The 255,956-nt window shown below is 44.2% G+C and overlaps 5 protein-coding genes and 3 long non-coding RNA genes across 14 annotated transcripts; 4 read left to right on the forward strand and 4 right to left on the reverse strand.

Annotated features, from left to right (window-relative positions):
- Nucleotides 1-22,494: 22,494 nt before the first annotated feature.
- On the reverse strand, nucleotides 22,495-60,444 carry SLC38A6 (solute carrier family 38 member 6). Of its 5 annotated transcripts, none has more exons than XR_005954476.1 (17): nucleotides 60,279-60,444; nucleotides 59,662-59,783; nucleotides 58,886-58,959; nucleotides 54,810-54,862; nucleotides 51,858-51,897; nucleotides 42,730-42,808; nucleotides 38,343-38,425; nucleotides 37,814-37,872; nucleotides 33,540-33,605; nucleotides 33,289-33,342; nucleotides 31,674-31,753; nucleotides 30,874-30,974; nucleotides 29,065-29,189; nucleotides 28,056-28,200; nucleotides 27,842-27,936; nucleotides 26,551-26,753; nucleotides 22,495-23,742 (listed from the first exon to the last, which is right to left on the reverse strand). XR_005954476.1 is itself a non-coding variant. In XM_041459404.1 (16 exons), the coding sequence occupies exons 1-16, from the start codon at nucleotides 60,432-60,434 to the stop codon at nucleotides 26,673-26,675; spliced, it is 1,407 nt and encodes a 468-aa protein (XP_041315338.1). In that variant the 5' UTR covers nucleotides 60,435-60,444; the 3' UTR covers nucleotides 22,496-26,672. The 5 variants fall into 5 exon arrangements, 3 of the variants coding, with proteins under 3 accessions (XP_041315338.1, XP_041315337.1, XP_041315339.1); XR_005954475.1 differs by having other exon boundaries at nucleotides 26,430-26,753; XM_041459404.1 differs by having other exon boundaries at nucleotides 22,496-26,753; nucleotides 60,285-60,444.
- Nucleotides 60,445-60,607: 163 nt separating this feature from the next.
- TRMT5 (tRNA methyltransferase 5) lies at nucleotides 60,608-66,739 on the forward strand. 2 transcript variants are annotated; one of them, XM_041459418.1, is made up of 5 exons: nucleotides 60,608-60,671; nucleotides 62,177-62,826; nucleotides 63,189-63,313; nucleotides 64,766-65,420; nucleotides 66,447-66,739. In XM_041459418.1, exons 1-5 carry the CDS (start codon nucleotides 60,667-60,669, stop codon nucleotides 66,509-66,511), a joined length of 1,500 nt encoding a protein of 499 aa, XP_041315352.1. In that variant the 5' UTR covers nucleotides 60,608-60,666; the 3' UTR covers nucleotides 66,512-66,739. The 2 variants fall into 2 exon arrangements, with proteins under 2 accessions (XP_041315352.1, XP_041315351.1); XM_041459417.1 differs by lacking the exon at nucleotides 60,608-60,671 and adding an exon at nucleotides 60,685-60,959.
- A 1,936-nt stretch (nucleotides 66,740-68,675) lies between these two features.
- MNAT1 (MNAT1 component of CDK activating kinase) lies at nucleotides 68,676-188,207 on the reverse strand. The gene is made up of 8 exons (XM_041459414.1): nucleotides 188,083-188,207; nucleotides 152,842-152,994; nucleotides 151,169-151,242; nucleotides 142,707-142,810; nucleotides 138,556-138,696; nucleotides 132,992-133,117; nucleotides 103,858-103,979; nucleotides 68,676-69,878 (listed from the first exon to the last, which is right to left on the reverse strand). Exons 1-8 carry the CDS (start codon nucleotides 188,169-188,171, stop codon nucleotides 69,758-69,760), a joined length of 930 nt encoding a protein of 309 aa, XP_041315348.1. The 5' UTR covers nucleotides 188,172-188,207; the 3' UTR covers nucleotides 68,676-69,757.
- On the forward strand, nucleotides 188,170-199,357 carry SIX4 (SIX homeobox 4). The gene is made up of 4 exons (XM_041459416.1): nucleotides 188,170-188,707; nucleotides 189,244-190,120; nucleotides 191,475-192,163; nucleotides 194,602-199,357. Exons 1-4 carry the CDS (start codon nucleotides 188,170-188,172, stop codon nucleotides 195,396-195,398), a joined length of 2,901 nt encoding a protein of 966 aa, XP_041315350.1. The 3' UTR covers nucleotides 195,399-199,357.
- A 1,852-nt stretch (nucleotides 199,358-201,209) lies between these two features.
- Nucleotides 201,210-218,359, reverse strand: LOC121349194. 2 transcript variants are annotated; one of them, XR_005954474.1, is made up of 5 exons: nucleotides 217,760-218,359; nucleotides 214,360-214,447; nucleotides 212,540-212,629; nucleotides 202,689-202,769; nucleotides 201,210-201,344 (listed from the first exon to the last, which is right to left on the reverse strand). It is a non-coding gene; the product is annotated as an uncharacterized LOC121349194 (long non-coding RNA). The 2 variants fall into 2 exon arrangements; XR_005954473.1 differs by having other exon boundaries at nucleotides 214,360-214,450.
- On the forward strand, nucleotides 218,346-219,114 carry LOC121349193. The gene is made up of 3 exons (XR_005954472.1): nucleotides 218,346-218,439; nucleotides 218,660-218,748; nucleotides 218,973-219,114. It is a non-coding gene; the product is annotated as an uncharacterized LOC121349193 (long non-coding RNA).
- LOC121349192 lies at nucleotides 218,824-221,154 on the reverse strand. Its single transcript, XR_005954471.1, has 2 exons — nucleotides 219,293-221,154; nucleotides 218,824-219,200 (listed from the first exon to the last, which is right to left on the reverse strand). It is a non-coding gene; the product is annotated as an uncharacterized LOC121349192 (long non-coding RNA).
- A 492-nt stretch (nucleotides 221,155-221,646) lies between these two features.
- On the forward strand, nucleotides 221,647-224,866 carry SIX1 (SIX homeobox 1). The gene is made up of 2 exons (XM_041459401.1): nucleotides 221,647-222,538; nucleotides 223,558-224,866. The coding sequence occupies exons 1-2, from the start codon at nucleotides 221,979-221,981 to the stop codon at nucleotides 223,844-223,846; spliced, it is 849 nt and encodes a 282-aa protein (XP_041315335.1). The 5' UTR covers nucleotides 221,647-221,978; the 3' UTR covers nucleotides 223,847-224,866.
- Nucleotides 224,867-255,956: the final 31,090 nt, after the last annotated feature.

Here is a 255,956-nt window from a genome sequence, read left to right on the forward strand (position 1 = left end):
GGCTGACTTCACTGTCCTCTGTGACCCCTCTGTCACCTTAGCCAAGCAATTTTTCAGCTCCTCAAAAGCACTTGCAGAATCAGGAATTAATTTGCTGCATCATCATCTTCTTCATCATCCAGCACTATGTAACTGGAGGAATATAAGATATCAGTCTCTTTTTTTAGATTATATTTTTAGCCTTTTGCAGGTTATATCAATCTATTTTTAAACTAAATAACTAAATAATAACTTCACTCACCTTCTGCTGGTCAGTCCTGACAGCAGGAGGGCTGTTGGAAGAGATGGGTGGGGAAATGAGAGCACAGGGCAGCCTCTCATCCTCCATCCCAGCTGCCAGAAATCTTTGAGCCAAGGTGGAAGGCAAGGACACCTTCCACTAGACCAGGCTGCCCCAAATCCCTTCCAGCCTGGCCTTGAACACTGCCAGGAAAAGGCTGAAAAGGCTCCACAGTTTCTCTGGGCAACTTTTCCCAGAGCTTGACTGCCCTCACAGTGAGGAATTTCTCCCCAGTATCCAATCCAGTTCTGGTGTCTGTCAGTTTGAAGCCATTCCCTCTTGCCCTGCCACTCCATGCCCTTGTCCCAAGTCCCTCTCCAGCTCTCTTACAGGACCCTTTCAGGTACTGAAGGGCCACAATAAGGTCAAGCAGGTCTTGTAAAGGTAAAGAGGCTGGACTAAGCCTCTCCTCGTGCAGAGTTAAGGATTTTCTGTGTTGGAGAAATTCTTTTCCGTGGAGAACCTTGCATGAAAATCTTGCATGTGTTTTCCTTCTTTGAGGCACAATCCAAGCACTGATCACCTTGTTGACTTTGCTCTTTTCATTTTGGGAACCAATGGCCCTGTAGAAGCACTGCAGGGTGTTGGGACTCTCCCTGTACCTGCCACAGATGACCTATTACAAATCATCAAAATATATATATATATATATAATCAGTGCAAAAGCAGATGGGTACTTTAGAATTAAGACCCCTTAAAGAGTTTTGCTGGCTCCATTGTACAAAATCTGATTTGCCCTGTCTCAAACAGGGAGGAATCAGGGTTCAAACCTGCAGAGGTATTTTCTGTCACCCTGGGCAGACAGGGCTGGCAGGTGGGACCTGGCTGTGCACACGAGAGCCACCAGTGTGTGAGCAAGAGGTCTGCCTTCAGATCAGCAAGATGCCTCTCACATTCACAAAGTCACCACTAACACAAGACCTGGCAGCTCCTCAAAGATGAGCAGAAGTTTGGAAATCAAAGGTATTTTTCATTCCTGAGCATTTCCATCTTACTTCACTGGGCGTCTTTGCATTCTGCAAGAATAAGGCAACCAGAAGTGGTGGGAAAGTGGTGAAAAAAACCCACCCTCCTCAATTTGACACAATTTTTACCATTTGCTAGAGAATGGTTACAACCCCCTTAAAATATGAGTTCTCTTCATTATAGAAATACTTTTTTATTCCTTTAAAAGCCAATGGAATGTGGACAATGAACAATCTCACATTTAGAAGCCAACTTTTCATCAGGGTTTATCCTTTTGATTTGGAAACTGGCTCATTTGAGCTGGAAAAATTCTGTGAAGTGTTGCAATAAAAGAGGCTCTATTTTTGCATTAGCAGAAATATGCACAGGCAGAAACCCAGGCAATACAAAAGTGAGCAAACAAAGGAGTGCCCAGCCCGTAAGCTGTAAACTGCAAATTTCTTATTTCAAGCACAAAGGCCACATAGATCCTTGCCATCTCTAATAATAATAATGCATTCTGCCACCCAACAGCACAACATTCCCACCAGGCAGGGTATTTTTCCCTGTAAAACAGAACTTTGTGGATGTGGCTTCAGCTGCCCAAATGTCATCTCAGTCTGTTGCAATCTGCTGTAAACTCTCAAGATACAAGGCATATGTCACAAACTCACAACAGTTTCTGGATTTGCTTTAGGACTAGAATGTTCCTGGGCAAAAAGCTATTCAATAAGGAATAAATTCTGTTTTCTGGTTTTTAATGATTCCCTGAAAGTTGCTTCTCGCTGATTTTTTCCCTCTTTTTTTGCCTACTTTTGCACATGTCATTTTATTTTATAAATCAGATCCATCCCAGTTCCATCTATCAGACATGGGAGTATCCTCATAGAGCCACAGGATACCCTGAGCTGGAAGGGATCCACAAGGATCATCAAAGCCCAACTCCTGAATTTTGCTTTTCTGTATTTCAAAGTAGTGCAGTATTTGTACATACTGTTTGAGGGGGGGTGAAAAAGAGAATCTGAATACAGGATAAGCTTCTGGGCAAAGCAGCTCAGATTTTCCATCTCATCTGCAAGTGAGACATGAAAAGCACAGGTTAGGACTTGGCAGCAGCCTGCAACAGCAGAAGCCCTATTTCTGGCAATCTTCTCCCCAAAGTTTCTGTGTGTAACTCTATTTATGGGCTTTTAGACCAAATGTAGTAAAACCAGGTATGAGAAGGATACATTTAGACTGAAAGTTTGAGGGAAGGGTAGGCTTTTTATGTTTCACATACACTTGCTGGCAGATATTTATAGAGGATGACTCTCTGAACTCTGATCCACAGTCAGGGAGTGGGATGAGTTACATGAACTCAATGCCACAAGCTCAGCATAATTTCTTTTCAACACCATGGCCAAATTGTCTTGATTTCTACACCTGTAAAAGGGGGGATAACACTTCTCCCTTTTACAGGGGATAATGTTATAAACATTAGTTTAATTACTTGGAGAGACACCGACTTTATACTGTAAAATAACTTTACCTGGACTAACTGTGCCACACAGGAGATGCTGAAATCGAACCCAGGAAAGTGAGAGAGAAAGGAAGCATAATTTCCTGTTGTATGATGTACTCTGACTGAGAATATAAACCCAAGGGACCTTGGGAGGAAAGGTTTTTGCAGCCTGCTTCTCCCCCTTTCAGCATTATGCCCATGCAATGCCAAACACATTCCTCCTTTGCCCAGGGAGCAGGGAGAACACAGTCCTTCCACCTAAAATCAATTTTTCTTAGATTCCAGAGCAGCTGTGGTGCCATGTGCCAGGCACTATTCCCCATCCCATGTGCCCATGCTGTGCCCAGTTGTCCCCTCTGGTTGCAGAATAAATCAGAGGAGCCACTGTGGTACAGCTGAGAAAGCAATGGAAAATCCAGCCAGCCAGGAAGCTTTTTCTTCTTGATTTCTGTGAAATTCTCCACACTTGGCAAGCTCTGTAAGCTCAGTAGTGGGAACTGAAAAGGAAAAACCATCATGTACCATTTTTCTGTGGCTTGCAAACGTGAAATAAATCAAGAGATAAAACATCAAGACATCTGTGATATAAGATTTGTTTTGTGAATGTTTAAAGCATTTAATCTCTGTTCTTCTGGCTCCCAGTCCTGGTTGCTGGGACATTATTTTTTTACCTGTTTTCTAAGGTACAATCATTTACACCCCAAGAATTTCCTGGCTGTATTCCGTATTCCCCTTGCACGACTAGGCTAAATCTCCATAACTCTACCCATCTGTCCCATTTTCTGCCTTCTGGTTTATCATCTGAACATCCCCACGTGACACCAGTGAAGTCCCCATTGCCAGCAGCAGGGCCAGCTGTGCTACCTCATTATTCCACCCCTTTGGTGCCTCTCAGAGCTGGGCCAGGTGTCCCTGAGGCACAACCACTGCTCAGGCAGGGACAGGCACGAGCCGAGCTTCCCATCACCCCCAAACTCCTGTCCCTGCACTCTCTGGGCCATAGGACATCCTCTTTTCCCTCTCTTCACACAGAATGATGACAAGGAGCATGGCTCAGGTCGGTGTGGGGGTCCGTGTGGGGGTCCCACAAGCCCAGGGTGAAGCTGAGACTCCCCCACCAGCCCCTGGCCCTGGTGGGTTGCACAGAGGAGCCAGCCCAGGGTGAAAGAGGGCTCAGCAAACAGCCCAGCAAGGATCTGCAGATTGATGGAAGACCTGAAAATAGACCTTGCAGCATCTCTTTATTCTGTGCCACGTGGCCTTCTGTCTGTCTCCAAACCCTGGCTATCCCAGGGGTCATGCTGGGACCTCTGCCCCAGCAGGTCTCCATTGTGCCTGTTGCTAGAGCTTGGCTACAGCTGTTTAATTCTCATTAAACAGTCAAGTTTCTTTTCATCTTCTTCCAAAACAAGGAGCTCAAGTCTTACAACAACATCTCCTAGGAACTTTCTGCTCTCCTTTGGGGAGAGCATATTTCTTTCTAGTGAAAGGAAAATTTCCCAATAACTTTCTTCTGCTGCCAGGCACCAAGGCAAGGCAGCATCGTTGCCACACCCTCATCTTTTCCTAAGAGCCTTGCACATCACTTTATTCAGGGCTGTACCCTCTCCTTTTATTTTCCTATTCTCTTTCCAGCCTGTCTGCTTGAATGTATGCAAGGGTGTAAGAAAAAACCCTCTTGGGACAGTCTGTCCCACGCTGCACCCACAGTCATAAAACTTTGGTGGCCGCACTACTGGTTCTTATCAGCCATCACACCTTCAAGCACAGAAGGTGTGTCTAATATTAGCCAGGAAATGTCATGGAGAAGACCTGGACTTTTTCAGCTAATCAGTATTAATAACTTCCTATGTTTGTAGACAGCCCATAGGAAATGCAGCTTGACTCATCTACCCATTAATTAGATGAACTCCCCGAAAAAGTGCAGGTGGCTGCACCGCAAAGGCACATTAGGCAAGGTGCAGAATGTGCTCCTGACCAAAGGGCAGATAACAGCAGCTATAATTTCCTCCACTGATATAATGTAGAAAAAGCAGTATTTCTGACAGATTTGGCATATGGCTGAGGTTGGAAAGTCAAGCAGTCATTTTCTTTCTCTCTCTTATCTCGCTCAGGGGAAATCTGTAATGTGCACAACGCCTTGATTTATTTTTTACACTCTGGCGTATTACTGGAAAATAATTACAAAGCAAAAATTCATGAATACCAGAAGACATTCAGGCCTATTTGCTGTGTAAGTTATACCTAGACTGTGATTCTTACCAAAGATATTTGTTTCCTGTGTTCTTTTCTGCTGCCAAGTTCAGCCATATATCACTTTTATGTATCTGAAGGCCATGGTGTAATGCAATATGAAGCTATGAATGGGATAAAGTTACATATTCTCCATTGATTTTCCATTGTATCCATTATCTTTAATGTTGGAATGCAGGTTAGTGCAAGTGCCGGAAGCCTCTGCACCTCTGTGCTGGCTGCTGCCCTAGGAAAACCATCCCTGGGGGGCAGATCAAATCAGCTGCAAGCTGCAGAGAGGAGACAGGAGTTCCCCAAAGTGTCCAGCTTAATGGGGAAAGCAGTAGGAAAGAGAGAGGGAGAAAGTAAACTCAGGGATGGGGACATGAGAGGGGCTGGGAGGAAACCAGAAGAGCTGGAGGGGAAGGCAGGGGAAGGAGAGGAGAGAGAGGAAGGGAGCAGGACATACTGCAAGGCTTTCTATCAGTGGAAAATTGCTTTTTGCATGCTTAACAAAGGAGGAAGAGAAAGAGATTTCTGGCCCATGCTGCTGCTTCAAAGCCCCACAGGCAGCACCAGCATCACTGCCCAGGAGAGCAGAAAACAGCAGCCACCAGTGCTCAAGTGGCATTGCTCCCCAGTCCCAGATCTTGTGGAGATCAAGCTGAGGGTTCAGCTGCTCACCCCGTGGGTCAGGATGAGCAGGGAGGGTGTTCCCAGGCAGAACTGGAGCTTGCCGCCATGGCAGATCAAGAAAAGGCTGATGAGAGGGACAGGAGGATGCAGCTGGATGGGAAAGGCAGGATGCTCCCGAGGCTTGTCACCCAGCTGGGCCCAATTGCACTGGGACTAGATGTTAACACTAACTCTCTAACAAGCTTCTCAAATCACATTTTTAAGGCCATGTGTTAACAGAAAACAACTGTTCAAATTTAGCAAGTTCCAGCAGCACTTTCACCCTTGTTCTGTCTGGGCCGCAGGAGTACAAAACGCCACCACCACCTCATTTTTCATCCCTCTCACAAAGGGGCAGAGCTGTTAGTCATGCAAGTGGCTGCCTTGGACGGTCCCACGCAAGCAGTGCCAGCAGGATTTCTCCATGTGTGACTAACTGCTCCTCCTGGGAGGCCAGAGATTCCCACTGGGAAGGTAAAGGACCCCCCATGCTCTGTAACCTTAACTCTGCAGTCACCACTGCTACTGCTGTAAAGTGTTTTTAAGATTAAAATCCTTCTGCAGGACAGGTGACCTGCTCATCTCCATCTGGCCTTGACTGTTCTGGCTACTCTTGGTGACATCTGTGACTAATTGGTGATCGATGAAATCGAGCTGTGACCAATACAAAAAACCTTTATTAAAACCCTGCCAGGTTAATCAGCAGGCATTCCTCAGGAGTGCTGCTCAGAAAGAACCAATTCTGAGTAATTCCATGGGACAACATTTCTGGAAGGAGCATCTCATCCAGCTGACCTTGAAACACATCAGCCATGGACACCTTGTGTCACCTATAACCCAGGGGACAGAATTTAGGGACCTTTGTGCAACTTTTCCTTCACTTATTTGTCCTGGTAGAGAAAAGGCTCAAGCTGACATGGAGTAAAACCTGCCCAGCTGGTTTAAGAAAAATCTGGTACCTTGTTTAGTGTGTATGTGCATGTGCTGCACAGCAGGACCCCTTTCCTCATTTAAACAGCCAATTAAAGCCTACTTTGGCACTTAGCACATGACATCAACTCGCAGTACTTAACCTGCCTAGCACAGTGTGAATTTAATTTGATAAAGGGGCAACTAATAAAGATCTTGGAAGGCTGGTTAAAGTTCATTAAGCCCTTCCTTTCAAGGTATACTTCCCTCCAGTGCAAAGGCTTGCATCTACTTCTTTTTTTTTTTTTTTTTTTTTTTTTTCCTTTAAAGCTGTGTTATATCCTGCCACCAGAAAAAGGTGCCTGTGTCACATCCCGACAGGGTATATTTAAAGTCTCACTGTCAAAGTCATGGCAGGCCTTGGTTCTTTGCCCGGGATCGTGCAGAAAGAAAAATAAAAGCCCTTTTCCCTGAGTGTGGGGCGAGGAGTGCAGTGTGTGCTGGTGCAGGCAGGCTCCTGGGAGGGGAATGGGCTCCTGTCACACTGAGCTGCATTCATCCTCCTTCTCCTGAGCCATCCGTGATTCCAGATGGATTTCATAAACAGATGAGGAGACTCCTCTGAGTTCACTGCCTTAATGCAGCCCGTATGGCTGACTCATGTAATAAGTATTTAATCATGTTGATGAAAATCGTTTTAAAAACTTCCACCACACACAGCGCCGCTCCCCGCGCAGCCGTGGGGCTGATAACACCACAGCTCAGCCAGGGCACCTCGTCTTCCACAGCCTCTCCAGGTGCCTGCCTTGGCTTTCACCAAGGGCTTTCAAATGTGTGCCTGCATTGTGCACTGCCACCCTCTAACAAGGGCCCGTTCATCTTTGAAAATGCTCCTCAAGTCACCCACTGAAGTGCCACAAAGGAGGGTCTTTTAAGCCCCACATTCCCCATGCAGCTGTTTCAGAGGTCACTCAAGGGTTAACACTTTGGTGTTTATATCTTCTTATTAGTTTCTGTTTGTGCTCACAAATGCCCATGCATTAAAAATTTGCTGAGCTTAAGTGGTCTCCATTTGTAAACAGAGAAATGCCTCAAAGCCTTGCAAATATTGAGTCATCTTGGGTGGAAATTGTTCTTCTTGTCAGCAGAAGTCATTCCTGATGCCAAGAAGGACACAGGCCTTCATCATTCCCAGACATGGACCTAAAGGAACATTTAGGAAATGTTCCTTCAGGCCCATGGAAAGCAGTAGTTCACACAAATTCAGTATATTTTAGCTATCTCAGAAAAGTCAGGCTCCTCCTCCTCCTCCTTTCAAGGTTGCATTCATGTTCATGTTTGTCCTTTTACAACACTCATCAGTGTTGAGCAGCAACGTTCTTCTGAGTGCTCTGGGGAAAGGGAGTCCCAGTCTTGCACAGGATCCCAGCCACAGACAGAGAGAGGAACCCCTCATTTTATCATATGGAATTTTGTGGATCAGTTCAAATTTGTTGAATTAGATTTAATTTTAAATCTAAAATTTAGATTTGGGCAAGTGTTGTGGGCAAGGCCACATGAGGAGCTTTGATTTGTCAGATAATATTTTCCAAAAAGTAGAAATGTTGAAATCTGGAGGTGTGCTTGCATTATGCTACCAGTTCCAAGGCTGCTTACACCCTCACAGGGAAAATTATTTTCTGCCATGAGACCAGACAAAACCTCCACTTTGTGTCATTAAGTTAGTTTCTTTTTGTAAGCAAATTATTTTCCAAATCCCTGAAATGCAGCACAGTGTTCATGGCTTCAGAAGCTGGGTTTATTATAATTTCCCTCACTTCATTTTACAGTAGCTGTTTTTTCCATTTCTAAACATGCAGATGTATTGAAAAGATACCAGTGTAGGCTGAACAGAAAATTGACTGTGATCCTGTCCCATCCACTTGTAAAGAGTGTGCCCAGGAATTACCCCCTGCTTTCTGAGATGCCCTTCATGTACAGTAGTTGCTGCTATAGATAGTTGTGCTTCAGTGGTTGGTATTTAAACCTTCAAAATTGGGAAGTCTTTGTGATTGGAAGGTCTTGAAGACTGGGAAATCTTGTGGTTGTGTTTGGCTGGTATTGCTCTGGCACCAAGATTTACACAGCTCCAAGTAATGTGAGCGTTACGGTCTTTAGAGGCTTGATAACGAAATCCAGAGTTCACTTTAACAAGTCCTTCATCCTTCCATTCATGAGGTTATGAATTTTGGTGCAGCAGCACCAGCCTGAAAGTGCAGGAATTCTGTATCTCCTTTAGAGCACCTAATGAAGATGTCACCGTGACCCTTCAGAAGAGCACCTTAAATGGAAAAGCACTGGAACAGTGGAGAAGTCTCAATTTCCTTGCTTATGACTTCAAACTCCAGAGCTAAAGGACACCAAAGAGAGAGTTTAATGCCTATAAATCTTGCAGTGTGAACTGATTCATGACTCAGACAAAGCACCCAAGCCCCTAAGAGTCAGGAGAACAACCCTTTAAAATACAGTTTGCTACTATTGCTGGAAACTTTAACCCGCTGGCTTCACACTCAGGAGGTTTAAGCTGCAAATGGCAGGAGAGGATTTATGTGCTCCTCTGAACAAAATACATCAGGGTAGGAAAACTTGACCCGACAGTTTTGAGACGTGCCTGCCATAAATAACCAATTGATTGGCTGGGCTGCAAAGCCATTAGCAGGCGTGGGGAGCCCGCTGAGACTCAGACACGGCGTAAAATGCTGGAGGTGCCAGCAAAATGGACACAGCCATCAGCTACGTGGTCACCTCCCTGCAGAACAGCTCAGGAGGGCTCGTGAAAAATGGAGCAGCTTTTATCTCCCTCATTCCACAACACCCTGGAAGGGGGATCCAGTCTGTGCATGGGATCCAGCCTGTCATGGGCCAAGGGGGAAGAGAAGAGAGATAAAATTACCACCTTGTGCTTGAGCAGTAAATCATCTGGAGGAGCAGAAGTATTTCAGATAAGTTGGGGATCGTGCCTTGACAGGTTGCAGATGAGTCTTTTCTGCTGTAAATTACCACAGCTGCCAAGTGGCACTGGTAGGTCTGAGCTAGCAGGGCTTTCCACCTCCAGAAAAGTGGCAGCAGTTACAGCAGAAGGGAATTTGATGACTCAGATCACAGATTTCAGGACAGAGGGCCAGAGCTTGCTTTGCCCTCTGAGAATGGGTCATTTTTATCTTTTCTCTCCCAAAGAATGTATGTGATCCCATCTTCCCATCTTCACTCCCACTGCTGCAGTCACACTTTCTGGACTTGGGTTGATCTTTTTGCACTGCCACACCTTGATGGCAAGGGAAAAGGGGCAATGCCTGCCAAATCTTTCAATCTGGAGAAGAGCAGGCAGTAGGAAGCAGAGCAGACATGATGCCAGTCTACTCTAGATGCTCATTTACATTTCAGACACATGCACGTTGCAAATGAGAAGGAATCTGGGTGTAAATGGCTACAGAAACAGTAGGGTAATGATGAACCAGAGCCAGCTCCTCAGGGAGGCTGCGGCTCTGGGCATTATCCTCAAACAAAGCAAGGATGGGACCTTGCACCTCTATCAAACATGAGATGAGAAGTGATGACTGGCAGGTGAAGGGCAGAAAGGAAGAATCTGGGTATGCTCCTCAGGGAGGCTGTGGCTCTGGGCATTATCCTCAAACAAGCAAAGATGGGACCTTGCTCCTCTATCAAACATGAGATGAAAAGTGATGACTGGCAGGTGAAGGGCAGAAAGGAAGAATCTGGGTATGTGCAATCCACACAGAATCATAAGGTTGGAAGAGACCCTCAAAATCATGAAGTCCAATTCCATTCAGCCTGATCCTGCTCAGTCTCAAGTACTTTCCCTGCTCAAGGAGATGAGTGGGGCTGCTCTCAAGGGCCAGCTCCTGTGGTAGGAATCTCCTCTGACCTGGCACTGCCACCACTCAAATCCATTGGCTCTTTCAGAACCAGAGGATTCCTCTGCTGTGTAGGACTCAGTTTCCATGAACAGTTTTTCTGTCTTTTGGGTTAGATTCAACTGTTGGGTATTTTTTCTCTCCAGGGAGCACAGCCCTGCAAGAGAGGAACTGTTTCCAAATAACAGAATTGCTTCCAAACAATTGTATTTACACAATATGCACTGTCCAAGTATTGACATGCTGTATAGGTGGCTTCCTGATGGCTCCTAAAACACCAGAAATGGTGGAAACCAGGAGCTTTTTGCTGCCTTTAACTTTGCTGCCAGGCAAGTGCTTTAGGCACCATCTAGTCCTGGCTCTATGGATAAAGTGGATAACAGCTCCATGTTCACTTCTTAACTGCTGAGAGCTCAATCCACATCCCCTCCTTGCTTGCTCTCCAAGTGTCCTACTCTCTTTGAACTGCCCATTTTTTGGAAGCCTAACACTACATTTTGGACAAATGTTTTGCTACAGGAAAGAAAGTACTTGCTTTTGGAAGTGTCATTTCAGTGCATGCAGCACAAATGTTTATAAATACATACCTGCACACAGACAGGGCACTTGTCAAAACACATTCAAAGGATACCTAGGTTCTTTCATGTATTACATACTCAGAGTGAAAATAACCATCTATATTTAACCCAGATCCAAGCCCAGACTAAATTATTTCAAAGGTCAATTAAAGAACAGAAAATCTCACTAGCTAAGAGATAAAAAAGCTCCCATTCATCTGCAGTTCCAAGAGCTTTCACAGAACCAAAGCACAGGATGAGAAACTGTAATTAATTACCATTTCATATAAAAATCATTGACAACTCCAAGTTTCTGTACCTGCCAAGACCTGAATTCAGATGACTGCATTTGGCCTACAGCAGTTGATGGAAACTCCATCACTCACCACACTGATGTAGTTGTTTGGAAACCAACGGCTCTTGGCAGGGAAAACACATTTCAGCTTCTGTTGAATGACTGCACATATGAGGAGCAGGAGATGAGACAGACCAATAGCCAGTGCTCAGATTCAGATTATGTTTTGGCTGGGGCTTAAAGTTCAGGTCTGAGGCCAAGTGGAGGCTAGGATTTAGCCTGCAATGTAATCCTGAAATCACATGGGCTCCTCTCCTCAGGTGTTGGCCTCGGTGGCAGAAGCCTGGGGGTGTTTTCTCTCTTGCCTTGGTGAGTCTCTTGGTTTGGCAGGCGCCGCTGTGCTCGCTGCATTCCTGTTCTTTGGCCCCGCGTGAGTCAGTTCTGGAAAACTCTGATTCGACCACAACTGGAAAAGAAAGAGAGAAAAAAAACCACCAAGCCAAAACCCACAGATCAAATCTGTAAGACAAGTTTGAACCACAGAGCCCAGTTTTTTACCCTGACAGCCTGCATGATCTCAGCACAGACATAACCACAAACAGGCAAAGGAAGCACTGGGGGAGCTGAGCCCTGCTCCCATCAGCCAGGCAGAGCCAGCAGGCGATAACAGTCCAACAAGAGAGCAATGAACGCAGCGAGCCAAATCCCTGAAGAAACTCTGGGATTTGTTCTCTCTGGCTGATTGGAAAAGCTGTTTCCAGAACTCAAGTCAACACCTTCTTTCAACCTCAGAACACCTCCTTGGGTAAACATAATCACCTTCCAGGTTTGGGCCTTACTCAGAACGAGATCACCCTGCATAGGAATCATATTTAGCACAGGTCACTGTTTAAAACACCATCAGAAATATCTGCCAGGGCGGTCATGTTTCAGCTCTGCCATCAGCCCTAAGGTGAGAACACCCCGGTGTGGACTTGTGATGTGCACCAGAAGATTCATGCAATAATGAATGGTGGCCCAGCTCCATTTCTTGGGCAGTCTGCAACTTCCCAACGTGTCTGACACACTGGGAGCCCACGCGCAACAGTGATGGAAAACTTGGAAAGCGAATGGGAGCGAAGAAAAGCTCTTGGTGTAATTTTACAGTGTGTGAAAGACTTAAAGCAAGAAACACAACCAGATGCCACAAGGAAACTACTTTCAATTAGTTCTGCTTTGTGTTATACCTACTGATGAAAAATAAAAACAAATTCATTCTGTCAACAGCTCTATCTATAGCATAATCCTTAAATGAACTCATCCGTCAAACTGGTCTCCTCTGGCAAAACATATTACAATCCCTGTTTCTCAGCTGTGGGAATCAATCATCTGTTTCCCAAACCCATTGGTCAACATCTTAAGAACCCAATATATTTTTATTTCACTGAACAAGTCAGTCACAGGGCACCAACCTCACCACACCACCTATGTACAAAGGCCTCGTGTATTAGCAGATTCAGTGGTTCCAGGGGAGATATTCCCTTGTCAAGGTCCCACAGCAAACCTGACTGACCTGGAATAAAAAGCAAACCTCAGCCTTTTTGCCCCAGCAGGATCTGTGGGATGTGCTGCTGCTCACAGCTGGACAAGGCAAGAGCGCCGAAGAACAAATGAGATTTTTTCTGGGTGGACAGTTCAGAGAGTGATGTTTGAACCAGGAGATACAGAGGTAGGGATGTGCAATTTTAAGCCAAAACTAATGAATTGAAGTAGCAGCAGAGCCACCCCACCAGAGCCCTGGCAGCATTCAGTAGCATCTGCAGTGCTCTTCAGTGCTGAATATTCCCCATGCTCCATGCAGGAGGACCCTGAAGAAGGGATCTCTTCCAGCACTCCAAAGGTTGCTACAGCCCAAGAGCACATCCTCCTTCCAGCAAAGGACCCTGTGAGAGGGATATCAACTCTCATTCCCATGTTATCCATGAGAATATAAAGGCACAGCCCTACTCCATCGTGGATGTACACATGGATGTAGGTGTGGGGGTTTCCAAGGGTCTCAGTGCCCAACCTCCCATGTCAGGCCAAAGGGTAGAATTGGCCAAGCTGGGATTATTTGAGAGAGCAACTTCTTCATAGGCAGATACTGATAGGACAAGGGGGAATGGCTTTGAAACAAAAGAGGTGAGACTTAAAATAGGTGTTGGGAAGAAATTCTTGACTGAGAGTGGTGAGACTCTGGCACAGATTGCCCAGAGAAGCCTTGGATGCCCCATCCCTGACAGTGTTCCAGGCCAGGTTGGATGGGGCTTGGAGCAGCCTGGGATAGTGGAAGGTGTCCCTGCCCTTGGCAGAGGGTTGGATTGAGATGAGCTTTAATGTCATTCCAACACAAACCATTCTGTGATATGGGCTGTGCTCTGCATGAGCCACATCAGGATGCAATGATCAGAAAACAACTTTAGTCACACTTACCAAGACTGAAACGTGCCTCAAAGTCATTCTTGAAATCCCATTTCTGCTCACAGTATGAGTGAGCAGGACTCACTCATACTGTGAGCAGACACTTCTGCAATTGGTGCTCTTGGCCTCACAACATTGGTTGATAGAAAAAAATTTACTAAAAGTGAAATGTAAACTGAGGTGTTTCTTGCAGAGTCATTGGCTCAGACAGGCAAACTGCAGCAGTGGTTTTACCTGAGGCAACCTTATGAGAGCTCATTATGTGGCTGTATTTTAACTAATAAAGTGTCAATTTCTATTAAATTCACTGAGAATCCCTTAATAATAATTTATGACACAGACACCAGTGCAGAAAACTAAGGAACTTTGAGCAAAGCAGACATATCAAGGACACCCTGGTCTTTCTGTTCCAGCAACAGTACCAGCTACTCTTGGCATTGCAGGAGCAGCAATGTCTGACTGATGTTGCACTGGTTCAAGAAAGAATTCCATCATTTCCCATAGATTTCAGTCCCTGGGATATTTGAGAAATTTTTGCTTCTGGGTTTGAAATGTTTAGATGCAAGCCTTCACAAGAAGCCAAACCTTTCAGAAAGGTAACATTCTCTGGGTGGCATTTCCCTGAATCTTGGGCTGCAAGCAGAATGGCAGAGGACTCCCTCCACTACCAAGCAGATCTGCAGAAGTCTGTTATTGCTCAGGAGAAGTCCACAGACAAATAACTCTGAAAACACCACAGGAAGCTGACCAAGTGTTGAGGTTTTAAGAAAAAAAAAAAAAAAAAAACAACATTTTACCTACATTTTTAACTATATCGGAGTTTATAAAAATACTGGGCTACCAGCAGGTTGGAGAAAAGCAAAGTGTGTCCACAGTGTGGCAACCTACCTTCTCCTGGATGGAGAGTGACCATGGCCAAGCTCAAGGGACCTGTGTGCCCTCCCCAGCAGGTGCCACACCTGCATGGCAGGGGAACACTGACACGGCCCATTGGGGCACACAGATGTCAATAAATTTCAAAGATCAGTAAGACTCAGCTTAGTGTGGATTTTGAAAGCTCAGAAATATCTGCCCAGGGCTCCCAGACCCAGCCAGCCCTGGTGCTGGGCCTGGCAGCCTGAGGAGGAGGAGGAGGAAGGGAGGAATTGGAGCTGAAATCAAAGCCAGCCATCCCCAAAGAACAAAGCCGTGCCTCCGGACGCGCGTACACCGGGGGATCTCTGGGCAGACAGGTGCCTGGCACACAGGGACAGACAGGGAATTCTGTCAGCCAAACATCTCCTGTACCCCTTCCCTTAGGAGGAAAGAAGAGTTGCCAGCAGAGCTGGCCAAAAAACAAAGCAACCAAGGCATGCCTGGAGAGTCAGAGAATCCCCGTGCAGCAAACAGAGTCAAGTTGGAGGAGCAGAACCCTACAGGCAGTGGCTGCTGAGGGCACCTGTACTGCAGAACCAGCCCTGGGGAATTCATCCAGTCTTCATCTTCCCTAAACCCAAAACCAGCCTCCCAAATCTCCTGGCATCACCATGGAAGCAGCCTTGGTATCGCTCCTGTGTCAGAGAACACACACACACACAGAGCTCCCTGCAGCAGCAGCAGGGGAGCAGATCTCTGCCCTGCAGGGCTCCCCTCCCTACACAAGGACCTGCTGGAACTCCCTGCCCTGCATGCTGGGCTGAGGGCACCTGCCTCTCCTGCCCTCCCTGGCTCATCAGTCACGTCTCATATGGAAAGGGAGCTGAAAGACCTCACCAAATCCAAGCATCCATCCCCCTGAGCCAGCACTGAGCACCGTGAAGTTTTTCACCACAATATATTGAGTGCACCTTGCCTGTGCTCCTGTATGTCCCACATCCACTCTACAATCATGAGAAGTAAAAGGATTTTTTGTTTTAAAAGATTAAATTCTGGCTGCTGGCGCAACCTTAAAGCAGACAGCGTCTATATCATGATCAGGCATGGTTAATTCTTTTCATTCCTACTGAAGCAGTGAAAATTGGTGATGTGGCAAAGTTCTCCTGCTTACCCTGGGACTCAGGAGTCAGATTTTGGAACTGACATGTGATCATAAAAGAAAACTGACTGAAAAACAACTGTATCAAGCAGGCACTTGAATTCTGAAGGAGGTCATCTGTTCTATCCAAGGAAAGGTGAAAATTATTCTGAATATCTTCAGAAAGAAAAAAATATATTATTGAGACACGGCAGACACAACAACTAACATTAAAATAGAGTCACTGCTGGTCACTTCCCAAAATCTCCAGGGGAAGGGAGCAGATGCCCAGGGCAGATGAAGGCCTGGCTCCAGGGCTGGCTGCTCTGGGCTTTTCCCATGATGGTGCTGGGGGCCAGGGCAATGTTTCCTACCTCAAAACCTTTGTTTTGCTGAGTTTGTCCAGCATCACCAAAGAAGCACAATCCAAGGGAAACCGTGCAATCCTCAAAGAGCAGCTTGGATAAAGAAGAGGGCAGGATCAGAGTGTGTCAGACCAGGAGCAGAGAGCTCTGTGGGTGCCTGGTGAGCCCAGTCCAAGCCAAGGGATGGCTTTGGTGTGGCCTGGGGTCACCCACTGGGCACCCCTGGGTATGAGCTGTCCTCCCAGCCCCAGGTGTTTTCTCCTGCTCTGCTTTAAATGATGGAGGGGCTGGGGGCTTGTAGCCATGATATTTTATGAAAAATCCTTTGCTAGGAGTTTTCTCTTATTCTAGCTGAGAAGCTTCAGAGAAGAAATGTAAACAATAACTATCTGCTGGCTGTGGAATGTGGTCTGGACATTGTTTGCCACTCACAGGTGCACCTGTGAGTGGTTCGTGTGAGTTGTTTCTACTCAATGACCAATCAAAGATGCAGCTGTGTCGGACTCTGAGCGTCACCAGCTTTTGTTATTCATTCTTTTCTTACCTTTTCTGGCCTTCTGATAGACTTTTGCTCTTTATTCTTTTTAGTATAGTTTTAATATAAGATTTTAATATATCATAATATAATAAATCAGCCTTCTGAAACATAGAGTCAAGATTCTTGTCTCTTCCTTTGTCCTGGCACCCTCGAACACAACCATAGGGGCTCTCCCCAGCAAGAGATGGCACTGCAGAGCCCTTGCCCTCACCGTCAGGACATTTGTGCTCCTGATCCCTGCATCCTGCTGTCCTTGGGGAGCTGCCCTGAACACTTGTGCCCTTCACATCCTTGGGATGGTGATCACCCTAGGCCCAGCACCGAGACAAGCTATAAATATTCCTCCCATCCTTCCCCCATCACTCAATCCCCTGGCACCCCAGCAGTGGCCACAGGCTCTGTGGAGCAGCCCCCAGCCCCAGGCTGGCGTGGGGGCACCAGCTGCTTCCCCCTCCCAGCGGGATGCCCGCGGATGCTCCAAGCCCCAGGGCATCCCGCAGGCTCTCCCAGAGGCACCGGCAGATTAGCAGCTCTATTTTTCAAGCTGATCCTCTCCCACCCCCCTCCAACTTCATTCAACTTACAAGAATTTAAGAGAACTTGGCAGGACAGGCAGGATCTAAATATAAACCCTGGTGGCCATTTCGTCAAACAAGCCCTGATGAGCAAATGGCCTCTGTACCTGGAATGCGGGTTCATGGAAGTGACAGGTCAGCAAAGCAGCTGCCTCTGTCCTCCCAGCACAATGGGGATAGCAGAGATGCCATCAGCACGAGTTTTTTCCTACCCTGCTGTGCACTAAAAAAAATTATTCTTGGAACATTATGGAGCAGGGGGGTAAAAATAGACATGCAGGTTCAGCATATGGCTTTCTTCACTCCTTGTGATTGCACCTTGTTTTGCAGAGAATAGAATAAAAACCAGTTGTGCCACCCTGTTAAGCCCTGCTTGCTCAGCAGCTCCTGACAATGACACTTGCTGCTTTCCAGGCTCGTTTTAGAAATCCTTCCAGCAACCTGGGTGTCTCTGTGGTGTCAATTAAACCAGAAAAGATGAGTTTTTAATCAGACCAGCCTGGGTGGGAAAGCTCAAAAACTTGCTGCAACATCCTCAGCTGAAGCTCGGTTTTGCTTGTCACTGTTGGCAGTGACAAGCAAATATTGATAAATAACAAAGAGTCACCACAACGAAAAAGAAGTTGGAAGCAAGGTTTGCTTTGCTCCAAGATCTCCTCTCATGAGCCACCCCTGAGCCCCACACCAAGGCTGGTGGGAGGCAGCTCCCAGTGCTGCTCACTGAAGTTTTTTTGGCTCAGTGAAGACCAAACCAGCTGGAGCTGCTGGGATGCATCAAAAGCCCTGTGGCTGCCCTGCCCATGCCGTGTGCCCATCACAGAGGTCGTGATGGCCAGCTTCGTCTGGTCCCCAGAGAAGTGACAGAGGTTGAACAATCCCAGTGTTAATGCTGGTGGAGCCATTTCAGGGATGCAGCCTGGGAGGGGCCATGCTGGTGCTCACACCATCTCCCACCCACTGAGCCACCTCCTGTGGCTTTTTCAGACCCCTGGGGACAGGCAAGTGTGTTTAGGCCAGCTCAGAAGGGCCTGGGTGACAGGCTGTGGCCTCAGGCTCTCCTCTGGTTTCCTTGAAGGAGGAGGACGAGGCTCCAAGATGGGTCACCACAATGGGACCATCGTGGGCAGTGAGGGCAAACCAGGCAAGGATCCCAGGGAAGCACAGACACCAATTCACAGAGGGTGACAGAGAGAGGGGCTGGTGTCCCCTCCCAGCCACGGGCTTTTGAATGGACACTTTGCCACATCACAATTTCAAGAGACAACCCAACAAATCCTTCCTCACCTTGCTGCCTCCTCCCCTCTCAGCCACCTTCCTCCACCCCTGGGGAATTTCTGTGCCTTGGTGATCTTCAGCCTTGGCCTCCCTGCAGCTGCAGCAACCTCCAGCAGTTCTGTGGCTGCTCCAGAACCAGCCTGCTTGTGCCAGAGCCCAGCCTGGCCAGAAGCAGCCCCTCTTTAGGGCCTGGATCCTGAAGATTCCAGCAATCGCTGAAAGCCCCTGGCATTTGGGCTCCTAAACACTTTCTGAGCTACAGGATGCCACCAGGAAAAGGGACTGACCCTCACCTGCTCATGCCCTTTATGACCACTCTAAGCCCCTGGGCTGGGACAGGACAACAAAGAGCTTTTAAATTCGCCAAATTACGAGCAAAACCTCATGGTTTTTTTTCCCAGGTAACATTCACTGATTTTTTCAGCTTTTTCAGTCAAGCACGTTCCCTCTGCAGCATAGAAAAGGACTTCAATCCTCACTCTCCCAAAAGATCATTTAACAGCAAGCTGGAGGGAGTGGAGAGATGACAAGGGATTTTAATAGAAGGCAAATTAAGCTCTTTATAAGTCACTTTCAAATTGATTTATATAGCCAAGGCTGCTCCACTGCTCTTTCACAGTGGAAAAGTCACTTAAGAAAACACCTTCAAAAGACTGATCCAACTCTCCTTGAAGCCAGGAGAGACAAATCATGCAAGTCAAAACTGGGGCTAAAATGCGTACAAAATCCACAAAACACTCAAAGTCACCATTCAAAGATTGTTCCACAGTCCCTTGAATTCCAGATGCTGGAGCCTAATGGATAATGCTGAGCTATCAAAACATGAACGTACGTGGAGTTTCTTTAGTCTCAGCATTATGACTTCATTTCTCAGCATTAACGTTCATTTCAAAGCAAGGAATTTTGCTTGGCTTCCCCTGGGACCCCTAAAACCCTGGTGTTTGTATTCCACCCCTGCAGCAGGAGCACAGGGTGGCAGGGAAGTGCTAAAGCCAAATGTTTCCCCCTTTGCAGTGCTGGAGAATGTGCAGCAACACCTCTGCTCAAAGGGAACAGCCTTGTTTAGATAAGCCATGGCAACACACGAGGCACAGGCCCTGTAGGAACAGCTTCAGGGACTGGGAGAAGGTGGAATATCAACTTTCAGTATTTGTGGGTGGAAAAAAGAAAAAAAATCTGTCCATAGTTTTCATGCAGTTTCAGCCTGAGGCTTTGCATCCCCCAGGGAAATGCAATTCCTTGGCTTGTGACTCACCAAACTGAACTGTCAGATTAAGGAATGGCAAGACAGACATCTTTGGCTACCCAGGCCAAGACTATGTCTCTCTGCCATCATCAGAGTAATCTCCCTTTGGAAAAGCACCAGATGAATGTTCCTGTTGCTCAGATGATTCCAGAATGTACGACTTGTAAACAGCAATGGAAACTGTGCCAGCAAACACCCAAAACTGTACCTTTTCAACAATTGTTGGGCTGGGCCCAGCAGTGACACTCTGAGCACCTTGCTGTGGGTGGTGTCCCTTGAGACATGGGCCTTTCTCCCTGATCCCACCTGGTCATCCCCTGTGCACAAGGCCTGGCTCTTTGGATGGTGTCACTACAGCTGAGGCTGCCCTAGCTCACCCCCACCTCAAGTCCTTGGGAAGTGCTGTGGTGACAGCTGGCAACCCCACAGTGTCATGGCCATGGCTCCTTCTGCCCTCACTGGTGTCTGTGCCCACCAAACCCAAAGCAGGCCAATCTCATGTGACAGGGTTAATGAATAATTAAGGAATCATGTAAGGAAAGGGCTCTTAGCTCTCCACTCCACCTTTCCATTCCACTAGTGCCTGGCAAGCAGGACCTCACTGTGCTGCTCTGCTCCCCAGCAGAGCACACATCCAGGAGGGGTAAAAGAACCAACATTCTGAAGATGCAGCAATTTGGGGGCATAAATTCCACATATTATTGTTGAGATAAATGTGTGCAGTGACCCTGCACTCAAACATGTCCGTATCAAAAGGGCAGTGAAGGCCACAGCTCCCTGCTGGAGCTGGGCAGGGGAAGGCACTGTGGGAGTGCTGAGCCTCAAATCCTTTCTAGTGACCTCAAAGCAAAGCCACTCCCAGACAGATCTTCCATCAGCACCTCTCACCCACCACATGGGACTTCACCAAAGCTCCCTGCACCTCTCTAAGTGCTGAAAAGCTGGTCAGCACCTGCTCAGTGAGCAGCAGTGGGAATTCCCCTGCACCCATACCCAAAGCTCAGGGTGAGGAGCCTTTTATGACCACACAAAGAAGCAGCAATTGAAATGCACCACAAAGAGTTATTGTGGTGAATATTCCAGAAGTTTGCCCCAGTGCCATGCACATGGGTCAGCAGGGATCCCCTTGGCACAGCTTCTGCCCAGGCTGTCTCTGTACCCATTAACGTGCAGCTGGTTCTGCTCACTGCTTTGGCCCAAGGGATCAAACATTGATTACTGTATTTGGAGAAAGAGAAGTGGACTGTAGAAGTGTGAGCTGAAAGTGAATAAACCCCAAGCATTCACTCATCTTTCCCTTTAACAAGGATGGAAGCTGTTCATCAAAACAGGGAGTAAAACATTAAAAGTGAGTCCCAGGGTGTCCCAGTGTCAGACCTGCAGGGAGCTGTAAAACAGAGGCTCTTTAACATTCCTCCAGGAGATTCACAGCCACGAGCTGCACACACCCAGAAATGCTACACTAAACCCCACTTTTTAAAGCACAGAGAAACAGCCAAGTGTGACAGAAGGTGAGAATAAGGCCTGAGATTTTCAAGGCCCCCAGCTCCAGCCCGACAGGTTCTGTGCTGTCATAACCACATCCCAAATCTTTTCTCCATCCCTGTGTAAATCCCAGTATCAAGTGGAGCTACCTGGGAGGGTGGAAAGAAGGGGCTCTCATGAACCCTGTCTCATTTCAGTCCCTGGAGCAGCGAGATGGGCTCCTGAAAGGCAACAGACTGGAACAGCCCCGAGCCTCCAGGGCTCATTAACTCTCCTCGGCCACATCTGTGATTTGCTCCACGATGCATGGAGCAGGAATTTCCACCCTGTCTCCAGAAAAGTCATCCTGCACCCAGGGCTGATCAGCCACCACACCAACCTTCACCACAAACACCTGGTGACTTCAATTAAATCATGCCTGAAATCTGAAATGTAGATCAGCTGGGGAAGGCATTAATGGCAGCAATGTAAAGGCTCAGCACAAACCTTCCCAGGATGAGCTGTCCTGCCCTTGGCTGGGCTGACAATAAAACTGTGACATCATGTGCAAACGAGCTCTGAACTCAAACCAGGTGCTGGGAGCTGCCCCAGTGGGTGAGCAGGGATGGTGCTGGGGCAGGAGCAAGGCTGAGCACAGCCAGGATACACAAAACAGGCAGTGCAGCACAGGGCTCAGTCCTGCACTGCATGGAAAACGCTGGGATTTGTGCTCTCTGGTGCCAGTTCCACTTGGGACAAACACTACTGAGTGAACAGTTGCTGGTACTCATTTCCACGTGTGTGAACCTTCCTACAGCTCTGAAATCAAGCCAGCAGCACAATAATAATGGTGTTTCCAGGTTTGCTTATTCCCAGGACTGCCCTGGACCTTGCAAAGTTCTGGGAGCTGCACTGACAGGACACAGCTATTGGAGAGCACAGTGACTTACAGCCAGGAAGCACATCCATGCTCCAGAGCCCCTCCTGGCCAGCCAGATGGCCTGTTCCCCATGACTGACCTTCACTTTGCCCAACAAGAAGGCCCTTCCCAAAAGGTCTCCATGAGCAGTTTTTCACCCCATTATGCACTGCCAGGTCAACTGCTCACACTTTCCCCACATCTCAGAGGCAGCACTGGCACAGAGCTGTGAAATAAATTTTAAAAAACACTGATTTCATGCTTGTAAAAGAAACAATTTTGATAGCCCTACAAGCTTCCACTGTTTTGGTTTTTGTTTTTTTTTTTGTTTTTTTTTTTTTTTTTTTTTTTTTTTTTTTTTTTTTTAAATTTCCTGAATACAACTGACATTTTCAAAAGCTCTAAATATCATGCACACATGTGGGTGAGTTCTGTTTGTGGTAAGCTCCTACCTGGCAAGTGGTTGTAGCTAAACCACCAGCAAGCTTGGGTTAGATGCAGTCACTTCCAGCTGAGAAACACAGAGTTTATTTACATTTGTTAACTTCCATTCTCCTGATTCTTGAAGAAATCAGCCTCTGAAATAAATTCTGCTGGCTCCTGTTCACACGGGGGACCAGATCAGCACAGAAGAGGCAGGTTTGCTGTCCCTGAACCAATACCTGGGAGGACAATAACTGCATTTCTCATTTTTTGCATCCTGGTGTTCTGGAGAGCACAGTCCAAAGAGTAAAATCCATCACTGGGAGCAGATTGGCCCAGGAGGAGCAGTTGGGAACATTTCAGGATGTGCTGCAAAGCATCACCTGCACAACAGAGTGGGGATCACACACAGAGCTGTGTACAGTGTAAACTGTTCTTTATTTTTTGCTGGTCATTTTTTGAACATGCCCTGGATGTTCCACAGTGACTCTGAGGCAAGGAGAACTCAGAACAGAAAATCTGTTGTACAACATACAGGTCTGACATGAACTGGGCAATTTTTACATCCAGATCATTATTAATTTCTTTTGGGAATTCCATTTCCACATGAAGCATGGCTGGATGAACACTACTGAAGCACACAAATACCAAGACCACCACCACAAACTGCAGGAATTACACAGCACTTTTATAATACTGAAAATTCTCTCCCACTGGCAGTAGGAGTGAACATGTCCAAAGGTTTCTTTGTATGGAAAGCAGCTGCAATGAATGGTTTCAACATCAAAATCAACTGGAAAACAACAATTTCAGGCGAAGTGTTAAATTAAATCTAACTAGGAAAGGAGTTCTACAATAATCCTGGTTTTGAGCACTGTTGTTTAGCAGTCTCCTTCCTGCCATTCTGGTGACAAAAACCACTCTTCACACCCAGCTTACCACAGTCCAGCTGAAACTTGAGCAGCCTCCAAATGGACAAGGAATGGAAATAGGAGAAAAAGAGAAAATAAATCAAAGGCAACCAATTCATTTTCATCTCTCACATTGTTCTTCCTGCTCAACTGGGGAAAGGGAACCTTTCCAAGTGAGTTCAGAAATGCTGTGGGTCCCTTCATCCATTCCTGTCAAGTCTTCAGTGAAGAAGGTTGGAAAATGCTGATGACAGGCAATAAAGCAGAATCACTGAAATTCATAAATCTGGAAATTTGGAAGAAAAATATCTGTATGCAAGAATAATGAATAAAATATTTGTCAGCATTTAAATGAACTGAGAGCTCCACACTGGAGGCCTCTTCTGCTCAAAAACTTCATGCAAGTGCACAATTGTAGAAAAACCCTTTGAGAAACACAATGCACAGCACAGCCATGGGAGATGAGAATGATAAATTACTCTGGTTTTTCATCGTGGACAACACTCATACCTTCTAAATTTGGGAACAGAAATTCTTTTTCTGCCCCTCCCTCCATATTTTAAGTTATGAACTCCAGAAACTCAGAAGTAGCAGCATTTCTAGTTCTTTTCCAGATGAAAGGTAACAGGCATTCTGTAAACCCCTGTGCTCTCCTTTCTGCAGCCAAAATGTAATAACAGAGCTCAGCAGAGCTGTGAATTGCTTCCATTCATCCTCATCAAGTGTTAACCTCATACACTGGAATTCATCATTCCAAAGTCTACCTATCAGGACAGTCAGTCAGCAGCCAGGCTAGTTAGGATAATACCCAAGGATTAAAACAATACTGTAGTGATTTCTGCAGCACTGCAGGAATCCCCTGTAAAATTAACACTGTATTTCAGGTATTTTCTCAGTCATATTTTCAAGATGATGCACACAAACCAAACTGCCCCAGGGCAACAGAGCATTACAGTGAATGGTAAGACTCAGCCTTTTCAGGGAGAGGAGGGAAGAGCAAAAGCTCAGCAAAACTTTGCCAACTTTCTGTCCCCTCACAGATAATCTAAGTATTCAGACTTAAGCATTACTGGTTAGAGTTTAAAATAAAAGTGACTGCAGTAATGACCTACCAGTACTAGTCAACGGCGTGCTACAAGAGCAGACAATAAATGAGAAACAATTTTCATAAAATTTCAAATAAATACACTCCCTAAATTCTAGTGTCTGACAAAAATCCCTGAGTTAATTCTCATCAATGTAAGGTCTCTTGTTTTCCAAAGAAGTTTTGGTTCAGTCAGACTGAGAATCACCTCCTGATGTACATCTGTCAGGGTTGACTCAAGGTACACTTTTAGTTTTCTACAACAGTGCCAGAGATTCCATGAGCATCTGAACCCCTGCAGTGTAACAAAGCCCATGAGACTCAGCTATCAAAGGGCAGCCACAGGCAGGAAGGCAGCTGCACCTGGTTAGCAGGAGTTTGAATTGGAAAAATAAAGGCAAGTTCACTTTTTAGGCAGATAATGTCACATCTCGTGGTCACCTTGGTTTTCTGCTGGGTGAACATGTGACAGGAGCCACTGCCAGTGCCACAGGAGGAGCTGGGAGCTCCTGGCCAAGTGTGGATGTGCTGTTTCTGGTACTGCAATTATTACAGGGCTCACCTGGAGTCAAGAAACCTCTGCTAGAAACTTTGTTATAAAAATAACAGCAGTCTTTTCCAGGGATCTTTTTCTTTGGGATCCTACCAAAATTTCTGAGTTAGTTCCCTGCATCACCACAGGTCTATTTCTAAATTAAACTCCTAGGTAGAAGGATACTTCCAAGCCAAAAGGATTTCTGAAGCAGCACTACCCTGCACCACCTGGGTGCCTTCAGGCCATTCATCAAAAACTGAAAAGTAACTGGACCCTGAGAGAGCCAAGTGATCTGTGGTCAGGAGAAATCAGGAACAGGGAAGGTGATTCCAAACTGCTATTTGCTGCTCCTCCCCTTTAGACAGGAGAGGATCAACCAGCCTTTGCTTCCTTAGGGCATGAAATCTCTGAGGAGATAAAGCCACTTTAGGGCCATCAAATCCCACCTGATAGAAGAAAATGCTAAAAACCTCCCCATGGTCTCAGCCACTGCTTTCAATCTACTAAAATGAGGAACTTTTCTTGTGGGTACCCAATACCATTTCCAACAAAGCCCAGATGGTGTTGAAAATTGCATTCACATTCCTTAAAAAATAAGGAATTATAAAAGACTGCATGGAAGTTCACAGACATCTGAGGTAAAATTAGGGTTCCATAAAAGTCAAATTTCCCTTTGTTTTCAACAGAGGCAGATTTTCTTTTTTTAAGACCAAATCTTCTCTGAAACACAAAAGAACATAAAATATAGAAACACTTTATGAAAGACCTGAAAGATTTGTAAAAATGGGAATAAGAGAGAAAAAGAGAAGTCTTTCACTTGGTGAGGTACTGAGGTACTTTGAGTACTACTCAAAAGTAACTATTAATTGAAAAATGTCTATTATTAACTGCAAAATGGAAACACCAAAATGAAATGCTACTAAAAGCTAATATGCTTGATGGACAAAAGCTGCTAATTTAAAAATTACATTAGGATGATTTAAGTGTGCTGACATAGAAAAACTGTATTTTACAAAACAATTAACAAATATTATCGTGACATGCCCATTAAACTGAGCTAAGGCACTTGGTCTCTGGATCCATCTCAGGATAAATCAGGAGAAACACTTGGAATCAACATGTTCTTAATGTGAACTGGCTGAAATTTTGGAAATTAGTCAAACAACAGGAATCTTTCAAGAATTAGGACAAGGTGCACTATCCTATGTGCACACATCACATTATGCACAAAAAGACTGATGTCATGTCTATTCACCTTGCTGTTTTGAAAGGACAAGTTATTTCAAGTTTCTGTTTTGTTCACCATGTGCCCTAAACCATTTTTGCATTGCAGAAATTCTTGAGACCTTTTTACCTGTCCTTATTACATCATCAAAAACTCATATTTGAGAATGGCAAAGATGAATTGTCCAGTTACTGAAGAGTGACTCAAATTAAAGAAGGACCATCAGTAATGGAGCTGAAAAGAGCATTACTTCTTCCTTGGCAGCTTTGGTCAGTGTTCCTTTAGGATGTCCAGCACTCACTGCAGCAGTGTTGGCACCTCTCTGCTTCTTGCTGTCCTCCTGGAGCTCAGTTCAGACAGTGTCAATAGCTCTTATTGATCAACCCAATTGAAAATTATCAGAACCAAACTGAGAAGGCCAACACAAATGCCAAAAATAACCAAGGCACATGCCTGTGAAGAAAGAAAAGCAAAAGTTACTGTTCTGAAAGTCCACAAGATCAGGTACAAATAGTGTCCTTTAAAATAATCTGTAATGTTTCAAATTACTCAGTCTTCAAACACAAAGAATCTGCTTAGTGGGAAACTAAACCAAGCCTGGGATAGTTTCCCTGGGAACTCCTGGAGCAGCCTGGTTTCCCTGCTCACACCACCCAGCTGCACAAAAAATAATCTGCCCTTTACAACTCTAAACAAATGGAGAAACTGATTAGTATTTTACTCAAAATACAATTAAAATTACAATGGATTTCTTACATTTTTGAATAGCCAGATGATGATAAAACCACAGTTCCAGAGACTGCAGCTTGCTGATTTATACAGGCCCCCAAATCTGCTGGAACTAGTCATGACTTTAGGTGGTCAGAGGGCATCATTATTAGATTTTCTTTCAGATTCCCTGTTTTGTCAATACAAGAGCAGCCCCATGAATCATAAGAATAGCAGAAAAACTCTGTATAAACATTTTGTCAGCATTTTGGCCACTCTGCTGAGCAGTGGTTAAATGAAGACAGACAGTTACAGTGCAGAAAGCAGGCTCCTGCACAAATTCCAGCCCAGAACTTAACCTACTACAACAAAAGAGAAACCACAAAGAGGAGGAAAAAAACCAAACAAAAAGGAAGAGAACAAAGAAAACAAAAGATGTTTTTGCAACGTCTTTTACAGAAAACAAGCACAAAAAACTGTTCCACTTAAATGCAGTTTAGCTTTGTCCCAAGTGCCCAGACACCCAGAGTAACAGGTAAAAACTGAGCAGAAGCTGGATTAAAAGTCAACATCTGAAAACTATAGGGAAAAGCACATAATCAGATCAATGGTCCAGTACACAGACACGCTGCTTGCCAAAAACTCTGGTGAAGAAGGAGTTTCAGAAAGACCAGAGCTACCAGGAAGGATGAAAGAAAATGCTCGGAGATTTTGTGAGCTGCAATGAAAACATGAGCTTTGCCCCTCGGATTGTGCTCCACTGTGTATTAAAATGCATTTAAAATGAGCCTGTTTAAACATTATTAGTGCAGATGAGAAAACAGAAAACATACCCCAAGTTTCTGTGGTGAAATAAAGTCCTCTCTGTTAAGTTTAAGATAAAATAGTCCAGGATATACAAAAAGCAAACATGTTGATGTGGTTGAACCTTTAAAAAACAGAAAGTAAGATTTTGTTTAGAGAAGACTGAAGTGCATTGCAGAACCATATACTGAATTTCTTGAAGTTAAATAAAACCCAAGAAAACCAACCACCACAAGAACTTACCAACTACTCCAAATACATTTTTTATGTCTGGAACATACATTGCAAAGAGAACAACAACTACATTCAGTGTTAAGGTGACAAGGATATGGCAAATCCAGGAGCCAGCAAGATGAGAGAAAAACACCATCAAGACAGCTTTCCTTGCCTACACAATAAAAGACAAACACTGTGTGGGTAAATACATACATACACACACATTTTTTGATCTTATCTCAATTCCATAACTTTAAGAATTACATCATTCCAGATGTGAAAGAACATTTTAAAAATCAAAATGCCAAAAGATTAGTACTACTTCAATGCTTTGTCTCTCTGTGGTGTAGAATGTAATTTATTACTGTATTAAAGCAAGATTTATCACATGGCCATTAGTCTTAAGAAATGACTGGCCCCTCCCTGTTTTGGAGGGACAAAAGAAGGCCTGGGAGATAGTAATTTTTCTCTTTGAAATGCCTGGTAGCAAATGTCAGCATGTTGCCAACTGATGCATAATCTATACAGTGCTTCCATACACAGAGTTTTGTCTGCACAGTTTTTGGTCCTAAAAGAATGAATTTTCAATTCTACCACAGTATTGATAAGCTAAACTAGGGGGGTTTTGGTGAAATAGGTCTATATGTGTTTTTAATTTACAATTAAATTGAGTTTCAAGTACAAGTGTGTTTGTGTGTGGGTGCGTGCATGTAGAAAGGAAAAACCAAGTCAGCAAAACTCAATTTAAGAGAAAAAAAATCAAACTAAATAAACTTTAGAAGTTCTGAATTCTCTAAATTAAAAACAATGCTGTGGGCTAGTTTTAATCTGAAATCTGTCTCAAGAGCACAAATTAGCTTAGTGGTTAGTTGTTATTTTGGAGCTTTCATGGAACATATGCAAATATGTGGTCTTTGATCAATCACTTGACAAGTGAATAAGATACACAAGACTAGATGTGACTCAAGAATTGCAGTCTGCAAAACATTAGTGACCAGTGCTCAGTGCCAGCTGCAGAGCTCTCAGGAATACTCACTGGGAAATGGATTAGAGGGACTGTCAGGAGCACAGCAAACAGAATGGCTGCTCTCACAGTCATGATGATGGTATCGTGGGGCAGGTACCTGGAGTAACCTTGCAGCAGCTCAGTGTCCACTTTGTCTGAAAACAAGACAAATTAATTGCTTTGTTAATCACTGGAGAGCTAAGGTAATTAGCAAGGCATATTAAGGTGACATTCAATTGGATCCATCTGCTTGGGGGATGCAGATACACTCTGGCATTACTGATACACTAGGAGGCAAAATCTTCAGGGAAATTAAAAATTTCAGGAGACAAAGCCAGGCAGAGCCTCTGCTGAAGCCAAAGATGCCTAAAGAAAAAACACAAACGTGAAGGAGACAGCATAAAAAAAAGGAGGAAATTTAAACAGCAAAAGTCAGAGCACTGAGAGTGGTCTGCTATCCTGATTTTTTTCTTTTTTTTTTTTTTTAATCTTAACTCTGCTTTTTTGGACTTCAGAATAGACTGAAATTTTCAAAGTTCAATCACCCTGTGAAGTTTCAAATTCACAGAAAACAGAAGAAACCATCTGAACCACAGAGAGATGAAACATGCCTCATTTCAAAGAGGGAACTGTTCTTTTGTTTCCAATTTAAAATAAAATGTTTTACATTTTCTCAGACTGGTATTTTAGGAACAGGGAACAGACTTTCTCTGTTTAAAGAAATAAGTTAATTAAACAAGACAACCAAAAAGTGAAAATATGAAGAAGCTTGCAAGGGGAAAAAACCAAACCAAACAAACAAAACAACTCTCTTACAGACATCCACTCCTGGTTCCAGCATTTCAGGCTCCTGAGTTTTAGAGTTACTAAAGGAAATCAAGTCTGCAGAAAACCCAAACCATTCCCAGTGAAACAGTCTGAGAGGCTACAGTCAAGACAGGGTCTGTTCCCAAAGAAGTCATGGCAGTAAAGGTAACAGGAACTGGGATGGCTTCCAGGACTATTTTTTTTCCTCTTTTTTTTCCCCCCACTTCTTATTAAGATTTCATCTGGACAGCTGCCCTGCACTGCCTACTGAACCTCTCTGAGTTGCACTTAAAATTTATTTTATATTCTCCAACAAACCTCATGGAGACAGTCAGCAAACAGCAGTAGTGGCCAACAGGCTATTAGGGCCTTCAAGACTCCCCATATAATTTTTCTAAGGTTTCTGGATATCTAGGGAATATTGTCAGACATGCTTATACTTGAGGGTAAAAGGTACAAAAGTCCCTAAAAATCTGGAATTATTAGATGCTAAAAGCCAATATTCTTGGTGCTGTGATGGACCTTTAAAAAAAGGGCCACTGTGTAGATAAGGGGCCTGAAATCTTTCTGAAGTACAAGAATGCCAGACAGAAGAAGTCATCTATGTTTAAGCTCTACTGAAAATCTGTACCCAGAGGTATTTAGAAGTCCAAATGTAGAGTAATTAAATTGGTATTGCAGCACACTGCCACCTAAACTCCACAGCAAATGAAAATGTCTGTAGAATTCGTAGGGCAAGTGTGATACCCCACCCATTCTTCTGACTGGTAATAAAAAGGTATAGTTACTTCATCAAATGTCAACAACATTTCTAAGAAATGTGCACTTCTTGGTTCAGTTAATGTACCAAACAAACACATTTTTGCTCAGGAACCAGAAGCATGTGCTGGAAGAGCCAGCTCAAAGCCTATCCTTCTGAATTTTTAAAATCTGAGGGTTCAAGTGTACTAATGCCTGAAGCATTCCAGGCAGGAGACATTTATCTTTTATCATTAACTTTTGTTCTAAGGAATACCTGAAGAATACACTTACCATAAAATGTCAGGTACCCAAAGAGAGCAGACATAAAGTAAATTAGGAAACTCAGGCCAATTCCTGTGACAGTTACATTCTGCATTCTCCTTTTGGATGGACTAAAACAGAGAAAGAAAAGGAAATCAGTGTTGTTTTATCTGTATTGGGGATGATTAAACATAGCACAATCTATACAGTACCTTGCCTTTCAGAGTAAAGTATTGGCCTAATTTAAGGCCACTGAGGATTTGCTGAGGTCTGTGCTGTCACTGATATTTAGGGGGTTTAAAAGTATTTTTAATCTGGTTATTAAAAGGGCACTTTTCAAGCAGACAATTAACACTGTCCCCATCTCATATGGAATTTAGACTTCCCAGTGTCTCTTTTAAATTAAAACTGGGATTTACCAGGATGATACCTGTTCAGAGCCAGGAACAGAATCTATGTCAAAACCCCTCACTGGATCAGATATGGCCAAATGCAGATTCAGTTACAGCCACAAAAATTGACTATTAAAGTACCTTAGCAAATGACCTTTTTTTTCTCCTGATTGTCCAGGGCAGAACAATATCTTGACACTGATGATGGAAACTACATTTGCTACTTTTCACTCCTCTAAGAGAGAAAAAGCCAGTACAGACTAAAACTATACATTTCCCAAAACCATGAAAGCTCCTTATTCTGCAGTGAATTCTGCACTGACCTAAAAATAAAAATTACTCATTAATTTAAGGAAAGTATTTAGGGATTAATTTAGGGAAAGTATTACAAAAAAAGGTTATAATTCTATTTTAATATTGCATGTGTTCATACATCACCTTTGGAGCTCACAATAGATTGGCAAGACTGAGGTATGGCACAGAAAAGAGAAGGCCATAGTTGGTATTGCATAAGCACTCTGAAACAGAAAGAAAACATCTTGTAAGTTGTTTGCTGTTACTGCTAGTTGGAAAAATATCTCTATGAACTCAGAATTCAGTTCAAGTGTTGGAAGTCAGTGGAAATATTTCCAGATGAATGCTTTGAGATAAATCTCCACAAGACAGAAATGGTGTCTCTAATCAGTCCACAAAAATTCAACACTTTCAAGTCATGTCAGTTCAAGTGGACATAGCTGAGTTTCATCATCAGAAGTCATGCTGCCTATAAGCCAAAAACTGGAAGATTCTTTTTTGACTACACTGATGCCAAGTACTTATGTAGAAAGAGCAGGATGTGTCCCAGAGCCAGTGTATTATTTGTGAAATTCTCTAAGCATTTTTCCAAATTCTACTATCCATGGCTACCTGTCAATTACTGATTCCTTCAGCCTGACCTCACTATTTTATTACTCCTTCAGAGAAGTTTGGATAAAACATAAAATATAACATAAAATATTAACAGGAAATATAACATGCTTTGGCATCTAAAGTTTTAAGACAGTTATGTAATTAAAGATGCAACCACACAATTAGTGGTGTATTATTCCAAAAATTTGTAATAAAAGGGATGAATCATCTAGTACAGCTTATTGCAATTGCCAAGTAGAATAAGCTGAACTATAACAAACACTTTTGTGCTGAAATAATCAGGCCCATACTGGTAAAGATATGCCACCTTCTATTGATAGAGGTCATTTTAAAAAGAAGGAGAGATGAGTCCCAAGATTCTTCCAAGCACAAAAGGCCAGAATCTCACATTAGATGTTTCTGGTCAAAGCACCATTTCTTCTTTGATCTACAGACAACATTTGTCTGATGTTTGCGTTGCCCAAGCTTTTTTTTTCCCTTCCCTTTATCTCGGGAGGTAGGGTGGACTTTTGTTTTTACAGAGAAATGAAGCCACATCCCTCCTAGATCTCACTACAGGGCTATCCCAGATTTACTTTTTTCCCTCCCTCTTCACCCCCCAGAGACCAGGGCTTTACATGACACTTCCTCTCCTGCAAGCCTTGATGGGTGGTTACATGATTTAAATGCCAAGTTAATTAACAAATACCAGAGCTGGCACCCAGTGAGATGCACAAGTTTGCAACAGGCCTGAAGAATCAGCTTCAGGTGAGCAAAAACTAAGGTTAGCTTCAGGAAAGCTGCTCCACCCTGCCAGGAACTAAGAGCACACAGCCAAGCAGCACCAACTTCCAGCTGAGGGTTTGATCTGATTGCATGATGAGGCTGACCACTGCTTCATCTGTTATACTTTCTTTTTTGGTCATATTTCCAAAATATTTTCATAAATGCTAACTTGGACAATCAGCCTTCATACAAAAAAAAAAAAAAAAAAAAAAAAAAAAAAAAGTGAGACTGGATAGTACTTGGCAGCAGGTACAGAAAATATTTCAGCAGCCTATAATGAGTTTTACACAAGGACAGCTTACCCTGGGTAAGGTTTAAGCCCCAATTTTTTAAAAACCACCACCCCCCTTTAAGTTAGTGCATTGTTAATAGAGATTACCTCTTTTGAAAGATGAAAGAGCTTTGCTTTACAATCCCCAGTAGAATTTGAAACCTGTAAAACATAAATGCAAAAAAAAAAAAAGGCATAATGAAAGAATAAGCCCAAACCACAGACATGAAACTTTTCAGATTCTGTGATGATTAATAAAAGAAGGAATTTAAATTGCAAGCCATTTTGAAAGTGTTAATGTAAAAAAAGCATTACAGTTTACTAGTAAAATTAGAACTTCAAACCAGCATGCAGTTTACCTGTAAAGTCTCTATGGCACTACTCAGAGGTAGAGGACAAGGAATCGACCATTTTTTAATCATAACCTGCAGAGACAGCATATTTCACGTATGAATGATATCCTAAAAATCAGTTTTCAATTTAGATACACATAGCTGAAGTACCAGCCTGGTGGAACACCCAGCAGGGAGCTACACCCCCAATAAATCACCAGGCCTGCCTGGCAGCCAGGCCACCAGAAGGAGACTCCGAACAGCCTGTCAGTGCCATTCCATCCAGCTGCTCGCCCTGCACAGCTGGCAGCCTTATGGCCCAGGGATCTGGAGGTGGGGCACTGCAATGGGCTCTGACATGAGCTGAAATCCAAGCAGCACTGCCAGCCACCCTCCCTGGGCTGCACAGCAAGAGGCTCCTGGCCAGGATTGCTGCTGTGTTAGCGAGCCCAGCCTCGCGCCCGCAGCACACGAGCCCTCAACAGAGATAGAGCAGAGCCTAGGGCTAATCTTGAAAGGCAGACACATATGGTTTGGACTAGAAAGCAAAGGAAAAACAATAAATGCAATTATTGTCCCAGAATGTCATTGGGCCTTCAGCTACACCCTGCTGGTTTAGGGACTGCCAAGTAACAGGGCTGAAAATCAAAGGGAAATTAAAATAAGAAATGTTACCTCCTTTTTCAGAAGCCCGGTTTAAAATAATAGTTGCATTGCTCTCCTCACCCTAATTAATTTCCTATTGTAGTTACCTGGCTTTAGAGGCTATAATTCTTTTGAAGCCTAGAGCAAATCATTAAAAACTTAATTAAAGACTCAGATTCACAAGAAGAATAACATGCAAGGGAGCCCTTCTCCTGGCTCAGAGAACTGTGCCTTGCATGCTGCCAAGCGGTGTTTCCCAGAGGATTAGATGCTCCCTCTTGTCACCAGCTCCAGGAGAGGCAAACAAATGTCACCTCTGGCCAAAATGTGGGGAAAGAAAACTGTGGGTGTACAGCAGGCTGAGGGCATTGTGGCAGGAACACGTTTATGGAACTAGGTGGGAGCCTGCTCAACAGCAGCCTGCAAACACCAAACACTAAAATTTAACTTGGGCCTGGGCTGTATTTAAAGGCACCCAAAGAGGGGAAGGCTTTGAAGGCTCCAAAGTAGTCAGCTTTGTAGGAACTCCCCCACTCCAGTCTAAAGCTGGAACAGGCAATGGGAAGGGGCATGGAGCTGAAGGACAAGGTTTGAAGAAAGTAAAATGTGCCTGGAAGTGGTGAGGGGAAGTTTTCCTGCAAGCCAAAGAGCAAAGATATATGTAAACACTGCAGAGGGAGGACCAGACAAGCCAAACCTAAAAGGCTGGAGAACATTTTTCTAAAATAAATGTAATACAGATTAAAAACAGACTGAAGTGGAAATAAGACAAAATAAAATGTACTAGGTGCATTTTAAAAAATCTCTATTTATATCTGACCACTTGCTTAATTATTTAAATGTATTTGGGTTTCCAATTGTAGTCTAGTGAGTTTCCCTAACAGGAAAGGATTTTTAAGCTGGCAGCACAGCCCAGTTAGTTGAGCAGTCATGCAGGCACCACAACCCTCCTCTAGAACTTTAAGCCTATTTCATATAAACATTCTTTTGGAGTATAAAAAATGTTTGGTTTTAAGTGAAAAAAACTTAAAAATCAAGAGAGATTATAGTGGAAAAAGGGTATTTTAAGCCCACAACAGACACACTGTTAAAGAATAAAGTTAGAGAATCAATGTGTTCTAATATTCTCAGTGATTTTTTCGTATCCTGCAGAGGGAAAACAGGAATCCCTTTATTCCAGCAGTACTGACAGCACTGGGCAAAGGGGCTGTCTGTGCATAACATCATTCATTGCATATGGCAGGTTCCCAATCTGCAACAAGTTTTGTTCTGGGAACACAAACAAGAGATTTAGACAAACACCACCAGCAATCATTAACACCTTTGCCGAACAAGCTACCAATAATGTTGTCTACACACACACAAAAAAATACAAGTCTGTCTTTATGCTTCACCAATATACACAGCAAGAGGGGAGGCAATAACAAAAATAATTGAACAATCACCATTTTTTTCCCCCTGAGGATTCAAGTCAGGGAAGTATTCAACAACTGAGCAACAGAAGTGCTCAGGTCCTCACAGAATCTGGCTTTGAATTAATAGTTACACATACTTGTTATTCTCCTAGATCAGGTCATCTCAATGTTTGCAATATTTTTGCAAGTAAAGCCTAGAAGCAGTTTTTTGGCTTTAAAGGAAGAAATACTGAGGCACAGAGAGGACATTTGAGACCCAGAACAAAGAAGTTTCCAGCCCTTTGCTCAATGCACTCCCTGACCAGACTGACCAGGATGTCTCTTTTCTGCAGGCTGCAGTAAAATTGTGGCTTGCTGGCAAAAAGCTGAACAGATGGTGTGCACTTGAAAAGGCACAGAATTACTGTATATGCAAAATATAATTATATCACTTCCATATGACTAACACAGTTCTCTTCTGGAACAAATTAAAACATATCTGCCACACAGAAATTAACAGTGTGCAAACTAAAACACCATTTCAACAGCACGTATCACCCACTTCAAAGCAATTAGATACGAAAACTAAACCACATTTAATGCCTTTGACTTTCAGGGCCTGAACAAGTCAGAGAGAATATTCTGTCAAGAGTACTGCTTTTCTGGAAACATCCATAATGGCTTTTAAAAATTTTGACCCCAGCTAGATTTACTGTGGCTGCTGCTTTGCCATTTAACAAGAGTAAGCACACAAAATTAACCATTTCATTAAAAATCCAGCAGTCTGTATTCCTTCCTTAGCACTTTGTACCCACTTTTTTGGTAGAGAATCACCAACTAAAATCTAGTTTAACTCATCCCAGCTTGGCATGGCTGCACACAATTCTTGCTTACACATTTGCTTTTTCAGGGACTGAAGTTGTTTTCAAACGCATCCACCCATTACAACAGCTTTCCTCAGAGATCCATACACAATCCCTTTGAAATCCAGGAGCTGAACTGGTTTTAAAACCCTTCAACTTGCTTCAGCCAAAGGCCTGTGTCAGCATTATAGTTAGTCCTTTTTTTTTTACCTTTTTTTTTGTTCCCAGTTTTTTTTTCTTTTAAAGATAAATTTTAGAAGAGAGGTCAAAAGTTAAGGTAATTTATAAATATTACAAATGAATTTCCATTAACTCTGGAGAGGCTGTGGCTGCTTCTCAATATTCAGCTTAAGAAGAATACTTCCCAAGGTCCTACAAACACTGGAGCTCTCCAGGGATACCCTAGGGAGATGTTTTGACAGCTTTGAAGTTTGGTTTTATCACATGGTTCAGTTCCTAATGGATTGCCTTGGTCTCCTGGATGGCATGTTTGTTCAACTTGCCTTCAACTCTGTTTATCCCTTTGTAAAACAGGTATTAAATGCAAGTCAATGCAAGCCAGAATGACAGGGCAGAGGGGGAATATTTTTGCCAGGCTCCCAAATGAGATTCAAATAGATGACAGAGTGAGAGTTGCTCAGTTGTACCACGTATTACACATGTGCATTAACACACTTTTTCCCTTTAAAAAGAAAAAAAAAGTGCAACTTAAAGGCACATTTTCCCTCTTAGATCTGCCTAGCAGGTCTCACTTTTGATATCTGGAAACATCTACCTCACAGGGGCCTTGAGAGGGTGAACATCAGGGTCAAAAACCCCCATATGGCTCAGAGAAAAGAACTTTTCCTTTCAGCTGGAAAGAAGAATAAGGTCATTGACGTATTAATGAATCTTGTAAACTGCCTTAATGAAGTTCTAGTTTTCTTTGCCTTTTTCTGAACTCTGTCACTCCATTATACATGTAAATTTAATTTATTTTGGAGTATATTAAATTTTCTGCTGTACTAGTTGCAGTAAGTAATAGCTAGAAGTTAAGAAAACAGAATTCCATTCCTCTGCTAGTAGAGAAACAAAAATGTATGTGCCAGCTCCCTTCCCTTTGCTGCACTATCAGCAAAAAAAAAAAAAAAAAAAAAAGAATTGTTATATTTACCAGCCCAAAATATAATTACTTTAACTCTTTTCACATGCTTGGAAGTTCATACACATACACATTTTCCAGCCTCAGCAAATAAATGTAATCTGTCCAAGCAAGCACATACTGAACCTGAAGAAAATTCTAAATTTCACATAAAAAACTAAGGGGGAGGGGAAGACAATTAATTTCAAAACAGGCTTATGAAAATATTCAAACAATAAGAAAAAAAAAAAGAAGCTGTGCAGAGATTTTTTAACTTACCACAAGAGTAAAGTACACCGTAAAGAAAAATGATAAACTACTTGTGTAGCCAAGAAAGCCTGTAAAATAACAGTAAAAATAAAAGAGAATTTATAAGGAAAGTGATCCTAATGTACAGCTAAAGCTTTACATTTTAGGCATGTTTTCTATTACAGTGCTTGGTATCTGGGGCTTAGGACTCAGAATAACAACATTCCAACTGCCTGTCACAGATCATTTATGTAGTTTTGTAGGGCAGAATTAGAACTGGCTTACCACTAATGGCATGCTGTAAGTAAATGCAGCTCTTTAATGTTCTGCTGTAAAGATTTTATTTTAGTATTGCAGACAAAATACTACTGCAACCCAAGTAATAGGTTAACTAGGCAGGGCTGGAAGGCAGAACACACTACAACAACTTAAGTAATCACCACCACCAGCAGCCCCCTGCCAGTTTAAATAAATAAATAACCCATTAAGGTTTTAAAGTCTTCAACTGTAATTGCTGCTAAAGTAGAATAATATTCGCTTCTCTCCTTTAATTACTCACCAATTTTAGGAAGAAGGGCAAGAGGAAAAACAATGCAGACTGAAGTAAGCAGCAGCAGCAGTCTCCCATCGAGGTACCAAGACCTGTTGGAAAATTCATTTAGGATTGATACAAAGCTCAGGAGTCCTAAAAATAAGTTTAACTTAGAACTGTGCTCTTAGACAAAGCAACCACTAGGACAAGAAAAAATAATTTCCTGTCTCACATGCTATTTACATGAATTTATACTGCTAGTTTCTACACTGATATAAAACAGAGCTCCCAGATTATGAGGGAGGACAGCATCATTCTGTAAGAAACCAGCACTGCAAGCAATGCTCCACAGGCAAGTGTCTGCATGGATCAAGGGTGTGATGTGTGCCAATTAATAATTCTCATCAGGGCAATATGCAAATCCCTGCCTTGATTCACAGCAATGGCCAGAGGGAAGGGTATTTGATACTCTACAGATTTCCAGCAGAAGTACTTACACAGCACAGTGTGTGTCTAAAAGTGGATTACAATGAGCTGCACATTTACACACCTGAAGAAACAGCAACATCAATTCCCACTCACTGCTGAGCTTCCCTTCCTTGCACACATCCATGAAAACGTAAAGGACAGAGGGGATAAAAATTATGCTGATGAAATCTGGTAGAATGTTTATACATGAAACCACACATACTAAAAAAGCATTGCAGAGGCACAAAAGTCCTCAAACATTTAAAATCTATGTGAAGCATCAAAATCCCATCTCTGAAGTGAGGAAAGCACAGATGGGTAAGTTGTTAAGTAACAGAAACATTTTGAGGGTGGCTGCCCTGACTTGGCAATAACCATATCCTGTACTGATAAACATCTTGCACATCAGCCTCCAACTTTACCACCTATAAACACCTTGACTTTTGACCTTCCAGTTTATTTAGTCCAGGATATGGTTAGCACCTAATAAACAGGCAGCACCTCAAATTATCATGAGGGAAGTACCACAACACCTGTGTTAAAGAAGAATTATTATACAGGTATATTAACTACTGCTGTACATCAAGGACAGCCACTTGAGTCACTTGTTTGAAAAGAAGATGTAAGTGAACAGACAAATTTCAAGTTTGAGGGCACGTTCACTGTATCAAACCCAAAGCAATCATTAGCTGACAGTGTCTGTATTAAAAATGAGTCAAAATACATCATTCCTCAAAAATTAGCTCTGTCTGCTACTGCTACAGTGAAGAAGCAACTTTGCCAAAATCAGAGTCTTGTTGTAGCAATTATTCTTCATGCTGTTATTATTTACCATTTTTAAACATTTTCTTTCTTTCCAGTCTGGTGGATACTCAGATTAGGAGGAACAGCATCATGGCAGAGAACATAAGGATCATGCACTATGTGGAGATGTGGGACCTCAGTTTACAACTCCTGATTTCAAACCCACAGCTGCCACTGAGGTTGACAAACTCAGCAGAAGAGACAGAAAATTATTTTGGTTACTTTATGGTAAATGAAGAAACATTTTGGAGGGGGAGGAGAACAGAGAGGAAAACAGCAGTGAGGAAATGAAGGAAAAAAAGTAATTTTGTACACTGCCTCATTCTGGAATACCAATTCTTATACTTAAAAAGACCACAGAAAAGTCCATAGTGGGCTGGTTATTGGAAAATGTCTCCATTTTCTCTTCAAAGTACTGATGTAAAAATACATTTATTTTCCAAAGGCACAATAAATGTTTTGATAGTGCCTTTAAAGTCAATCTGATCTGTAAATTTAATCCTATATGATAAAAGCATTCAAAATATGAAATACAGAATATAAATCCTCGATTCTGCTGAAAAAGCTTTGGCATGCAGATGTTTCTCCTCCCTCCCCCATACTTTAACTAAAAGCAGACATTTATAAATTGCTTTAATTTCATTCCTGAATTCAACAGAACAAGATATTCATATGTTCTAAATTAGGATCTTACTCTCAGTTCATATCAATTATAAAACTCACAAGCAAGACAACTTAATTGCATCAATCACATCCTCTGACAGGGTCATTAAATGTTAACAGAGGGCTCACAAATTACAACTTTTTAACACAATCCTCATTTGAAACTATGTTCATGTCATCAAAACTATGTGGAATTCTTGTTATGCAGACAGAAACATCTCCACTCAATATTAATAAGTGTTCATATTGTATGGGTTTGTTTTTTAAAAAGACATGAGGATGTGTTAGACTGGCTCTGAGCCTTTCAAACACACACACACCTGCTAACCTCTACCTATAAAAATAATTTAATGCACAGAACATTCCTTAAATGGCTTTCCCAAATGTACAGCTCTGGAGGGTTTATGCATATAAAATACTCTCACAGATAGTTTAAATGACATTTTTGATACATCCCAACTACATTTAAGATCAATTCTGCACCAAATGAAAGCGTATCAAATGCTATAATGACTTAACAAACACGGAACAGTTGTGCAATCCCATCTGGAAACAAGTGGTCCAGGTAAAGAAGTTGAATCAAACTATTCAATATTTATGCACCCTTTGGATAAATAAGTTGCTTCTTAAGCTTGGTATTTGATTACCTATTTTTGTTGAACAATTTCCTACAATTTATAAGGTCAGCTAGTAAAAATGTACACTTAACATCTGCAAAAAACACACAGAAACAAAAGATTATGATCTAGTATTCATATGTCAAAATAAATTAAATATAGATGTGGGCACACATATGTGCATGTTCCTGGAATACTGCTTGACCACAGCACTTGAACAATTTGCTTGGACAAATACTAGAGGTGGGAAATTGTGTTAAATAAGCATTGATTGATGCAGGAACTGGATGAGACCAGGCTGCCAATCACCTAAGCACGGGGCTGTGGTTAGGATTCCTATGGGCAATTTCAGCTCTTTCTAAATGCAAAGCTGAACTTCATTCCCATCTCCAACTGTAGCTTTAGCTAAGGAAGAAGCATGGGTGCTGGCAGAGCTGACAGATCACTGAGGATTACAACAGCTCATGTGGTTTGTAATAAACAATTCAACACTGTAACCTGAGTGCTCACATCCAGGAGATCTGAGGTTGGACCTGGACAAAGCTTTTGGGAGCATTATCCCACAGGACCTTAATGAAGAAGTTTTCACAGCGTTTTTTTTAAAACAGAATAAACCTTGGAGCAGCACAGGGTTGAACCTCCAGGTTCTACCTACCAGGAGTCTTCTTAAGCTGTTTGTTTCAAAGTGTATCTTTGCTGGAAGAAAATTCACTTTGCATAAACAGAGCTGATATAAAATTAAAAGTGGTAAGAGATGTTAGATGCTAAATTTGGGGATGAGCTTGAAGGAGAAGGTTACAGCCCATGAAAAGCTGATAACTACCACAGCTGGAAGAGATACATGAGCAGACTAAAAATAACAAATATAAATAAAAAGTAATAGTTTGGGAAAAAAAAGCGAAAACTGACAAAAAAAACCTTACTAAAACTGTGAGGGCCCAGGGGGCAGAAAGACAGAAACCAAGATTACAGCCACAATTAATTTTTCAAACTCATTATAAAAGTTGCAAGTGATAAAATAGAAAATCAACTAAAGTACCTTTTGATAAACTGATTTCCCACTTAAAATTCACCCAAAACATTCAGGAATAATACAAGCACCACACAGCCTTGAGACAATTTCACCACATTTCAATCCAGAACAAGTTTTGAGCTCAAAACATCTGAAAATAGCAATTTGGAAAAACAGCTGTAAGGCACTCCAAGATACACTGTTAGGATTGACAGGAGCATGGAACAACTCAAACAAGATATTTCGATGCTGAAGCTGCAGTGTTTGCCTTCGATTTCTTGTGACAGTTCCAATGGAAATGTGAGGGACACACTCCTTACAAACAACTTTACAGTTCAACTGTGAAAAATAACTTCTTTACTGGGAGCCAAGTTTAGGAATTATAAACCAAGTCTGGAAACCTGGCATTTTTCCCAAGACAAGTCCAATTACTAGAGCAAGACAACAAAATATTTCCATATAAATGCCTGCCATTTTTTGTACTGTGATTCTGAATTATGTGAAGTGATAACATGACAGCAGTGGAAATGTTTCTTCTCCTCTCCCTCCCAGCACCTTCCTGCTTCCCCTTTTAAAATATTACAGGAAGGAGATTCCTGTAGGTGGAGTTTTGCCACTGACTTTAAGGTCGTAGGATGGGAAATCGCCATGAGGAAAGAATCACGCTCTGTGTGTGTGCTGCAAAAGACCTGCACTTGCCAAATACATTTCATATTCCAACAACTCATGTAAGTGACTATTTAAATTCACATGTGAGATCAGAGAAGTGTCAGCACCCATCTCTTTCAGCAGTTCTGGACCCCTTTTTTCTTCAAGACAAACACAGAATGCACCAAGCATTTTTCCTTACCCACTCTCGGCTCCACTCAAAAGCCCCGCAACAGCCCCAGGAAGTTCAGACTTGACAATCAGCAGATAAGATGACATGGCTGCAAACAGAAGCAGGACAGATTTAGCAGAGGAACAGCAGCATCTCAGCCAGCAGGGCTGGACCAGCAGGGCTACGCCTGGAACATCTCAGCTCTGCGTGAGACACCGCGGCACCAGAACCAGAATTTATTTTCTCATACACTTCCTTTAAAAATAGCTGCAAGTACTGCACTGATGTCAGCTAATGCCTCCAAAGAGACTCTTACAATGTGAGTCTTGAAACAAGGAAAACATAATCCAAAGGACTAAAAGGCAAAATAATATAATATATAGGCTTGCACTTCTACCTGGGAATACAGACCTACAGGCTAGAGACAGACTGTAAGGCTGCAGCACTCCTCCTTCCACTTTGTGAGACATTATTCATGATGGGAGTAAATAATGTTTGTTTCTCTCAGTACAATAAGGTTTTTTAAAGACTCAGTTTTCATAGTTGTTCTTGTTCAATTGTACTAAATAAATAAAAGACAGAAATTCAAACACAAGTATAGGACTTGAAAGGGATTTTTTATATACTGCAAGGTTTGGTCCTTAGAGCTAAGAGGATTATCAGTGACAGATCCCTGCTTCTCATGACAAATCCATCACCAGCAAGACCCCACAATAATATCAAGTGCAGAACTGTACAGGAACTGTGAAGCAGAAGAGAAACTATTAGCTACTCTTACAGGATTATTGACTTGAAATTAAGTGTTTTTAATTCTATTCAGCAGAAAGCAATCCAAAAGCTCCTTCACAGCGCCACTTTTCTCCTTCACTAAATACTGTGATCAAAGGAAGGAATGAGAGGGTTTTTAAACCCCAATTTATACTAGTCTGATCCCTTCACATACTCTTCATGCTGCTTTTTTATGTAACCAGCAGAGAATTACTCAAAAAATCAAGCTTTACAAACAGCTTCAACAAGCATCAAAGCCTAGGTGAAACTAATTTCCATCCTGCACCAGCAAGTAATTTTAGTATTGTGTCAGTAAAAGCTTAGTTACATTCAATCCCTGACAAAAACTCATCTGTTGTACTCAAATTTAACTGTTCTGTATTTAGTAATTCTTTATAATTTTATCACAGTGTATTTATTCATGCTTTAAAATTACAACATTACATTTTTAAAAGGCAAACCAGCAAACTTTCATAAGCTGATGTTTGAATAAGTTTGTGTGGGATTTTTTATGTAAGAAATTTTTTGAATCTTAAAAGAAAAGCTATGTGGACTCAGACACTGCTGTATTACAGAAGTTACTGTTAAATTTTGAAGAAAGGGTAAGGTGATCCCAATAAAGAAAGAGAATTCTATTAACACAAAGTGAAATCTACCTACCACAAGGTTAAATTAAAACCATTTGGTAAGTCACTAAATAATAATATTCACTTCGTAATTAAAAGCTCTGTTTTTTCCCAATATTTATGTATATTTAGTGACATGTAGCTGTTGATTGTGTGTGCTGAGGTATTTATCTGCTGTCCTGATTTATTCTCCTAGAACAGAATTTAGGTTCAACCAGAGAGAATTACAGCATGCATATTTCTAAGTCACTAGAATTTCTAAGTAAATTAACCCAGTTTTTCATGCTAAGTTGCAGGCAGCTGCATATTTCATTCTTATTTTTTAAAAAACTAAGTGGGGGAGGAGTGAAAGGAAAATTCCTCTAAACTGCAATTCAACCTTATTTAACCATTAGCCTTCTCTCCTGCATGATACAATACTTGATGCACAAGCAAGTCAGAATTTTCATATATTTATGTCCTTCAGAAAGATTTCAAGACTAGTTCTTTTGCAGTCTCCACCGCAGAAACCTTCAAATTAATTTCCAGATCAGATTTCCTGCAATATGCAATCTGTCACTCTGCCCTTGCATTCCTATTAGCCTCTGGCTAATCACTTGATCACTTATCCTTTGTTGCTCACTCTTTGTTTTTGAGAGGAGTCCTATTTCACTGAATTCCACTCCTAAGGAGGGAGCCAGTGCTGCACCAAGGAAATTGTGCATGCTGAACATTTGTGTGCATCTTTCCTCCTTTCTCTGGGCATATGGGAAACAATCTCACATAGTAGGATTTTTTATATTCTCTTGTTTGTACAACAAGATGAATAATGAATATTATATAATTTTATTTATATCCCGATGTTGGAACCCTAAGTAAAAAATTATTTAAGCATCAGGATGTTGGGTTTTGCTTAAACAAGACCTGAATCTTGTGCATGAATCTGAGCAGGATGCCCATACTTAGTACAGTTAAAAAAACCAAATTCTGCTTTTAGTTCATTTAAAACACAGTTTTAATTCTCCTTAGGAGAAACAACTCCTTGTAGCTTTATCTGGCATGAAGACACAAACCACTGTGTAACTCTGCAACACACTACAAAGTGAGCAAACATGGCTGGTTTGTTTTTTCTAAAGATGAAACTAAAACAAAAAACAAAAACTAAAACAATGTGACACTCTTTTTCTACTTGAGGAATTGAGAGCATAGAATGAGACAGACAAAAAGTCATGTATCCTTTGCCCCAAATAACAACCTGTACCTCACTTCCCTCACTCAGGTTGTGTTGTAGAAATGAAACCTCAGTTACCCTTGGCAGGCTTGATGTGCCACGGAAGGAAGAGATTCCACAGCCCCAGACTGAGCTGTGACACAAGAGAACACAACAAGAAGCACAACATCCTTGTGCTCTGCTTTACCCTGAAATACTGACATGAACACCCATTCCAGCACTGAGGGACACAGCTCTCCTGCAGAACAAACCCTGTGCAGTGGTCTGCTCTGAGGCTGCAGCAGCAGGGGGATGCCACAAGGGCTGAACTAGAACTAAGTGAGCAACCTTCACATGGTCACTTGCTAATTTTCAGGTTCTGAATTTGCATGTATTATGTTAGTTGGAGGTAATTTTCAGTATGCACCAAGAGCTGCTTGAGGGAGAACAGTTCTGAAATTCTCAACAGGCCTTGACACACCAGAACTCAGCAGAAATCATAATTATGTTATTAGTTTATTATTCTGTACAGTTACACTGTGTTGAAAGCAGTAAGAAATATTGCTCTTAAAATACCTATCACTTTGCCATGATCTGAAAACTTGGTATTAGCTTTGACAGAAAAACCAAAAAGTTTATTAAAATATAAAAGAGTAATTGCTTTACACTTCCATTACTACAGCTTGCAGTGCCAGCATGAGCTGTGACTCTATAAATACACACAGCATGCATAAATTATTCAGAATGTCTGTGCCGTGCTACCAATATTGTTTAACACTGACCATATGTGCACCTATCCGAAAAAACAGTTGCTAGAGAAAAGGTTGTTTTTTAAATAGTCCTCAAAATACCTCTTCTGAGGTAGCCCAAACTTAAAATATGTGGGTGGCTGTTTGGTTAAAAGAAAAAAGTGTAACTTTTTCTTACTATCCTGCCCAAAAAGAGAACAAGTACTAAAGTCCACAGCAAGGATGTCAGAGAATGCAAAATAAACTTAAAAGTAAACATAGAATTTATGGTGATAAATCCCTTTAAATCATTTCATTGAAGGGACTGACTCCTCTAGTTAGCTTCTCCTCATCTGCCATTGTAGATGATGGTATTGGAGCCCTGTAAGGATGGCTGGCATTTTTAAGCACTGTGCAAAGATGGAAACAAGCTCCCCTCCAACTTCCCCCAGGAGAAGAGAGGGAGTAACTGGTTTTAATAGGTCCTCTTAGTGGAAGCTTAAAAAAGAGTGTTGGGATAATTTATCTGGTTTTAAATACAGATGTAGAATGGAGTGTGTGACAGAAGATGCAATCCTTGTGAATATGGAGAAATTCCAAAAACTGAAACAGGTTAATTTCTTTGCTTGTCCTTCTATTATGGAAACTCATCCTAATGAATTTCTGTTCCCCTGCTTCCTTTTTCTTCTATCTTTAGCTTTTACCTGAATTAGTCTGGAATTTACCTATGGTAAGCTTAAAAAACAAACAAAAAATTATTATTATTGCACATGGAACACACAGGCAGCAGACTTATTTTGGTAAAATTTCATTAGTCCTAATTGTACATTTATGCTAAAAAAAATAGAAAAGTTTCCTACATAGCTCATCACATATTCCATTCTGTAGTACAGCTGCAGGTTGGTGTCTCTGTAATTTACTTTTTTTTCTATTATTTAAAGAACAATAAAGAACAATATCAAACTTTCCATTCACGGCAATAGGAAAACACAGGAGCATGGGTCATCAATTGTTAAATTAGTACAGGAGCTGACAAACCTGCCCTTAATTAAGGCAGCTCTGCACTGGAAATCCTCACTTTGAATCAGTCAGGATAATTAGGCTTTCAGGTCAAAAGTAAACCGTGCTGTGAAAACAAACATTTGAGTTTGTTTGAAAACAGAATTAGATTTCCCATACTTAAAGGAAGCTCAGTAATTTCTTAAGGTATTAACGATGCAGGTCTCAGCATGAAAAAAGCTGTATTTTATTTTATTCCTCCATGATTTGCACCATTCATTCATTTTCAAACTTTCTGGAGTATTGTTATCACTGATTACAAAAAGGTTATTCCCATCCACCCCCTCAGTCTGAAAAAATATTTGCTTTATTTAAAATGTTGCAAACATGTTTAGAACTAAACTGCAGAATGGATCAACTTGATGGGGGGAGGAAAAAAAAAACACAAAAGAAAATAATTTGCAATTTAAAAATGCCCACTTAGCTTGATAAAAAGAGGGGTTTATTAGTCTCTGCACAGTGCCTCTAAGCAGGCACTCACAGAAAGCATGCACACACACACACAGATATATATGTACATGGGGGGAACTAAATGAAATATTTCACTGTTTACCCCAGAAAAACAAAGGGGAGGGGATGTGGAAGGCAGCAGGAGAAGCTCCCGAGGTGCCGGGCTGCCGGCAGCTCTCCCGGGAAGGCAGCCCAGGCCAGCAGAGGGTGGTGCTGCTTTTTTGAAATATCTGCTTTGCACAGCGGCTACGCCTCTCCATTGATTCCGGGAAGCTTGAAAAATACCAACCACGCGACTGTAAATACTTATTTGGGGTGTCTTACACTCCCAGAAGGGTCTCTGTGTATTGTCTGTCACCTTGACTGTATTAACAGGCCATAAAATTGACAGAGCAGCATCACCCATTGGAAGGAATCCTGTCACTCCCAGTCACTGCCTGCAGCATTCAGGCAGTGCTGGGGATAAAAATTGCTCCAGGGTCACAGAACGAGCTTTTTTTCCCCATCACTGATTCCTACACAGAGGAAAAATGTGTAACTTTGAGGACACCTTATCTCCACAATATGGAAGCAAAGAGCAAAAAAAGCACCAGTTATAGAAATTACATGGAATTAAACTGTATATAAGAAAACAATTCTTTGTAAAAGTAAGATAGCTGTCTGGAAAGTTTTAGTTCCAAAGAATGACTGCAATGGCAACCTGGGGACAAGCCAAGGCAGGTTATCTGAAGAAAATGAAAAAAAAAAAAAAAAGTATTGCAAAAATCCTCACAGAGACCTCCTAAGCTATGTGGTGGTACCGCAGCAGGTTGTACTGCACCACTTCATCCCACTGTTAATAAATTTAAATGATTAAACTCTTGTTCTCAGCAGTCTGGACTGATGTTTGTGTGCATCACAGCCACCAGGCCCTCTGGGCCCAGCCCTATCTCTGCAGCAGTGACCTTCAGCTGATGGCAGCCCCAGCCTGGGAAGCACGCTGCAAAACTGCACATGCTTCCTGCTAACCTCAGTGCTGGCACTGGTTAGTGCTGGCAACGGGCTGAGAGCTGCTCTTGTGCAATGCTTTATTGTGTTTGTCTCCATTTTAACACCAGCCTTGCTAAAAATCAGCCCTTCTCTATTACACATGCTTTAGGAGCGCTAAAGATTTTCTCTTGGGTACGTGACTGTGGACTGTCCTCCTTTTCAGTCACAGAAAGGACAGTTCTAGAAGGAGAAATTGCTGTCCTCCTTCCTCCCCTGCTTCAGAAAGCACCTAGGAATCTCCCAAAACTTCCTTGGTGGGGAGAGGGAAGGGCTGTGTGTGATTCCCAGCCACAGCTCTGGCCCACCGTGCCTCATCCATCACTTCCTAGAAGCACAGCACTATTAAACAATAGCAGGGAACCCATCCAACTCCAGCTGCTCCTGGGAAGGATGACATGAAGAGCCAGCAGAGCTATGGAACTCAGCATTTCCAGCAGCAGCCTCCCTCTCTCCTTGTGTGCCTCCAGGCCTGCAGTTCCTCAAGGGCTCTCCCCATTCTCTGAGGGCACCTGACACCATCTGGGACCCCTCAAGATCCTCTTCTTCACAGCAGGTGAGAAATGGACATAGGGAAGATCACTCCAGAGGAAGATATGTGTGACAAGAAAGGGTTGGGAGGAGCAGGTGAACAAACCTGAGCAGCCTGGGAAGTGCAATTTGACAGTTCCCTTTTTCATGTGCTCTCTGCACCCACACACCAAGCAGCCTTGTCAGGATCAAGGCAGTTCACGTGATTGTTTACATTAAAGGGCTGCTGGATTGGGTCAAAAAAACTGAGAAATGGAATGTAAAAATTAGTAGTACTGGCCATCCCATTCAATCCTTTGTCTTCTCTCATTAACAAATACCTACATTACAAGAACACACTCATTATAAAGAAAGCAAGGCAAATGTTCTCCAAGTATATTCACTCTAAGCTCATATTCTATAGTTTGGGTATTAAAATTATTCTAATTTTAGATTTGGATATTGAAAAGTCAACTCAGTATTCTGGTGCATCCTTAGTTAATCTTGGTACTTTAATGGATTTTGGTATTTGTGTTACATGGATTAACTAAATGCCTTCAAAGGGACAATTAAAAATCTGCAGGAAAAGTTGAATATTCATGTAAGAGATGCATGCTAAAATTCCAAACAATGTACTTGAAAACTGAACCTTAATTTGACCAATCAGTGCTTTCCTGCAGCTGTACAAAAATGTTTATTTTTTTCCCTTAGGTATCCTGGTAATAGAAAAAATCAATTCCCCTGTCTACACAAATCCCTGAGTGTATGCAATCAGAATGTAAAATTCCAATTTGCACATTAAGCTTTCTTTTTAAAAAACACAAAGATGACAAATTAGAAAGCATAACTATTAAAATTATTACTAAAATGCTCTCTCCACCACAAATTAATGTAAATCACTTCTGCATTTAGGCTATTTTTAGAAGGGATCAGAGCAAACTTGAAAAAAAGCCCAGACTAGATGCAGATAGTGACAATAACCCTGGTAAAGTTGCTTAATCACAAGCCATCTTTCATTATCTCACGCTCTCTAATCACTTCTGAAATAAGATACCGTATGATGCAACGCATCCAGGTCTGATGATGTTAGAGGTAACACAAAACAATTTTATTTTTAGCCTTCCTCTGAAATCAAAGATGTTGACAGAGTCTGGATGTCTGCCCAACAGGCACCGTGCTCCTGGTTCCTTCAGCCAGACACAAAAACAGAGAGGGGAACACAGCAAACCAGGCAGAGCCCAGGTTTTACACTTAATCCCAGCATGGATCCCACTCAGGAAAAAACTACACTCCACACTTCTCCCATGTAAAATCTGCAGAAGGACCAGAAAGACAAGAAAAATTCTTTTCTTTCCATGCAGTTCTTTAAGAGCCAAAGCTGTGTGAGAAGTAAAGAGAACTCTTCATATCTTGTTTTTTTAGGAGCTGTCAGCCTGCAGCACAGTCACCTTCAGAGCTGGTCCTGCCATGGGGGACTTGGACTGCAGCATCCAGCATGCACTGGTTTGGGGCTCTAGAGCTACTGAGCTGAATTTTATTAAGAATGGCACAGAGGAAGTTATGAACTATGATGAGGAAGAAATGAGAGTCGTATTTCCTCTGACAACAAAATCTTGTACACGATCCCAGAATCTCCAGAACCTGCTCTGTGTGCCTCTCCTTCTCTTGTACTGTTTATTTAGAGTTCCACTCAAACGGAAAAGGAAATGAAAAGATTTGTTCACTGCTACAGAACATCCTCTAAAACCTGTATGAATAAATAGTCCTTAATCTTGGAATTGCTATGGTCACTCCTGCCTAAAATTAATGCTTGGATTTTTATAGCCATTTCATTTGGGCAGCTTTTATTATATTGGAACTTTTAGTACAAGAAAATATTCCAAGTTTATCATGAAAGCACAGTTACTTTGTCTAGTTCTAGGTGCTTAGACAGTGACAAAAACCAGCAATCACTGAATTACCTGGACTTGACAGGAAATCTTAAAGGAAAGAAGAACAGCACTGGAATGCTGTTTCCTTCTGTTGATGTATGTGAACATGGGTATCCCATGGTGGTAGGGAACAGAGGAGGGAGATTTCAGATAATTCCTTCATTTAAAAGAAAGCATCCAAAACATTTACAACAAAAGAAAAATTAGAATTGTTCAAGGAGACTTCAAACTGTTCTACTTTCAGACAATTTCTAAATACTTAGTGACTGTGAAGTATGTGAGCATACCTGTGTAAGTACAAAAACAGGGAGTGTTATTTTATTATGCCATGTACCGAGGAAAACAAAATAACTAACAGTGGAAGTGGACAACCCACATGATGTAAGTCAGGAAAATAAACTCCCCCAAAAATACAAGTTATTGAGCTAAAAAAAGAAAACTCCCATTAATGCAAAACATATGAAATATCATAGCTAAGTAAACATTCACTTGCTGCACAAATCACTAAAATGCACAAGCAGGTTCCAACAGCAAAACCCAAAACACATGATCTGATAAAATGCAGCTACCAGATACAAATGTAGAGAGCAGCAGAGAGGAGATGCTGCTTCTTGAGCTCCTTTCAATGAGCAGTGCAGCTCTAAGGGATGTGCTCCACATCCTGGGATGCAGCAACAGGCAGAGAAACAACCCCCAAAATTCCTGCATCTATCCCACAACTACAGCCCTTCTGCTCAGCACCATCACAAGAGCCCTTCCCTTTTCTGTCCTTTTAATCAGTTTCTTAAAAACACTTTAATTATTGCCTTTGGTGCTCGTGGAGCTTTGAAGCCTGTCACAGATTTAATATTGAGCATATGAAGTCTCTTACCTCCAATATTCTGGATAATTATTGTAGTTGCAACAAGGACCTATAAAAAAATTGATTTCTTTAGAAAGGGTAAGAAGGATAACTAAAATCATATGTCTACAGCAGGCATAAACCACATGTGTATTATCTTAAACACACCAGATGGAGCAGTGATAAGAGGTCCTGAAAGGAAGGGAATCTTCTCCTTAGTGAGCAGTTTAACACATGGAAACCAGCACAATCTAAAATGAACATGGAAACAAAAATTCTTCCTGAAAATATCACATTTTTATCCTGAGACAAAGCAAGAGTAATTATACAGTGAAGCCTGCTGTGCATAAAAGAAGGTTTTTAAATCACTGAAAACATAAGTGCATTCTAACTGGTATCAGGTGAATAAAAATGAAAATTATCATTTGTCTCTGAGAAGACAGACAGCAGAGATTTGTACAAGCTCGAGTGCACTTCCTCACTCCTGAATGTTTTTGACTGTCAGGAATGTCCTTGCTTTTTAAACTTGTAAACCAGATAGACTTTTCCTTCGCACTTGTGATTATTCATACTGGACTGATATGGAAGCAAAAATTATTACAGGCTATTGAAAAATTTGTCTGAATCAAAAAAATATTAATTTTCAACTGAAAAAAAAATCCTAAGAGTGGCTATAATGTTTTTCCAATGTTTTCTTTTGAGTTTAGCTCTAAAATACCATGATCATGAGCTCTAAAAAGTTTTTCCAATGTTTTCTTTTGAGTTTAGCTCTAAAATACCATGATCATGAGCTTCAGTCTTCTTTCTGCACACTGCTCTTCTTGATATAGGACATTTCCTAAATGAGCACTGCCATTAAGTCAACTCGGAAAAAATTAAGCTACAGTAATGAGAAGAAATACAAATTTGGATTTTTGAAAAAAAAATTTCACATTTTAAATCAATTACAAGTCAGTTCGAAACTCACCAAGGAAAGGAAGAAAAAAAAATATGTTATCTTGGAATTTGCCATAGATGGAAACAAATAGTTCACACCTTTGGAAAGGAAGAATCAGCAATCTTCCAACAGCAGAATATTTCCATTCTTACAAATCCCAGAAAAATACACTTGAAAGGAAATCACCACGATGAGTAATTGCTCTACTTCAAGAGTAGTTAACCAGTAGTTTACTCAAGCTAAGCTGCCAGTTAAAGCCAGGTCCTACACTGGCCTGGCAGTATCATCCCCTATGTGTGATGCAGAACTAAGCAATGCTGCAGAGAAAAAAAGCAAAAAAAAAAGTCATCTGTGCCTGACTGAAGTGAGAACTATTCAGGGACAGATGAGAATTCAGAATGGCTGTGGTGAAGTAGAAAAGCCTAAAAATTAACAAGATCAGTAAAAGGCATTCAGGAAACAGACCTCAAATACAGGACTTAAAGAGTTACTGGATTGCAAAGAGAAAACAGTCTGAGAAAACACACTGAGAAGCAGCAAAGCCTGTCTTGCAGGCAAGTTTTAAGAAAAGTGTATAAATATCAAAGATGCTTCAGCAACAAATACAACTGTTCCAGAAAACATCAGTTCACCAGGAAAGCCCGGTGAACTTTGATTATTTCATCAAAAGGACAGCTTCCCAGCACAGAAATATTCCAGTGCTCTCCATGCACACTGAAAATAAAAGGCCAGATAATTTTCAGCACAGATTACTTAAACTGCAAATAACGAAACAGTATATTAAGAAGAATTAAAAAAAAAAAAATACACACATTGACTATGATGTGAAGCTGTGAAATCTCCTTCACTTAAACTTTTATTTAACAGATTAGACAAGCATCTGCCAAGAATGGTTTATGTATGTTCAGCCCTGCTTCAGGGCAAAGGCAGAGGAAGTCACATTTTAGTTCCTACTTAAGCTCTACATTTCTATGACTTTTTCAAGTAATGGCTCATGGCTGATGTGTACAGAACAGCTCCTGTAAAAATAACTACGTCTTATTCCTTGCTGTTATCAAGATTTACTATCTCTTGAGGTTGATCACTTGTTAATTTGATCAATAAATACTGATCCACAGACTACACTCATCTGCTTATTAATGCTAATGGAAGCCTTACAAACACCTGATAGCTCAGGTTTAATTCTCACCGACATTTAGATAAAAGAAAGCAGTCTCTAACCTGTTAAGGCTAACTAATTTTAAAACGTTTGCACTGTTACAGTAAAACATTAAAATCACACTCATGTGTGGTAAAAAACCTGTTTTCAGTAAGGTTTAACTGAACACAGAGCACAGAATTCACAACATTAAATGTGCAGTATTCACAGGCAGTAACATCACTATTAGGAGAGATTCAGACCACACTACCAAAAAAATAACAGCTAACATTTTGGTTACTCTTGTATCAGAAATGGTTGTGTCTGATGGTGGTTTTGTTCGGTTACTTTGGTCTTTTGAGGTTTTTTTTTTTTATAATCATGAGATAAAACAAGTAAGAAACATTCATGTGAAGAGCTTATTAAACAAAAGGAAACAAATAACATGCATCCTATGTACTCTTAGCTGTTCCTTTTTGGAAATGGCATGAAAAGCCATTCCTTATCTTCGATCCCTATGGAATGCTGAAACACCAACAGCAAATCCATCACCTACTGTCTCTTAACAGTTTTAAAACAGAAGCAGGACTGTACTAAATCTGAACCTTGAGCCAACCTGACAACAATGCCAGTGAGCAGATTTGTACAGACAACTAAAAGTGAACGCTGACAGGAAAAGAGCACAAAATCTTGCATTTAAGGAGTGTAAATTTAACTGAAGTTGGGTTTCCACAGAGCAGACACACAAACTGAAACCAAGTGAAAAGCTTCAGGCTGCAATGGATTTTTCAGCATACTATGCTGTTAGTAATATACTATTAATTTCATTTATATTTATTATGCAAAGAACATTTGCATATCAGAAGCATGAGACCTAGAAGAAAAACAGGTAAAAATGAATACTCACCCTTCCAGTTGATCCAAATGCAAAAAGGCCAAGGTCTTCATAAGAAGTGACAGCTGTTGGTAAGGGAAAAAAAGAAAAGAGCTAAAATAGCTCTAACTTGAAAAGCCTGAAAGCTCTCTTTTTGACCCTTTTTTCCCCTTTTTAAATTAATAAAATTCAGAATTAAAATAGTATTTCATAGCAATTTTTTACTTACAAAATAGCTTTTACATTCATCTGTACTCCTGCTACAAAACACAGCTCTATGCTCAAACATTCAGAGACACTTCAGAAACTCAATTTAGTACTTGCAATTGCAATATTTAAAATATAATACTGGTCCATTAATGGCAAATTGCCTTCTCACAAAGATTTTCTTTGTGGGTGAAGGATTATGTCATTAGCATTAGCAATTAGATATAAGCTATTTCTGTATTTTATTTCTTAAAACAGCAGGTTTTTTTAAAATTAGAATGACAAGAGAAGATACATTTTCATCTTTCTACAAATATAAACATTACCACCTTTCCAGCTTTTAAGAACTAGAGGCCTTTTCTATTTTCAACAGAGCTGAAGGTAAACACCTTCTTTGGTTGAAACCTATTATTAAAAAAAACCCAAAAGAAAACCCAAAGCAAAACAAAAATCCTGCCCTTACCTGCACCCCACTTACATAATTACATGAAAACAGCCTGTGGTTTCCTGTATAACTTTGCTGGGTTTTAGCTGAAGCTCATTTCTATTATTGCTGGCAACTCAAAACAATCCCTTCTCAGAGAGAAGGAACTCATATTAAAGCCTCTCATTGTTATCTGTATTTTGTTATTAGAAACTCGAGCAGTATCAAAAAGATGAAAGTTTTCTGAGAAACACCATTCATTTCTTGGGATATAACAGAACACCTGTGAATGGCTCAGAGGTAAAATTCATCTCAGACCCACATCACTGTGTTGTCAGGACACCTGGTTTCTCTTCCCTGGCTCTGTTTGGTACAACACTGCTCCTGTCACATCTTAATTGAGGGCTCAGCTGTGCAAGCCGAGCTTTTCACACCTGAGTGAAGCCCCATCCTCTGAGTAAATGACACAAGGCTTGGGAGACACAGGCACCTCACGGAGATCAGATGGCAGCACTGGAGCCTCAGACGTGCCCAAGCTTAGGTGGTTTTATTTCAATGGAGTTCTGCACACAATCAGATCAGTGCCCCAGAGGGCAACAGAACAGAACAAAAACAAACAGAAACCAAACCCAACAGAACTTTGTGAATTTTCTCCTATGATTTTCTCAAGGGCAGTGTTTTCCATTCTGCTCTACTACAGACACTGGCACACTATGACAATAGAGATGAAATTACAAAATTAAATGGACCAGAGTCAGTGCTCAGCACAAACCTGCACGATATCTAACAAACATAATTAAACAAAAAATATGTCTTACTAGATTTTACCCTGTGTTTTTCCTAATTTCCATTTATAAAGCAGCTGATCACAAGGGAAAAAAAGCATTTTAGGTAGCCATATTCATTGCCATTAAAAAAAATCAGAAAAATGTAAACATATTTAAGAGCCAGTTATTTTTCCCACATGGTAATAAACATACAGCACACATGCATGAGGAGTTACGAGCAAAGAGAACAAAATTTTCCACACAATTCCAAAAGAGCAATATGAAACCTTAGAGTATTTTCTGTAATAACTGTTTGTGTAATCAGTTTAGTCCTGTGAACACTGGGAAACCATATTACTTGATCACATTACTTCTGTAATTTCAAGAATATATGGAACAAAATATTTAGTGCAATTTATATAAAGATAAGTAAGTTCTGCCTGATTAGCTTATTTTTTATCATGTTATTAACACTCAATTATCCCTTTAAATGTGAAGGGGCAAGTATAGTACCAGCAATATTTGTGACTGACTCCTAAAATGAAAAGGAAAAAAAACAGCCACAAAACTTCAAAGTTCATCCCACTTAAATTCCCAATTCCTCTGCTGTACAGAGTAATCTTAGCCTTTATCAGCCCAAAACAACACAGGTCATACTGAATTAACACCAGGACAAACACTGACTGAACTAATCTCAACTCGACACTTGGCAATATTTTTTTTGCTAAGCCTTTTGGTCTACACAAATCACTTGATTTTGTCAAAGTCCAGAACAACATAAATGAGTAACTGAAGACGCTTCTTTATTTTTGAACTGCAACTAAACTGCCTGTGCTTAATAAATCCTGGCCTCTGTTTGAAATGGAACTAGTGTTAGTGCTTTCTTTTCAGAAGGTGTTTTATAGGTCACCTCTTTCCTAAATAATAGTTTACAAACACTTTCAATGGTTTCTCTTCATCACCTTTTAGTTTTTTCTAGCTTGTTTTTAATATAAAAATACCAAAATTTCTTTCCAATTTTTTCCCATGGATTAAATTAAAACAGATTTTTTAAAGAAAAAGTTTAATTAAGTACTTTGAAATCAAACATGTACAGAGACTTTACTTTGTCAAGGTATAAAGGTTGTATTTCCCACTTTTTAAAGACAATACTCCAAGGAAAAAACTGGAATGCTATCTAACATTTAATTACTTCAATAGCTGACAGGAATTACAGGAAATATAATCTCAAATCTTATTTTAAAAAATCAAAACACAAAAGGTCATAAATCCAACAAACTTATCTAGACATATTTCTGATGCAAGTCCTACCTGCCAGCATTAGGTGATAACTAATTATTAGTTTCAGACTAGAGGAATTCTTCATCCTGACACTTCAGCTGCATGCATTTCAAAAATGCTTTCCTGAGGTGGACTCTTGCCTTTGGACAAGAACTGAGGAATTAAACCCTTCTTGCATATCAGGCCTCTGAGTTCAGAACATCCAAACTCTTCTCACTTCAATAAACTTAAATCCTTAGTTCTCCCCCTCATCATAATTCTTTTGCAAGAATCTCTTTAATTATTTTTTTTACTAGACAACAGCTTAATGCCACTTAATGCCCATAAAATACAGAACTTTTCACCTGAAGTAAGAGGTTAAAAAGGCCACTCAAATTACCTGAAGTCCCCCCTTTTTTGCTTCTCATGTACCTCTCTAGCTTCATTTTTCAAGTCCTGATTCCTTTCTAATAAGCAGCATTCCAAAAGGAGAAAAAAATTACCAAAGACTTAATCCCAAATAACCAAGCAGCCAGCAATACCAACCATAAAAGTAACCCTACCTCTGAGGGGGTGTTTTTTAAGAATGTATGAAGAAGATCACTCAACAGGTGGGGACAGGAGCAGCAGATCTAAGAAGAATCAGGAAGCAATCATCTGAGAGACCAAAGGCAGCTAAAGAAAACAAAGGAAAGAGGCAGAAGCTTTCTCCCACCACCTTTGAAAAGAGAGGAAATCAGATGAGAGGGAAACAATAAGCAGGGAGACTTCCTGCTGTAACATGATCTTTGTGTGGGAGAAGTCAAGGAAGGACTCAGTTGTCTCAGTAGCAATTAAAAGAAGCAGGAATTACAACAGGAGCAGATTTGACTGCAGGTATTAGAATGGGCTGTTTGAACTGTCTCAAAGCAGTGCACTTTCCAAGGGCTGCAACAGGACTTCTCATTCAGCATCAAAAATGCTCTGTAAGCTGCATCTCTAAAGCACCACGAGAATAATGATAATCCAATATGACTGAAAAACCTCAAAGGTGTCCATTGCAAACCACGGACAAAAACATATGTACTACTCCTAGGAGAATGAAAGGCTGCTATTTTATTGCTCTTAATCATTCACTGGAAGCAAAAGCACACACTGAAATAGTGAGGTTCAGCCAGCACAAAATAATTTTGCTGCAGAGATACAGGACCTCTCTGGAAAGATAAGAGAGGCATTTGGAAAAAAAATAATTTAAAAAAGCAGAAACCAGTCAGTTTGGCATTGGTTTTGCATAAAAAGACTCAAAATCCTGTTTTTAAATGGCAGATATTAACTGTTAAAAACATGAATTATTTAAAGGTCAGTCAGTCAGACACCACTGTTAACTACAATCCTTATACTGGGTCACGTCTCTGTGATAAAACTGAGGAAATATTTCAGAGCTCACTGTTAGATAAATCCTTTTCACTTACCAGTCTGAGTGCACATACTGAGCAGAAGAAACACAGAGTAAGAAGCAAGGCTGGCAACAATCAGCAGCAAGACACTAAAAACCACAAAATATTCACAATTAAGCACTTTTACAGTACAATGCACTTTCCAGCTTTAAGAATGCTACTCTTGCAAGAACTAGGCTACAAGATTTCCTCATTTTATGGCTTTTATCTGCTGACTGTGGTTCACGTGGTCTCTCATCTTCCCAGTACTTGTCAAGTTGCCCTGATGTGTGGATTACAGAATGGCCATAACCATGGGAGTTTGTGTGTTCACATATACACAAACACATCCCCCAGTGAAGAGAAGCCAATGCTTAGGAAATGGTCAAAGTGACAATTCCAGTGACTTTGGCCCCATTACCCACAGGTCAGCACCTGCAACAAGCAGAAGTGCAAACAAAAGCATGAGTTGATTCCCAGTTTTCAGCCACATATCCACCCTATTCCACAAGGCCCATTGCTGGAGCTAAAGGAGATCACAGTTCTGAAAGGAAAATATCAATCTCTCAGGGGTAATGGCCAAGAAATTGCCACCCTGTGGCAATTTAATGCAACATCTGGGTAGGACTTCTATTAGGTCAGACCTCAATGATTAAATCACAAAGGGGAAGATCTTAATCAACAATTCTGAAAGGCACAAGCTATTTATTTCTTCCTCAGATTTGCACAGGAGTCTCAGTAATCAAGTTTTGTTCAATTTAAACCTACAAGGGGAGTTTAAAAACGAGTATATGTAGAAACTGAAAACTTACCTAAACCCCAAGATTCCTGTGTTGGCCATGGCATAGGATAAGCCAAGTATCCCACTGCCCATGATTGCATTCATTAAGTTAAACACTGAGAAAGCAAAGGAAGAACCATGACTTGAAGAACTCTGTGAATAGGACAGAAAGAAAAAAAAAAGTACAATTAGCCAAACAGGTCTTTTGATCTTTCCTAAAATTAAATTCAAGGGAGGGGACAACAGTCAACTTCTCCTTCTTTAATCGGAAATCTCACTTCTCATTCTAAAACGACTCAAATCCTTGTGCACACACAAGGAAGGATTTGCGTGCCGCCCCGCGCGCATCTCCAGACGCCCACAGCCGCGGAGCACAGCGGGATTCCCGGCTGGGAGCAGCCTCTCCCTGCGGGCTCCAGCAGTGCCCACGGCAGCGCTTCCAGCGCTCCGCACGCAGGGAACCGAAGGGATCAGGAGCAGCCACGGGGCTCCTTCCCCCGCTCCAGGTGTTATCCCCTCCCCGGTGCTGTCAGCGCGGAGCCGCCCGGCACGGCCGCGTCCCGCCCGCCCTGCGAGCCCGCGCTCCCCGAGCTTCCCTCAGCACCCAGCGCAGCCCCCTCAGGGCGCTCCCTGCCCGCCGCCCCTCACACGCACGCTGCCCGGCGGCGGCGGCAGCAGCGGGGCGGTCTCCCGGTCCTCCTCCTCCTCCTCGTCCTCCTCCCGCCGCTCGCGGGCCGACAGGTACCAGCCGCGGGCGGGCAGGGGCCGGACCCGCCCGGACCCCCAAGGCGGCGCCGCCGCCATCGCCCCCCGCTCCCGCCGAGCGCCTCCGAAGGGCGGGCCGGGGGCGGGGCCAACGGCGGGCGTAGTCGTAGCATGGGCGTGGCCACACGCGAGGGGCGGAGCCGTTGCACCCCGTGCCCGCCCCGCCGAGGGGACATGGAGGGGCGGGGCATTGTGGGCGTGGTCACCGCCCCGGCCCCGCCCCGCCTGGCGCAGCGGCGATGACGCGCGCGCGCGGCGCGCGGGGCCCGGCATGAGGTGAGGGCGGGGGCGGCGGGGGGGAAGAGAATTCCCTGAGGGGAGAACATTCCCTGAGGGGAGAACGGGATAATCGGGGATCCTGGTGCTGAGGGAAGCGATGGTGTCTCTCCATGGGTGCCTTGGGAAGGTGGCGGCAGTGGCTTCCAGCCGGATCCAGCGTTGCGGGCGGCTCTGTCTTACGGGTTTAATCCAGTACCGAGAGGCGACAGGATGAGAGGACATGGCCCCAAGTTGCGCCAGGGAAGGCTTAGTTTGGACATTGGGAAGAATTTCATCACAGAAAAGGTGATCAGACATGTCCGGCAAGGTGGGGAGTCACTGTCCCGGAGGTGTTTGGGGACAGATGGGGCGAGGCACCCGGGCCACGGTGGCTGCTCGGTCACAGCTCGACTCGGTGATCCCAAAAGTCTTTTCCAGGCGATTCGATTCTCTGAGAACCACACCACCCGCAGGAAAATGCCCCAGGAAAGGCAGGGATGCTCAGGCCTCTGGATGAGGGATGTCTCCTGTCAGCAGGCCTGGGAATGCTGTGCCTAAAGGCTGGCTCAGGGCAGGGGGGCCCGGAGGTGTCCGGAGTGCGGCGGGAGCCGGGATTTGGGCAGGGCTGGGAGCAGGACCGGCCTTGGCAGGGTTGGGCACGGCAGGGCTGTGAAGGACGGAGCACACGGCCTGCTGTTACCCTGGAGAGGGGCAGGGCTGAGGGAGGCAGCAAGAGAACCGATTTCCTGGCAGAGCCTCTCTCTCAAAACAAGCTTTTAAAAAAGTCAGGAGAAACGCCAGCCTCCAGCGCCGCCTAAACCATTGGTTCCTGCCTTGGAGCAGCCAGTGCCAAGGCAGAAAATTGGGCCCTTTTGGTCTGTCTCTAGTGGAGGAAAGCATTTAGAGAAGCGTGAAGCCACTTTTCAAGTTTCCATCCTGTAGTTGAACCAGGGCTCAGTGGCAGGAACAGACATTCCTGATGCTCCTCTGGACCTTATGGGGGACACTGCATTTAATTAATGACCTTTGTGGCATGCACCTCATGGAGCCAAGATCTCACAGAGCATGGAACTCCTTACCCTGGGGCATGGGAGGCAGAAATCACCACAGAGGGATCATGACCACTGTTGCTAATAACTGTTTTCTAGTAACCACGGCTTGGTAATGAATTTTACCAGACACAGGAGGGATCCAACAGGAGTAGGATCAAGACAGTAGAAATCTTTCCATTTGGCTTACTGAGATTAATATCACATTTATTAGAACAAAGAGAGGTCATTGTTTTTTGGCAGGAGGGGATTATCTCGCCGCTTGAAGTCAGTTAACATTTAAGTCTAAAAGTACGTTTGCAAAAGAACAAATTTGCAGCATATATTTCATAATAAAGAGCTTTACTAAGCTATTGTGGATTGTTTGGTACAGATGGAAATTCTGGTTTAAGAGAACAGCAAATCCATGTGATTTGCAGCCTTTTAAATGGAATGATTACATAATGTCTATAAAATGAATAATTTCTCTTCTAGGACTTTGTGGAGATTGGGATTCTGTGCCAGACTACTGAAAACTAATCATTTTAGGACAGCTGCATCAAATACATCATTTCCAGCAGTTTGGATGCTATTGGCACCACATTCTGGCAGAATACCTGGGCTCTTTGTAGTAGTTAAAAAAAACACTTTGTTCACAATGCCCGAAACCGTGGAGGATAAAACTAATCCAGAGCTGTATTTGCCACATCCTGGAGTGCGTGGGATGACACTGCTCAACAGAGAGGCTTTCAGAAGGACAGTGGTTGTTCCAGCTCTTAAAGTCAAGAAAGAAATTGTGCACAGTGTGCTGAAGTCCCTAAAGCAATCAGTACTGCAGCGCCCCGGCCTCAAGCGGGTGCTGGAGGATCCAGAGGATGAGGACAGTAGATTTGTTATCCTGGATCCTCATAAAGTACCGGAATTCTCATTAGGAGAGCCAGAGCAGCAGGTCCTGAAACAGCTCAGTGTCCCTGCTGAGGTCTGCAAGTACCACCTGGAGCTGAGCTATGAGAATTTCAAGTCGGAGGAGATCCTGCGAGCCGTCCTTCCCGAGGGTCAGGAGGTCACCTCTGGATTCAGCCGTGTTGGCCACATTGCTCATTTGAATCTCAGGGATCACCAGCTGCCCTACAGACACTTGATTGGTAGGTGAAACAGCTCCTCTCAGGTTTTTGTGCCATTTTATATAAAAAGTTGCTGTACTGAGGGGCACAGTTCTCTCACTGTGGTGCTGTCAAAGGTTTTTGTGCCATTTTATATTAAAAAGTTGCTGTACTGAGGGGCACAGTTCTCTCACTGTGGTGCTGTCACTGCACTGAGCCCTGGGCCCGGGTGAAGTGTGCCTTGGAAGGGCACAGCTGCAGCCCTGGGTCATTAGAGGGAGGCTGTTCCAACACACACTTACTTTTGTTAATTCAGCTGTAAACAGCAGGTTTGCTGTGGATGTTGTAGAACATTAAAAGGTCCTGGTCCCTTAACCATAATTATCTCCCACCCTCTCTTTCAGGCCAGGTTATAATGGACAAGAATCCAGGAGTCACCTGTGTAGTAAATAAAACCAATATTATCGACAGCACATACAGGAATTTTGAAATGGAAGTGCTTGCTGGAGAGAACAACCTGGTGACCAAGGTACAGGCCTTTTCCCCCTGGTGTTTTAAATTTAATGTGCTAAAACCCAAAGGAATCTTCTGGAGAGGTGTGGTGCAGGGATGCTGCTGAGGCCATTCCTGTGCACAGTGCTCTTCCTGACCCCTGACTGAGCCTAAGGGTTGGCTGTTACTTCTGCATTCCTTTGTCCTGGTTTGCCAAGGGCAAACTCACCCACAGGGATCAGGAAGGCTTGTATTCTTCCAAGTTCACAGCCTAGATTTAATGATGTGGATTTGATCTAAGAAAATCCAGTTTCCTGATTTCACCAAGCCTTGTACAGTGGCTGGTACAGAAATTTCTATCTCACCAACTTTGCAACTTGGGCAGCATTTTGCCTTTGCCTTTTTCCTCTCCTGTCAGCAGCGAGACAAACCTTCTGTCTCCTCTGCTCTGACATTTATCAGGTGTAATCACTGTGTAACTGCCAAGTGTGCTTCACATAGGGTTTCTTGTCTGTAAATGGAAACTTGGCCACTGCTTCCACAAAAATATTTTCTCTTATCTGTTAGCAGCTTTATACTTTCAAAGGAGAAAACATGAGATTTCCAAATAAAAAGTTGAATAGCTTGGTGGAACATCCTGTTCATGCAGAGAGAAGGCCACTGGATTGTCAAGGCAGCAGTGACAACTGAATATTATACGGATGGTGTCACCACGCACCCGGACACCGTGGAGCTGCATCCAGGAGTGCAGACACACTTCAGAGTGTTTCTTGCTGGCAAAGCAAACGATGTGGTGATCTGGATCCCAAGTTACTTTGGAATCAGACAATTCCACATGCTGGTGCAAAGAGAGTATTAGCTTGCATCCCATTCTCATCTGAATAAATACTGTTCCTTTTCAGGTCTGTTCTTGAGATAGTGGTCATCCCAAAGCTTGGGTTTGGATCAGCTTCCAGACTCTGTCACCTTGGGAGATGAAATACAGTATTTTTCAAGCTGCAGAACTGGCTCCCAGTGGCTTTGAATTTGGCTGACTGTTACTGTTCTTGGGCCTATCATTCTCAGACACTTATTTACTGTGTGCACTTCACAAAGCAGGGCTTGGGGCATCTTTCCAAGGTCTGCTTTCAATAAAGGAGTTGTCAGCCAGCCACAAAGCTCTTGAAAACCCTCAGATTTTTGTAGGGTCGTTTTAAGTTGCTGCTTTATTTCCACCTGGTGATTGAGACCTGCATAAAGTCAGGATTGACACTGGGGACATGGCTGTTTCTGATGAGTTGATCTGTTAAAGATTTAAGATCTGTTTATTTGATTGCATAGCTGATCTGTTTATTTAAGATTCACATATGCTATCAGTGGGACAGTGCTGATGTACGTTACCTTTCGATAAGGCACCTTCCTTGGTTTTTAATTTTCTTAACTAGTGATAATGCTTCAATCTGCCTGCTCTTTGAACACAGAGGCTTAAGCAAATGTTTTGGACTTCCAGGTCAAAGAAAACAACATTGCCTATGAACTGGATTTCTCCAAAGTGTACTGGAACCCGCGCCTGTCCACCGAGCACGGCCGCATAGTGCAGCTGCTCAGGGCCGGCGATGTTCTCTTCGACGTCTTCGCCGGCGTCGGCCCCTTCGCCATCCCGGCGGCCAAGAGGAAGTGCCGAGTGTTTGCCAACGACCTCAACCCCGAGTCCTACGCCTGGCTCCTGCACAACTGCAGGCTCAACAAAGTGGACACCAGGGTGAAGGCGTTCAACATGGACGGCAGGGACTTCCTGCGGGGGCCGGTGAGGGAGGAGCTCAGCAAAGAGCTCCCGCTCCAGAGGGAAGGACAGAAACCCGCGTTCCACATAGTGATGAATCTGCCAGCTCTGGCTGTGGAGTTCCTGGATGTTTTCAGACATCTCTTGGTCGGGGAGCCCTGCAGCCCTGCTGACCTTCCCACTGTGCACTGCTACGGGTTCTCCAAACACAGCAACCCAGCCAGAGACATTCAGGAGCGAGCGGAAGCTGCGCTGGGAACCTCCCTGGCTGGACGCTGTTCCACTTTCCTGGTCAGGAACGTGGCGCCCAACAAGGAGATGCTGTGCCTCAGTTTCCGGATCCCAGCAGATGTGCTCTACAAGAGGCCCTGCCCTGATGAAGGTAAGGAGCAACCTCCCACGTGGCATTGGGATTTCAGGCTGCACCTTGTGCTGCCTCAGGCTGGTCCCACCTGCTCAGCCCCGTGGGCCACTCCAGGCGCGTGACAGCGGCGTGGATGTGGCGCTGAGCGCGGAGGTGGCCACAGGACCGAGCGCCCGCACGTGTGCAGCAGCTGCAGGGCTTCCTCGCTTTGTAACAGCAGCCTGCTCCTCTGATCCCAGCATGAGCCTCCCCAGAAAAATGGTGGACTGGACAGGATCACCCCACAGGCCGTAAACCAGACCTTTATGCCTCAGGTTGAGGCTGAGGGAGGATGGGGTCTCAGTGATCCTTGTGGGCCCTTCCAGTGCAGGATATTCAGTGGCTCTGTGATCTAATGCCAAGCACACGTCTCTGTTAGCTCAGTCCTTCCGAACTGGAGCTGTGTTTTTGCCCGGATCAGTGCACTTCCAAGGGACTGGTCCCAGCTCTGACCTTCTCCTTATGCTCACACGCTCAGTGAGGTCTGGAGTCACCACCTCAGCAGAATCAGGTTCTGTGCCTGATTGAGTTTAAGTGAGACACAGATACCCTTGGAGATCTTCAGTGCTGGATTTGATTGTTTGTAGGGTTTTTTTTTGTTTATAATTGTTCATTTAAGAAACTGTTGGTTTCAGTGATCTTGGGCTTTGCACTACATGACAAAGGGAGCAGAGGGAGGCTCTCAGTCTGCAGGTACATGAACTGGAGGAAAGGAGGGTTTTTATAAATCTTTAATGCCATGAAACTTATTTTTATGCTCTTATTGGGTAGCACTGAAATGTAGGTCAAAATGTAGCTCCATACAGATTTTTGGAAAGTGTTTTTTGGCTTTCAGTAAAGACCCCCATTATTGCTCAAAGAGTTTTCATTTGTGACTGTTAATCCTGATTTTACCTCTCATCTCTTCCTGTTAAATCCCTTAAGAGAGCTCCCTTTTCCAGAGCTTGTGGTAGGTCAGTCTGTTTACTGTACATTAAATAACTTACTTCTTCTAACCTTTTCCAGCAAAACCAGCCTCAAAACGTCTCTGTACCAGCCAAGATTCTTCAGAAGAGAAGGTACTGAGTTGAAGACCAGAGCTATGGTGACCACCTTAGTTTGTGTAAAGGGTATTTGGGGTGTCTCTGTTTTACTCCTTGAGTTATAAGGAGCAGAGCTGTGTTCCCATCGAGTTGCAGCTTTCTTTTGGGAGCCTTGCTTCCTGCAGTCACCTTTTCTTCTCATTGTGGGATCGATTGAAATTGCTACTACAAAAAATTAAAACTTTATTCTCTTGTAATAAATGTGTTTCGGTACTTGCCTGCTCTCTATTGTTTCATGCCCTGTGCTAACTCAGTGGCAGGGCTTGGGGTAGTTTTCTGCTGTAGCGTTTTGATAATGTCCAGGTTGTGGGGAGAACAGACTTTTATGTCTTGTCAGGTCTAGGAAGGTGACTGATACAATCCCTGCCCTGGATTCTCCCTGACAGATGTTCTGGTTTCAGAATATTGGATTATGGTTAGCAGATGCACAAACAGCTCTTGTGTAAGCAAGGTAACCTTTCAAAAGCTTAACCTGAGATACCAGATAGCCCAACATCCTGAGGTTTTGAGTAAAAAATTCTTTTTAACACCAAGATTTAGTTAGGGATTAGTTGACTCCTAACTAGTGTTTGCCCATGGTTAGAGCCAGAAAGACTTTAATGTCTTTTGCACATTTATAGATGAAGTTCATGCTTACATTGCAGCTCCAGGCTGAAACCAGCACCTGAAAAACAGTTCTGTCCTCCTGAAACCGTGTCCTCCCGTGGCTTTTGTGCCTCTGCCCCCCCCCCAGCTCTCCCCACCTCTGCGTGCTCCCCTGCTGCAGTCCCTGGATGATCTTTCTGGCTGGCTGCTTGTATTCTGCAGGGATTTGAAAAGCCTCTGCCTTTGATTTCCTTTTCTTACCCATCCAAACTATTGTTGGGCAATGTCAACCACAAATAGTTTATTTGGCCGGAGAACTCGGCTCGCCCTCTCAGTTTCAGATATTTTCCCTCAGCCCAGGCTCTGAGCTCACGCCCAGCAACCAGATGTCTGTCACCCTGCTGGCCCTGCTGCTGTGGCCCCAGCCCTGAGCCTGCAGCCTGCTGCATTTTTGGTTCTCACCCAAACGCCACCAAGGGCCACGGATTTGTTTTGCTGGTGCCTCCGTGTGCCGGCCTTTCCTTCCCTTGGCTGCACGGCCCTCGCAGCCGGGTTCCTGCAGGATCTCATTTATCAATCCCCAAGGAGCCTGTCCTGATTCCTCCCTGGCCTGCCCTGAGCCCCAGCACTCCTGCTCAGCCCTTCAGCACCACCCTGCAGCTCCAGCCTGTGAGTGCTCTGCTCCCAGGCTCGGCTGTGCTGGGATTCTGCCCCGGCCCCGCTGCTGCTCTGCTGCCTGTCCTGTCTCCTGACACCTCTGCTGCTCTCCAGCTGCTGCCCTCCCCCTTTCCATAAACATCTGAAGGCAGCTCCTGTTCTCTGGGGCCCCCACAAACACTGCTGGAGTGAGAAGTTCCTCCACCACTCTGGAATGGTGCAGCCACCCTGGGATCCTTCCTGACACAGACTGCGGGTCCCTGGGACTTCACATTGCTCCACAGCCCCAGTTTAGGGCTTGGCACCACTGCACCAACCCAAACCAGGCTTGGATCACCATTTCTGGGCCAAGCCTGTAAAATATGTAACTCTGATTTTCACTAAAGGGTCCCAGGGCAGGGAAGGATTTGAACTGGTACAAGTTTTTTTCCCTGAAGGACTGAAGGCCAGTGTTACTCCAGCAGCATAACTTCAGATACCAGTCTAGCAGATACATCACTGTGCTCATAACCAGGGTTTTCCAGCTTTCTGTGCAGTTGCCAGTTCTGTGTACAAGAAAAGGCATAATAAATAATAGCCAAGCTACACACAAGTTATTGAGTGTATTGAAATTATAAATATTAATATGCATATGCAGTTCTGCATTCATTAGGACATGACCTGGGGCTTTCCAAAGTAAATATGAAGAGATCACTGGTGAGGTGCATCTTTGCCAGTCTGGGTGAGCCTGGGAAAGGGGAGAAGAAAGGAGAATAGAGGAGGGAAGGATCTGATCTCCTTACCTCTGCCTTCAGTGACATTCCCTGTCAACAGCAGTTCTGGGCACAACCAAGGGGATTTCAAAGGACAATGGAAATTTTGCCATCTGCCCCCATTTTCTTTAATAAGAAAACACCAAGTCTGGAATTGATCTCATTCTTCTCTTTATTACAGTATAGAAAAATACATCCATCTAGTGCACTCCTCAGAACAGGATTCAACAGCTATGAGCAGGTGGCCTGTAAAACATGGCCCAGGGTGGCTGTCCTGAGCAGCTTCCCACCTCCTGCAGTTGGTCAAGGCTCCGTTACAAGGAGCAGGCAAGGAATACAAAAAGGATCACATCAGGTGGCAGGGATCATCCCCAAAGCCAAAGGGATGTTCCCACCTAAAGAAACTCCTGAGTTTATAACAGAAAAGTTGCAAATGGAGAGAAACAGGAAAAAGCAAACATACAAAAGCAAAGCAAACATACAAAAGCAAAACAAACACACAAACCCCAAAAGGGAGCCCCACAATTTTGACTACTTCAGTGACTTCACCTTGTATTGAGGCTTCTTAAATTGCTTTTAGAGCACCTCAGCTGAAAACCTTGAGCTAAAGCTTTTCTTCCAAGCAAAGGTAAGAACCAAGTGGCACACAGAGGAAAGATCCCACACAAGAGCTGTGTCAGCATATTTCCAGAGTTTCTTGTCTCATCCAGCTGGCAGGAGGAAAAACCCACTTGTCTAAACTGGGAAAACTAGCTTTATGGGAAGAAAATGCAGGCTTGAATATTGACACTAAATGTTATAATCAAAATGGCATTTAAATGCTTGTGCAAATAAAACCCTGCAATAAGAGTAAAACCACAAACTTTATTAAAGTCTGGCTTTATTTAAAAAAAAAATTTACAAGTGTATTTCTTTAAGCCTCAAACATACACAGCTGAGTTATTCACATCTTCCATTAGATGTGGCTTATTTCTTCAGCCTCCCTCAGCAAAGTGCCACATGACTAACGAGTTTCCCCCTCCACAAGAATGTATCTACCATTTTACAAAGCTCTGGAGCAGAGGGGGTTTGGTTTTTCCCTTTTTCACTTAAACGCAGCCGGTTGTGCAGCAGAGGGGGGCGCGGAGCAGTGAGCGCAGCCCGGCCGGTGCAGACGGCAGCGATCCTGCCCCGCCTCTGCTGCCCTGGGTCGCTCCTCGCCCCGCTGGCTGTCCCTCGGTCACAGGCTGCTGCTCCCTGGCTAACTGGGGTGCCAGAAGAGCCCGCTGAAAGCGTCCTGCAGGGCCCGGTGACAAGCCAGGGAGGACGTGTAGCCCCCAGCCAGGTCCTGCGGAGAGGCGGCTCGAACGTGGGTGAGGTACCTGCAGCAAAGAGCAACATCATTTCAGAGCAGAGGAAACACACCAAACACCCCTGGAGTTCACAGCACAGCGAGGCTGAGGCTGCTTTTTAGGAGAAAGCAAGGAGATGGAGCTGCCCACTGCCCACATCAGGATAAAACTTTTGTGAGTTAAAGCAATGACACACCTTCAGCCGGGCTGCCCCAAGCAGCGCTCTGGTGGCACAGGGCTAAGGGCACCCAGGGGTTTGTGTTCTCTGTGCTCACTCTGGGGGTGGCTCATTTCCCCATCCCACAGGGCCTGCCAAGACAAGGACACCACCAGAAGCTTTCCTGCACTCCCACAGGAACAGGAAGGTTTCATCTCTGCCACTTAATGCCAGACGCTCCCAGAGGCTGACTGTGCTGGTTGCTCTGATGACCACAGGGCTGAGCTTCCTTTGCTTCTCACCTGTGCCTGGAGCCCACTGACCCTGGGAGTTAGATCTGTGGGAGGCCACCATCATTTTGGCTAAAGAAGGTTCTAAACTTCCCCACTAATTAAGCATCATCACCCATTTGCAGAGCCACGTAATTCTACCCCAAACCTTCCTGAGCATTGAGTTGACATGGAAACACGAGCTGACATGGAAGCAGGAGCTGGCATGGAAACACAAACACGCTGCCTGAGCTGGCACTGCCACTCCTGGCTCCCCCTGGCTCCTTCCAAGGGCTCCACCCCAGCCACCCACAGCCAGAGCTCCTGCTAAAGGATGGCTTCATAACCCCACAGCTCTTGCGCCCCATGAGACAAGTACACGACAGATTCTCCACCAGTTCTGCACCGAAACCCCATCAGAGACAGATGCAGAGCCCAGCAGGACCAGCATGAGAACCATCTCCCATCCTGACCACCAGACACAACCCCATAAACACCAAGAGCTTTCCACAGGGGCGCTTCAGCCGCTGTTTTGATTCCTCACTTGGTACATGTTGCTCCTGGGAAGGTTGAGTCATTCCACCTCTGGCTTGGCAATCCAAGCATAAACTTGCAAAACGCACACAGCCTTTTATAATGTTATCCCAAGAAACCTAAAACAGCTGCACTTTTGGCAGGAAAATACAGGACCACCAGTAAAATATCCAAAACAGTTGCATCTTTTAATTTATGACTGTACACTGTTTCCATAAAGAGTATATAAAACAGGTCAGATTTTATAGGTAAGACATAATAAACAGTCATACCCATTGATGCCATAAAAGCATAGAAAAAGAGATTACTGAGAAATGATTAATTACAGTTTTAAAAACTGTATTTCTTGCACCTAATAACCACAATGCACAGACATGAGCAATGTGTCTGAGGGATTCTTGGTGAGATGCTGAAACTGAGACTGAATTTACCTCCTGTGACTGAGTTGAGGTGTTTTGCACCAAGTTGTGACAGAATCTGGCCCTCACTGCCAGACATTGGTTCCCACCAGCACATCCACAGGCAGGAGAGCACAAAGTAATAATAAAATAAACCCTTTTAATAGTGCTCAGCCCAAAAGAATCTACAAACACAGCAACAAAGCTGGTGCCATCTCTTAATTTGCAAGGGGAGGTGATCTGCAGAGAGATCCTGGTTTGTGGCAGAACACATTTTATGGGTTTTAATTTTTGGGTTTTTTTTACATTCTTGTTATTTGTCCCTTAATATTTTAAGAGGAAGATCTCATCCTTCCCAAAGGACTTTTAAAACTGCTGTGGGAAACAGGAGCTCCTTTCCTCAGCCAGGAATGATGGGCACTGACAACAACAAATAATTTCCTTCAAAATGCTGGTGTGAAACTACCTCTACCCTCCAAAACAGAAAGTCTTACAAAAATCAGTTCCCATCTTGGATTTCACTTCTATCATATTTATTTCATTGCACAACTTCATTATCCCCTCATGCATGAAACAGTCCAGTGAAAACGGGAGTATTTTACATTTCAATATTAACAAAGGTTGGTTGTGTCTTTCTCGTTACTTTTCTTATCTTCCCTTACTTATATATCACTGAAAGGAGAAAACCAGAGTCTATTGTTTCCCTTTTTCTAGGACATCTGAAATCGGAGCATTAGTTTCATAAGACAACCTGACTTCCAGCCACTGCAGCACTTGTAGTTAATTGGGAGGTGATCTCTGAAGCAATACAAAATCATTGCCAAAAAGGCTCCCATCGACTTTTACAGCACAACCTGCCCTAATTCTCCTTACTCCTGTGAAACGAGCAGGGCCCGCTGCTGGCTGTCAAGTGAGGTCTTTATTTTCTTGTTAAGTATCTGAACTTACTGCTCTTGACCCATTTAATTACTGTGGTACACCAGGCAATTGCAAAGAGTCTGCCACGCTGAAGCCACACAATGAGAAGCGAATGGTTTTAGCTGCTTTCCACACCGGTCCCCATCTGTGCTGCCTGATTCCAGCCATCCCCTCCACAGGAGAATCTCTCTGAACTGGATTCCTGGGGTTTCTGGCAGAGGTCAGCACATCTTTTCATGTACACCTTTACAACAGCAGCAGGAAGAAGTGTTTGCCAAGTTTTATTTCCAAAAAGCCGAGCTCCGTTAGGTCTTGGGACCTGGAGGTAATTGCTCTCACTAGTTAGCAAATTCCAGCACACTGGGTCTGTTTTTCATAGGTTTATTTTAAGTACCTGTAAATCTTATAAGCAGAGACCAGGAAAAAGAGGTTTGCTTTTTCTGGTGCACAGTTTTTTAATGTAACTTGTTTTTACTGAGGGCAGACTAAACTCTGAAGTTAAAAAAAGCCTGCACTATTATTTTTGAGCAGGGCTAAAGGGCTGTGTGTTCCCTGCCCCACCATTTCACACTTCCCATTCCCAGCAATGCCTATGCTCTGCTTCAGGCTGTGCCCAAACAAGCCCCCTTTCCTTGGCTGCAGCCTTTGGATGTTGATCTTCCCCATTAAGCTTTCACATCAGTTAAAACACGTCGTATTTTGTTCTTCATGAGCCTTGGGGGGATCATTCCTGACCTTCAGTTTCTCATCACCATGGAGGGGGTGGGAGGAAAAAAAAAACCAAAAAAACCCCTCCTGTTTTCAAGGAAAGAGGCGTAATTCACACTCGGTGTGGAGGCTCAGAATCAAGCTGGTTGTTCCAGGGAGGGAGTTTTCTTCATGTTTTCTCTTTTCCCAAGACTGTGTCACAACCACTCCACCAGGCCAGGCCAGGACTGTGGAGAGCTACGTGGGCTCAGAGTGGCAGCAGATGTGATCCCCCTGTGCCCTCCCAGGAGCCCCAGAGCCCCTGGCACTGCTGCTGCTGAGAGCCAGAGGACCCAAGAGCAGCTCAGCAACACCCAGGGCCACTGGCAAACATCCCCTCACTGCTCAGCAGGGTGGTCTTGTTCCAGAGAAATTCAGGAAAGACGTCAGAAACAATCAGAGAGAATGGACAAACAGCACAATCAAACCTGGCTAAAATAAACACCAATGAGAAACCAAACAAAGCTAAAAACCCCCACCTAAACAAACAAAAAGAACCAAGCATACAACCAACAAGCCCAAACCACCCCATAATATGTCCCTTCACCCACCCAACTGAAAGTACCAGTGCTAGGGATTATTTCACACAATCTTTTCTGCTACCCAAGATAAATACACTCCCAGGGGTGTTTCTACAGATGCACCACACAGAGATACATAAGGAATAACTCTGTATTTGGCATACAGATTTATTTTTTTTTTACCTATTAGGTATTTTGTGGGAGTGAAGAAAAGAAAAATCATTCACAAGTTGTTTGACAGGGGAAAAAAAAAAGAAATAATTTAATTCTATTCCACAGAGTAGATTTACTGCTCATCTGATTATCTGCAGTATCCAAGACATAAAGCAATGGGGCAGACATTAGATCTGGGAAATTTTCCAGATTCATCATTTAAATAATAAATAGTGGTTGCATAAAGCAAGTAGAATACTCCAGTCTTGAAAACTGTGTGAAGCATTAGGAAGGCAGTAGCATAGGCTGCTGCATTCCTGAGCCTTCCTGGAGACAGGATTTTCACTGGACTTACCAATCCCTAGGATGAGCTATTGCTGTGTTACTCAGAGGGAGCTGCAGGGACTGGGTCTCATCAGAGGAGAGAGGCACAGAAGGAACTGGGCTGTGTGTGGCTTCTGCTCAGGAATGTGTGGCCTGGGTTACTCTCTGTCCTTGAGCAGGTACAAACTGAGCCCCTCTGCTCAGCTCTGCTTTCCCCTGAACCAGTCAGCTCTCCCACAGTGGCTCTGTGCAGCCAAACAGAATTTGTTTATAAAATGAGCCGAGCTCATTGCTGTTCTCCACTAAACAGCCCCAGGAAATGCATTGGTGCTATTCAAATATGGTGTGGTCTCCCTCTCTCAGACTAATTGGACTAAGGCAGGGCAACAACACAAGGCACAAAGCTGGTACTCAAACCCAGAATAGCAATTCATCATTCCAGGGAGTAGCTACAAAGCCCAATCCTCAAATTAAAACAAAAACCAAACCAACAGCTTTTCACCCATTTTAGCAGACACTATCTGGGCACTATGACTATATTTAGATGTTAAACCCACCAGCTGTGACTGGTATCAGAAGTTCCTGCTGAACCCCAGCCACCACAGCCTGTTCTGACACAGAATTCCAGTTCAGAGCAGCCATGAGCTCAGCAAGGGCTCCTCATGAGCCCAACCCAATCCCTCCTTGCTCGAGGTCACACTGTCAGCCCTGCCACCTGCCACTCCTCTCCTCCACCCTCCAGACCACACAGACAAAATGGGAGAAAATCTATTTAACAGGTGCAATCACTGAAGGAGCTCTGGTATTTGTTTGGGGTATTTTTCAATGCTTCTCTGTATACAATTGCAGCATTAAGTGTGGATGTCAAAACAGGGCTAAGCTGATGAGGTCCAAATACAGAGATAAAAAATACATTTTCACCCAGATTATGGCACCTTATGGACTGAACACAGCCCATAGTACAGGGGTACAAGGAAAAGTCACTCTAAATAGCACAACAGAGTTTTGGCTACTAAAAATTCCTGCCAAAGACAAGTGATGCAGCACAGCACCACCCCTGCAGCCCCAGCAATCCCACCTGCAGACAGCAGTGCTGTGCACATTCAGCTTAGTAAGCCAGGCTGGTTTGTTATTATTAATAACCCTGTGCTGCTTTCTGAGCAGAAAATGCTCTCTGAGGTGTCAGATGAATGCCAGACCCTTCTCCATGCCACAAACTTGCTCAGCCCATTTCTCTCACCCCTGCCCCAGGAACCTGCTGCAGAACCATTGCTTGCTCATCACAATTCTGATTTCCAGCAAGGAAATTCAGTGCCTTCATCTTGCAATAAATTCTGCAAAAGCAGATGCCTTCTGTCTCTAATGGATCTCTTTTTGTTACACTTAAGGATTAAGAAAAAAAATATAATTATGAGTTTAAGCTCCTAGAACTTTTAGGTTTTCTGAGTGAAGAACTCTGTTCTACCAGAAATAAACTTTCCCAGTAGAAAAGACAGGAAATGCCCCAGCCCAACAAATCAATAGAAGAAATATAGAACTCCTAGTGCTTCTTTTTAACCTCTTCCATCTGCTTTTTCTAAATAGCAATTTGTTTCAAACACTGTCAGAGTTTTCTCAGGGCAGGAAAGTGTATAAATGGCATGTGGTGAAACAAAGTACTTTAAAATTAAAACAAAGCAGGTCTGCTACAGAACACCTCAGCTAAGATGGAACAGTACAGACTTCTGCTACCAGACACTGAAAGAGGCAAAAAAAAGCCTCAAAATGTGATATTAGGTATGAAACAGCTGTTGCTGATAAACCCAGTTCTGACTCCAAAGGTAGAAATTAGTGCTGAGTTTTTCCCCCCTCTTTTCTCCCATCTTCTTCTCCCTTATGATGTCCTTTATATGAAGGGTAAACCTTTTGGATCCTGGAAACCCAAAGCCACCAGAGTCCTGCTGCAACAGTGACCCAGCAGCACCCTGGGTTCAGAGCTCTCTCCCAGTCAGCTGCTGCAGTGACCAATAAAGGAATTTCTGAGGGTTTAACATAAAAAACTACAGCACTTTAATGTGATGTTTCACATAAACTGTTTCCTCTGTTAAAGGTGAAACCCATACATGACCTATAAGATATATCTAATGTCCCATCTCAGAATTTAATACAGATTATCTCTGAACTGGTGAGTGCAGTCGTGAACCTTGGAGTAGAAAAACCTTTAAATGCAAAGACCCAAAGTCACAGAACCCTCCTGGGTGGGGAAGAGAACAGAATCAGATTTTCCCATACTACTTTCCCTAAAAACTTCCTCTTTTCGTGATGAAATCCAGAGCCAACCATTTCCACTGAAAAGCTAATCCATTGGGGAGTGGAATGGAGGGAAATTTCTTTATGACAGCTACATCAAAATATACCTTCAGTGCTCCTCATAAAATACCCAGCTCTTCTACTGGCAGAAAAAGAGTTTTAAAGGAAGAAAAGTTTTAGAGAGCACCTGGTTCTCCAGCATTTTCCCAGCACTGCAATTCTACTGCTGCCCTGCTTTTTAAATAGATGTGAGACCAGACTCAGGTACTTGTATTTATTTAACACATAAACATTTGCTTTTGGAGTAACTGAGAAGCCAGTGCTGTTGCCTTGAGGTAAGATGAAAAGCTACAGAGAAATTGAGATCAAAGGAAAAGGAGAAATGCCTTCCGCCTCCCAGAAACTGATATAATTTGAAAAGAAGTGGATGTTTTAAAGTGTAAAGACAGGAAACTAACGATGAAAAAGGTTTTATAGAATAAAGGAAGCTTTGTACTCCTCTGTCCTGATATGCATTTTGCACATTTCCTCTACTGCAGGCTGGATGCAGCCCTGGGCCAGGACCTGCAGGCACTGCCAAAAAAACGAGGTTTGGACAATCCCAGTCCCACTGCAGGGCCCTACCCAAGAAGGCATCACCTCAACACAACTATTCCATGTAGAACAGTCTATAAACTCCAAGTACAATGGACCACAGACTTTGAGACTATCAACTTAAAGAACTGTAACCTGTAAATATAAAAACTACTTTGAAATGGGACATAAACCCCTTAAATTGTGCAAGCTGACCTATTTCCATCTTCAAAAGGAACTGTAAATCCCATTACACCCGGAGATGTTACAAGTGTTAGCAAGTTAAATAAACCTCTCTTTTCACTGAGGAGTTATCCAAGCTAGAGATTCACATTCAACAAGAATTCCCATGTGTAAATCCAGTGCATGTTTGAGAAACACATTTTGCCCCTCATATGAGCCCACAATTCACAGTGGGTGTCTGCATATTCCCTTTGATAATAATCAGATGCTACATTTAATCAGCTTCTCTTAACATTTGATCAGGCAGCATCACTTCAGACGAGATATAACAGTTCCAGCCTTAGAAAATGTGAATACCAGTGCAAGAGAGCAGCCAAGGCTATCTTTGGAGCACCCAGTGATTCTGAGCTAATGTGGGAAATCTTGAACACAGTTTCAAAAGTTAAAGTGATGACAGAGGTCATCTTGTTTTGTTGGGGATTTTTTAGCTGAAAAGAAAAACAGTACTGAAGCTGCTAAAGTACATCACAACCCCACTAAGGAACCCTAAGAAGGAGGTATATCCTAGCAGGTCTGAGGCAACATGGGTTACAGGTTTCTGTGCTGCTGCAGAGTGGATTCAAGACAAGGATTATCTGAAAGTTCTCCTCATTTTAGCACACAGTTGTGTGCCTATTTCAAAATAAAAACAGGAAATGGAAAGCAGAACCTGCAAATACATTAATCCTTCGCAAGCAAAGGAAAACTAAAGGCTATGCAAGTTCTTTTTGGTCACATGTTTCAGCTCTATAAAGGATATTTGATATAAATTCTGTGCTGGCTTCTCTTTCTTCAATTGTTGGGGGGCTTCCTCACATCCCACCTTCCTCCCAGTAAAATATTTTGTTGTTTGATGGCTCCACACATGTCAGAGAAGAGCCACCACTGACTGTGCTGTGTAAACAGTTTCCTTCTTGTTGCTCACCCACGCATCTCCACACCACACGTTCCTGCCAGCTCCAAAACACGCACAGCCACTACCATTAGGATTAATTTTTTTTTTTGCCCTTTAAACTGCAAGGATTTCTGCTTCAACTCCTTCCCAGGGAGCTCCTTGGATTCCTCACCCCCATGCACTCAGCTGTAACAAGAGGTTAGTGTTTATTTCTAGAAGCCTTGCTCACAGGAAGCCTTCCTTCAGCGCGAGTGACTTCCGTAAGCGCGGAGGGGCTGGGGCGGGCGGGGGCACCTGGTGGCCCATTTGTCATCGTCCTGAGGTCACCCGCCAGCTGTCTGTCCTCTCCACACCCGCAGCCCCGGCTCAGGGCATTCTCCCTCGCTCGGGTTTCCAGGTCTGCACTTCCAGATCCAGTAAATCAATCAGCCCCACACAAAGTGCTCCAATGTGGTATTCACATGCCCTCTGAGCGGAGAGAAGAGATCAGAACAGTTCTTATCTCATTTGCTGCTCCTGGTGTTTGCACATGGGGAATGTGTTGGGAAGGCTGTTTACCTGAAAGAATTTAGTAATTGGATTCTGGTAGAGATTGTTTATGTTAATTAGCCTATCAGGTCCAAGCTGTGTGGATGTCAGTCTGGAGACAGTCATTAGTTAGTTAGTTAGTTAGTGATAGTTCTTGTTAGTGTAATATTCTGTAATATAGTTATAGTATAATATAGTATAATTAATTAATTATTAATTATAAATTATGAAGATATACATTATAAACTAATTAATATAGTATCTATTATAAATTAATTAATTATAAAATTAATTATAATTTGTAAATCTATAATATAGTCTACATTATAATATAGAATTATATATTATAATATCAAACATTATATTATTATATGTTATACATTATATATACTCTATTCTACTATATATTCTATTATACATATTCTGTTATACATATTCTATTCTATTAATTATAAATATATAATATTAATGAATTAAAGTAATTAATTAACCTTCTAATATCCCGAAGTTCTGCGCACCGTTCCTCCCGCCTGTCGGACATCGCAGCACCGACACCCGACAGCTGCAGGTGCAGCAGCTGAGCAGCCCTGAGTGCCCCACAGAGCACACGGACACTGCAGCGCCCAGCCTGCACAGCGCTGCAGGACTGGCATGCATTGCACTGCAGAGCTGCAGCTGCACTTAGTCCCTGGCTAAATCACGCTCTGCTCGTACTTGACCCCGGGCGGAATGCCATTGAACACAAGGGCCTTTCTCAGCTGTGATATTGGATTTCTTTTTTTCTTTTCAGTGGGTAGAACAACCATTAAGCCACCATTTCTGTAATTGCAAAGCAGCTCTCTTTTAAATGTGTTGTGGAAATGTTCTGGCATAGACTGATCTCCAAATTCTTCATCTTTCCCTCTGTCCTCCAGCTCCACTCCTCCTCCCACACACTGCGTTTAGGACAAAGGGCACAAGAAGAACATGGATGTGTTTAAATATATAACTCTGAGGAAGTTAACCACTGTTCTGTAATTTTCTACCTAAGTCAAGACTTTTCATAGACTTATCTTTTTTATGTAAGGATGGGGCATGTTCAGTTTTAAAGATACCATGTGTCTCATCTTCCCTGGGCTGGACTCTGGGAATACAGCATCCCTTCTGCAGGCAAGAAGGGAGAACACACCTTTTATTCTGAAAGACAGTTCTTTTGGACACACAAACTCTTCTTTTAGGATAAAAATTCCCTCCTGTTCCTCCTGCTCTGCCTTTTTTGCCATGTTCCACACACCTCACTGAGCACCATGAATCCCCCAGCACACAGCCAGAGATCCATATTGATGAACTGGGGCTTTGGGAGAGCTACATGAAAGAGGTTCCTCCAGCTTCCATGTAAATTATGCATCTGTAGGCAAAGGGAGCCCTCTCTGAACAGAGCACTCAGCCAGGAACACCTACAGAAGGAGGCTGGAGATGCACAGACACTTTTTTCTCCTTCTTTTTAGCACATTTTGCTTGATGCTCAGTTCTGAGGCAACAGAGGAGGACAGTTGTGATTGTATCACAGAATGACAGAATGATTTGGGATGGAAGAGACATTAAAGATCATGCAGTTCCAACCCCCTGCCATGGACACAGGGATGCCACCCCCTAGCTCAGGACACAGCTGCAGAGTCCAGGGTGGCTCCAAGCAGACAGGAGGTATTTTAGCCCCAGGAGCATTGGCAAAGACCTGGATTTCATGCCCAAGGCTGGAAAATGAAGTGGCCCAATGCTTTTAAAGGTTTTTTTTGCATTTAAGGACTTGCTTTAGTCCCAGCAGGGAAGAACAGAGCCTCTGGGTGACTCATGTATCAGGCATGGCAACAGGCTTTGCCCCCAAATCACTGCTGACAGAAAAAAGTCATATGAACACAGAAAAAGTGGTTATAACCTCAGCTTTGAAATAGTTTCCCCAGGCAGAAAGTCAGTTCTGTTTTCACTGTGACACAGCATCCTCTGTTCTGACTGAGTAGCAATGAATTCACATCATACAGCAATTCCAGTTTAATATGACTCAAACAAAATAGCACAAGAATTTCTAGAGGGTTTTTAGCTGCTGATACTGATCAGATAAGTAAGCTGCCAAACCTAATAATTATCTCAAATGAAAAACCATGAACTCTTGGTTATTCATTTCAGATAATAAGAACCCAAAGTTATTTTCTTTAGGCAAAATGTGGAAAGTGTAATTGTTGAAAGCAAATATTGCAGTTTGAATGACAGTATTTAAAGAAGATGAGATGGTTCAGGTCAAAAGAAGGTGAAAACCAGGTGGCTTTCCCTTGCAGCTGACTTGTGCTCTAATGCAGGAGCCCCTCAGCCTCCTCAGGTTCTGGCTGCTGCTGCTCAGGTCAGCATTTCAGGCTGATGCTGAGATCAGGTTTACAGCTCTCAGCCAGGCGGGCGTTTACTCCCCAGGAAGGGCTGGGAGAGGTGGGAGGGAGCAAAGAGGGCAGGAGCTCGGGGAGAGGCTTCTCCTCAGCACCAGGGAGGTGAAGGATGAGAAACATCTGCCCCAGGCAGGAGCAGCCTTTGGGCTGAGCTCTCAAACCCCCCTGCAAAGGAGCTGCACAGCCCACTGGCACAGGGCAGTCACAGCTCCCACAGGTGGGGGAGGAGGGAAAAGTTGCTCTGTTCTCCTGAAAATATTTTTTACAGGGGAATGAAGGGGAGAAAACCACTCCTTCAATCCTAGGCAATTTCCTCCTCTCTGTCAGCATATGGTAGGAGCTATTATTATTTGGCTTAAATATAAAGCATCATTAAGGCTATTTTTCTGTTTTAACATCTTAACAATTCTATTGTGAAATCTGGGTGAAATTCTCTGGATTTTATTGTCCTTGTCTATTGTGCCCTGGTAGAATTTCTAGAGGGGAAAAATGCAGTGATGATAGGAGATCTTCATTTTACTCTTCTAAAAAGACAATGAGTTAAGTGTCTAAATTGAATCATTTTTATATGATTTTTCTTGAATTAATTTTAGTTTTCTGTTGCTTTCAGTCTAATCCAATAGCCTGAAACAGAAGAAGCAGATATCCAACAGGAGTGTGCCGAGTTAGGCAGAACCCCTTAGTTTCACTTGGAAGAGAAAATACCAACAGAGTTGTTACAGAGCAGTGACATCCACAACTGCTGAAATTCTCCATGGCTTATTTGTTAACCACTCAACTCAACTTGCAAACTGCATCCCCAAAATCTGTCTCCAAACAAGTTGTGCCTACTGACTGAACTGATTCTGAAACTGGTGCAGAAAGTGCCTTTTGAAACATTCACAGAAAATGCCCGGAAATCAGTGGGGATTGCTAATAAAAATGACATTTAATAAATTCTCCTGCTGAGGAGAGCTCCCAGTAACACTAGGTGGCAGAAGGCTCTGTCACATTGAAGACACCTGCAGATAGATACACTCACAGAGCTACTTGAGCTTGATTTTAGAAAAGCTAAGGGGAAAACAGTTGAAAGCAAAACAGTTCTAAGATCCCCTTTTCCATCCACTCTTCCAGTTCTAATTCTGGCTCTGATATCCCTAGTGCACATTATTTCACCATTTAAGCTATCCCAGAATGTGAATACACCCTTTAAACCTGAACCTTTAATCACATCTTACTCAATTCAGATGCAATTCTCTATCTGAAAAATGATTCTATTAGGCTTTTATGTAATTAAAAAGAAATTCACTGTTTAAAGAAACAAATGGCCTCTAGGACAAGTGCACAATAAAAACATACACTGTGAGTTACCTTGAAGCAAACTTGAAATCCAGCCTGCAGTGCTATACATTTCTGCAAACAAATTTCTGCAGCTGAAAGAAAAACAACAACCTACAAACAAACTCATTCAAAACTGCTCAAGACTCAAAACGTGGGAAAGATCTGATAAAAATGGCAACTGCTCCCTCATGGAGGTGCATTTTCAGGAACACTTTTGTAGCTACATACAAAATTCAACTGCTTGTTTCTAGTTTTACATATTTAACCCTTTCAAAACACCTATTCTCCATTTTCCTTTATTTTGGCCACTCTCTTTCCAACTGCTCCAAGTTTCTCTCTCATCCTCTATAAATCAAATCCACAAGGAAACAAAGAGGTGCCCCTGCCCTGTTCGGAGGAAGGTGTAAACACGGAGAGGGAAAGCAAAAGCCAAGCACTGTCTAAATGCTGAAAAACAAAAGGCAGCAGGAGCAGAATGACATTTCTGCTTCCTTAGATGTGTAAGTTTGAGTTGACAGCAAAGATTTCTCTGAGATGCCCATGGCTGCACTGCTTTTCCACCTGCCAGTCAGTAACACCCCAGACTTACAGCACTTGAGGGGTGCTTCCCCAGGGCTGGCTGGTGCCAGCACGGAGCTCAGTGCATCGTGGAGGGTTATTTTGCACCTCTAGCCATGGAGGCTGTTTGTGTTTAAATATAGTATATTTTATCATTCACAGTTGTCAGCAGTGGAAATTGTCATCTAAGCAGGAAAAGATGCTGTTGAAGAAACAGGAGGGGTTGGTTAGAAAGTAAAAATTATTTTGGCTGTGACAGCTCCTCTCCCTGCCCATTTTGAGGGTAAGGGATCACACCACCTATTGCAAATTGCTGCCTGAGAGTCAGAAAAATCAATAGTAGGTAGGAAAGCTGACTTGCCAAGGCTACAGCCACTGCCAGCAGATTATTAATGCATCTGTCTGCATTCTTTAATGTTTCCTAAGAAGCAACTATGTTAACTGAAAAGGTGCTACGTGTCACCAGCCCTTCTCTTCTCTCCTCTTCATTTTCTCTCCATATTAAAACCTTGGCTACCAAAGAAAACAATCATGTTTCACCTCATCTTTTCCCAGCTTTTCTGAAGTCCAGTTCCTGCTCTAGAGCAATATATACAGTCTAAGTACTACCCCTGACAAGCTGTTTGACAGCCCTAAGTTGCACATCTATTTTACTCCCAGTGCCTTGGAGTTGGTAGGGCTTAGATGGGAAATGGAGGCCAATTAAAATAAACACAGACAATATCAATGCATTCTTCAGAAAGGCACAAGACAAGCAAAATGAAACACTACTGGCTTTTGCCCACAGTTAGAACTCAGCTCATCTCACAGGCTGAACGCTCTGGCTAAGGTCCAGAAAGACACTTAAGCACATGTCTTATTTTAAGCATGTGAGCAGCCTCATTGATTTTTCACTCATGCCAGGAAGAATATTCAATGCGCTTAAAGTTAAGCACATTGTTAAGTGCCTTCCTGGAGCAAGGCCAGGCTATTTAGCCCTTGCAAGAGTTAGTCTAGAGAACATTTACCATTATTTTAACTTCTCAAGACTTTCTTTGAGATAAAGTTTTATGCTGTATGAAAATATTTCATTCATATGAGCAGTGACTGGCTCACAGCAACCTTCAGGGACCAAGTGTTCTTCCCCTTCCCACATCTTCTGAAGCAGTAACTGGAAGGATTAAAAAGACATAAGCAAATATACCAATAAAGAAAATTAGTTTTGAAAGGGAAGCCAGCAGTCTAACTGATCTGAAGAGCAAAATGAGCCCTGCACTGAAAAGCTGACAGACATATTAATTTTCAATGAAAACTAATAAAGTCATTTGCCAATGTCCAATTCCAATACCAAGTCCTGTGCAGGAACTTTGAAAAGCAAGCTGATTGTTGACTGAAATGAATTATCACAATAAGCACACATTCAATTCCATTTTCCCTTCTTCCTTTCACATCAAGTTGAATACAAAATCAAGGAAAGGCCTGTTAGTGCTTCCTCAACATGACCTCACCACATCAGAGCACTTCAGAGATCAAAGGCACAACAAACACTTTGCTCTTTGCTACAACAAAGTGATGCCATTTGCTATGTTTGCTACAGACAATTGAATTTTTATCTGGTTGGCTTTATCCAAGCTCAGTATCATACCCTGATTAAGAGCTAGAGAAAGGTGTTTTACAGTACAGCTGAGGAAAGCTGGACTGGGTCAGACTCACACTCCTCCACCCCAGCCACCCTCTCCAGGAGGAGAAAAGGGAGAGCATGGCAGCCTGACCATTCCAGTGGGAGCAGCAGGACACTGACAATTTGCTCCTCTTTTATGAGCAGATGTACCTTTGTACTTCAGTATTTTTTCCTGCAGAGTTTAAACTCAGTGGTGAAAGAACACAACTGGCAGGGGGAGAGAGGAACAGAAAGGCAGCTTAACACTCGATCACCTCTGAAATCTCAGGGTGACACAGCTGCACCACTCATCATGTCTCACACCAATGCAGCTCCACTGATTTCATGCTACCAAGCCCACACTGATGGCAACTCCAGCCTCAGCATCCAACACTCCACTTTAGAAACTGGTGGAGCAACCTCTGAAAGAAGAAACTAAGATAACAAAGGCAGCCTGCAGACAAAAAAGACACTTCCTAGTGGATTCTGCTCTAAAAGTTGTCAACTGGAAAAAAATAATATCTTTATTTTAAAATATCATTTTACATATCTTGTTGCTGAGATTATTTAGTGAAATTTTCTCACCTTGGCATGCAATTAGAGCAGGACAGTGGCACTGAGAAGGTTGAGACTGAAAGGGACACAGGGAGCCCACTTGGTCCAGCCTCCCTGCTCAGCAGGATCAGCTCAGGCAGGCTGTCCAGGACTGTATCCAGTCAAGTTTTAGTATCTGCAAGGAGGAACACTCCACAAACCACCCGGACAACCCGTCCCAGTGTTCGACCTCCCTCACAGCAAATGCATTCCAGTGGAATTCCATGTATTTCCATTTGTGTCCATGACACCTTGTCCTCTCACTGGGATCACAGAGGAGTGCCTGGCTCTGTCCCCTTCGCTCCCTGTCCTCCATCAGGTATTTACACACATCAACAAGGTCCTTGCAAGCCTTTCCTTCTCCAGATTGAAGGTTCCCTCAGTTTCACCTCACATGACAGATACTGAACTGATGCCTTGTCAAGGCTGACCTAGAACAGAGGCTGGACAGAGCTAAAGAATAAAGTAGGGATTTATTAAAAGGCTTCAATGGATCCACCTTGGGCAGCACAAGAGCCCAGCCAGGGCTGCACAAAATGAACCAAAATGGTCACAAAATGGACGAGCACTCATGGAGTCTCTCACTTTTATAAGTTCTGCTCCATTTGCAGATTGGAGTTAATTGTCCAATTACAGCTTTAGGTTATGAATTCCCATCCTTCTTGTTTTTCTCTCTTCAGTCCATGTTGTTTATGCTCTTGGGCCTGAGATTTGGATCATTTGTCCTTGGTCCCCAGCTAGAGAAGGAATTGTTTTGTCTCCCTGCTCTGTGAAGACAGCTCCCCATCCCTTAATATGAAGCTCAGAACTACACACTAAAGCAGCACAGAATCTGAAAACTATAGAAGTTAAAACCTGAGGCATCACCAATCCCTACTTGCTCCAGGCATGTCCATGTCTTGCACCAGGGATGCCAGGACAGGACCCAGCATTCTGGATGTGTCCCTCACATCCAGTGCAGGGAAGCATCACCACCTCCCTCGAGCTCCTGGTGACCCTGCCTGGCACAGCCAGGAGGCTGGTGGCTTTTCTCCCCCACAAGGACAGGCTGCTGGCTCCTGGTGACCATGGGCTGCTCCAGCCCCTTCTCCACAGAGCTGCTCCCCCAGCCCGTGCTGGCTCATGGGGCTGTCCCAGCCCAGGTGCAGCACCCAGCATTTCTCTGAGATTGCTGTGACACCGTTTCTCCAGCCTCGAGGTCCCTCTGAAGGGCAGCACAACCATCTGGTGCACGAGCTCTGGGCTCTGCATCAGCTGCAAAGCTGCTGAGGGAGCACTCCTTCCACAGCCAGCCAGGAGAGAACAGGGTGCTGCTCCCAGTATGGCTCCTGGGGGAAACCACTGCATCCTGCTTGGCTTTCAAACCCACAAATTAACTGGGATGTTAACAACGTTAGATTGTATTGGGTTAACCAGTTCCCTTTTTTAAATTTAGGTGCTTCAATGAGTGCAATATTTTAATATATACAAGAATTGAGTCTGTTTCTGAACAGTATCTGCTGGTTCAACTTGTCCTTAAAAGTGAACTTCCTTCAAAAAAATTTCAAAAGTAATTTATGACTTTAGAGGGAGAGACAGACTTCTCTCCTTGAGCTGCTTTAGTATGTAACTAACCTAAATGGTGGATTTCCTTAAAAAATCATTTCTGCAGACAAAAATGCCCCTTCACTTGAAGAATCCAGAGCAACAAGAAAGCTGTTTTCCAGAACTGGGATTACAGCCAGTTTATGATGGATAAACATTGAATGCTTATGGCATAATTATAATGTCACAGCATTTGCTGCCAGAATTACAAAAATATTCTTAAAATTATGCCCTAAATAGAATGGTGTTTAGTTTAGCTAAACTGAAAGCACACTCCAAGAAATGTGAAAAAACAAACACCATGATTCCAAATCTCAATTATACATACTAAGGCCTTGTTTTAATAAAAGTATATTTAGTGGCTGAATAAAGTTTCTCAAAAATAATTTTAAAGATAATGAATTCCCGATGTCCAAAAATGTGTCACATGCAGTTTCATCAGTGACTCATGTAAACTAACCTCAAATTTAACCAAATGCAACTGTGATCAATATTGTGTCAATCTGAAAGTATCTGGGGTTTAAGGCAACAAAACCAGATGCAAGGATGAGTAAAAATTTGGAACCCACAAACAGAACCGATTTCTTGGCTACCGAAAGGTCTGGAACAGTTATACTGACAGGGAGAAGCCAAAACAATGAGAAGTTTTGACAGTATTGCCACATTTAGCAGGAAGAGAGTCAAGTGCAGGAGGAATAAAAGGGAGATAGTTTGCTACCATTGCACGTTATTTAACTTTTTTTCTTTTAAAGCTGGCATCCTCCACTTGAGGTATGGACTGTTCCACACACCTCTGACCTGCTGTACAGTGTCTAGGGATGGACTTGCAATTATGTTCCTAGGCACTTTTGTAAGGCAAAACACAGCAATAAACAACCAAAAAACCCAACCACATAAAATATAAATACTGCCAGATTTACCAACATATTCTGGAAAGAGCTGTAACAGTTACTGAACAAGAAGGCCAGTTTTATATAGTAGATTTGGGCCACAAAAGAAAAGGACATTTGAACTGATTCTACCTTCACTGTGAAACAAAACTGAAGGGTTGTGCATGACCTGCCCACCAGTGCTGTGCTTTGTCTATCAAAACCTCACAAGAAGGTGACAGAGAATAAAAAGTTGTCTACATCAATCCCTTTTATTATTTATTTTATTTATCACCACTTGGCAGTAACACATATCATGAGTTGCAGTGGAAAAATCCATGAACTGAAAACAAAAAAGGGGCTGAGAGGGGAAAAGGTGTCAGAGTGGAGAAAAGGGGAGTTTTATTCCTCCAAGCAATATCCCCTACCATGTCAGCTTTGCTGGCTCCTTCTCCACTGACAGGAAATTTCTGTAAAAGAATCATGTGGTGCTGGAACACAAAACTGCAGAGGTTCATATATGAGACAGGCTATAGGTCTGACATGGGACCAGCAAACAAAGTCTAAAGCCCAGTCCTCTCCTCTGCCTTCCAAACACTAAAATCTTAGAATGTGACAGAAACCTGTTGATTCTGACAGAGTTTAAATTATGCTACTATGAAGCCAAAGTAGCAGAACACCTAACACTGGCAGAAAAATAAGAAGCCCAGGACTTCCCTGCTTCACAAGTTTTTATCTTCACAAAACCAGGCAGAAAATCCTGAGGACCACAGAGGGGCAATGGATTTATGAGGTCTGAGAATCCTCAAACAAAGAGGTAGTTGAGCTAGTCAATTTTATTGCTTTATCCTTGAAAGCTTAAATAATAAAGAAGTTAAAAATAAAAATAAAGCAGAGCAAGCACCTACTAGAAAAGCAGTATCAGTATTGTCCTTTAGGCATGTTTCTCTCCACACCTCTGGAAAGTTGTCTGGCATTTGACATAATTGGGAGGAAGAATTTTCTCCCCTGGCAAAGTCAATTAACTTCACTCTATTTGTATCATCTGTCAGAGCCGAATCTGCTCCCTTCTTCAAGTCTGACACAAGCTCCTACACCTACTTGACAGATCAAACAGCTTATATAGAAATTACTGTGCTTTAAAGGGAAGTTCCACGGCTGTGTCAAGTCAAAAGCTGCAAGACAAGAGGTGAGTGATTATTCTATTAGTATACACTCCCCTGGAATATTAAAATACAGCCTAACTTTGTACTGAAGTTTAACCTCTTTCATGCAATTTGCTATTTCATTATGAAACTGCTTTAGTCTTCAATCACCAGAAACATCTGCAGAAAATTAAGATAGGTCTTTTTCCTGCTCTGTGCTCTTGAACTGCTTAATTTCTCGTACTATTAAGATATATAAGCTCCTTGCTGTAACAAGAAATGTAAGAAACAGTGTGGGCCACTGCTTTAACATACAGCCATCAACAGGTAGATGCATGTTTATGCACTGAGTGTTATAACCAAGCTTTTATCTTAAAGCTACATAAAGTATTAGTGCTCTGTGAAACACCATTCAATGTGATGTCACTAGATTGCATGTCATGCCACTCTTTGGCATCATAAGTCAATTGCCAGCTCTCATCACAATTATTGGCAGTATAGCTCAGGCCCAAACCCACCTCCCATTAGCTCCAATTTAATATTTGCTGTACATCAATGTATAAACCTCGTAATTAAAGGCAGCAGAGGAGAGAAGGGTAACACACACAACGTGCTTAATGCAGTTCTCCAGTTAAAACGTGAACACAAAGCAGCATGGTGGGTAATGCAGGAATGAAAACACTTCTCTACTGAAATGCCTTTCCTCGTAATCAGCTCTTAAAAGCAGCCAGACCAGTAATGCAGCTCTCCCAGGTGGCAGCCAGGGACTGGGAGCACTCACTGGATGCACAACTGAGAAACAACATCAAGGTCTCTGTGGACCTACACTCCACAGATTTTATGTCCCTGAGCAGCAGTGAAGAGCACATCACAGGTGAAAATGTCACTTCTCTTCGGGCACAGACCTGTTCTGAAGTAAAACACCAAAGGCACTCGGCCGCTCTGTTGAGAAAGGGGGTTTGGTCCAATAAAATCTCTTTCCTACCAGAATCAAGCTGCTGTTTGTATTGAGCTGGTGCAGCAGTGCATCACCTCTGACAGGCTGTTGATGTGATTGAAGGGAGGGAGCACAGCACCGTATTGATCTCCCAGCAGCAGGGCCAGCACTCTCCATGGAGCTCACTTTGAAGTAGCCCCATACAAGCTCTGCATTATCTGCCTCGCCAGCGCTGGGCAGGTTTTCAAAGGCTTAAATAATATTATGGCACATAAATCTACTAAAGGCTAACCTGATGCCCTTTGTGAGTGAGAACTTCTTGTACTACAAAGGTTCTACCAGTTGGAGCCATGGAAGAGCAAAAACCACAGGGGAAGCAGAGCTGGCTCTTCCCAGACCACCTCTGTGCTACTCCAGCACAGGCTGGAGAACACGTGAGCCTGGGTTGCCTAAAAAACATCTCAAATACAGCCCCACACACAAACTTTAACACAGGTTTTGCAGGATTTTCCTGTAACTCTCTATGTAGGTTAAACCTGTATCAATGCAAACTCCTCATTTTCTGTACAGAAAGCATTCAATTTTTTAAAGGAAAATAATCTGATAATATTTCCAGAGGAGTCCTGTGGTCGTCTTTCTGAGTTAGCTGTCCTTCTGCATCAGAACTATTAACCCTCAACCCCCTGGAACACAAAAGTTTCCACTGTATGCCCTGTCCATTTAATGCACTGCAACTGAAAATATTCTACACTGACCTATGGACTGAAGCAATACTGATCTCAAGTTTGTTTTACCCCAAGAAATAACACACCCCTCAATGACACACCCCAATGAAAAGTGCAAGCTCACCTTTAGCTTTACAATAAAAGAAGGCAGTAATTAATTTTTAAAGTACCATATTCTAATTAGTTTTCATAGGTGCTATGCAAAAAAAAAAAAAAAACAACCAAAAAAATTAAGCATGATTTACACTGATAGATCTTAAGAAGTAAGTGTAAATGGGGATTCATCATCCAAGGAGGTATTTTCCCTGCAGGGATCTCATTTTATCCTAGTGATTCTCAACCACTTTCATCTACCATTTGAAAGAAAATATAAAAGTCACCAACTGCAGAATGTACATCTGTCTGTAAAAATTCTGAGGGGGCTGGGGAAATGGATAAATGATTCAAACTAATCTGTGTAGCACTTTCTAACGTGGACTTTTTCCAGATAGAGACAGCTTAATAGCAAAGGTCACACAGCCAGGAGCTAAGAACAGGTCACACAAACACAGCACCACAAATTAATTAATACTGGAAACAACACAGATAGTGGTGGTTGACTTACAAAACTTGAGCTCTGGTTTCTTCTGGAGGTAAGGAGGTGGGTACAGACACAAAATGGTATCGAGTAGGGGAATTCAGAATTCACCCTGGTTTTCTGCAATGAGTTCTCTGAGTGTTACCTTCTCTTTTCTGGGGCAAAACACTGAGCTTCAGCTGTACTTGCTGAAAAAAATCACTGCACTGCAGATCTACAGAACACCTAATAATACAACAGCAATAAGAGCAAGGAGTTATCACATTGTAAATGTAAAATGATCCATAACAATATCTGCATACACACATAGGCATGCACGAACACATGCATTAACAAAATAATTCCAGCAGAAAAAACAGCTTTCCTGGGCACACAGATCATCCCCTCAAAGCAGTTACTCCTGGCACCCTAAATCCTACCCTCTCTCTCTGGAAAAATTAATACCACTACAGTTCCTTCACCACTTTGTCAGGAAGAAGAGTTTTGGGGAACTCTCCTCCTCCCCTTTATCTACCCTCACCATGTGGCAGCTGCTCTTCTGAGAGCACCCAAACCTTTTATCAGAGGAAAAGCAAAATTTTTGGAAACAGCTCATTAAGAGAGAATTTAATCACTGACTTTATGTACAGGCTAGAAAAAAGGTGAAGGGAATCCAGGAACATGCATGCTTATTTAGATGTCACTTTCCTATTCAAGAAATTCTGCTAAATTTAGCATGTTTTTTGTTTTGTTTTTTGGCTGTTGTTGTTTGGTTTGTTTTTGGTTTTTTTTCCATCAGAAGTATTTTAAAGCCTCTCCTTTATTTGTATCTCTTGCTTTTCACATTGTTTCTGCTTTCTCAAGGAAACTGGCAGCTGAAATGGTGTTCTAAAAACAAGTCACAAACATTTAGCAGTGTTGCCATTTCAAACACCAGGCTCAGCTGAAACTGCCGTGTGGTAAGACGATGCTGTTTCAGCTGCTGGAGCCCTCAAAGGACAAAAAAAAAAATGCTGAATAGAACCAAAATATAAGTCATGAGTCAACAAAAACTCTGGGATTTGTTGCAAATAACATCCTGCAAAGCAGCCCAAAAATAGAGGATGCACTGCTCTTTGCAGACACCAGGAGCCTGTAGGATCACCTCCAGCCAGCCACCCCAGTTTGGGTGGTTCTCTCTACTGGAAGCAGCAAGCACTTCCCAGAACCTAATGCTGATATTTCAAATCAGATGTTTCCATTTTTCAGATAATGAACCAAAGCACCAATGGGAGAAAGAAAAAAGAAACAAAAAGAAATAATGCACACATGCATGAGGAAGGCATGAAATGGACCCATACATGAGCACTGAAATCTCATCTATTGGCTAGCCCCATTCATAGTCTTTTTCTAAGGAGACAAAAATAGCATTAAAAGAAAATACATTGATTTTCTTTTCTTTTTCTAGTCTTCAATTCCCAGGGCAGACAGCCTGTAAAACCTGCTGCTGTAGTACATACGGGCAGCTGATCTGAGCAAAGAGCTCCAGGCAAGTTTTCAGCATTTGTTTTGAAATACAGGAAAATCAACTAGCAGCCAACAGCTCCCAGAAAAGCCAAATATCTGAACTCGGGGATGAAGAGCCTGCAGCACCAGCACAGGGCTCCACTGCCCACCCTCTGTCCTGCAGGTAGCTGCATTCCTTTGCTCCATTTGCAAACATCCCTGAGCCATGTGAGCACACTCCTCAATTGTATGGAAGAGCCTGTGAGCACACACAGTTCATCCTCTGTGCTGCAAAGAAAGTATCTACCCAGACAGCCCCAGGGCAGGAACATTAAAGGCATTTCTGTAAGGTCTAATCCTGTTCACACTGAAGCCACTACAAATTCCTCTGCCAGGGCTGGGAGCAGAACTGGACCTGTGTGGAGCTTTTATTTATTTTTAAACCTACCATGCTCAGCACCCAAACAAGTTCAATGGGAATTTTTCAGATTAGTGTTTTGATACTAGAGCCAAAAACAAGTCAAGAAACATGTGAACTTCCTACACCTCTTTGGAGAAGGCAGGGAAGGAGTCTGGAGGTGTTAACTGGGAGCACTGGTGAAAATGGTGAGCAGGGAGCTGCACTGAGCTACCCTTGCTGTCACCTCCAGGGTCTGTTATGACACTGTCAATCGCTCAGATGTTTGCAGAACTGGACAACACCAATTTTATGTGTTCTGATAGTCCAAGCTTTTCCAAGGCCTGGATAAATTGAGTAAATACAGCAGACCCAAAAAATCTATAGAGCACTTCTGGGTGAACAAAAAAGAGAGAGCTAATAAATGCAAAATACAAAAATAACAACTTCAGTGACTGCTCTTAGACAAAAGCCAAAAGTCCAAGAAGGATCCTCTGGCCCAAAGTGCTCAAGGCAAGGGACTGCTCAGTCACAGCAGACTCCTGAAAGCAAAATCCCTACTGCACCTTCACAACAATACTTGCCCTGCTTCTGGGGAGAAAAAGAGCAGGATGCACCTACATCATAGAACAAGGGAAAAAATAAAAAGGCAAGATATGGTTTCCTTATTTCAGATTGTTTGCAGACTCTATATCTGCGGGACTTTTCATTCCAAAATTAACGGTGTGCTGAAGAGAGTCTGGAACAGCAGAGCCTTTATGCTTCCAAGTTTTGAGATGGCCTCAGAGTGCAAAATCTCTTCTCTTCATTTCTGGAATAGCTTTTGACAATTAGTAGAATCAATGACCACAGAGCAAGAAGTCTGCCCAATCCATCAGGGCCTAAATGTGAAAAGAGGGGGAAGAGAGAGAGAACCTTCTAATGACAGGAAGGGGAGAAGAGGTGTAGAATTTTTTTTACTTTATTTGGGAGCATTTCCTCATGAATTCTGGAAGAGAGTCAGAAAATAAAGATAGCAGCCAGCAGTCACCTCCTGCGATTTTTAAGGGAGAACTAGACAAATGCAGCAGTAGCAAATAAAGGAAACCATAAGTAACCTTCTCTGTGCAAGGCAGACACTACCCCAGTAGAGAGAGTTGGCACAAACCCAAGGTATAGAGGCTGCTTGGTAAATTCTCAATAAATATTAAAAACACAAGTATGCTGATATCTGCATTTTTTCCGAAGTTGATGGAAAAATTAAAGCATGGGTCGATGCTCCTGAGAACAGAGGAGTCAGTAAGATTCCAGGTTTAAGGGAAAGAACAAAGGGATGGAGAAACTATTATCTTGAATCTCAATTAACGTCGACAGATTCCGGAGATGAGAGAAAAGCGCCTGCACTGGAGCCAGGACCGCAGCACCTTTTCCATCCTTCCAGAAAGGCTCACCCAGCTTTCAGAGGTGGGGAGCAGAGGGGCCTGGAATCCAGACTACTGGAATGATGCCAGCAAGACATGGGGCACCCTCTTTCTACAGTTTCACCCTCTTCCCTCTCCTCATCACAGGTATATCCATTGTTCCTATCAAGTCTACAAGGACAGAGGAGAAGGAAAGAAAAGAGAACTTTGTTTTTCCACAGAAGGTAGTCCTCATGCTCTTTGGTTTTATATATATATATATATATATATATAAATAATTTATATATATATATATATATATTCCTCTGCAGAGGAATAGTGGAGACCAAGTGCACAACCATCACCAGATATTATTAGGATGTTAAAGTCTGAAGAATTTGCTCACCTTCAGCATCATCTTAGAAGAAACACCACCAGAACAAGAACTGACTTAATTTCTAAGCAAAAAAAGCTATACCTGTAAAAACTCTGGACTGATGGGTCATTAAAAGCAGTGACTAAAAGACTTTTTAATTTATTTATTAATTTTTTTAAAGAAATATTTAAATAATACTGAATAACACAATCACTTCCAGGACGAAAGTAACCAAGCATGATGTAGCAAGTGTATTACATCAACCTCCATAATAAATCTAACCTGCTAATATTTTCAACACTGTATGTGTTCTTGCACACTTTCAAATTACTCCAACACTATTTTAAACAAATCCTTCCACTGAAGAAAATGTCAATATATCAAAACTATTTTTTAAACTAATGAGTTTCCTTTTTTACAAAGCAATTACTTTAAGTACTGAAAAGGTTTCCATGGCACCCTCCACTTTCAGCTGACAAGTATCAGCAATAGCTGGATTTAAAACAAACAAACTGAAACCCCCCAAATCGGCAGCGTTTGACTCAAGGAAAAACATTAAATGTTTTCAAGCAGAAGCATTGAAAAACTTATTCTTACTGAAAGAAAAAAGTATGTACGCACACCTGCTTTTCTATCAATCTAAGCAGGAAACCATTTCACTGCTGCATCATAAGTAGAAGAAAAGTGCTTATTAAAACATTAATCACAGTCCATTATATTCTGACTCCATGCCAGAAGTTCCCATTACATCACTGAAAATATCTATTAACCAAAACCTGATTCTGACAAGTTACAGAAGTGTAGTGTTTAGGATTTAGTAATGTAAAAGTCAGTTTTAGAAGAACAGTTACACAATTGATTTTGCAGTGGCAAGCAACTATAATTAATTGTTTTTGTGACATTTATTACTGCAGTGGGGTTGATTTAACTGGTGTTTCTACTGTAAAATTATTAAAAAATTATTTCAAACTTCATCTACTTTTATTAAACACATTTATTGTGAAGGTATTTAATACCTGGGGCTGGCTAAACAATTTTAAAATGTGCTGGATATACCAGTACATGTAAAACTGCATTGTCTTGTGTAAATATGGGCCTTGTTTAGAACCACGTCTCACAGGAAATTATGCCAAATGAAAACCATCTCCCCTTCTCCTCTCCCACTGAAAAGGATTTATGTTTTTACATTTAATACCAGTTAGAGAAACAAAAATATGGTGGTGTTACCTTCAAGCCTGAGCAATAGTTCAGCTGTGAAGTCCCATTATGTTCAAACCTCTGCTTTGTTATTAGAAACACAGCCTGACTCAAATGCTTCAGTTTGGAAGAGGGAGAAGTGAACAACTCAATTCTTTCTGGAAGCACTGCATGTCTTGTTTACCAAGAACAGTTTTCAAATAACTACTAGCAAGGCTTTAAAACCAAAGCCATGAAATTGGTTCCTAAATGTGTGTACATAAATTCCAGTCAACCATTTTAATTCCTCAACCCCCTCTAAGCAGCACCACTAACAAAAAAATTAATCAGAAATAGCCATAATGCATGACAGGAAAGCCATACTATGTATTTTTCCCCCTTGACCCAACATACATGAGTCTCTAACTTCAAAAAGGCACCTGACGTAATAACCTTTAACCTCTCCTTGGACATATTCCAATTTCAAAGATCCAAAGAGCTTCAATCAAGGTATTTTTAGAGCCTCCCTCTATATCCAACCACTCCCTTCCATGCAGCAGCTCTGGTCCCAGTTACTCCTAAAATCACTGCTGTTCCAGCAAGTGTGACAGCCACAGGGAGAGATGCACAAACTGCTGGAATGGAAGGAGCCAGAAACTCCAATTCTTATAGGTGTGGAAGACTTGGATGATTTTGGGGTTTTTTTAATTAAGGAAACTGGGAAAAATAAAGAAGAACACACCTGGGATGGGATACCATTAACTCTTAGGAAAAGTTCTCTGGTCCACTTTTCCCTTCAATATGATCTAATCCAGCCCAAACCTTAAAAATCTTGTCATCCATCATGATCAGGATTGGGAGCAGTTACATCCATTCATACGATGAAATTTATCAGTGGAATTATTGACTTTGGCAACTGACCTGCTCCTCCAGGAAGAGATCCCTCATTGCTACCACTAAGCACCCTTTGAAGAAGCTTTAAGCATTAGAGACTCCTTCAACAAAACCATCTGAAGGAGGTTAAAGAATCACAAACTACTGCTTTAAAAGCTGCAGAAAGCTTCAAGCAAGATACCCCCCACCTGAACATAATTTTCATCAGAATGCTGCTTTACAGCTGTATTTATCAGTGTCAGAGTCAAGATAATGCATCATTTCTGGCTTTATTTTCTTTATGGATCTTTTTTTGCTGGCTGTCTCTGGCTAAATGCTTTCATTTTACATAACCCCCCCTTCTTAAAACAACAGTGGTGAAGGGCTTAGGAAGCTTCTCTCTCCTTCCTTCTACACCTCCTTTCTGAATTTTTATTGTAATGCATTTTTACAAATGTTTCAGAAGGCAAATTCAAATAGGATGCTCATCACCTTTCCACTTCAACTACATCTGAGACTAATTAGTTTAAAATTACTGCATCCAAGTAGACCCTTAGGAGAAAATGCCAGGGTTTTCTTAGACTACCCCAGAGCAAGTCCTTGTTGTGCCATGTCTCCTGACAGCCAAGCACAGAGCAGGAGCGATGCCCAGATGCTGATGAGGAGGAGGAGGAGCTCAGCAATGGATTTCCATGAGCTCCCACACGCTCCATCAGGCAGACTTTGCTCTCCATCACTTTGTTTCTGCCTCTGTACTCTAACAATGGGCTTAAAGAAGCATTTGGGGGCTCTATCCCAGGAAGAATTACAAAAACTGGAGGACACTGAGGCCGTGCTGTTGTTGAAGTGAGAGAATCAGGACAGATCTCTCCTGCACGTGCAAAACATATTGTTTTTCTTGTGGTAACCACACAATTCCTAGTGCAATTATCCATCTGGCTGAGAAGCCAGAGAAAGACTCAAAAAGGGCAACATGATGGGAGTGAAAGTGAAGCAAGGAAGGAAAAACGTAAAGAAAAGGAAAATACTGAGCATAAAAACCACTGATCTCAAATTTACCACATCATTTCAGAGATGCAACAGAAGTCCTAAAACTTAACTTCTACCAAAATACAGCAGCTAAGGAGGAAAGCTTGTGGACACAGAGAGTCACAAGAGAACCAGACATCAACAGCAATATCAATGCAGGGGATGGAGGGAAGGATGAAAGCAAAGAAGGGCTTTCAATAACAGATAAGAACTGTCACAGACAATCAGGTCTTTTTAAGTGGCTGGTAGTAACAAGGCTTTGATTTGCTGAGACACAAAGAGCACAGAAAATAAGGCATTTGGCCCACACAATCGCTGGATGCCTCCTGACACATTACAATCCATCAGCAGACAGTTTTGCCTGACACCTTTCAGCTGCCCACTTAGCAGCACTGCCTCCACACCTGCACAGACAACTCAGGGTTTGCCTCCTACAAACTTTCAATAATAAAGCCAGTATTGCCATCTTGATTTTTTGAATTAATTTTAAATATTTACTGCTTGATCCCGTAGCACAGTTTGCAGACAAATCTCCATTCCATTAAGGCTCTGATTTTTCTTTTTTTCTCCTCTTCACATTTAAGTATTTTAATGAATGTATTATTTAGTATTCAGCAAGCCCATGCTACAGAAAGACTATTCTGGAATAAATGGTATAATTACATTTCCTACAGCGACCTTGTAATCTCACGAGTATTTATTCTAGACTAAACAGCCTTACTCAGCTGCCCTGTGTCTGATTGTCGATGAAAGAAGCTTGTTTGACAACTGCTTCGAGCAGAAACATATTTTTTCCATGATTGCATGAAAAAGTAAAAAAACATTACCAGACCGGTATTCCGAGCAGAGAGACTCATGTTAGATCGATGAGTTAATTTTGAAGCCAAAGGCCAACAAAAACAATCACCATGGACATTCTGCTGTCAGGGCCAGCTTTTTGAGGTTAATTTAGTGGTACACACACAGCTACAGCCAGCTTTACATATAAGAAACTGCATGGTATATGCAGGCTTCCTTCTTTGTTTCTTTATATATTTTCCATATTCTCTGCTTTTATAACCCTCCTGAGACCTTTTACAGTTACAGAACCCACACTATACCCACAGGTGGGCGGGCAGGAAGCAAAACTCTCCATTTCATAAGCAGTCCACTTTTAATATATTCAATTGCTAATGACCTTGACAGAAGAGCTCCATGCAAAACACCATATTCTACGGGGTGTCGTTTGAAACGTTCATAGACGTTTTTGCCAGAAAGCTGATTCCTTAAACAGTAAGATTTCAGACTTACTAAAGGCTGCACTCCTTGATTTCCATTCAGCTGGAAAAATTGGTGCTAATCTACCTCCCCTATATTAAATTTGCGTCCTTCCAAAAATTCTAAAATGAAGGCTGTAGGATTTCTGTGGAATGCTAAAGCAATACCAGACAGTTTCTGTATCAAACCAGGTCAAGATGGTTTATAGGCACTTTTGTTGCCTGCCCTGAGACAGCACACTTGGCCATGTTCATGATTCAAAAAAAGGGCACCCACACAGTACTTGTTTTGCCATTCATGTGTTTTTATTCAATTATTCATGGTAAAATGAACAAAAAACAAAAGGCTGTATGGAAACTGTAGCTGAGTCTTTAAAGCAATAATCACTCCTTACCTACCAATTCTCATTCATTAGGTACCCGAAGCAAAACTCTGCAGCAGACAAACCTCTCTGCTGAGGATCAGGCCCTGCAACAGGAGACTCTGGGAAATTCAGACCATATGCCTTGGTAGCCAAGAGAATTCCTGCAAGGAGTGCAGCCTTCTATGTGCCCTCCAAAGCAAGACAAGCTTCCCTTGCTCTTACTCAATCTTTTGACTCTGACTACTGAACTTATTGAGAGACTAGATTCCATTAAAAGGAACAGAATGAATTCAGTGTTCAAAACCAATGGGCCAAAGCAGATCAAATCAGCCCCTTCATTTGTGGCTTTTCTCCTTTTCCAAGATTCAAGAAATATCTGCATACCCCAGTGACAGAGCAGATGTGAAAAATCACCTGCTATGGACTTTTAAAGCCCAGCAGTCCTGTCACCCATTCAAAATCAATTCTCAGTTATTTCACTGCCTCAAACCCTACACAGACACTGACAGGGTTCTAGCAGAAGCTAATCCAGCCAAAGACCAGCTCAGCTATGCTGTAAGAATAGTTTGGAGACCATCCTGACTATTGCCTCACTTTAAAAAAAAAAATCACAATGACTGACAGCAAAGAAGTTACACGAGTCATTTCTAGATTAAGTGCCAGAACTCTACATGTGTTTCAAATTACACTACAACACTGTACAACAAAGAAATATGCAGAAATTTTCCACTTGAAGTGAAGGTTAAAAATTAAACACTAACAAAGCTCTAACAGATATGAAACTCAACCTCATCTTAATGCGAAATTTAAAATGCCTGAGCTGTCCTACACTAGGAAAAAAGGAATGAATCAATCCAGTTGTTCACAAGAAAAAGCACAGTGGGCATTGTATGTACAGATTTTCACAGCACTCCCACTCTGCTTCAGTACTTACCCCCTCAACTCTTAAAATGACATTCTGTTTAGATTTAACTTTTAATTTATCAAAGTATATTACCTATCCTCATTAGATTAGCATTCACTATTGAGCTTCATTTTCTGCATCTTATTTAAACAAAACATTAACCAGGGTCTCCTAACAATGTGATTATACATGAAAACAAGTTGATAGATCAAAGAAAAGTCACATTTTTCCTTAAAGGAAAGATTTTTGAAGCAAACCTGACTTTTATATACACACATATATACATATTCAGCTTGGATCTCTCCAAAGCTATGTAGGCAAACACAATTTTATTTTAAGCAGCCCAGGCTTGACTTGATTACAAGGTCTGCTGCAAAGAGAAATTTTTAGCCTGACTTGTAAATTACCTTAATTTTATGAGAATGGTGAGGATATGACTGGCACTGTGTTGAGTATGATCCACTTTGGATTACAAGGTTTCTAAACCTTGAGTCATGAAGTTCACGTATCTTTACCCAAAATGCTAATCATATAAGCAGATTTTCAATTTATAGTAAATTTTTAAGTAGCTTGTGTATGGCTCTTCACAGCTGTAAAACGTGGTGGCTGCTGTGTGGCCACTCCTGTTAGACAGATTTACAATTACTGCCAAGAATATCTTTACATTCTTCAGGACCTCCAAAAAAACATCATTTGGATCCTCAGGGGCTTTTTTGTTTTGTTTTTCCTTTACAATCACAACTACATATCAAACATACATTTTTAAAGCAACACACTACTTTCCATCCCCATCCTGTGTTATTCTTTCACTACTTGGAATGTCAGTTTGTTATATTTTTCATTTCTTTTGTTTTCCAGTAAGAAAAATGCAGACCTCCAACCACACAAATTCAGCATATTCAGCTAAAACATCAAGAAGAAAAAAAAAAATAAAATTAAGAGAGACAGGACATTTTGCCCATCTAAGAAAACCTCCAAGTAAAGCAAGTGCCCAAGTGCTCCTCATGTTCTCTCGCAGCCACAGACCTCTGCTCCCCAAAAGGCAATTCAAAAGATTCGCACCAATTTGAACCAAACGGTGACGCTTTCCACTTCAGTCCAAACTAAGTTAGTGGTGACAGCAGAAGTGCCAGTAGAGCCCTTACTTTTCTGCAGTACTTAAGAAAAAAAAAAGAAACTTTACATCCCCAGGGAAAACTGAAAACAAATTTGTAAGAACAATTTGAACATAAATTTCCTTTTTTGCAAAATATGCAAACTCCACACAGAAGAGCAGTGGAAAAATGCAAAATCAAGTTTATGGTCAGCTCATTAGGTTTTTTGAAAAGCCTAATATGCAAATAATACAAGTCATCTTAAAAAGCTTTTTTTTTTTTATAATTATAAAAGATTCCTTACAAATGTTCTACATGACCCTGTAAGTATTCACCCTTTTTCTTGCTCTTTGCTAAAACTTTCTTGCCAGCTGTGTCCTTCATTACAGCAACTCACTAAGAAAAAAAAAATGCTGAAACCTAAAGCAGGTCGTGCAGAAGGTATGTTAAGGAGTATTCAGAAAACTTGTTCTACTGAGTGTTTTGAAGATTAAAAAAATGTATTTTTAAGAAAAAAAAAAATTCAATAAATTATGCTACCTGAAGTGAATTCAAAGTCACCGGGTTGACAATTGTGTTTGCAATAGTTCTGGCTCCAGAAACTCAGATAACAGCCTCACATTTGAGGGAACTATTTAGCAGCAATAAATGTCAGGCACAAAGTTATGAACAGGAAAATGAAAAGAGGGAGAAACTAAAATTAAAAAAGAAAAATCCAGCTAAATACGTTCAGAATCATAGAATGGTTTGGGTTGGAAGGGACCTTAAAGACCATGTAGTTCCAACCCCCCTGCTATGGGTAGGGATGCCACCCACTAACTAGGGCAGGTGGCTCAAAGCCCCATCCAGCCTGGCCTTTTATAAGTACAAATGAACAGGAAACTAAAAATCTTTAGCTGGAGAGGTTTACATTGTGCCCAGCTCTTCTGCCTCACCCAGGCAGCTGCATGCAGCTGCCTGAACAGCCCCAAAGCAGGGACAGAGGCACATTAGTTAAGCATTCATCATCAACAGGAAATGCGCATGAGTTCATATAAACACAGAAACACAAATATATAAACCAACAGCCCTGCACAGTTTAAGGTATTTCAGACACCCCATGGAATAGGGTTGGAGCTGTGCTGGCTGGGAACCCACAGCATTGATGTATTTGTTTTGGAATGGCAAACAGCCTCGGGACTCAGAGGAACTCTTCTGGTGGGCCCCACCAACCCACCCACCCCCCCACCCAGCCAGCCGTGAGCCTCCCCTTGCTGCCACAGTCACCCCACACCTCTCAGCTCCTCCACCACCTCCAGAGCCAAGCCCAACAAGCCTGGCTGCTCCCGCTCACAGCAGGAAAATGGCACATCTCAAAGTGCCTCCAAGGAAAGACTGTGGCATTGTTGCAAACCCTACTCTGAATACGCTCCCACACGGATGCAACTGCAGGGTTTAAAGGGTTTTGCTCTGCAAAGTGTTGGGCTGCCCCAGAACTGGTGCCACTAAATGCAATGGACATAGAGGACAGTGTTCCTGATGGATTTGGACACCAGCATTCATGGGGCACAGGCAAAGGGAATTCTCCCTGCACAAGGCATCTTTTTCTTGTTCGTGATGAGGCTGAGGGGGCCTCAAGCTCCTCTCACACTGGAGGTCCCTCGCAGCTGTGCTCCATTCAAACAGGTGGCGAAGGCTGAACCAGGCTCTGCCCGAGTTTAAACTCCTAATTAATACTTGGTTGCAGAAGATAATAAAAATTACAGGCATCAGGAGGACACAGAAACAGTAAAAATGGAGACAGCCTTACTTGCAGACAGTTTTCACTGTCAGTTCTCACTTCAGTTTCCTGAAGCACCATTAGGTTGCTTATTTACCTTACTAAGTCTATCTACCTCTGTCATTTCCTGGATGAGTTACAACTTCTCACATGCCAGTGAACTAGATGGGATTCCTGTTTGGATTTCAGTGGTCTCCCAAACTGCACACTAAATTGCCTCTACTTTGTTCAGTACTTTGTGGCTTCAGTTTTCCCAGATTGCACAGCCAAACATAAACTGTTATTTTTTCGTACTCTTTCTTGCCTTGCCAGCCTGCACATTCGTTCTGCCATGCAGTTTTCCAGGCACTGGAAGTGCTGATGACCTTGAGGGTCAGGCCATGATGAGCTGGATGACACTCCCCCAGTAGCTCCAGTTTTCAGGTGGCATTTCAGCTACAAACACATCTCTAGAGAGCAGACACATCACTCCTGGACTTCCTAACCTCCCTAACCCAGGCACAGAAGGCTCCCAAACTCCCTTTCAAACATGGATGCACACCACGATGCTGCCAAGCTGCTGGACCAGCCCTGCATTATATTTTTTGACAAAGTTAAGCTCTGTGCTTCATTTCTCACAAACACAGTTTGACTGTAGACAGCAGCCGACAAGTAAATCTACCCTTTTCCATGGCAAACAGCCCAACTTTAATATTTTTACTGGCTTACAGCTGGGTAAATTAAGCCCCAGATTTTTATTTATTTATTTTTTAATACCGTGCAACTGAAAATGAACAGCTACTTCACTATGACTGCCAAGGACAACCTTAAAAACACTAATGCAATCCAGTCCAGCTCTCAATAGATCTATAAAGGCAAGAGGACCAAAAATTTCAGCTTATCCACCCAAACAAAATGTTGGTTGGGCAGGAAGTCTAATATTTCGTTGAGATCCCTAAAAAAAAAAAAAAAAGGAAAGGAAAAAAAAGATCCCTGGCAATCTGAAGATGGTAACAATCCCAGCTATAATGCCATAAAATGGGAATTAAAATGCACTGATTTACTTACCCCAGCTTTCCCAACATTTCAGGTTCTGGAACTTGTGGTCCATATGTCTCCACTTGCAGAGGCTGATATTCATATAAAGTTTCCTCTAATTTTTGAATGGGAGCTAATGAAATATGCTGACCCTGTTGAAAAAAAAAAAAAAGTAAAATATTTCTACATATAATCAAGGTCAAGGTTTATGTTTTGACTTTTTTTATATGCAGTGTAAGAACAAGCATAACTTGGTCCAGACAAACACCCTCCCACTAAGAACATACTGTTCACCATACCACTCACTTCTTCATGATTTATATTTTTTTTACTGGGACCTACAGATTGGAAGTGATGTTTCATCAGCTATAATTGTTTGGACAAGAAGGAAGGCGGGAAGAACCTTTATTCAGGGCAAGCTTACCATTAGAAAGTACAGCTGCTTCCAGTGTCACTAGCAAAATTATTATTAGGCACTAATTTCATTTATCTGAAGTACTATCAAACAAATGTCTCTGAACAACCCTACTTGATTCTGTAATCAATGATTTCCTGAAAGCCCTAATTAGAAAGGGAAGCCACTTTCCTTTCTCTCCACAGGCTTTGTAAGCTCCCATACATAATGGCTCTCAAGATAGACTTTTACAGAGCAATACAATTAATTCATTCAGCAAATTCCCATTTGTTTCATAACTAAAAACATAGAAACACACAAACATTAAGCTTTCACTCCAGATGGTACTTTTGCAAGACCTTCAGACTGCTGAGAAACAGCGAGACATTTGCACACCCCTCCCCTCCAAGTCCCTATCACTCGGAGCTCTCACAAAACAGGAGACTTGTGACTGGGAAGGAGGGGGTCAGGAGGATATGAGATAGAGCCAAAGTTAACAGATGTTGCTGCGTGACATTCTACACTGATTTGTTGATCTTTCACACAGTTTCAATTTTCTACTGTATTCTATGGTGCTCACAAAAATTAGCAGCAGCAGCAAAAAGACAGAGCACCGTGAGCTGCCCCAAAACAGCCTGGCTTTCCCTGTAGAAATTGAGTTTCCCATCTGCAGAATGCAGGAATTTAGCAAAGTAGTAGTATTGTTTTTGTAGACATTTTGTCTGAAACAGGAGATGGGAAGGTTTCCATGGTGTAATGCCGTGTATAAGCCTAGCTCCCACTGGTGATCACTTACTGAGCTGAGCTTCCCTGGGGCCACTCCTCTGAGCATCTACTCCCTCAAGTGGAAAATACAGGCTCCTAAAGTGGGACACTGGGTTAAAATTAACTAAAGAGGGGAATGAAAAAGTTTGTAGAAGGGGAAAGCTGTTAATTAAATTTGTGGTTGAAGACAGTGACCTTTCTGAATTTGGAGCAGAGATATTTTTGTTTAGGGAGTTGCAGAAAATAGCTAAGAAAACTGAAGACGTAAGTCCTTGAGAAGTGTTATCGTGGATCTAAGCCGATCTCTACGGAAATATCAGCAGCTCAAGTTTTCCATTGAAACAGCCCCTGTGTGTGTGATGAAAACAGAGTTTTAGGCTTTTTCTGCACTGCCTGGGGGACTGGAGAGGCCACTGCTGACACTGGTATGGGGACAGTGTCCTGGAGATAAGATGTGAAGGAAGTTCTCCAGTCAGCCATGCACCACTCCAACTCTCATGGCCAGCACATTTATTTCTGTGTTACAAACTATTGCTGCAACATTACTCACATTTTTAAAAAGTAGGAAAAGAAAGGTTAAAAATCCAGATTTAATCCTACTTCATGATATTTTAGGACATAAAAGCAGGGATTTCTATTTTCCTAGGAGTTGTCAATTTACAATCTATCCAATTTTATTAAAATATAATACTTTGTAACTATGATTATGTGGGCCTCTTACATGCATTGCAAGAGGTTAATGCTTAAATAAGACTCTTACATTTACATTTTGAGCAACATCTTTGTCTCTGACCAAACCAAATGGAAAATCATAACAATGTTTTACATATGTACAACCTCATCTGGTGAGTGAAGAGTTTCACTCTTTCCAAATCCAAATTTTGTTCCAGCCATAGAAAAGAAATTTCGGTTTTGGGCAAAGATCAAAACCATGGTAAATACTTTGGGAAATTACTTCTGTGCAGAAAAAGGGAGAATCTCAGATTGCAGGCACCCCATCCCTTGAGGACACCACCAGAACAGCTGCTCACTGTCAGCACAGTTGCCACTGGTGCCTTCCTGACACTTTGCTAATGAGAGCAACTTCTGCCAGCATTGGCCAAGAGACACTGGAAGGCTCCCAACACACGGACTGGGATCATCACTGCCCTCCTTCCCCACCACCATTTATGCTGCTACAGATGTCCACCTCTGGAAGCTCCTGGGGGGACAGGACGAAAATTGTTTTCCCCTCTTTGTGGAGTTCCCAAGGTGCCTGAGCTCACAGGGCATCACGATGGTCATTGTCTCTCAGATGACCGAGCAGGAACTGGAAGGGAGCTGCCCAGGAATGGTGGGAAGGCTGAATGGTCAGCACCCCAGGGGGATGGGGAGCACAGGGGTCATGGGGAAGGACTTCTCTGTGTGGAACTGCATCAACAACTCCCTGTGGTGGCCTGGAGAACAGGAGAATGTCAGAAGAGGAGCTGCATTATAGACACTGTCCCCCCTTGAGCTGGTCTGACATCATATCCAGCACAGGCCAGGACATTTTGTGTTCCTGTATGAAGCCCAAGGACTGGCAGTTCAGCCAAAATACCTTCTTTTGAAAGGCATCCAATCTAGATTCAGACAGATTTCAGATCACAGAGGTACAGGCACATCCCCTAGGTAAGCTGTTGCAATAGTTGATTATCTTCACCATTAAATACTGGCAGCTCATTTCTGGTTCATCAGATTGACTCTCTCCTATGTCTTTCTCACATCCATCACGGGCCAAGGTGTAAGTATCAGGAACCAGGGTGCCATTTGTATGGCAAAATGACTGCACTGGTTTGTGTGCAGCCAGCAGATCTGCACCTCAAGGAGATTATGCAGCTGTATGAGACAGCTCATTTGTTTTTGTATCCCAAAATCACAACTTTAGCCGATGTGCTTTGGCAATGTGGATTACATTCCACTTAGCAATAGGTAAAAAGCCCCATGACCAGCTGTTGTTCCTGCCCTTTCGCTGTCTGGCCTTTAGGCTCCTGAGCTTCCAGACTTTCAAATTGTTTAGCCCTACACAGGTTAGGGAGGTTCCAGAACTGAGTATGGCCCAGACTGGTGCAAAAGTCTGGGATGCAAACCAAAACCATTGCCTTTCCTATTTCCACTGCTGTTGCGATAAGCTGACTCACAAAAAAAACCTTGTTGAAGTTAAAAGGCTCCGTTTGACCACTGTTATCTCAGTTAAGAGCCATTTGACCAGAAGCATCCCACTTTTGTCTCTCTGTCCCAAGTGGTCCCTAACCACTTCATAACAGACTGGTAATGAAAGGGAAGCTGCTGTGTAACTTTAGAGACACCACAACAGACAATAACTGTTACTTTGGACTTACACAGCACTTTTACAGATACAAAACCATTTCTAACCTATGAGGTAAGACTTTTAAATTTCCTGTATTCCACCTAGACAGTCAGCCTTACCTCTTTCCAGCATTAAGATGCATTTATCAGCATGCTGAAACCAAAATGAAAGCAGTGGGACCAAGGTCTTGCTTCTGCATTGCTTTCTCCTGACAAACCTAAAATCTGATGTGGTCATGGGTAAGTATTTCTAATTCCCCTTGGATGCTGTAATGTTTGTGTAAAAGAAGCTGACAGCATCCAAATGAAGACAGAAAAGGCTTCCAAGAACACAGACAACGCTTTTTCCTGCCTCCTCTCCCTCCCACCCCAGTCTTCACAGCATACAAGTGTTTTCCCTGGGATTATTTTAGGCACCAGAGCTGTCTATTACATACTGGAATGTATGGAACCACAAAACATGCTGCTAATTAGAAGGAAGGCATTTGCTTATCCTTGGGACTTTGTTTATATAAAAGCCTGCACAGCAATGGATTTGTGAGCAACTGACATTCTATTCATGTGCTGTATGGGTTCAGATGAGAGACATACAGGATTAAATTGGGAGGGGGGTTGAATAATGTCTTTGTATTAGAAGTAAAACTGACTGGTTGATAGACTGAGACAACTATCAGCTGAAAAAGAAACAAAAGCAGTGGCCAGTTTTGGTTTCAGATTGTGATACAACATGGCATTTATAAAAGAAAAGCTGTGGATTACGTACAAAGAACTGCCCTTGCAGTAACAAGGAGCTTACTTTAAGCAAAAACAACACTCTTTCAGGAACAATCATGTTCATTAGAACATCAAAATTATAGTGTATCACTGCACCTTTCACACAGCTTTGGGGAGGGACTCTTGGCAGGTACATCAGTATTTGCCTGCTAGCAGAATGAGGTTATTTTAGCACAGACCACAGAAATATCAGCCCAAGTTGCAGCGTTCACACTTCTTCCCATCCTGCCCTCTCTCCCTATCTGTGTCTCCAAAATGACACTGCCTTCCTCCACCTCAGCAGCAAAAAGAAACAACTGACAGCCTTCCCAGAAATCTTCCAAGAGGCAGGGAGGAGGAGAAAGGAGACTTCACACCAAAAATGCACTAGTAGGGGAAAGAGGAGGAACAGCTATGCCACAAAAACATCTCCAGGCAAGAGACAGAAGCCAGAGACTGGGGTCAGTAAAACTTGCCCAGACAAGGCAAGTTTCTGTACTAGCAGCAGCTGGACTAGTTGACAAAGCCAATCTTTTTGCCTTTTAAATTTCTCTCTGCTTAGGAACTTACTCAGCTCTGCTATCAGCCCACTTCCACAGCACACGTCAGAGAACAGAAATAGCGACACTCGCGCTACATCTCATTAGGTCCCTTTGCAGCAATGTTATTTTTATTTAACCCTTTTCACTGGCAGGTCACTCTCCTGGCCAAAGAAGACAAGGAGGAACCAAGGGCTGTGGAATGCCAGGACATGATGCTGCTAAAACACACCCCCACTGCTGCTTCCATTGTACATGGCAGGACAGAGAGGTTAACAAAGACCCTTTTAAACATGCCATCATCTGAGCATGCAATTATCCAAATGCTTTCAAGTGAACATTAAAACAAAACTATAAATTCCATGAATTTTTCAGTATAAGCAGTCTTAGGAAACTATTTTACTGTTAAGCTTGTAACAGAATTCAGCTTTTGAAAAGCTTTCATGTTAACACAATTTCTTACAGATATCAATGTAAATATCTTTGGCAATGTGGTGTGAGCCAGAAGTTGGGTTGTTGTGGATTTATTCTCCACCTCCAGCTTCCACCCTCTCCATTCACTATTGACAAATCCATGTCAGCAATGCTAAAGTGGCCTTCTGATTCTGATTAACTACTTTGACTACAGTAATACTCAGGAAAAGGAGAATGAAACTGATAGATTTGGAGGGCTCAGTTAATATTATTTTAACCTTTAGCCTCTCTGTCTTCCACAGCCTTTTTAAATAAACACAAAGTATGTCAAACTAAAAAGTATAATTCTATTCGTTGGCCTAAAATTCCTGTGCCAGTGAAGCTTTTTCAAAGACTTAAATATCAACTGTTCTCTCTCTGCTCTTGAAAAAGCAACAATAAATCTAATTTATTTACTTGATTATGAGAAGTAAAAGATTATGAGGATATTTCGGGAGCAAAATTGAAAGAAAGCAACAGAACCAATATTAAGATTTTCTGTTGATCTCAAAAACAAAATCTGACCACAAATAGCAAGATCAGAGACACAAGATTGCCAACCCCCCTTCTCTATGTGGTAGATGATTTCAGACACCTAATAACAATCTTCCTAAATTTAGATTACTTTTTTCCCTCCACAGTAACTTAATTTGATTTTCAAATGCCAAAACAGATTTAAAAGATGTGCTTTCTTTAGGAATGACAGAAATAAGCCAAGAGATCAACAGCATTGAAGAAGCTATTAACAAAGACAATCAGATATATGCAATTTGTTACACAAACAGCTACCTGGAAAATTAACCACGGACTAACATGGGTTAAATCACACCATTAGTTCTACTTGCCTCCAAAATTTTCCTTTACAACTTTCTGACATAAGTAATTACCTGACCAGACTTATCTTTAAGCTCCTGCCAAAAAGCCCCATTTCTCTAATCTCCCAGAAGAAAGCCTGTGTCCCTCTAACAAGCCGAAATACAATTCTGCTGGGTCGGAGCCAGGGCAGGATTTAGTGCCTGCTCTCTTCACAGAAAAGCCCAGTGCCCTTTCCTCATGCCCATGGATTGCAGTGCCTGCTCGGGACTGTCCTCTCCAGCACTGCCTGCTGCAGCCCAGGCAGGATTCAGGGGATAGTCTGGATGTTTGCTGCAGCAAGTCACTCTCTTGTTTTCAGCAGAGACCCCAGAGTTCTGGCAGGATCTGCCAAGCTTTCCTCAAAATCCCCACCACAGTTCAAAGTATAGCCCAGTACACAAGACAAGTATTTTGGGGAATGAAGAATTAAAACACAACATCATTTTCATGTCACTAATAAGCCAATGGGTCACACTCCTGGTTTTCTGCACTGGTTTCTCAATCTTGCTCCCAACTCTCTCTCATTAGTTCTGTGCACGCCGCTGTGCCGGACACGGCCCAATAGCTTCTGCTCCTTTTGTTCTGTGCCCAGGACCTCTACCCTGCACTTGGTGCCTGTTTGGCCACCTTCAGCTGGACTGAAGAGCCATGCCATGAGCTGGCTGCTGGGGGGCATTTGGACACCCTGGGAATGCCAGCTGAATTTGCAAACCTTACTATCAGCTCATGTATTTCTTTTCGTACAGCAGCTTTTACAGGACTCTACATGGCCCTTCTCAGGGTACAGCTGCAGGTTCTTCCTATTTTCAGAGAAATGTTTCATTACAGGTGACTTGAAGTTCATGTTTTGGTCAGTTTGTTTCACCAGTCCTGTTGGTAATACAGCACACTAAGCAGAACTAAACAAACTTTTGTTGCATCTCTACCATCAGACTTCTGGAGCCTTGGTCGTTTTGGTTTGGCTATCAACAATGCAAGTATCCACTATCAACAACAGCCAGTCTAATTACAGGATTTAAGGCTTTAATATAACATTGTTTTAAATACACACATTTAAGACCTAATTTTTCAAGGGACATAAAATAGAAATAAATGGCAAACGCCAATTTGTGTATCGTGAACAATGAGAGAGGGACAGACACAGCAGTGGAGGTCAGAGCACGAAGCATCGCTCATCAACCAGCACAAACTGCCTGAGTCTCTGCACAGGTGAATCTACCGGTGCTCCTACTTTGCTGAACTAAAGCTGTGTGTTACACTGATACGATCCCTCTATTATGCAAGAAAATTATCCAGGATTTCCTGGAGAACAGTGGAAACTGTAAAAACCATCTGCTGTGTTGGAAGAACGGCAGCTCATAAAGAATCATACATCACTGTACGAAACTGTCTGCTCCTTCCTGGGATTCTCTAAAGCAGCTTCCCCCATCCAAACAGCCACAGCTCCACAATGCTGTTTTTGAGGAATGCAAAGTCTGATGGATGATTTAAAAAGAAACACTGCTTAAAATAACAAAGCCAAACAGAAAGCTGACCTCAGACTGTAGAAGATGAGTAACTCATTGTGTGTGTGTGTGTATGGAAGTCAGAGACATATTCCCTGTTCTACTGAGCATCCAGCCTAGATCCAGATAAATATTGATAAAGATGCAGAACATCACATTCAGTATGGCTTATGTCTGCCTGATAAAGGGAAGAAATAAAGTGAGATTCCTTGAATAGCTAGATTTTAAGGAGGAACTGCTAAAGGTTGATGATCGTCTGGCAAGAGAAAGCAAGGAAGTTTTTATAGCAACAGACACAAAAAAAGAGTAAAATATTAAGAAAAGGACAATAAAGGCAGATGAAAGGAAAAGCATGAATAGAACAGAAAAACAGGAAGGGTGAATTATTAGAAACAGGCAAAAAAGATAAAAAGAAAGAATTTAGAAAAACTGAAGTCTGAAGTTAAAAAACTAAAAGTATCAGACGTTAGCAGTATGTGATACATCTTCACAATATTTGTGGGCTGTATTTAGTGCAACATTTTAAATGAAAACTGTTAGCAATATATTTAGAAATTATTACTTAAAGTAAAAGTAGTCTATTTCTAGCCTTTTTCCATTTGCATGCAGGGCACACAAGTAAACATGAACTATTCCAGGACAGGAGGGGACCCATTACAAACATAACACACACTTCATGGCACTGCTTTGAAAATGAACATTAATTCTCTCAAACTAAACAAAAAAAACCCTCCCTAACTCCCTGGGGCAGAGATCTCCCTGGGAGATTAAAAACTGCATTTTTAATCTCCACAAAATTTATTCTTTTGTCTTTCCAGAGAGGTTCCGTTTCTTTCCATGCAAGTTTTCATCTATGTAGGTATTTCATTTCAGTAGGTATAACAAAATTATGTTAAATCTGAACCACAGACACACGACAGCTTTTCAAGTCGTGTGCACTTACTTCCCATGAATTTTACCAGTCCCAGGGACAGGATTCACAGAACTTCACAGGACCAAGAAACCTATTTGTAAGCTTTGCCTGATCCTGAGAGAGTTGCAAGAAGTCCTCCTACGAATGAACTGCCGTGGCTTGCTGCACTGCCCTGGTTTCAGTGGCTACAGCTTCCTAACTCCTTGAAACACAACCAGAAATATCTAAGGCATCTTTAACACAAAGAAAAAGGAATGGTTCCTGCCATGAAAAATCTACAGTCTCAGAGAAAATAGAAGCTGGCAGCAAAAACGGATAAAACCACATGGCAATTTCACACTCAGTCCCTGAAAAACTGTATTTATATGTTTACAAAATAACAAGATGCCTCATCTGTTTTATCCTGTTCACTGGTTTCATTGTGAACTCTTTTGCTAAAACACTTGTATCAAAATTTTTAAAAAGTGAGTGTTGCCATAGATTCTGAAAGAGGAGAAGTGCTGTGAAAGCAACTGCAGGGCAAACCTTGCATTTTGAGCAAGGTGGAGAGGCTGCCTGAGAATTTCCTGCTATAGCTTACAATAGATAGTTTTGCCTTAAAAACAACTCTTCCATTGTAGAAGGGAAGATTCCTGTATGCTCTGGCACAAGTACTGGATGGAGCCACATCAGCAGAGTGCCCTGACATTTAATTAGACCCAACAGGGGAAAGGCATCGCTCAAAGGCAGCGTGCTGGATCAGGGATTGCACTGACATCCCAGGCCATGCCACCGGCTGCTGCTTGGGAAACAGCACAAACAAGCTGCAATCCCAGAGAAGAGGAAGCCCAAAAAAACCATGCATTAAGAACATTTGTTAATCAAAGGACTAATCATATAGGAAGGTCTTAATTTCTTTGAATTTCACATATTATTTCCAAAGAGTAAAATATGTACCAGGCTCTCCACAGATGATGCAAATGCTTACCCTGGCTCAGGGCAGCTGCTGCTCTGAGAAACAAACCAACATAAGCTGATCATTTGAATCCCCTTAAAACTCTTAGTATTGGACCAAATAAAGCACAGTAAGGCTTACTACGCAGTTTTACAAGGCATGCCGAACATCTTTGTGCACTTAAAAACTATAATTTAATTAACTTTACCTGTAAGCTTGGGAAGGAGGAGGGTGCACGAAGGGGGAAGAAAATAAAATAAAATACAAATTCCTTTTCTCCTAAACTCTGAAAATAGTTCAGGGTCCAAATCCCTATACAAGAAGTAATAAAAATAGTTTGGTTTCTGGTAGCAATAACAAAAATGAGGGCAAGATTAATTCTTACACTTTTATGGCAAACAATCTAAAGCAGATGTTTGAGAATAAAAGCGAGATGTCAAAGTAGTTAAAAAGCGCTTTTCAAACTCAAACACAACAAGACAACTTACAGCTTTATGTGCTTATATAAAACTCTAAATCATTTCAATCAGCTTCCACCCTTCACCCTTCTCTAGTCTATGAAGCTTCACAATTACCAAAAATGTTCTATTCATGTCTAAACCACTACAGATTGGTGTCTCCTGAACAAAAGCACATGCAAGTGAGCTTTACTGATTAGAGATCAGCTCCTGAATCTGGACCTTTATGAAGAGAAATAGGTTTCCCTGGGTTGAATATCCAGGATCTCTGGAATGAAGTTCCCTGTCTTCAAGAGACAGAGCTCACTTTAAAGGTATCTAAAAAAAGTTCCAAGTGTATTTACATTTCTGCTAGAAAACTACAGTTTTGAGACAGAGATCAAACTTCACATTCTAAGGTCAAAATCAACATAAGCATTCCTCAGAATCAGACTTCAAATGGATATTTGAAGTTATCAGCACTTTCTTGTTTGCGAGTTCAAAGAATTGCTGATCATAAAGCAAATTTTAAGATATTAAATCTTTCAAGTAGAGATTTGACAAAAGACAATGGGTGTATGCAGGAGAATTGAGTCCCTCCACATGTAACAGGGCAGAAGCCTGTGCACAGTAACCCTAAGCACACCCGTTTTCCAACAAAACTGCCCTTTATTGTGAGCATTGCATATCACCATTCACTTAGATGTGCTTTCCAAAAGGCCTCAAGAAGGATGATACTGATTTAAATAAAGAAAATTAGGCAAGTTTTTGCACTTGAGCTTCCCACACAAGGAGGATTTGCCAAGCCTTTCCAGTCTAATCAGTGCTGCAATCACCCCGTATATAAAGAGACTGACTCAGCGCACACAAACACTTCCAGACTCACCAGCAAGAGCTGATTTTTTGGCTGACCACAGCAAACTGCCTCCTAAGCCGGCCAGCCCCAGTGTCCATCTACCTGGAAGCCATCCATCCAGCCACACTGGGCTACTGTGCATCTGCATGGCTGCTCCACTTCATCAGTGAAACACAAACCCGGCTCCAGCCATCGCAGTAACTGATACAGTATCACTCAACTCAATGGGAGCAAATCAGAAACTCTACACTACATATGAATAATAATAGGTTTTTGTGTTTCCTTTCCCAAGTGCTGACAGTTTGGAAGGTTATTTTCCCCACCACCACCATGGCTGGACTATAACCACATTAATTTCAGCGTGCCAAGGCAAGCTGTTCAAGAAGCTTTCACGGCACATTTGGCTTAATAATCCAGGGTGGGGTTTTGGGGGTTTGTTTTCAATTGTCCAAGATTTGACAAGAAAAAGAAAATTAAGTTTAAGATGTATAACTCTCTGGAAAATTATATTTTCAGCAAAAGATGGCAAGCTTTAAAAAAAGTTTTAACAAACAAATTTAAACCACCCTTTAAATCACCAGCAGCCTGAATAACTTGGACCTAGCTCTGAACATAAACTTTTATCAATGGTAGTTGCCTGAGAAAACCGTGTTTTCTCCTTCAGTTTCACATTAATCTCAGGGCACAGTTAAAACATGACACTTCATCAACTTTTTTCCCCCACATCTCCTGTTCGCAGCCGTTGCTGTGTTGGCTGAAACATTTATTGCCAGGACAGAGCACTGACCAAGAGACCTACAAGGAACAAAAGCCTGCCAGAGCCTACAGCAGCTCACCTTACAAAATCACCTAAGCCCCAGCCCAGCTACTCCAGCAGCTGCACTGCTCTGTTCCAGGGTATTAGCACAAGTAGGGAGCTGCAGTGACTGCTAGCAAGTCAAAGAAATTCAGACTTTGTTTAATCTTTTGTATCTTAGATTTAGACCAATACTAAGAGGCAGCTCTCAAGTGCTACACAGAGCATTCTATAATTCATACAATAGTTGAGTCACAGCAAACCAGCACCCTGGCCAGGATAATGCTTCACTGGATGTACCTACATTTACTTCTGTAAAGGGCTACAGTTTGCTTTTAATTATTCATAATGTTCTACAATGTACTTGGATGTGTATACTGTATATACACACAGCAGTTTGAATAAAATAAACACACCTCAGTAATTAGCTGATTGCAGTGCTCAAATAGCGCTGTTTTTAATGAGATGCTCTTTGTGTTCATGGAGGTTTCTGTTCTGTGTGTGTACACACAGATACACCCAAACACAAATAATCCAGGGCATGAGCTAAACAATTTTAAACAAAGACTATCATAGAATGTTTGCACAACCCTGTAATGCTCCAATCATGTGCCCATTTGCACATGGGAATTATTTAGAGGCATGTCAACCTAACAAATTTATTTTCCATCAGAAAATTTTATCATCCACTTACCTGGGGCTTAGACCTAGATTCAGCAACACTGATTCAGCTTAGAGAACTACCCAGCTCCAAGCACACAAAGAGCCTCACAAAGCCAAAGGAGCAGTCACATTCCAGTTACTTTGCCTGGATCGTGGCCTGCAAGTCCAGTCCAACAAAGCCAAGCAAGCCTAAACCTGATGGCGTAAACCGAGCCCGTCCGCTGCGCTGCAATTACCTGTGGCAATAAACACCACGCTCTAGGAAGCAGAGGCTTGCACAAACAGGCCTCCAGAGGAACAACCAGCACCCTCACTACTCCAGTCTCCACTCCCTGTCCTTGCATGGACTGTTCCAACAGCTGGCAAGTGGAGCAGGTTGTGCCCAGGTGTTTGACACCAAAGTGTGCCACTGCTGGGTCCACAGATCCACCACGAAACACGGATGGGCCCTGGGGACTGAGCTGCAACGGGGACCAAGTCACAGGGCTGAGAGTTAAGCCAAGAGGAATACCTGCTTGCTTGGTTTCAAAGCAATGCTTAAGGATTTTCTGGGTCAAAGCCAGGGTGATCCATATCTTATGAGATCAAGCACCTCCGCCAGGTTTGTATCAAAAATTTATATGACTATTTCAGTGATCCCATTAGCCCTCAAGGGCAGACTTTAGCTCAATACTCGAGGTATGGGCAGCCAGATGAATTTTACCAGGCTAATTCCACATGCCTGAGGCATTTCCAAAGCAAAAACCTACTGGTATAGGTGTGAGTTTTCTTAACAGTTTAAATGGATGTTTGACCATCGCTGTCTAAATGAAGGTGGGCATCAGAAGACTAATACAATATTATTAAGATAGATTTTAAGAAGTGTATCTGGCTTCCAAGTAATATCTCAAGATTAGTTATTTATTATATAAATCACCTTAAGTTCATTATCTGGGCCCCGATCCCATGGGCCAAACAAGTTGAGAAAATAGTTCCACTAGGGACTGTACATAATGGGGTCCATTACTCATACCAAATAGATCAAACCTCTTTAGAAAGTTAACTTACAGAGAAACTTTCCAAATTTCTGCATTGGAAATCATGCATTTAAAACTTTAAAAGGAAGAGAGTGAGCAATTATAAATCATTCACGCACGCATATTTAAAAATCTGTATAATTTTTAAAAGTAGACTAGAATTCTAAGCTGATTGGAATAACCATTGAATTGTCCATAATCATGTTGGTGTCTTTTTAAAATAATTCTAATCTTAGCATTTAACATTTCTTAATTAAAAAAATTGTAACATGCACCATAGACAAACCACAATCCCTGTAAACTGATGTTCAGGGGCATCACTTTCTTCACGGGCTACACCTCATCTTATCAAAGCAACACAAGAAAACTTGCTTTCTTTCCAAATGCACACCAGATTTCTCTAATCTGTGCCTTTACCAAACTGCATAAACAGAGAACTGGTGGTTTGATGCAATCAGCACAGTGCCATTTAAACCACAGCACATCACAGCACCCTTAAGTCTTTTTGGAAATACCTCTGCTGCTCAGCAGCACCAGCTTTCCACCAGTTGCTGCTCCACATGCTATTGCCAATCAGCTGCATTTGCTGTAGTGCATTCCAAAGTTTACTAATTAATCTCTGCACTAAACCCCCCTGATGGCTGGTTGCCATTTGAAATGATCATCATCTTTTATTTAAAGACATAGCGACCATATGGCCAAGCTCAGACCTTATTTGTAAGAAAGAGGTGAGGCAAATTTCAGGTAGTCAAATCCAGGGGTTTTGGGGTTTTTTTTAACCTGGACAGAGGCAATTATTAATGGTTTAAGGATGTTTACATGAGACACACTCAGTCATGTCAATGTTAATTGTCAGGAAATGGGCACACTCTTGCTTTCTGAGCTCAGAGCCACATTCACAGAGGGTACAAGATGCAAACCACTGCAAAAGAGAGCATTCATTTCTTGCAAAACAGCCTACATGCTTTGAAGCTGTGTGTTTTAAGGATTCCAGCTTATTGCTCCATTTCAGAGGAGGTTTAAGCAGTGATTTCAGGCAGTGCAGCCTCTCACACCATTGTTCCAGGCTGCTCCCATTCAGCGGTGCGTTCTGGCTCCGTGACCTTCACAATGACCTCTACAAAAGCAGTTGTGCATTTCACTGTGGTGTAAATCCTCACAGACAAGTCGAACCTGTTCTTTTTGGCATCCAGCCCTTCAGATGAATACTCTGCAGAGATTTATTATGAAAGGGGAATGAAGGGGCATTATTGCACAACATTCATCCCTCACATACAGCTAAGTTCCATCTCTTACAACTTCTGAAGACTTTTAAATAAACAGATCATATTAATTACACAAATCCTTCTTGCTTCTCACCAATTTTCTGTATTTAAAACTTGCTGTTGTTTCCAAAAAGGTAGATATGCCCAGGAAAAAGCATGTGTGTGAAGGTGTTTTACATTATTATTAATAAGTAATATTCATACTTCCTGTTACTATACACAAGGGATTAGTGTTTCCTAGCACACCATTCACTTATAACACTGAAGTATTATTCCACATTGTAGCAACACACATTGCCCTAAAAGGGTCCATTAATTATTTTTTTAATACCATGAGGTTGCTGCAGGATATTAGACTGTCTCCATAAGAAATATACTGCTATGGTAAAATGATGAATGATGAAGTTTGCAGGTTTTTAATTAGATTTCAGAGCAGTAAGAATTTATAAAGTTGTTCTCCGTGGCCTTAGCTTAATACTTTGTGTGACCTTATGCAAATAATTAGAAAGATATTCAAGATTCCATTAATCAGAACATATAAAAACATAAAAGAATCATGAAAGGGGTAGGTTTTATAAACTCAGTGAGTCTGCCAAAGTGGTCAGAGAGAGTAGTAACCCTAACACTCACATCATCCACATTCCTTCAGGTTTTCCAACTGATCCTTCAGCAAAATATGTTCTGTTAGGGAAGGGAGAAACTATAACAAAAAAAACACCCAACCTAAGTGGCATTGATATTTCAATCCAAAAATCATGTTCCAACTAGCTGCAGTCGCTTGGTATTAACCACAACTGAAGCATTTTGACCGAAGCTCACATTCCCTGATCCAAATCTTGGAGTTCCCCTCAAAAGCTCCCTCCCCCCACTGTCAGCTGTCATGGACAATTGACAATGCACATGCACATCCCTCCCACTGCAGAAAGACAGAGCTGCTGTGTGTGTCTCTCCCTGTCACCCACAGGCCATGACAGGTAGGGGCTCTCTCTCCCCTTCCTCTAAGTGTCAGCTGGCCATTCCTTGCCTTTCCAGCTTCCTTTTCTGACTGCAAAACCAAGCACAACAAAATGCACAACAGCAAAAAACTTCCCTGTGCAGAAGACAGAGGAAAACACAGTCTCCTCCTACCTTTCCCAGGTACAGACTGCACTTTCACAGCTCCAGAGCTGCAGGCAGAAGTTTCTCCAAACAGAACATGCAGCAGTGGTTTTTACTTTGCTAAGTCTAAATTCACTTCCCCCCACAGGTCCAGCTCTGCCGCCTCCACCACAGTCCACTCCTTCATTTCTGAGTCTGAGGCTACCAGTGAGAAGGACTGAAAACAATAGAAGGTGAACCAGCATGGTCATGGAGTGCTGCCTTTAACAACAAAGATAAATTATCTGCAGTTCTAAAGGAGCTTTCTTCCTGCAGTAGAAATACCACATTTTGAAAAGCTGCAGTTGCTGTGTACTTTGTCTCTTCATAAATAAACCAAATAAAAACTTAAGTGCAGCTACATTTATTATTTGGTCTTCATAAAAACAAAATAACACTGATCCTTCCAATACTTCATTCAGGATTAAAAAAAAAAAAAAAATCCAAAGATTTTTCAATTAGATGATGGCCTGATCCTTCCAATACTTCATTCGGGATTAAAAAAAAAAATCCAAAGATTTTTCAATTAGATGATGGAGAGACAATGCCAAAGTTATACCTGGCACCTATACCTCAAACTGGTTACAATTTAAAAGCAACAAACAGCTAAATGGGTACAACAATCTTCATGAATATTTATATTACTTTAAAGTGACACATCTGTTTAATTTTGTATTTCAAATACACTTAACTAACCAGACACAAAACATGTTAAAAATTAGCCCAAAGCAAATGCTGAACAAAACACTGTCAATGAAACTAAACTAACACAACATCAAGCTTTAATATAAATTGCACCTTAAGGATTGGGATGGGAGGCTTTTACCCCATATTCCAAAAGTGCCTGATATGTGAAAAATTCAGGCCTAACCCTGTCTAGGCTTCAGATTCTACCTAAACAGGAATTCAATGTGGCATCATCCCACCAAGAGGCAGATTAAGGTGCATAAGTGAAACCACATGGGTAAAGTCAATGCAAGGATGAAACTCCCACTGCAATCCCCTCTATGCCAAGCCCTCTTTTTCTCCCCCATAACCAAAGAAAATCCTAATCATGTTTTCTTGTAAACAACCAGAAAGAGGAATGTTAGGTATGCAGGCAAGGCCAAGACAGTGCCATTCCTTCAGAAAGGCAGAAAATTTTTCAAATATTTACTGATTGATCATTCCAACTTTGCTTGTCCAAACCCAAAGGGCTATCACAGGGAACCATTACAAACTGGGATTATGTGGCTTTTTTGCTTGATGTTGCACAGGTACCAAACACAGGTACCACACACAGGCAGCCCCAGCCCTGGAGTGCTCAGGGATGGTGAGGATCAGGTGCCCACATCCACCCCTTTAGATCTGTCAGCACATCCCCACAGCCCAGCCCAGCAGCTCCTGGTTGCTGGAGCACTGCCTCTGACTGACTGGCAGAGGATCACATTTCTGTGATCTCTCTATGCCTTGGAGAAGGGAGTGATGCACTATTTATTTATGCCTCTCTTTCAAGAGATGAAACAGGAGAATGGGCCTCAGACCTAAATATATATATATGCTGCTTTCCTCCTGTGCACAGCCCTCACTTTTAACTTGTTCCTCCCTCCAAACCACTTACCTTTTCAAAGCCCTCCAATTCCACATGCACCACCTTTAAATGTACCATCTGTGTCCTGCAGGATCTACCTCACTTGCTCAGAATAATACAAGAATCATTATTCTTACACAAAACCACTATTTCATTTTCTACTAATCATGGCAAATGTTGCAAGTCCCAGTCTCCTGGCCCCCATCCAGCTAATTTAGATAGATGGTTCCACATGTGCTCTCTGTCCTTCCATTTCCTGCCCATACCACGGCACACATTTGTCTCAGTGAGTCAAAGCAGCTTTCTCTGTAGTCACAATATTCTTTAGTACTTTATATTTTAAAAAAGCAGCCTGCATAAAACACAGCCTATTACCATGCTATTACTGACTTTGCAAGAGGCAGAGGATTTTACTGCTTTGCCACACATTCTGCTGAACTGTATTGGGTCACAAGCTACACCTGAGCCTTGCATTTCCCCCAAATACAGAAGTTAGCTTTGTAGCAACTGTGCTCAGGCAAAGCAAAACAATAAATTAAACTAGTCAATTCTGTACTTCAATATTATCCATGTTTTTTGCCCCTAAAGTAAAAACCTCGACAAACCCAAAATATTATGAGGAATGAGGATAAGCCAAACTTCCAGAGACCCAGGCACTTCTTCGTGAATGATAATTTGTTTCCTTACTGGCTAAAGCTGTTAATATTCCTTTCCAGAGACACCCTGACTGACAATCACTCCATATATATGGGGACATGCACCTTTTGATGTCCAACACCGATTGCCTCAAACAATATTCCGTTCTCTCACCCTCTGCACCTGAACAAACATTTTTAAGGAAAACTACTTTTGAAGTCTCCTTACAAAACATTGTCTCTTTGATCCAAATATCTTTCTTCAAGTACCCTAGTGCAATACAGATGCACTTGGATGGTAATGATCATTACTGAAAACTAGGGCCCCCAAGATCTTTGAAATACATCTTAATTTTTAAATGAATTTTTGATTTACAAATCTGCCCTTTGAAAACTGAAAATTTGACTTCTCTAAGACGCTGTAGCAAAGATTCATTTATTTGCTGTGCAATTATGCAGAAGCTAAGGTGCAGAAAAGGTGGTACATGCACAAAATGCAGCACAGCCCCAACCAACACGCTGATGATTTTTTCTTTGTAAGAAATCAATATATGAGTAATTAATTTATCAATAAGGCTGGTGTACCTTGGACAAAATTGAAGATGCTGCAGGAAACAAATTCTGCCCATTCACCCCTGCCCACAGCCAGAACCCTGATTAGCACAGTGTGTGTGGGTGGGTGTCACACTGGAAGCCACACAAGTGCACACACACCACCCTGGCTGACCCCAGAGAACAGGATTCTCACACAGGAACTGATGGTGATGATGGATGAGTACCAGAACCCCAGGTCCCCAGATCCTTCTGTCCCAGAGTTCCCCTCTAATTCCCAACCTTGTGCAGAAACCACTCAGCCCTTCTGCCTAGAAACTCCCATCCCACTCACACCCACCTTTCTGCCAACTCTGCCCCAAATCTCCCCCCTCAGAGTGATGGTGACCCCCACGTTCTCCCCAGTTTGTCTCCTCTGCTGCCCTGTGCTCCTCATCCCCAGCAGCCCTGATTCCATGCTCCAGGAGGGCACCACTGCTGCTGCCAGCACTTGTTACTGATTTCCCTGCCATGTTCCTTCCAGCAACTGCCTCCCACTATGGCCATCCCTCGTCCTCCTCTTGGCTCTCCTTGTATGGCCAAGTCTGCCAAGAATTTCAGAAAAGCCAGCTGTAAGCTGTGCTTACTCAAAATTTGTCTGAAGGTGGCCCTAAGAACAGGGAAGGAAGAAAATACAGGCATATGGGAGATCTTTTAACTGTGCTGTGAGAGCAACACATTCCACATCAACAAATGGATTCTAGGTCATGGAGAAATTCATGGAGAAATGTAATAACCAGGCTGGGAGGTAAGTCTGCACACATGTGCCTTAACAGTCTCCCAGAGCAAGACAAACAGACACGGCCCAACTGAGTGCTGACTCAGAGGAATCTGCAAGGCCATTATCCCTGCTCTCCATTCCAGGTCACCCGGGCTCCTCCAGGTACACAACAGAGGAGATGAAGGAATGACACAGAACTGCTTTGATCAGCAGCAACAGAAGAAAGGATTAGAAGCAAACATATGATGTTCTCACAGATGCAGACAACTGTTAAGGAAAAAAAGGATCATGGCAGGAAGGTCACACATACTTCTGTGCACATATTCCAGTGTACTACAGCTTCCCTAAATGGCTTCAAATACTTCATTGATCTTTCTACAGTTCTTTAAATGTTCTTGCTACTCTCTTTAAAAGAATTTTCCTCTTTAAAAAAGTCCTCAGCTGAATGTAATTTCACATCCAGTCTGTAAGAGTAGAGACAGTCTACCAACCATTTGCAGAAGAAATCAATGTTTTTATTGTTAAATGACAATTAAGGAACCTGAACATTTTTTCTTAAGACCTAAAATATTTAGTTCTGTAAAGTCCTCTTTACGTTGTCATCCTCAAGGACATAAAAAGCACCTACAAAACCGTAGAAAACAGCTTAATTTTGCCATGTACCTAGGCAGAAAATGAGCTTGTATCAGGTCAAGGAAACACAGTTACTGGATATTGTATTTGCAGAGACCCTCGTGGCAGGAAGGAATGATGCATCTGACTCCATGCTCTCAGAAGGCTAATTTATTATTTTATGATACTATATTATATTAAAGAATACTATACAAGAATACAGAAAGGATACGTACAGAATGCTAAAAAGATAATAATGAAACTCATGACTCTCTTCATAGTCTCGACACAGCTTGGCCCTGATTGGCCAAAGAGTCAAAACAACTCACACCAGAACCCAATGAAACAATCACCTGTGGGTAAACAATCTCCAAACACATTCCACATGTGAGCACAACACAGGAGAAGCAAATGAGATAAGAATTGTTTTCCTTTTCTCTGAGGCTTCTCAGCTTCCCAGGAGAAAACTCCTGGGCAAAGGGATTTTTCAGAGAATGTGAATGCGACAACTGAATTTCCCCTAAGATGTAAAAGCAAGGGCAGTAAGTGTTACCAGAGGCTGCCAGGGAGACTGCAGAGCCCCCATCTCCAGGAGTCTTTCAGAACAGGTTAGGACAGGTCCCTGCCTGGCTCTGCCTCACGGCAAGGGGAAGGCCCCCACGACCCCTCAAGATCCCCAACCAGCACTATGATGATACAATTTCACAAGTACCTGCTGCAGTTCTGGCACCACAGCTTCTCTTTTTATTATTTTTTTCTTCCCTGATTTAAAATTGTACCCTCACAGAGGGACTTTGTCCGCTCCCACTTTTTATCATCTCTATAAGACATAATGCTTACACTTACAATTTTGGACAAGCTATTTATTTCTGTTTCACTCCAGCACTACTTTCTCATGAGTTTACTTTCAAACAGTGCATCAAACAGCACTGTTTAACAACTTTTTGCATTAAAAGTGTGGCTCAATAACTTTGCAATATTCATTTAGCACAAACTCTAATATTTAATGTTTATGATGTTTGTAACTCTTGGCCAAAGTATAGCATCAAAAGAGCATGTATGCACTGAATTCTATCTTGTTAAAAAGAACAGCAGCACTGAAAAAAGTTATATTGGAACAATCTATAAATGTGTTTACATTATATGAATGATTTGCTGTTCCTTCACAAGGCATGTAGGAAGTCAGCACTTCTCAAATGTGTAAAGTATTTCCATGTGCTTAAAGCACGATCTTTCCAAAACAAACAATGATTGAGAAATTTTTTATTATTCTTTATTTCCCTGCCAGCTGTTTTTTTGGACTCTCCTCTCAGCCACCTTCTTTCTTTCAGTCAGATCCCTCCTTATTGCTCACAGTAACACCTACTCAAGCAAAGGTACATTCAGAGCTGTAAGACTCAGAAACAGGATGATCTCAGGCTGATTTAAATGACATTTTCCTTAGATTACTCTACAACATGTCTTTGTGCTATCTTAGCTAGTGGCAGGTCTGGCTGCTGCTTGGGATAGAATTTGGGCATCCTACATTAGAGCCTGCAGCCCATCCCTGCTGTTCTGTCCCAGTGCCTGCTCCCATACAGGCAAGGAAGCAAATGACAACCTGGCTGAACTCTTCCAGCAGCCTCCTTTCTCCCTATGAACCTTTCCATGGGACCAGAACATGCTGCATGTCACAGAAATGTCCTCTGAAAAATGATGGGGAAGAGTCAAGCATGCAAGTAAGCTCTTGGGCAACTTCAAAAACCAAACAGGACACTAAAAATCACAAACAAAACAAAATGAAAACCTAAACCAACCCAAACAAAAAACCAAAAAAAAAAAAAACCAAAAAAAAAAACCAAAAAAAAACCCCAAAACAAAAAAAAAAAATCCACAACAAAGAAACAACTCACCAAAAAAAATTTAAAAATCCCTACCAAAGAACAGCTCCATTCCAAAAAGTGACAGCTAAAGCACAGATCTGCTCCACTGCTGGCCACAGACACTTTAACAAGCACATTGGTCATGCCATTCACTCCTGTACAATTAACACTGTTGGCATTATTTCATTTACTAAATTCCAGTCATTACAGCTGTGCAAACTTATGGGTCTAATTTGTATTTATACTAATATGTGTACATAAACATGTGCTGCTTTAGCCATGTAGAGGAGCCTTAAAGCAAATGAACAAATATTATTTTAACAGAGCAGTATCAGAGAGCCCAACCATAAAAAAGAATCAAGTCAAGCAGTTCTGATTATGTCTGTGCACCAAACAGCTTAATTTCAACTACAGCATATTTCCTAAGGCATTCCAAATTAAAATCCTGCAGAGAGCTTTGGGGAGACATAGCACTGCATTTTCAAAATGCAGTCTCCTTTTCCAAGGCCATTGCTGTGTAAATGAAGGGAGGAGAAATAACAAATACTGTCATTTACTTTGCCTTTTTTTCCTCCAGAAACATTTTCTTACCAACATAAGGAACAAAATTCATTAAGTCAACATCATGTGCTGAATGTTTATGCACTTTGATATAACAGTAATTACTTAGTAAGGCCAGAACCCAATTAATGTTTTAGACTTCAGTCCATGGGCTGGAATGCACAGGAAGCATTCTGATGATAGATCACTTAAATAAAGTTTATTTGGCATACACTTCAAAACCCGAGTTCAGAAACTCAAAGCACAGTTCAGCATGTATGTGCTTGACTCTTAACAAAACATCTTTATTTAAACAGAGGGCTAGAGATTTAGTATGACAAATGTATTTACTACTACTAATCATTTTCCATCAAGCTACTCGGAAGTTGCAGTCATATTGTATTTATAAACTTATGAGATTTAAGGGAGCAGTAGATAGGTCACAGGACTGTGGATTACTTTTTAAATCCAGCATACTAATCCTAACCTGAGTTACATCTTCCAGCATATTTGGTGTCCCTCAGTTTATATATTTGAATTCTATATCCACATATTGTCAGAAATGGTAGAGATCCAGCAGCCATGATTTCTTTTTCCTCTCTTCAGAAATAGTATCCTATTCTTAGCAAATTAACAGTATTCTTAGTATTCTTAGCAAATTAATGCTCATTGTTAAAAACAAGACACTGTTACTGATGACAAAAATTCAATGCTAAAGTAATATGCAATGTACACTCTGAGTAGGAATCAGGAAATGGTGCTTAGCAAATGCAGAATCCCACTTGTCCCAGGGCTACCTGCACCCCTGTGAATCTCTGCTCCAGGGAAGCTGCTTGGCAGGAATGCTGCTTCCCTGAAAACCTCCATCAGAGACCCTCTGGAAAGTGCTGTGACTCCCCTGACTGGGGCATTTGGGTTTCCTCTGGAAAGGGATTCTTCTTCCTGGCACTGACACTGAGCCCAGAGTGTCTGAGCTGGGACACAGCCACCACACACAGGCACACAGACACAGAATGCTCAGTGCCACTGGATATTTTACCTTTACATCCATGTTCTCTAAACAAATATGCCTATTCCAAAAGGATCTATATGCCTAAACACACTAGTTACTCTTGAAAATAAGTGTTGTAATTTTGCTGTGATTCTAAACTACCAAGAGTTGCAAAGAGGGAAATATTCCACCCAGCTGTAAAAGAGAAATGTGCGTGGTATGAGCCAAATGAAGATTAAAAACAAAATACCAATTAAACTCAAACTGGCATTCATCTCAAAGAAATCAATTCCATCTGAACAATTCCAGTCTGAAGATAGACCAGCTGAGCTAACAGTGAAGGAGCCTTGATTGCTTTATTTTTTAACTTCAAGCAAAAACTAAAAGCACACAAAAAACACACACTGAAACACACTGCACCAAAACCAACAAACCAACCAAGCAAACCAGAGCAGTAAGAATTGGCAAAGTAAGGCCCCCTCAGGAGCTGCAGAATAGCTGTAGCCTAAACCACAGTGTGACATGCACCTCACTTACCTCAGAGTACCTGGCATATGTCTAAGCAACTTTGAAGGAGCACAATTGATTAAAAAGGGTATTTTGACAGACTTTTTTGTGTTTGGAACAGGATTTTGGATAATTGCTCCACGAGCTATAAAAGAAACAGACTGGAAAACAGGAGCAGCCGCTGAGCAGTTGCTTGCACAGGAAGCAATATTGCAGGAAAAGGCAATAATAAAGAACAGTTAATTTGACCTGAGCTGATGAGGTCAATGTTTTAAAAGAAATAGCTCCACATAATGTAAAATAAGAAGGTTATTTCCCATCAGAATAATACTGCAAGTGTAAGACTGCACAAAATCTCTTCCCTAATACTTGTTATGTGCAGCTTAGTGGTAACACACATTCCTGAGGTGTCCTAGACATCCTGTGTCTGACACAAATCCATTCCTCTGAAATATTGGTTCTACAACTGCTCCCTCCTACAACCTCTGGCTGCTCCAGGCTGCACACTGCTCTCCTCAGCATCCAGCTACTAATAACCTGAAACTGCAAGAACTGGAATAAATCTGGGCAATATTCAGAGCCACAAAGTTATATTTAACACCGCTGCTGTGATTTGGACAGGGAAGCAGGAGCTGGAGCAGATATTTCACTCTTAATTCGCTGCCATTCAGGGGTGCTGTTGACAGGAGATGGAGCCCGGCTCAGCGGAAGAGCCAGGGGTTAGGAATTCAGTAGGGCTGGATCCTATTCCTTCTTCCTCCACTGCTCTGCTGGCTAATCCTGGGTGAGAACATCCCCTCCGGGCATCTGCTTCCCCTCCCTCCCTGACACATCTATTTAAACTGCAAATTCACTGGGGTAGGGACCATCTTGGTAATGATCAAGCACGTAGAACACTCTACACTAATAGTTCTATTAATAAATATTCCCACTGCTATTAAGTAATAAAACAAAAATGATGATAAGAATTAGAAGGTCAATGATGCATTACATTAATTCTGAGCTATTTGGTACAAAATGCCAGAAGGCAAACTCTTCCCAAGCAGAAGCAAACCAGGGGGCACCTATGTTGTTTTCCAGCATTTTTGGGCAATCCAATTAGAGGCAATTGAGTTTTTAACTGCATGAGATTACTCCAAGAATACCATCACTAGAGGCTAAGTGTCCTGGGAGGCTGGGGAAAGAGAGGAAAGAAACTGGAAGGAACAGAAAAGGGACAGACACACAGCCTGAAATGTGCTGGAGATGGCATGAGCTGAGCCAGTCTAAGGCACCCAGATTTTCTACAAACATGGAAACAGCTGGGCCATGGATTCAAAGGTTCTCTGCTCCCAGTTCAATGAATTAAGGAGGAGTTAAATACATCCACACTTCTATGCATTTCTAACCACAATGGTGAGGTAAAGCACAGATCTAGAAAAGCCTTCTACAGTTCTGTAAACACTAGAGACGTAAGAATGAAACTAAATTCATGTTAACACAATTCCTGTTGCATTTGCAAACTGCCATTTGTCTGCAATACATATGAGCATCTCTCTTACACCTTCAAATGAGCTCCACATTAAAGCTACCTAACTAGAAATGGTCATTACATTCAGCAAAAAACAGAAGAATGGTTCTCTTGCCAGACCTTGTTTTGCACCTTCTGACAAGCCCTAGAAATACTGGAAACATCATTCTTTTCAGACAAACTGTACTCTTTTTGACAGCTGCTTAAGTCTGCACTATCACAATTGACAGGAAATCTCATTTTTACCACTATTGCAGCAATTAAGATTGCTACAGTTTCTTTTGTAGCTTTACCCTGATTTGAGATTGGCTTTAATAAGACTGTTCTAAAATATTCAGATGTGCTGAAAGTATATTTCTTAATATGATAAACATGATAAGGAAAAAAGCCTGGCAGCACTGTCTCCCCCTACTCAAAGAGGTAAATCAAACTGATTGATTTGGAATGTAAGCTTTGTGCACAGAGGACAGAATTTACTGAAGAAGTTGAAGAGCAGACTACAGAGGAAAAACTGCTTCCACTTGAAAGGAGGAAAAAGAAAAAAGGAATTTCACAAAAGGAAAAGTGAAGGAGACCCTGTCCCCATGAGCTATTTGTCTGTCTCATGCTATAGGGGATGCTCTTGCTTAGCTTAGAAGACATTCCCTCGTCCCCCTGCAAGCAGAGGAACCCACAGCACTAACATGACACCTTAAATGAGCCAACTTCCTTGAGCATTGCCCAGGAGACTAGAATGGACATGCTCCTAACTCAGACACCAAGAAACATGTCTAATTAGCAGTCAGGCAGAAGAACATCTCTGACCAAGGAAAAACACTTCTGTTCAAGCTGAAAAAAACCCCAGTGGATTGCCACAAGTGGCATATTTTCATACCCTTTGTGTAAACACCAGCTCCAGATCAGATCAGCTCAGCCAACTCTGGCTTCCCTTCTTTTGAAACAAAATTAGAGGAAAACACCCATCAGAAAAGGTCAGTGGCCAAACTATTAGGAAAAAATAAAAGCCATGGGGAAGGACATACACAGTGATTCTTTAAATGTGCACTGCTAAGCCTCTGACAGTGGGCACAAAGCAGATTTTTCACACAAATGTACTGAATTTGCAGAACTGTTGTGCCAGAGCACTAATTAGAATTGCATTTCTTAAGAAATTCTCAGTACTCCCTCCAGCTCCCCCACCAATAGGAGTGGTGTGAACCCCATGGTTTAGAGGGGAACAAAGCCAAAGCAGCTACAAAGAGCACAAGAAAAGCTCCACCCACTTCACGTGGACACCTACGCAAAAGGAGTGGACTGAGCATCTCAGGTTCTTAGGAAAACACTCAGCCTGGCAAACAAGCATGTCCTAAGGTGAGTGCCAGGTGGGAATTCACCTTACACTGTCACTAGAACCCACCTTCATGGATCATGTGCAATGAGCAGAACTGCTTTTCACAAAACTAACCCTGCTCCAAAGCCAGCAAACTTGCACTTGATAACTACAGTAACTTTCCAAGATGCACCCCAATCCTAATCTGAAAACATCAAGAATTTGAGATTTCGTTGCATTCCAGAGCCAATTTCAACAGTGAGGCCAATTAACCAGCAGAACATTGTGTGAACTTTAGGTCTTATTCCTTCCTTCAGTTCCTATTTAGATGTTTGTTTAAGGTTACTGGTTCTTGCTACATTTAATGCTGCACTGCTCAGACCTGGCATGCTCTGTGCTAAGGAGGTACTTAGTGTAAATTGAGTCATACCTGAACCATCTCCTCAACCAGAAGCAGAATGCAGCACACAGAGCAGATCTTTCTGCCTTTGAATGGACTTTTGTGGCTCCTATTCACGTTCTTTCTGATTTTTGCACTCAAGATGCAGCCAGCAGAACTCTGGAGCCCACAACTCTTCCCAATATTGCATTCAGGAGGAGAAGTCCTTTCCTGTTTATTGCTGGACTATTCGCATACCCAAGGCCCCCCACACATGCTGTGGCTGAGGGTCAAACTGGTTTTGCTTAGCTAAACTTCCAAATCCTCTTCCCAGAGCCTGTTATTTACTCTTCTATTTCTCATTTTGCATTTAACCTTATTAAAACACATTTCATTCAAATGAGGCCAGTTTGTCAAAGTGACCCTGTAAACTGCCAATTTGCACATCATCCACAGAAATTCAACATCTGCTTCCAAGCACTGAGCTGCCTCCTAGCAGAACACCCACAGAAACATTCCCAGGCTGTGGAACCAACTTCTTCAGAAATTACAAAGTTAGACACTTCCTCCATTTATTGTGCAGAGTACCAATATTGCTACTAGTGTAACAGAATTTGTATTTTTATAATGTCATGTAATAAACAAATCAAACACCTGTAAAGAAAATAAGGAAACATTCATCTTTCTAAGCAAAACCTGTAATTTTGTTGGCGTAAATTTTTTAATGCAATCCATTTTCCATAAATAGTAGTCACCAACTTCAAATGCTTCTATCATTAACTTTACTGTTAAAAAACATTAATAGAAATAAGTACAAATAAACTGTTCTTTTTCAATTTAGGACTCAGATCAGTCAGGGTGAGGAAATTTCTGTTTCCTGAGATTGAACAAATTAAATTATTTATCTATTCACATTTTCTGAACACTGATGAATTAGCAATTAGTTATCTGGCATATCCCCTATTATTCCAAATATTAGGATTTAAATGTCCTGCTGCTGGAAATCTCTTCAGCCAAGTCTTTCACCATTCCTGGATGAAATTTACTTAGGGCTGCAGATCTCAAATGTCCACTACCACATACTGCATTTAATATTAATTTTGAAACAACTTAGAAACTACTTCCACTGTCCTCATCACATAAGCTGATCTTCTTCCTTTGCCCAGACACAGCTTTAAGAAATTCTGACAATGTATTTTAAAAGCAAGAAAAAGAACAGCCATTCAGACAGAGTATTTTTGAAACAGAACAACAGGCATTTTCTGTCCACTGGCTTTTCTATACAGACAAAATTTCTCACAAAGCATATTAATATCCCCTAAACTGTTAGTTTTAAAAGAAATAGGAGGAAGATCCATTTACACCACAGGAAAACAAGAAAACAATCTGCACAGCATTGCAAAAACTGACACTGCTTTTGGAAAAATAAGCTGCAAATGCTTCCACATTGTGAACACTTTAACATATAATGAACACAGCACAAATATTCATGGCAAAAACAAATTGATTACTGTTAGGAAACTAGTTTGATGTACAGATTTTTGCTTTGCTGACTTCTTGGTTTGTTGAGGAGAGTAGAGAGTGTTAGCTATTTTTAAGACATTCAGTTTACCATTATCAATTCTAAAATACAAAGTCTAGAAAAAGTACATTTTAAAAAAGTCTAAAAAGAGATTTAAAATAATACAAAGCAGAAAACCAGCAAGGTGCAGAAAAGACCAGTCACTCGTGCTCCCACCCCCAGCTGTACATTTATGTACACAGGCTGGTGTGTGCTTGGGCCATGTCATGACACAGAACAGGAATGCTGAGAGATCTTCAGCTGCCACCCTAAGGTGACACATTTGAAAAATACTTGTTATTTCCTACAGCCAAATAACAATGAAAATAGAGTCCTTAACCTTGGCATAATTTCCTATATTGTCAGTCTCATACTCACAGATTACTCCAGTGCTCAAAATAAATCTGAAGAAAGTGAGATGATTCTTGAACTTCAAAATTTTCAATGTCCAGAATTGGTACACAAACAAGAAAAATAATTCAAGGACACCACAACTTCACAGGGAGAGAGGTATAGTTTGTTTTTTGACAACTACACAATGAAAATGTTCCATATATTTGTGATGACCCTTCTGGGTGGATCATCACAATATTCCAACTAGCAGAATGATGAAATTCTTCAATTAATTCCTAATTACTTATTTAATTGGAAGAGAACAGTCTATTTCATGTAACATGCAACTCAGGTTTAAGTGACCTCTGAATTCATATGAGGAAATCCTTGATCTTCTGAAAGGCATTAAAAAAAACCAAACAAGCAAATCTTACCATTTTGATGCCAGTGGAAAATGTGACTGGTTTGACAGGTTTGGGTTTTTCCAGCTGCATTTCTAGCTGAGTAGATCTGTCCTTATGCTGAGCTAAGAGCAGAGAGGCAGGAAGATCAGAGCTCTCCTGTAAACATATGAGGAATAAATTTGAATCCTAGACCAAAACAAATATTAATTAACACTGCACATTCTTCCAAACTGCAAGCTGTGACTGCAAGGCCATCACTAGGAGAACAGCAGAATGCCAAGTATCCTCTCCCTCAGAAACAGTTTACAGAAAACGAACATTTTCAGTAATAAGAAAAACCTGCAGCAACTCCATAAATCAGAGTAACCTGCAAACAACCATTTTTATAGAATCCACATTAAAGACAATATAACAGGCTCCTTATTCCAACTGGCCAATGCAACAATATTTATTAAAATTGAAAAAAAAATTAGAACTTAATCAGAGAAGGAATAATACTGAGTAGTATAACTTGGATCAGATGTTTATCTAAGACACATTCTTTCTCCCAATGAACTCAGACCAGTTTGAAATTGTTTCCCATTAGATTTCACCTGAGGCCGTTTGGAAATGATCCTTGCTCTGCTCTGCACAATGGCACTATTGTAAGTACAACCAACAGCATATTTATTTTCTCCTTCAGCAACTTATTTTTAGGGAAGCCAGCCAATTTTTAAATATATATATTTATATATATGTATGTATATAAAAAAAAGTAGTAAAATGAATAGTTAAGCAAATGAATTACTTAAACTGTCAGGACAGAATGATTATTAGCATACATATATGGAAGTGCATTTTTGAGAGATCGGGAAATTATTGGCTAAATAATTTTCTAAGAGACTAATGTGACTACCTACATGCACACAGAAATCCTTGAGAATTCCTGGCTAGAATTATCATGAAGTTGAGAGCAGTAATTCTAAGAGACTAATTGGCTAAGTTTTCTAAGAGACTAATGTGACTACCTACATGCACACAGAAATCCTTGAGAATTCCTGGCTAGAATTACCATGAAGTTGAGAGCAGGGAAGAAGTTCAGACAGATTCTTCCTGGACTGATCCAGCACAGGATTTTATTCCTAAGGCCCTCACACATCACATTTACTTCTGTTTCAAAGAGCCAAGCAAATATTGAACTATGAACCACATTTGTTACTCAGAAAACCAAACAGATTTTATTAACAGGACTGTGATTTTTTAATTATTCAGTTCAAGGTAAGTAGTTGGATTTTTTTAATGCCAAAGATGCCTTGTTGTTTTGATGGTACCTAGAGAAATCCTCTGAAGTGATCATGAAGAACAGTCACATTGCACACTGACTTTTCACATCACTCTCCAGTCTTTTTCCTTCTCTATATATTATTACATTCCCTTTGCCTTACCACTAGAATGCAAGATAAAAGCAGAAAAATCTCACAAGACAAGATCTGGTCCAGAATCACAAATGCAACATCTAAGGCACAGCTTCCTACTCGCATTTCTGTGATCAGCTGGGAAGAGGGGAGGGAAGATGCTAAAAACCTAAATTGCAGAGACATCTAATTTCTGTACAACTGGGAGAAAATTTGGACCACAAATGCACTAGTTTAGAGTCTTCTAGAAGCACTAGTTAGTACTTCTTTCAACTGTTGCACATCTCTAACCTGCGTGCAGCAGCATGTGCTGTCAGCAGAGGTTAAAGATGTTGAACTCTTTCAATGACCAGATTTAACATGTTGGGGAGAAGGAAGAGTGGAAAACAGTCTCCTGTTCATTTTGTCTTTCATATTCCTTAAACACTCACTGCATTTCTAATAAAATGATTCAAGGAAGCCAATTTTTAACCAACTTCTCAGGAGTTCACACAATGACCAGTAACCAGATTACACAACTGTGGGAAACCCACAGTGTGCCAGCAAGTCACCACATCCTGATTGTTTGTCCTTTTGAATATGCCCAGAGCCCTTCTGTTAACTATTAACACACGTGGAAGTTCCAACCCTGTGTTTATCCATACCAGCAATTTTCTGTATGGGAAAACAAACTGTCTACACTATGAACAAAGCTGGTTCTACACAACAATTTCTGGAAGACTTGTCTCAAAACTCTTGAGCTTCTGGTGAAAGTGTGGATTTGACGTCTTTAACGCCTTTGCCTGGCTCCAAGCTATGCCACAGTCCAGGGAAAATCTGCTCCTCTGCCATGTGCTGCAGTCCCATTGTGCTCATGCCTGGGAATTATGGGCTGTTGAAGAGGAAAGTGCAAGTCCCATGAGACACAAGAGATCACATTAGAATCCTCTGTGTACATGTGAGAGTTTGTAGAGCACATAAAGAAAGGGTTTTAATATTTTACTCAGCCTGGATTATCCAAGGTTAAAAAAAATCCCCAAACAAACAACAACCCAAAATAAAACACTCATATAGCTCTCCCAGTGATGCATAAAATGTATTTGAGACTGCAAGTCTAAATCACAACAGGGTATTGTGCTTTTAAAGTGAGAGGTTCTGTTGTAAAAGAAGTGACTTACAAAGAAGGTAACACAGAAATTGCCTAATTAGTACAGAGAGGCAAAAAGGACCAAACTGCTTGTCCAGTGGCCTGCAGAGCCTGAGTCCCCCTGATGCCTTGCTGATCTCTCCAGCACTTCACACTGGCCTTTCCCTCCCTGTTCCCAGCCAAGGATGGGTTCATGGAGCCTTGGCCCAGGTCCAGTCCTTTCTGCAGGAGCCCCTGCACTCCCCAGGCTGGCCAGAAACCAGGGCCCACTGCACAACATTTAGAATACCAAACACGTTTCTGTGCCTCTGGACTACCTAAATTATCAGCTCTTTGTAGATGGTACAGCATTCTCCAACACTTCTGCACACAATTGAGACCTTTGCTCCATATGAAACCACCATAAGTAACACATCTAATGACTTGGACCATCAAGATGATGAGAGGGAAGGAGCACCTCTCCCATGAGGAAAGGATGAGGGCACTGGGATTGCTCAGCCTGAAAATGGAAGGCTTTGGGGTGACCAAATTGTGGCTTTCCAGTACCTGAAGGGAGCTGACAAAAGAGATGGAGAGAGACTCTCTACAACAGCCTGGAGTGACAGGACAAGGGGAATGGCTTCAAACTGACAGAGGGCAGGGTTAAATTAGAATTTAGGAAGAAATTCTTTACAGAGGGTGGTGAGGCCCTGGCACAGGCTGCCCAGAGAAGCTGTGAATGCCCCAACACTGTGAACGTTCAAGGCCAGGTTGGATGGGGCTCTGAGCAATCTGCTCTAGTGGAAGTTTTCCCTCTCCATGGCAGGGGGCTGGAATTCAAGGGTCTCTAAGGACCCCTCCAACCCAAGCATTTCTAGGATTCCATGAGATCTGCAGCTTCATAAGATTTCAGTACTAAAGGTAAAATTCATTTCTTGACAGGGAAAATACCTAACATCTCTACTTGTACAAAACAAAAAATGTGTCTTAATTATTTTTTTTTGTGGCCCAGTGGCAGGGGCAAACTTGGGAAAAAAAAAATGACCAAGATCCAGGAGATCTGGGCTGCAGGCTGACAGATCAGGTGATCTGTCCAAAGGAGAAGAATCAAAACCAATGTCAGATTCCCACTTTCCTCTACTCTCACAATCCTGCAGAGTCAGTGGTGTTACCACTGGTATCTCTGTAGCCAGAAATTAATCCTTTTTGGCTTAGCACAGAACCAGCAACCATAGATATAGGATTATTTTTTAAGTTAATTCTTTACACTGCTGCTGCATATGCTTGGCTTTTCTCGATTAAGTTTTACTCATGATCAGTTTCATTTTCAGATTTGCAGCACAGCATTAGAGGGACTTCAGAGACCACAGGAAAAGTTTATTTCTTTAACAACCACTGGTTTTTCAGAGACTTTGTAAGTCATTACACAAACACTTCAGTGCTGGTTTTATAAACCTTAGTAATATTACAAAACAAGTTTTGGCTCAAATTTAAGTTGACACTGCCCCTTCAGAAACAGAGACACAACTTGAAACTGTCCAGTTTCCTCCCTCAGCCTTTAAAAATCACCTTTATATTGTTTTTATAATATTAAGATATATTTTAATAGCAATACATATGCAATCACAGTTAAAACTACTCATTTTAGTCATGTTTTAAGGGTTATTTATAGCTATTCTTTCTGCAAGCCACCTGGTGAAGGTTTCCAGTAAAACCAAACGCTGTGTTAAAAAAAAAAAAATTAAACAAACAACCACACATCAACCACTGGTCTCTAGTCAGTTAGGAGTGTGTTTTAGATCAGGGTTTTACAAATTTAGAAACTCAAAATCCATATTCTGAGAAATTAAATTCAAATTCATAGTGGAGTTTTTATTAATTTATCCACTATTCCTAATTGTGTGGACTGTAAAAGCATTTACCTTTAAAGTGAAAATATTGCTGGATGTAAAGATACAGGCTTGACATTTTTTTGAAAGACTCTTTCTGCTCATCTCTGCTTTTGCCTACAAAAGGAAAACCAGTAACATGTTGCCAGGAATCCTGGCTTGAAGAAAGCCATCTATTTCTTCAGGAGGCCCTGAAACTCCTAAATTTCACTTAGATCCTCTCTCCATGTCACTGCCTTCTGCCCTGGCTCAAAGAGGAACTCTGCTTTTTCAGGAAAGGTAGAAAGCATCTGTATCATGAATAAGAACTGAGACTAGAAAGCAGGAATTAACAGTGTACTAGTATGAGATGCACTGATATAAGAGAGAAAATATCATTTGGATATGCCAAGCAGCTTTAAACCACACTGACACAGCTGAACACAAGTATGCATGCATAGATACTTCTTTTTTCTGATTTCCCTCAAGGTTACACACAGGCTGTGTGTACACAGACTGTCCTCATGGGTGTTAAACCTGTGAATGTCTGTACACACTCTTGTATTGAAAAAAACTGAGATGTGAACCTTAAGTAACACATTTAGTGAGTTTCTCTATGCCCACACATGATTGCATTTCAGATGCAGAATCAGTAAATTAATCAAGATTACCATGATTTCCAAAAGCAGACTGAGTTTTCCTCTGTTTGTCTATACAAAGCTTCAGTCACTTCAAAAAGAACAACTTGTACAGGAGAAGTGGCAGTAAGAGAACATGACACACTCAAGGCAGAAAACTTCTCATTGTAGTAGTTTTTGCATACAGAGGGACCACCAATCATTTAGGTGCTCTGACTGAGAAAGGGCTGAGCAATGCTTGGATAACTCCTGTGCTCTCCACCATCTCCACTGCAGAGGTGGCTGAGTCAAGAAGCACCTCCTGATGACCTTTTTGCTTCCACACACCAGACTCTCAGCCACTACTCAGAACTGCTGAACAAGCCAACAGTGGTAGAGCTGAGCTCCAAATCCCAGAAGTAGTCTTCATCCAGCCCCTAGCTTACCAAAAACCAGAATGGTTTGCATCATTGAAATAAATAACAGGTGAGAGAATGGAAACACAGAACACACAAAACAGGGAAACAGGATAGATCTGTTAATTCCACACAGTGATAGAGATGGATGTCAATGCTACTGAACTTTCAAAGTCTCTGCTTTTGTTACTCACCAGATCATCCAGGAGTGCCTGTTTATTCTTCCTTTTTATCATCTGCTGTAGCTGTTCTTCCTTCTGCATGAACAGCCGCCTTTGTTCGCTCTCCTGCCGCTCTACCTCCAGAGCCTCCTCCAGCTCCTCCTGCTCCCGAGTCTGAGAGGGAAATCAGAAATCAGCTCACAGCAACCCCACAGCTCCACTGCCCCCCAGGGGACCCCACACAGGCCAGGCAAGGGGAAAGCAGCCAAATTCTACCTTTTAAAGCGGAATTTTAAGGTGATTACGGATGACTATTCTACCTCCTCACTGTCCAGTGTAAAGTTAAGATTTTTAACTTGTTGCTTGCTGGAGTCAGATCTGACTCCTTAAATGTTAGGGAAGGGGTTTTCCCTACACTTTCACTCTAATGTGAGCCCCTCTTGGCTCCCACACATCCTATAACTCAATGATGTAAGTAGGGTGAACAAAAACATAATCCCACAACACTGTTCCTGATCATCCCATTCATCAGCTGTCTTCTTTGCAAAGCACACTGTGCTTATCAGTGGTGTAGAAGAAAAATGAGAAATCACAAATATGTGATTTCTATATCTTTAAGCATTTAAGCATTAACTGTGGAAATGTTACATTTTCAGAAAATAAGGAATTTTTCCTATAATCTGGATTGCAGTCATGTGACATGAGATGAAAAGAAAGATTACTAGTACAAAATGACAAGTTTTTGTTACAGATCTATTTCTTGGCAAGTATTTTTTTAATGTGCAAACTATTAGATAATCTGTATTTGAAAATCACAGTGAAAGAATAAAAAACAGAATAGGGTTCAGAGACAGAGGAAAGTAAGAGGATTAAACAATTTTATACAGAAGGTGGATCAAAAGAATGTCAGCTTGGTTGCTAGAAGGTACAAGGAAAAACATACAGGAAACATTTTCCAAATCTTCTCCATCTAACATAATAAAGCAAAAGGAGATGCAGTAAAAAGGGCAAGATAATTAAAATTTTATAACTTAAATGATTTATTGATGAAAGGAGTTTCAGCAGAACATCACAGGGGAAGACACTGATCTCTTCTCTGTGGTACCAGACCAGGACCTGAGGGAATGGCCTGAAGTTGTGTCAGGGGAGGTTTAGGCTGGATATCAGGAAAAGGTGCTTCACCCAGAGGGTGGCTGGCACTGAACAGGTTCCCCAGGGCAGTGGTCACAGCACCAAGGCTGGCAGAGCTCAAGGAGGGTTTGGACAATGTCCTCGGGCACAGGGTGGGACTCTTGGGGATGGTGCTGTGCAGGGCCAGGAGCTGGACTCAATAATCCTTGTGGGTCCCTTCCAACACAGCTTCTTCTGTGATTCTGTGATCATTATTGAGGCCAAGACCATAGTAAAGTTTATTCTAATCATAAAGCTATATCATAAAGCACAGTTACCTAATAAAAGCCAGAATATGCAAAAAAAAAAAAAAAAAAATCCCTTCACAGACAGATTGAGCCAGTGGGTCCCAGTGAGGCCCAGTTACTCCTGGGAGATCTCATCACCTGCCACCAAGCCAACAGAAGCTGCTAACATTTCGTAACTGGTGCAGCGACCCTGGTAAAAAGCTGGTCACCAACCAGCAACCACCTGGAATTGGGCTCTCTCTGCATTTAATGAAAGGAAAAAAACAAACAAGAAAATCCCCAAACTTCTAACTGAGGTTATGTCTGAGAATTAAGGGATTTAGTTAGTTTGGTCAACAGAAAAGCTTGGGGTCTTTGAGACATTCCAAGGCTCGTCCACATTTATCTCTAAAGACTGCTTGGAATTTGCACTGAAACAGAAGAAAACTGGTAGGGAAGTGCTGACAGACCTAGTCTGAAGAAACAGCCCAGAAAAATTATAGTCTGAAATAAGAAAACTGATAAACAAACCTAAACCAGAGCAGACTACAGGAAAATGGAAGAATTATCACATGTCAGATCGAATTCTTTAAACAGTAAAAGAGAAGAGATGTGTTCAATAGGCAGCAAGGGTTGTGTCCAGACTAAAGATAATCTAAACACAGTCCTAATATGTGAAGGGAAAGATGATGAAGTGAAGCCTAGAGTAATCTCAAGCCTCCAAGTGAAGAAGTAAATAGAAAGTAAAATCACGTTTCACCACATTCAGGAAAGGATAATCAGGAAAACATGCACATTCACATCACAGAATCCAGACACAACTATTTCAAGACTGCACAAAGCAGCAAGTGAAATTAAACATCTAGAGATAAAGTAGGAAGCAACAAGTTACCCTATGACTGGATAAGTGCAAATATTTAAGGAAGAAACACTGGAAAAGCTGTAGTCCCCTCAGGGTGCAAGGTTTTCTAAATAAAAAGTGTATATAAATATCTATATATTAAGAAAAACTATTTATAATTACAGGAACACCAAGATCTTCACTTTTTTTTTTTTCTAAACTACAAGAGAAGAACAGTCTTAGAATCAATGTGTTTCCAGCAGAGATGGGAAAACAGAGTTCCTTTAGGAGAGGCATTAAGATCTCTCTGCATTCAATTCTGGCCCCTTCTGCTTGCCAAACACAAATCACACTGGAGCAGGCAAAGGGCAACAAAAACAACAAGAGGGACAGAAAACATCTATATCCCTCAGAAGCAACCTATTACAGTGGACAGAAAAATTTAAGTCAAGAGTGTAGGGACCATGACTGGCCATAAGAAGTTTAAGCAAGAAAGTAGGACACCTTTTACCACACATGGAGAAAAGACATTCCAAAACTTGCTAAGAGGAGCTGGAGAGGAAAAGCAACCCTTCAGCTTTTAGGAGAGGGGGAAATTTATGGGCAGGATCATGCAGTTTTTGTAATAACCACTGTGTACAGTCTATTATTATGTTTCAATTGTTGAAAAAGAAATTATGAATGTTTCAAATGTTAAAAAAGAAAAAAAAAAAAAGATAAGTGTTTCCAGCTCTTCAGTGAGTCTGGATTCACACAGGCTTGCCCAGCTTCCAGCAGCCAGCCTCCAGCACAGCAGGACTGTGGAGCACAGCAAACAGAAGTCCTGGGGGCTTGAGAGGGTACAGGGCACTACAGAGCTGCTTGACAGCATCACACAGCCCCTGCACAGGCTGTCAGAGCCACTTCCTCGAAGGGAAGGTGGGCTGCAGGCAGAGCTGTTCTCACTGTGACCCCAGAGCTGCAGCTCCATTGTAAAATAAGACACACAGCCAAAGCTTTGGCAGGTCTCCTCAAGCTATGAAGCAGAGGATATTGCACAGTGTCAGAGACAGGATAACAGATCAGAGATGGACCCCTAGGGAAATTTCCTTGCCTTTAAAAGGAAGAGGTTCAAACAAACATTTTTCAGATTCCAATCTCCTCCTGTGAAATCCTAGAGCTAAAGAAATCACCCAGAGTTTTGCCACAGACTTCAGGGGAGTGAGGATTTCACCCCTACTGATTTGAAAGCAAGTCCTTAGTGCAACTGGATTACAAACACAAACCCTTGTTATGTCACACTCTGGGCAGACATTTTCCTTCAAGAACTGATAACAATGTGTATTTTTATGCTGAAAAAATATTTAACAGATTAAACTTTTCTTACAGGAATAAATGCATGCAAGTTTATTTTTAAAGAACAAAATGATATGTGAGCCATAATTTAATGAATGAATCTTCAAAGAACCCTGTGTTTTGCATACAGATTATATATACAATATCCCTGATGTTACTGTTATCAGCTCTTGAACAAAAGTTTTAATGTTTGTTTCAACATCTTTCATTTCAAATTTTGCATAAACCAGGCCTGTGTTTTGCCTCAGTTTTACAACCCTCTCCTGGGAGCTTCATAATGTCTGAGTCTGGATTCCTTTTGTTCCTTCAGATGAGAAAGGAACGATTGTCCTGGTGTAGGAATGAACTTCATCTCTCCTGGACATTGTCCAACGACACTGCCAGCACACATGCCGTGGTGATGTATTAGACACAGGCTCTACTGCCTGCCCCTCTCCTCAAGCCCTTCCCAAAATAAAGCAGAACTACATTTCAACTATCAGCCTCAATATTTAAATACAAAGAACTCTGCATAGTGCTTTCAGCTTTGATTTGTTTTAAGAAAGTACTCCACAAATCCTTTAATTCTTTAACAAATGAATAAAAATTGTAGGGGAGGGAAGTTAACTAACCAGTTTTAACTTATTCTTCTGAATGACTTCTTTGTTATCCTTTTGATACAGCTCCATTTTCTTTTTGGTGTTCTCCAAGTCCACATTGTTGGTCAAGTTAAATACTGCATAAATATTATAAAGACAGAAAGCAAAAGTATTAGGTCAGCATGCATGACTATGACAAAGAAACACTATTCTTATGCTCTCTATCCCTTCTAGCCAAATATAAACATTGCAGTAACAGAACTTATTTAAACATGCCATATAAAGACAGAGACAATCTGCTAAGTCACTGCACTTCAACAAAAGCCAGCAGAGTTTCTGTAGGCTTACACATCTGTAGGAGATTAAAATTTGAATCTTGCATCCTATTTTGTGACACTGCAATGATACACATGAATAATTATCATACTATTCATAAAACACTGAACTTTTCAAGTAGCAGTTGTAACTAAGAACATGGTGATTCCTATAAAATCAAATTAGACCAAACACAGGCTTATGAAGACAAGGTTGGAAATTAAGTCATTCCATGTCCCAGTGAATATCTAATGCACAAGGACTACAGTAACTGAATTCTCAGGTACACAAAAAAAAAAAAAAAATCACATTGCCCAATAACTTAAAAGGCACCAATGTACAATTATCTTTATTATGAGGAATCTGCAGATGCTTGCAGATTAACAGGTCAGCTGACATTCTTTTGATGTCTCTCAATGGTGACAGACTATATCTCATGTAATTATGAGCAAGCAGGGTTGGCCAGCAAGCTCCATAGTTTAGCACAACGTTCCCAATTATCTACACATGGCACAGACGGTATCTCAAGAAATTGAACAGTTTCTATAATCAACAGCTTGAAAGATGTAGATGGTTTGGATGATTTGTAATTTGATACAATGCCTGAGTCCTTCACCTCTAGGTCACTGGTTCACTTGAGGGTCAAGTGAATTCCAACTGAACACCGCTGTTATCACTGGGAAGTCGCTTGGTGATCCCCATCCTGAGTGGATGCTGGGCTCATGCCCATGGCCTTAGAGCTACTGAGCAGTGCCAGCACAGAGCACTCCAAGCCTCCAAGAGCTCTGTCACGTGCCTACAAGAGCAGCAGAGAAATTTGTGCTGCCATTGATAAATCCTTCACAAGAAGCAACCGCGCAGTGACCGTGCCGCGTCACACCCTAAAGGGAAGGAGGGTCTTGTACAACACCAGCATGGCACCTGGGAGGTTTTGGTTCAGTTCTCTCTTCCCAGGCTTTTAGGAAACCAGGGCCAAGCTAAGCCTGGGCACAGGCACCACTGCCAAGTCATTTGTACCAGTGAGGCTGCTAGAGGAACAGAAGGAAGCAGCGTGGAGTCTGATGTTACTCATCAGGGTAACACACGTCTCAGTTTGGAGAACATCATTCCCTTCTTCCATCCTCCCCACAGGTAACATGGCAGAAAAGAGCACTTAGGAGGGTTCTAGGCAAACCAAACCAAAAGTAGCCCAGGCTGACAAACCAGGTGAGAGCAGTGAAGGAAACACCAAGAAATCAATGCCAGGAGCAAATGAAGATAAGAAGAAACAGGAAGATCCAAAATGGTGGAGCTGTGGGATGCAGCTCAGTTCTACAAGCCCAGCTCACTGCTGCCAAGGGAGGCATTCCTGCTGTTATGCCCTTCTCCCCAAGCACAGGCCTCACTCTTTCCCCTGCTCTGATTCCAGAACTCCCTCAGATACTCTGCAGTGTCAACAAAAACCCTCCAGCAACCTTGAACTGGCTCAACACAGGAGTCAGGCAAGTGCCAGAGGGGGTACCAGGGAAGTAATAAAAGGGCACAGAGGGGAATAGGAATACTCTCTTATCCAGGAGTACCAAACCACCACATCATCTTACTCTTATTAAAAACACTCAATTTCCTCTAACTGCAACAAAAAAGGGCTCAGCAAGATACAGTTCATGAACTTCCTAACCTTAATAAAAAAAAAAAAAAGCTGTATTCATTTTTCCCATTTTCCAAATAATAAGCAGTATCAAGAGGAATGACATTTCAACTCAGTCTGGCTCCTGAACCAGCTGAACTCTTCCAGCCCCACCCCAGCATCCTCAGTTCAGAGGGAAGATCTAAGATGGCTGAGTTTGTGCTTCAAGAATTTCAGAGTCAACACCTGAGTTGAATTTTCAAACTTTGCTACTGTTCCTGGGCAGACCACTGGGCCTCTGTACTGGAAGTCTGCCACTGGCAAGAACCAGAAAAAGGGGAATAAAGGTTCCCTTCTCCTACACACCACCAGCTGTATCTCCATGCTATACCTTCAGGCAGAACTTCTCCCTGTGGTCTTGATCTCATCCCAGCTGGAGCCTCTGGGCACTGCCATAACTCAAACAAGCCACTCAGAGTTCAGCTCCTTGGTTTTTGGAAGCAAGCTACCCACCCCAAATGTTCTGGGGTTTTTTCCTCTCCAAAAGGCATAACATTTTCCTATTTCATATTGTGACAAACACACACTTCTTGGTTGTAGCAACCTCTCCTTAGCAAAACATTATTTTAGTCTACATCTTTAGTATTTTAATGGTGAATCTGACACCCAAATTTCCAGCCTACAGTTGCCCACTGACAAGAAGTTTTAATATTTGAGTATTAGGGCAGAGAAGAATTGTCATGTGAAAATGCTGGCACACAATCAGCCCAGGGCTCTGCAGTGACAGCAGCTGCATGGGAACGTCAGCACTTCCTACAACTTCAATCCACACAGCAGCTCTCTAAACTCTTCAGTGACGACACAAGAAAGAAATAGCACATGAGCCATGCTGTGCTAGCAGGATGCCCAGATGCCACCTTCAGGTGCATGAGGAGATGCCAAATTGCCTCCAGGCTCCTGAACATCATGAATATTTCCCTAAAAATAAATCCAGCCATAAGCTGATGATCTCTGTTTTGCAGTTATTGCTGCTTGAAACCTTCAGGGTTTGTTTTTTTGCTTCTTTCTCAGTTATCTTTCAACTGGCCACAATTTGATCTGTAAAACAAGAAGCTTAAGATATAAAACTCATACTTGGAAAAGCAAGCATGTTTTAAACATTTGCAGATGCCAACCTTTATTGAGAATTGCTTACAAAAATGGGTGTGTTTTGGTACTTCACAGGAAGTAACATTTCTATCTAAAAAATCTATTTCTGCATCAATGTTTGGGGAATTTTCACTCTAAAACCCCACTGCTCTGCTCAAGGTGGAAGTGTTTAACCCCCCCTTGTTTTCCTGCTGTGGCTGGAACCAAACCACAGCCACAACCCTTCTCAGCAGTCAGATCTGCTCACGCCATGCTGACTCTGCTCTGCCCATCTTACCCTGCTCTGTCACTCAAGGATATTGAAGGACACCAGCAATCAGAGATCCTAACTTCCAGCCCCCTCAACGGCCAGAGGAAATTTGTCCCAGAGAATATGATTTATAGCCATTATGAGGATCATCGTCCTGATCCTAAGCATCTCTGCCTCAACACCGACCTGTCCACATTTCAAGAGTGGAAACATTTAAGATATTTTGTTGCAAGAGTGGAAACAGGGTAAAAGAGTGCAAAAAAAAGTGTACCAAAAAAAAAAAAAGTAAAACAATGGAAAGTGTAACAGTGTAACCTGGATCTGCCTACATCAATTTCAGCGTCAACAGCTGACCTTTAGTACATGAAAACAGCATCTTCCCTCCTACAATAAACACCTACCAGCAAAACAAGCTGCTCCTTGACACTGCATGGTTAGCAATGGCCGGCCACCCAGCCAGTCAAAACATCTTTCAACATATTTTCTAATAAATTTTTCATGAGCTTCAAACGTCTTTTCATCAATATTTATAGAATACAAATTCTTGCCATTGTATCCTCACAATACAGCTGACAAGTCTGTTTTGCAAGGGGCACTAGGGCACAAAAAATAATTAAGATATTATTTCCCTCTCTTGTCCCTCGTCCCCTGCACAAGTTACTTGGCATTTAAAACCCAACAACTATAAAACCAAAGAGCACAGTTGCTAACACTCAACATACAAACTTTAACATAGCTAGGACTACGCAGCATTTTTTATTTGGCCTACTTTGAGTTTTGCCAGAAATTTATTTTAAATATACTTCATAACTTTAAAAAATGATAGAACTAGAAGAACTAGAAAGAGTTAAAAATCCCAACTCATGCTACACCTACCCTGAAAAAATATTGGTGTAGATCTGAATATGAGTGGCAAAGCAGATGGCTGGTTTGAAAAGGTTTCAAAGAGAAGACAGACTTATTTTTGTCCATGTTGAAATATAGCATAAGCCGATATAAGAGGCCTGAAGCCCTTCAGGGAAAAGAAACAGAAGCTGTTTTGTATGCAACAATTATTTATCTACTTATCCATCTCACATTGGTTGGTTTATAAAATGACTTGCCTTGAGACATCTGTTAAGTATAACAGGAAGACTATTGTGTTTTTGTGAAGCATTTCATTCTATTTAGGTGAAACTCCCAAGTTCTGAAATTCAGCCTCTACAGGGACTTTCTCTGTTTTTCAAAACAACAGCGTTCATTATACAATTCTATAACAAATGAAAAAATATTTTCCTAGTTATAAAAAAGAAAATAAGACAAAAAAAATTTAATTAAATGGCACAATAATTTGTGCAGAGACATGGCAGTATGAATGAATATCACTGCACTGCAAGACTAAGTCCCTCAAAATCTCCCTGTTTTAAACTAAGGCTGAAAATTATTAGCATTAGTTCATTATAAACAATATTCCTCCCATCCTACTACAAACAACTCCTAAATTATCATTTTCCTGAAAGGCCAGACTGGGAATGGCAGAGTGCTACAGAGGGAGACACAACCTCATCCTCAGCCTGCCTGGGATGTCCCAGACTACTGTGGCAAGTTCCCTTGGTGCTTTTGATGCCTGATCCCTGTACTTTTAAAAGGGGTAGAGGGAGAAAAGATGGAAAAGAATTTAACAGGTCCCTTCCAACCGACATTTCTGAGATTATAACAAAGTAATTATCAGAAACAAAAGAAAACCCACCGTTAAGCCAGAGAAGACTAGTTAGGTATCAATGATTATTTCTGTTTATCCTCAGGGGTCTTTTATTGAGTCAATAACTTTTCCAGAAGAACTGTAAACAGCAGTGAATGACTGAAATCACTCAGCCCCATCACTCTAAGAAAGACCATTTTGGCTGGAACAGTGTGATGATGTGAACTGAAACAGATCTTTGATAAAGCTGCCCAGTTTCCAGTTGGGTTATTGCCTCTGTCAGGACCAGCAACACCATCCTCGAGAACACACACACAGAGGGGGAAAAAACCAAACCACAAAACAATAAACAGCACAACCCACAAGAGATCACAGATAGCAAAACCCTTTCTATCCAAGGATCACTTGTCAGATAAGTGTTCTGAGAGGCAGGCAGTATTGCATAAGGTCCTGGAGGATCAGGGAGATACAGGAATACACGAACAGCAGCAGCCTCCTCTGAGCCGAATGCTTTTTCAAAAAGCAGCAATTACCCATAACAACCGTGCTGCGGTAATGCCTGGGGGCCTCACTCAGGTACCAGGAGAAGGTGCCAGGCACACGCTGGGAGGCGGGTCCTGCTCCAGGAGCTTTCACACAGGGCTTGGAAAAATGGCCAGAGATACTCTGGGATACAAGAAATACTTGGGGGAAGAAGAAAACTTTGTAGAAAGAGCAAGCGAAATTCACATTGTGGCCTCAGGATGCAACTTGTAGCAACACTCAAAGGTTTAACCAGGTCCCTCTCATCATACGGGCACAGTCCTGACTCAGATACATGTTGTCCACACCTTTCCCAAAGGCAGGTTTTAACCCTTTCACTTAATTTTTATTCCTACTGCTAAATGACAACAAACTGTGCTTACATTGCTCTCAAATTGTCCAACCGATTTTTCTTCTGGGGAAAACTCGCTTTAAAATGTGGTTTTTATTTAAAGCCTTGTTTAACACATTTTAGCCCAAAGCATTATTCAGTGGCTACACTCTAAACCACTTCAAAAACCTGGTTTTTATAATAGAAATCTTAAAAGGTGACTACTCCAATGTTTGTTTGACCTTCCCCCACACACACACACACTGCTGCTGCACCATCCAACTCTTCTGTTGCAATAGAAAAAGTCTGTAGGTATAAAACAGCTGATATGAAGGGGGAAAATGTATTTCAAGTGAGGTCAGCAATTGCTGTGTCTCATTCCATTGCTAGTTTTGGAGTTGACCTACCAGGAATATTTGGAAAACCTACCGGAACCAGGGTCACATGAAATACACCTATACAGTATATTTACATTTTGTCTGTGCTAAGCAACTACTTCATTTAAGCCCCTACAACAACTCAAAAAAAAAAAAAAAAAAAAAAAAAAACAAAAAAACCACCCCGGGGGGAAAAAAAAAGGGGGAATCTGCACTTTGACCCTCTCACAGAAAAACTGAAAGCTTGGGGCATGGGGAGAGGGGAAACCTTCCCAACCACCAGGAGCTACTGCAAGTCTGCTGAATGTTGGCTCCACAAGGCAAAGCTGCCCTGCACATCCTTTCTTTTCCATCTTGCAGCCCAGTTTTCCACATGAGCAAGCCAGCAGGGAATTCAGAGACACAAAAATGAAATAACTCCTCTCAGCAGTAAAGTGTGAAATTATACAGAGTCAATGACTTTTAACACACTGTTCAGTCACACCATTCACAACATGCACTGGAAAATGTCACATCAGACAACTGCCAGGTGGGGAATTCTGCCCAGGACCACAGCAAGGATGGGCTTGGGGACAAATGTGCAACGGGCTTTGTCACCAGGGAGAGCAAACAGGGCCTGAACTCTTGCCTAAAGTGGTGATGTTGAATCTAACCTGTCCTTTGGGATCTGTCTGGCGTTGGGATATCATAAATTAACTCACTGACAGTGAAAATTAAGAATCTTCTAACTGCACCCCTTCCTTCCTCTCATCACCCTGGCTGCCACATGAATGAACAAGGATGCAGTTGGACTTCCAATTCCCTTTATTTTAGGTGTTGCTCTCAGGTAACTAGCTCCAATTCCTAAAAACTCTATCAAGCTTCTTCACTATGCATTTGCAGGGCCAAAACAATTATTGGCCGAATCACTTTTTTTCATAAGGTTACCAAGGCCAGCCAGGTTGCTGCTGCTTCTAAAACCAAGTTCCCAGTACAGGATTTGGAACCATTTGCAATGTAACCACCTAATCCCAAGAGCTGTAAAATCTTAACATCCTGCACAAATTGATGAGGTTCAGACAATTTCAGGCAAAACTTCAACTCCCTTGTTACAGACGTTGAAAAGTCCTGCAACAGCAGTTAAGTGAGAAATTGTATTCAATGCTACAAGAAAAAAAGCATTTTTGCTTCCCGTGAGCACACAGATTCTTCCAGAATCCTCTGGCCATTCTTTCTACTCATTCCCTCCTTCCCCCATACCATTCCAAAAAATATACAAACAAAGCTACACCCACATCATCTCCTCCAGATATCTGGACCATGTGAGTGTGACTGGTGTTTCCCAGCCACACGATTTGGCTTCCCAGCCTCAGCGTCCTGATGCCAACAAAAACATGATACATTGCTCACAGCACTAAGTGTATTGGATACATTTCTACAAAACACCACAGTGCAAAAAGGAGCAAGGGCTCCTTTGAGAAAAACGAAGGAAAAGTATCATCTCCATGGTTTCCTTCAAATCACATTCATTGCCCCTCCTGCATGCTCTAAGTCACCTCTTCTTCCTCCAGGTCACAAGAAAGAAAAGCCTCAGAAGCTCATAAAAGCCAAGAACAAACCATTTAGGAGTTACTCCTTTGAACACATCCTTGTTTTTCTAAGCAAAACCCATCACTCCACCATAAATCACAAGTCACCCTAACTAAGAAGAAAATAAACTCTGTTGATAACATTGTCCCTTCCCCAAAGGGCAAAGTTCTGCTTCAGCTAATCCAAAGAGAAAGAAATCAACGTCTGTTCCTAAACCTTCTCCTTCTGCACAGCAACATAAAATGCTACCACAGTGGTATGTAAGGTCATCAGCTTCAAAGCAGCTTCAACTACTGTACTTGCAGAAGCAAAAATGATGAAAGACACCATATGGCTTCTGTCATGGTAGATAAAGCTAATGGAGGGATATAATGAAAATTTCAATTTCTCCTCTCTTTGTTTAATCTTTGCCAGTGCAGCATTGACAGTCCCCTGCAAGCTTTTCTTTTCCAGCTTGCTTCCTCTTTGGATTGTGTTTTTTTCTCTGGCAGATAAAATGTTTTACTTAACAATGTCCTACAGTTCAGCAAATATGATTATATCCAGAAAAAAAGTAATTAGATAAAAATCTGATATTGTGATAAATCATATTACAGAACCTGAACTTAGACATTCTCATAGGCAGCTGAGTCAGAAGATAAAAGCCCATGGTCTCATAAGCACAGCACATCAAAAATGCAAGCATTAAGACTTACCAATTTCTTCTATTTCTTCCAAGAAATCATTATATTCATCTAGAGTGGGAAAATCTTCCTCTCTTTTATTGTATCTTTGAGAGAAGAGAAAAAAAACACAGAAAGATGCAATTTCCATTCAACAAGGCTTTTGCTGCAAGCTGATTAAACACTGATCTAGTTTTATCTGTGTGCTTTGTGACTCCCAAACTGACCAGAATCTTTAACGGGAGACAGAAGTGCCTGCTCCAAAGGAAAGGAGGCAGCCTGGAAGAAATCTGTGCTATCTGTGCCTATTGTTTGCCAATTCCTTTTCCAGGGTTACAGGTAAACATGAGCACAGAGGCCAAGACACAGTAACTCCCAGCCAGCCTCTTAACAAAGGCAGAGACAACAGTAACACCCACAGAAAAAAAAGCTTTTCTAGAACAATCAGAAAAGAGAGTTTGGCTTTGTGCCAACAACAGAAAGCACATGTCAGCAGCAAACTGAAAATGCTACACAATTATCTCATTTCATATCAAGAGACCATTCCAGGACTCATATTCACCTCTTCAGAGCTGGAGAAAGTAAAAAGATGAAGGGACAACTGGCTTAGAACATGGACAGCTTTTGAAAGTCAAGACAGGCAGACTTTCTTCCCAAGAAAATATAAAGCTGAGACTCTGTCTGATCTGTGGAGCATGACACCCAGGAATATAAAAATCCCAAGAATTGAGGCCATATTCCAATTTGGGGACATTTTTTCTTCCTCCTAAAAACTAATCTGGCAAAACCAAGTGGGCCAAGTGTTCTCCAACGTTTTCTAAATAAACTTTATTCCATGTTTAGTTGACTTATTTCAGTTTGACTTCTGTTAACTTCAGTAGACTTTAAAATCCAACATCAAAATTATTACTGTTTTCCATGCTTGGTATTCAGAGGCACAGTTTCCCCAGCACAGCTTCTCAGCTTCTCAATTATATGATTCATTTACTATTGTACCAAGTTTTAGATAAAGGCTGGCAAGCTTATAATTTACCTGTAAGTTCACTTAGGCACACAGAGCTCTGTCTGGGTTGTTACATTTATCAGATTTTCTTCTACTAAAACACCAAAACTGGCTCCCATATTTTCCTTATAAAATGCTGCTTACTGGCCACAAGGAGCGAGATGCAATTTTAGACCTCATTTATCTCAATTTCAAGAGCTTTCAAATCTGCATGACAAACTGGTAACACCAGGCTTGTAAGGAACCATTTCCACTAACAATTGCTGTGTGAAGCAAAAAACAATGTGAACTCTTTTTTTCCCATTTTGATTTTGAAGGGAACTGGCCTTCAACTCTCAGAACAGGTCCCCAGGGAACAAAACAATCAAGGTCCTGTTTCTTGCTCTACTGCCATGTTCACCCCTCAATATCTAATCATCTCCATTTTGGAGCCAAGTCTTTGCCAAAGAAGGCCACATAGAAACACTCAACATTTTCTAATGCTAAGCAGGAATCCCTCAAGGCTAAATTGAGAATTCAGCTCTCAATTGTTGCACAAAATCAGATTCTCTGAAATCCCTCCATGATAAATGGAGTCAAGTTTTATGGTTTGACGCTTTAAAAAGGAGAAAAATCTCTTCTGTACTACTGAACAAGTCAATTTTTAAAGATTTTGATGCATGAAATACATCCACTTTCTGTTATTTTAAATGGTGACACTCACATTTTCAGCACTTTCTTCCGGATTTCCACTTCCTTGTCGACAGCAGGATCCTCAAAGAGCTGTACCCTGAAGTTGCTCTTCCTCAGGGGGGTGTCACACTCGTGGCAGTTCCCAGCCCCTCTCACAAACAGCAGCTCCACACAACTCTCACATCTGTGGGAGAAAGGAAGGGGTGCAAGGGACACAGATGTTAAACAGAACTGAAATACAGGAGTGTCCCCCTTTTTGCTGTTTCACAGCACATCTGCCCTGATTTCATCCTTTCTGCAGCACCCACCAGAGGCAGGAGGCCAGGGCTCTCCACCCTGCCCGAGCAGAACAGGCTCAGCAGCACTAACACATGGATTCTCCCTGCCCAAACATCTCCAGCCCTTTGCTGGGACCAAGCATCAATCCAAACAAAGTTATGGGGTCTGGATCGAGGGGAAGCTGTTATTGACACCAGCAAACCCATTTCACATGGACCAGACTGCACGATCCTTATTTACTCCAAACACCACCTCACTGCACAAAAAAACCCTGCTTATTTTCTTGAAGCTGCAGTGCAAGGAGAACTCAATCCAAGCATGGACACAAATCTTGCCTGCAGACTTCCAAGCATCTGCCAGTCCTATCACAGAGGAACTGCTACAACAAACTTGAGTTAAACTCCAGCCCAGCAAAGCTAAAAGAATGAAAACCATTTCAGTCAGCAACCAGCTTTATGCAGCTCTCCTGTGCCTTCTGGTAATACTTTTTAAATTGCATATAAAATAAACTTTACACAGAGGCTGCGCAGAAATAAACCAAAAATACCTTTCTGGTTTTATTTTTTTTTTTTACCTAATGAAGACTTCAGATTTTAACAAGATACTTGCTGACCAGTCAGTTGGCATTTAGTAAAGGAAGAACACGTAACAAGAAAGCTGATTTTAAGAAAAAAGTACTTGGGTGGTAATAATGTGCAAATTTCTAGCAGAGAACAACACCTGCTGCAGTCATTTCCTACTGCTGGGGAGGCAAAGGGGAGCCTATTTATAGCTTTGCTACACTGAAGCCAAAACAGTTGTACATTAAGGGCTAAGCCATGTTTTACCTTCACAAACCCAGCACAAAAGCTAAACAAGCTAAGAGAAACAACCCTGACATGGCTGAGAAAGACCTTAAACAAAACTTTCACACTGCTGACCTATCCCCAACTAAACTGGTTCCAGTCCTTACAGAGGCAGAGATGAGGAGAGCCAACCAGTTTTACCCAGCTTCTGTTTTCAAGATTAGAAATTGCAAAACAAACAATATTGTATCTCACAATTAAAAAAAAAAAAGGTAATTTTTTTTGTTGTTATTAACACATGGAGAACTACAGTTTCAGCCTGTATCTTGCACAGCAGCTGCCAATGTTAAAGAGCAAACCTTGAATTTACTTGCGCATTTTCCTGCTCCAGAATTCCTTTAGTTAGAAAACAAAGTATATTTATAAATACAAATTATCTGGTAGGGAACAATTAAACTTCATTAGCACACTAAGCCTGAAATTTAGAAGCTGCTAGGACATGAACTCAATAAAATAATGAGAAATTAATATAATGTACATAATTAAAGCAATTTATGTCCCCACTACAGGAGGGGCAAGAGCAAATGCAATAGAGCAGGCAAGGCAGGGAAAGGGATTTCTCCTTCCTCCCCCAACCTGTCTGTGCATGCAGGAGCCCAACATAAGGACAGCTTCACTGTCTCTATTCTGGCAGCTCCTGCTGTTTGTGTCTCTCTCAACACAGCAGCCAAAGCACAGAAACGTCCCTGCCTCCTTTTTCCTAAGTTATAGAATAGGGAGTAAAGCTACAGAACTCAGCAGGTGGATCCAAGTGCAGGTGTTTGTATTGTTTTTTTTATCACAGTATTGCCTAAGGACCAACAGAACAGGGGCTCCATGTGCAGGATATTATTCAGACAGTAGCACCTGAAACTACTTCACTCCCCCCTTCCCTAAATCAAAGACACTTCAAGTTTGCACAGGACTTGAATATGGAAAAAATCCCTCCTTGGAAAAGCACTTCATACAAGTGCTTCAATGCCTTCCCCAAGTGAAAGCACGGTTTCTAAGGCTGCAAAATAGCTTTCCATACATAAAAAGATGAGTCAACACCTCACTATGGGAATCCCACATCAGGTGATTGCGTTCTCACTCACTCATGCACATCCACCCTTATATTTATTTGGAGATAACTCCTTCTGAATTCAAAGGGGGCTGTATGGGACAAGTCAAGGGCAGAGCTGGACTCAGTCCATATCCTGCCTCCTCTCCCATCTCCGGACAGATTTAATACACACAGATCCCAAACTTCCTTCCAAACACATCTGTCATCCTTCCCCCACAAACAGCAGCCACTCTGCCACCAATGGCAATGTTGGGTCACACATTTCCATCTGATTCTTGAGGAAGGGAAAAAAGCCAATTGCCCAACTCTACCTCAAGGAATTCTTTTGGGTTTTGTGCAGACCACTAATGTCAGAGCATTGTCATCACAAAGGCATATTGTTATAAAGGTGGATTTAATGAATTTATTTCACATCTTGAAATAAAGACTTTGAAATGTGACTTAAGAAAAAATTACCTTGCATTGTAAAATTTAAAAACACATTATTTTTTTCACTTGGATTATTTAGCTAGCTAGTTATTAAATATATGTAGCAATTTCTGTGACTTCACCAAAGGTACCAAACTCATTCAATAGCACAGAGGGACACCCCAACACCACAGCTGGCATTAGAGAGCTCTTCATGGCACACAAACCACATCATTTCAGGAGATCCATTTCTTTCCAAGTCCAACTCTTCCCCACTGGCCTTACTGTAAGGACAGTTGACTGTGGAAGCAGGACACCATTCTGTACTTCTTTCACTGGCCAACACATTACATGTGGCTTTCTCCAAACGAGCAAAGCACCAAAGCACCTTCTTAACTCACCTTCAAATCAGGGTCAAAACAGATGGCCCTGTGTTTTCTTAAATTAGGAGCCTTAAATAGGCAATTTTGCATTTGCATGTGTATTATGTATGCAGATATGCCACATATATAAACTAATGATGACAAATGTTTGTATTTTAAAAAATCACATCCATACATTTGTTCAATTCTGAGTTTTTCTGAAGACAACAGCTTCACATGAGAGCTAAACAAACGGTGTGATGTTGCTGCTTCTCCTCTTCACACCAAGGCCGCACAGCCTCTGCAATCTGTGTTCTACTTCACACACTCATTAAAACATTTCCTTTTGGATTTGAGTTTGTATCTTGAGAACATGTGATCAGGATGAAGATATGAATAGAAAACGCCCAAGGACTTACACATGGACATATAACAGGGACAACTATCAGCAATGCCAACCAGGAACAATAAAGTCTCCTGTCTTTGACACCAATAAATATTAGAATGCTTATTTTCATTTCATGGACACTGGTTTTATCTGTTGTTCTTCTCTTTAATCCCCATGAAATATTAAACAAAAGGCCCACTCTCTGAGCACTCTAGAACACCACATTTTTGGGGAAGCAAACAATAAAGCATCTACATGGTTTGGCACCATCAATGCACAAACAGCACTAAATGTGTTCAAGGACTTCAGGATCACTAAAAATGCTTTTGGTACATTGCAGAAAACAAGCAGAGGTTCCTCCCCAGAAAGCTGTTAAGATATTTATCAACTAAATTACACTGTCTGGGAACTGAGTGTTTGTTTTGGACAGAGTGTCTTCAAAGGGTACAGGATTTGTGCCCAGTCCTGCATTCCTCACACATGCACACATTCACCTCATGCAGTGATGATGGCAGACAAGGAATCAGCCCTCTGGGACACTGAAGGATGAAAACGGCTCACAATGTTATTAGCATAGCTTGATGGTGCTGCTCACTTTTTTAGCTTGGCTGGCAAGGGAGCAAACAAAACAGATTAAAGGAACCGCTATTTTCACAAGCAGGAACACAAGATATTCTCTCAAAATGTTAGATTCTGCTGAGCATTACAAAAATTTGCAGAACTTTAGATATGCACCAATTAATCATTTTAGTAAAAAAAAAAACCTTTATGGCTTTTGCTGTTGACTAGGAGTATTACAGAATGAGTTACTACTCTTCTTTACAAAGCCTGTTTTTAGTAGATAGACTCATTAAACAGTATCAAATACTTAGAATTTCTAAGCCCCTCTTTCTTCAGCTTTTATAACCAAGGTGTTTCTGTTATTTAAAGTAACAAAGCAATGATCCTCTCTATTAGGAAAGAAACGTTTTTGATTTTAAAAAAATAATATAGTCTTCAATACACAGCCAAGACTTGAACCACAAACAGGAGGAGTGGAAAGAATCAACAAAAATTATGTGTTTTCACTTGTTCCTCAATTTCGATGTCAGAAGGAAATTTACTTATAGAAGTGGAATTACTTGATTTATGGGAAGGGAATATTAAAAAACAGAAAACACACACATGAGAAAGCTTACAGAATGACATCTAGTTTTTTAAATCAAAGATGCTTCTAGAAACATTCCTGGGCTTCTTGCTTAGCTTGGGTTAGACAATTTGATATTCTCAAGCAGAGATTCTTGAACTGAGACAAGAACAGCCCAGTCTGGGGAGAGCAGCTGTCAAACCTGTTTATTTCACAACCTTCAGTATATTTAACAAGTCACAGTGGTTTCTGCTACGTAGCCAAGAGCTCATCAATGACTTGCAGCTGGCCACTGCAGCTTTATTTACTGGGCTGATGGACCCACAGACACAGGTTCTTCTGGGAGTCTGCAGCAACCATGACCTCTGTGATCCAAAAGAGTCAAAAGAACCCAGCTAAAGCCATTTTTTCCCATGTTACAGGACAGGGAGCAAAAGCAGAGGAAAGAGAAGTTTGACTCCAGTGACATCAAGCACTTCTGAGAGCCTCAGAACAAAGGAGCTTAAGAGATCAGTAGGAAGTTAGGGATAAAAATCAGTCTTTTCCCTTTCACACCTCACTTCAGGAATCCATAAATCCTTATTCAAGTACTTGCAGTAGCTGCTGCCTATGTTTTCTGGGCCATCTCTTCCCTGATTGCCAAATACAAGAGGGAGTTGGAAGAAGGAAGAACCCTGTCCAGATTGTGTTAAGCTCTATCAGTGGGGATTGTGCTGTCCTTGCCTTGTGAGGAGACAACTTCAGAAGGCTCTCAAAACCTTATTTGGCCAAAAAACCCACATAATGGGTCTTGTCTTCAACTAGTAAATAAACAGGTCTCACAGGCAGCCCATGTGCCATGCAGAGCCTACAGCTCATCATGGCAATAGGACACAGCTTTCAGGCAGAACCACAACTCTAGCAGATTCACATGGGTAGCTCAATTCAGATGAGAATTTTGGGGTTTTAAACACTGCTGATAAGCTGCCTGCAGTCATCTGCAGCTCCCTTCTCTTCAGCCCTGTCACACAAAATCTCGGAGATTGCTTTCCTAACATTTCATTTTTTTCAAAAGTATCAGGACTCCAGAGAGCTGATCTGAACTCCCTCCTTCAAGCAACACAGCAAAAGCAAAAAGAGACTCTGGTGCTCTGCCTATATCTGTGTTATGTCAATTCTCAGCATCATCTGCCAAGCTTCTGAGAACACAATCCTCCTTCTAGACTGTTTATATCTTTTGGGAAAAGGATGCACGCACACCACTTCTGTTTCATTTTTGTTTTGTCAGACAAGTTCTGCTCCGTATTGCAGAAAAGAGGAGGTTAAATGAGCCCAGACATCTCAAAAATTTAGGAGACATCCAGGCACAGTTAACTCTATTTTCCAAACTCCCATGTACATACTCTGCTATACAGACCAGTTCCTCTCAGCTGCACCAGAAATAAAGCAGACCAGGTAGTGGCTGAACAACAGCCTTGACTGACTGGTATTTCAAAAGGAAAAAAAAAAGACATACTGAGTCAATTAATAATAAACATTTCCACCACCCATTGTGTTTCAACATCTCTACTACAAAACCATTTCAAGGGGCTTGGACCTGACAAGAGAATTTGCAGCAAGCTAAACCTTAAATCACTTTTATCCAGTACAGATGAGCCTTTCTTTTTTCCCTAGGGGGAAAAAAAAAATTAGAGAAGCTTTTATGTTATTAACTTTAGATAGTACAGAAAAAATATTTCTATGGGGATTTAAATAAAAGTGGTTCTTTCTGACATAGTGCTGCCTAGTCAATTAAGGACACAATCACAAAAACGTGTCTTACAGCACCATTCTGCCAGTTTGGTCAAACAACAGGCCAGTACTTGACAGGCCAATTCTTGACACTTCAAGAGCAGCTGTGTGGCATTGAGAAATAAGTGCTTTCACAATGACTAGGCACACCAAAACCGATGCAGAATTTACTCAGTGTACCAGAACAACTACTCCAAATCCATTATGGTCTACTGGGCAAACACATGCACTAAAATAATAATTCAACTGTGTCAATAACCTTTGCTATTATGCTTTATTCTCCTTCAGTGAGAATTTTGCAAGTTTTCAGAGTTCTCAGCAAATATCAAATTAAATAGTTTATCAGGATCAACAGCCCACATCACACCTGAACTTAAGTCACAATTACGAAATCTCCCAAGTCTGTCCAAATTGCCAAAACTGCACTCTTTTAGACACAATCCAGCTCAACGTCTCTCACCAGACAAACATACTTGTCATTAACAAGTGTGAGATCTCACACCAGACTCTACATGAGATACGTTGCTCCCTTCTCCCTCCATACCCATTTCCTACCTCATGAGGAAGCCCTGCACCATGGTGTGGCTGAGCTGCCCCCAGAGCTGACAGACCTTACTGTACCAAGTGCTCTGAGCATTCACTTACTCCATCACACCAAACACCTACATGAGCCAGAAATCACATGGAAGAAAACTAAAACACAGACAACAAAAAATAAACACTTGAGGGTCCCAAAATAGTCACAACAAATCTTTTACTTGAAATCTTTTACTGAAACAAGACTTCTACCTTCTGTCCTGTATTTTCAACACATTTAACAGTGCAACAGCAGCATGTGGGAACAAGACAAGGAAATGTGGCTTTACGGTAAAAGGGGAAAAACATTAAAAGGTATTTGTGGCATGATGGGATATCCTGACCACATTACTGAGGTCTTGTCACGAGACACTCCCATATTTCATGTCTAATCTCAGAGTAAGAAGATAAAATTGATAAGACACATCTGTCAGAGAGCCAGGCATATGACCAAGGTCTTCCAAAATACAACAGCGGTTTGGGGGTCTCAATGGGAAACATGCAAGGCTTTGAAAGTCTCTCAAAAATCAAAATCTTGACCCATCTTTCACAAAGATACTGTTGAGTGATCTACAAATGTTGGCTCATCTCTCCTAGGGTATTGAGAGGAACCAAGCCAAATTCCTGCCAAGAGCAGAGACTTGTTTGATTAGAAGCATGAAAAGTACACAATCCAGTTTCCTCAAGCTATTCAAATACAGAGACAGTGTGGGTGGATGTACACACAATTAAAAACAACTGAAAAAACAGCCTGATGGAGCAATAATCATCACCCATGTCCTGGATAGCTCTGAAACCCCTATCAGTGCTCAAAACACAGTGTAACAAAGTGATGTCCTCCCTACCACGAAACACGCTTGGTTTGAAGTGACTGAAAGAACAAGTTGCCATGACCAAGTGGGAGCTCCTGCATAAATCTTGGTTTATGATACAATAAAATCAAGTGTTCCTTTTTATTTAATTACAAATGAATGGCTAAACTCAAAGGTTAAGACACCATCTGCCATTCTGATAAGCAGCAGAAGTCCCAACAACCCTGAGTTTATATATTCAGCTTGGCAACAGCAGAAGTGTATCCCTACATGTTAAGTCAGCACCAATGCAAGAGAAGCTGCTTTAACCTGCACTGCTGTGCACTGTCCTTCCCCTGCAGTCCTCTCCCACAGGCCAGGATAACATTTGTGCAGTCACACAGTTATTTTTGGGGTTATTTGTCAGCCAGATAAACTCTCCCATTGGGTGCACCACACAGGCAGGTTACAGTCTGAGCAAGATCCCTAAACTGAGATCCCAGGGATTTCCACAGGGTGGGAGGGCATAAAAAGCTGTTCTTCTCTCTCTTTATTAGAGAGATTTCTCCTTCCCTCCTCCAAATTTCTCCTTCCCTCCTCCAAAGCTTTTGGAGCATACTCAGCTAGTTTATCTTGATCCAAAAGTATAAGGAGAGAAAAAAAGGCCCAAAAAGTGTCCATCATTATTTTAGGGTAACTTACAAGTTGCTTGATCAACACACCTCTAAAAAGCTGAGTCAATGAACAGTTAAAACACAAGCAATGCAATAATACATGGGGTAGCAGACAGAGGCGTAAATACTATTTTTTTTAGACTCTTAAAAATAAGACAGCCAAAAGACCATGACAAATTATTTCAGAATACTTTACACAAAACACACAAGATTATTTTACAGCCAAGTCCTTCCACAACAGAAACAGAAAGCGACACAACTGAAAAAAAATAATTCATGCATTTGAAACAAGTCACAGAGTCACTGGGAGCTCATCACTTAAAGAGCACCAAGCAGAGAAAGTGACAGCCCTACACCAATGAAATAGCACCTCGTGGTTCCCTGCCATGTGGGGCAGTCAGGAACAGGCACATGGAACCCAAGGTGGCAGCAGAAGAGCTGCTGGTGTTTGAAAGTCACCAGCAGGACGTGAGGTTTAATCTGAAGTGACCAGTGTGGTTCTGGTCAATCACACTCAAGACAGATGAGCTCAATCCTATAAATGCACAAAAAGGCAACTAGATAACCACAAGATTAGGAAGATTGGCTTTTCAGGAAAAACAGCAGAAAAAGCTACTGCACTATAAGAAGTCCAACCAATAGGGTAGAACTTCCTATTGGAAATTGGATTTCTCAACAGTCATAACAGTGAGGGTCTGGCATCAGAATCAACAGGAGTAACAGGAACAAAAAATTAGTTTAAAAAAATTAACATTACTAGTTTTAAAAAGTTCTGTAAGTTAACAAGAGGAGGATGTGATGACCTGACAGTCTTTAACAGGAAACCAGATTTGGTAAAGAAGATGTCTCCAGTCTTATCTACTGTCCTGGTTATGTGCTCTAATGACTGAAACCCTGAAACAGTAATAGCTCAGGAAGAAAAATAAATGAGAGAGAAAAGCTAAAACTATGTGTACCTTAGAACATCTGGGCTATGCTTGTCTTCCTTTAAAATTTTTTTTCAGTATTCAATTATCTGGTCCTTCTACCCATAACACTAATCACTTTCAGCCACCAGTCTGAATTCAACAGAGATTAATATTCTTCTATCAAAAAGCAAGTAAATTATCTTATCCTGATTCACTTGGACCAATTTTTTACATGCTGGACAGAGAAAAGGCAAGATCACACCTATTTATCTTATCCTGATTCACTTCACTTGGACCAATTTTTTTACATGCTGGACAGAGAAAAGGCAAGATCACACCAGTCTGCTTCTCCTTAATAGCCAATACAACACACAGAAGAAACTGGAGTAAGAATCCCCAGCCTGTCCTACTTCAGACAAAACTTGCAATTTGGTATGAAGATATATTCTACTAGCATATAAAAAAATCCTTTCTCCAGCAAAAGGTGGTGGTCATGACTCAACAAATCATCCTTCCCTCCTCTCCAGTCCAATACAGCCTCAGGAACTCAGTGCTTTTCAAGGCTGCTGCCTCTTCATTGAGACAGACCAAAAGCACCAGTAGCCTTTGAATACCATAAGGACTCACCAGTATTTTTGCTGTTGAGATTACATGGGTTTTCTGGACTAATATAGGTAATTTTACATCATATCACAATTCCCCACTGAAATTTCAGTTGATTAGAACATTATTTATTCCCTGCCCTAAAGCACCATTCAGAATTACTTGCTAAATCTCTGTTGGCTTCACTACTGCAATTTGAATAGCTGGACATCAGAGAAAGAAGAATGATCTCTATGCACCCCTTTAGTACCTCCCAGAGCAGAGCCCAAATTACTCTGAACATTAAGTTGCAGAAAAACAAAAATGCAACTCAGTAACACTTTACTGCCATCTTTCACCCAAATTCACATTTAATCCTTCAAGAAACAAGCCTAGGCAAGTATGTTTTAAAAATAAAAATGTTTTATAAAATAAAAGTTAAATGTTTGGGCAAATTTACTTTCTCTTTTAACCTTAAGTTAAAGGAGATGTAAAGAACGAACCCAAATCCAAGTAAAGCATTTCCTATTGCAATGGGTGTCTCATTCAGGAGTGGCTGTGCTACCTGGTGCCTGAAGCTCATTTGCAGCACATCACCTCCCAGCACCTTTGATCCACTGGTGATCTTTAGCACCACAGGCACCTTCTCAGGCTCTGTGCCTCCACTCCCTGAAACTGCACCACTGACACACACAAGTGCCCCAAATTACAGAAGCAGCTTTCATTTCTGTAGCCCAACAAATTTTTATTGCACTTTCTTTAAATGCTTCTTTCTCTCCCTAATCTTAATTTTCCCCATTGTAAGTGCAAGGCCAATATTCATTAGAAAAACCCCACAGCAGCAATTCCGTTTCCCCGCCTCCCTGGTCTCATTTGGGAATCTCCCACTTCCTACCCATTTTTAAGGGTCATTCCTCACTTCATTTTCACATAATCCCCAAACAACCATTATCACATCTTTTCTCAGCACGAGATAAAATATAGACTGTGCTTCATAAACAGTGGGGACCTTAAGATTACATTCTTGGTGGGACACAGCATGATAAATATTTCAGGGATGTCTTGAAGTACCCTACAATATGCAACACTTGACCAGTGAAACAAATATTAAAAAAAAAAAAAAAAAAAAAAAAAAAAGTATATTTTGACTTATTAGAAACAAAAAAGAAAAAGGAAAAACACACCAAAACCTCCTTCCCCCATCCCACCCTGGCCATTGAACAGGTCAGGTTTCAATTTCCTTTCTAAGGGTGGCAGAAATCCTGACCTACTTAAAGCATCGTAGGGAACATTTTTTTTTTTTTTTTGCATTTTAAATTTAATCATTCTAAAAAATGCTTTTTCCTCAAGCTGAAAAGTATATGGCAACTGCTGTTCTAGTGCATTAAACCACTTGGTGAACACCATGCCAACTTTTTGAAGCTAAATTGTAAGGTCATATTCAATGCAGCTACTTTTAGGTATTAAAAAGAAGGAGAACATGTCAGGCCTTCATCAGCTGTGCTGGCATCTCAATCATTTCCTACAGATTGTGGGGAATAAAAACCCAGTCCTACTCCAGGGAAGTTGGAGGGAGCTTCACAGGTTATCAAACACAGAGGACAAAGTGAGCAAACACATTACTCACCGTTGCACAGAGGTAACACAAGCTGTTCTCTCAAAGTTGCAGCACAGTTCAAAGAATATTATCACAAGAAAAATTTGTGATGCAAATTCATTCCTTCAGTGTTTGTTAGTAGGAAAAGCCACCAGGAGAATCAGTTGCACAGAGGGAACAAGAAGCGAGACAACTCGTATTAATGGAGGATCAAAAAGATGAAAGCAAAAAAGTTTTAACAAAATACATTCTGTTCTTGTTAGTATTTCTCTCAGTGCCCATTCTGCCACAAACCACACAAAGCAGAACACCCCAGTGAAGTTACTCAGCAGAGGATGCAGATGCTGGGACAAGAGGGAGGAGGACACACAGCTGCCTCCCCACACTGGTGAGATGATCATGATCAAATTGTTGTCAAATGATTTGAAGCCAGATAAATATCCACAAATCTGTTCTTCATTATGTGACGTTCCTCCCATGTACAGCAAATTCAGAGTATACATTGCTGGGATATTGTGTGTGGCTTGTTTTTATGTGTGGAAATAGCCTAGAAGAGTATTTTTGGATGCCTGTTTTAGCATAAACCCCACCTGCCACCTTATGGGACTGGTCTTACTCATTTTGCAGAGTATTTTTGTTCATTCCTATCCCTGTGTAATGTTAATGGGGAAGACAAGAGTTCTCCATTTCCATTCACTACTTCAGCTGTAAGTATCACACAGATAACCAAACCCTACCATTATCCATGGCTACATCCTGTGCTTTGTGCCACCAGAGCCCACTACTCCCCCTAATTAACTAAAGAGCCACTGAAAACAAGTAAGGAAAAGGAAAGCTGGCCCAAGATTCAGATGATCAGTTCCAAACAATCTTTGGGCTGATCTGTTTTATCCAAACATCAGCTGAGGAGCACTCCACAATGCTGCATGTTCTTTCATAATAAACCACACTGCTCCATAATTACACAGGATCTGTGTACATATTCAAAAGCAGCATTTATTTAGGCTCACAACTGTATTAAATGCCATGTGTAAATAACATTGTTCCTGGCCTGAGAAAGTGTGTATAGTATTTTCCCAATCCATATAAATCACACACAATAAATGCTTGATATTATCTAGTGCCACTAAAGCAGTCAAATTAAAACAAATCAGGGAAGAACACCCCTGAGCACACAACTCCAGGAAGTTTGAAATACTGGATTTCATGCTTTTTATGTGCTCCTAGTCTCGGTCAAATTGTAAGCTGTATACAATAACGAAAATTATTTTTTCACAACCACACGCTCAAAAAATAAAAATTAAAAATCAATATATCTATTTCACACATGATATTTTGATTCTACAGGTCCTTCCAAAAAGCCATAGCCACTAGCAAAATCCATAATGACCAACAATTGGGAGATCCAATGAAGACACAAAATAATGCAAAGGATGAGTTTTTCAGAAAGTAATGACCCCTCCAATTCCCCAGTGTTATGTGCACACATTTTGGGATGCCCCCATAACACCGCCCACCTCTAAATTTCTTGACCAAAGCAAGCTGCACATATGCAAAATATTTAATTCTCTCTACCCAAAAATGAATCTCTAAGGGGACACCACACTGAAAATCTACTCTCATCATTTTATGATGCTATTTTATACTCGTGCTATTCATAAAACATTTTTGTTAATTTCTCTAAAGTTCTCAGATTCTTTAACTTTCAGTTTTTAAAGGGTAATTCATGCTGCTTCCACCCCCTAAAGCCACATGCAACATTTTGGAGAGATGTACAAGGCATTCCATAGTGTACCAACATTTTCTCCAAGAAACATTAGGATGTTATAGAAAAGTGATCACTTCCCTACTCTCACAAAGCCCATAAGCCAAGTTTACTAGTAAAACTAAAACAAAAGGGATTAAAAGATAAGGAAAAGATGGATTGCTTGTAGATACTGAAGATTGCTCCCTGCCTATTGCACACAACAATTAAAGCATCAAAAGAATCCAGTCAGGGACACAGGCTGTGGTCCATGAGTCACAGTGTCATTGTGCAACTCAGGTACCTGAAAAGCAACAGAGCTCAACTGAAAAAGCCATTTACAGCCTACCCAGGGCAGAAAACACACATACTGGGTGCTTTCCTTGGAAAACCCTGTAAAACAAGTTTGGTGACCCACTGCAGCACAACCTGAATCCAATGCACAAAGTCAACCAGTTTAACAAAATTCCCCCGTGAAAAAATATGCTACAGTTGGTCATGGAAATCAGAAAGATCAGGCCACATTCCCAGGATGATTGAACCCAAGAGAGAAAACTGCCCTGTCTGTACAGGTGAAGCAGAACCATTACCTGCTGCCCTGCCACCAACACCAGCCCTCAGTTAACCGGGGCAGGGGGATGTCAGCCCCAAAACTGAACTCATCAACACACCTTAATGATCTTGCAAACAAGCATTGCCCAGGTCACTAGAAATAAATAAATGTGTAAATTAATTCAGTGATCCTGGGGACATAATATCCTCCTTTCAGGAGGCATTTCAATGGCTCTTTATGCTTAGTGTCATGTCTCGACCACTACAACATGCTGAGCCTTCAAAACCATTTTGTATTAAAAAATAGAATACATGACTCAGATGGTTTTAAGACAGAGATGCTTACTCAAAAAAAAAAAAAAAATACTCCACCTCAAAATATCACCTTAACAGCAATATATATTACAGCTTCCAGAACTGACAAGTACTCATCTGCAAAACTTCCAAGCAACAGAACTGAGATATGTGTGAAATATCGGGTTTCTGCAGAAATCAGTATTATTAAACACTGCAAGGAAACTTCCTTGCTGACCAGCCCTTAAGTAATTTTAAGGCAAGGGAATGCCAAGATGATCAATTTTCACCTTTTATCTGAAAGTGTTCTCAAGGAACAAAGACTCTTCCCCCACAGAGGAGTATTTCCTGCTGGTCATTCCCTCTTATCTGGTTGCTGAAGACCTTGACAATACTGATTGGAGCACTCTCACTTCTCAGGGCAGCTGCACTTAAACCACACAGATACAATCACACCCCACTGCTGCCCAGGCCCTACAGGTGGAATTAAATCTCGGTCAAATTCTCATAGGCTTTAAATGATAAACTGTTAAAACTGTGGGAACGTGCACAGTGGAGGCAGCTTAAACATAATGCAGTGTAATTGCACAAATATGTGAATGCACTAATAGGATAATGCATGTTTAGGTTCTGCTAGTGAGGCAGCAATTGTCACTCTGAGCACCAAGTCTGACAGTTCATACTATCACCAGCACCTGCCTCACAGTGAACAGTGAAAGACAAATCCATGTGATTTCTGCTCAGCAGCTTTTATCAAAACCAGATTCAAGTGAAGCTCAATGGTCTATTAAACGGCCAGGCCAAAAGAGGTTCTTTGGTTTTGACAATATACAATTAAGTCACTTTTCACATGCCCAAAATATCCATTTAACAGGCATGTTAACACTTAAGACTTCATCATTGATAAGCTAAAAATGTGTGGCTGAACAAGAGCTCACAGCTTGTACATTCTCAGATACAACATGTCAAAATGTGAATATGTTCAGGTCTATTTTACTGTGAAAAATAATGGCCTAATCCTTCGGTCAGTGACTACTGGGAGAGGTGAACTGGCTTCAAGGCACTCTGGGAATTGAGGTTTCAAGGAAGAAGGGGAAACAAGCCCTGAGTATTTGGTGGGCTTCAAGGAGGTCCCGGATTCAGCTCCATATACTTATTTGAACAGTCTCACAGGTATCAGCAGTAAACAAAAAGCCTGTTCATTACTGTTTGCAAGACCAGGCCTCTCAAGACAATGGCCTACTGAAAGCAAACAAAAAAAAAAAAACCAAAAAAAAAAAAAAAAAAAAACCANCAAAACAAGGGCCAAAAAAAAAAAAAAAAAAAAAAAAAAAAAAAAAAAAAAAAAAAAAAAACCTACACAGAAAGGAGAAAAGCTAAAAAAAAAACCCCAGAATACAGACACTTGAGAAAACACTTACCACATGCACTGGATAAATCCCATATAGCTGGAGTTTCTGCCTTTCCTAGCAACACTGTGTGGGTCCAGGACAGCCCAACATTCACCTCTGCAAGCAGCCCCAGCACTGAGGCCATCCTTGTGCCACATATTGTAGAAAACTCACCAGGAATTACTTTTCACTTGTTTTTTGCTACAGACAAATACTCTCCAGTCTTTGCTCAAAAATAAATGCTATAAAAACTAATTATTAGGTGTTAGACTAATATTGGACTATTTAGACTTAGATTACTTAAAAGGTAACCTGAACACTCATTCAGAAAAGTGAGAGCCTAAATGTGACACAGAACTCAGCACAACAGATCACAGCCTGCTCTGTTCCACTCCAATACAAGCAATAATCTTTCCACTGCTAAAACCTTAAGATTTCTCTTCCTGCTCTGGAGGAATGACTTGTGAACCATCAAATTCACATACAGCAGAAAAGCAAGGACAAGAACTGCATTGCCCGAGGGCTGGTCCAAGACATGGAGTCTTTCACTCCCTGTTCTGGAGTCAAAAGTGTACATATTTGGGCACAGTACCAAAAGTGCAGACACTCACTCGTGGTTGTCCTCCCTGAAGATGACTTTGCTGCAAAGGTCACAGAGCAGAAATGCTTCCTCTGTGTTTCACAGGCTGCTGATGCCACGTGGGGAAAATGCGTGGGGAAAATGCGTCAAGCCAGTCACTCCCAGAGCATTAAGGAAAACCGGTTACAAGACAATAGCCTTCCTCAGTTCTGAGGAGTGTTTACAAATGTGATGAATGCCAGTGTGTCCTAGCATGCCAGCTTGAAAATAAGTCAAGCACCTGGCCCTTAGCACAAAGGCTGACTCACCTGTACAGCATCTATTCTGCTCTGAAAAGACCCCGAGTTCAACACTCCTGGGGACACAAAGTACTCTCATGATGCTGATGGGAGCGTGACTTTTCCTGCCCTTCTCTCCCTCTGCACACACCAGCGCAGACAGAAGTTGTGGGATGGCTTCCCAAGCCAGGGGACAAGAAAGATGGGGACAAAGATGACTTGCATACATGTGATCTCTCTGATAATACACAAACACCCCCTGACACCAGCTGCCTCCTTTGTTCCTGGGGGAGGGGTGTGAAAAAAAACCCCACAAAAGATAATAAGGAGCCACAATTATTTAAATCTATGCCCTATGAAGTTCTAATTCCAGTGTTATTTCCCATCCCATCCTGGAGCTCCACTGGAAACTCATGCATGAAACTGGGCAAGTACTGTAGCAGGAGACACTGCATCAACTAACTCAGGAGGAAATTGTTTCTTGTTCCTACTGTATCTTCACCTTCCCTGCCCAAATCTGTTTACCTTTTACACTACAGCTCATCTAAGCATTTTTCCTTTCCTTGCAGAGAACTGAGTCGGGATTCATGAAAGGTCTTGTGGCTACTACCAATGTAAACAATGTTTAAAAAAAAAAATAAAAAGAGAGAGAGGGAAGAGAAAAAGCAGCTTGGTGACAACAGCCATGACACATCAAACTTTCTTCACTGCCATTCCTATTCCCTTCCAAATAGATTTTGCTTCGTATTACCTTCATTTTCATTTATGTAGAGAAGAAAAATAGGCCAAACAAAACCCATCACTCTTGTGAAGGACCATATTGTGCACCCTCCTGGGTAATCTCTCATACCAGCTTTTCATTCCCTCTGGTGACAATATTACACGTCCACTGTGAACCAAATCCCTGCACAAGTTTTGAAAGAACCATGAAAAGATCTAAACAAGAAGAGATCTGAAAACTCTTCCCCCACTTCAAGAAGAAAGCTGTCTCCTCCCCAACACAGCTCTTTTCAAATTGCAACACTTTCAGTAATCCACAAGTGATCCTTTTATTTTCAGGAGCAAACTTTACATAACATGAAGAAGCAGTTCCTTGCCATTTGTTTAAGTGAAATCCCAATCCAAGCTACACCATGTTTGAGCAAAAGACAAATGTAGCCTCTGCAAGCTCAGGTTGTCAACTAAAACAAACATCTTAACTCCCACAGTAGAGACTGGGGAAATTGTGTGGGATCATTGGAGATCAAAGCTTTTTCTGCATGGCTGACACCCACCTCCATGGGCACTTCAGGCTTCAGGAATGGTACCAGGACAGCACTTTTCTGGCACAGCACTGGAGTTATCAGCAAAGATACATGCAGGTACCTCATACAGATTCATATATTTATTTCTACTGGTATCTAATATGGCTACTACAAGTGCAAGGTCAAGTCTAGTCCTACAGTAGCTTATCCTATTTTAGATCTGCCCTGCAATGTCTACAGCAGCATATGTGCACAGGAGCTGTACAAGGAGTTAATTCAGCTGATAACCAGGCTAAAACCCTAAAAGTGATCACCTTCCTGAACTGATTCACCATTCAGCGCCAAAAAAAAGGTTGGAACATACAGATGGGACAGGCATGTGACACAGGGAACATTTTAATTAGCTGGAGTAACCAGGGAGGCTCAAGTGGAAGTCAACACACTCCTTCAGCCAGTAATTTTTACTGTTCTCTTAACCACACCACCCCTCTTCCTGCTGTCTTTATACATAAAAGGCATCACCAGTGATGTTTGATCATGTTCAAAGCATAAAAATATTTTACACCAACCTGGCTAGTAACAAAGCTTATTTGTGCTGGAAACAGAGTGTGGGGAAAGCCATAATATTTTGGGCCCAAGCAATAATAAAACCACTGGAAAGGTTACGACCACAGATGCCTGGCAAAGGTAAATGCAACACAAAATTTAAGACCTTCAGAGATATCTCTGCACAAGGCAAGAGGGTTTGGTACTAGATGACCTTAAGGTCCATTCCAACTCCTTAACACTCTATGATAAAATTTGTAAAAATTCCAATATTATGTTGCACAGAAAAGCTAAGTATAATTCCCTTTACTCATGCAAACACCCTTTTCTGGAATGCCCAGCAGCTACTCACGGGATTGGCACATTCTAAGTTTAACACTTGACATCAGGAGGCTTTCAAAAGGCTGGTTTTGTTTGCTGGGGAAGCAGGCTGTGTATTTGAAGACAAAGTGTTGATGGAAAAGAAGTTCACAGAATTCACAGAATCACAAGGTTGGGAAAGACTTTCAAGATCAAGTCCAACCCAGCTCCAACACCTCAACTAAACCATGGCACCCAGTGCCACATCCAGTCTTTTTTTAAACACATCCAGGGGTGGTGACTCCACCACCTCCATTCCCCTTTTAGCACATATAAAAATGTAGAGACCCCATAAAACCATTATGATTTTTCTCATCAGTAAAATGAGGCAGCACTATTCTAATATGACAGGAGAAACAATAGGCACATAAAGTTTTATATCAAGAATGCTAAAGAAAAGGAAGAAATCAATGCTCCTCTTATTCATTGCATATGCTTGATATGTCCAAAAAGTAATGGATTAAAATGTTGTGATTATAGCACAAAACACATACTGCAAGATGAAAAATACCATTCTATGTCAATACAGTACCCTACCATATAAACAGAGGAACCATGCTAAGCCTGAGTCCTTATCTTGCAATTTCCTCACTTTGGGTGCTAAACTCTAAAACAAAGCTTGGAATGTCGCTTTTATGCACTATCTATACATTCCTCAACAGATTCCAGGTAACAATACTCAAATTATCCTTGAAGAAACTGGAAAGAGAATTCTGGAGACATTAGGAAAGAAAAAAAAGACAGTTTTATTGTAGTTGTAGTTGTTATATGTAGTTGCCCCAATCTTGCATAAAAAACTGCTCTCTCATCATGAAATGAAGTTGGATTGGTGTATTTATTACAGACCTATTAGGAAAGAAAAAAAAGAGAGTTTTATTAATGTAGTTGCCCCAATCTTGCACAAAAAACTGCTCTCTCATCATGAAATGAAGTTGGATTGGTGTATTTATTACAGACCCTAGTCAAAAGCCAACCTGGGCAAAGACTGGCAAGTAGAAGGTCTGGTATCACTCAGAAAAAGATGTGTGACAGCCATTTAAGACCTTTGAACTGATCACATTTAAAGGGGTAGATGACACAAACCTCCACCTCTCCCTGATCTCATTCACCTTCAGCTTCTACTGTAAATAGTCCAAGCCAAATATGAGAAGTGACAGTATTAGGACAAACTCCAAGTCTGGTGCTATCAACTTATCTTAAATAAACTGTTTGTCGGTGTTAAGTAAACTACTTAACAGAAAAACAACTGTCAGAAAAACTGATGTACATTTTTTAGAAGTAAAAATAAATAGAAGAGGTTTGATCCTGAAAGTAATCATCACATGCAGATTTTTCACTATTTCTATGGGGTACTTGCACAAGTGAGGCTACTCTGGCACTCAAGCACCTGAAAAACTGAGCCAGTCTTTTAAAACAACAGCCTTGTCAACACAGTTCCTTCATCCACTCTTCTGTGGTACTGCTCTGCATTCCAAACAGCTAGGAAATGGGAATGCTAAGGAGAAATTTGATTTTTTGTAATTAGCCATCATAAATTCAGTAAATATGGATATCAGTCCACAGTGGAAGTGTCTATCACTGACACAGAGCTGGCACCACCCAGGGTGAAGTCTCTAGAACAGACCAGCACAGCAAACACTCACTTTCCTACTTCAGGACATGTCAGATTTAATTGCCCACACCAGATCTGATCTTGTAAGGAAGGAGTCTCCGAAAGCCTTGAAAATCATTTAGGAAAGCATTCAAAAGGTAAAGAAGCAGTGTTCTTGCAGGGCCACGCAGCAGGGAACAATCCAGAGCAGGGATTACAACGCACCACAGGCTGTGCTGCATTTCCCACAGCTTCCTTGCCCTGGGCAAAGGCTCCTGTGGCAGCAGGGCAGGGCTGAGGGCAGCAGTGGCATCACCCCTGCCCCATTCTGGCTCTCAGGGACTGACCCCAAGCCTCGGCCAACTCTGGCAGTGCCAAGGACTGCTCCAGAGCTGCACCTCCCAGGAGATGCCAGAACAACACCTTCCCTTGGTCTGCACCGAGGAGGCACCTCCGAGGACAAAAAATTCTAAGTCTCACTAAAGGCTGAATGAAATTGTGGGGCTGCTTCACACACCTGAAACAGTTCAGGATATCCATATAATGTGCTCAGCATACTGCTTCCATTTGTGAAGCTGCTAAAAAGTGTTTATAAAAATATATATGGAAAAACATCCTGCTGGTGTAATGCTCCAAGCAAATCAATGTAAGAAAATAAGAACTGTCAAAAGAAATCAGGATACAAACATGTGCCACACAAGTGTAGCTTCCTCCTGCTACTAAACTTTCTTTTCAAGGAAGTTAATAGATAAAAAATTGCACATTGCCAAGGGTGGTATTCATCTCATCTCCTCTTTCCACATTACTCTTTGTACTATTACAAAGGCAATACTATGTGAAGTAGTTCTGGTTATTAAATTTTATGTTTCTCTACTCAGTGGCATCACATTCTATGTGGCCTTTTTCTGCAATTAACATCCAAAGCACAAATTAAATATTTATGTATAAATGTCAATTATGATTATGAGAAACAATAAAAGGACCATAAATTAAATAATGCAGATAGAACAATAAAGTATTTTCACATGACCAAAACAATGCTTCAATGTTAATGCTTTCTTATCCTAATTGAAAATGTAATTATGTACTCATAGGTGTCATTATTGCATAAAATTTGGCAAACAATGCTATTTTTTCAGCATTATGATTAACTCCCAGTAGGAAAAAGCCAAGCAAACTTGGTTGCTTCTTCCAGCAGTGCAACGTTCTTGGATGCTTCATAGGTATCTCCAGTTTGAGACTGTCCAGAGTGCAGCAGGGTATTTACACAGTTATTCCTAGACTATTTCCATCTTCTGTAATTAATTATCCACAATACTATATTTTGTTCAGTATTACCAGCTCTCCCACATACCCAAAATATTTTCCTGCTATTGTACTTTTTAACTAAGGAACTAACCCCAGGCTTGCTAAGAAATTTTTTTAAAAAATGCAAATACTCCATAATGACACTGGGATAACCACCTTGTTGTTTTAAGGTCATTGCTTCTGTTTGCTGATACTGATTTTTACAAAAAAAATAAAGGTCAGAAACAAAACATTTTTACCAAATTACCAAAAGGAGCCAAAAGTCATAAGTGACAACTTAAGGAATTGTAAATTACATGGGACATGCTGTTCACAAATAAATCAGATTTATGGTTATATTCAGCTGTTCCTGTTACCTGAAATTAGAATTAGAAGCTCATTAAAAATTAATACATTTCAGAGAATGAAGAGGCACAGCATTATATTGATGAAAGCTTCATTAAATTTTCAATGATAGAGCTGCTTCTATATTTGTGGAGGAAGGACACAGTAGAAAGAAGTTGGGACAACTCTTCTTCAACCAACTTTGCGTCTTTCTACTCTACCTAGAAAACAAATGGATTTTAAAACAAAATGTTGGACTAATTAGAGAAGAGAAAGTGACTGTGGTCCATTATATTCAAGGAATGGTCACTTTCAGGTCAGCATTTGTCTCGTATATGTTTGCCAATCATACAAGTGATACTCCAAAAGAAAGAAACCAGGAGAGAGAAATCAGGTTTGAATGATCAAGCTCATATAAAATACAGGCTCTGTATTTTATTTGAACTCAATGGCACAGTCATTTCTTAGAATATTCACTTAAAAAAAAAAAAAACCAAACAGAGTATGGGAAATGAAGCTTTACCTAGCAAACAGTAAGAGATAACTTCCTGTGCAAGCAGAAATGTAAATCTATTTATCAAAGTCATGCAGTAATGCAGCTTTGTTTTTACTGCAGAGACTGAAGCCAAGAAACAGACAGAAAGCAAACTATAGCCAAGCCCACTACTCAACCAAATTTCTCATATTACCATTGGCAAGTCAGACAATTAAAATCTCCATATGTAACACAGGCTACATGAAAGAAGGCAGAAAAAAAAACGCAAAAGCGAAAATTCAAGCAGTCTGATCCCTCTTGTGGTCGTGCACCACAATATAAATTTATTATATCTCCACATTGTGCTAGCCAGTTTCCTTTGGAAAAAAGGCTTATGCAATCAGGCTGCTACTCAGCTCCTCCCCTCCATATCCATTACCTTATGTCAACTAAGCCAGGCAGCGGGGCAGAGGCCTCAATGTCATGTTATTCCTCTAACAACCTGTACAACACATGGGCCAGGCATTACATGTTTTCCTTACAGTTAATGTGCATAACCTGCCAGGCACCAGGATAACAGGTTGCCCTTTCCAGTTTGTTAGGATCCCACCTCTTTCAGGCTTTTGGGTAGGCAACACTCAGCTAACACACAGGCAATGCTAGTTTATCCTCAGACCTTGCTTATCCTGCCCTGCTCAAATCCTCCTTTGACACATTTACTGTTTTTCTCCCCCTCTCCAGTTTTCTTTGGCATGCACAGTCAGCATTAAATAACTGACCTTCTCAAAACCACCATGAGGTAGCATTATCCCCACATTACCAGATAAGGAAATTAAGCCACTATAATTAATGCTTGAAGCATGCCCAAATTTCACATTCCTGATTTGAGAGTGATTAGCATTAGTGCTCTACAGGATTTCCTCTGCTCAAAGCCCAGCTCCCAGGGAGGGCAGGAGCAGGGCCCAGAGCCTGCACTGCCACAGGGGCATCCCATGGGCACAGCAGAGCCCCTACAAAATGCTGCACTCCCTGCACTTGGCCAACTCCACCCCAGGGCTCTGTAAAACACTCCAAAACCCAGGTGCTGCTCCAGCCCAGTGAGGGAACACAGAATCTGAGTGCCCTTCTGCACCCTTCCTCTTCTCCTGGCCAAGACTTTTGTAGCCAGACTTGGCTAATTTCCATTTAGACACCCACAGCCCCACACCACAATGTTCAAGCACACACACTCGCTGTCCTCACCCCTGATTGCCAAGGTCTCCCCATGCCTTCATCCTCCAAGAACTTCATATCTGGCTACACACTTCCTGAGCTCCAGTTTCTCTCCAGTTTTCCAAGATTGCCCCAAATCCTTCCCTAGCCCAGTCATCACTCCTCCTCTCAACTTCTCATGTAGTCACATCCCTTTCTCTAACAAGTCTCCCTTGTGATCTTTGCAGCTTCCTTTATGCCATACAGTCAGACTGGGAGCCAGCCTCCCCTTTGGACCACTCCAGCACCTCAGTTTCTCCAGAGCCACAAGGTGTTTCCCAGTCACACCTTCCCTGCAGAACAGAAGGCTCCCTTCCAAAATCTGTCAGCTGGCAGCGAAGGCTCCCCCCCACAGACCCCATGCAATCTGAGCTCCCTAACTTCATCCCAAGAAACAAATCTCCAAGGGGCTGTTTCATTCACCCATCACAGATCCTGCCCATGTGAAGGCAGCTAATTCTGCATATACCTCCTGTATTACCCTTCCCCAAAACCAGGCAGACAGAACAGAAATCAAGGGTTTATTTGGCAAAATTTTGTTGCAAGAGTAGGAACTAAAAAGTTCAAAGAAATGCAGCACTTCTAGACTAAGCTCAACAAATATCTCTCCAGCTCCTGAATTCCTCCAAGCCTGCTCAGCTGACAATGTTCAGCAACATCCCATCACCCTGGCGTTGCCCTCAGTCCTGTTAACCTCCCTCTCTCCCTTCACAGAACACAACCATATCCCAAAATTAAAGATAACTTCTCATTTTTTTCCTAAAACAAGGGATCTTGGGGATTTAAAGGCAGCCTCCCATTTCTAGTTCACAGCACATCAGTCACAAGCTTATCAAACTACACAATTGCCACTGACAGTCTTTCCTGACGTCGTCCAGGGTGTGTAAGGACTATTTTTTCAGTCTTTTAAAGCCTACAGACACTACTCCCAGAACAATCTGGACTCTTCTGTTTACACAAAGCTATTCATGTACTCACAGTAAAGATTACCCAGCCACTAGTTACACCTACAGATTGTTCAGTTCCTAATCCCCACAAAGATTTTATTTTTTTTTTTTCCTGTCACTGCATGCTCCTGTAAAGTCTCCAACCCAGGCTGCAGATTCAAACAGACTGAATTTCCAAAACCAATGAAAAAGAATTTACTTTTCCATTTACTGACTGGAGAGACAGGATATAAACAACAGCTTTCCTTTTGCCAAGGTCACAAGGAGGAGAACCATAATTTAAATTTTCAAAAAGTACTTACAGGGAATGAAGAGTAGAGCTCTGTGAGCTTTGCTAAGCAGACAAGAAGTACTACCAAGCAGACATGGCAATTGATAGCTCAACAGAGAAAATAGAAGATTTTCTAAATATGCCAGTTTTAAAACAAAAGAATTAAACTGATGCATTAACACCACTTCATCAGAAGTATCAAGACCATGACTCAGAGCCAAATGTAAAAGCAAATATCCACTGTCAAAACTGGATGGCAGAAGGAAATAACCTCTTGGGTATTTCAGCAGAGATTTAATCACCTCCCATGACTAACTTGCAGAGACTTTGGAAGCCTAATGTGATGGAACTGGATCCAAAGAGCATCTAATCCCAATTAATAAAACCAGGAATAACTCCAAAAAGACAAAGAAGAAAGATGACCTAGATTTTAATTCCCTAAGAAGTCAGGAAAAAGCTTTCTTTCAGAGGGAATATATTCCACTTAACATTTAAAAAAAAAATTGCTTCTTCCTCTGAGGAAGTAGACAGGCTTTGATTGTGCAATTACTTCAATCAAGCATCAGTTAAAGCCTCATAGTAGATCTGACAAAATGAGACCCTACAAGTAAGACAAGTTAAACATTTGTCTGCCTGCACTTGTCTGGGACCAGAGATCTTCCTCCTTCACCCTGGCTCTGAGGGCAGCTCTTGCAATACATCTAATCCCAGTGCCAGACTTTCCTGCCCAGTTAGACCCAACACTTCCCATTCTGGCTCAGCAGTCTGAAGGTGTCAACATTGGCCAAACCACTCCCTTGCCTTCTGCTGTCTAGGAACATCAGTCCTCCTTTGCCACCCTGGCAGAGACTGGCAGTCTGGCCACACTTCTTGGAATTAATAAAGAACTGAAGAGCACAACATTCTTGGGAACTTTTACCTCAACACTCCTTCTTAAGAGGAAACCAACAAAACACATTTCTTCTCACTCTGTCCCATCCCAATATTTCCTGACTCTCAGCAGAGCCACTTACCTTCTATAAAATGTTAAAGATGTTGTCATGTCCATGTTAAGCCCAGGATTCTGCAAATGCTTAGACATAATCTAACCTTAGTGCCAGCCACTGAGGCAAGACTGTGTGGGCACAGTAAAAATCATTACCTCATGTCTCCCAGTTTGAAGCCAAAATATTTATCAGATGACTTCCTCATTGTTCCTTTGTGACAGAGCCATCTTGTTCTCACTGATCTGAACTTACCTACATTCCACACAAAAAAAATCTGCAAGAATTTCCTCATATAGTCTCTCCCCACACACATTATATTAAAAACAAGAGCAACTTAATATCATTTTCACATTATAAAAAAAATGTTTTTAGCTATAACAAAGTTTAATTTTGTCACATATAGCAGCAGCTCCTGCTAAGATCGTTTCTCAGATCTGGTCTCATCAAAATTAATTCTTGCCAAATATTTTTTAAAAAAGAGAAACCAGGTAAATGTTTTTACAAAATTCAGATCACTGCTAGGACTACTATTTGTGACTTTTATTGCAGCCAGAGTGGTCTGGGAGGAAACATCCACTGCTCCCTGCATGTCATCAAACCAAGAGAGAGAACCAGCAAATGAAACTGAAGTGCCCCCAGTGCAAGCTCAGCACAGTGCCTGTGCCACAGCCTGTTACTTTCAGGGAATTTTCTGTATTTCCTCACCAGATATGGACAGTGGAATATTCAACTCAACTTTCAAAATGTTGACTTGGCTTTTCTTCAAACTTCACCTTCAGCTGTCCAGGGGGGAGGAACAACCAACCAAAGCCCCAAACAAAGAGCGTGCACACAAATGCAATTTTGGGCATTTGCAACAAGACACTTCCAGATCTGCCCTGCTGTGAATTTACAGTTACCAAGCCACATGTGCTTTCTAAAATGACTCAGGAATCTATTTGCTTTATTTCATAAATACTAAACCTATGCATATGGCTTATTAACATCTGACAGCTAATGCAACCACACAGGAGCAAGCTCATTGTCCTTTTTCCTCACAAACCCACAGAATTATTGGCTTCAATTAAAATGCAGTAGATGCAGTTAAAAGAGAAAAGAAAGACCTGCCTAATATGAAATTGCTTAAACAGCTCTTGTCTTTGCCTTCTTTTTGAGAAGCACCAGTTTTCACCACAGAGATTTACCACACCTGTGTAAGACCATTACCACAGTCACCCCAACAGGGCGAGCATTCACCCAGACCAGAAGGGCCAAGCATGCTGGAACATTCCTCCAGCTGGGCACCCAAACCCATTTCCAGGACCACAGAATCACAGAATGGTTTGGGTTGGAAGGGACCTTAAAGATCATCTCATTCCAATCCCCTGCCATGGGCAGAGACACCTTGGACTGGAACAGACTGCTCACAGCTCCATCCAGTCTGTTCCTGAACACTCCCAGGGATGGGGCAGCCACAGCTTCTCCTGCCAACCTATGCCAGAGCCTCACCACCCCCACAGTAAAGAATTTTCTTCTAATAACTAATCTAAACCTGCTCTCTTTTGGTGTGAAGCCACTCCCCCTGTCCTGTCACTGCATGCTCCTGTAAAGTCTCCAACCCAGGCTGCAGATTCAAACAGACTGAATTTCCAAAACCAATGAAAAAGAATTTACTTTTCCATTTACTGACTGGAGAGACAGGATATAAACAACAGCTTTCCTTTTGCCAAGGTCACAAGGAGGAGAACCATAATTTAAATTTTCAAAAAGTACTTACAGGGAATGAAGAGTAGAGCTCTGTGAGCTTTGCTAAGCAGACAAGAAGTACTACCAAGCAGACATGGCAATTGATAGCTCAACAGAGAAAATAGAAGATTTTCTAAATATGCCAGTTTTAAAACAAAAGAATTAAACTGATGCATTAACACCACTTCATCAGAAGTATCAAGACCATGACTCAGAGCCAAATGTAAAAGCAAATATCCACTGTCAAAACTGGATGGCAGAAGGAAATAACCTCTTGGGTATTTCAGCAGAGATTTAATCACCTCCCATGACTAACTTGCAGAGACTTTGGAAGCCTAATGTGATGGAACTGGATCCAAAGAGCATCTAATCCCAATTAATAAAACCAGGAATAACTCCAAAAAGACAAAGAAGAAAGATGACCTAGATTTTAATTCCCTAAGAAGTCAGGAAAAAGCTTTCTTTCAGAGGGAATATATTCCACTTAACATTTAAAAAAAAAATTGCTTCTTCCTCTGAGGAAGTAGACAGGCTTTGATTGTGCAATTACTTCAATCAAGCATCAGTTAAAGCCTCATAGTAGATCTGACAAAATGAGTAAAAACCTCCCTGATGTTTCTCCCAAGTCACAAAGGAGAAACTAAGAGAATTCTTTCAGAGGTGGAAATTATTGGGAATTAAATACATTTACATAACTTTCACTACTTATCTCCCCAAAGCAAAGCAGGCATTTTCAGGACCACATCAAGTTCCTGTTCTGGTTGAGATTTTCAACTGCATGTAGTCCCAGTCTGCTTTAATCCACCAAGACTGTTCATGCTTTTCATACAAGCAAGGATTTACCATCCAGGAATCTAAACTGAGGTGTGATATGGTAATAACAGCAAAAAACCAAGCCCCAGAGACAAAACAGAACACTTGCTCTCCCAAATAAGCCAACTTTTAAAGCATGCAGCTTCACAAAATGGTTAAAAAAGCCAAACTAACATTGTGTCCTAGGAAGGTCCTTCCTTCCACCCTATTCCTACCTCATTTGTAGACACAGATTCCTACAGATGACCTTGCACCACCTCTGATGTCTGACTAACCATTCACAAGCCACTTCAACTTGCTAGTTCTATACAAACAGCATTAACTGTCCAAAAAAAAGCTCATTTTCTGCCAGATCAGCAAACCAGATCAGCTCCTGCAAGGGTCTGGTAAGCACCAAAGCCTGGTGGCTCTTCTCCTTGTGCCTGCTGCCTGTTCACAAATCTTGAATCCACACTTCATGGCTGAACCAGCACACCCATACTTGTTTGTGCTCCAAAGCCCACACACCACATTTTTTGGCCTAAAAATCATATATATTACAGCCAACTTTATGTGTACCAATGACAGCCCTGAATCATTGTCCTTGTATATCTTGCATTCAAGGTATTTTCTTTAGGAAAAAAGCTTGCCAAATCAAATGCAAATGCATATTTAAGCCCCCCTAATTCCCACATGCTCAAATTAAAAGTTACAGGTCTGACAGATCTTCACTGCCTACCTCTAGTTTAGACTTCTTCGTTCAAACTCACTTGGCTGAAATACAGTTTTATGTTATTTTCCACAGTCTCCAGGGCTTCCCCCCATCCTAGAAGAAAGGCATTTTCTTGAACCACACTGCAGAGAAGAATGCAGCAGGAAGCCAAGCCATCCTTTCACTTGGAAGGGGTTGAAACAAGAAGATTCCAAACTGTTTTCCAACGAGTCCAGCTCCACTCACTGGCATGAGACCCCACTCCCCTGAATTCACCAGGGACATTCCTACTTCTACCTCCCAGGGAATTTGACAGCAACAAAACTCCAAAAGCTTCTGACATTAAAATAAATACAGAAATAATGAAACCTCTGTTTCTTCACATTGCAGCCATTAACACCTCAATTAGAGCTCTCCAAGGATGCACTTTCCCCCTAATGACTCCCTGGAAACACCTAACAGGGTGCAGGGCAGATTAGAGAATCCCCACAACACATCTTGGTGAATTGATGTCTCCCCTGAGCAACACAAAGCTGGGCCTAGAGACAGTAAGCTTTTTTACACTGTCTTCGTTTTGAAGTCTTATTAACAAATTAAATGAGAAATAAATACATCTCCCTTTGGGAACAGGAGGAAAAAAACCCCTATATTTTAGTGAGGAGCCAGACATTTTTCCAGAACTGTCTCTTCAAGACAGGAAAGAGCCCAGAAAAACTTCTAACGAAGCAAGTTCAACTACCATCTAAGATTGTGGCAGCACATGAACAAACCCAAAACCACCAAACTGGCAGCAGCTGAAATTGAGCTTCCCAGCTTTCTGTGGAGGCTGCTCTGGTCCCTGAGCCCTTGTGTCCCAGAGATGTCAAGTTTGGAAAAGACACTTTGTCAAGACAGCACAACAGCTGGCATGACACTGGGGAAGAAGAGTTTCTTTGCTTTTGTTGGTCTGCAGACACCCACACTTCCTCTCTACACAAGCCAGGATGGCTCCCAGGTAGCTGGAGAACCAGGACTGACTCCTAAGGAAGAGCTTTACACACCAGTTTCCTTCCTGATCCCTATAAAAGGCAGTGGGATAACAAAGATGAACCAGCAGTCCCAATTAACTACCTTTTTTACCTAACATTTTTGTGTCTCCTTCTTGGAGACCATATGGTGCAAGTTTACAGGCAAGAATAAATCTCTTTACCCACTCCTGTTTGCAGTAACAACCTTAACGTTCTTTTAATGCAGGTTTGGGTGGATGCATTTCCTTTTCTCTTTATGTAAGTAAATCAGTGGGATATGCTTAACCTGCCTCCTAAAACTCAACACAGGCCATGAAATCCAAGCAAGCAGAGTAAAAGATAATTCATGGTCTCAAGTGAAGCCAGGTGGATTACAACTCCACTGGCAAGCGTGCACCCAGCATCTGCATGCTTAGAAAAGACTCTAGGAATTGCCTGAAAAACCAAAAATTGTCATGCATGCACAACGGATTTTGAATATAATTCTTAAGTGAACTTCTAAAAGAAAGCAAAGCCATCAGTGCACCTTAGAAACTAATGCATTACAGGACTTTAATCAAGCACTGCTCCATAATTAGACACACTTTTCCCTGCACAAAAGTTTTTTTAAAGCCAAGTATCTGATGCCTTGAACCGCTGTTATACTTAAGAAAATAAACTTTAAAAGACATTCATTATTCTTGAACTAAGCATTTCCTTACTAAGTCCCATCCTAGAACAACTTTTAACTGCTAATTTATCATCCTCCCTCCCAGTGACAGGGAAGATTTATAGTGGAAAAGGCTTATTTAACATTGCTCTGATGCCAAAAACACATGGTGTTACACTTTTGGTGATATTGGTCAAGAAGCAATAACCAAGGAAAACAAACTACTAAGAAATAACCCTCCCAAAAAACCCACTCCCACAAGTGTAAGGCTTGGCATGATTCTATTGGAATAAACTGCAGTGGAATCCCAACCTGAAGGTTGTTTATAAAAGACTAAATGTCTGATTTCATCCTCTTGCAGCCACCTGCCTAGCCCTTATCTCCACTGCAGCACTGCTGTGCTTATCAGCACTCTGATCCCCCTCTGCCAGGAGCACATTCCAGAGCCCCACTGCCCATTCCAAACGTGCAGCACTGGGAGAAAGCCACTGTGAGTTTTCTAACACGGGCTCAAGCCACTGACACAGGAAGAGATGCAAAGGATGAGGGAGGAGAAATGCTCCCTGCGTGTGCTGCCAAAATCCAGAATCAATCTGATGGCAGGGTCAAGGTCACAGTAAGAAAAGAGATGGGAGGCCAGCACAGGGATTTTCACATGTAGCATCTACCTCAGATGAGATTTAAATGAAGGAAGTGAGGAAGAGGAGAAGAATGAACAGCCAAACCTCCAGAGCACAGGATTTCATAGCAAGAAGAACCTTCACTGTAACTATCTGTCAAAAAAAGAAAAAAAACAGGACATCTGTTGCCCAACAAGTTCTCAGATATTCTGAGGTGCTTTTTTTATATAAGAGGTGGGAAGAAAAAAAAGAGGGGGGAAATAAACTGTTATAAAACGAATGGCTCTTCAAGTTTCTTTCTAATCAGAGGGCAAGAACCACCTAAGAACATGCAAGTGAAACAACCTGGCTGACAGAAGGCATAAGAAGACAACTCTCACAGTTCTTCAGAAGAGAAAACAGTCACAAAAATGAATAAAATGAACTCCTGATAAAACCACAAGCTTTCTGAAACCCAGATGAAAAAAAAGATCTGAAGCTTACTGACAAATCACCTCAGCCAAGTACAGGTTCTTCAATATTTTAAAATTCAAGGTATTTTGCAAAAGTGCAAATCACATCACTGGAGATCACTTCATTACATGAACAGCACAGTTGACAGAATAGGAAAGGTCAGGGCTTTAGGAAAGAAACTACCAGGAGGCAGCAGTGAAGGTAAAATGAAAATATTCCTTCAGAATGCCTGCAATGCAAGAAAGCACAGCTGAAGCAGGAGCGCATTAACCCACTATTAAATGAGAGGGAAAATCTCTAACAGATGATGCCAAAGCAATTGGGGCATTTTCTGCATCAATCTCCACTCAGTAAGATGGATTAGCTGGCTAATGTAACTCATAGCACAGCAAAAGGAGCAGGAGCCCAGGCTAGAACTGGGAAATGCATTACAGCAACTGCTCCAAAGCTCCCGAGCCAGCAAAGCCACGGCTCCGAATTTTCCATGCAGATTTATCGGCACACTTCAAACAAAAAGCACCACAAAGGCAATGTGCTTCTGCAGACAGCTTCATGAGCCTCCATAAACCCATGGACGTGTAGTCCATAAACCTGTGCACTATATCCAGGGGTTACAGCATTAGGAGTACATCAAGGTTTTCAAATCTGGTAGTTGTAATATTTACCCTTTGAAAACTGACAAAAGAAGTTTCGGATCATCTCTGCTCTCTGCATTAAGCCCCAACAACCTAAAGAAGAACTAAAGCACCTGCCTTTAAAGAGCAGGAAACAAGTACACAGGAAAACAGACCAGAGTCAGGCTTACCAGATCCTGGGAAGATGCCAAAATAATCTGAGGAAAAACCTCTCTCCTGCATATGTCAGATAACAGAATGGACGAGATTCAACACACAGTTTCTTAGAAACAAACTGTATCAAAGGAATATAATTCCCTCCAGTGACACAGTAACAATATAGGTAGTGAAACAGCAACTACAGGCAATATAGTTTTGGCTTAACTGGACTTTTGACACTCTTAAACTGACAGCCATATAAACTACACAAAAGCAGAACATACTGAAGTACTCAGAGATTATTACAAACCCACACCCAGAGATAAGCTATCATTATTTCAGTCTGAGAGAAAATTGGTAGCAAGCCCATTCACATGGCTTTAATCTTTTCACATTCTCCACTGTTACAGAAAGTAACCAGGGGAAGAGGGGTTTTAGCAATGAACTTACTGCAGGCAACCTCATATTTTGCTCTGCCTCACTTGGATTTCTTATGGTGACAAACAACAATTTCCACTCTCTTCCAGACATTCTGTCCACAAACTACACATTGGAAAATATCAGGATGTTAACAGAGAATAATCTCAGTTTCAAACAACTTGGATGAAGGGTCTCAGAATCCACAGTCACTTGAAGCAAATAGAAGTCACCTGAAGTAACAAATTGTTTAACAGAGCAAAAAGGTAATGATAATAATCACCTGTACAACACAACATGGAAAGCAAGCTTGAATTCTGTTCTGTCCACAGATATGCTGAGTGGTAATGTGCTAAAGAATCTGAGGCTTATGTTCAACATAAATCAAATGTATCACTGCAAAAAAACTAAATACATCAAGAGTCATCAGCCTGCCTGGATGAAATGCAGGCAGGAAAAGAATGAAAAAGAACACAAAATGAAAAGAACACAACATGATTTTGACTCTGGCTGTTGCACTAATGACTCAGATGGAACACCATGTCCAGCTTCAATAAAATGCAAACCAAGTGGAAAAGGCCTAAAAAGACCCAGTGAGAATAACGCCCAAGTGTAACAAAAAAAAAAAAAAAAAAAAAAAAAAAAAAAAAAAAAAAAAAGACATTAAAAATCACTGAAGAGAAGAGATTGAAGCAATGGGTTCTTCAGAGTGAAAAACACCAAAGAGAAAGCCCTCAAAGTTTTCCAGACATTCCTACAAAAGAGAAGTAATAAAGAGTTCACAAGTGTATAAAATGCATGGTAGAGTTCTTAAATGCTTCAATTATAGCAAATAAATTTAGATGGGAAATTAGGAGTAGCATTTTCAATGGTAACAACTGCAAAATATCAAAATAGATTGACTAAGGATAAATCTCCATTGGAAACTTATGTTAGCTCATTAAACATCCCTTCCTTGCGACTGAAATATGGTGAATTTATGAGAACAAGTCAATTACCTCCTTTCATTCACAGGTGGGTCATCTGAGCTTCCAGCTTCTAGATGAGCTACTATGAAAATCTATTAACCATTACTAAGAAACAACTTCCAGCATGAAGGCTTTATAACACTGTATGGAAACAATAACAGATATACAACCCTGAGGGAGCTCTTGGAATGAGAACACAGAGGAAAAGTGGCACACTTGAACCACATTGAGATGGAGGGTCCTTAATTACAACAAAAACAAACCCAGAGATGCAAACAAGAGCTGGGGTGCAGAAACAAGGAGGAAGACAAGAACATCAACCCCAAAGACGGTGTCAGCAACTGCACCCAGTAAAGCAGAAAACACCATTAACTGTCTCAAGCAAAACTCAGCTACAAAAAAAAAAAAAAAACCAAAACAACTGAGAAGCAAAGCAGGAGAGCAAACTGAGACATGCTGTCCTCTGCTGGAAGCGGCTCTGGAGGAGCCTGAAAGCTCATCGGGACCACTTTGATCACTCCTTTGATCTCTGGGGAATGCAAGATCCAGGCATGGCTTTAAACCCGCACAGCTCTGCCTGAACGGGGCTGCTGCTTTCTCAACTCCAGCACTGCTGTCACCAAAGGGACACTGCTGAGGCCACCACCACACCTTCATGGCAAGAGAAGAGAACAGGAGCAGGGAACAGAATGAAAAGGAACACTTTTTTCCTAAGACAACGAGATAAATCCTTTCTTGTAATTGACTTCCTTCATCCTGTTCACTTACAGCAATGTAACAAGGCAAGCAAAAGCTCCCAGGCTGCATTTTTTCAATGTCATTCACACGTGGTTTAAAAACATACACATCACAGGAAAGATGACAAGACAAAAATAAAAACTATAGAAAGGGCTGCTACTGCAGTACTGGACTTGTATGGTGCACATCCAAAAAGAATTTAGAGTACAGCCTTTCAAACTTCCACACTAAGTAAGGATGGGCTCCAGATCTGAAAGTGAATGAGTTCAGGTTATTTGTGACTTAAATCAGCAAGACTTATCTGTGACTAAAATCAGCAACAGCCAGTGCTGGGTACTATGTAAGGGCTGAATTTTGGGAGAAAAGGGAAAAAAGTAATGACTGTTCTTGGGAGAAAAAAAAAAAAAAAAAACAACCCACGAATGAGTTAAGACTACCATCAGCACAGGTTCGCAAGAGGATTTCCCAACATTTAAACCAGCACCAAACCTTCAGCAAAGCACTCTTCATTCAGCAGAACTAACACATTAAAATAATACAACAAAACACCTTTTTCCTTTACTCGAGCACAGTTTTAAACAAGAAATGTTTAACTCTACGGGAAATGTTTTTCCCCCTGCGCTCTCCGCTCCGCACGCCGAAGCGCGGCGGGACAGGAGCGTGTCCCGAGCTCCCGCCGGGTCCCGGGGGTTCCTCCCCGGGAATTTCACTGCACAGAAGGCAGTCAAACCCACACCGGAGCCAGCCCGGGCTGACACGGGCCCGACCGGCCCGGAGCCGCCTCGCAAGCGCCGCTCGGGTCTGGCGGAGCCGCTGCCGCTGCCGCCCCCGGACCGGCCGAAGCAGCGACCCCTTCCCCCAGGCCCCGCCGAGCGGCCGGGGCTCCGGACCGCGCCCGCTCCCCCCGGGGCCCGGCGCCACTCACAGCGTGTGCCCGCAGACGTTGACCATCAGCTTCAGGGAGGGGTTGCGGTACTTGGTGGTCTTGCATCGCGGGCAGCCCAAGTCGTCCATGGCCGCCTCCCGCTCCCCTCCCTCCTCCCGCCGCGCCTTCCGCCTTCCGGTGCCGCCAACAAACGGCCCCGCCGCCGCCCAGCGCCGCCCCGCGCGTTCCGCACGCGCCCCGGCCCCGACACCGCCCGCCCGAGAAGAGCCCGGGCGGCAGCGCCTGACCGGCGGCGGGGCTGCGGGGCTGCCCGGGCCCCAGAGCTCCGGAGTGACACGGGGAGACGGGGGATACCTGCCCGTGACTGACCAAGAGGAACCACCGAATCAATCACTTCGGGAAAGACCAGCGTGTCAACCAGACCTTGGCACTAAGTGCCACGTCCAGTGTATCCTTAAACGCCTCCAGGGATGGCAACTCCACCGCCTCCCTGGACAGCCCATTCCAATGTTTAATTACTCTTTCTGCGGAGAAATTCCTCCGAGTGTCCAACCTAAACTTCCACTGGCGCTGCTGAGTCTGTCCCCCCGTCCTGTCGCTGGTAGCTCGGGAGAGCCCGACCCCCACCCGGCTGCAGCCTCCTTTCGGGGAGTCGCAGACAGTGGTAAAGTCACCCCCGAGCCTCCTTTTCTCCAGGCGAAACACCCCCACCTCCCTCAAGCGCTTCCCATAGGACTTGTGCTCCAGACCCTTCCCGGCTCCGCTACCCTTCTCTGGACTCGCTCCAGCACTTCAGTGACTTTCTTGAAGTGAGGGGCCCAGAAGCGGACACAGCAAAACTCCCTCAGCCCCAGCAACGGCAGCAGACAGCACCGGGAGCGTTTTAACCCTTCCCCTTCCCGGGAAAGCCGCAGGTGACGGAGCCGCCGCTCCCCGGGGGCTCCAGGTGGAGACGGGAGTGGGGGGGAGCGGAGAGAGGAGCGCGGCCGCTTGATTGACGGTTGCCATGGAGACGCCGTAGCCCCGCCCTCCCGGTGCGTCGCAGCCAATGGGCGGGCGCGGCCGGGGCAGCGGTGGGCGGGGCCACATAGTCTTGCGGCGGGTGCGGGAGTCGCGGCGGGGGGAGCGGCGGAGCGCGGCCGGGATACAGCAGCGATCCCGGATGGTCACTGCGGGGCCGGGGGAAACCTGATCGGCTAGAGCAGGAGGAGGAGAGAGATAGGAAGGGGGGAGAGGAGGAGAAGGGAACGTCTTCTGCCTCCCCCGCCGCGGACGACATCGTGATCGCGGTAGAGATCAAGGAGGAAAATGTGATGGAAATGCTCTCCGAAGCCCCCGATGGGCCCGCGCCGCCGCCCCCTCCCGCCGCTGCCCAGTTCCCCATGGAGCATGCAGGCTCCGCTGCCGCCGGCGAGGAGGGAGCCGCGGAACAGGTACTGCTCCATACGGAACTCCTGGCCAGGAATCACCACGCTGCCTCCTCTCCCTCCTCTTCATCTTCTTCCTCCTCCTCCTCGTCGCAGACCCCCTTGGCTTTCTCCCCGGACCACGTCGCCTGCGTGTGCGAGGCGCTGCAGCAAGGTGGGAACCTGGACCGCCTGGCCAGGTTCCTGTGGTCTTTGCCCCCGAGCGATCTGCTACGTGGCAACGAGAGCCTGATGAAAGCCCGGGCGCTGGTGGCTTTTCACCAGGGCATCTACGCCGAGCTGTACAGCATCCTGGAAAGCCACAACTTCGACTCTTCCAACCACCCGCTGCTGCAGGAGCTCTGGTACAAAGCTCGCTACACCGAGGCGGAGCGAGCCCGGGGCAGACCCTTGGGGGCGGTGGACAAGTACAGGTTGCGGAGGAAATACCCCCTGCCCAGGACCATCTGGGACGGCGAGGAGACGGTCTACTGCTTCAAGGAGAAGTCCCGCAACGCGCTGAAGGAGCTCTACAAGCAGAACCGATACCCCTCGCCCGCCGAGAAGCGCAACCTGGCCAAGATCACCGGGCTGTCCCTCACCCAGGTCAGCAACTGGTTCAAGAACCGCAGGCAGCGGGACCGCAACCCTTCCGAGACCCAGTCCAAAAGGTGAGGGAAAACTTTTCCTCCCCGCCCCCTCTCCCGCCTGCCTTTCCCTCTCCCGGCTCTTTCTTCCCTTGCAAACATGGCGCTTACCTTCGGTGCGCCTCGTCCTCCCCTCCTTCCTCCTCCCCGCTCCCTCGTTCCCAACACACCCACCCGGCCCGGGCGTGCGAGGCGGCGCGGGGAAACTTCCCGGACCCGCCGCCCCGCGCTCCCGGGAGAGCTCCCGGCACGGGGGAGCCGCGGGGCGGACTCCCGGGAGGGGACGGGACGGGGGTGTTTGTTCCCCCCGCTCCTTGTTTTTATTCAATTGTCGCGCCTGACAGAGTTAATCATTGACGGCCGGAGGACGCGCGGGGTCCCGGCGCTCCCTCTGTTTTGAAACCTGACTCGGGAGCGGGCCGGGCTCGGGTTTCAGCGGGGGAGCGGGGCCGGTTCCCGGGGCTCCCGGCCGCGCCGCGGGGCGGGAGAGCGGCCCCGGCCCCGCTCCGCCCGCGGCTCGGGCTCGGCTCCCCCCGCCCCGCGGCGGGGGCGCGGGCAGGTGGAGGTGACCTCCCCGCTCCCGCCCCCCGCCTTCCTCCGGGAAGGGACGGGAAGGGGGGAGAAAGCGCGGGGAGGAGGGGGGAGGAAGGGAGCGGGGAGAGAAGGAGGGAAAGCGGCCGGCGGAGGGGGCCCCAAGGCATTTCTCAACCAAGGGCGCGATTGTGCCGCCGCGGCCCCTCTCCGCGGGACACATCAAAGGGCGAGGGGGGAGGGAGGGGAGTGCGACCGAAAAATGCAGCCGAGGGCGGACCAGTCAGCGAAAAAACCCGGCGCAGCCCCGGGCGGAGGCACAAAGGCCGCCCCCCATCTCTCCGTCCCTCCCCCCGGCCGCCCGGCACGGCCGGAGGTGCCTCCGCCGGCACCGGGGGCAGCGCGGGCCGGGGTCTCCCCCTTCCCCCGGGCCGGGGGCGGCAGGCTGAGCCCGGAGGGTCCGGCGGCGCTTCCCGGCCTTGCCTCACCTCCCAGCGCTTTGCCAAATGGCCGCGGCCGGTCTCACACGTGTGGGCACCGCGGGCCGGCGGAGGGGGGCCCAGGCAGCCCCCTTCGGTCGCCGGCGTGGAGGAATTTATTTACAACTCCATAACTCAGTCTGTAAAGTTTGTCCTTTGGCGAGTGTTTGGTTTGATGTGTTCTATTCTAAGAAACCTCCTCCCTGGGCTTAAATATCAGTTTAAAGTGCCTTGTAAAGGCAAAACACAGAAAAAAAATTGTTCGTGGAAACTCCCACATACTTGTGTTAAAGCAAGAAGTCCCCCTTGGTGCAGAGATCCTGGTACGCCGTGGTAATGCAATGTCATCTCTCCATCTTTTCCCATAGCGAGTCAGATGGCAACCCAAGCACGGAAGATGAATCCAGTAAGGGGCGGGAGGATTTATCTCCCCATCCACTCTCCAGCTCATCTGACGGCGTTACCAGCCTCAGCCTTCCCGGCCACATGGAGCCTGTCTACATGCAGCAGCTTGGAAACACTAAAATAGCCTTGAGTTCGTCCGGTGTCCTGTTGAATGGGAACCTCATGCCTGCCAGTACCTCTCCTGTCTTCCTCAATGGTAGCTCGTTTCTTCAGGGACCCAACAGTGTCATACTCAATGGACTCAGCGTGGGCACTTCGCAGACTGTTACCTTAAATTCGCCCAAAACTGCGGCGAGTGTTGTGAGCAACGGGGTGTCCATCACTGACATACTGTCCTCATCGTCGTCAGAAGATGTTAAAGACTTCAAACTCCTTCAGGCTTCAGTCCCCAATGCCACAGCAGCCTTCAGCCCTAGCAACATCCCAGTCACTTTCCCAGGATTGATACCGAGCTCAGAGGTGAAAAGGGAAGGTGTAGAAACTGCTGCTTCCCAGGATGGAGGCTCCGTAGTTACTTTTACTGCTCCTGTCCAAATAAACCAGTATGGCATTGTCCAGATCCCCAATTCAGGAACAAATGGCCAGCTGCTGAACGGAAGCATTGGTTTTTCTTCTCTGCAGCTGCCACCAGTTTCTGTGGCAGCTTCACAAGGTAAAAGCTTTGCCTCTTGCAGTAAGAGGTATGACAAAAAGTTGGAATGAGGCACACTTGGCATTTTAGAAGCTGTGGTCCTTTTCTTCCAAGGTATCAACATAGTATCTCAGCTGTGGCCACACACAGAACATCAAATAATACTGTTTGCCTTCCTTTACAGTGGTTTATGCTCCTGGGCAGACTGTTAGATGAAGCTGAGCTCCTCTGTTAAAAGGTTGGAAGGAGGTCTGGTAATTTACACCCCTTTCATCTCATGCTGTTGACAGAAGTCTGTGATAGGAGTCTTCACAAATATCTGTAAATTTTACGTGTTTCAGTAATTCAAAATATTCCCCATTTGCCACTGAATTCTTTTAATGAGAAGGTTCATAAAAATGAAAATTATGGCAGCTGGAAATTGTTACCGTTGTTGTTCCTGTGGTGGTTGTTTTGTTTTTTTGTTTTCTTAATGAAGGCATTTCACAAAAATACATTTCGAATTACTGTAGACACAACAAGACCGAGCAGTTGCTTGTACATTTTCTGTTCCATAATTAAGAAAGATTGAACTTGAGGGAAACCATAGAAGTAAGCACTAGCTTGTAGATATAAAATGTGAGGCTCTTTGGATAAAACTGCCCTCAGTCCAAGGGAAATATGTCATCACAGGTTCATGTGCCAAGTGTGCAGGCTCCTCCCCAAGTTTGCTTTAGAGTTGGTCTTAGCATACCATAGTCTGAATCTTGCAGCTGGCCAGGAAGAATCCCAGGGAGCACAAACCTAGTTCTGGATCCCTTTTTGAAGCAGGTCTGTTAAAAAGCACAGTTGAACATCTTTGGTACTCATTGGCCACTTTATCTTTGATTATGAAAATGATTAAACTGGGATGATTCTCTCTGGTTTCAGGGGTGGTGAATACTGTAGTGAAAGTCAAATTGTGCTGGTGTGCTACTTTGAATTTAATGTGTATAGGGTGTGAATTGTTCTTGCTGAAGCACAGGGAGAAACACTGAAGCTGTGCAACCACATTTCAAATGGGTGCACAATTATAAGGTCCTAAAATGTGGCACTCACAGGCACTGGAAGTTATTGGCACATAGTTTAAGCAAGATTAAAGAGAGAAGACACTGAGTCTGAATGCCACCTGTAATTACTAAAGCCACTTAATCCACATGCTCCAAGGCATAAACTAACAGCCAGCAAAGGTGAGAAAGAAAGTTCTGTCCTTTTAAGTATTGTAGGACTATTGTATTTTAAAGTCCTAAGATTCATAATAAGCTCTTCTCTGACCATTTTTCCTATTGTTAAAAATACTGACTGCCCACTGCAGAGTGATCCACCTCTTCTTTGGTGCAGAGAAAAGTTCTGGTTGTCTTGGATGGATAGCTGGCTCCCTATTCCAAGTGAAGCATGCTGCAGGCTATTTCAAGTAAGCCAGTAAATAATACTGACAGGTAACTTCAAGTTACCTGGCTTTGTTATTCTGGTTTACCCATATGCATAACATCTTCCAATATCATAATTGATTAACTTAAATTAATAGGAAACTAAAATATTCCCCATGTGAGAAATTCATCTTCAGTGCTGTTCTAAAATATTCAGCTGTGTCCAACGGTAATCTCTTATAATTAAACTGCTTTTGAGAAAGAGAGGTGTTCCAAGTGGGACTCAGTCCCAAGAGCCAGTATTTCTTATTTTAGGAATTACCTTAATGACAACTGACATGGCAAGTCCAGTGAAAACAGCTTCAGGTCATCTCTGGCCACCTCTCCTTGCTTTGGCTCACTACAGCATCACACGAGCAGTGCCATGGCTTCCAGCAAGGGCAGGCAGTGCTGGGTGACTTTTCACAGCGTGCTGGATGTGGTGGGATTAGGATTTTATAAAAACATGAAAAAGCAAGGTGAAAGGGAATAGAGCTGAGTGCTTGAGGATTACCGAGTTAGACCAATAGAAATTACCGGTTTCTCGTGTTTTCTGTGAGGGTTGGCTCGGGCAGGTTCTCCCCAGCAGCAGTGGATTTCATGTGACGTGTCTCCAGTTCCCACACACAAGCTGTAGTCTGTCACTGAACTATCTTTAATAGCTTTTCATGCTTCTATTCTTAGATGGAAATTGAGTGGTGGCAACTAGTGAAGGCCAAAGCACATTCATTTTAGTCACATGGCTGGGGACTGTTTGCTCCTTAATGAGAGTCTGAAAGATACCTAATCTAATATATCAGAAACTTCTTTCTTTTTTTTTTTTTAACTTTCTAGAAGCAACTTCTATTAACAGCATTGATTTTTTTTTTTTTACATCAAGTTTTCTCTCACCTGCTACAAAAGTCACTTTTCAGTGTTGCATGAAATATTAGTGTATGAGTATACTGCAAAGGTAAAAAAGACCAGGACTGCGTAGCTCTCTGCCAGCTGTAATAATCTCTGTTTTCTTTTCTTTTGCTTCCCTTTCCCTAGGTAATGTTTCAGCAAACCCCAGCACATCTGATGGAGGAACTTTTACGAGTGAATCTTCGACAGTGCAGCAAGGAAAGGTTTTCTTCAGCCCCCTCACCCCGAGTGCCGTGGTTTATACAGTTCCCAATTCGGGCCAGGCAGTAGGATCTGTCAAGCAAGAAGGACTGGAAAGAAGCCTGGTGTTTTCTCAGTTGATGCCAGTCAGTCAGAACACACAACTGAACGTCAACATGTCTTCTGAAAATATATCCAGTGCAGGGCTCCAGTCCCTGGCCTCCTCCTTAGTGAATGTAACGCCCTCACATAATTTTTCCCTCACACCACCAACTCTTTTAAATGCTGCAGAACTGAGCTCTGGTATCTCGGAGAGCCAGGCCATGTCTTCACCCGTGACCAGTACCTCTACAGTGATATCTATCAGCAACACTAACTATGCAACCCTTCAGAACTGTCCCCTCATCACCAGTCAGGATCTGTTGTCCATTTCCACAGCGCAGCCCGTGCTTGGAGAAATCGTTTCGACGAGTGGAGACCGTGTCAGCCACCCCCCTGCACAAGTGCACCAGGATTTTGGCAGAGAGCAGAGGTTGGTTCTGCAAGCTGTACCTGATGTCAAAGAGAATTTCTTACCTAATTCTGAGAGTAAGTCAACTGGCAATTTAATGATGCTGGATTCCAAATCTAAGTATGTTATGAGTAACATGGTTGACACGGTGTGTGAAGAACTGGAAACGGACAAAAAAGAACTTGCCAAACTGCAGACAGTTCAGATGGATGAAGTTATGCAAGACTTGTAACTTCTTTATTTTCTTGCTTTCTGTTTTAATAGATAAGTCTCCTGTTGAGGCCCTAACAAACACCTAGTGGAGTGTTTGTGGGTTTTTTGTTTGGTGGGTTGTTTTTTTTTCATTTAAAGAAATCAGAAGAACATTTAAGTGGTCTGAATCAATGTACAGAGGAATCTCCAGCAATGGAATTAGGTTGCCACACTTGGTTTGCATGCAGTATTCTCTTTTAAGCAGATTAAAGGAGAAAGGAAATGGCCAGGGCAAGTACTGAGGAATGGGTACAGGTTTGGCTACCAGATACTACCCTGAAAATTTAACTAGACTCTCCATAGTACAACATACTCTTAACAGTAAGTATACACTCCTAGCTTCATATGGAAAACAAAAATCTCACTCCAAAATGGTAGAAGCAATGCAGACATTTTTTTTCTGTTTACTTCCAGTCCATGGGCATTGAGAGATTTCTAAGAAACTCTAGACGATACCTCTCTGGCTACTTTTATGTTGTTTGAGGTTAAGAAACAAAACAAAATTGTTACTGGTATGTTTGCTTTTTTTCTAGCAGACTTGCATTTAAACCAAAAGTCTCACATCAATCATGTACAGGTTTCTAAATGCTACAGCTAGCATTTTGTCTGTGCACCAGAAAAAGCATCATTTGAAACTCTAATTATGCAATTCAGAAGCTTTCTATCCAGTATGAATGTAAATATTGTTTCAGTTCTTATAAAGGAGACTTTTTTTTTTTAATTAGTACAATGGATTTTATTTATGGTTTATGTTCCCTTTCACTTTAGACACAATGCATTGAAAAGGAAAACGTTTTCTGGCTGTTTAATTTATTTTATTGTTTGAGCAGGAAGTAAGCGTAGTTATTTCTGACAAGGTTTTACTTTTTTGTAGTTTTTTTTCAAGCAATAGACTGTAAAAGTAAAATGTTAATCACACTGAAACTAGAAAATTAATTCCCAGTCTCACAAACCCAGGAGGTCACTGTTTCTACCCCCTCTGTCTTTGTGTTCAGGGGTTTTTTTTTGTTTGTTTTGTTAGTAATTTGCTATTTAGTTGAACCCTTTTGTGTATTTTTTACAGAATTCCACGTGCCTTTCTTCCTAGTGGCCTTATCTTTGTTACTAAAGCACAGTGGCGGGAGGAATGAAAACACTGATTTGCAAATATCCGTCCTCAGGGCCAAATCCTGATGCCTTACTTCTGCAAGTAGACCCTCTGACTTGGGTGCCCCTGCTTGCACGAGTAAGAAGAGGTTTTGAGAGTCTTCTGGACCTGGTGGGTGACATTTCCTGGCAGTGCAGAGAGCCAAGCGTGGCTCCTTGTGCCCCACGTCAGCAGGACAGGAGGGGTCTGCAGAGGAACCACAGAGGCTCTTGGCTCCGTGAGATGAGCAGGAAAGGTTGGATGGGCAGGCCAAGGAAGGGAAGCCCACGTTTACACATTGGCCAAACAGCCCACGTGGGAGGGCTTCAGCTGCTGGTGGGGCAAGGCCCCCACCCAGCTGAGTGTGTATTTATAAATATCCTGCCAGGAGAAGCAGCCTGTGGTGGGAATACAGCAGCCATGGTCCCTGCCTGGCTGGGGATGGGTATCCGCACCTTTCTCCCTGGGCACAGCAGGAGCAGGGGGAACAGATCTTAACCTTTCCTCCAGAGGAGTTCTTGTAGCATGGAAAAGCACATCCTTATAGCTTTAAAATAATAGCAAGAATTCAGATGTACAAAAGTGACGTGCTGTTAATGCTGGTGGGTTTGGTTTTGTTACATTTTATCCTGATGTGAATATATACAGTGACTAAAGCATGTGTTCATCCTCATCAGGGGCCTGGTCCGAAGCCTTTGGAAGGCAATGGGAAATGTTTTCATGAGCTTCTGTGGGCTCTGAAGCAGGCTCAGGACAGAACAAGATCACTTGTAGAGGACAAAAAAAAAAATGGAAAGGAAAGATAATTAAGGTGGCATATCCCAGTGTGTTTGTCTTGGTTTAACTGGTTCCATGGAAAGCTTTTGGGGAATGAAGGTTTTTTGTGCACCGTGAGCACGGCATTGGCATTCTCTTTGTGGTTTTGCACTATATTGCGTATTTTGCAAGGTTTTCTGTGGAGCCTTGAGGCTGAGGTCTGTCAGTGAGTGCCAGAGTCTGTGCTGTGAGCCAGGGCTGCAGGGAGGAGAGCAGGAAAAGGGAAGAAGGAGTGTGCAAGGGGAGCACTTGCAGCTGCACGGAGTCACTGACACTGCAGGCAGGAGCAGCCCATCAGCAGTTGGCTGTCCCCCCGTGCTCCCAGGCAAACAGGGTGTTTGAGGCAAGTGCTTTAAAGCAGAGATTATCACAAGCAGGACATGGAGCTGTATGTTCCCCTGGCACCACTTTCCCTGACGTTCCCGGGAGCTCCGCGTGAGCAGGGAATCGGATAGTCCAGAGTTCTCCTAACCACTCTGCTTGTTTATCTGTTTGCTGGGCCCCAGCATGAGCAATCTGTTTCCCACCTCTTCTTCACCCATGTAACTAAGATGGTGATGACAGTAGCTGTATATGCTTTGCATGAAATCATTCAGCCATTTGGAAAATTAGAAATACCCCGTATCGCTGTCATTTTAATGGAGAATGTGTACTTGGCTCTGAAGGAGTTGATGGTGGATTAACATTTGGTCTGTGAAGCTCAGACTATATTTGGAGGCAAGCTAGGGAATATTTCAGAGCAGTTGTTGGTGTGATCATCTCTCGTAATTGAAGAGACTATGGTGTTACAATAGTACCTGTTACTTTATTTTTAATTTTTCCTTCTTTGCATTCGTTGTGTTACTGAGGCTCTGAATGCCATGGCTTTGCAGCACAGTTGATGTGGAAAACTGTGTATTTTGTTACAGTGGCACATTTCTTGGAGTGTCTGGTACTTCTAATAGGAGACTTCCCACTCTTCACTGGGAGTGGAGGATGTACATAAAAGCAGTGTTTTGGGACAAAGTGAGATTAATCTATTCTAGTCTTCCAGATATCGAGTAACTTCCTATTATCTTTTACTCTTTCTTTCTTTCTCCCATTGAAAATAAGTGTCATTCCCTCCAGATAACGTAGTTATAACCTCATGTTTTCTGCAGGTACATATGCACAATATAAAGACTCATTGCACGGTACAGTGTGTTTAAAATAGAAATTTAAATAAGTAGTTTTATTCCTTACAAGGGTAAGTTTTTATTTTGTGGCCCTCAGGCAGGCAGGCTCACTGCTCTCAATAGACAGTACTCAAAAGCCCCAAAAAGTGTCCAGGGCCAGATCTTTGGCTGCTGTAAATAAGGCATTGCTCCACTGATTCCCAAACCAAGGATTTTTACGTGGTGGTTAGAGGATTTGGATGCTGGTCTCCCACACATGGGGAGGCAGTGAGTGTCCAAGCCCCACAGACAGCCCTTATTATCACATTCTGTTGTTTAAATGGAAGGTATGTCTACCTGGCATACACATTCCTTCTCTTCCCTCCCTCTCTGTTATGGATGAGAGTAAAGGATCATTTCAACTTCACATATGTTTGTAACTTCTAAGTCCACTGGAAATCTTACAGAAAACATTGCCAAATTCTACTGCTTTACTAGTCCCAGACTCAGCTTTGAAAAATATGCCTAAGGAAATTCTCAAAAAGCACGATGTTAAAAACCCCTCTCTTCTTTACTACTTTTGATTAAAGCTGCCTCTGTTTCACCCAGAGTTTTGCAGGAAACATAATGAATTTGAATGCTCTGTGTGGACTATTTGCAGCATTATCCCTGTGGTCTTACCTGCAAGGACATTTCAGCAATGTAAATCACAGACATCCATTGAGGCCAGGTCCTCAGCTGGGCTAAACAAGCACATTTCCTTTGACTTTAATGTCCTTTTTTGCCAGCTGGGAATATGGTCCATTCATTTCACTGGTGTTAGGTCAGGGATGGATTTGGCCCAGTAGACAGTGGCAGCACAAACCAGAGCACAAGGCTGGCACTTGGGTAGAACCAAACAGTCACAGTCTATCAAAGCATATACCTCTTCCCATTTACTGCTTTCCCCTACCTGTGGATTCAGGAAGACTCATTCAGAAGGTGGCTTTACCCAGAGGTGAGGCTGGAACTGTCATTACTGCTCTCAGTCTGAGACTGATGACAATAATGGGCAGGTTCTGACTTCAAATCATGTAAAATCACCTCAATAATGATTTTCATTTAAATAAATCAGGGTGGAATTTGGCCCTGTGTGCACAGGAGCTTTTCATGTACATACATTTCCAGTGTCTGTGCACTTTCCTTAGCAAGGGGGATGAACAAGAGGGTGCATCCCTCCAGTAACATGTGAGGTATGTGTGCATGGCTCTGGGGACATGAACTGCCCAGTGCTTGAGGTCGAGAAGAGTGTCAAATCATGAAAAAGAATAGTAATTTTATAATTCTGAAAACAAAAATAATGGTATTTTTAAAAGCAACGATGCCTGAAGTCTTCCTGTATCTCCTAGGAGTTATTATCTTGAAGGATATTTTATACCTTAGTTGTATGTTTCATATAATTTAAAACTTGCTTCTTAAATTTCTGAACTCAAGGAGGGGGTGAATCTTCTGACTTTCAGGGTTCACATTCAGAGGATATTTGTTCTTTTGCTGCATGTACTGTTTGTCCAGAACTAACCAGTTATTTCTCCAATATGGGTTTTATTGTGCCTTACAACAAATATTAAATTTAAGCGGAATGTACGCGTTAGAGGAGGGAATAATCAAGAAGACTTTACTGCACTGTTAGGTGATGCTGCCCCAGAGTGTATCATCAAACATATCTGTGCTTAATTACCCAACCAAAGAGATCTAAAGTATGTATGTTTGTTGTACTGTAATAGGGGTTTGTGCCTGGACAATTAAGTGTTTTATTTGTATTCTGAGATGATGTGAACTTATTTTTCTAAACACTATACTGAATAAACTTTATATTTATACACATCTTGTGTAAATATTTCTCTTTGGATGTCATGTGAGGGCTTTGAATTTTGATTTGGAAAAGCAATCTGAAGTAGAAACTTGGCTTCTAATGACTCATCATGAAAGATGATGGCAACTAGGAGTGCCTGTGCTTGCCAGGGATTTGATCTGCACCCTATTTAAGCAAGAATGAGACTTTCTGTTGACTTGAGGGGGTTTTGTTGGAATTCTAAAATACTAAATTAAAAACCATAAATCTTATACCTCATATTGAACCTATTTGTGTCTCAAACTAAATTTATACTGTAATTAGTTGGATACTATTAAAATCTACTTCCACCTGCTAGTTAGGGCTAGTCAGTATTTACTTGTGGTTCCCATGACATTGGCGTGTGTTCTGTGTCAGGGGCTTTTTTTGGGTAGGTGTACTCCTATTTGCTAAATTCCCGTTTGTTGAAATTTTTCTTTAAAATGTTTCACATAGTGTCAGACTTGGTTTTGGCAGCCTTTTGAGAACAGCTTGAAATGTTATGTTCCCCTGATATTAAAAGATTTAAACACATTACCATATTACTTCAGATCTGTGTTCCAAGTACCAGCATTGCCTGGTTACGACTTTGATGCCAAAATGAATGACACTAAATCCAAATAGACTAATCTGTGCAGGTGAAATAGTTTCCCTTAGTGAAGCTGTATACATTAGACATAATTAACAGCCTGCACATGCCAGCAGGAAAACACCCTTCCATCCCTTTAAACTGTGTTTAGGCCAGAGGAAGCACGGTGAGGTTGGGGAGATTTTTTTTTTGTTTGTTTGTTTTTAATAGATACAGTTAAAAAACATGAAATTCATTATTTTCTTCCTCACTAAGACATTGCCTTGGTGTTTTTCACCATTCCTCCACCTTTCCCATGGATCGCAGCCGCGTCCCGCTCTCTCCTCGCAGGGAGTCCCCTCCCAGCCCGGGGAGCATCTCCCTCTTTTCTCGAGGCTGATCCAGCTCTGCAGCTGCCGAAGTAAATAATCCAGTTACCCAGGAGCAGCCCTAAGCCAGAGCCAATTGCCTCATTGCCCAATTCCTGTTTCCTTCCCAGAAGCGGGCGCTTGGCTCAGTCGTGTTCGCGGCGCTCCCTTTGCCTGAGCACAACTGGGATGGGATTTTCCTGCCAGCACAGACCGAATCCCAAACTGATCCGCAGGCAGCTCTGTCCCAGCTTTGCTTGCAGCAGGAGCTGAGGATTTAAAGCCATCCTCCACCTGGCTGGGAGCAGCTTCTCTCAGTTTAGGAAGGACATTGAGATGCTTGAGCGTGTCCAGAGGAGGGCAACGAGGCTGGTGAGGGGCTTGGAACACAAACCCTGTGAGGAATGTTTGAAGGAGCTGGGGTTGTTCAGTCTCTTCCACCAGGCAGCACTGACAGAACCAGAGGACACAGTCTCAGCTACGTCAGGGAAGGTATAGGTTGGATATTAAGAAAGAAATTTTCACCAAAAGAATAGTAAAGCACTGGAATGCTCTTCCCAGGGAGGTGGTGGAATCACCATCTCTGGATGTGTTTAAAAAGGCTGGACATGGCACTTGGTGCTATGGTCTAGTTGAGGTGTTAGGGCATAGGTTGGACTCGATGATCTTAGAGGTCTCTTCCAACCTCATTATTCTGTGATTCCGTGGTTCTGTTTCTGCCTCACTCTGTGGGCAGGGAAGCAGCTCCAGGACCACCACTGCCAGGCTGGCTGCAGCCCATGCCCCGGGAAGGGATTTGTGTCTGTGCAGCCCCCACAGGGGCTCTGGATGAAGCGCAGGGGTTTGAGAGCAGGCGAGAAGAGGAAGGTCTCGGCAGCGTATGCAAATGTCCAAATTCTCCCCGAGCAGCCACCCATGCGGTATGCAGGATGAATCATGTCCTAACGGAGCGCATTCCTGCTACTTTGGAGCGCTTTGCAGATGTGCTCCAGGTCACCCTGGGCGAGAAAACCACACACAGCCACAGCTCCTTCTTCCCTGGCAGCCTGTGCGCAGATGGAGAAAGAGGGGACAGCACCTTTGGAAGGGTGGGCAGCTGGATCCCTGAGCCCCTGCCTTTCCCACACGACCTGGGGATGCTGCAGGGAGGAGGGGGCTGCCAAGGCAGTAGCTGGGATGGAGTTGGTGGTCGGAAGGCTCGGGGAGATGGGTGGTTTCTCTTGATCTAGCAGGGAGACAAGCTGGGAAGGGAGACAATGCTGGAAGACAGCACTTATTATGCTCTATATTTGTCTTGATTTTTCCCTGGTGCCAGATCAGAAGGGGATTTTGCTGCTCCAAGAGGCAGAGGTTGGGTCAGGAAAACAGGATTTTAATATGAATACTCACAGCTTGGGAAGCAGAGGTCTCCTTCCAGGCTGCATCCCCTGTTGTGGTGATCTCTGGCTGCAGAAATCTCTGGGCTGGAATCTTAGGCCAGTATACGGATACAGATCACATTTTTAATATAAAAATACATTTTAGAAGGAAAATGATTCCCAGAAATGGGAATTCATCTGCCAAGCAACGTGCACATAACCGATTTCACACTTAGAGGTGCCAGAAAGTTCAGGAATGAGACCAACAATAAAAACCAACACACGTGTGAAAAATCTACAGCATTAAAGCCAGATTCAATAAAAATAGCACCTAGTTTATATGCTACAGAAGCTGGCACATGCCTGCAAAAGCTGAAGGAAAGAGATAAAACGTTCAGAAGTTGCATGCAGTCCAGAGGAATGGAGCAGCCCTGGAGCAGCGCTGATGGTTACTCAATAACTCATGTACGATATTCTCCCCTGTAAGTGCTTTAATTCTCCATCCTGCTACTTCTCGGGCAGAAAGACCCACTTCGGAACACTCGAGGCCGATCAATAAGCTTTGTTGTGGCAGCCAAAGTGCTCTGTGATAGACCTGGCGTTATGAAAGGACTCCCGGAATGTTACACGGCATCGTTTTCCTCGCTGCTCCGCACGCTGGCAGGCAGAGCTCGGCGCTCTCGGCATCCCCAGCGCCGCCCGAGCTGCGAGCGCAGCCCCTCCCCGGAGGGCACAGAAACCAAAGCAGGCTGGCAGGAGGGGAGGGGACGGACACCAGGGGTGGCACAGGCAGGTTGCAAAGCCAGGTCTCTGACTCCCCCTGTTGCTTTGCCCACCGGCTCACGGCACCTCCGCGGGAGCCCGATCCCGCTTGGATGCATGACAGCAGCAGGAGGACTTGGTGCTGACGCCAAAGCTGAGCTTGCTCCTTTCATCTATTTGTTGTGTTTACAGCCACCTCCTCGTGGTGACCAGTTGATAACTAGACTGGTCCTGGAGCAGCACCCCTGAGCCTCCAAGCACTCAGCCTCCAAAATACTGTACTTGCCTGGATCGTTAGCTCAGGGTGATGCACATGCAGGTCCTGGAGGATCCCAAAGCCACCCACTTCCAGATCAAGGCAATCTGAGAAAAGTTTGACTCATCTTCCACCAAGCCCAAGGAGCTGAGAGGGAGAAATGCTCAGGGGAATGAGGATGAGAGTCCAGAGCCTGAGCTGTGCATGCTCTTGCATGTCCTAAGTCAGTGGCTTCTTAAAAGAATATGTTGAGAACAAATGACAATTTGGATGTTACTCATGTCCTAGGGAAATACTGGGGATTTTGCTATTTACTGCTGCTTAATCAAACCAAGGCACGGCAGGAGATAAAAGGCAGTTCTAAAAGGCAACACTCAACACCATCCCAAGCACATTCACAATGCACATACAAATACACAAGTCTATATTAAAAAGTCTATATTGTCTATATTAAAAAACATTATCTGTTGTGTTGTATGCACGCAAGTGGAAGTGAGCATTGACCAGATTAAGACTAAAAAATAATATCTTTATTTTGAGGTCCGCTATGTAGTTGTGCAAGAAATGCAGCCTCTTCTTCTTCTTGCAGGCAACGTATTAGAGCCCAGTCCCAAAACTCCACCACAGACAGGTTCAGATTTCTGACTTGCCGCTGTTAAATGTGCTGTCCCCTTGCTCAAAGCCTGTGGCAGAAGAGCAGCAGAGGCAGCAGGGGCTGCTGCCCTGTTAGTGCTGTTCTTGGAGGAGAGAAAGACTCAATATCGGCAAGAGGGAGAGCTGCAAACTCTAGGGAAGCGACACCACCAGCATGTGGGAGGATTTAGGCACATCACACCCCTGTGTGGGGAGTCACATCAGCTTCTGAGGGCTGCTACTGCATTTCTGCTCCTCTTCCCTACTAATGTAGCGCCGCTCTCCCCAGAGCTTCAAACACTGAGGTGTTTTTACTCCTTGCATCACCCTCAGGGTTTGTGCCCCCCCAGCTTTGCCAAGAAAACAATGAACTCCAGACTAGAAAATACTCTTTTTTACACATCCACCCACGAGGTGGGTGGGGTGTGCAAGACCACAGCAGCCCAGCCTTCAGGTCAGTGAGCACTGAGGGGCTTCAGCTGAGCCCCTGTGGTATCTTCCCCATGAGTTTTTTTGGCTTGTGAACTCCCCAGGACCCACCAGATAAATTCCAAGGGAGGTTTTTAGAGCCTGCTCTCATTTGCCATCTTCCCCTCAGCCCTGCAGACCTCTTGATATGAGGTGGGACCCAGGACTTCCAAAAACAGCAGCACCTGGCAGCAGGCTGTTGATAGCAGCCTATTTCGAGGTCTGCCTTTATCAGGGAGGACCTGGAAGTGCTCCCAGGAGCACAGGGCATGCTGCACATTCCAGCACAGCTGCCTTGCACTGGCCAGCAGTGCTGCAGGATGCCTGCAGGACAGAGGTCACACAGCACCAGCCAGCCCTCCATGGCTCCAGGACAGCTCACTGCCCCAGTACAGAGGTGTCAGGAGGACATTTGGCACCTCCTGCTACGCTCAGCAGGTCTCACTAAATCCCTTCTGGCCTCAAGTTCTTGTAGCTATTGTGGGGTGTTTTCTTGTGCAAACCAAAGGCAGAGTTAACCGGAGCCTCAAGCCAGGAGAGCTTCATCCCATTCCTTTGGAAAAGTCAGCCCCAGCAAATGAAACCCCTTGAGCAGTTGCTCAGGTTTGTGTTTGTTTCCCTGTAATGGCAGCAAACATTGCTTACTTGGACATGGTGAGAAGTGCTCCTGTTCCTTCCAGATTTCCTCACCAAGATCTGAATCTTTTTCACTTAAGTTTTGCATCAGTTTGGGTTACAAAAGCAAGCCTTGTTTCAGGTGAATGATGCTCATGACAAACAAGGAATAGTCATTTGGTGGTGCCCTGGAGGACCAGACCCTCAGATTAAAGTACAGAGTAGAGCCTATTTCTGTTCATCTCTTAACTATTCTCAGTTATTAAGGTCTTTTTAGAAACCATAATAAACGAATGTGAATAAGTAGCTGAGCATACTCATTACACTGGAAAGCGGTAGGAGAGCTATACCTAAGCCCAAAACCAGGGAACACTCCTGCTTAGGTGTTACCAGAGCCACATCCAGTGAAAGAAGAGCCTCCTGTCCTGCAAGCTCTACTCCCAGCCCAGGCACCACAAGATCCCATGTTTCAGCATCCAGGTCTCCACCCTGTGAAACTCATTCAGAATCATCAGTTCATCTGCATTTAATAAGCAGACCCTCTTCCAACATCCAAGATGTCCCTGCAAACACAGCCTAAAGCTGTGCTGAGTGAAACACTTGATCAAGAGATCACTTTGATCACTTTCATCAAGAGATGGTAGTATTTTGACCTGAAAGCACAAGACAATCACTGATTCAGAACAATTTCCCACCCACCCCGCAGAGACTTGGCCCAGATCATATTTCCCCAGTTCATTGGGGCATGGAACAGCACCAAAGGCTGGTGGATGCCAAGCTGTGTCACATCTGATGGCTCTTCCCTTTCCAAGCAGAGTATCATGTCATCAAAGGCAACGAGGCTGGCACGACAGAATTTGAGAATCCCACTTTATAGCTGGTAGAAATTGAATCCCAGCAAGTCTGTCAGTAATGATATATTCCAGGTAATGCAGGATTGAAATCTCCTGGCCCCAAGTCTCAGTCTTATACTTAAGCAACAATCTGATTTGTCAACTTTCACAATTTATGGGCTTTGCAATATTTAGTAGATGGTGAGAGAGGGGAAGTAGGCAAAGGAGTTATGGCCACGACTTCCTGCTCAACTTCATTCTTAAGTTCCTGGTTTTAAAATACAGAAATAAATTTGGAGATACTGAAGGTCTCCAAGCCAGAATACATATAAATTTGGATGTATCACATCTATCTATCTATCTATCTCTCTCTCTCTCTCTCTAACTGCATTTTATCTCAAATCTGGTGCTGTCTCATGCTCTCCAAGCCTTTGGGTCTGATAGCACTTTGTGCAACAAGACACTTTAGGAAAATAAACAAGGGTATAAACAAGGGTACAAAATAGGTGCCATTTTAGAAATAAGACTAATAAATGGTCTACAAATTCAAGAGAGTATTTGTCAAAGCTGCCCCTGGGCTCAAATGTCCATAAACTTAAAATCAGGCTTTTCAATTAATTTCCTAGACTATTGCAGTATAATCAGTAAAGCTAATAGCTGATTTGAAATAAAAAACCCTCAGTATAACTCAAGCTAGAGACACATTTCACTGACCTAAAAACAACCCCCCAAAAATAGCATAGAAATGCATTTCCTAAAATCAGCACTGTAAAAGCAGTTCTGTTTTTAAGGAATATTCCAGCAAATTCATTCTACATCCCTGTGTAACACAGGCAGGGTTTCCAGAGCATCCTGCTCCTGGCAGCTCCCAAGGCTGGCAGCACAGACCATTCCATGGCAGGTTGCAGGAGACCCCAGCTCCACAGCACACCTCAGTACATGTCTGCATACAAACTGCATTTTGGTGCATCCATAATTAGCACAAAGCAAATGGCCTCTGGTTGTGACAAATGGTTTTCAGCTCAGTTATCACCCACAGCAAGGACCAGAGGAACCTTCAAGGGCTGTGGGAAAGGAGGCAGAAAAGGGAGAGAAACCTTCTTGAAGTGCCTTTTATTAGCTGCCACCCTCAGCCCTGGCCCTGGAAAAATCCAAAGTGTTTGTTCTCCCAGACAGACTAAATCAATTTGGGGATTTTTATTTGTTGCAACCTAACAAGTTGTTGCAAGAAGAAAAATCCCTGGGCTGCTCAGCTCATTCTGCCTCTTAAAGCTTTGGCCTAAAACAGAAATTTGAATGGCTAATGGTGGTCTTCCTTCAGTTCTGACCATAATGAGTGTTTAAATGTTCCAAATACTTGTATTTTTGCAAAATAACAGGAAGCACCAAGAGAAAGATGAGTTATACTTTATTTTTCAAGCCCTACTCAAAGGCAGCTTGAACTGTGACTATCCCAAGATTAGCTGACGGTAACTACTTGGAACCAAAACTCCAGTTCCTAAATATCTGGATTTATACATCCCCATCAGTACAACAACAGTAACAGCAATTCCCTCCTCCATGGCAAGAGGCACAGCCAGGCTGGGGCTCACCCAGAACCCCAGCTTTACCTCCTGGAGTAGCACAGTCAAAATACTGAGGCCAGACCCTACTGATCAAACATTTATTTATATAAAAATATATATATATATAAATGTATAGCATATATTTACATATATTGTGTTTTCATATGTAACATATATTGTATTTCTATTATATAATCTGAATATATTATTTGATATTATATATACATAATATATGAAACGTTCAGCTTACCCAGATGACTGCTCAGAATTGTTTTGGGTGCTCAATCTCTCCCTAAACTGTGCCAATGCCTCCCTCCTCCCTGTGCCTGCCCACCTGCTGCACACTGGTACCAGGAGCAGGGCACAGCAATGGAACCCTGCCCTTCCCTTTACCTCCCCACTTCAGTGACATTTGACCAATTCTGCTCCTCTTCAGTCCACGTGCAGAGAAGGGAAAGTTATTTTTCACAGAAATGTAGAATGGTTTGGGTTGGAAGGGACCTTAAATCTCATCTCATCCCAAAGGTGGGGACACTTTCCAGCAGACCAGGTTGCTCCAAGCCCCATCCAACCTGGCCTTGAGCACTTCCACAGATGAGGCAGCCACAGCTTCTCATTCCAGTTGGGTCAGGAGGACACCAGTGCTGCAGCCAAGGCTGGACACTGCTTTTTTAAGAGCCATTCCTTAACCAAAGTGCTCCTTTCATTGTCTGTCTCCCAAACCCACGAGCACAGCTCTGCCTGCTACAGCACTGTCCCCGTCCTGGGCTCCCAGTGGGTGTCCCTGACCCACCCTACAGAGCTGTCACAACCTTTCTGAGCAGCCACTTCTACCAGCAAACAGATCACACTCACAAATCACTGCCTGGAAAGTCTGTGTGGTATGTGGCTTAATTTTCTTTTCCATAATATGAAATCCAATCTGAAATGCACAGATTAGTTTACTAATCTGTGTAAATCCTATTAATAGCACTTACGCTGCTGTGCTCCCATTCACATTCTAACAAATCTGCTTGCACTGGTTTGGTTTCCCCTCATCTCCTGCAAGATCTTCACACCTGGTTGCTGTCACGTCTTCACAAAATAGCTGGCCACAAATGGCAACTTGTGCTTTGCAGTCATCTCTCATCCTTTAATTTGTGTCCCATGGTCCATCGTGTTCTGGATCAAAGCATTAGAGCTGTAAATCACCATGGTGCCATCGAAGCTAAAGGGATTATACAAAGGATCACACAGCTCCAGTGGGGAAGGGCAGAGCTTGTACCCTCCTCTCCCACAGCATCTCTGGCTTCTGTGCCTGCTCCAGCTGCATCCTGCCCCTCACAGCTCCACTGGCACCCCAGTGACCCCATCCTGCCCGGGGCACCTGGCCCAAAACTGGCCCAAACACCAGCAAAGGACCTGCTTGCAGGGAGGAGCTGATGGACCATGTCTGGAGCCAGTAGATGTGCTCACAGCAGCCCCACACACATGCCCTTGTCACCTGTGGGTTTAGGGTGGCACACCTGGGCTTGTGCCAGGCACAGGGAGCAGCCTCACTGGCAGCTGGGTGAGCTCCCCTAAGCCAAATGTGGGCTTTCCAAGAGAACACACCCTCTGTTCTGCTGTAGAATAAACCATTCTCTGCTTGAAACAACAATATTTACTTTTCCTGTAGTGGACTCCAGTGGCTGCCTATGTCACACTCACGGTGAGAGGAGTCAGAACCAGGAGAGCAGGGCTTGCATGCCTGGCTCCAGCTTCCTAGTCAATAAGCTGTGCATTAATTAGCTAATCCACCTCCACACTCTGTCCCTTGTTCTTCGTTTCAGCACCGTCCTGGAGTCCTTGTAACCGAGCACCTTCCACAGCCTCAGCCTGCCCCACAGCATGCCAGCTCCATGCAGAGCCAGGGCCATGCTGCTCCCTTGAGCTGAGGAGTCCTTGCCCTTGGGCCAGGCTGGAATTTGCCAAAGCCAGCCCTTGGGAAGGGCTCTGAGCTGCTGTCACTCCTGACTTGTGCCTTGCACTCTTCCAGCACCTGCCAGCGCATTCCACACCTTGTGCCAGGCAGGAGAGGGTGGGTGCAGGATAGGAAGACACCCTGCCAGGGAAGGAGCTCCCCAGAATGTACCAGATGGGAGGTGTTAATGGAGAACAGAACATGGAAACTCTCAGGTGATGAAGGGAAAAGGATCTACTCTAGATTGCCGAAAGGATTGGAGTTAAAACTGCTTTTGCATGAGTTCACAGTAGGACAAACCCACTCCCTGCCAAGGGACCCCTGCTCCTCACATGAGTCTGTTGGCTGCATGATCCCCACCATCCAGCTCTCCCCAATTCCCAGGGCCAAGCTCTGAAGTGCTTTCACTAACCTCAGTAAAAAGGCCAGACCTACAGTGCCAAGACAGTTCCAGCACAGCCTTGGATACATTTCCAATGGCTTTTCTACCAGAGTGTGAAACAAATTATTAGCATAAAAGATTTGTGGCTTTTCTCTTTGCTTCCCTGAAGCTGAAGGTAGAGGCAGCTGAACTGCCTCTACCACCCATCCAAATTGGATTTTCTCTCATCACTGTAGAAAATTTTCAAGGTCAACAATGCTTCACTCTCTCCTAGTTTCCCCTAAAATGGTTTTAAAGTTTTAATTACCTGAATAATTCTTGTGGTTTACTTGAGTGTTAGCTCAGGAATTGTTTGTAATACCTAGTTTTGTGGAAGAAATATTTTAAAAGCATTACCCACACTCAAGAAATTTTCCCCAAATTCTCTTTTACAAGGGGTTCTTACCTGTTGCCTGTGTTAAAGCTTGCCTGTAAAACAGCTGTTTGTTTGCAGACCTTTAATCTCTTGGTAAAGGTGCCAGTTGTGAGATATTAAAATGCCACAAAGAAAAAAAAAATTAAACCAAAAAAATTAGGAATTTTCAGAGTGAGAGAGACAAGCAGCCAAATACAATATGTGGCCAGACAGAATCAGAAGTGCTGGCTGCAGAACAAACCCAAGAAGCATCAGAAAAACCTCCCCAGCCATGGTGGAAACGGTTCATCAGCAAAAGGAATGTACAAAACAAAACGGGGGGGAAAGATCCCCCCCTTCCTCCTCTGCCTTGCTCCCAAAACACATCTGCCACCGATGCCTCTGGTGCATGCAAATGTGCCACTCGGGAAGGGCACACAGGAATTTTGCCTTTGGTGTCCTGCCTGCCCCACCCTCTGCAGGCAGACTTTAGGAAAAGTGGTGTTTAAAATAAAAAAGGGTGAGATAAGAGAAGGGGAAGGGCTCATCTCAGCCCTTTGTACTTCCACAGGGCTCCTCTGTAAAACGAGTGTGATTTCTGTCACCCTTGCTGCAGAGCACCGTGTGCTGGAGACCTTGTCCCAACATCAAGCTCCTGTGTGCTCATTTTCCCCCTGGAACAGCTCATTCCTCTTGCATGTGGCTCTAGGGGACAGCCACCGTCCCTCTCTCACCCTGCCTGTTCTGCACAGCCTGACCAAGCTCTGCCAGAGGTTGGCCTGCAAAGAGTTCCTCGTCCTGATGTCAAAACCTGCACCACGCCCACCATCAGCTGGGACACAGCACACCCTGCAAGAGCCCCTCTGGTTTCTGCACCAAGGAGTTCATAACTCCCCTTCTCCTCCCTGCTGGCACAGTCCTGGAATGAACAAGCAGGAGAGCTCAGCTCTGCTAGGAGGGTACCTACAAAATGTGAGCTTGGCTCCCAGCTGCTCTTCAAGCCCTGCCCAAGGACAACTCCTGAGCTCTGGGTGCTCATTCTCAGGCACCATCAGGGCTTTCTGCCCCTGCCTGTCCCCAGGACAAAGATTTCTGCCTCTCTGTGGTCTTGGCAGAAGCAGTGATGTGTCTCCTCCATGGTCATTGCAGAGTTCAGCCTGCTGCACCAGTGCACTCTGCAGGAGCAGGTGACTTCAGCCAGGACAGCAGATCACATATGTGGTTACAAAGGGCTCTGCTATGGCAGGGACAAAGATCATTTGGAAGGATAAGGTGGATAAGCAGGAGAAGTCACCTCTGAAACCTCATGGAGCCTAAAATCCTAGATCAGCCTTTGCAGCCTGGCTCATCTCAGCTTTTGCCTTCAGAAATTCAGAGCTCAATTTCTGCTACAAAATTGGGCTGTTTGATTTCTGCAGCTTGCTGCAGCACCTCCTGCTTCCACACACCAGGATGTCAAGGGAATACTGGCATTGTCTGGTGTAATTGTGCTCTAGGGGCAGCAACAGCAAAATTGCTGTACATTTTCCTCCACTTCAGCCCTGCAAAACCCTTTTCATCTCCCTGTAATGCAAGTTTTCAATCACTCTCCTCTATCTCCAATGCTGAGTTACACAGGATCCCATCTTTAGGGAAGCATCACAGCGTTAAAACTCCCTTTCAAATGTATTTTAATTAAGTATTTATAATTAATACTGGAAGCTGGGTAGAGGATGACAAGTCCTGGCCTTTGGTGTCTCCCAGTCCCCCATGCACAAACACAAATGAGCTGCCAACACACTCCCCAAAGCTGCATCCTGAAACTCAGTGATCCTGTTGAGGTCTGCATGCTTGGAAGGAAATTAAGGAGCGCCAGCAGCAGCCACGACCACGTTGTCTTTAAAGCTGAGGAATGCTTTGGAAAGTGATTGTGTACAAAGATAATCATAAAAAACCCCAAATATTTCATGCTGTCCTCATGCTCAGCCTCATTTCACCAAGCACCCATCTATTACATCTGATGGTAAAGATAACTTTACTACCACAACCTTACCTCAAGAAGTGCAGCCCCACATGCATTCACAGCTGTGCTTTGGGAGTTAAGTGGAATTGTTGGAAATCTCCCAGAACTGAAGGAACTTCACTTGAACATGAGAAAAAGGGGAGGGGAGAAAAACACAGCCAGTAGATTAGACTCTGTGATCTGATCCACTTGAGGCACAAAGGACATTAAAATAGAACTGAAACTCAAATTTGATGAAGCCAAGAGAGAGCGAAGCTGGGTGTAATTAATCTACAAGATTCACGGGCACAAATTATCACAGAGGCCAAGAGCTTGTCCCTGAAAGTGTGGAAATATATACATTTATACACGCACCTGAGCAGATATAAATATATGTGTATAACTGTGTTCTCTCAGGGCTGAAAAGGAGTTGACAGCACCATTCAGTTTTTCCCCCAGCTCCAAGACAAGATCAAATAGACGTCGGTATTTTCTGACAGATGTTTGTCTAGACCTGTTTTTAAACAGAGAATCTCCCACCTCCCCAGGCAATTTATCCCAGCACTTCCTTTTCTTCTTCAGCTTCACACACACACGCACAGGTATCTTTATCTCAGAAGGTGAGGGGAGCAGCCTCTGATGCCTTGCACATCAAAAGGCTTTGTGAAGTCATTTCTCATGGCAAGATCTTTCTTGCGGGTGACGTACGAGCCCAAAAGATCCCATCGTGACCTGAGGTGACAGGCTGGGCTTGGGGGACAGCAGATGGGGCAAGGGGGGGCCAATGGGGAAGGAGGGGGAAATTCAGTCTTTTCCTTATTAACCCGTCAGATTTGTCTGCTGATAACACAGAGCAGCTTTGTACGCTTCATTTTTAGACTCAGACGTTAAGTTCCTCTCTTTTTTTGATGGAATAAATACACTTTTGGCTTCTTCAGCAGCCACCTCAGAAGAGATGCTGTCCTGTCAAACTTCAGTAAGGCAGAGGAAGGGATGAGGAATGAGGCTGTGCAGCTGGAATATGTAAATGGCAGGATGGAGAGTAGCACTTTTCCAGCCACCCTGGATATCTATTACCTCCACTTTTGGACTGACAATGCACCAAATGTTTCATTGCCTGGGGCCTTACAAAGCTGACCAGCTTTTATAGCTGAAAGCACTAATGTAGAAAGGCAATTGGGAATTAATTATTTAATGTGGTTCTCATTGGTAGAAAGCTTCCACCCCTCCTGCATCTCAGCTACCATTATACATATGTTGCTTTTCTTCAGACTACAGTGATTAGACAGCAGAGGAAAATGATGGCTAAGTCCTGTTCCCACTTGCAATGAACTCCATTTAAATCAGCAGATTTGCATTCAAAAACCAAGGGCACACTTTGGCCCTGTGCTAGGAAAACACTGTTTATGACAAAAAAACCATAACTAGATTACAGCATCTCAATTTCTGAAAATTAGCCTTTTCATACGTGTGCTCCCAAATTCCCTCTTTGAAAGGCAGAATATTCCTACTTAAAAATTAAAATCCATGCAAGTAGCCCTATTTGTAGGAAATTACATCAAGCTCCCTTTAATTTGGCTCTTTGGATGCCTCACTGGAGCAGAGAGAAAGGTGTATCCCAAATCCACTGCACATTGGTTCAGCTCCAACTTCTCCCCAGTTCTAAGATAAGCATCTATTTTATTTAGAGCCTTTTTAGTTATGACCTGTGAAGAAGCAAATGTCCTTTTGAAGATCTCCCTGCAACAGCTGCATGCCAGAGACTCTTGGCCAAATTACTTGAAGAGCTTAAGGATCAGGCCCCATGTATTTAAAAAAACAAAGTGCAAAATAAGATTCTGCAGCGGGGCTGAAAAGGGGCATGAACTTACCTGTCAGTTGTGATACGTGGGAAACTGGTAACTTCTTCCCTGCAGTCAATACCTCCAGAATCATTCCAGATGAAGATCCAACAGGATCCTGCTGAAATTCAATGTAGTGAATTACACCAGGAATTAATTTATTGCAATGTGTCATATTTTTCCAAATACAAAATATATTGGGTTTGCCTTTTTTTTTTTTTTTTTTTTGGCCCTTCAGATGAAAGATATATGGCTGTACAGATGTGCTTTTCTAAGATCCAGTGGCATGAAACCTGAAATGTCCCAGCAAGATTCAGGAGCGAGTTTTAATCACCATGGAAGCACGACACTTTTGAAGGTCTATGAAATTATACACCCAGGTCTGAGAAGAGTAAACTTATCCGTCTGGAGAGATCTGCTGATAAACAGAGACAACTCATTTTCTCCTGGAAAGCTGCATTATATGCTGTTTGAAAAAATAATCAGATGATAGAGACAGGTTTGTGCTGGGAAGAGAAACGAGGAAAAAAAAAAACAGCCCTGGGAGAGGTTTTCTGTGGGGGAAAAGGGAAGGCAGTGTGAAAGTATTCCCTGCAAATTCAGGAGATGGAAGAGAACAAGGGCTGAGCATCTCTCAGGGCCAGACAGAGCAAGGCTGGCGACGACAGAGGCATATGGGGACCCACCCAGGGCGCAGACAGACCGGAGGACCCCCAGCCCTCGGCTCACGCAAGGTGACCTTTCCCCTCTCTAAAATTTCAAAGCTGGCGTTGCCGGCGCTGAACAGACTGTGTGCCATATGTAACATGACCTCAGCTCTGCTCTGCCAAGCCACTGATGGCATCACTAATGAGAGGTGAAAGGTCCCCTCCTTGCAGCCAGCCTGGAAAGCCACCAGGGCGGTGGGTGCGGGATGGGCCCCCCAGCACTGGATCGACCCCACAGCCCCCTGCCCCCACACGTGGGTGCCCGCTGACCCACCACAGGCACACACACAGCCCTCCAAAAGGGTGATGCTGCCTCTTCCCTTGGCCCAACTGAAACTGGCACAGTCCCCCAGCAATGGGAATATTTGTTCAGCACCCGAATGCAAAGCACACGGGCAAACAGAGCCTGGGATGTAAATCCTGTCCCCAGTCCAGCTGCCACCCTTGCAAGCCCCTGCTCCCAGTGTGGATCGTGCGTTGGCCAGGTGGGGAGAAGGATTTGTGCTGGGGGATGGCACAGAGGGACGAGAGCCTCAAAGTGCCTGCCTCGATCTGGGGAGGACCCAAAATGTAATTTAGATTTTTGTCCAAGCATTTTGCACGGAAATCATTATAATAATATATTGCGCCAAAAACAACCCAACAAAACCAACCATCACCCTTGCTGCCTTTTTGTTGTTGTTGTTCCTTTTTTAAATAAGGGGTTTTTCGCAGTTTTCCCAGTGTCCAGCGCCCCCATCCTAGGCATCACCTAAGGCAGGGACAGACGGGACCCACCCCTGAACTCCCTGCCCCGGACGTGTGTGGGGACGGTCCGTGTGAGTGCGGGTGGGACTCACAGATGCGGGTGGGGGTGCCCGCGTGGGTGGGGTGCGGAACCCGGGTGGGTCCGTGCACACAGGGCTCGGTGTGAGCACACAGGGGAGCGGGGTGTGCCCGCCGGAGCTCTGTGCCACTTGAGGAGCTCTGCGGGACCCAGTGTTCGGGGTAGGAGGATGGGGATGTGCCCACGGCTGGATTTTGGGGTACGGAGGGGCACACAGAGGGGCACAGGCGGGGGGGTGCGCACGTCGGTGGGAGCGCACAGGAGGCGCGTGTGGGGTGACACACGGGTGGGGTCACAGCGCAAGTGACACACGGGTGGGGTCACAGCGCGGGTGACACACGGGTGGGGTCACAGCACGGGTGACACACGGTGGGTGTCACAGCACGGGTGCGGGCGGGGGCTGCCGTGCCCCGCACCCCCAGGCCAGCCCCGGCACCCCGGGGGGATCGGCCGGGCTGGAGCCGCCTCCCCGAGCGCACGGCGCGGAGAAGGCGCCCGTGGTTTGTTTCGCTTCTGGAGTGACTCATTCCTGGCAGATGTGGCACCGCCGAGGTGCAGCGGGGACCCACCCACGCCCTCAGTACAAACACCCCACCCGCGGCCGTGCTTCTGCCTCCCCACGCAGGGCCGGACCCGCGGGGAAGGGGCTGGATTTACCCCTCGCTGCTCTTCTGCCGGGGGATTCATTTTTACATCGCACCCGGCGCTGAGAGATTCAATTATTCGTTCCAAATATTATTCTGCCCCTCGCCCTCAGCGCACCCTGATCTCACAGGGGCTCAGGCGAAGCTGCCCACGCGTGTTGGGTCGCGCTGGGACATATCCAGCTGCCGGCCGAGGAGTGGCTGCAGAGGGGCAGCTGCGGCGTGTTTTTCTCCCACGGAGGAGCCGCATCCCGAGGGAACATCCTGCCGGTTGCAGAGAAGCAGCCCTCGGAACCCGCGGCAGCCCCGCGCCTGGTTTGGCTGCAGCCTAATTCCTGCTGCACTATCTTATTGGGAAAAAAAAATAAATTAAAAATTAAGAACGAGGCAGAAATTGCAGCTAACATTGCCTCGCGTTACGGCAAACGCTGTTACGTTGGAAAAAGCGAGAAAAACAACGTCGGGAGAAAGCGAATCTCAGCGCCGATACCGCACGTCCCTGCGCGCCCGCGGGGGGATCCCAGCGCCCCTTTCCCCCCTCGGCGTGGGGACCCCACCCCCGCAGTGGGGCTGCGGCTCTGAGGGGCTCTGGGGCGAGCAGCTGGGCATGGAGGGGTGGGGGTGTCCCCCTTAGAATGGGGGGCTGCAGCTGATGGGGGGAGCTGCGCACGCCGGGTACCCCAGGGCCGTGTCACGGACACGAACGCGCGGGGAGAGGCAGCACAGCCCGTGCCGGCTGGAAGGAGAGCCGGCAAAGCTTCCGTGCAGAAAAGGAGTTAAACCCCGCCGTTGTCCTTTGATTTAGGAAATGGCTCATCCAATTCAGTTCCAGATTATTCAGGGGCAGGCTGCCTCGCTCGCTCCCTCTCTCCCCACACCAGCCCAAACATCTTGAAGTAATCAGCAGCTGAGAACGGAGACGTCCCCCTGGCATCTCAGGTTAAAGAAGGAGGTCCAGGAAAATGTGGTAGAGCCATTACAAGAAACCTGAGATGCATTCATCAGAGACTCCAATTGCCATCGCATTAGGATTGATTAGAGACCAGCAGTACCGTAATGACCCGGAAAGCGGGGCATACGGGGATTATTAATATCAGACTTCTCAAAGGGGAAGGAAAAAAAAAAAAAAAAAAAAAAAAAAAAAAAAAAAAAAAAGAAAAGAGAAAAAACCCGAGGAAAACAGGGAAGAAGCAGGAGGGAAAATTAAAAAAACAAAAACGCATCGCGGGGCTGCTGCTCGGATGCAGACTTACCTGAGACCACAGGCACCGGCGAGCCGCACGGACGAGAATTTATCTAACTTCTGGGGGAAAAAAGCAAACAAACATGGAAAAAATTGCCTCTGGACCCCCTGAAATCCCCTGCTCCCATGCACGGCTGGCACAGAGATTCCCAGAGCTGCGGCCACGGGCCGGGCGGGCACGGTTCGGGGGTCCAGCCGGGGGCTCCCCCTCCCGGGCCAAAGGACGCCGGTCCCCGGGCTGGCGACAGCAAGGACAAGTTAAAGAGCCACCAAAGAGGAGCGAGGAGACCTCGGTGGCTCGTCTCCTTCTCAGTTCCCTGCGCCAAAACAAATCAGCCCCTCCTGGTCTCGGTTTAAATGTAGCTCACTGGATAATTAACTCCATCTTTCCAGCCCTGCTTTAACTGTTTATTTAGTGTCACCCCGTATTACCATCACTAGCACTTTCCTCTGAACAGGAGGAGCTGGAGGGTTTCACCTCCCAAAAGGAAATTCTTCGTAGCTTAAAAGAATCAGCATCCAGGAGGTACATTAGCGAAAAGAGAAGGGGGGAACGGGATCTGGGGGTCCCATGGCAAAAGCAGGAGGAAATAAGGGTGGAGGTGGGGGGACAGGGACAGAAAGACGTATCGGCCCTCGGAGAGAAGAAAACAACGCGTGATCACCTCTAATCCTTTGAAAAATGTCCCGGTAAGTGCGCGAAGAAAGAGCCCTTTGTGCCCTGGGGATCGGCCACATCAGGAAGGCCTTATCCTCATCCTCCTCCTGCCCCAGCATCCCGGCCCGGCCCGGCTCGGCCCGGCCTGACCCCGCTGGGTGCGGGGGGACCCCCTCGCCGGGCACCCCCGGGGCGCGGGGCCCGGGCAGGGACGCGGCCCCCGCCCCGCGGACAGCGGCTTTGTTTTTACAGGTGTCGGGAGGGCAATTTACTAACAAGTAATTAAAGGTCGCACCGGTTTGCAGGCGAGCCGGGCCAGAGGCTGCTGCAAGAGAAGAGCGGTGCGTATGGAGAGAGGGGTTTGTTCTTCCTCGTTAAAAAATAGAATAATAAAGGAGTGGGGGGAGAGAGGGGGAGAAAGAAAATACAAATCCTTTATTGTTGGGGAATAAGCCGGGAAGCTGGCTGTCTCCCTGCGCCTCGCATTCGGCGGGGAAGGCGGCGCGGATCCGGTATCACGTTGCAGATCCTCACTCGAGATAACGAAATGCGATCTATTTTTCAGAACAGCAAGTGGATGGGAAAGGAGCCTCTACAACATAAACCTCATTGACTTAATGGGTCGGTTTTGGATTTCGCCTTCGAAATGTTCGGCGAGTGGCAGCGTTGTGTTTCTGCCCCGCCGGTTCCCAGCCTTCAGCCCCGGTTCTCATCCCGACGAGAAGCGGCTCCCAAAAACCCGCTGTTGGTTTTGTTTTGTTGCGCTGTTTGTTTCCTCCAGAACCTCGTACTTCTAGAAAAAAAAAAAAAATTAAATTTTACTTTTGATTGGGGAAGAGCTTTATTTCTAAGCTCGGAAGGAAATGGGGGATATATTTGAGTTACTTTTTTTTTTCTGCTTTGTTTTGATTTTCTGGCGAAATCGAGGAAAAACCCGCAGCGTGTTGCGTGGGCTCCATCTTCACCCCCGCCCTAGCTGTATAAATACATCGAATAAATAAGGGAATAAATGAATTTTCCGCACAAACAGAGCCGATGGGTGCCCGGGCAATGGGGGCGAGCAGCGGAGGCCCCCTCGCTCGGCTGCCACCTCTCCGCGGGCGCGGAGGAGCCAGGCCCCGGCGGCGGGGGCAGCCCGGGAGCTCCGGCCGGCCGGGCAGCGGGGAGATGCTCCGGGTGATGCTGCCGGGCTGCTCCTGCTCCGCCGGCAAAGGAAGCACCGAGAGGGGCCGGCGGCAGCTCTGCGCCGTTGTCTTGTTCGGTGGCTTTTTGTTTATTTGCATCTTCCTTGTTTATGGTTTGTTTTTATTTTTTGAGCGGCTCGAAACTCTCATTTTTGTTGTTGCTTTTGTGATTTTTTTTTTCAAGGGTTAAATGGGATGGGGTGTTCTGGAAATACATTTGCCTCTTCCCGTGGTTCGAAATGAAAGGTTCCCAATTTTTAGGAAAACCAACCCCGGAGCCTTAACGAACATTGATGCGCAGCGGTCCTTGCCTGCAGCAACTCCCAGATAGACCCCGGCGGGTCTGTTCCCTCTTTTTGTGAATTTTGGTGAGAGGGGAGAATAAAGCCCCGCTCAAGAATCGCGAGGAAGCCTCTGCTCAGCCCTCGCCCGTGTCTGTCAGCTCTTCCGCCGATCGCATCGGGATCATTTGCTTATTCCCATCAAGAGCGGTGTTTGTTTTGGTCGGCCTTTTAAAGGAGGAAAAAAAAAAAAAAAAAAAAAAAAAAAAGGGAAAAAAAAAAAAAAAAAAAAAAAAAGGAAAAAAAAAAAAAAAAAAAAAAAAAAAAAAAAGGAGAACTCTGAGGGCAAGAGAAGCCCGCTCTCGTTACAATGCCCAGGGTCTTCCCCAGTCCCGCGTTGCTTTTCTCTCCTCCTCATCCAGAAGTTACAAACCCTCAGGTCCGTGCTCTTCCGGGGCTGAGCACCTCATTAGAAAGGAGGAAATAAAATTTAAAATGAATAACAATAGAAATGAGGGATGGGGGAACCCATCCCTAGGCTGGGCAGGGCGCTGCTCCTCCAGGACGCGGCCGCGGGCGAGCCCATGCCTTATAATTCTGCGCACTTGCTCCAGACTTTAGGGTATTAGTTGATTTTAGAGCCGGGTTTAAGGCTCCGTTCCGGTCCCCACACAGCTGCCTTGTCAATAAGGATCTGTTCCAAGTAGACATTCCTTCTGGGAGGACATTGAAGCTCTTTAAGACTTCATCTGCAACATCATAAGTACTAAAATAAAATGGCAAGGGAAAATTACCAGACACATGGTCATGGGATATGGAAGCGCCCTGACTCCAGCGGACATAGTACAGTCGCTGTACAGACTGGGTGGCAGGGGCTTAATTTAAACAGCCCCGAGACGCGAAGTACGTGGGAAAAACAACAATCCGGATTTAGGAAAATATCGGCCTTTCCCACGTCGTGGCTCGGGCAGAGGCTGCGGGCACGGAGCGCCGCCCGCCCCGGCTCCGAGCCCCGCGGCCGGGAGCGGGCTCTTCTTCCCTCGGAGCAGTGAACTCAAATAAATCCGACTTGGTAGGTCAAATAAATCCGACTGTCTTAGTGAGGACAAACAGGTTTTAAAGAGCCCCACGATGGCTCTTAGCACCCGCGGAACGAACTCATTCCTGAATCCAAAGCGTTCTGGAGTGTGCTTAAAATAAGGGCTTCGACTTATCTAATCAAAGATAAATAGAGCCATAAAGACACCCCCAGCCCCCCGCGCCCTGCCCTTATCTCACCGCATTGTCCTCACCTCCCTGCTGACAATAGATTATCTTTGCTTAGGGAGCCTAATTGTTTTCTAATTTTTTTAAATAATTGCTTTTTGAGCGGGGCTGTGCAAATGAGGATTAGGCTAATTAAAGCGCCGCCGGTGGGTGCAGCGCTGCTACCCGCGTTCTGCACGGGGCTGCCCCGACCCGCCGGGCCCCCCTCCAGAGGCGGACGGGGCAGAGCGAGGGGCAGGAAGGGGCGCACGGGCCCCGCGCGTTATTCAGCTCCTCACGAACGCATTATTTATTCATCCCCAGCTCGAAGGTAATTAAATACGGGCTGCCTGGGCGGGAGGGGGGGAGGGGGGCAGGAGTTTTGGGGCGGAAAAAAGATGGAAGAAAGAAAGAAAGACAAGAGCCCGCCGGCAGCGGCTTCCCCGGAGGGCGGCGGGGCTCCCCCCGCGGCCCCGGGGCCGCACCCGCGCAGAGGCGGCGGCGGGACGCGCAGCCGCGGCCGGGGCCGTGGCCGGGCTGGGCCGGGCCGGGCCGGGGGTGCCCAATCAGCGCGGCGCGGGGGCTCGGGCGCTTTAAGCGCGGCGGCGGCGGAGCGGGGACAAAGTCCCCCCGGCGCCGCGACGAGCATCCCCGCTCGCCCGACACACCGCCCTCGGCTGCCGCAGCGCCTCCCCGCTCTGGGGCCGGCACCGGCACCGGGATCGGGATCAGCACCGGGCCCGGGCCCGGCGGGCGCCTACCCCGCGCCCCTCCGCCGCCGCGCTCCCGCGGGGCGCCCGTCGCCTCCTCCTCGTCCTCGTCGTCCTCCTCGTCCTCCTGCGGCCGCCGCCGCTCTCGGCCATGTCGATGCTGCCGTCGTTTGGCTTCACGCAGGAGCAGGTCGCCTGCGTCTGCGAGGTGCTGCAGCAAGGGGGGAACCTGGAGAGGCTGGGCCGCTTCCTCTGGTCGCTGCCGGCCTGCGACCACCTGCACAAGAACGAGAGCGTCCTCAAGGCCAAGGCGGTGGTGGCCTTCCACCGGGGCAACTTCCGCGAGCTCTACAAGATCCTGGAGAGCCACCAGTTCTCCCCCCACAACCACCCCAAGCTGCAGCAGCTCTGGCTGAAGGCGCACTACGTGGAAGCCGAGAAGCTGCGGGGCAGACCCTTGGGCGCCGTCGGCAAATACCGCGTCCGCCGAAAATTCCCTTTGCCCCGCACCATCTGGGACGGCGAGGAAACCAGCTACTGCTTCAAGGAGAAGTCCCGGGGCGTGCTGCGGGAATGGTACGCCCACAACCCCTACCCGTCCCCCCGGGAGAAGCGGGAGTTGGCGGAAGCCACCGGTCTCACCACCACCCAGGTCAGCAACTGGTTCAAGAACAGAAGGCAACGGGACCGAGCGGCGGAGGCGAAGGAAAGGTACGTGCCACCCTCCGATCCCCGCTTTTTCCCTGCTCCACCGCGCGGGGGGCTTTTGGGAACCCCGGGAGCTGCTCCGGGAGCGCGGCGAGTACCCGGAGCCGGATGGGATAGGAGCGACGAAAACACACGGTTCCCTTCAAGTCCCCCCCTTTTCTTCTTTCTTTTTTTTTTTTTTTTTTTTTTTTTTTTTTTTTTTTTTTTTTTTTTTTTTCCCTCGTAAACCGCCTTGCCTTTTCCCCTTCCGTGGAAACCCAAACGGGTTTTTCACTCGACCTCACCTGCCCTGGGGGAACAACGAGCCCCCACCGTCCTCTTCCAGGCCGTTCCGCCGCCTTTGTTTGCTGCCTGCCTTCCCGAGCAATCCGGGAGCGATGCGGAGCCTCCGGGAAGCGGTCGGGATGCCGGGCCGTGTGTGGCCGGGGGTCGGGCAGGGTAGCTCTGGAGCTCGGAGCAGAGAAGAGATGCAGCTCCGGGATGGCGAGGCGGGGGGAAGCAGAGGAGACCGGGATGCGGACGCGCTGGCCGGGCCGGGCCGCCGCCCGTACCGAGGCCATCCCGGACCCCGGCAGGCGACGCGGTGGCCTCGGTGCGAGGCGGCTGCTCGGCCCGGAGAGGCAGAGCCACGGAGGGCATCTCCTTCAGCCACCTCCCCACCGAGCCGCCTGGAGAAAACCTCGCACCCAGCTCGTCCCCGGGCCGCGCTTTCATTTTTAATTAAAAAGAAAACGGCCCCCCAAAAAAATCCCTTCCTCCAGTTTTCTCTCCTCACCTAAATAACCGGGCTGTTCAGTGTATTTATTTGTAGGAGGGATAAAAGAAATAGGGACGATCCGTTATGAAATTATTAGGATTATTTTTCCCCCTTCGAGAAGCATCTGCTCCCACGCTGGAACTAAACGCGAAGGATTTACGGTGGGCATTAGCACAATGCCCATCCCCGCCGCCTCGTGCCCGCCCTAACATCCCCGTCGTGCGATTATATATACAAAAATTTTAATTTTTTTGCCTTTCTGCAGAGAGAACACGGAAAACAACAACGCGGCCACCAACAAACCGAACCAACTCTCGCCTCTGGATGGGAGCAAACCCCTCATGTCCAGCTCCGAGGAAGAGTTTTCTCCTCCCCAAAGCCCGGATCAGAACTCGGTCCTGCTCTTGCAGGGGAACCTCAGCCACGCCAGGAGCTCCGGCTATTCCCTGAGCGGCTTGGCCGCATCCCAGACCCCGCACAGCCTCCAAGGCCACCAGCTCCAGGACTCGCTGCTGGGACCCCTCACGTCCAGCCTGGTGGATCTGGGATCCTAAAGGCCGTCGGAGGATGGGGAGAAGAGGTTCTGCTCGGGGACAGAGGCTCTGGGTTGTACATAGAGGACAGCACCCGGTTTTACAGGTCACCCGCTGATTGTTAACGGGACTCTCGTCTCTTTTCACACAACCCCGCATCGGCTCTTGCTCCAGTTCCCCCTCAGCGTCTCCCACCATCACCACGATTTTTAATTTTTTTTTTTTTCCACGTAGCCAAACGCAGAGAGCGGCAATAACCCTCATCAGCCCTTCGAGTTCAAACGAGTTGGTCCCAACGGGAATTACAAAAAAAAAAAAAAAAAAGAAAAAAGAAAAAAAAAAAAGAAAATAAATAAAACCCCCAACCCCTGCTGGATCCGATTCTACCCAAACAAATCCCAGCGCCGCGGGCGCGGTGGGGCAGGGTCGGCCGGCACATCCCTGCTGCTGCCTGGCCCGGTCCCCGAGGAGCTGGGACGGGGACAGAGGGAGAGAACCGCTGTGCTGAGCCCTGTGGCGGAGCGGGAGGAGGGAGGGAAAGTTACGTTTACATTTTTCATATTTAGCCTTACCAAAAAGATTTCGATGTAGTTTAAATTAAAAAAAAAAAAAAAAAAAAAAAAAAAAAAAAAAAAAAAAGGAAAAAGAGTGGAAAAAAATATATCAAAAGCTGCAGTATTAGAGTTTTACCAAGTGCCTGTGTCTGACCGCGGCCGTGCGAGGCAGATACTGAGTGGGCTCCCGTGGACCCGCGTCCCCCACTTTTCTCCTCTTCGGTGGTGAAATGCATTGATGTGGCTAAAAATTAGGATAATAATAGTAATAATAAAAGTCGACGGCCATTTCCTCCTGAACTGCGCCGCCAGTTCCCCGTTGCCTTCTCCCGTCTGTGCCCGCTCGCCGCCTCCCTCCTCCGGCTTGCAGAGAGCCCGCGGATGACGCTGCCTGTCTCGAGTATTTGTTACCAAAAATCGCATGTGCTTTCGGGTTTATTTTCTATTGTACCTAAACAGTCTAAATTAAACAACGCTGATGGCAGAACACCCAGGCTGCGCTTTTCTTTGCAGGGGCGAGCCCGTGCCCGTCTGCCCGCCCTCGCCCCCTCCCCACGGGCTGCAGCGGAGAGGTTCGGGGCTGCGGGGAAGCCGGTGGCTCGGAAAGGGAGCAAGGACGAGGACAGGGGACCCGTGGAGCCTGCTGATCCCCGAGGGAGCCGGGCACCCGGCCGGGAAGGAGCGCCTGGCCCCGCCGCCCGCCCCGTCGGGGCCTCGCTGGTGCCGGTGTTCCCTGCTAGCGTTTTGCATCATTAAGCGCGTGTTTATTTAAGTCGCTGCCGTGTTTGTGCTCGGGGTCTTGGGCCATGGAGAAATGTCACCCTCTGCAGGAGGGTCTTGCCCGGCGCGTCCCTCCCGCTCGATGCCCAGCGGGCCCCGCTCCAGAGCCCCTCGGGGATCCCCACCCGCGCCCTCCCGGGGCAGCGGCTCCGTGCCCAGCCTCGCCCTCCCGGCTCCGGCTGCGGGAGCCGGCCCGGGACACTGGGATGGTTTCCCTGCTCCCTCCGGACGGGCCCGGCCGCCCCCTCGGAGAAAACGGAGCAGATCCCGCCGGGCTTCCTGCGCCCACGACGCTTTGGGGGGCATGGCCGGGGCTGGGGGGGACCGCGTGGCTCCGAGCACCGGGGGCGGAGGGCGCAAATGCCGCGCACGGCCGCGCAAACCGCGCGGGGGGCGCGCAGCTGCTTGCGCTCCTCCGCGGCCGCGGAAGGAGCGGGGGCAGGAGCCGGAGTTGTGGGGGGAGCATGGACCCCCTCTCTTGGTGTGCAGCGACCCCGACCTCGGCTGCCCGGCAGGGGAAGGGGACGGAGGCGGGGAGCCGCCGGGACGGCAGGGGACAGGACGGGACGGTCCGTGCCCCCGGTCCGGGCTCGCCCTCTTGTCCCTTCCCGGGGTCCTTCATCACCTTCCGGGGGTCTCATCCAGTTCCTGGATCCGTCACAAAGCAGCGCAGCCGCTCCCGTCCCCTCGGGCAGAAAAGGGGAACTCCCGGGGAAACGCAGGGTGTTTTTAGGGTCAGCAGCTGCGGGTTCTGCTCCTCGAGGATGGATAAGCTCCAGCTCCTTTTTTTTTTCCCAAACCACGGGCTCAATGAAGAGGAAGGATAAATATTGCCCGGGGTTCCAGCCCTGCGCGGCGGGAAAGCCAAGCAAGGACTGGCAAACCAGGAGTTATTTTCAAAGAAAACAGCTCAAAGGCGCTTCCTGCGTGTAGGCAGCGACAGGGTTGGTTGTCGAAGGCTGGGGAAGATGCCATGGGATGCTCCCTTTGCCCAAATCCCCCTTCCCAGCACACACCTGCAGACCGGGGGTAGTCTCAGGCTTCTCGGCCTCAGAGCCCTACCCCAGCCCTGCTCTCCATTTCCCCAAAAGGGAGAGGGACGAGGTTGGCAGCAGGCAGGAGGTGGAAAAGAGGGACGGAGGGTGCTGAGGGCATTCCCCTGGAAAAAACTCCCTGGCCAGCCGTCAGGTAGGAGCAGGGAGGCCCTGGAGCTGAGCCAGGCACAGGTTGCTGAGCTCTCCTCTATTAGGCTTGACCTCGCAGCAAGCTTTTCACAGCAGAGCCAGCCTGGGGAGGCAGCCTGAGGCTCTTTCTCACTAAGCTCTGCTTTGTATTTCCACCGGCAGGAAGGAGTTAATTCACCCCCCCACTCCCGTTCACCCCCCAGGACAGATTTCACACTGTGTCCAGGTCAGCCAAAAAAGGGGAGGAAACGAGAACAGCAGAATGATTAATTCTACCTGCTTTTCCCATGAGTGATCACCTGCTTTCGGGGTCATGAATAGCAGGTAGCTCTCTCCGTCTCCCACTTTGAGAGCCTCATTTGTTTGGTGACAGCTGAGTGACAAGACCTGAAATCTGAGCCCTCAACTTTGCCTGATGTGTGGATAAAACCCTGGATGTTCCCTCAAACATTTCAGGAAATGAAAGTTGTAACGCGATCCCTTGTGCGCCCACATCTCCCTCAGCAACACACAAAAGCTCAAAGGAACCTTCTCGGATTAAATTCAGCCTGGAGAGGATGGAAGGAAAATGGAGAGCAGGCTGAGAAAGCTGGAACTGGCAGGCTTTTCTTCAGCACTTATTGGAAATGTCTGTCCAAAGCAGGGATTTAGAAAGGTCACCTCTACCGTAAGCACTTCTTCCTCCATCAGAGTCAGACGGGCAGCCCGCTGCTCCCCAGCCCATCTCCACCTTTGGGACAGCCTGGGGAGGGCTGTGGGGTGCACTGAGACGCCCCAAGAAGGAAATACAGTGTATAAAAGTGAATACCCGAGGAGAAAGAGAGCCCCCTGCTCTCTCCTGGTTTAATTTCCTGGGTCACGCTGAGCCAGCGCTGTCCTGTCCACAAACCACAGGTCTGCTCTGCCCCGTCCTGCTGGAGCTCCTGCACTCCCCCACCAGCCCCCCAAAGGTCGGGTACAGTCCCACTGTCTGCCCCCACAATCCTGGGCCACGTGCTGGCAAATCCTCCACAGAAGCTGCTGGTCAGGAGTGGATGCTCGCTCATCCCATGAATTTAAGTCCAACATTTCCAGGCCTGGCTCCCTAAAGCTTGCACATCCCCAGCTGCAATTCCAGGAGCCCAGAGCCAAAATGTGGCACATTTGTGCTCTGTGTCTTTGCAAACCAGGCCTGAACAGCCAGAAAGTCAGAGTTTCATTTTAAGCACACGGGTTTGGGAATGTCAGCATCTGGAATGAGTCCAGGTGTGTGGTGCTGTCAGGATTAGGCTAAGGCATCCCAACCCCCTCTCTCCTGGGTAGGTGGTTTTATGGAGCTGCCTGTCACCAGGCAGCCAGTGGCTGCTTCTGCTGTTATCCAGCCTGAAGATAAAGTACTATTTAACAATTGTTTAACTATTCCTGAAGTGCTTCGGGATCTGCAGGCTCTGTAAAAGAAACAGCACACGCCCCGAGATAACTCTTCACCTCTGAGCTTCTCCCTTGCTCCTGCTTTTCTCCAGACTGCAGCTCATGAATGCTGCACAGGTGGAAAATCTCTCTGTCTGCACACCCAATGTGCTTTGCTGTCAGTAATTTTGCACCCAAGGAAGAGCTTGCTGAGGGGTGACACTGCTGGACATTGGTCTCTGCAGGAGCAGCCTTCAGAGGAGGAGCTGCAACCTGCCCCGTGTCATGAACAGCAGCAGAGCACAGAGTTTGCTCATCCTGGCTTTGGCAACCCGTGTCCAAGGATGGATTTTGCTGTTCCTGTTGGGGCTGAGGCTGTCAGGTTTTCTGAGGGCACCGGGTGCTGTGTGGGGAGGGCAGAGGTGGCAGAGGCCGGATCTGCAGAGCTTGGGGGCAGTGTGCAGAGTAACCTGAGACACTGCCATCTTTCCCAGCTGCATGTGGACGCAGTTTTAAATATGGAAATGAAGGAAAATTTGCTTTAATCTTCAGACAGAGACAGCAAATTACCAGGCTCCTCAGATATTTTTAGTGCTCACCCCGACTGCAGCCTCATGCTGCCTGGAAGGAGGGCTCCGGGCTGAACCCCCATCCCGTGCCACCCTCTTTCCTTCCAGCTGGACTTTTCACCAAGTGCAGGAACATTCCCTCTCTCCCTGTGGTTTGTAGCCTTCATCCACATCTCCTCAAGTTTTAAACAGAAGTTGAACTTTCTCTGAAGCATATAATCCCAATCCTAATAATGAGGTTAAAGAGGCAGATTTAGTTCAATTACGGTTTCCTGTTTTCATTTGTCCAGTGCTTTTGGAAAATACCTCTGTGGGCAGAGTGACTCCTTCTCATCCCTGTCTTAGCTTCTCATCCACAGCTCAGCTCTGCAGGGACAGAGATGCTCTGGTATCTGCTCAGACTCAGAAGAATTTCAGCTCTGGTGGAGAAGCTATGGGAAATCCTCATGCCTGCATCTCAGGATGGAAAAAAAGGGGAAAACTTCTTTTTCTGACTTCAGGATGGAAAAGCTTTTAAGATAATAGCTGGTGCATGGATCATCCCTGTTTTACAGGAGGGAAACTGAGACCTGGGGAGATGACAGACCTGCTGAAGGTCAGAGCAAGGGCAGGTGATGGGGTGGGGAGGGCAGCTGGCGCTCTGCACTCCCACACTGCCTCCCTTTATAGTCCCCATAATAAGTCACTGCCTCTTATCATTATGTAACACAATATTCCTAATACGAGACAAAACCAATTGACTAAAAAACAATGCCAAATGAGGCTTGTGGCTAACACTCCCTGAAGAAATTGTCTCTTTTCTAGAACAGAAAAAACCCAACAAAAAACACCACACCAAACAAAAAAAAAAAGAAAAAAAAAACCCAAGCAAATTAGAAACAATTGAAAAATGAAATCACATCTGCAAACTATCAGGGTGTTCCTCCTGAGCCCCACAGGGAGCCTGTGTCCCCCCACCCCTGCTCCCACTGCCCTGTGTGGGGTGGTGGGTGTCACAGGGACCTGCAGCTCTGTCCAGGAGGGCACAGGAGGGACTTTGTGGCAGTGCCAGGGATGCTGGCAGACACAGCCTTTGTGCAGCTTCATTCAACAGAAGGGCAGCATCATCCTAGAGCAAATCAGAGATGTATTTAGGGAATTAAGATCTCTCTATACCTAATGTCCTGGAGCTGGCAGGGTAACACAAAGAGAAAAAGTTCAAGAAGGAAAGAATTCCAGTTTATAAACTGCTGTTCCCTTTCTGGGAGCCCTCCCAGGCTGGGCAGAGGCACTGGCACACAGGAAGGGCAGAATTTACCAGGAATCCTGCCAGGAGCTGCTTGGGTCCAGCCAGCAGCTGCCCTCCCAGCAGGGCTTTGCTGCAGGAGCAGCACCAAAGGGAGCGGGAGCTGGGAATGCTGTGCAGGCTCAGCAGTGCCCATTGCAGGGGACAGCTCTGTCCCCTGCTGTGGTGGCCTCCAGCAGGACCCCTGGGGGTTTACAGAACTTGCCCTTCTCAGTGGATCTGGGCTGGGGATGCTCTGCCCTGTTCCAGCCACCCCGGTGAGTTCTGCTGGGTGAGCAGTGGGGGAAGAACATGGCTGGGACAGCTCAGGCTGGGACACACACCTCTGCTGCCCTGTTGGAGGTCAGAGGCTGAAGCTTGAGCCTGGAGGAATCCCCCAGCCCTGGAAGTGTTCAGGGCCAGGCTGGATGGGGCTCTGAGCAAGCTGGTCTAGGGGAAGGTGTCTCTGCCCATGGGATGGTCTTTAAAGTCCCAACCCAACCCAAACCATTCTACATTTCTGTGATTTTGTGAATTTCTGTTTTCGGAAGTGCCCCTTGAGGCAACTTCTCCACAAGCCAAAGAGGAGCTTGATGGGGAAGTGGGATTATTTCTTGGGGGGAACAGCACAGGGAAAGGATGTGGGGATGCTGAAGCTGTGCTACTCCCAGGAGACACGGTGCCTGCTGAAGTGGACAGACACACTCAGAGCAGCAAGCTGGCCACGAGGCTGATGCCACCTGGGGCTCCACCAGCTGTGTCCGTCACCCTGTGTGCAGGATCTGCCTCTGAGCCCTCCAGGTCCCAAGGGTGACTTGGATTGGGTTCAAAAAGCCCTCAGGAGGGCAAAGGCAAAGCAGAGCTTGAAGATGGAGAACAGGAGGCTTTCTCAGAGACCCCCACCTCTGCTCTGCCTCTGAGCTCCCCAACAGGCAGGGCTGGGCTGGAGGAGAGCTTTAGCAAAGGGACTTTGGGGCTCTGCTGCTGGCCTGTGTGACTTCATCACCCCCCAGGAGCTTGGCCCTGGGCTGGTGGGGGACAGTGGAGTGGCCAAAGCCTGGATGGTCGTGGTGGGGATGGTGAGCTCACCCCCACCACCCCACTCCAGCCTGCTCCCACTCAGGGCTGAATTCAAGCATAGCAGGGAAGTTTTAGGATGGAGGAGAATCAAGCAGAGGCTCTACATGGTGTTGGCTTTCAGGGAGGTGTTGAGCAGGCTTGATCCACACCAAATGTCCAACCAGCTCATCACAGTGGTCCCTTCTAGTTTATGGATGTGCTGAATCTCCTAATCTACCCTAGATTAAAAAAAAGAAGTGATGTTGCATGATCTGAAGGCACCAGTACAAGGGGGGTTCATTAAAATCCTCTAAACCAGAAGGAAAAGAGGCGAAAGGAGCCAAACCTGTGAAAAGGACTGACACATAACACATTCCCCCAGCAAAGGGGAGTCCAAGGTGGACACCACAATGGTTCTGCAGGAGCTGCAGGGTTAACTTCAAACCTAAAACATTTCCTAAAGGACAAAGCCTGACTTGCATGGTGATTTTTTTTTTTTTGTGCCATGCCCCAGCATCCTCCCAGAAACCCAGCCTGGATGTCTCATGGGTGCACTCAGCCCCTGCCACTCCGTGCCTTGGGCAGCACAGAGGGGACAGTCCTGGCAGCATCGTGTGGGATGGGGTGGCACTGCAGGATGGGCTGTCCTTGTGTCCGGGTCTGCACCCCCCTGGGCTCCTCTGGATGACGTTTTGGGGGCTTGGCTTTGCTCAGGATGCCTCTCTGTCCTCATCCCTGCCCCTGCCAGGGTTACGTAGCCACAGCTATTGGGTGGTGGAGGCACGGAAACCCTATATCCTGCCTGTGCAACCGGAGAGCAGGTGCCCACGCAGCTGCCAGGTTTGAAAGAGGAGCTGGCAGCAGGGGAAGAGGCCAAAATGGGTGTGCCCAGGAGGGGGAAATCACATCCATCCCAAAAAGGGGCCCAGCCCATCCTCAACAGAGCAGGACCACAGTGAGATGGGGAAAAAAAAAAAACCAAAAAACAAACCCTATTTGCGAGAAATCTCTCAAGGCAACACGCAAGGGGCTGGGGGGGCTGAAGCCAGATTTAAATTGGACCTCCTGCCCAGTGATCCATGAGGAAGGCTCGGGTGCTCAAACAATGAGCGGGGAAGGCAAGCTGAAATGACGCTCACCAGGAGAACCTGAAACCCGCGGTGGGGAAAACAAATAAAGGCAGCGAGCAGAGCCTTCCCCATCGCGGCTGAGGCAATCTGTGCTTGTGCAACCCTACCCGAGGGCTGCCTATCTCTGGCTGCGATCTGCCCCGATAAGATTGTTCCCTGCTGAAAATCAAAACCGAAGGGATTCCAGGCGGCTCAGCCGGAGTCAGATTGTCCACCTGAACACCGGGGCACTTTCATGTGGAAATATAATCGCCAGGTTATTTAGCTGAAAGGAGGAGAGGGCGGGGAGAGAGGCTCCTGGCGGGTTTGGAGGTGGCTGCTGGATGTGTGCAGCGTGGCAGGGATGCCAGCAAAGGCCACCACCCCGGGGCTGAGGTGTCCCCAAGGCATGACAATTGTTGCCTGAAGCAATCGTAGAAAAAGCAGTGGGCTCTTGTCCAAACCTCGCTGGTTTTTAGTGAGAACAGCTTGGGGTTTTTTTAGGGTCCGAGGACTTGCAGTTGGCAGCTCTGGTGTGACAAACCCTCAAATAAGAGTCACATGAGCGACAGTGGAAGCAGCCATTGCCACTTTTAAGGGTTTTTTGGGGTGGAGCAGCACATGATTAATGTCTGCACCGAGTGGGAGACAGAATACATAAACATCTCCTATACATATACATGTACCTAGAGAGATAAATGCACCTGATAGAGCGCTGTGTAGAACAACTCACCTGATAAGCCATTCCCAGGAGCAAGATGTGCAGGATTAGATCCTTGTTTGCAGTTAAAAAGTCAGTAGTGGCGAGTTTTGTCTCTATTGTTGTTCTAAAAGCCGTGTTTTGGGGCATGCGCCTCAGCACCCGGCTGAGAGATCCCGCCTGCTCCGAGTGTCAGTCCTTTTCTCAAGAAAAACAAAAAGTTATTTGGGAAAAATGGCAGCAAGGGATTGCTTGGTGATGCTGGAAATGGAACCTCCTTTCACTCAGATGGGAGAGGGATGCTGGGATCCTGTACCCTGAAGCAGAATCAGGACAACACTTGAGCACCTGAAACAGCATTTGTGTTTATTTCATACATTTAGCACCATGTACTGACTGTTCATAAGTTTTAAATGCTGCTGAGTGAATACATACAGCAGAAATGTCAGCTGGGGGAGTGGATGAGACAGGCTGGGGAGCTGGGCTCCCAACCCCTTGCCAAGTTCCTGCACCAAGGGCAAAAATCCTGGTGAAAAGCAATTCCAAGTGCTACGTGTACTCCTACGACTCCTGCTCAGTTACTGCAGCTTCACTATTGCCATTTTCCAGGGGAATTTGTGGCTGACTTTCTGTCTCTCCCTGCTGCAGGAAAATCCATGTGAGCCAGGCAGGGAGCTGCACATGTGCTATTATCACCTCAACAGACAGACTTGGCTAAAAATGAATAAAAGCCAGTGCTCCCCCTGCTCTGACATCTCTCCTCACCCCTCAGCTCCCTCCAGTTACAGCAATCCTGCTATAAAAGAGAATTCTGTGTAAAACTCTGCTTGCAGATGGGATATATCCCTTTAATCTTGTGTTCCCAGGGCCACCGCCAGCCCAGGAAAGGCTGCATATGCACACACACGCACACACACACACACAAACACACAAAAACACACACAAACACACACTCACAGTTTTTTGGGTGACTGATGAGAAACCAAATCCTTTAGTCCTGCCCGTGGGCAGTGCGTCCTGCAGTGGCCATCCTTCTCCAGGGCTTGATGTTCCTGGCAAAGCTCATGTGAAATGAAAATGCCTGTAATTTTCTGAAATTCCTTAATCCTGCTTATTTTCTCTCTTTCCCTGAGAGCTCGGAAGCCGCAGTGGTCTCCTCAAGCCCACCCACTAATTACAAGACATGAGCTCAACCCGCTGCTGGCCAGAAACAACATCCCAGGAGCAAACAGCAGGAACCAGCACTGAGCCCTGGCAGAAAACTGCCTGGGAGTCTGTCACCAAGAGCCTGGCAGTGGCACACCAGCCAAATCACAGAAGGAAGAAGGAAAATATCCCATTTTCCTTCCTGCCCCAAAATCCTGCCTTTCCTAGAGCCACTGGCTGGCTGCTCCAATGTCTGTGTCCCACTTCTGTGTCTCACCCCACGATGCTTCTTTAGGTCTTGATCTGTTTGGCTGCCAATTTTTTAGCCAAATTTGACCCATTTATCTTTTCAATTAGCTTGAGAAGGTCAGGCCCTTCAGCAGTGCTGGGCAGAATGGGGGTTTCCAGCAGGAGGGTGGCATCTAGCAGAAAAAAATCTTCTCCCTGGAGAAATTAGATCAGACAGAGCCCCGAGGAAGCCGGGCTAAAAATAAAGCCTGAACTCACAGAGGAGTTACAGGATGGGAACAGAGGCTGTGGTGCATCCCTGGTTTTATTCTTAGCAGGCACAACTGGAGAGATGGGTATAAATTTACTGGCATAAATCAGTACAGTTAATGGAGGGATGTCAGGTTTTCCTTAAATGCTGTGATGTTTACAACATTTTAATTACAAAAATTTACAATGTGAATTACAAAACGTTGTAATTCACGGTTTTACAGCAAATCAGGTTCTTTGCCTAAATCCCCCAGGTCTGCAGTGGCTTGTGATTGCCTTTATCCAGGCTACCTTGATTTCTTGGACTGCTTCCCTTCTCCTGCTTTCCCTGTGCACAAGCAACAGGCACGTTCAGCCTCCTGCATCCCAAAAAGCCAGAGCTGCCGGAGTGAGGACAAGGCTTCTCTGCTCCAGGTTTTATCCCTGCACCAAAACCTCACCGTGCACAGGATTTCCCTGGACACCCTGCTCTGGCATGGCTTAGAAGTAACATCCCAAATTCCACTGCTGGGTGCTGGGTGAAGCTGTGAATGTTGGTGGGGTCCCAGCTGGGGGATGCGCTGTGGAGTGCCAGGGAGGCTCCTGTGCCCCAGCGCTGGTCTGGGAATGCAGGAGTGGGAGTGCAGGAGTGGGAATAGAGTAGTGGGAATGCAGGAGTGGGAATACAGGAATGGGAATACAGGAGTGGGAATAGAGGAGTGGGAATAGAGGACAGGGAATACAGGAGAGGGAATACAGGAGTGGGAGTGCGGGAGTGGGAGTGCAGGAATGGGAATATAGGAGTGGGAATATAGGAGTGGGAATAGAGGAGTGGGAATAGAGGAGTGGGAGTGCAGGAGTGGGAATGCAGGAGTGGGAATACGAACACGGGATGGGAATAAAAATACAGGAGTGGGAATACCAACACGGGATGGGAATACAAGTACAGGAGCGCACACGCGGGTGCGCCGGCAGGAGCGGCAGCGGCGGTTCCTGGGGCTGCAGTGCCACCTGCTGTCCCCGGCGCTGCCCGGGCACATCCCTGCGAGCCGCAGGCCGGGACACGCCCTGCCTCTGCCCCTGCCCCTGCCTCCCCTCTGCTCGAAGAAATGAAATTCAGCCAGAAAACACCGGCGGGGAAAAGGCAGCGCTGGGTCACAGGAGTGGAGCGAGGTGATCCCGAGGGGTTCCAAGGGCACAGCGACATCCCGCTGTCCCTGCACCCCCGGTGGAAAAGCACCCTGCAGGAATCATCTCTTATCTCCTTCTGGATGTGATCTTTCCCTTCCTTCCCTGCTTAAATGTGTCCTTCGGGAGCTTTACACCACTTCTTGCTGGCCCTGTGAAAAGCCTGGAATTTCCCCCGTGTCCGTGTGGGGTGGCTCAGAGCAGCTGCTCAGTCCCACCTCTCCAATTCAAGCTCTTGGCATAAAAATCAAAGCGGCCCTTCCTGGGTCACCCATCATCAAAAGAGGGAGATTTAGATTGGATATTAGAAAGAAATTCTTTACTGTGAGGGTGGTGAGGCCCTGGCACAGGTTGCCCACGGAAGCTGTGGATGTCCCACTCCTGGAAATGTTCCAGGACAGGCTGGATGGGGCTTGGAGCAAGTTGGGAGAGTGGAAGGTGTCGCTGCCCATGGCAGGGGTTGGAACTTGATGACCTTTAAGGTCCCTCCCAACCCAAACCCTTCTGTGATTCTATAATCATTACTGTTAACCTTTCAGTGAGAAAGAGAGTTTGTGCCCTGCAGAAAAGTCCAAAAGAGCTGCCATTGCCTCCATTTATGTTGAAAAAAAAAAAAAAGATAGAAAACGAAAGAAAAAATATAAACTAAATAAAAAATTAAAAAATAATAAAAAGGGAGCAGAGTTGTCCTAGCTGCTGAAAATGAAGCATTAGGGAAAAAAAAAAAAGCTCACGAAAGCCAGATCCAGACCGGCTGGGCAGCTTTCAGAAACAACAACAATTAAGTTTGGAGGAAACCAGATACTCACCATGAAAATTTGCAATTCTTTGTTGAACAAATGTTTCCATGGAAAAGCTCTGTTTACCCTTCGCTTGTCCTGTCAGCTCCTGAGCTGGGATGCTGTGCAGCTGGGCAGGCAATGCCCAGAGGACCCAGCAGATCTGGGACAGAGCACCGAGCCCACGTTTGCCTTTTTAATCTTCTACCTGTGTGGGTTAGTGCATGAAATGCATGAATTCCCCACAGTAAGCCAGTTTTGGGAAGGAGGGCTGCCAGGGGCTCATCCCTGAGCAGGGAGCAGCTGCAGCAGGGCATGGCCAGAGATTGGGATGTGCAGGGCCCAGTGCAGGAGCCTGCTGGGCATTTTAGGAGAAACCTGCTGGAAAGGCTCACCACGTCCAGCCTGGGTGTCCAGAAGTGGTGGACAAAGCCGTGAGACTTTTAGGAGTAAAAACCTCATCGTTAAAAGATTAGACTCACACTCAAATGACCCAATTTCTTTTTTCTTTTTTTTTTTTTTCCTCTCAGCAGGGACGCAAAGTAGCAGCACATTTGCACATTCCCTGTATTCCCACCCCAGGATCCAGGCAGGAATTGCCGGGTGCAGCTTTCAGAGCCAGGGAGGTGCTGAGTTGCCTCTGGGACCAGCGGGGCAGAGCCGTGCCAGGGAGAGGCTGCATCCCAAACCCTCCTCTTGGACCCATACAAAACGGAGCAGGGGAAGTAAAAACAGGGGGAAACTTGGCTGTGGCTGCTCCTTTCTCTGGCTCCTGTGCTGGCTCTGAAGAAGCCAGCCCACGGAGAGGGGCTGCTTTGCTCTCTGCTGTGCCGGGTCCTGGGGAGCTGGAAAGGAGCCAGGCAGAGAGTGCATCCTGGAAAGCAGCCTGTGCCCTCTGCCAGCCCCTCCTGCCAGGGTGGGGAGCAGGGGAGTGGTGCACGGGCTCCCCACCTCCTCTGCTGCTGCTGAGGAGTCCGGGTGTTGCTGCCCTGCTGGGTACAACCCACACGCCCATCAAACCGCTGAAAACCCAATTGTTGGTTCCCACTCCCTGAACCCCCCAGGCCCAGGTCATGCAAAATCAGTGGGGGTGAAAAAATAGATTTTTTCTTTTTTCCCCCAAGGAATTACTTCACAGAGGGAAGGTTGTGCAGGACAGAGACTGAGCTTGGCTGTCCCAGGTGGACACCCACTCAGTGATGATTTGGGTGTCCCATTCCTGCACAGGGAAAGAGTTTTGGGGCCTTCACTGCCCTTTAAACCTCTGACTCTTAGGGCTGGTGCATCACATGCTGCTCTTGGCTGCATCCCTCTCTTCCTTGTCCAGTTGCTGTGCCCCCTGGATTGCTGGGAGCCTTTTCCTGCTGCTCCACAGCCCTCAACACTCCTGTTGGGACTGTCCCTCGCTCTGGTTTCAGCAGGAGCCTGTCCTCAGCAGCTGCACCGCTGTCATTTATGAGGCTGTGCTGACAAACACCAGCCAGGTCCCTGGTGGGGACATGACTTAATCCTCCCCCACACCCATCCTCATGCTCGAGGGTGTGTTTGGGACTCATCTGTCATTCAGGCTCTGTCTGGTCCTTTTCCCCTGAAGATGCTAAGTGCCTCTTCACTGTGCCCAGCTCTGGCATTTCATCTCAACGGGCCAAGCATTCACCCGGTGCCAAACTGGCAGGCAGCTCGCTTTCCTGGCACGTGGCCTCCTTGGCTTTCCATCCTGACTGATTTCTTCTAATTTCATGGTTTTATTTTTCCTCATCTTTAAAATTCACCATTGGTTTTGATTAGGTGCTGTGGACTTGCAGCCCTTGGGCTTCCAAGAGCAGGACAGGGGAGGTCTGACGTGGTGGGTCTGGTGGCTGCAGTGCCTCAGCCCAGCTTATCTTGCCTTTCAGAGGGGGGAACTGTGAGTCAGGGGCTGAGAGGTGGCCAAAGTGTTTTGTTTTCTTTATTCCAGCGTGCTCCCCTTTTATTCCATGCAGCTCCTGGGTCCCACCATGGAAATGCCAGCTGGAGGAGGTGCCAGGGTGAGGAGAGCATTGGTGGCAGAGAAAGAAGATGGGGGCAAGTTCCCAGCCCTAAGAAGAGGAATACTGGGGGCAACCACAAAGAAAAAACAAGTGTCTGAAATGTGAAAGAAGTTTTTTGTGCAGAGGAGCCCTGTGGTCAGCTTGGAGAGAGCAGAGGTCAGTCCCTGCCTGGCTGTGGCTTCCCAGGGGCAGATTTAGACCCACTTTTGATGGTCTCCTGCCTGTCTCCAAACTGCTGAGGATTTGTGAGCCCCATGCTCCCTGTCCACCTGGGACAGCCAAGCTCAGAGTCTGTCCTGCACAACCTTCCCTCTGTGAAGTAATTCCTTGGGGGAAAAAAAGAAAAAAAATATGTTTTTTCTCCCTACTGATTTTGTATGACATGGGCCTGGTGGGTTCAGGAAATGGGAATCAACAAATGAGTTTTTAGTGGTTTGATTTTCAGTGGTTTCACCTCTGGCTATAAATGCTGGAGCAAGTGAATGGCTCTGGGCTGACAGGATTTGCAGAGCCATATTGGGATTCCTGGGATAACCAGGGTTCCCTTCCTGAAAGGACATCATGGATTTGGGGTGTCCAGGAGACAAATCTTCTCCCCCCAGTCCTTGAGCAGATGTGGCCCCTGCCCCACAGAGACCATGGGCCAGCACAGAGCCAGGCTGGATGGATGAACAACTTCTACAGGGAGCTGAGGGAGCTTTGGGTGGGACATCTGTTCCTAGGACAGCAACTGCAGCAAACACTTTTGCCCCTGGGGGAGATGTGGCAGGGTTGAAGAGCAGCCTGCTGTCACCACTGCCACCCAAACAGCTCCTGGGAGTCCCAGCCCACACCCTCCATCCTCCCCCACATCAGGGAGAGAAGGCAGCGAGAGGAGAACCTGGCTGTGCCCCAGGGCTGAGCCCCACCACAGCAAACCCGAGCCCCACAAACCCTACATGCTTTGCCAGACCCCAAAATATCCCAGCCCCTCCACCCTGCTGCTGTTCTTTCATTTTATTTTTAGATCTGTTGCTCCTGTTAGCTCTTTTCTATTTGTTTTTGCTTCTTATTATTCCTGGCTCCCCTCAGTGTTTTGCTTTCCCTCCTCAGCCCTCATCCGGATGTTTATTCTCTCTGCTTGTTTTTCTGCTCTCCCGAGGTGCCTCCTGGTTGTAGCTGGGCAGAGGTCTGTGCTTGGCCTGGGCAAGGGCTCTCGTGGAGCTGGGCTGGGACCAAACCATCACCTGGAGAGCCCAGCCTGGTCCAGGAGGGGAGAAGCCTTGGCCACTGGCTTTGCTCCAAGCAGGAACGTGGCTGGTGCAGGGATGGGGCAGCTCCTGTAGCAGAAGAGCTGGCAGCAGGGTGAAGGAAGTGGGGAAAAAAGGAATTATCCCATCTCTAAGGAACTCCAGGGGTCAACAGTGAGGTACCCAAGGTGGCAGAGAGGATCTCCAGCAGCCCTGGGAGCTGCCTTGGCCACGTGTCCACATCACCGAGTGTCCAGTGACACATTCCCCAGACACCAGCACTCCAATGGAGTCTTCACTTCTTTTTTTGCCAGGGTTGGCATTAAATGCATTGATTAAATGGAATTTCTTGTTGGGACTCAGATGTTTATTGGGTCTTATCTATGTTACAGTCTCACAAACCCTGAGTTCTGCAGCACTTCACTCTATCAAACTAAAAACTGAGCCCCATCTCTCTCTCTACAAAGCCTTTTAGGGATAAAATATCCAATTAAGAAATGACATCTAAATTATTTTTACTTTTAACCCCTTAACCAACCACCCCTGCCCTGCAATTCAGATTTTTTTATGGTTGTGCCTTGAGGTGCCTTGAAAACCAGGCTGGGCCAGTCAGTGCCTCTGCCTACTAAAACCCAGAAATTTTCCTTTTGAGGACAAACACACCCAAATCTGGCTCTGTTTCTTCCATGCTCACCCCTCTCCCATACATAATGTTTCTGTGCATCTTCTCTCTGTCCACCCAGAAGTGATTTTCAAGGTTTTTTGGGGCTCCAGCTGAGACACATTCCCATGAGGAAGGTGGAAGGAGAAGTTTCTTCTGCGGGCTGAGAACCCATCAGTGACTGAGGTCTGTCACTGCCCCCCGTTTGGGGGCAGGGACTGGAGGGTGCTTTTGGGCAAAGAGGTGGGTGCTAAGTGCACATTCCCTTTGGGAATGAGGTTTTGCCCCCAGCAGGGTTACAATAACCCCTCCACCTCTGGCTTTTGCTTTATTTTCTGTCTTACTGGGAGGAAAAGTGATGCAGGGTGAAAAAGGCACTGCAATATCTCACATCAAAGAGCCATGGTGGCTCTGGGTATTTTATTGCTGAATTGCAGATAAACGTGGCACACACTGCATTTGCTGCCAGAAATGTCCTGGATTCCCTTGTTAAATTATTTATTCCAGTGCAAGGGCACAGATTTTTATATGTTTTATGCTTTTGGAGATCCTCCGTGTTCCTCTTTCCATCCTTTCTGATAGTGAGGTGCCCAGAGCCACATGGCCATGGGGCAAGGAAGCTCCCAGCAAGGAGACACTCCCAGCTGGAGGATGGGATGAGGACATTGTCTGATCTGTAGGCATTTATTTGAAGAACAACTCAGTCATAAGACCAGTGCAATAATCTGGAGCAGCTTTCCACAGTTTTGGTACAGTTACAGTGAAATTTGCATCTGAGACATTAAAGGGCTGGTCTGGAACTCTGCACATGGGCACGGGGACTTTTTATTGCTCCACTTCAAAGAGGTTCAATAATGGGAACGTTCAGGTAGGGAAAAGTTCTTTCTTTCCATGTGCAAAAGCGTGCCAGAGGACACACAGGCATGCCTGCACACACAGAGTTACAGGGCTCTGGAGAGAGTTAAACCAGAGTAGGCTGAGGAGTTTGCATCAAAAATAGTATTATTTTTGGAAGGAAAAGTCAGCTGACACAATGGCCCAAGCTATCAGGATCTTTTAGTTTGGGGTTGGGGTGGAGGAGGGGGAGAAATCAAAATGAAAAGCACTCAGTTGGCTGAAAGGAACCAAAACATGGCAATTTCTGATCAGCTTGAGGCCAAGGCCTGCAGGGCTTCATGAGAGGTGGAGTCTGGGTGCTGTGGACATCAGCTCCAGGTCCATCCCTGTGCACTCTGAGCAGCCTCCCTCGGACCATGGCCAGGGATGGGAGCCCCATCCGAGGGCTGGTGGGGGCATGGTGCTGCCCACTGGGTCTGTCCCCAAGGGCTGGGGCTCCTGAGGGTCACATCCAGCCTGAATTTGATTCAACAGAAGAAATGTAAATGTTTCACTGCACAGGCACTGAGTCCTGTCCCTCCTGCATCAAAACCTGGCAATAAATCTGAGTTTTCTGCATGTGTGGGGTTTTTTCTGGATTTTTGTTTCTACAGGCAGAGCTGATTCTTTGTACTTGCTTGCTGATTGGGGTGAAAGCAAGGGTTAGAAAACCATGGGAAATGCTTCATTCATGTTTTAACCTGGGGAAATTTGGATCTTCTGCATTCAGAAAAAGCCTCCTCTAGGAAATCACACACAGTGCAGGACATCTCTGGCAGTGTGCTCACAGACATCCTTCCCTGCCCTTCCTCAGGACAAAAAAGCCTCATTTGTCTGATTCCCTGGTTTCTCTGCCATCCCTTTGGACTCCATGGCAGAGGGGCACACGTGCACATGCAGATGTCCATGCCAGGGACCTGAATTTTCCCTTATCCCTGGGTGGGAATGCACCGACTGCCATCACCCATTGCAGCTGAGGGCTGCAAAGATACGGCCACACCTGCAGAGGACCATCACTGGAAGTTTTATCTATTTTGTTCTATCTTTTCCTTCTCTGATTTCCAACTCACCACTGTGGAGTTCAGCCCTAAAAGAGCATCCCTGCATGCTGTGCTAGCTCCATGGACACTTGGATCCAAACTGGCCCCTCCATGGCTGCTTCCCACCCCTAAGCAAGACCCACATGTGCCTGTAGATGTCCCATGAAATTTTCCTGTCCTGCCTGCAGAGGAAAGAGAAAGAGCCAGGATAGGTCTGAGGGCAGAGCCAGCCTCTCCTTCCAGGGTATTTCATTAAATGGAAATGAAGGAAGCAGTTCCAGGAGCCCTGTGCCAGCCGTGCTTGCAGAGGCTGGGGAAGCAACAGTGAAGGTTCTGTCTCTTCCTGCAGGCACAGTGGGGCTCTGGTCTGCCGAGGAGCATGGAGGCAGTGCCAGAATCCTTGGAAAAATATTCAAATGAAGTCTCAAAGAGGAGTGATGGTGCTGGAAATGGGCCTGGCAGCCTGTTCTGTTTGTGGTGTGGGTAGATGGATGGTGTAACAGCCAGGCTCAGCTCCACACTTTGCTTTTGATCCCTTTTAATTGTAAAGAGAAATAAAATTAGTCCTTATTGGCATATTCCATCTCATGTCTTTCCCTGCCCCTTTAAACCTTCCCCCATTTTTGCTTCCATCATTAACTCTTTTTTGAGATCCTGGGATCCTTCCCACCCTGTTGCTCTGGTTTTACCTGGACAGCCACTTCTGGAAAGCTGGGATTGGAGCTATTTCCTGCCAATTTTCTGGCAGGAAACCGGGGCCAAACCACTGGCTCATGCTGTGCTCTGGACCCAAAGCCGTGCTGAGCCCCTGCCCCTCCAAAGCCGGGGGATGCAGAGCTGGACGAGCCTCACCTGCGAGGTCCCTGGGGATGGCACTGTCGCAGAAGGAAGGGGACAGAGACCAGATCTGTTCCCAGAGGGAAGCGGCTGCAGGAACAGCTCTGCGGGTGTCGGGGCTGTCTCCCGGGTGTTCTGTCAGCAGCTCCCTGGCTCGGGGGCTCAGCCCAGCGCTCTCCTCTCCCCGCGGGGACCCGCAGCGTCCTTTGCTGCCTGCGGGCACAGGATTCCAATTCCCGGCGCTTTTGGCAAGCCCGGGAGGCAGCGCTGGCCCCTCTGTGCCACCTCCGGGCTGGAGCCTGTGCTTGGGGCATTTCCTCAGGCTGGGAGTGTCCGGAGGGATGCTGGCATCTGCTCCCAGCGGTGCAAGCGCGCAGGGGAAGGAGCCGCCCGGGGTGGGCAGGGCAGCGGGGCTGGCACATCCCGTATCACAGCAGGAAACATTCCCTTCTCCCTGCGGCTTTCTGGCCAGGAGACCCTCGGGAGGGTGGGATCTGCTGGCAGCAGGGGAAGGGCAGGTGCTGGTGGGGCAGGATGTGACCAGGCTGGTGCCACGGTGCTGACCAGGGGCCAGCACACCGAGGAGATGAGGAGGTGACACCCAGCCCAGAGCAGTCTGACAGAGAGACTTTCCAGCAGGTGTTGCTTCAAGGAACTGTTCTTGTCCCTTTCTGTAGATATACACGTTTTTGGAAAGCCTTTTTTGCCAGGCTGGAACGGTGCTCAGGTTCAAGAGAGAGGAGTCACGGAGATGTCAGCACAGAGCTGGCCATGGTCACACCTGACACCACCTAAGCCTTGGGTCTGGGGTTTCTGTGTTGAGATGACCCCGAGGTGTTAGAAAGTCTCTTTTTCCCAGCCCTGCAACCGAAAAAGATTCATTGGTTCTGCTTTTCAAGGTTGTTTATTGTTTCTTAGCTATTACATTCTTTCTCTGACCTGCTGAGCTCTGTCCTGCAGGTCGGGCTGTGGCACACTGCCTGCCCTTGGGGTGGTGTTAACCTTTTGTACTAAGAACTGCGTGTACTTTATTTACAATCATTTTCCAATAGCTATCACCTATGTTAGACAGGCTGTCTCTACTCTAAACCAATCCAGAAGTGTCACCATCCCAGCAGAAGATGGAGGACAAGAAGAAGGAGAAGGGACAGGACACGCCCAAATCCCTCCATCTTGCCTCTTGAACCCCCATTCTAAAACCTCAAAATTCTACTTTTTCACCCCGTGACAAATTAACCATCATTCCACTCAAACTCTTGTGGCTTGTAAATCTTCACACAAAGTTGGCAATTTTTTCCATGCACTACAACCAAAGATACAGGTGTTTCTGACTCCATGCCAAGGTCCCTGAACCCCCTGCCAGGGTCTCGAACCACCCAGGGCAGCCAGAGCAATGTCCCTGGTCCCGACACTTGGGGTGACAACTTTGCCTGGAGCCCATTTGCAAGCACCCAGCAGCAGCCACAGCACTGGCTGAAATACAGATTTCCCCCCACGTTTTCTCATTCCCATTGACCTGCCAAGGCTCAGGGACAGCCTGGTGCAGACTGGTGTGGCATCAATTTGCCACATTCCTCCTGTGCAGGACACACAGGGGAGGGATCAGTCACACTTTAATTCCGCTCTGGGCACGGCCACCACCTCCAGCACCTATGAGGGGAGCAGCTGCTCTGATTTTGCTGCTGTACAAATGACACAGGAGGGACAAAACACAATTCCCTGTATCTCTGACGAATCCTTCTCTGACAGATGAGCTCTGACCTACTTTGTAGTGCAGCCAGATGTTTAAATTTATGAATGCAGACGTATTTCCCTCAGACCTGGGAAGGAATGTTGTGTTGCTGCCCATCTATGTGGCCTCTTGGGCACAGGAGCTGGATTTCACGGGGAAATACCATTTGTGGTTCAGCCCTAAAGGTTTTTAAAGGAAAGGAAAACATGAGATCATGCCATGCCTTTTCAAAGGTAATCCCAATGGTACAAACCAAGGAATGTTCAAGTGATAACATATATATCAAGCTGAAAACTGCTGCTAGGAAAGAATTCCTAACCTGACTTTTCAGAGGATCACATTTTCACAGCTTTTGTCCTGGCATTGGTTAGGACTCCTTCCCTGGGATTTCACACTTGTTGGTATTCAAAGAGAAGTTTTATGGTACAGGGCACAATTTAGCAAATATTTCCTCATTATCTCAATAAATCCCTGTTTTGAACCATGTAAATGGCAGAGCAGCATCCCTGGGACCCCCATCCCAAAGCAGTGGTGGAAAACAAGCACTATTTTGCTGCTGACCTTCTGTGTGAGTTTTACTCCTTCAAAGTACCCCAGGTAGTAACACAAGTTGGCAAGAGCACCTTGAAAGTGCCAATATCCTGAAATCTGACCTGGATATTAATCCCACTGACTGTATTTGATGTGGGTACCTGATTTAGGGTCATTTAAGTTGCAGCTTTTAGTGTTTTAGAAGTTATTGTGATTTCTATACTGTAAGCCAGTTTAGAACCAACATTTAGAACAGCAAAGACAAATTTAAATACAGAATAACACACCAAGACACATAATATTTAACTGTAAGCCAGTTTAGAACCAACATAAGGCAAAGACAAATTTAAATACAGAATAACACACCATGACACATAATATTTCTATTTATTTTCAGATTTTATTTTCAGATTTTCAGATTTTCAGTGTTCATTGCCCACACTTCCTGAATTAAAACAACATAAAGATGCTTGGGTTAGGTATCAGAAGTTACTGATAAGGGCTGAAATCAGGGTACATACGCTTAAAGGAAGATATTCAGAAAGATTTAAGGCACCAGTTGTGTAAATTTTGTGTTCTGTGGGATGCCTGATGCTGTGTGATGTCAGGGAAGGGCGCTGCCTGTCTTTCAGACAAAAGCCACCCAGGCACTGATTTATTTGCCAGCCAAAACCTTTTCCTGCTGGAGGCAGTGAAGCAGGAGCCTGGTGAACCAGCTCCTGAGGAAAATTCTTGACTTTTCTGTTGTCCAGATTCAACAGGAGGAAGAAGTTCCTTCTGGCATCCTCCAGTAAATCCATAAAGCTGTGGCCTGCTGGCAAGGATGCTCTCCTGGGAGGGATGCAAGTCCTTTGGAGTCCTTACAGCAGCAGTGGGTGGGGCATGCACAGATCCTCTTTTCTGGGTGTTTTTTATGAACACAAAACACCTGTAAGTCAATTTAATAAGGACCTTGATCCTGTCCAAGTATTAAAATGCCAAGGGCACACCTGGAGACATGAGAATTACCTGGTTACCCCTTTCCTTGGGAGAGGACTTGTCCAGTGCAGGCTTGGCCAGCAGTGGAGGATTTTCTGTTCCAGGCAGCATGGGCAGGAACTTTCACCTTTCTGGCTGGCTGGCTGCTGAGCTGGCATGAATTTGCCCTGCAGTTTTGGGTTTACACACCTAAACCTTGTCCAAGGCTCGCTCCAGCTCTCCCCATCCCTCTGAGAGCAGCTGCTCCTCTTGCCACAGGAGGATGGAGCACAAGCCAGAGCAGGCACTCAGGTGCCCAACAGCTGATCTGTTTTCTCCTGACTGTGTCATCTGATGTGGCACAAGACTCAGGATCCTCCTGTCGCCTCTTGCCACTGCTGTGGTGACAACACGAGTGACACCCACTGCCAGGAGACTCCTGGGATGCCCTGACATGGGAGGATCCTCGTCCCTCCAGGCTTTTCTGGGCATACCTGAGCCTCAAGGAGATCAGCTGCACCCAGCCTCACCCCAAAATATTCCCCAGCCACCTGCACTCCAATGGAGTCTTTTTTTGCCAGGGTCAGGATTAAATGCTTGAGATGGAATTTCTTGTTGGGATTCAGATGTTTATTGGTTCTTATCTCTGTCACAGTCTCACAAACCCTGAGTTCTGCAGCACTTCACTCTAACAAACCAAAAATGGAGCCCTGTCTCTCTCTCTACAAAGCCTTTTAGGGATAAACAGTCCAATTAAGAAATGACACCTAGATTATTTTTACTTTTAACCCCATAACCAACCACCAATGTCCTGCAATGGGAACTTTTTTATTCAATTACACAAAACCACCCAAACCCATGGAGAAGAAGGTGAACAAGAAGGACCAGCCTCTGCCCTAAAACCTCCATCTTGCTTTATGTATATTACTGTATTCTAAACCTTTAACTCTACATTTTCCACCCTGTGATATCACACACTTCTATTCAAACGACTCTCCCATAATCCCAGTTCTATCATTCAATTTTGGAATCCTTCTCCACGGCCTCAGGTCAAATGCAGTGTTCTCTCGGGGGTCAGTGCCTGTGAGCCCAGAAAGTCTGAATTTCTCAGCAGCCAGGGCTCCGACAGGCAGCCCACAACGCCATCCCCGAGGTGACACCGGCCCAGGTGCCGGCAGGACAGCGAGGTTTCCACAAGGTGGCATCAAAAGACCTGGGCTTCCTCTGGCAGAGCTCGGATCCCACAGGATTTAGGGTTTTTCTGGGATGGCTCGGCCGTCAGAGCCCTCTCTGGGGAGGCTGTGGGGTTTGTCCTTTGAGGGCCAGCCCTCTCTGAAACACACCACGGCTCTCCTGGGGCTGGGGGGTGATTGTCCATCAAACCTCGCCAGGGAAGCAAACACTTGGGGGGATCACTAAGGAAATCAGTGTGCTCCCCTCAGTGCAAAATCTGCAACAAGGGAATTGGAGGAGAGGGAAAAGGAGTGGAGAACAATGGGGAATGGCAGCAGGTACCAAAAACCCTAGGAAAGAATGACTCCCTAGCTTGATGGACTGATGTATCCGAGGAGGCAAGTTTGTTTTGTGCAGGGCAGCAAAGGCAGAGAGAATCCCCAGGGAGGAGGAACACCAAACACAGCCTGAGAGTGAACCCAGAGATCCTTCTTTTCACACAGCTCCGGAACAACCCCATGGTTTTATTCACCATCGTGGTAGATGAGGTTTGCCAGCCCTCATCCCACAAATATCCTCCCCGGGGTGTGCCTGAGCTCCTGCTAAGCTTTTTGGAGGTGACACCCAGTTCTTCACCTCCCTGGGGCAGCCCTGGGTGAGCCCTGGCCAGGCTGAGAGGAGCCTCAGCAGTTTGGGATGGGACCCTGAGTAAGAGAATTCGAGCAAACACAAAACACAGCTCTGTGGTTTGCTGGGCTGGGACTGTTTTGGCAGGAGGCAGACTCCAGTGGGATTATTAAACCATTGCAGCCCTCGGAGAGACTACAAGCCAAACCAAAAAAATGACAAGGGGGTGACCTCGTCCTTGGGGCAGAAGCAGGAGAGGGGAATCAGCAGGAGGCTGAGTCCCACAGGGAGCTGTCAGACACGGGGTCAGGCCAGCAGAGGGGACCAGTGGAATTCCTGCAGGCTCCCAGGAGCTGCAGTGCAGCAATACTGCAGGCTGCAATATTTAACCATGTGTTTTTTCCTGCCATAATCAGTGTGTCCTCCTGTGGGAAGCCAGGAGAAGCTGCCCTGTGGATCGCTGTGCCGGCGGTGTGTTGGTTTGCTTTTTGAAATGTTTTTATACTTTATGTTAAAATATTATATTTTATATTGAAAATATTTTTACACTTGAAAAAAAAAGAAAAAGAAAAAGAAAAAAGGTCTGCCAATGCTAATTAAGCAGTGAATAAAGGCACAGCTGGGCTGTGGGAGCTGAGCAGTCGGTGCCTGGAGGCTCCCGGCTCTCACACGGTGGAGCTGTTGCTCCAGGAGCCGCGGGTGATGCCCTGTGAAGGCTGACCTAAAACAGGCTAGACAGAGCTAAAGAATAAAGCAGGGATTTATTACAAGGCCTCAATGGATCCACCTTGGGCAGCACAAGAGCCCAGCCAGGGCTACACCCAAAATTAACCCAAAATGGTCACAAAATGGACAACTGGTCAAGGGGTCTCTCACTTTTATAAGTTCTGCTCCATTTGCATATTGGAGTTAATTGTCCAATTACAGCTTTAGTTATTAAATCCCATTCTTCTTGTTTTTCTCTCTTCATTCCACCATTGTTTACACTCTTGGGCCTGAAATTTGGCTCGGTTGTCCTTGGTCCCCAGCTAGAGCAGGAATTGTTTTGTCTCCCTACTCTGTGAAGAGAGCTCATCATTCCCTAATGTGAAGCTCAGACCCACACACTAAAGCAGCACAGAAGACTCTGAAAACTATAAAAGCTAAAACCTGAGGCATCATTTCCCCCTTTAGAAGCTTGACAAGGTCTTTACCTTGTTGAGTCTCCATTCTAAATATCTACTAATAATAGGTAGCTCCCTGTGCCCTGCCCCGACCCCCACGGGTTCACTTTTCTCTCAAAAAGTCAGAATGTGGCTGTGGGACACAACAGCAAGCACAGGTGTGCCCAAACCACCACCCAAATTTAAGTTTTTTTGGTTTTTTTTTTTTTTTAACACGGGGCTGAGTTAACAGGAGAGGCTTTAATGAGGCAGAGGGGGGCTGAAGTGGGAGCTGGAGGTCAGATCTTACCCAGAACTTTCTGGGCAAACTTTCCTACTTGGACCTGTTGGAGAGAACCCAGAGAGGTCATAAAGATGCTCAGAGGGCTGGAGCTGCTCTGTGGGGACAGGCTGAGAGAGCTGGGGATGCTCAGCCTGGACAAGGGAAGGGGAGACCTTACTGGAGCCTTCCAATGCCTAGAGTGGGCTTATAATAAAGTGGGAACTTTATGACTTTACACAAGCAGGTAGTGACAGGAAAAGAGGGAGTAGCTTTAAATTTAAAGAGAATTGCAACTAAAAGATATTTAGGCTATATTTTAGGAAGAAATTCTTCCCTGGGGGCTGGTGAGTCTCTGCCACAGGTTGCCCAGGGAAGCTGTGGCTGCTCCATCCCTGGCAGTGTTCCAGGCCAGCTTGGATGGGACTTGGAGCAACCTGGTCTGGTGGAAGGTGTCCCTGACAGGAGGGTTGGAGGAAAATAGTCTTCAATATCCCTTTCAATCTAAACGACTACCATTCCATGATTCTATTACTATCTAGGAAAAAACCAAATACTATCTAGAGAAAAATAAAATTAAAAAATCCCAACAGTTCCAGCTGCTCCTCCAGCCCTCCTGATGGGCTCTCCTCCCTGAGCACAGGGACCCCCTGCTCCTGCTGCCTGTCCCTGCTGCCACCTCAGCTGGCCCAGGCCTTGAGCAGCTCAGGAGGGGCACAGGGAGCGTTTGTATGGCTGATGAGCTCTGCTCAGCCTCCATCCCACACACCTTCCATCCTCATCCACACCTGCATGCTGTCCTGCAGCAGGGGTGTTCTGCACCCCTTTCCTCCCTGCCACCCTCAGCAGGTCTGAGGTGTCCCTCCTTTCCAGCCACAGGGAGCAGCCTGGGGATCAATGGTGCCTTTAAATAGCCTGACCCAAAGCCTCTCTAAGCAGCTGCCTCTGCCAAGCAGCAATAAAACTGCCTGGCTATAAGCTTTTCTATCCAAACATTTAATGTTAACATTGCCAGATAAACTCTTCCCTTCCTTTCCAAGCAATGGAAGAAGACAATACCTGTCCCATGGGGAAGACTCTGCTGCCATCCACCTGCACAGCAGCTTCCATGGGAAAGGATCGCCACAGCCCTGGCATCACAGTCCCACATCCTGCACACCACGGGCCAGCACAGCCTGGAGCACCCTGAAGTATCCCAGGCATTTTTTCAGAGCCTGCTCTGGGAAGCCAATGGGGCAGAAGATTGTGCTTAAGTGCTTCCCTGGCTTGGGGCTTGTATTTACTAATAATCATAGTTAATCTCTGCCTCATACAAGTCAGCTGCACACACATCTTGTTTAACCTTGATAAGATATGCTTTTGTTTACTGCAACCACCTCTGAGCCATCCTCACAAATGGCCTATGAATCATCAGTTATGGGCTATTAATGTTGTATGGCAATGTTCAGTGACAGAGGAGCAGCAGAAATCCACTGGTCTTCAAAGGAAAACCTCGAATAACCCTGTGCAAATCCAAGTGTTTTCAGCCTGCTGCCAAGGCTATGAATATTGCAGATATTACATGTCTGTGTATGGTATTTGTTAAATAATTAAGAGGGAGGAAGAGATTTTAGCCTAAATGGCTGCTTGAAGTTGCAGCATTAGAGACTTGGAAAATCATTGCTGGAACCCATAAACACAGGTTTGCTTTTGGATCCAGACTCTTTACATTTTGTGTAGCTTAGGCAGCTGTTTCCCAAAGATCAAGTACAGGTTCCAGCTCATCCCACCTGGAGTGTGAAGAGACAAAGGAAGGAAGAGATAATGAACGGACAGCAGAGTCCTGTTGGGCCAAGAAAATCCAAGTGTTCTTGGGCATCATCCTCAATGAATGTGTACATTGTGCAGAAGGTGTTTATAGACTGGGGTTTTTTGAAATTCCTGAGAATTCACTGAGCTGGTATACAGGAAAGTTAATTTTCACAGAATCATAGAATTTTTAAGGTTGGAAAAGACCCTTAAGGCCATCAAGTCCAGCTGATAACCCAGCACTGGCATGTTCATCAATAAATTATGTCCCAAAGTGCCACATCCACAAGGCCTTTTGAACATGTCAGGGGTGGTGACTCCACCACTGCCTGTTCCAATGCCTGACCACTCTTTCAGTGAAGAATTTTTTTCTAATATTAAATCTAAACCTACCCTGGTGCAACCAAGGCCATTCCCTCTTGTCCTGTCACTCTTACCTGAGAGAAGAACCCAGCCCCACCTGGCTGCACTCTCCTGTCAGAGACTGTGGTGGATGAGAAGGGCCCCCTGAGCCTCCTTTTCTCCAGGCTGAACAACCCCTTGGCTTATCCCCTGGATGAAACTCCTTGCCCTCCTGTGCCATGCCTCTTGCTGTCTCTCTGCTCAGCGCAGTCCCTCGGTGTCTCCAGTGAAAGCCACTCCGGGGCTGCTCAGCTCCACCAGAGCCCTGGAGAAGAGCTGCAGGATGCCAAGCTGAGACCAAGCCTGTGTTTAGCAGGTTTTCACAGAATGGTTTGGGCTGGAAGTGACATTTAAAGGCCATCCAGCCATCCCTCCGCAGTGATCAGGGACACCTTCAACCAGAGCAGGTTGCTCAGAGATTTCTCCAACCTGGCCTTAAATGTTTCCAGGAATGGGGAATTCACCAATTCTGGCTAACCTGTGCCAGCGCCTCACCACCCTCATCAAAAACAATTTCCTCCTCATATGTACTCCTCATATGTACTCATATGCCATTAGTTTAAAATCATTACCTTTTGTCTTACTGCCTTTTAAAAAGTCTGTCTCCACCAGTATTTGACGTGTTAAGTTCAACAGCAGCTGAATCCTCGTCCTTTGGTGGGTTGCACAGCAAGATCTGGCTCATGGGATCAGCTGAAGCCATGGCTGGCTGCTAGAGCACCTTCACAGCTTCACATGGGGCTCCCAGGTGTGAGGGCTGCTGCCAACACCCAGGGGATTTTCACACATGCTCAGGAGCAGCAGGAAAAATGAACTGTCTCTGGCAACTCCGTATGGTTTTGTCTTTCCCATCAGCCATCTCCTGGGAAATGGGCTCCATCCTCCCCCACCTGCAGGCTGTGGGACACAACATGAAATTATTCACCAGAAAAAGAGCAAAGCAACTTCCAATAACACCAAATCCTGGTGCAGGGCCAAACCCAGCTCAGGCCAACCCCTGCTGGTGCTGTAGCCCCTCTAAGCAGGGGAGAAGCCCCCCGAGCACAGCAGCACCCCCAGCCCCCAGACTTGGCTGTTTTTTCCTGCAGTCACCTTTGGGCCCTGTCAGTAATCTCGAAGCATCTGCTCCAAATCATCCAGGATTACAGGAATTAAAAAAAAAAAAACCCAATTAGAGACCCAGGGTCCTGCAAGCACAAATCCGTTTAGCCCTAATCCAGGCTGCTGCCCCTTCCCAAAAGGCAAAGGGATGGTCCTTGGGGGCTGGTTTTTGTGTGCCCCAGCACCACCTCCTCTCCTCAGCCTCAATTTACCCATTTTTGCCCCAGCAGTAGCACCAGGGACCTGCTCATGTCAGTGGGGAAATGGAGCACTTGGCTTTGGGCTCTGAAATCAGCTGCACAGATGTGGGGGCAGAGCCAACCTCTTCCCCTGGGCACACCCAGAGGGGCTCCCAGAGGACTGTGGATGGAAAGGGGGGGTGCAAACACTTCTCAATGTGCCACAGAGCCTGTCAGGGTCTGGACACCAGGCAGAGGTTCCTCCACAGCTTGCTCCCCATCATGTCCATTCCTCTGTGCCACCAAGGCCACCCTCAAGGCTCTGCCATGCTCTGCACTCAGCATGGACTGGGACACCTGCACTCCCATGCTCACCTTGCTGGCAGTTCAATGTGGAAATGCTCTTCTGAGATAAGACACAGAAATTGGAGTCTTTCAGTAGAGTGAGGGTAGAGACTGAAAACTTGTTAGGAAAATGTCTCTTTTCCTTTTAAATCCTCTATTTTTTTCAGTGCTATTGGGGTCTTCTCCAGCTGGTCCAACCTTTCACCTGCAGCCCTAAACATCTAAGATAAAAATGCATTATCCATGGAGTGTCCCAGTATGCCCATAACTCTGTGAATAACACATTTGAGTCAACATTGGATCCCTCTCGTGGTGGCCTTTACATCTGTTTGTAAATTTTACACCCAGAAGACACCCATAAGGAAAACAGTCAATCTTTTAATTGTTAATAATTGAATGGGAAAATCTCTGAATTAATATTCAAGAACTCAAGATATTCTTGAATTAATATTCAAAAATATTCAAGAACTTACATGCTTCTAAGAGATAGGTGACTTTTACAGCAGGGGACAAACAATGATTTTGTTTTGCTGACTTTTTTCTTATATATGATGCAAGAAAAGGTGCTCACAGCAGAGGTTCCAGACAGGTGATGCTGTGCCAATTAGCACCACGTTTAAGTGTGCTGAGACATGAGATGCTCTAGGTGGTAAAAGCTTTCACAATTCGAAAGGATATTGGTGGGTGGGAAATCCTTTCTGTCTCAAAAAGTCCCTCCCTGTGGGGATCCTCCCAGGACCTCGGCGTTCTGCTCTTTTCTGGCACCTCCTCCTGCTGCCAGGCCACGTTCACCCCAGGCTTGGTGTGACAAGGACGGGTGGGGGCTGTGAAAAGGGGTGTCTTGTCAGCAGAGGGGTCCACGTGGGTGCCAGGTCTTTCCTGAGCCTCAGTGGGAGTAGATCAGCTCCAGAGAGATGTGGGGGAGAGCCTGTCCAAGGGTGATGGGAGAGGGCTGGAAAACAGGAGGAGCAGAAAGGAGGGGACCAGAGCAGCCACCATGAGAGCATCCAAGCACTTCCTCCAAGTGCTTCAGACTCGCCCCAAATCCTGCTGGTTTTGGGGTCTGGCACCTCCAATGCCTCAGTGCTGCAGGGACCCCAGAGCCCTGGGGTGGGTGGCACTCTGGGGGGGTGAGGGTGAGGGTTGGGGTCGTGGCAGGGCCACAGTTGTCCCGTGAGCGTGGGCAATGCCAGCAGGTCTGTGTGCTTTGTCCTCGTGGGACACCAGAGCCGTGACTGACCCACCATGTCAGCAAAGCCCTCAGCTCACAGACTTCTGCATTTACTGACTGTCCTGCATTAGGGCAAATTTGGGAGAAAACCTCCAAAAGCAAACCCACATGGCCCCTCCCCCCTACCAGTTCGGGAAGGATTCCTCGGAGAGAAGTGGAAAGAACCTGTTTATTTAACAGGCACAGCACCCCCAGCACACAGAATGAACAACACCGGATGACAACACTCTTTCACCGATCTGAAAAGGATGACAAATTCAGAAAACCTCTCCTGGGAGTGGTCGCTCTGTTGTCAGTCCCTCTGGTGCTGGGGATGGCTGCTGCAGCCACAAGATGCAAACTCTCGGTGTTTCCCAGGTCCCACTCCAGAGCAGGTTTGGATGGTTCCAAAAAGGGAAAGGAAAAACAGTCCAGGGAAAAATTCGGACTGCTTAGCTAAACTAACTAACAGAAGCAAAAAGCAAAAACCAAGCAGGAGCACAGCAGAAGCAAGAGCCAGAGCAAAGCAAAAGCCAAGCAAAAAGCCAAAGCTGTGCTATGTACTGCCCTGTCTCTGTGTCCCGCCAGCCGTGGGGAGCAGGCTGATAACAAAAACCAAAACAAAAAATTTGCTCTTCAGAGCCAGTCTTGAAGGCACAGAACATAATATCCAGCATAAACAGAACACACAACTGGGGATACAAGCATCATAACGTCACCCTAGGACACTGACTTTTACTGAAAGCTTTGTTAATTTGGTGTATCCCTGACCTAAAGGTCCATCAGTTTCCTTGGAACCTGGAGCTTTCATCCTGGGCTGCTAGGAGATGCCAGCTGGATATGATCAGTCCTGACTTGTTAAGAACAGCACCCATTGAAGGACTCTCCTTGAGAATAAAAATTTGCAAGACAAAAAATACAGGTAGCTCATTTTTCAAAGACCAGTTTCTGAAACTTCACTGAGGCAGAAATGAGAAACAGGAATAACACCACACAACACCCAGAGCTGTGCACTTCAATCTCCCACAAAGATGAGAAGGCTGGCTGTTGAAAATAATCCTAGACTTCTGCAAAATGGCTAATTTTAATTTGACTGGGGCTGTGGATGCCCATCCCTGGCAGTGCTCCAGGCCAGGTTGGACAGGGTTTGGAGCAGCCTGGGATAGTGGAAGATGTCCCTGCCCATGGCAGCAGGATGGAACTGGATGAGCTTTAAGTCCCTTCCAAACCAGACCATTTTATGATTCTTTGATTTTATCCACCCTGTTACCCATCACAAGAGTTTCCTTCTTGCTCCAGAAGAGAACCATCTGCATCTCCCCAAGATCCAAAGCAGTGAGAGCTACTCTCTGGGTGTTCTTAATGCCCAGCAGCTCAGCCTCTTCTGGAGATATGGTGCAAAATTGCAAGGGTGGAAAAACACTTTTCTTAGGTTCTGTTGTGCAGTTTGTTACAAAGTTTTTAATGTCCAGGTAATTAAAGTCCTGAGAGTTGTATTCTCATGCTGCTGTAGAAGGATTTGATCTAATGCCCATGGAAGTCAAAAAGAACCTGTCTTCTGATTTTAAGATGTGTTTGGTTCTGGCTTGAATTGACAGTGAGATGCAATGTAGATCTCAGCAATTAATGCTGAAGGAAGTATTGTTTATATAATAATAATAATAATAATGAATATAATGCTATTAAAGAAGTGAAAGCAATTAATTAATTATGCCTACTTTGCAATGTAACCAAGGAATCATTCTGCTCCATCACTCTTATTGACTTCTGATGCTTTGCTTGTGCTGCCAGGC

Source organism: Pyrgilauda ruficollis, unplaced genomic scaffold (genome assembly GCF_017590135.1).
Source record: "Pyrgilauda ruficollis isolate IOZ18807 unplaced genomic scaffold, ASM1759013v1 scaffold135, whole genome shotgun sequence".
Classification (NCBI taxonomy): Eukaryota; Metazoa; Chordata; class Aves; order Passeriformes; family Passeridae; genus Pyrgilauda; species Pyrgilauda ruficollis.

Coding starts and splice junctions, on each gene's coding strand:
- SLC38A6 (XM_041459403.1), bottom strand. CDS start 60,434: ATGGCGGCGGCGCCGCCTTGGGGGTCCGGGCGGGTCCGGCCCCTGCCC. Junction 54,863..58,885: donor CAGTATGTGCACTCAGACTG/GTAAGTGAAAAG, acceptor CCTTACCAACAG/CTGTCACTTCTTATGAAGAC. Junction 26,754..27,841: donor TTTCACCACAGAAACTTGGG/GTATGTTTTCTG, acceptor CTTTCTTCACAG/GCATGTGCCTTGGTTATTTT.
- TRMT5 (XM_041459417.1), top strand. CDS start 60,895: ATGGCCCCAAGTTGCGCCAGGGAAGGCTTAGTTTGGACATTGGGAAGA. Junction 62,827..63,188: donor GCCCTACAGACACTTGATTG/GTAGGTGAAACA, acceptor CCTCTCTTTCAG/GCCAGGTTATAATGGACAAG. Junction 65,421..66,446: donor GAGGCCCTGCCCTGATGAAG/GTAAGGAGCAAC, acceptor AACCTTTTCCAG/CAAAACCAGCCTCAAAACGT.
- SIX4 (XM_041459416.1), top strand. CDS start 188,170: ATGGCCGCCTCCCGCTCCCCTCCCTCCTCCCGCCGCGCCTTCCGCCTT. Junction 188,708..189,243: donor TCGGGGAGTCGCAGACAGTG/GTAAAGTCACCC, acceptor CTGATCGGCTAG/AGCAGGAGGAGGAGAGAGAT. Junction 190,121..191,474: donor TCCGAGACCCAGTCCAAAAG/GTGAGGGAAAAC, acceptor CTTTTCCCATAG/CGAGTCAGATGGCAACCCAA.
- MNAT1 (XM_041459414.1), bottom strand. CDS start 188,171: ATGGACGACTTGGGCTGCCCGCGATGCAAGACCACCAAGTACCGCAAC. Junction 152,995..188,082: donor AACGTCTGCGGGCACACGCT/GTGAGTGGCGCC, acceptor TTTCTCCCACAG/ATGTGAGAGTTGTGTGGAGC. Junction 69,879..103,857: donor GAAATGTTGGGAAAGCTGGG/GTAAGTAAATCA, acceptor TCTTTGCTGCAG/GTACCTCACCCACGTTCGAG.
- SIX1 (XM_041459401.1), top strand. CDS start 221,979: ATGTCGATGCTGCCGTCGTTTGGCTTCACGCAGGAGCAGGTCGCCTGC. Junction 222,539..223,557: donor GCGGCGGAGGCGAAGGAAAG/GTACGTGCCACC, acceptor GCCTTTCTGCAG/AGAGAACACGGAAAACAACA.